The sequence below is a fragment of the Rhyacophila brunnea genome, unplaced genomic scaffold, assembly GCF_057557595.1.
Source record: "Rhyacophila brunnea isolate RB1 unplaced genomic scaffold, BYU_Rbru_1.0 scaffold_10, whole genome shotgun sequence".
Lineage (NCBI taxonomy): Eukaryota > Metazoa > Arthropoda > Insecta > Trichoptera > Rhyacophilidae > Rhyacophila > Rhyacophila brunnea.
Window position 1 is genome coordinate 28,671,361 of NW_028232752.1, and position 288,358 is coordinate 28,959,718.

At 32.8% G+C, this 288,358-nt stretch overlaps 1 protein-coding gene across 1 annotated transcript; it reads left to right on the forward strand.

The window, feature by feature from the left end:
- The first annotated feature begins 27,979 nt into the window (after positions 1-27,979).
- On the forward strand, positions 27,980-193,489 carry hh (hedgehog signaling protein). The gene is made up of 3 exons (XM_085953042.1): positions 27,980-28,402; positions 157,590-157,851; positions 192,584-193,489. The coding sequence occupies exons 1-3, from the start codon at positions 28,079-28,081 to the stop codon at positions 193,195-193,197; spliced, it is 1,200 nt and encodes a 399-aa protein (XP_085809168.1). The 5' UTR covers positions 27,980-28,078; the 3' UTR covers positions 193,198-193,489.
- Positions 193,490-288,358: the final 94,869 nt, after the last annotated feature.

Consider the following 288,358-nt stretch of genomic DNA (forward strand, 5'->3'; position numbering starts at 1 on the left):
GGTTTTGTGATTTTATTCAAAAGTCGAATGAGTTAATGTTTAAGGGGGATGTCATCAAAAGTTTCGTTTTTATAGAGCCATCTATTCCCTGAATTACAAAGCATATAGGTCAAAATTATATCAGAATCTAATTCCAATTACAATCCAATTTGAATGAATCTTCGAGGCATCTTATCTAGATGTCACTGTAATTATATATTAATAAAAAATCTAAAAACAGGTGATATAATTACAGTTATTATTTAAACAATGGTATATATATTTTTTGCATTTTATTTCAATCGGACTTTTTTATATTTTGTCAGATTATTATAAAAATATACGTGGACCATCGACCTGGTAGTACCTTATAATAATTACTTATGTGAGTTTAATTGGAATGGATTGGATTGTATTAGAATTTGGATTTTATAGTAATATTAAAAAAATATATACATATAATAATATTGTGTAATGATATTTATATGTGATAACAATCTGTGAATTATTGACATTCTCATAGTAATGAAGATAATTAATTAGGTATGGAATCATTAGACCATACACACGATCTCCATAAAAATGGCGTCATAGACTATTTTACAACACATTTTTAGAAAATAATGATTAGGTTACCTAAGTAAAAATATAAATATTATCAATACATTATTAGAACAATCCGAAGATGACAGCCGGTTTGGAGATTTGAAAATAATTAGATGGCTCTCGTGGTGCAGTTGGTAAGGCGCTCGCCTTCCACCCGAGAGTTCCTGGGTTCGATTCCCAGTCATGACAAAAACATTTATGTGTTTTTCTCAAAGCCTGGGTGTTTGTGATTGTTCAAAATTACTAACAACCACCTTGTACGAAAAAGCAAGGACATGGTTATTAATAATTCTAAAAAAAAAAAATATACCCAAAACATTGACAATAATAATTTATTCTCATCATAAGAAAATATACCTAACATCTGAATAGAATTTAGACCGGACTCAAAACAGTACGTGTCGAATGTGTTGATAATTTATTTTTTCTGGCATTCACAAAACGTAGGTAATAATAATAAATGTAGGCAGGCACACTGCAGGGTTTATTTGGAAAGCATCTGTCAGTCGTGCAGGTACATACCTAGTAATATATCAATGCTAGCTGCCATCAATGCTGGCTCAGAAATATTTTTTTTTCTTTTCTGTGGTCTCGGACCATCGCAAAAAAGCAACGTTGCGCCAGTTTTGATTTGTGACTAGGTATAAATATGCCAGTCGAGATTATTTTTGGTAGGTAAATACTTCTGATTACTTATACAAATATTGGAAACTGGTTAAGTGAAACCAAATAAGGACTGATCTAATTATTTAAATCTGAATAGGTAGGTATATCCCAAATTAATTTTATAATTAATTTTGACATTATTTAGTTTGCAGATATTTTATAAGTAATGTTTTTTTTTTATGTAGCTACTTACAAACATTGTATCAATTTTATTTTCGATGAATATATATTAAGTAGGTATGTTAATTACTTAACACATTGACTGCTGATTAGATAATTGCTTTTTAATTACCACTTTTAAATAGTATGCTAATTATGTCGATTGGCCACCTAATCGTTACGCACTAGGTACGTCTTTAGTGTCCAAGTCGATATGCCCTGGATCGAGGGGCCCTGGCATCCCCCAAACATGAAAATTATCAGAATGATTTTAAACATTGAAATTGAAAGCCAATAAACTATACCTTTGGGCTTAGACAAATAAAAACACGGCAAAAAAATGATTTGTTATAATTCTCCAGCACCCTTTTTAGAAAAATTTCTTAGATTTTAATTTCTAACACAAAAATTTTGAAAAAAACGAAAAAAACAAACAAAATTTTAGAAACCCAATCCCTAATGAACTGTCAAAAAATTCTCGGTGTCCAACTTAATTCAGGAGTGGTGTTGGTCATGGCTGGGGAGGGCTGACAGGGCTCTAGTCTGGGGGCCCGGGTTGTGGGGGGCCCGGCGTGTCGGGTTGACCAGATACGTGAGATAAACACACATCATAAAGTAGCTTTAATAGTAGAAAAAGTCGCCTGCGGCGCTATTACACTTCATGGCCATGAACATTTTCAATTACTTATATAATTGTGCAATGTATTTTTTGATTATTACGTGTCGATACTCGACAGCTCCATTATTAAAGTAGATGTATTAAAAATCGTCAATAATTCACTGTATAAGTACCCTTAATTTGAACTAAAACACAATTTGAAAAACGTTAATGTAGTGTTTCACACTGCCTTTAATCTTAGCGGTAGGTAGGGGGCCCGCCAAATATCCTAGCCTGAGGGCCCGTTTCAGGATGTGGGGACCATGGTCTAGGTACACCGAGTGCAATAGACAAAAGACCGATAAACGATAAATTAGGCTGTGAAGAAGAAAAAGAGCCTATGGGACTAATTTACATTCTCCTCCTTTGGCCCCCCCCAATATTAAATCCTGGGTGCGCCACTGCTTATTGGGGTAATAATTAGATTCATTTGCGAAAATTCGCGTTCACATTCACTTGAAGTGGTAATAGAATTCAATGCATATAATATATCAAACGCGATAGTTTTTCAGGATATGTATGTCTTTTCATATAAGATGATTCAGGAAAATTAACTTGTACCTAGCTACTACGTAAGCGCGAACATTATTTCGTCTAATTGCTTTTTTATAACTGAGAATGTCTCAGGAGCCTACCTACCTACCTAGGAGTTACCCAAACTGAGGTTGCCATGCACTCAAGTGTGCTTTAACCGAATTTATATGACTAGTCAAGAGTGGCCATGAAAGAAAGGAACACATAAGCAAAATTAAAAATTTTGGTAGGTCATACAAAGCTGATAATTATGAATTATCTAAGGAAGTAAAAACATCTTCACGTTGACAGTATGACGCCGCAAATTTTCTGAATGCAACAAATTGGCTTTTGTGGGACCAGATCGGGCGTTTTACTTTTTTTCTTTATTTCCTATTTTTTTATTTAAGTAGGTACTTCAAAAATTATCGTTGTTAGTGTTATTATTATATAAAATCGCTGAAATTAATAAATAGATACCTACCTTAACAATATAAGTTTTAATGAAAAATTGTATGTGTTTGTTTGTGGGGGGGGGGGGGGGGTGTAAATTTACCACACCGGCTGACGGGTGACACCAACCCTATTTACGCCACTGCTCAAATGCGTGAATTGATGATCCGCACACACACAATAGAAAAATTAGAGGGAACGTTGCTAGCAGTGTATTGAAATTGACTGATGAATGTTTGCTTTGTTTTATCAATATACAAGTAAACAAATGAGAAGACGGCTTAATGTAAATGCTAACATAAATTTCTCAAATTGTTTCAGACCATTCGTAATAAAATATATTACCATGTGCATGCATACTAACCGCACGTATCTACATACGAGGTAGGTACCTATTATTCATGCGAACTAGAATCTAATACAGATGACAGTTATTTCGGTATCGCACGTTGTTGCCGCTAGAGGCAGCACGTCCTTGACGACTGTATTTAATTTGAAATTAGTAAATAACATAATAAATATAAATTAAAATATTACGTTAAATATATCTAAAAAGTAAGAAAAATATATTGAACAGGCCCACGTTTTCGCTTGATGCAATTATTGAAAATTGAACATTTTTATTTTTCGTAAAAATCGATTGATTTTAGATTGAAAAAAAAACATTAAAACTATAATGAATTGACAAAAGAGATTCACTAGTTCCAAGAAAACTTATTAAACAACATTAAATCGATAATTTTGTTTCAAGAAATTACTTGGAACAATAAATATTTATTTTAGTAAAACCCTTATTTTTAGCCATTTTTTCAAATTTGTCGCTTTCTCTTTGAAATAAAAAAATATATTTTATTTTTCCCATTGTATTTAGATAGGTATCGATCGATTAAAATATGTTTAAAGCTTTAATTTGATAATGAATTTCTATGCCTCTCCCCCTTAAGAAAAACAAATTATAAAAAATACTAAATAAGTACGTATCTGCATAGACGTAAAAAACCAATAATTTATCCGATAATTAAATGCACCTATGGCGCCTAGTTGGTAGAGCGCCCGTCGTTGAAGGTGTGGGTCGTGGCCATATAAATGTTGTGGCTTTAGCGTTTAGACTCAAAGGGGAAAAATCTAGTTATGTTATGTAGTCCAGTGCAAGAATAATATAACATTCACCGTGTGGAGGCCATCATGCCCGTGTGATAATAGGTACTACATCTACCATAATTTTATCACTCTTAGTTGATAACCATCGTATAGTATGTAGGTATAGGAGCAACCAATTAATTTTTCTTCAGAATCGAAAACGTAAGCTCTTAGTTTTTTAGCAGCTCATGACGTGTGGTTTCAGTATTTTATACGCAATATTGTTTTTTCCTGGGAATACACAATTAATGAGAACTGGCTTACTCTACTTGTGGTATAACAAGCTAGGAATCCCAAGTGTGGAACAATATGAGATAAATTTAAACATATGTAGAAGTATCGTAATAATAGTTATGCATTAGATATAGTTTGTCAAGCTAATGACGTAACGGCGTTCATTAGGTCAAACGGTCGGCACGATTTTTTTACTTGGATTTTATAGCCTGGCCATCATAAAGTACCTTGCTTCAAAATCATGGTCCATGACGATGGCTTTTACATTTATATATTATTAATCCGTTCTATAGTTTTTTTTTAAATTACCATTCCGATTTACTACGATAATAGAAAACTATAGAATAATAATATTAACATAATAATATTTATTGGGCTGGGAATACTTTTACTAAAAAGTTAAACCGCGTATCGCTTCAAATCTTTTGCATAGCTGTACGTGTACGTGTTCACCAATGGTACCTAATGTCGCCTAGATTAAAAAAAAATAGTTTTATCGGTGACAGTTATAAGTTATAACTTTCCAGTGATATATATGTAAATTATATCTGTTTAGCAATGCTAAAAACGAAACAATGATGCGGTTCATCGATTATATATGTACGTATACGTACGAATACGCGGTCATCGGCTGCCAGGCAATTATCACGGCTCCCCATACTCACGCACACTATCGACCGACCGCATTATTGTTTCGTTTTTACTGTACCTACGTGTTTGAAAAACACTAGTGGCGAATAAGTATAACTATTTCTATTGTGATTTTTCATTACATAATGTCGTGGATATACCTACCCACGAAAATGTGGTATTCATAATTCAGGGATCCGGATCGCTTCCATGATTCGATACAATGTGAACATCTTCTATAGAAATTAAAAACGTTTGTTCTCACCATGGGATGACAAATGAGGCGCACGAATCCACTGTGCCACGGGGCCTGGCTAATGGAACCACCGGCCGACAAGTGCTAACTCAACACCATCTCGCCGGGATAGTGTTTTAAATTGTTTACCTTTCCATAAAGCCCTGAATGAGTTTGCTTCGTCCCACATCTCTCGGCGTCTCTGACCAAATAATACATGGACAAACAAATAAATAATGTGAAATTCCCAAACGTAATATCCACTCCGGGCGTCTAATGCCGGAGGGCCAATAACTGGCAGGTAGGTACTAGGTAGAGGTATCCCTAGTTTATAATCTGCAATCTATCGATATGAATCACTCGATGTTTGCTCACGGTGACTATCGGCATCCAAGAGAAATGACGTACCTTGTTGTAGGCTGAGCAACCAGTGACGTCCCATGGGGGTAGACAATACAAACATAGACTCCTCCAAACCAAGCCACACCGCACCACACTCGGTCTTAATCTAACGTATCACGAAGCCCTACGTTTGGTGTGAATCATCGGCAGTTTTTTAACGCCTGAGAATGACTCAGGAGCAGATATCCAAGTGTGCTTTGACTGAGTTTACAGACACTTTCTAATGAAAAGTTCCCATGAGAGAAAAGAGCATGGTGAGTTAATAAAAATAAAAGATTCTAATTATTAAATATATACTTACGTAGTAGAAAAAATGCTAGGCACTCAGCAAACACGATGAGAGAAGTATGGATATCTTTAAGAGGAGAGTTTTGAGACGAATCTTTGGGGCTGTTCAAGAGGTGGCATTTGGAGGTCAAGATATAATGAGGAGCTATACACGCTTTAAAGGGGCGAAAAGATCACGTGCCATATGAAAATGCAGAGACTGCGCTGGATCGATCACGTGCATAGAATGTCGGAGGATAGGTATACCGTCGAGGCGAGCTATGTACGCAACCCCCAATGGCAAGATAACACCTGGACGGCCGACATTGAAATGGCTGGACTATGCAACGGGAGATTTGAAAATGCTCGGTCAAAGCAATTGGAGAGTGCCGGCGCTTGAAGGAGGCCAAGACCCACCAAGGGTTGTAGTGCCATAAATTATGATGATAATAGAAAAAAAACATAGCAGGTCATGCAGGGGTGGGCAGGTCATGCGTTGATTAAGGACGGCACATTATAAAATGCACATTATAGCGCTTCACACTTCTCTACCGCTGAAACCACCGCTGTTTCAAAGTAGGGTTCGTGAACTATGAACACCCACTACCCACCCGTGTATTTTAGAAATATTTATGGGAAATAATTGTATAAATGCTAAATATGCGTAAGTATTATGTAGAGTCTATGTACCTGCTTAATTAGGTGATGTGGCATGGCATCACCAGTAGGTAAGTACTTAGTATGTATTAATAACCATGTGGATGAAGTGTGTTTATTTTTGTTCACACGAAACTGTTGGAAAATACATAGCTTAGCGGTCCACATGCCCAACGTAGGTCAAAATGGAGCTTTTATGGTATTTTCAAAGCATTAGCCTGAACATTCCTTAAACGTTGTAGATAATCTATTTATATATAATTGAAGCCTTATTATCCTTTATATTTATTTTAAGCATTTGATGACTGCATAAAGTATTTTTATTACATAAAATAGTATTCTTTTAAACCTCTCGATCTAATGTTTTAGAATACATTCATGTGCAGTGGTGTCAAATTTTTTTAGGTTTATTAATTTTTAAACGAATTTAAAAAACCATTAATAAAATTAATGTTAACATTATAAATAACGAAATATTTACGATACAAAATTGTATTTATAATCTCTATGATCCCAAATTTGATATGAATTACACATTTTATTATTCAAAAAATTGGCACACAAAAAATGGGCCATAATTCAAGTTATAAAAATACAAAAAATCGCTATAAAAAGCTCTTTTAATTTTACCTCGAAAAGCACATGGAATACGCAATTCTAGATCGTCACACTGCCTTTAACTTTAGCGATAGGTAGGGGGGCCGCCAAATATCCTAGCCTGGGGGCCTGCTTCAAAATGTGGTGGCCATGATTGCGAGTATTGGGTTGGAAACCAGTGCTCTATAGCAGCGCTGTCCAACTTCTTTTAGGCCGCGGGCCATTTTTTCTTTAGCAAACATTTCGGGGCCAAAGAGGATAGGTAAATTAAAAGTCAGTTAATTTTAATTGAAAAGTTATTTTTCTCTACAAAAAAAAAATCAAAAATAACACAACTAGAAATAATAAAAATTTTAAAGTAATAGTAAAGTAGTAAATAGTAAAATTTTTAAAAGTTATTTAATTTTTTTAAAAAAATTTATTCATCATAAATTAATTACGTTTACAAAACAAAGATTATACTTATACATACTTATAAGTTATTTAATGGGAGCATTGTGGCCTTAGTTGTTCAGCAACAATTTCTTTTATGTTAATATCAACATTTGTTGTGGCAAGTCTAATTATATTTTGAATGATATTGAATGGATCACTGAATAAATTAATACTCAGCTTAAGGTCATCAAATTGAGAAAGTCTTCAATCGGGGTATCTGATTTAGGTAAAATTAAGCAGTAGATATATTTCTTTGTTTTGAAAAAGTATTTTTAATATTTAGTATTATAATGAAATGTTTTCATATTTTAATGTATGATGGGTAGTGAATCCAATCCCGGGATCCCGGGATTGTCAAATTGTAATCACGAAATCCCGGGATCCCGGGACTGGTCCCGGGATTGGCATTTTTTTCCATTGTTAATATAATTTTTTATATTTACACATACATAAATAATAATGTGAATTAATACGAGATTGCTGTTTCTGATAGTAAAGACTTAATGAACGGATTAGCGAGATTTAAAATAGTAAAGCAAATAATCATGGCGTACTTATGGCCTTTCCGCTTCATAAATCTAATTAGTCAGTCAAATATGAAACTGCCGTAAAACGTATGAGATCATGGTGGAATAACTTTGTTACAAGTGCGAAGCATTGTTTTTTTTCAATCTTTCTCATTTTTAATAATTTATGTGAAAAAATAAAATGAATCGGCAACTTACACATGGGTACAAATAAATGAAACTTCATTCAAACTCAGTTTATTTCTAATGTAGTTATTTTTTCTGTTATATTTTCGCTTTTACTTTATGTTCCATAAAAATTGATTAAAAAAATCAATCCTGAAATCCCGGGATTATGTTTATCAATCCCGGGATTCATAGGTATCGAAAATAGCTCGGGATCCCGGGATTGGAATCCCTAATGATGGGTAATTCTGAACACAAATTTATATTTTCTTTAACCGGAAATTTCACGTCAAATATTAATTCTGACAAAGTTTTGCTCCCCAATGTCTGATGAAAAATTTTCTGTACAGCTCGCGGGCCATAAAAAAAATTGGTGGGCCGCCAGTTGGACAGCGCTGCTCTATAGCTATCATTTTAATTGTATTGAAAAATATTGTATACATAGCAGTATTGTATTGGGACCAGTTTGTCCAAAGCATTAAAGTCTATTCCACGAACTTCAGTTTGTCGTGTTTTGGTGCAAGTGTAAGTACCTACACACAAATATCTTATCGAATGTAAACACACACTTGTATGTGGTGTTAAGATATATGTATGTAAGCTCATTCATACGACATCTTATTATTCATTTTATTGTGTTTGTATTGTTATAAGTGAGCGTTTACACAACTATGTCATTTCAATAATATGTCATCTTTGAGATGTTGGAATCTCCGGTGTGACAGAATTGAAATTTTATAGAAGATACAAAAAAGTATTTTGTGACAATTGGCGGTGCGTGTGAGCCAACGTGCTGCTCGGTATGGATCCTTTACTTGCCGCGTTTCAGTCCAGTCATGTTTGTTTGAGCTCAGAGTCGCTCCACTCGCTCCAAGGGTGATTGCCATCTGGGTGCAAACCCAAAGTTGCCGTCCTCTATTATATTTGAAAATTTTGATGGGGATTGATTAAAATATAATTCGATTGACATCCTCACAGAAAAAATATAGTTTTGGTATCAGGCGTTATATAATGTTCTATGTCTTTACAATATAACGTATAGGTAGGTACACGTACAAATCCCTTCCGAATTTATATCAAACAACTAATATCAAAATTCATTGAATCTCAGGTGTTGCGCACCCCTAACACACCCGCTTGGCGCGTTATGTTTAGTGGTTGGAATTTATGGTTTTATTTTATTTTTTATCGTGGGGAAGGGGCTCAAAGTCAATCAGTGTTTCGGGCCTCCAAGTCCCTAAACCCATCACTGCTCCATGTGTATATCTATAACCTCTGACTCCCGTTTTTGTCATTTGCACTCTACACTACTACAGACCTACAAACTTATCTAAAGAATGGGATGGGGGAGCCACTGTCAAAAACTACCCAATCAAGGCTCGTAACTGGACAAAATCTGACATTCGAATGATATTTTCAAAATGACGTCCTATGGTACTTCGTAGTTCCATTTTTGGCCATTCTTTAGATAAGTTTTGTAGGTCTGTACTTTGGTTTTATACCTATAGAATTGTGAAGTTAATATTTGGTTGGTTTTTTTACATTCAAGATTGTGAAAAAATACACATATTGGTACCTACTCTCCGACGAAGTGACCGTCTCTTCTGTTACATGGAATACCATTCATGAAATTATAACGTAGGATACGTCTATTGGCAGGATATACAACGTAAAATTGTGATGCATCCGTGGCACGTTTTTTGTCAACCTATACTTTACAAGCTAAATAAAACGCTTTCTCGGCTGCTGGCGAAGGTCAAGTAGAATGAGAAAACCTTCTACCGCGTGTTTGAACATGTACCGCTTAAAAAAAAATCGGTTAGGTACATGTTCAAACACGCGCGTTATCATGATCTTACTCTCTACTTTAGTTTTAGTTTGTCAATTTATGGCTACGGCCGTATGTTGTAGCTTAACCACTGGGGAATGCCAAAAGAAATGGTGTATTTCAAAAAAACACTACCTTATTTTTCGGTCAATAATTATTATAAAGCAATCATTATTCGTAGGATGTTTATCACATCTGAATGGTCAAACACATAGCTTATAATCAGTATCTTAATAAAATAAAATGCCTAATTCTTGTCAAATTTGGGATCACAGATTATCAATATAATTTTTTATCGTAAATATTTCACGATAATAATGTCAACATAAATTATACTGATGGTTTTATAAGTGCGTTTAAAAATTAATAAATGTAAAAAATCTTAACACCATTGCACAGTTATGTACTGAAATATGACTATATTCTAAAACATTAGAGCGAGATGTTTAAAAGAATACTATTTTATGTAACAACAATACTTTATGCAGTCATCAAATATTTAAAATAAATTTAAAGGATAATAAGGCTTCAAAATTATATAACTAGATTATCTACAACGTTTAAGAAATGTCCAGGATTATGCTTTGAAAATGCAATAAAAGTTCCATTTTGACCTACGCTGAGCATGTTCCCCCTTAATCCAAATAAAACAAATATATTTGAATGAAAAAGTGTGCACAATTCTGTCGAATCGGCCAAAATATACCAACACTATTATGGGTTGGTTGAGGCAGGGTTTATTTGATTTTTAAAAACTGACTAATACCATCTGTAAACTGTAGTATTAGTTCAATGAAAACAAATACGTATGACTAACAAAGTTTAATGTGCACTATTTATGGCGGATCTTAACAGCTTACCTCCACCCTTCGCTAATGCATGTAACCAACAAAAAATATATGTGTAATAATTGTTTAAAACAAAACGTATTCTATGCATAATGTTTTCATGAAAACTACAGGTAAAGTTTAAAAATAAAATATTAAATGTTAAGAAAAGCCGAAATGAATATCAATCGACCATAATACTAACTGTGTACTCTACAGCCTCTATCAACTTAGACTAAAAGCTAACCCAAGAATCATTTGAAGAGCTTATTGGATTTTTGAAGTCTTGTCAACCTGTCCCTTTGATCAGGTAGGAGGTGCGCCACACTACTGAACCACCAGCGTTGTTTGACGGCAGGACCCGGATCGATGAAGCACGTCTGATAAATAATAATATACATCATGATATTATTTTCTCTCTATTGTTTACTAATTCGAGCATATTGCATTGAAATAGCCAGTAAGAATTATTATTAGAAAAAAATATTAATACATCGGTGAAGAAAATTTGGCTTAATTTTATGAACGTTTATGTATGTGAAATAGTTTTTGTTTATAAATCTCACGTTATGAGCGTCGTGGGCCAATACCACAGAACATATTAATAATAAGAAGAGAAATGTGAAAGTTAGTTTCCTGGACCGAACTTTTGAAGCTGGGCATTCGGGTCTAGTAAGACTCTAGATTCATTAAGTCATTGCATTAAATCAAACAGTAAGCTGTGGGATTGCTATCTTAACGATTTTTAACTCGAGATGGCTCCTATAAAGGGTTCAATGGTAGAATATAATGGCATTTTTGAAAATCATTCTTACTCATCGGCGCCCAATCGTAATTCCCAAAAATATTCTTGGATCCATGTTCTAACCAATCTCACCCCATAATTAATTATTTTTTTGACAAAACTTCCCTAACGCCTTTGGCTACGAAAATAATATAATAATATTATGTACCTACCTATTGTCAAAAAAAAATGGTACATAGATACTCCATTGGTCATGGAGGCTTTATGGTTGTAAAAAAACTTAACAGGAAACAAATAAAGGTAAATAAACATAACAGGTATTGTGTTCGCATCCGTCAAAATAATAGTTAATTTATATTGATGCAGTCCATTCAAACATCGTAAAATTATATACTGTACGAAACACCTTCACTGATAACAGATCAATATGTACTACCAACCTGAATAAAGGAGTGTGCATATTGATCTACAATACTAAATATAAATCATACTGAGAATATGTCTACTAACTAGGTATTAATATTGCTATATAGTAAGCATTACTGGTAGATAATAGGTACCTAGATATGTGAAAAATCCATCCAAGACTGTACGAAAAATCGTGTCCGGAAATTTGTACGTATACAGGTCGCCGTATCACACTTCACCGTAAAATGTTGTATCGGAAATATAATAATATGGCCGTATATTAAAGACCGCCCAACCTCTTTGGGTCGTATAGTACTGGCATACTATTCATGTCTAAAGAAAACACGGTTGGTTTAGACTTTACACGAAGCCAGCAGCAAACAAATTTTGAAAATAGCCGATATACTGGATTATTTGTTTGGTTAGGTTTTCATTCTTGAATTCATGAATTTTGTCAAAATCACCTATGAAGATTGAATTAATGTTCACATTGAATCTAATAAAATCGGAGACCGTATAGTATACGGTCATCACTTTCCGATAAGAAAACTCACGGTGAACTGTGCTACGATGAAATGTAATACGTAAAATTTACATGTAGGTAACCACGAAAAATATCTAAATTCTTGTTTATTATTGGGATTATTATTACTCTAATGTAGGAACGTGTCTCATATAAAATAACAGAAAAAGATTGTTAAAAGTACCTAATTCCATTATATTTTTTTTTACATGTCCCAAGGAAAATGCTTCGCATTTTGCGTAAAAATGCAAAAGTAATATTTCCAGTTCTATTAATTATTAATGAAGTCATCCAATTGGCCAGAATGTGTTCTAAAATCTTCCAATAAATCTTTTTTATGCTTAGCAAATTTTCTAAAATTATTTTAAGAAACCACCATAATATATTATATTATTTATGCACATTGGTAACATTTAAATTACACTGTTTTCATTTGTTTTGTTCACCCGACATCGTAATGCTTTTTAAACGAAGTTCGTTTCACGAAAATGTATAATTATAACACAATATATAAGTGCCCGCGATGTATGGATGGTGGAATGTCGGCTTATGAAAACATGTGTCAGGTTCATGGCCCCCACATCCTGAAGCGGGCCCCCAGGGTAGGATGTTTGGCGGGCCCCCCTACCTACCGCTAAGGGTAAAGGCAGTGTGACGCGCTACAATAGCGTTTTCCATGGTGTACGCGGTAAAATTATGGTGTATTTTTAGCGATTTTTTGTATTTTTAATATGTACATCTATTTGAATTATGGAGTTGTCGAATATCGGCACACAGTTAAAAATTGCATCCTACAATCAAATATTTTAATTATTAATGATTATTGAATTTGACTTTTTTTACCATTAGAGCAAATTTGTGGTCTATGTTTATCTCGGTATCTGTCGCTTATCGGTTGACTCGTCACGCCGGGCCCTTCCTGTGCCCGGGCCCCTAGGCTAGAGCCCTTTCAGCCCCCCTTTGTGGGGGCCATGGTCAGGCGAATTCACTACCTATTGTTTGTTCAGTGTTTGTTTAGTTAGGTTAGATCCACAGTATGCCATAATATATTGGGTGAATGTGAATTGATAACAACTTTCTTGTAAAACAATATACCACCATACTTTTTGCGAAACCTTTTCGGGGTGGGGCTAAATCTACATTGGATTATAGAGCCGATGATGGCACCAATATAGACTAAGTTTTTTGGGAGGTGTATTGGAAAATTCGAATAATGCCTAGAAATAAACTAATTAAAATTCTATATTTTTATTTGCGTATAGTTTTTCTCTCTCTTTAGAATTGCTGAAAACAACATCTTTGAAACGGACGTGGTGAGCTAAAATGGTCGGGAAACTAAGGTCTAGAATGACTGTTGGGAAAAATGTAACTACACTGTAAAATATCCTAACTGTGAATGTACAAATCAATGATTTTCCACACATAATAATATATGGCATGTGTAAAGCTTTTTTCTAGATTTAGTCTAGAGACTTGATTGAAAATATAGTTAATATCTTGAGGAATTAGCTCTGGGGCGTCCATAAACATAATATAAAGCTCCCTTTATTCGAACACAAAGGCCTCCTATATTATCCCATAAGTATCCTCCTATATTATCCTATATGTCCCATCTGAAACGGGCCTAAGTTGACAAAAAGATAACTGAATTCACAGATTCACACAAGTCGTTACGTCGTTGGAAAGTAATAAAATTTTCATGTAATCCTTCGAGACAATCAACGGACTTTAAAATTATTAATTTAAATTTAACATACATAATTTTGAAAACTCTTCTGATAAAACATATTAAAACCAACCTTTTTTTTACGTGAGACAGCACTATGCCATAGGCGTCATACTTAATTGCGACAAATTTTGACTAATGGCATCGGCTTTTGTATTTTAAATCAAAGTATGTATTTCTTTAATTTTAATTACTAACCGACACCATGGATCGCTCCAAGATTTTTTGTTGTAACTTACTTGAACTTGCTAATAAAAATGTTACATTATACATCTTATCTTGTACATTGTTACATCTTGTGAATTATCGTTGATTAAAAAAATAGTTACCTAATTAAAAATTTAAATTTAGATACTTCGACTCCGGAATCTACTTGGCTTCAAGGAAAAGTTGGACAGCAACCTTTAAATACCACTAAGTAAGTATTGCAAAACATTATCGATAAACACGAACTGAATTATTGTCATTATCAATCTTATAACAGAGATTCTTTTCAAAAGTGGCGGCAGATGCTAGGAATTCATAGTTTGTTTATATTTCAACAATTTCATCTTGATAGCCTCTTTCACAGATTATTCTAAAAAGCTAAAAATACTTGGCAAATGTACTGAATTATTCGCCAACTAACGTTTCGTTTAACATACACTTAGTTCGTTCACGCATTGTGGCTTTTATCCAGAGAGGAGTCGGAAATAAAACAATTATTAGAACAATATATTCTAATAATTTGCAAGTAGTAATTTAAAAGAATCATAGGCTGCATAATTAACCAGTGACGTCCCTAGGCAAAATGCCACCTTTAAGCAGACTTACAATGCACTCTTCTTTTATTTTTAGTTATGTACCTAATTACATATTTTATTATTATTTTCACCTAGGTATATTAAACAGATAAATTGGCATACACACAATATTCTGAGAATTTCAACGAAACCTATTCTCAAACAATAGTGGTTTTATGTACCTACGTGGAGGTCTGTGGTATCAGACAGGTTTGAATAAAAAAATGCCTGCTATAAACCGTCATAAAAATATCTATTAAATTTAATGCAAGAATAGTCATGTTTTCAGAATTATTAATGCTTCGATGATTTTTTAAACAACCTTTGTGTAACATTTATAATCGTTCCTCCATTCTGCGCCCCTATGCAACGTATGACCTGCCTAAGTTAATTATTTATTAATCATTGTTACTACTTACAAAGGTTTGTTAAGACTTGAGGTTGCCATGAGTGTATCGCCCGAGGTCAGGAACTGAAATCTGGTAGGAATATAGGTATATCAGTCACGTACACACGGGGGGGGGGGGGAGAGGTGGTTTTCGAGTCCAGACTCCCCAGAAACGGAAAAAATAGATAATTGGAATATTACTGTTTCCTGATGACACTGAAATAGGGACTCATAAATTGGTGCAACTCTCTGAGCCATCCAATGTTTACTCTTTAATATTCCGATGCGGCATGGCTACGCGGACAACACAAACATACATTAACAATTCTAATAATTATGAACGTTAAGCAACGCGCTTTTGGTAACCTCGAAAACTCGCAGTAGCTCGTAGAGTGTCTGGATATAGGGAATGTACCTGTAAATTGCTGTTTTCCGCGGTTCAAGCGACTAAAAGAATCTAAGGGTAAACATGGAATTCAGTGGCTTATGGTAGATTTTCTTAGCCCAACCTCTTCCAGGCATTTTAAAAACTAAAAAAAAACAACCAATGAACTCGAACTAATATCATGACTTTACTTTATTTACATTTAATTATCTATGGATTTATATAATATCAAAATAGAACTCCACCCATTATGTTAGTCAGTACTTCTGAAAAATTGCCTATCAATCATTCTGCGAGATGGAAAACTTTACTAAGAAACAAAAAAGAGTGGAAGATACGGAAAACTTTATTTGGGTCATTAATATGGAAATTATCTATAAGTAAAGAATGTATTAATTTTTATAGCTAACGTCAATTGGAATGATTCCAATGCCCTCACTCGGATTGTAATGTCCATATAACCTTTTATATGCGAAGATGAATTTATTTGTTCGTAGGTTACATAATAAAATGTATTTAAGTTATTTAAAAAAAATACAAAAATGAAAAAAATCTACGTCCACCGTGAACAAGTGGTTGAGAGTCCTCTTCTGAAAAATTAAAACACGTGTCAGGATACGTCATACGTCGAATACTGACAATTGCTCTCGGTTTATGCATTGATGCTCATTTAATATTGGTATATTACAGACACTATTGCACGTCCATAATGCGTGGTTTATTTTCGTAGGACACTCACACATTCAAAACCCTGCGTTAAAATTTACTGTATTGGTAATTGGTATATAGCCTATCGGAATTATATTTATTATCTGTTCTGTACGCACAGTGCTGCAAGTTGACGACGTTGGTCTTTGCATATATAGAAAATGCAACGGACTTCTGGTACCTACAACGAAACCGACTTAGTACCCTCGTCAAAGCGGAAATTTGCAGGGCTGTGTGACTTAGCACTAATAGGTTGAGCGAATGGCTAACATCTATTTGTCGTAATCTATTAAAAACTTCTACGGGGAGGCAGCTAATATCCAAATAGGATTGTAGACTCAATGAGAACGAAATACATATAAGTCACTAGGCCGTAAAACAGTTCAGATGTAGGATGGTGTCAGATTCTTGTGGCAGTGCAGGCGATTCATTTAGGTGTTGGTATCATCAGTTTCAATTGACACTAACGCCGTTACAAAGTGATTTCGTCGTGGCCGTAATGCCAGAAGAATTTGCCCTTCTGATACGACTAATACTGACCTACGGGTTGGAGGGTTGCGTGGTGGACTGTCACCAAGGCCGATGAGCGTGTATTCGATTTATTTCGGTATGGAGGAGGTACATAGGATATATGTGCCCATACAAGAAGGAGAAAAATGACGTACTCTGCATAACCTGGAGTTCTACACCCTCTTACAAGAAGAATGTATTTCCGCGTTCGTTAAATGACAGGATCCGGTAGGCGGCCGCCCTCCCCCACATTATCTTGCTAGCAAAATCTCGGTATTCTCACTGGTCACTTCCATCGAGAATCTTCTTTGGAATACGGGATTCGCTCATTCGTTGAAGTAGTCATTATTTTCTCAGTTAATCTGATTATTTTTATATGTATTTATAATCGCGGATCATGTATAAGTTCAAATTCAAATTTATTTATTTTACATAATATAATGAACATAACAAATTATACATGTAAAGCGTTCACGACATGACATAAAATAAGTGTTAACAATTTTTGAAATATAAATATAGAGCAATGTGAGTTAATAATACACTAAGTAATAAAATAAGACATAAAATAAGAAAAGAAATAAAATAACATAAATAAAAGTAGACGGAAGCATCCAGAGTGAACCATTGATAGACCCTATCTTAAAAACTTATAAAACAACGTCCATCTAAATTCACTCTCACGTAAGTGGAATATATCAATCTCCGAAGCGATTTCATTAAACATGGTTATTGCCCTCCCAATTGGCATCACTAATGGCAGGCTAGGTCTGCATCTTGGGAGAACAAACAACGGATGCCCTCGATTCCTAAGATAATTATCAGAGACACACAAGCCAATACCACCAAGAATGGCAGAGTTATAGGTACCTACAGTTCATCATTGCAACTTACAGCATCCCATTAACATTCATGGGCTTTATGAATCGTTGGTAAGTGTTTCATGAATGGAGGTGTAGGTAGGTACTACAGTAAAGTTGTACTATAAAATAATAAAAGTTCTAATATTTGTATTATGCGTACAGACGGCGCCAACTTTTTTTTGGTTATGACAACTAAAAAGATAATAATATTTCCCACCTGATAGAAGAGTAAGAAAATTCCTACCTAAGGTAGATAAGGTAAATACTTATAAAAATAATAATATACCTCTATTTTATTGCTTCGAATATTACACTTTTTCGATGGTATAGTATTGTAATGGAATAAGTCAATGGTTTGTCACTCTGCAGAAATTTAAATTTTATAGCTTACGCTGTGAAACGTTAGCTAATTTCCATAAATAAAATTATTTGTCGTTATAAAATACATATAGTTCATTACTGTATGCACCATTGGCGGCTTAATCCGGAATAAACTAGCAGGTCAATTTTGAATATATTATTTTAATTTACTTTTTCGTTGTATACTGAAAAGACGTATTGCAAATTGACTTTTTATACATTATAGAATAAATGCTAGAAATTGTTATAGGTAGGTACCTACTTACCCTTCAAAAAATGTCCGTTTTTCATAACGCCAACCCATCGTTAACCGAAATTGCACACAACGCGTTATAATTTTTTGTAAATTAGGTCCACTTTTCTTTCTTTGCTTTTTGAAAAATCATCAATCACACGATTATAAAAATTGTCTATTTTTCCCACATATTTTTTTTCAATACTGAGCATTGCAAGAGTGATCAGTCTATCCTGGCCCTATTGCGTAGAAAGGTTTTTATTCTTTTGAGAGTGGAAAAACATCTTTCACTTTCAACTGTTGTCATTGGTATGACGCAAATAAATTGGAGAACTTTGATCGACTCGGAAAATGTTTCGTTGAAATTATCGCTGAGTAAAAAATGTAGAAGAGAAACTGCACTATTAGCACCATGCAAATCATCTCGTTGATAAAACACCAATAATTCATTTTTCAACTTGATTATGTTTATTTCTTCTAACAGTTTTACCAAATTTACTTGACGTGTGGGAAAATTATTTTTAAAATCAGTGTAATTTTCTTTATTGAACAAATCGGATATAATGAGATGATCGTTGGATGCGAATCGTGCTTCCATTTCCATTATAATTGTATCACAGACTTCAATTGCTACTGCGTGCGTACTAACTGCTTCACAAAAATGTTATAAATCACTAAAAACCAAACGTTGTGTGTATATGCAATAATTGCACCAAAAACTCCTTACATATGATTAAAATAACCAAAGGCATTCGTCAAAACCTGTCAACGAATCCGAACCGCATACACAGTTGCGTCTTGAGACCAATTATCTAGTCAGTGTTATCATTCTGTTTCATTTAATTAGGTGAAAAAATCTTTTGTCTCACACTCGGGCATTGCCGATATTACAGTAATTCACGCACCGTTACAAGCTTCGATCTTGTTTTTTGTGTTATATCGATCTCTGTCTTATGTATGAGAAACGAGAGAGAAAATTTTATAAAAATATTCAATTTGGGTCAATTTTCAGACTGCCGGCGAACACAATATTTTTGTTCGGGGAATTATCGCCCAAACAAAAAAAAACCCAATAGACTGGGTCGACACAATATCGCGCGCCCTATAATTTCAAATCCACTGATTATTATTAATATTATTATATATGACATTGCACATATTATTAATATTATTATGTCGAGTGTAAGGTATTTATTTTGGCAGGTCAATGACCGAATGACCTAAGCAAGGAGCCGCCAGTGGTATGCACTATTATTTACTAAACCAGTAGTCGCGATTTTTTTTATGTTTGGTTCCAAATTATGTAAGTTGGTGTATCTACTTATCTCAATGTAAACAACTAAAAAAATACCTACGTGTAATAATGGGATGCGTGTAAGGAGACTTAAAAACATGGGAATATCATTTTTAATTACGACCAAATCCATTTTTTTTTCATCTAAAAAGAATCAAGGTCGAGACTTTTTTAGCTTTTTTCTAATCCCTTTCTCATTCTTTCCATGTAAGAAAATCCATGGAAAATTTAGATTAAGAGCTTATTTTTAGCTTTCCTTGCCAAAAAATATTTTATTGCATGATTGCACTCATTCTTTCTAAAAAAAATCATTTAAGCTCCAGGTGATAGGCTTTTTTTAACTTTCTTTCCGTAAAAATTTTACATCCCGTTTTATTATTAGCTTTTTAGTTGATGTTTTACCATTCATTCGCGTGCTAACAGAATTTCTACGCGTGCCACACGTAGCATGGATGCCGTTAATTTTCCATCATCACACTATAACAAAGCTTTTTTTATTCATATAACAAGCATTATAATATTATGATGTTTGGTTATTTTTTAGAAATATAAATGATATATGCTATTCGTTGATTTACATAGCACTTTCTTTCGTATTCTTCACTTGGACTTACAACATGTACGTATATGAGTGTACGAATTTTTAATTATAAACAATTAAATACCCATATAATGAAAATATATAAAAATATGTACATGATTTATATATGACATCACTAGATAAATACACGTAATTTTGCGCTATTTAAGTATTTCAATAAAACATATTGTACGAATATTTAATTTTAAATTGGTAGGTACCTACAACAAAAATGATACCTTCTTAATTATTATACATGCATCTCCTTAAACTACTTGGCAATCTTAGACTAATACTTTTTTACTCTGTTTTTACAGTCAGTAATAATATGTCAATTTTCAGCGATAATCCAACATAAACAGATAATTGTCGATCCTTGTACAAATTTGTAAAGATAACTACAAGTAGTGGGGCCTTGGTGTGGCAATTGTGATTTAACTACGAACTAATATTAGGTGCGTCTTATGGGTAACAACGTTTCGATGAATATTTAAGTCAATTGATGTTTAACACTCAATCTCCAGTGTTGTGATTAGTTCCATTAAATTTGATCTAAAGGCTTAGTTATTTTAAAAACCTTTTTTGTAATTATTGACATACTTGTGTTATAGCTCGTCTCTAGTGGACGTAACTAGAATTGAAATACCTGTGTGGCTCTGGAAAGATCTTCGAATTATTTTTCACACAAAATCATTTTAGCGCCAGATTTTATTGCTACATCCTGTTTATTTAGTTTTGTTCTTTACACGTTCCTAATCTTCTTCTGATCTTACAATCACTTAGGTACTTATTTAAACAACATTTTCCGACAATAGAAACAAAATGCACTCTTAATGCGTCCACACCTATTATTTGAATGGTAGAGAAACACTCTAAACTATGGAGCAATTTTGCTATTTTATTTTTTTATCAAACATGAAGTGGTTGTATGTTACACTTAATGGTAATGGTAATAATTAGCTATTAGTATATGGCACTACAGTTAAATTTGAGATTTTAACCCGTTCACTGTTTTCATCCAACAAGTTGGGTTTATGCCGCTCCAGTCCTCTACGTCGAGTAGCTACTTCATCTAACTTATTTTGCCCCAAAGCTGAGACCACTTTGAGGCCCAAAATTAAGGAGACAAATAGACTGTCTCTCGCATTAAATAATATTATTAATTAAAACATAGAATTATGTAATTTTGTTACTATGTGGGTAAGATACGCTATTGTGGATAGTGGATACCCACGAAACGTTTGTTAATCGATCGGATAATCGAAATTTATGATAGAGTGTCGTTGAGGCGAGTATCTGAGACACGAACTTCAAATATTGAATACAACCAACGGCTTGGGTAGGTATACTAGATGCCGCAAAGGGTTGTGTGAGGTGTTCGACTTGTAGGGTTGATCACTTCCGTCTGTATTCTAATGTAAAACAAACATTATTCTAAATTATCGTATATTATTTCAAACATTTTAACGAGGAGTTAACCAAATTATTAAGTAACGAAAATTAACGTGACTTTCGGCAACCCACACCGAATCCTGGAAACGAGAACGACTCTGAGTAGTTGTGCATATTCGTTAGGCCACGTGGTGAGTAATTTCAAAAGTATGACAATATGCTGCGTTGTTACGTTTTGTCATTATTCATATAAATTCAAATAAAATTATACCTTCTTATTAAAATTTTTGAAAGGTAATTTGGAATGAACATGCTCGTTAAGTGTATTAGGCTTTTGTTTGTTCACTAAGATTATTATGGTACGATGTGGATTATTATTTTTAATAATAGGTATGGTAGGTAGTGAATCGTCTTATAATATTATGAATAACGAAAAGTAAACATTCATAAACTCAACACCCATATTAAAGAAAGCAGGTAAAATGTTTTGATTGACGTTTTGTTTATTATGTATGAAATTGACATTTGACACTTTCTAGTGTTTACAATCCATCGTAACAATACATACCTGAACCTACTTGGCAATTTTGACAATATTATATTAAATTAATGATAATAATAATAATGTATATTTTTATCTAGTAGTTAATGTACGTAGATACCTACATTAAAAAGTAAATGTCATCTTTTGAATGACAGAATATGAAACATAAATCATAATACATACCTACCTACATTTTTTATTTGGCCAAAATATTGTTGTTCGTCTATATTCAAATTCAAATTATTTGTTGTGTATAATAAATAACATAAATTTTAGTTATGACGTCCACGCACTTGCTAACAACTAGGCATTAAAACTATTAATTATTATTTTTAGTTCAGAGCTTAATCCATTAATTCACAATAATTAAGAATGTTAAATTTTTATCATTGAAAATACATCGCATACTGAGATCTATAGGGTCATAACTGCAAATTACATGATCTTGAGTAATTTGAGTTTGAATATTAAATAAATTAACTACAATTTAATTAATTGCAGTAGACTGCTGAAAAATACGGCGGTCTAGCACAATAAATATTGTACCAAAGATGAAATATTTTTTAGGCAAAAGGACCTCATGTAAGATAATGCCTCTATATAGCTCTAAATTAAAATTTTAAATATAAAATAACCATGGACACAATTGTCAAGGAGGCCACTGCTTCCAAGTAGCAGTTAATGCCATATGGCATTAAAATATAGTTTTTTCTATCGAACTGCATTCATAAGTAATTTTTGGGTTTTTTTGCAGTTATGACCCTATAGATCTCAGTGTGCGATATATATTTTAAACATCCCGGAAACATACCATACTTTGTAATACTAATGTCAATGTGTATAAAAATATATATAAAATGTACCTACAACCATTAATGTCTTATCAGGTGTCCAACTGATAAACTAAATTACCTGAAACTGTACGAAAATTAATCATAATCTTCCATATCAATGACAAACGAGTACCTACATCCTGATGTCTGTGATGAGTGATCGAGTTCGAAGAAAGTTAACACAGTTAAGTAAAAAAAAGATTACTTATTTTCACTTGTGCCCATACCTGGTTAAATTAAGTAGGGATTACCTACTCATATAATGTTGGCGGTTTAAAGGTTTATGAAAAATTCTTTTGGTCATCCATTATTTCCGAAGGATTATCTTCGGTTAAGTAATTGTTTTTAAAATTCTCACCCCTTTGAACCTACTTTCTAGTTAGGTTTCTTAGTACTCGGTGAAACTGTGTGTTTTTCTAGAATATCTAAATAGTACTATCAAAATAATTGTAGGGATTATTATCGACAATAAAATTAAATGGAGATTTAGTAACTAGATGTAGATGTAGATGTAGGTACTGGTAGCTAACACTTTAATAAAGTTTAATTATAGTATTCAGTGGCGGGTTTAAAAGCATAAAGACCCGACGCCCTGACTGATTTTGAGACCCCTACATTAAAATATAAAATAAAAACCACAAATTCCAACGATTTTTAATTTTATATAAAATTTTGTCATATTACATTGTTATTGTAAATAGACTAGGTTATTTTGTTATAAATCAAAAATATTAAAAGACCGACATGAATATTGACATAAGAAAATTTGGTTAACTGGTGGGAAACCAGTGGCAAACAAATTTTGAAAATAGTCAAATAAAAATTGGCTATGAAAATTTGGCGCGATTCCCGCCTGGCTTCCCGTAAACCGACTTGTACCGGAAATTGTTAAGTAAATAACTTTCTTGAATAAACATGAAAAATAAATTTGGAATAAAAACCAAAAGATAGATAATATGGGCATTTTCTTAGGCGTATAAACCAAAACACTTCATTATTTAATTGGAAATACCTACAGCAAGTTTTCGTTAATGAAACTACATAATTATCTATAATATATTATTTTATAAGAAGAAATGATTTTGGTATAATTTAATAATTTTATGACTAGCTTGGACTGTTTCGAGGCTCCGTTTTAAATATTTTGACGAATTCATTGCGTCAAAAAAATTACTGCTGATATTTCATTCCATCATCATCATCGTCAGCCGGGGTCGATCCACTGCTGGATGAAGGCCTCCTCTATTTCCTTTCACTCATTTCGATATCTAGTTCATTGCTGCCACGTACATCCACCAAACTTTATGAGTTCGTCTATCCAGCCGGATTAGGGACTAGGGAGTCCTTATGGTTTTTGATTGGCATTTAATCTGCTTAGCGTCTTCTATCACATCGTGTACTCTTGTCTCCCTCCTTAAACATCGTTTTCTTTTGTAGTTTTTTCGCGTTATGCCCAACATGCGCCTTTCGATGGCATGTTACTTGTGCTACTCCTGTAATTAATTGTATTATTGCTCATAAAAAACGGTCTAATGTAGCTGGACAATTCCGTCTATCTAGTGTTATTTATTACTCTATGATTTTGTCTCATTTTCTTGAACAACTTCGGTTCATGATCGGGAAATCCGGTCTGTTCAACTGCCGGTAAATATGACTCATCGGTTATTTAGTTAGGTATTTTATATCGTCTAATATTCTCAGTAGACTGGCTCACCTTATCTCACATAGATAATTGCGGGTATACCTACGTACTTACATATATATGTACATGACCAGAAAATATGAAGTTTGGAATTTTAATAAGTTAATTACCTAATAGAGTTGATCATGGCCCCCACACCCTCAAGCGGGGTCGCAGGCTAGGATCTTTACAGGCCCCCCCTAGCTATCGCAAAGGATAAAGGCACTGTGATGCTCTACAGTAGCGTTTTTCAAATGGTGTACGCAATGTCATTGGGTGTACGTGGTAAAATTGATGTGTATATTTAGTGTTTTTTTTGTATAATACATCCATTTGAATTATAGAGTTGTCGAGTATCGATACACAATTAAAAATTATATCGTACAAGCATATACTTTTAAATAATAACTTTATTGAAGGAAAATAGCACCACAGGCGACTTTTTTTACTGTTAGAGCAAATTTGTGTTGTGTGTTTATCTCACTTATCTGGTCGACTTGCCACGCCGGGCCCCTCCTGAGTCCGGGCCTCCAGGCTAGAGCCCTGTCAGCCCCCCCTTTGTGGGGGCCATGGAGTTGATAGAGTAGCCGTCTATGAGGCAGTTTGGAATATTCGCTGGATTAAAATATGGGTAGTATTTTTACAATGTACCTACCTACGTTCGATACAGTGCACGTAACTAATGGATTGGGTGAATGAGTAACACTCATTCATTCATTTCAATAGATCATTAGGTAATAATCAATATAAAACTTAGGTACTACATCCAAGGGGTGTAAAATCGACAATACTGGGGAAACAATGGTAACGTTTTGGGTGTTATTGATTTAATGTGATTAACTAATGAGATACATCAATAATATTAGTTTTTATTATTACTATTAAAAATAGTTTGGTTGTAAACGTGTAGAGCCGTGAGTCCAAGACATTCCACATCAAGTCGAATGTTGATCCAGCCATTCTCACCTAAATAGCGAACTCTCTTTGCAAAGTTCGTGATGCGTAGATATAGTGCACACCCCCACCATCTCAAGGAAAATGGAGACCGACTCAATGAATCTGCACATGCGAAAAATAACGCGTGAGTACCTGCTAAAAAAAATTAAACAATAAAACTTTAAATAATTAACTTATCTAAGTAGGTACTTAACTACTTACTACAATAATGAAGTCATACAATATAAATATTACATAATATGTAAGTAGGTATACAATATTACGGGTGTTTAAATACAAACCAATCGGAATTATTAAAACAAAGTTATCTAATAATAAAATTGACCTCTGTTTGACTTTACAATACCTGCGTAAGATATCAAAATCCATATTATGACTAATTTTATTCCTTATCAACAAAAAATGTCATCGATTTCCTTTCCAAATGGATTGATACACCGCCATCATTAGATTAATGAAGCCTGAGCGTAATCTTTTGCACAAGCAACGAGTGGTCCACTGCCATACTATTTATTGATAAAAAAACTTGCAAGCAGAGTTTGGTATTCTATAATGCCTGAAGAGTATAAATAGGTTATTAGTTATTGTTGTTTAGAATCGGCTGTCACATTGACAAACGTCCTAGTGTATTATGATATTATTATACACAGAAGAAGTTTACTTACGTTGATCGTCACTTCCAATTATTAATAACACAGAACCGCTAAATCAGATGAACTCCATGGTCTCCAAGATACGTTAAAATAATCTGAAAGAAATCTGAAACTAAGAATACTCCGACAAGTGAACACGACAGACGCGTCAGTTTGAACACTCTATAGACTATAGACAATGACAGGTCATCCATTGAGAACGGGAGGGCGGAAAGGTAGGACCAGTCGTGAAATGTATCGGCTTTCCTCTTCAGTCGGCAATGAATTATAACAATAACCTTCGTTGTATAAGTAAAAGAAACGTCATTTCCGCTCGAGGATATAATATTCTATATTTCTATAATCTATAGGATGGGGATGTATCTTATTTTTCTTTGTGAATCAGTCTAAAATTCCTATTTAAAAAAATGAAAATATATTAAATAAATTACGTGGAGATGGTGCAGCGCCTTAAGCACTGCACCACGAGAGCCGCCTTGACTAAATAGATCACAAAATGTTGGAATATATTATATGACTATAAAAAATATTGAAAGTATAGGTGGGTACGTATTACTTTTAGTTTATTGAAGTCCGATAAAGCATTTTTTTTTCGAAAGATATCAAAAACCCATTGTTTCAATTATTGATACAATATTAGTTTAGTATATAATACTATTATAGTGGTCGCCAGATTTAATATTTTTGGATAGTCGTCTAGCTTATTAAATTCGAATCTGGCGTATGGCGTTAAATCTAGCGTTTTCTGACACAGCAAACAGCTTGAAACTTATAATAAAGCTAGAATATTTTACCAGTTTTGCTTGAAAATCAACATGCTGATCATTTGTATCCTTATATCTTACAAATAAAATAACTAAATGATCTTACCTGCATTCATATTATCACACATAATAATTATTGTTCGATATTTATTCTTGTGAAAACAATGTTAATAATTATGAGATTTATATAATACTTATAGAATAATTTTGAAATGATAGTTTCTAGACACTTTTTGAATTTTGAGAAAATCTAGAATTTTTTATGCCATCTAACTTATTTTATTACCCTGTCTGGCGTATTCTTGTGATTGTGGCAATACTGGTGGTCACACAAATCGTCAGACATGGTGTCCTAAATCTAATGAGGTTTTTTTAATTATTTAATTTTGAGAAAAAAGTTGGTCTTATATGTTCAGGTAGGTACTACAGTACTTAATATAAATATCACAAGTTATCTACTTTAAACTTCTATAAGAATGTCCCGAATTTTGGTTAGAGTAGTAAGTAGCAAATACGTTTTGAGAAAAATGATCAGATCGTTAAAGGTTATTAAAAGCTCTCGACGTGGTGTTCAGATTTCAGCACGTTTTCCGGGCGGCGTCTAGATGTCAATCTACCCCCACCGCCACTTTTCAGCGCCGCACGACGCGCGGCAGCCTCTGGAAGGGGCAGAGCCGCCAGAGCCTTCACGAGAAGGGGCAGAGTGTCGCAGCGCGCGCGCCGACGTCCGCAATCTCACCAGTAAACAATTGGCTGCCGCGGTGGCCGGATGCAATGCGCCGCGGGTGCGAAATCTCATGACGTCATGAGAGTGGCGGCAGTTGTTTTGGTAACGTCGGTTCTCCTCGCCGCTGTGGAGGCCTGCGGTCCGGGTAGGGGCGCAGGCCGGCGGCGAGGGCCCCGCAAATTGACGCCGCTGGTATTCTCCCAGCATGTGCCTAACGTGTCGGAAAATTCGGCGGCCGCGTCCGGAGCTCCCGAGGGGCGGGTGGCCCGGTCCGATCCGCGATTCAGAGACTTAGTGCCCAATTATAATGCGGACATTGTGTTCAAGGATGACGAGGGAACCGGTGCTGATCGCTTGATGACGCAGGTATGCCACGTCTCGGTCGGGCCCTAACGTCATGGATTACGACTTAAAACCCTTACAAAATTACGTACCTACTCAATGATACCAATGAACTTATGTGTGTAGATTTTGCTTGAATCAACGTGAATCCAACATGTTTCATGACTTGTGACTGAAATATTTCATTCATAGAAGATTAACGCACGTTGGAAAAGCTGTGAAAATTTAAACATGCTTATCTGGTTTCTTCGGATGTGCACTTGATGTTTTACTTATATATTTTTCAATTCAAACTTTTATGAAGTAACAATGATGACTCTAGGGCCCTAGGAGCATATATACACAACAGTGTTATTTATTACCTACTTATTACTTTGTATTTATTACTCTACGCTATCATTATAATTTTAATGTAAGTACAAATAATTATCTATTTTTGCACAACTTAATTGATATAATTAAAACCATGTAGGCACCTGAGTAATTCTTTTACCTGGCAGGCAATTTTATTATTTATTGAATAATGATTATTCGTGACAGTAAAATAATATTCAACGTTATTTCATAATAACATAATGCTACAAACAATACCATGTTATTAAAATACATGCATTGTTCTTTTTTAATGTTGGTATAATACGATGAATCTTTCTTTGTAAGTTGGATTATTTTAATAAACAAAACGAACAATACCTAAGCGTTAAATAGGTATGTAATAAAATAATATAAGCAATCTATTCATTATTAATTATTATGACTGTAATGTTTACAATCGTATAAAATGAAACGCAATGTAAGATGCTTATAATATGTATGTACCTATATATATTTTTTTACATAAAGTAGGTACAATATCCAGTCGAATGTTTGAATACCTGGTAGATAAGAAAGTAATACAATCATAATATACAAGAAAAGATAAAGTTATTCAATATTCTGTATTAATAATAGCATCTTGAATTTATTGTGTTTTCAAATATTGAGAAATTAATAACTGCATATGAATTCACACTCAAATGAAGTGCTATTTATTTATTATTTGAATTACGGGCATAATGAAAGCAGGAAGTGTTTTTGTGTAAATTAAAAACGTTTTAAATCTTTAAATTGTGGCTACAAACTGCGTAAATATTTAAAAACTTAACACGAAACATCTGTAGCCGTTGTGCTATCGGCCATTATCAGTCTACGAAAGTGAAATGAAAACATAAATATTTGCATAACGGTGTGTTGAACGTTTGATATATTGCTCCGAAGGCATATTCCCAATATCGTTTATCCTAAAATGCGGTTTACTGTTTACAGGTAAATTTAAAAATCTGTCAAAATAGAGTATGCAGGTTATGGTACGTTGTAACAATACGCCAGTGTTATAAATAACTTATAACTAACTATAAGTTACTACGGTAGCGTACAGAGTTTGTGATTTACAATGCCCAATCAATACTATTCAAGCGAAGGTACAAATATTGTAAATAATTCTTCAGTTACAAAAATACAACTGTGAAACTAATTGCACGGCATAATGAAGTGCATTGTGTTTTTATTCCTGAGATAACTTTGCATTGACACTATTGATAGAACAAGGGGAAAAAACTATGAAATATGGAGTGGATGAATCTTTTAGTGATGCGTTATAAATTGAGAACAAATATTTTTATTGATTTAAAGCTTAGATTTACAGTTTTATGTTAAGGCAATTAACTTCGTAAAATATTCTATACATTTTTAAAATGTTGACACAAACAATACATTGTTTAGGGTTTTACCTGTAAATTATTTCATTGAATATCATAGTTAAAATATTTATGATTGACTACTTACGATCCATGAGAAATTCGACATCATAGACAATTTTAAACGCTCCAATACGTATGAAGGAATTTATATGAAACACACAATTTATTTAATTTTAATAAAACATGTAACTTATTTATCATTGCAACTTAGTGTTTTTAGTTTCTGTTATATATCTGAGTTTTTAATTATTGCTTATGAAACAACCACGTATTTTATGTAAATGTAAAAGCTCCAAAAAACTTCGTTTGGTAATAATAAACTTTGAGTCCGTCTCCGTGTTCCATGGTGTCCTATTAAAATTAAGCAGATGATTCGGGCATCATCAGAAAATCTTAAAAAGATGTTCATAACTACTTACATATTGCTATTATTAAAATCGATTAGTGGTTTATCGCACAGGCAATTTTTTGCAGTGTGATTTTCAAACCTGTCATAGCCAGCGTACTGGACCAAATATTATAGAAAAAATGTTGGTACCTACCACTTTATATGATATCTCAAAATAAACTTCTCAAAAATAACGCACTTGCAACAATATGAGGGCACGAGTTGCGAATCGTTCTTCTTTGTGTATATCTGTGATATCTGTCTATATAGTTTCTTTCTGTATTTCACACGGACGAATTCGTGGTTAAATCGCTAATCATCAATAATATAATATTGGATTCATTTTTGGTTATCTTATTGTTATCCAGTGACGTTCCTAGACAAAATGTCGCCCCATTTTCATACAGTATTTTGTATCAACATGGACGTCGAAACTGTTTAACCCTTTATGTTAATTGATGATTTGCCGCCCTTCGAGTAACTGCCGCCCCTATGCGACGCTCAATCTGCCTACCCCCACGGGACGTCACTGTTGTTATGGACTATATTTGCCGCCAATTCATCGTTTGCAAAATCTATTATGGGGATGATAAGTTAGCGGATCTTCTGTGCATGGGATAACTTCTCATATGCATATTATATAGAATGTTAATTAATAATAATTTAACCGTTCAAATTTTTTTTAGAAATTATTATGATGAAGAAAAAAGAAGACATTGTTTATCATACAACACTTGTTTTCGATATTAAATAAATAATTAAAACAAATTATCGATACAATAATATTGAATTACTGAGGTTCATTAAAAAGCGTAGGTATAGCTGGGAGTTAACGGTTGAATGTTACAAAATATTTCAAAATAGGTATCTAAACTTTTTTGTGATAATAATTATCTATATCTCTTCCTATGTCTAATTACCTGATATTTTTTTAACAAACATAATTATTATCTCGCTTGTACCTAATTAACGTAATAAAATTAGACAAACAGACTCTCCTATAAAACTCTTATCTTTCTCAGGTGCGAATTATAAGTTAGGTAGGTACAATTCCAGTAGGTACTTCCACTAAAAGGATTATTCTTAATTTAAAATAAATAATATCAAATTTTAATATTTGATTGATTTTGTAATAGTATGTATTTAATGTGGATAATTATTATAAATCCTAAGTGGAAAGCTATTATGCAAAATATATTTAGTACCTATTAATTTAACGGCTAGCATAGATGATACTAGCATAGTAGTAGACTACGTACAACGGCGATTTTCTTTTATGTATATGAAGCAATAGATTCGTCAGACGATTTAAAGGGGTCCTCGAAAGAATTTAATTAAATTAAATTATACCAACATCTTAAATGTTGTTTTAATGTGACCAGTTAGTGCGTCAGGCCTCTACGCCACTAAAAGTGCCAATAAAAACCGGGTTTGGTTGCATAAAAAAAGTTTTCAAGGGGTGGTTTGCATGGTTACAATATTCAACTAGTGAGACAAGCACATACAACTGAGAAACCATCGCTTCCGTCGCGAGATGGTCGTCTTCGTAGTACTTACTTATTAAACTGACAATGCAAAAATTGAAGTTGGCAATTTTGAAAACATTATGACCAATTATTAATAATATGATTTTAGATTCACCCTAAATTAATATACCTACCCAACATCCATTTTGTGTTAAATTAAATTAATATTGTAATTATTAATTAAAGGGTTAGATTTATATTTTTGCAAGCAGAATTTCATTATTGTTCAAATTGAATAGTTAATATCTGAATTCATTGTTAATTCTGTATTTTATTATAGTACTCGTATGTAAATTGTACCTAGGTATCTACTATTTTTAATAGATATTTTGCATACATCATAATTTATAACCGACATCATTTGACATAATTTCCGTTAGATGTAAAATGTTAGTTTTAATGAAAGTTCAGAAACTAAAATATTAAAAGTAGAATTCGGCATTCTGATATTATAGATAATAATTACAAGATAAAAATAACTTTTTATATACAACGTTTTTAAATTTTCTGTTGAATCATATAAACTTGAATTGACTAGCTTAAACGATCAAAAAAATTTGTACTTGATAGAAATAATACTGAAATGACATTTTGACATGTCATATTGATTTCCATAGTAACGCAAGTATATATTAATAATTTAGTTGCTAGAACCCCAGACCTAGTAACCAATAATGGTGTCGAAATAAGTTTTCATACAACACGGAATTAACAGAAAATGAATTCAATTCTACTTAAAAATGGCTAAAAGTATTAAAAAAAATTCTGAAAGTTTCAAATGTCTAGCTCGTCGGGAAGTTAGTTAAAAATCGATTGCAAGATTTGTACTGGACAAAGAACCACCGTACAAATAAGAATACGAGCTAAGAAAAACGTTGTAAATAAAAATTAGATACATCTCATTTATATTTAAAAAATCAGAAATCTAAATAAAAAATATCAAGTAGGTACCTACCAAAAATAAAATATCTATTATTATTAAATTGTGGATTTTTGGTTTGGATCCCGGGTCAGGAAAATTCACGTTGTTCTTCAATGTGTATGTAATAGGTATGTATGTACCTATATAATAGGTTGTGCAAGTGGCTAACATCCCTTTCATTTTCGGCGACGACCTTTCTAGTAGTCTGTTTAGACTTGTCTTATTCTGATATATATTTATACCTAGGTTGGAAATGAGTAGGTAGTTTGGTTTATGTTAGTTATAAATGGCATTTATTATAAAATGTTAATACCTACTTATATATACATAGGTAAGCAAACAGGTGAAAATTTTGATAAGATTTATTGCCGGTTGCATTTTAACATGGAAACATTTTACGAATTTATCGTATCTAAAATAATAATATGTAGGTATATTTTATTTATCATACAAACTGATCAGGCCTTGCAATTCAGGAAAAATAACAATTATTATTTTATGATTTATGAAACGGTCATAAAACTTGCATTTTGAGTTGTTTTTTAAAATATCAAAACAATATAAGTATAATAAATTTACCATAGACATCATTAATAATAATTGCAAACTTTCTAGAATATATAAAAATTACGACATTTTTTACAAAGCGGTAACACTAAAATGAGTTAAATTTTATTTAATTTAATTATTATTGTGATGCCCGAGTGTCACACAATAAACATATTTCCAAATATGTTGATTATATTCATATACAGATAGGTATCTACCAGTGGTGTAGTGGAGACAGTTTTCATCAATATTAATTATGTCACATGCAATAGTTTTGAGTTACGTGTTATTTGAGTTATTTTGAGCTTGAAAAAAATCGAGAACCAGTAAATTTAGTAAAAATATGAAGAAAGTGATTATTGATTAGTCAGTTCGATTCCTAAGTGATTATGGGAAATGTATTGATCTTTTGCAGGGGCGGCTCTACCTTAAGGGTTTATAGGGACCATCCCCACTTCGTTATCATGTCAAAAATACACGTCCGATATTTTGATCATTTTCATAATATAACTACTTAATTACATGATTAAAAGAAGTATTTAATTTATTTTATCATACTAGGGAGCGAATCAAATGACCCCATGGTGAGTAAAAACGCTCGCTGTATGTCGTTGTTCAAAACTGATAATGGTAAGTCTGTAATAATTATTATTGGTTATTAATTAAGTAAATATTTTTAGCACGCATTTTAGACGTGGTTAAGTAACGACTAAGATAATCATATTATTAAAAATTACTCATTTTCTCATTAATAACATCATATTATTATAAGTAGCTTGGTGCATAATGTTCATTAATCATTATGAGAAAGTAGGTAGGTATGTTTATTTAATAATTAACCCAATGCTTACGGGCCGCAACAAAATTGTGTTTTTGCTAATTGCTTTTCAAATGCAAATTAACACGTTAATTAAAAAAATAATTAAAAGGGCCCGTAAGCATTGGGTTAATGGCTAAACCCCACCACCTAGAAAGTCGTCGAGCCGCCACTGATCTTTTGCATCTTGTCGATTTGATATTTTTGTCGAATGAAATTTTTGGTACATACCTAGCCATTGAAATATTAAAACATGTGCTTCAGTAAAAGTAAGGGATGGAAGGGGGATTAGGATATTTAAAAACTATCCGACATTATTTTATTTGGCACTACGCCACTGGTAGCGACTTATATTAAAATTTTAAATATACCGACATAACTAATAAAAGTGCCTAGGTATATAATTTCAATCAGAATACTCATTAGGAATTAGTTTTATTAAAGTACCTAACTAATGGTTAAAGTGCATCCATTTATACATGGCATGCTGTGTATAATGTTAATTAGTCGTAAATTTTTACCTGAAAAATACTGTTCCTGGACAGCATTTTTGTCTTGACACCACTGTGTGAATCCTGTTTTTGTGGAATACATAATCTAAGAACACAAATACAATATTCTACATCGGTGGCGATGGGTGGAGGTAGGCTGTTAAGATCCGACATTAATAGTGCACACTAAACTTTGACAGTCAAACGTGTTTGTTTTTCACTGAACTAAGACTACAGTATGTAAGTAGTGTTTGTTAGTTTATAAAATTCAAATAACCCTTAGTCTTAGTGGATAATAGTAAAAAATATTCGTTATCTATAAACAATCTAAAATTATGTAATTAAGTCATACATAATTTTAGATATTTTATTGATAGAGGATTATTGTAGGTGGGTATTCTTAGTTCAATAAAAATAAATAAGTTTCCACCGTGCACCATTTATATCGAATCTCATCAGCCTACATCCACCCCTCGCCATTATTCTACATAATATTATATTAACAATTTATTGATTTATATTTTAATTATTAATATTATTATAATTGCATTGTAAATCTACACACCCATTATACTTAGTAAAGACAATTTTTTTAGTTGTCAACGAAACAGCTGAATACTGTGTGCTATATATTAGGTATCTAAATTCTAATTATTATAGTATACTATTATGAAGGTTGGTATTTTTTTTAATTCTTTCATTCTAAATCATTGATGATTCGAAAAAACGTCGGTGTGAACGTAAGAAAACACGATATCATTAAAATATTGAATAAATTTAGGTCTTTTCAGATTTTAACGGTAAATCAGATACTAGGGTGAATAATATTCATAACATAACATATTATGTTAGTGAAATGGATTCTTTGTTTTTGAAATATTTTTGAACAATAATGGAGATCGGAGAAACTTAGTAAAAAGAAATTCTTAAAGGCAATTTGGAACTGGAGAAGGTCGTAGGAGCGCTGCGGGTATCTAACACATCCTCGCTCGGGCCCTGTTACCATTTAAATTATTAAATTTATTTGGAAATATATTTATATATTATATTTTACTGTGTTAAAAATCGATTTTTATCACTGTCACTAAACAGTCAACCTACTAAGTAATACCTACCTATAATAAGGTTTTATATTTTATAGTAATAATTAATGACTAAAAAATATTAATTCTCATTTTGCTCAACATTTATTTGGTAGTATCCACTTAGTTTATTAAAAAGGCTATATTTTCTTACATTTTTAAGTAGGTATGGTTAGATACTTGTACCTAAGTCTAAGTACTCTACGTAATACAAGTTTCTGTGCCTAATAACTTTTTAAATTTTGGAAAAACTACTATAGTATATTTATTGGTTATTCTTGAATATGTAGGTACCTACGGTCGGAAGAGCATTTTTGAATAAAACCAAGAACACGTGTGATGCCTTGAAATTCAGGTATTTGAAAAAGTTACATGTGCCTTATTTGGGTTAAGAACAATTTTGGATATACAAAAAAAACTACCTATTTGAAAGGTTTTAAAAATAAATATCTACCTAAGTAATAATTAACGACAATCAATTCGTTTTGGTAAAGTTTGAATTGAATAAAATTATCATATCGTTATAAATTATTATGTTACGTTAACACTGATGAAACATTTAAAGCGTATCTCAATCATTATTCAACATACGTTTTTGATACAATGTGTACTCCTTAGTTCAACGGTTTTATATTTTACGATGTTTTTTGGTCCCTATAAGGTTCTATTTTGGAAGCAAATATTCATTTCTAATTATATATTACATTTATTAATCAATATTAATTAGGGATATATTCAACTAACTTGAACTATTTTATGATTTATTATACCTAAGTTGTTTATCTTCTTTTGAAATTATGTGAGAAACGTTTTTAAACCTTATCAACTTTCTTTTGTGCAAAACTATTTACTACTTAAGTCTGAGTGGAACAATCTATTTAGAAAATGGATAATAGCAATTTTAGTTGAGAATTTAGAATCATCCGTGAAATATAATAACAAAAACACATATTATATATATATATATATATATATATATATATGAAGGATTTATGTGATGATCCGGTATCAAACGCGTTAACCGAACATATAAAAATACGCCGTATGCCTCTCAGCAAAGAATTCGTCCGCCATTACATTCGATACCCCCACTACCCCACCCGGGCGGCCATTTTTATACAGCCTTAAATATATTATTATTATTCACATTATATCCTACATTAGTTTCAATGCATTCTTCTTTCAATTTATTTGATGATTCTGTGGAGAGTAGATCGTTTAGGTACCCAGCACACAACCAACACCAACCTACATAACTAAGAAATATTAGATAATATGCATAATATATAAATTTTAAATGGTCACCAATTATTTATTTATTTGTTAAGATAGCAATAATAATTAATCAACACTCATTTTAAATCCGTTAAATGCCTTAATGCCTATTATTAATTGCCTATATTCAATACACCCACTTGCTTTATTAGCATTTAGTTGTGATTGGGTAGGAGTTTGAGAGTTTCTGTAGAAATATTTGCATTAAAAATAATATTAAAAAGTATGACATTAAGGGGATTGCTCTAGTTTGTTAACTGTCTTGACGAAATTGTGTATTTTCCAAGCATGCTTAAAGCGATCTGATATATATTAGGAAATATGTACTCACTATTTATTCTACGTTTATTTTTTGTACTTATTTCTACCTATGTCATATTTTTTACCAATAGATGGACGTCAGGCATTAAGACTGAACAAAATGCTCTAATGCAAAAAATATTTTAGAGTATTATTATAATTTTAAAACAATATGTGTTTTCAATAGTTTACACATTATTAATATCATTATGATTAAAATTGAAGATCTTGGCATAAAAACAGCAAATGTCACAAAACACTTTTTTTTCAGGAGAGGGTAAAAACATAATATCTTGGTTGTGAAATTTTTTTTTATTAATTTGACAATTAGAAATTATAGAGAAATTGTATATGCACTATATGAATGTAAAAAAAATATTAAATTTATTTTGGTTAAATAGATATTTAAAAAAGAATGAGTGTGACATTTGCTGTTTTTACACAATTTTTGGACATTTGTTGTTTTTATTGCAAAATTGAAAAGATCGAAATGTAAATAGTATGACTAAAACTATAATTTTATTAAATAAAATAAAGAATATATATTTCTGTTATTTTTAAATCATAATACAACTTTTAATAAGGTTTGGACATATTATTTATCTATTAACAAACGACTTCAATGTTTCTAAAAAATCAAGAATTAAATATTTGAAAAATTTTTTTAATCATGTGCGGGTTAATACTGATTAGCTTCATATTATTATTATTGATTTAATTTAATAAAACACATTTTTTAGTACCTACTTATTCCACTTTTAATATATAAATCTGGACCGGTTTCGTCCGCCTCTGTTTTTCTGCCAACTGTTTTCAACAGTTGAAGATGTCTCTCTAAGGTGGGTGAAACGTATCCAGATTTCTTTATTAAAAGTGGAAAAAGTACTAAAAAAATGTGTTTTATTAAATTAAATCATTAAAACAATGGATTTCCACCATGGATTGATAGTGAACATGAAAAATGAAAACCGATTAGCCTCGTCTGACACCTTCACTGCAAATTAAACGATACATTTATTGGGTTTTGTAAATATTTAGCTAATTTTAAAATATTTTTTTATTTAGCTCCTTTCAATGGAACTAATCCACCATTATGTTGTTTTAAATGCAATCGTGACTTGCATTTGATTCTTATTCACTACATTGAATCTATGCCACAGCCTAGAGAGAAACTGAAATGTTCGCAAAGCACTTCTCCCTACTAGCCTGGTCTATTGTGTACATTATAACTAGCCTGAAATGCCAAAGTTTTAACCTATATTTCATATTAAAAAAATCTTTTTCTCCGGTCTCTTTAGATTTTATAATGAAGGGCCCAGAATTTTCCATATTGCATCCAACTGAACAATAATGAAAGTCACCGTTATTTGGTAAAAACGTTGCATGTTTTTGTTCATTTTTCTCTTTCAAGACGTTTCAGATATCTATGCTAGTAATATCCATGATAAAATATAAAAACAATCATAAGAAAACGTTATAAAAAGCAATAATTAAACGAATCAAGGATAATTTGACAGCTCAGACACTAAATTGTATGGAATGTATACTAACATTACTAACGCCGCCTGGTGATAAAAGTGTAGAACTACTGGACCTTTGCTGTTTTCACACAAAAATGCCTGGACTATTGCTGTTTTTAGAAAAGTGGCATATTTTTGAGAGCAGATTTGAGGGTCTTATGATTTTTTTTAAAAATATATCTTTGCACAGTTGTGTGTAATCATACACAGGGAATATAGAAATGCAATAAAACGAAAATGGAAAAAAGTGGACATTTGATGTTTTTATGCCAAGATCTTCAATTATCGTTCCCTTATTGGTAATAATTATTTATGTCATGTTTTATCGTAGAAATATGCAGTGTAAAACTACTTTTTCGGTCTAGATTACGTGAACAATGATTGTTTTAATATTGAAATTAAACATAGGTACTATATTATATTAATATTATATTATTATATGTAGTGATTTATCAAGATCATTGATTTAGTTCATTTACTTAGAGCATAGTTTTCTAAACTTTTTAACTGTCTGCCTGTTTCCCAATATTTCTAAAATAATAAATTAAAATATTGTTTTTCAATTGTACCGAAGTATGTGTGTAGCACTTTTTAACCACAAAAAGATAGTTTAACAATAAATTTTCAATTAAAATTTTATAACCGTTTATTAAAATGAAATCATGTGAGATAATAACTAATGAAAAGAATAATATGTTTGTTTGGTGCTGAGCTACCAATTTGTTTATGGGCTCTATATTTTTCAACAGCAAAATAGCATCCCAAAATCTCTGTTTTTAACTATTTGCAGTCTGGACCGCACAAAATTCACCTTGACGAAAATACAATCAAAATTGTCTTATCAGAGACTTAATCCAAGTTAACCTATCTGCTTTTGTAACCAAACCTGTTCGTAGGTTGTTATCTGTTTTTGAACATAGATAATAAAATCAATTACTTTTTCTTAGAATTATGCAGAAAACAGTCAGTCCACAATCCGGGAAAAATGAGTAATTCTATCTATTATATCCAATGACATTAATATGGACGAAGCATCTGGAAAAAAAATGACTCTCACTTTTTTGTCGGGTCTGCCGAATGGCATAATCTGTTCTAACGCCATTACAATAAAGGTGATATTGCTATAAATTCCCGAAACTTTTTGTCGGGTCTGCCGAATGGTTCGGTTCAAATAGGTTCGCTCAAACGAACATTGATACTAGAAACACTGTTCTAACGCCGTTACAATAAATGTGATATTGCTATAAATTCCCGATGCGTGATATTGCATGATGGATATTGTGTGACGTCTACCTATGCACGTGCGAATGTCACTATGGGCGAATTTACTTGCTAGCTACTGTACTGAGTGCGTCGTCCATTAATAATGTCATTGATTCTATCTAAAATGTTCTACAAGTCCATAAAGAAAATTTCACTCATTACAGAATTTGCCACCTTAGATTTGCAGAGAATAGTCCCACTTTACTTACATAACATAACACACTAAAATAATATGAATATTCCACAATCTTTTGAAAAGTTATTCAAACTCATCGATCATCATTAAAAAAGCTATTTTCATGTAAATAGGGTGCCTCTTTCTTTATTTGTAATCCATGTCGACTGGCTATTTGCTATATAGCTATGCCGAATTATAATTTTGATTATTCACCACTTGGTATTAATGAGTCTAAAACCCAATCGGGAATAGTCATTTGATTGTAAGGATATCTTAATTCTTTTTAGAGTATTCTTATTGTCAACTTGCTTTTCATGGTTTCAACATCACTTAGACTAGGGAACGAAGTTAAAAATTTAGATCGTAGTGCTAGTTGTTGCTTATTCTTCAAATGCAATAATCTGTTTGTAGAAAATGATAATTGTCGTAAAATTGTAATACATTAATTAATTTCAACGAAATATTCAATGGAAAATGTACATTTTCTGTGAACAGGTTACTGGATTGCATTCGAAGATAATTGGTAATTAGCGCTACCACCGTTACTCACTAGTGCTCTGGCCTGGCTATTATAATCAGCCTTGCAAAGTCACCGAGGGCCAGACGTGACGTATACGAAAAGTCTTTCAAGGACACTGTGAAATAATATAAATACTTATACAAATTTCGACTAGAAGATGCGATTAATAAAATCGACGATCTTGCTTTCAATCTAGGCTTTTTAAAATATTTCGAAATGATACCAGTCTTTCCAATAACCATCATCGGAATGTTACAAAATTGTGCAAACAAACCGAAAATCGTCGCGGCTATTAGTTATCGAAAATGAAATGATTTTCTGTTCCCACGTATTGAGTAAATAAAACATAAAAATGATTTTAGTTATTAATGTAGTTGCCCACAGATACATTTGACGTAGCCCCAAGTATGACTTTTATATCATGTTGATTAGCAAATAGTTATTTATTGGAAGTATAAAAATAGATCTGAATTGCCGAACGTTCATTAGTTAATTGATCAGAAAATTACACCCGTAAATTTTTATAACAAACGACTAAGCACCAAATGGTCAGTCATACTCGTACTATATACTGCTTAACGTTAGTCAACTGAGCTAATACTCCCAGTGACGATGCGTGGAGGTAGGCTGTCAAGATCCGACATAAATAGTGCACACTAAACTTTGTCCGTCAAACGTATTTGTTTCCATTGAACTAAGACTACGATGTGTAGGTATATAGTGTTTGTTATTTTTTAAAATTCAATTAAACCCTGCCTAATCCAAACCATAGTCGATGATAATCAAAACTATTCGTTTATCTAAAAAATATCTTAAATTATGTATGGTTTAATTTTAATGTCATAATTTAGATATTTTATAGATAGAAGTATATTTTTTATCGATTATGGTTTGGTTGGGCAGGGATTAATTAATTAAAAATAACTAACCAACGCCATATTATGTAATATTATGTATTCTTAATAATTCAACGTAAAACAAATAAGTATGACTGGAAACTGTATATTATTTTTGTCTGATCGCCCATAGCATACCTTAACTATTATGGTTTGGGTAGGCAGGGTTTAATTAAATTTAAAAACTAACCAGTACTGTCTGCAAATTGTACCTTTTATTACTTCAATGAAAACAAATAAGTAAGACTGATGTTTGGTGTGCACTATTTATGTGGAATCTTAACAGCTTACATATATTATACTACATAGTGGCAGAATCGAGAAACGTAAGTGACAGCTACAGTGATGAATTTCTATAAATCAGATAAGGTGGTTGTTTAGTAGAGATAACTAAAATATCATGATTGTTCGTACATACTGATTAGTGATTACTGATTAGTGATTATATTATAATAATTTAATTGTCTTACAATCTGAGTCATAAACATACTAGATGGCTCTTGTATTTCATGAATCATACCCAAAGCGTCAATTACATTGAGCTTCTTTACGAGCTGTTTGTTGGCGAATTTATAATCTGCATGTAAAGTCGCCCAGTGTGATCATCAAACAAGCTAACAAACAGGTTGTAAACACTCTACGGAGAAAAGTTGAAAGCCGGTCAACTTTACACGCTACACGCCGGCGTGTGGGCCTACTGCGTCTGCGCAGTAGAGCGCAGAAGCAACCTTCCGGTAAAAAAAACAAAATAGTCGCTGGCTTGTGGCTTCTCAGCGAATGGAAAGTTTTGTGTGTAATCATCAAATCGCAGTAGCTGAATCGCCCGCTTTTAAATTCGCCAACAAACAGCTCGTAAAGAAGCTCAATGTAATTGACGCTTAATTAACACATATCCGGATAATAGTTGATAGCGGTGCACACAGACATATTCACAAACTAGCTTACTCTATCACTCGGCAATAACTGTTTTCAATCAAATAGCTTCATATATTGATATTTTCCACTTGTGTGAGTTCGAGTTCTGTGAACGTTGTTTTATAAGCATATTAATTTATTAATAGGATTTACTTAGCTCACTTAATGTACCTACTAATTTTTATCAACGTTTTACTATTCTTATAATGATTATTGTATGTATTTCTTATTTTATGTCAAGTTAACAATGCGTTGAATTTGTAATTTGTCATGTTCACTATATTTATGTAAATTAAATAAATTTGAATTGGTTTCTTATTAATTATTACATACTAGTATTACACATAGGTACATTTTTCATTGCGCGTGGAATTCCTGAAATAGATTATTAATTCAGAGTTATTATAAAATTGAAAATATGAGACATATTTTCGAAAAACCTTAACATTTTCTTGGGAGTATTACGCATTAGATATACAACATTTTTTATGGCTGGGCAATAAAGCCTTCTTATCTTTGTTCAATGTTTATGTTGGAGCAGATAATATGATAACGGAATACAAATATATAAATAGAAATTCTAGAAACAAATTTTAAATGTTTGCGTGTAAACATTATAGTGAATTAATGTTGTGTATGCATAGTTATAGTAACTCGTTCAAGTGCACTTGACTACAGATAGTTATAAAAAAATCATTCATTGGTGGGTATAATTATAATTGAACCCTTCTCTGGAAAAAGAGCGTCATAACGAAAACCCTAGTTTTCAGAAAATAAGTTAAAATAACGCATATTATGTAATAAATTAATCTACATGATAACCAGAAATAATTGTTTAACATTATTCCCAGACATTAGTAAAAGTGCTTCACATTTAAATAGGTACATGGTAATAGCCCGATTGAAACGGAATGTGGTGAGGTGTTGATACTAACTTTTGATGATAAAATGAACTGAGGACAATAAAAATGAATTTACCAATATCATATAGGCTTTATTCATCTCGTGTGGGGGAGGGGGGGTTTAAAATCAGTCAGCGCATGGGAGTACCTTAAACCTGCATAATAATTATCACCACCCACCTGTCGACAATATGTTAAAATAAATAAAATTGAAGTATCTGCACTTTATATCTTTATGCAAAATTATTAAAATATATTAAAACTTGGTGGCTATGAATGCTTTCAATTAGTTCTATCAATTGAATTAGGGGTAGAGTAATAATTATTGTCCACCTGCTGCATACGATATGTGAAAAAAGTGTCTGATGGATCAGGGATTAAAAGTATTTACTTTAATTGTATGACATACCTATAATAATACATAACAGTATGTTTCCAAACTCAATCATTGTTAAGTAATGATGATTCAGTTTATTAAATTGTTGTTACTAATTTATGAAAAACAGTAGGTATATCCTTAACAAGGTGCAGGAACTTGACTGATTTGCGTTATCTCCTATCAAGTGACGATGATACTCATCGCTTATCAAATGCATTTCAAAAAATGATTTATTGTAGGTTGACTGTGTGTATTAGTACCTACCTGGTGCATATGTATACATTGATAAGAGTTAAAATACGTATTAAATTGATTCTTGATAAAAATTACTTAATGCCAACCGGAAGGAGAGGATTATGTATTTGGAATATGAGTTATTCTGACTAATATCTGAATTTAAAGAAAGCCACTTCATAATATAAATATATAATTATTATATTATGTAATAAATACGTGGTTGTACCTACTGTTCATTATAGATACATAGGTATATAATATACCGAGGAAACTAAAGATGTTAATGAAAATCTTCACGTATTATAGATGTAGCCTGAACATCTGAAAGTGAAGTAAAAAAAAACCCTGGTATACTAAGGCATTCATTGTTTGTTGTATAGAAAAATGGCACTTGATACAACTAAACATTGCTTGAGTGAGTAATTTATAATTTTAATTTAGTAAGTATACTTTTCATTTGTAAACTGTTCTGTTCTCGTAAATATACGTAGGTAAATGCACTTTTTTTATAAATATTCATATTATACTGTGGTTTTGTATGTATGTATTATTATTTATTGCCAATACAAAGTTTATAGATTATAAGATGCTGAAAAACCACTGGAAACCATCGTATAGGTACATAACGAGTCTTTTAACCCTTTGGCGACTGAATATTATTTACAAAAGATAGTTTTATTAATACAAAAATGTGAACATAGAAGACGTTTAATAATCTAGATTGTAGATCGTGGTCTATATTATTAATAAATACTTGTATTATGTGGTGTTCGCACCAATTAATGTTGTAGTGTATCGAAAAACCTGCCTATTAATTAAAAATATGACTATTACAATGACTGCTTTTGAAAAATCGTTACTGTTACATGCATAAATTCTCAAAAAGAATAATACCATAGTTAAGTACATCTACATCACAATAATTATGTGATGCCTCATTTTTAAACCGTAAACGAGGTTTAGTAGAACAGTGGATTACATTTATTATTAAATTGATTAAAGGCCCGTTTCAGACGGGACACCGGTGTCGTGCTCGTATATAATAAGGAGGTCTTTGTATTCGAATAAAAGGGCCTTTGTATTGTGTTTATGAACGCCTCGAGATAATGAGTCAAACCGTGTCCGGTACACTTTTCCGTCAGCCGCTACATTCTCAAGCCGCCATACACATATTTTTATGACCGCAGCCAGTTTTATGTTCTAATTTATATCGCGAAATTATGCGTTGACTCATTAGCTCTGGGCGTTCATAAACATAATACAAAGGCCCCTTTATTCGAATACAAAGGCCCCATTATTATATACGAGCGCGACACTGGTGTCCCGTCTGAAACGGGGGTAAGATTTATTTTATTAAAAAAAAACAAAGCGAAAGAACTCCTAGTATAGATCCACGAGTGTAACTTGTCATTTTACATATGGCATAATATGTCAGTTTACATATCATTCAATAATTTGTATACTGTGGTGAGCTTAGTTCTAAATTTTAACACTGGACAATTTATGGTGGTATATTTAATTGCAGAACTTTTATTATGCATAAATAATATTAAATTAGTTATTCGCCATAGGATATTGTTTTTTTTTTTAAATTATGGTAGGTATTCTTGTTTCAGTAAAATCATTTTTGTATACCTAATCAGAATATATTAAGTATTTTAAATATGCAGACTTTATTGACATTGGATAACTACTCTATGACAACATCTTCTTGGCTATGTGTTAAAACTGTGAACTAACATGCTCCTCACATTTTTAACCGCACTTCCATTATAAACTAACAAGCTCCTCACATTTAGTCGACAACAGCGCCTTCCTTCACGTAGCCAAGAAGATGTTGTCGTACAATAGGTATCATAATTGATTTTAATCAATGATGTTGCGTTAATATTTTTTAATTAATAAAAATGTAGAAAAATTACCTGTAGTTACTTACTTAATATAATAGGTGTACCTACTATTTTTGAAATTATTGATAATTTAAAAATAATACTTGATTTAAGGGGGGACATGCTCGTCGAAGGTCAAAATTGAGTTTTTATTGTATTTTCAAACCATGATCCTGGACACTCCTTAAACGTTGTAGATAATCTATTTATATAATTTTGAAGCCTTATTATCCTTTATAGTTATTTTAAACATTTGATGACTGCATAAAGTATTTTTGTTACATAAAATAGTATTCTTTTAAACCTCTCGCTCTAATGTTTTAGAATATAGTCATATTTCGGTACATAACTGTGCAGTGGTGTTAAAATTTTTTACAATTATTAATTTTTAAACGCATTTATAAAACCATTAGTATAATTTATTACGAGATAATTTTTGTAAAATATTCACGATAAAAAATTATATTGATAATCTCTGTGATCCCAAATTTGACAAGAATTAGGCATTTTATTATTCAAAAAATCGGCAAGATTAACACATTTGAAGATGATTCTAAAGATAATTATTATAAACTATGTCTTTGACCATTCAAGTGTGATAAACATCTTATGAATAATGATTGCTTTATAATAATTATTGACCTAAGAATAAGGTAGTGTTTTTTTGAAATACGCCATTTCTTTTGTCATTCCCTAGTAGTTAAGCTACAACATACGGCCGTAGCCATAAATTGACAAACTATAATTAAAGTAGGGAGTAAAATTATGTTAACGCGCGTGTTTGAACATGTACCTAACCGATTTTTTTTATTATTTTTTTTAAACCGTACATGTTCAAACACGCGCGTCAATATCATTTTACTCCCTACTTTAATTATAGTTTGTCAATTTATGGCTACGGCCGTATGTTGTAGCTTAACCACTGGGGAATGACAAAAGAAATGGCGTATTTCAAAAAAACACTACCTTATTATTAGGTCAATAATTATTATAAAGCAATCATTATTCATAAAATATTTATCACACTTGAATGGTCAAAGACATAGTTTATAATAAGTATCTTTAGAATGATCTTCAAATGCGTTAATCTTGCCGATTTTTTGAATAATAAAAAGCCTAATTCTTGTCAAATTTGGGATCACAGAGATTATCAATATATTTTTTTATCGTGAATATTTTACAAAAATTATCTCGTAATAAATTATACTAATGGTTTTATAAATGCGTTTAAAAATTAATAAATGAAAAAAATTTTAACACCACTGCACAGTTATGTACCGAAATATGACTATATTCTAAAACATTAGAGCGAGAGGTTTAAAAGAATACTATTTTATGTAACAAAAATACTTTATGCAGTCATCAAATGTTTAAAATAACTATAAAAGATAATAAGGCTTCAAAATTATATAAATAGATTATCTACAACGTTTAAGAAGTGTCCAGGATCATGGTTTGAAAATACAATAAAAACTCAATTTTGACCTACGACGAGCACGTGGGCCGTTAAGTAATTGAAAGTATGTACCGTTTTACATTCATCGAATTTTTGAACCCCGAAATTCATTGGAGTGGAGATCACTGTTTCCATTCCCTAATTATTAAAAAAAATCGGACGGCATGGCTCATACCAAATTTAGTGCCCTTGGTTATAGCTTCTTTAACCTTACGGAAAATCCAGTCCTGGTGTTTATAACAATAAACCGTACTTTACATCTTATCTGTGTTTCTGTAATTGAGCGTTTACCATCAAATAATGGAAAAAAAATCACAAACTTGACACCGCACCAGCCAAGGGTTAAATCTTTTCAGACGAAGTAGTATTAAATCATTTGCCATAGAGAAAAATATCACGAAGCGCAGTGAACAGAGAGAGGGCCGTTTCGTTTTTTAATCTCTCTCTGCCTCTCTCGAAGTATTTCGTGCGTCTTCTTCTTCCTTTTTTGTTTCCCGTAATAATAATAACATAGTTGTGGTGGTAACACTTGCCGTGGCCCGCCGGGGTCCGCCATTTTGATTTGAATTATGTATAGAACCTCAATGCTGGCCTTTGGGCAGTGCCGGCGATGGTTTTCCCCCTAAACGCGAACACTAGCAATTCATTCATATACGTTTAATTACAATTACTATAGTGTATCTACGTACTACCAAATACGTAGTAGTAACTTTCCATTTTGTAAAAGTACTTCAGAGTTAATTTGACCATTTGGAGAAGCTTCGACACTAATTAGGTCAGTGATTTAAAATCTTTTTTGCTTGACGGAACCTTTGAAACATTTTAATTATTTGTATATCTTGCGGATCTCTTACTTGGCTGACACATATCAAGATCCAGGGTGATGGGTGATACATTACAAAATGGAAGTAGGCAGTGATATACATAATAATATTAAATATATTATTACCTAAGTAGAGAGTCGGCCGGACGCCCACTCAAAATGCCGACTTTTATTATTTAAATCTCAAATGCCATCTTAATTCATCACCTAGGTACTACATTTTCTGTATTTATACTCACTTAACTAACATACTACAGACCCATTTAAAATTTGATAATCTCTACGTAATCTACTATTAAAAGTTATTCATATTCCTTCTTTAATCTGCCTGCCTCTTCGAATGTCGTACCCCAAGCAACGCACAACCTGCCTATTGGTACAACAGTATGTCACTGCCGGTAGAATAAATGTCGCTACATACGTACATATTAAAAATATATATATTATAACAGTTTTGTTCCTTCATAATAATATCTAACTGTTTGAAAAATTCTCTTCCCAAGTAGTATTTGCTCTAGTTCAATAATAACTGTGCTGCGATATCGAAAACTAAATAAGCTAAACTTTTCTGAACTCCATTGCTTAATATTAAACGCAGTTCATGTACATACTTTTAATCTATATGTAAAAAGGTTTTAAGATGTACCTACCTATCGTTTGGGTGAGTTTTTCAGAATTCTCGCCGAGCCCCTGACAGATTTCACAGGAACCCGGTTGAGAATCACTGAATATAAATATAAATATATGTATTATATATATGGCATATAAATTGTTGCACAACCACATTTATTGTGTATTTAATTTTTTTATATTTAGTATATTAAGTTTTAACTTTTTAGCATTATCAGAGACCATAAGGCCAAATGACAGTAGTCCAGTAGTAGTGAAATAATAGTACCTAACAGTAAAATATTCACAGAAACACCCAGCTTTTATTAAAATCACACAAATGTATTGTGACTTCACCGGGAATCAAACATGGAGCCCTCACGAGAGGATGCACTTATAAAATTATATCCCCCCCTCTAAAGCGTAAAGACGCCACTGTCATTTGATGTACATACGTAGAAGTCTTAACGTTGTTGTTGGCCATAAAATATTGCTAAAATCCGCAATGGTATTTTTGATTCATGCAGGTTGAGATACCTTCTCCGTTTTGTTTTGTGTATATTGATAAAAAAGAACTGCGTTTACAAAATACCTATATAATAAATACAAGCTTTAAGCACCCGGCATAGCATACACTGCAACAGTTTGTGAAGACTGCCTGTCGGACGGATGTGAATGATTATAACAAACGACATAAATAACAAATAAATACACATACAAAAATGGTATAATACACCTGCAGTACCTAGGTATATAATTCATTTGCTTTCACGATGGTATCACACGCCCTTCGACGACATCAGAAATCACTCAGACGCTTGTAATTTTTGTGATCACAATCCTCAGTAATGAGGCAAAGGAAATGAAACGGTGTAGTTATGTTCGGAAATTTGTTATATCGCATTTAATTTAACTGTAGAATTATAGAATAAACAGAGGGTTTCAAAATACTTATAATATAATCTTAGTATGTACAGAAATTAATCTTTTTTATTTCTTCAATGTGCGGTGATAATCAAATACGTTCAGGCACGCATACAAAGGGGTTCGGGAGGGGGGTTAATAAAACGAATATATTATTCTTTGAGTTTAAACTGTATATGGATATTTATAGCATGATAATTGATTTAAATCGCATGTGCAAAATAAAGCATGTCCCCAATAACTCAATAAGAAAATGCATGCGTAGTGTTGCCAGTAATATGTTTTCTCTTTATGAATTGGTTACCGGTTGATTTGTGCGTTGGCCGCGGGGTAATCAGTGATCAATGATCAGTGAGCTTTTTGCATTGTGGCAACACTTTAACAAACCGGTTGCGCTTCACTTAACCCTTAAACTACGAACAAAATTAATATATTTTTTAAAAACTGTGTGACCACTCGTTTACTCTTGGTGTCAATTACGATATAAGTTGCTTGAACTTTGAAAAACTTAAATCAAATTTTATACTAAATTTGTGAGAAAAGCTCACCCTATAATTTCATAATGATTTAATAAAATATTTCTTTTATTCAACGAATAAAACACAATATTTGAAAATGTAAAATTTTATATTATATTGAATATACATAATTTGAAAACATCTCATGCATATTCAGTTTCACACTAGAAAAATCCGACGTGCCAGTCTGGTTTTTCAATAACGCAATTCGATAAGCATTTCATGTAATAACTACTAATTAAAATCGTCGCAATTAACTAGGATGACCGTAGCTTAATTTGATCCAGCGGATACAAGTATGTAGCAAGTCCCGTTTTCTACAAAAAGATTTTTTAGTGTGTATATGCATGAAATGTTTTCAAACTATGTATGTTCAATTGTATGACTGGTTTGATCTGTTTCAATGTCCCCTTTTAAATTTTATGAGGATTCGATGTCGTCATCTGCGTCAAAGAAAACGTTACTTTTTCAAAGTTAATGTTTACGTCTAGCAAGATTATTAATTATATAGATATTCGGTATATCTTAAAATATGTGTAGGTATTTTTCACAATATCATTTTACTTAAATTAAAGTTATTAAAATATCAATATAAATATACATAGTGTAAGTGTCAATTAGTGTAAATGCAAAGCGGTAATCTGTTCGCAATGAATCGAGATTTCGGCTGCATATTTCGTTCAAATTATTACCATTTATTTCAATATGCAATAAAACAACACAGACATGGACCTCTCTAAATAGTCTAAACTAAACCAACCCGCCATGCATAAAACTCAGTCTTAAAGGAGCGTATCATGAGCCCCTGCGTTTGGCTGTGAAGCATCAGCAGTTTTTTTTACGCCTGGGAATGTCTCAGGAGCAGATACACAAGACTGAGGTCGCCAAACACTGAGTTTACAGAGTCGTTCTAATGCTAACGTTATAAGTGTCCATGGGAGAGCCAACAAAAATAAAAGATTCCAATTAATAAATATATAGTACGTAAATCAAAGCTAAAACAATACGGACATACAACATTATGTGAAGTGATCTTCACATTAGCAATAAGACGTCGCAACTTTGGCCAAAACAAAATTGGCCTTTGTACCGACTAGGTCAGACTGGCCCCGGTGGGCCCAACAGCTGGTACCTATTAATATTATAGTACCTATTAATATAATATTAACAGTTTACCATGTTGTGATCAATAACTAGCACTACCATCGTAATTTACAGATTCGTGTCACGGTCTGTATATTATAGTGGGCTTTGGGTTAGAAGAATATATTGTATATACTTAATATGTAGGTACATAGGTACATGTGAAAGAGCGAGAGACTTTGTAGATCTGAAAAAGATGTAAGTAGCCGTGATACAAAGTTAAGGTATAGGTAGTTATTATACAGTATCAAGCATTGCTCGAGCTTTCCGAACTTCACGGCCTTTTTCCAAACCGCGTCGCGGTGCCCACGAGGTAGGTGCGCGCAAGGTCCATCCTCGGTCCATGTGGCTGGCGGTAACCGGTTTCAAGTCCCGTCCGGGAACATTCGGAGAGCGAGTCCGACTTTCCCACGCTAGATGGCGGCCGGCGGAGAAATCTCACGACGCACTTCGATGCTTCAATACCATTATCACAATTCATAATCTGTTGCGACGAAGTAAAATGAAAAATGCTAGCGAAGCTTACTTCATGCGTGTAAAAGTAGGTGAGAGGTGAAAATGCCTAACCTATAATTTTAAACAAAATCAATTAGTACCTACCTGTATAAGTAATAGGTATTCATTCAGAGTAATCTAATTTGACAATTTTACGAAGTTTGTAAGTATGGTGGGGGAGGGGTGGTTCTATTTCGAAAATAAATCCATTAGTAATAGTTTATTATCGATTTTTAATGCGGTTTTACCAACATCTAGGAGGTGCCACTGACTTCAACATTTATCCCACCCACTACGTATTGCTTCAGGTCGTTTCATTCGCGGACTTTTCCGGGTACATTCACCATACCCTGACACGTCTCCTTTTGAGTCTAGATATGAACACCTTACCTGCAGTGACCTGTCGCATCCATGCGTGGTCTAACAGTAATAATTATTAGGATAGTTAGTGTCCGTTTGTGTCATCCACGCCGTCTTGTCTTTTATACGTGCCACGACAGAATATTTAAATTAAAAATAGATGCCTCAGATGATTGCATCAATTCACAAGTTCCACTGAAACAGACCTTGCGTGTTGTAAAATACCGAATTGAGAGGGGCCAACCCATTGGGAAAGCTCACAATCCTTATTAATGAAATCCCGAGGAGGAATAGGTAATGATTCATTCAATTAGATAATTTGTATTTGTATTCGTTTAGTTCCCTAGCTAGAGGGAGGGGGTACGGACCCGTTATTATTAGTAGTGTTAATAGCATAAGTAAGACAATTTTGCATACCTGCAATCATTATTAAGAATATTTAGTTTAATTACAACATCACATAAATGATAAATAACGGAGGGTACATACGTCACAGGAATATCAAAACGTCAAAATAGAATTAGATCAACAGCTCATGTATGTACATCATGTATGACAGTGCTCTAGCCTGGGAGCCCTGCGTGGCGAGTCTCGACCAAATACGTGAGATAAACACACATCATAAATTTGCTCTAACAGTAAAAAAGGTCGCTTTTTTCCTTCTATAATATTATTATTTAAAATTATGTAGTTGTACGACACAATTTTTAATTGTGTATCGAGACTCGACATCTCCATAATTCAAATGAATGTATTAAAATATATTATAAAACACTAAATATACCTACACATTAATTTTACCGTGTACAGTGTGTACACCACGTGGAAAACGCTACTGTATAGTGTCACACTGCCCTTGTCCTTAGTGATGGGCAGGGGGGCCCGCCAAAGATCCTAGCCTGGGGGCCCGCTTCATGATGTGGGGGCCATGGTGTAGGTACATACTTAGTACATTTTTTACTTTCGCTAACTAAGTGCTCTCTAGAATTATTGAGTGTTTTTATATAATAATTTATCCAATCTCTTTGAAATCATTGCATCGCCCGAAGGCGGCATAAGATAGGCTATATTCATTTCATATGAGACTTTTAACTTATGTAATTAATTCAGCTACTTACATAAATTATGTAAATGCCGAGTCGTGTATCGGTACAATGCCGTAAACGGGCAAAAAAGCGATGATTCACAAAACGATAATAATAAAATTAATGTGACTGAATTGATCAGGAAAATAATAATGGAAAGACTCCCGCTCGGGAACAAAGGTATCTGGAATGTAGATCCGGTCGAGGGTCGCATATTTTGTACATCTGAAGCTAAAAGCTAATAGTTGCCACTACAATGTATGTATATTTTATAGTGTAGACCTACAACATAGTTGATAATAATATTATGTCTAGATGCATATATTGTTTTTAGCATTGGTGAATGGTGACTTTTGGAAAGAGGTCGGTTAGTGTGTAAAAATAATAATTACAAGGTAAAAAGAACATATACCACGTTTTTAAATTTTCTGTTGAATCATATAAACTTCTATGTATTAATAAATATAGAATACTGAAATGTCATTTTGACATTTCATATTGATTTCCATAGTAACATTCCATCGTGTTCTGATATATTCTAAAAGTTTAAAATCTCTAGCTGGTCGGGAAGTTAGTTAAAAATCGATTGCAAGATTTGTACTAGATAAACAACCACCGGACAAACAAGAATACGAGCTAAGAAAAACGTGATAAAAATTACAAGCCGTTTCAGAATGTTCATGACAGAAACACATACGACTGATCAAAATCAAATAATTAATGTCTGTTTTAGATCATTCATAATTATATCCAATTACAATTTTATGTTTTTTTAGTAAAATATTGACTAAAAATGAGTAAGGGGAAGTTTTTAGAGTGGTCTATTACAAGGAAAATTTAAGGATGTTCGGTCAAAGTAACTAAAAATCGTCGGCACTGGATCATCTAAAACAAGGGGGGCAAACTTTTTAGATGGAGGGCCAAATTCAAGAATTCAAAATGAGCGGCGGGCCGCAAGTAAAATACCATTTTTAGATATACACTATTTATTATCACGAAAAATAAACATTACAAAAAAAATAATGAGAAGAATGAAACTGTTCTACATTTTTTAACATTTTTTTAAATTCAGGTGTTAATTTTGTAGTTGATATTCTCAAAACTACTTGTAAATGGGCATCGGAGATATTTGATCGTAAAGAATTTTTATTGAGGTTCATGATCGAAAATGTTTGTTCACATATATAGGTTGATCCAAAAATAACGAAAATTTTTCTTGCATAATTTTTAAGGGCATTGTAAAATTTGGAGATTTCTTCACGACGATGCAATTCTCTTAAATCAGTGTCACACTGCAGATCAAAAATCTCAAGTTGAAGCTCTGTCGGTACACTATCAATATCTATTGAAAATCAATCGCGTACTATTTCTAAACAAATTTTAATCTATTGTCAATATTTTTTAAAAAATTATAAAAAAGTTATTCGTAATCAGAAGTACAATTAATAATGACGGGCCGCAAAAAAATACCCGGTGGGCCGCAGTTTGCCCCCCTGATCTAGAATGAAATTTGTTTTTATTACAAGTCATAACCCGATAAAGATTATTGACAGAAATGATGATAAGTACATATTTAGAATCATCGCTCATGCTTTGTAAATAATTTACACACCCTATTATGATAGTATTGTAATAAATAAATCTATAAATAATTATTACCTGTACCCTGTACTTAATATAATCGAAACTGTATCAATCAGTTAATAAATAAATATACCGTGACAATTGTTGTCACTCATTGAAATCCGTTTTGGGAGGCATAATTTAAAGAAATATCTAATTTACAATTCAAATTGAAATTTAAAAAAAAACCCTGTCCATTTGATTTTAATTCATTTTTTTCTGTAAGAGTATAATGAGTAATTTATTCATTACATGGCATTATTCGGTCTCAATGATAACGAGGCAGCTTTAAATCAACTGTCACTTTTATGTTCCATATATTGACATATTATAAATGACTAACTAGTTAGCTAAGTGAATAAATAAGTATCTCAAGACATTAAATAATATTATATTTACAATTTACCATTATGCGAAATATAGTTAAACCAAAGCGTTTGGACTATGGTATCTTCTTGTCGTGTCTTCAACCACTAACACAGGGTTACGCTTCAGGGTTAACTGTCAGCCCCCACAAGGGGGGGCTGACAGGGCTCTAGCCTAGGGGCCCGGCTTGACGGGTCGACCATATAAATGAGATAAATACACATCTTAAATTTGCTCTAATAGCAAAAAAAGGCGCTAGTTTACTTCGGAGTTATTTACCATTTTAAAATATATGGTTGTTGTGACGTGGTGAGTGATACTCGACAACTCCATAATTCGATGTGTTAAAAATCGCAAAATTACACTGAATTTTATTCGACCTCGAACACCATTTGAAAAACAATACTGGAGAGCGTCAGACTGCCTTTAACCATAGCGATAGATAAGGGGGCCGCCCAAGATCCTGGCCTGGGGGCCCGCTTCAAGATGTGGGGGCCAAGGCCTAGGCAATATCAGAGAACGCAAAAATAAGGGAAGTGGGTTGCCTTCTGGGTGAGGTTGCAAGACTAAATAATTCTCAAGTATAGAAAAATATGGCATACTGAATATGTTATTTGCAATAGTTACGTTTGTGTTTAATCATAATATGCATTAAATATTGTTAAATTTTGGTAATGTTTGAGGACATTCAGCGAGCTTTCTAGTTCTTGCGATTTATTGACTGATCGTCATTAAGCAATAAACCGAAACTGGCTTCAATGCCTTGGTCCATTACATGATTTTAGTATTTCTTTCTTATTCTTCAAAGGAAAATGAGAGTACTACCACTTTGGATACACAGTCTCCGACCCAAAGTTATGCAAACTTCGGCTTCCATATCACTAGCATTACGCGCAACTACTGCAGTTTGTGCTTGTGTGTGAGGCCGTTTATGGTCAATATGGTGGCATCAACATAGGCACCTACATATTTAATAATATGGAAAAATATATTGCGAAGGGATTCAAAATATTCCTTAATGTGACATTATATCCCGATGATAGCCGATAATTGCCGAGTTAATCCGCGTATCATCGAGATAGCAATCTGACCACGGCTCAACGATCACATTATATTGCATTTTCATCGCCTCAAACCTGTCAATTGACGCCATTTTCGCTATTATTTTGAGGCTTTGACGCTGGTGAGAATGGCCAATCATTTCATATTTATCTTGCTTTTACGACCAGATATTGTGGAACGTTTTACATTAAAGTATGGGTATATTTTCGTTTGATAAATTTACCATATTATTTTAGTAATATTTTATCCACTCGATACGAAATTAATATAACGGTTAAATAAATAATTAAAAATTAAGTAGGCGTTTAATCGATTCTGTAATTATTGGTTTTTGTAACTAATTCAATTAAATATTTGAATGCGAGATCAGGTTAATATACACTGTAGTGTCTTTCTAAGGCAGAAAGTCTACATTTAAGACGGCGAGGTGTTTATGCATCCATTGCTCAACGCATACAAAAAGGTGACGTTCACTTTAGTAGCAAAGTGGTGTACCTAATGTTTGTTTTATTACTATCTCAGAAAGTAGATTGATGGCATATTTTTTAATTTTTTTTTATTTGAAAACCAACCACGAAACATCGATTGAAGAACATTTTAGATTGGCTTGAGTGGCGTTCATACAAGAAAAACTATCTTACTGAGGTCAAATTTTACCTGACTACCAAAATAGATATCGACTAATAAACCAACTTGTATAATTTAAAATTATTTATATTATTATTTTGTAAATACACATAATTGATGTTTCACTCAATATACCTAAAATATGGAATTACCAATATTTGACAAAAACTTGCCCCCAGTGCACAGATATCTTTAATTAAACAACGTGTCCGGAAAAAAAATGTACGTATGCAGTTGGCTGTATCACAGTTCACCATGGGATTTGTATTGGAAACCTATGGTTGTATGTGTAGCATCGAGAGTTGCAAGTTCATGGCTAAATGACATATACTTAAAAATACATGGATTGCAATGGAAAGACATAAAAAATGGGTAGGTAAGTAAATTAGAAATACAATTATATCATACCTACATATTTATATAAAATTCTGAATGATTAAAATGAAAGTTAGCGAGTAGGTGCTCGTAAGTATCAAGTCATACGAATCAAATTTAATATCTAATGACATCGTTATTATCAAATATTTGATGCCAATCAATATCAAAATTAAAATGTTCTTATATTGAAAGTTTGCAATGATCCAGAAACAACGCGTCATTTTTTTATATCTATGCTACGAGTATACATCCATCTCTTTCCGGTACGACAGCTTACTGTTAACTGTGATACGGCGAAATGTGATACGTAAAATTTACAGGTAGCCTGCTGGTAAGACTACCTTATGCGGAGTCTGATTTTATTTGTACTACAAAAAGGAACTATTACATACAGATACTGGATTTAATTGAGCAAAGAAATGCAGGACATTGGCTATGATTTGTGATACGCAGTCAACGGGGTCACAAGAGACAATACATAGGCCACATTCCTCGACATATTAGGACTTTAGCCAGAAATTATAATGAACTTAATATGCATTATTTTCTGGACTATGCATCTGTGGGTAATGCAATTGTCTTCTTTATGAGTTAAGTCAGTCACGATTGAATAGGTAAGTACTTCACAGTAACATAGTCAAAGAAGCTTTTGTTAAATGTAAATTAATTTAAATTTTAAATATGGAATATTTTTTTTCATTTGTCTTACGGTATTATAGTAACTTGTTATTTTTTCCATTAGTTTTAAAATCTCATTTTGATCTTGGCCGTGTCACGAAGAGGTTACAGATTTTTTACGAGAAATTAACGTTAGCCACTTGCTCAATCCATTATATTAGGTATATGCCAGTGGTGAAGAGTGCCTGTTGGGTGAGGTAGGCTGTTGGTAACCGAAAAGAATTTTAGGACAGTCACACTTAAGGGACTTTAATAAATTGAATTTTGATTCATCATCAGTTTATTTCAATTATCTACTGAACATAAAACATTATGTTTATTTAAAAATTGATATTTTACAAAAAAAAGATCAACCGCGAGATCAAATATATGTACCTAATTGTTAAAAACGAATAGCACGTGCCACGAATTTAAAAATAAATCGGCTTATTTTGGCACGCCGATCAAATCGTATTTGCCATCCCTGCTCTAAACCAAACTATCGAATATTGTTTATGAGATCATCAGCACATTTGCTTTGGACACATAATGGTTTTTGTGTTTCCTGCTGAATGGTCGAAAAAGCTGCAATAATCGCTATTTCACTGCATAATTATATGTAAAAGCTCACTTTGAGCGTAGCAACCTCAGTCTTGGGTATTTTCTCCTATTAGGCAAAATTGAAATAGATGCTTACATCGCTACTGTAGGGTCTCGTGATACGCTCGATTAAGACCGAGTGTGGTGCGGGGCGGTTATGGTTTGGAGGGATTAACTTCAATGTATGTTATCAATAAATTCGCTTAGTTAAATGATTTATTTTTAATTCAAGGTAAATATTAAAGTTATAACCGTAAAGCGAAAATTTAGAATTTCACCGTTGTACGTCAAAAAAAGGCAATGGATTTTCTCTTAATCACTTCACAATTGGACTGACTCATCGCTTTTCTCGCATATATACCTTCAGTCTACTAGATATGAATGTACCTACATATTTAAAATTCTTGGCTTTTTCCTTATAAGTTAAAAATAACAACCACATAATTTTCTAAATGAACGTGATTATAAATTAATGTGTAGGTACAATATAATTATGAGAACTGTTTGAACAAGTACCGGAGCGGGTTTCAGTCTAGTAAAAAGAGCCCCATATTCTACCACGCCAGTGATGACACCAATTAATTCCTAGGTATTATTCAAAAACCTGAGTGAAGATGGAAGTATTTGAAGCGAGGATTTTGTGAAGGGTTTTTACGGTATCTTTTAATTAAAAAACACTTTCGTACAGCGAATCATTGAAATATTTATAACAGGTAAAACTTAATTTAGCATCGAAAGTGTGTGTTTTTTTAAATTTCAATTTTATGATTCAACAAAATTCCAACGAATACCGTCAGTTTAACGACACGATTATAATATTATAGTATCCCAGTAACGTACAACGTAGTATTTATTAATTTATTACTGTAGTGTTATAAATTATTAATCCATTAACATGTTTGTTTAATACCTTTTGAATAAATACTTTACGGAATTCACGGAGTATTTAGCGAGACTTGCCATAATATATAGTGGACTAAACTAGGGAGCAGTAAAATAAACTAATTGACCGCTTTTATGGTGATTAAAATGTTTTTATATATTTCTATTTGGTTGCGCGAATGGGTCAGGTTGTAAAATTAGAGTGAATTGTTATAAAAGATGATTGGGTTGTAAAAATTTACAACAAACTGATATCAGAGTTTTATAAACAAGTTATAACTATGAACTACCTATCCCTTTTTGTAAGCATCCTGTCAAATGAAACACCGTCTAACTTCAACACTATCGAATAGGTATATTTTTGTTTAATTATAAAAACACACATTTTGCTTTTATGAATTGTGATTCTGTTTTATTCTTTCTGGTATAATTCAAACTCATTTATTTATTTATTAACAAGAGTGATAATTACAAATTAAAAATGTTATGATGTTCACAAGTAGTCATATAAATACGTGGCTAATTAAACTACATATAAAACATTTATGATAAGAAATAGGTATAACTACAAAATTATTTGTTATTATACAAGAAATGACACCAATTCGATTAAATAGGCGCGATTTTAAGAATTTATAAAACAACGTCTACCTAAGTTCTAAACTCGGTCATAATTCTTATGGTCATTAGTGTCCACATGTGTCATCTGCGCCGTCTTGTTTTTTAGGCATACCGCGTGAAAATATTGAAGCAAACGTTGAATGCAACAATTCATGAGTGTCACGGGTCTTAAAATGCCGAGAGAAGTGAGGTCAACCCGTTGGGACGACTGTCAAATCAGTAGAAAAATAATCCATTCAAAATAATATTTTTATCGGGGGGCGGTGGATTATGACAAAAACCCCTTCCCCTGTGTGCACGTCTGATATTGGGTCTAGGCGATATTAACGCCTACGATGGTCGAGCGGCTTACGCGTCTGCTTAAAATGTCGTGGTTCCTGGGTCTGGCAAATACATACATTGTTTTTCAATTTGTGTCAGAGTATGGACCTAATAAGTTGAGTAAGTGGCTAACATCCTTTTGTAAAAATAAAAATCTGTTAATACAGACCTCTACTCTGTAGAGGCCCATATAATCCTATTAGCATCGGACATGGTGAAAAGAAAAAAGAGAGGTGATATTGAAAAAAAATACAGTGCCTATGTCATTTAACATTAAAAAATGACACGTTTGATTGACATTATTGACTTTAACGTGTCAAACTGAAAAAAAACACGAAACAGTTATTAGTGATAATAGTTACAAAATAATATATATTTATCAAAAGTTAAGCTTTTGTTTATCCTGAATACGTTTAATATGGGTCGGTATTAGAGCCTTAAAGAGATTATTGCTGGCAATATAATCGCGCCGAAGTGGTTTGGAGGCATTGCGGCTAACGCAAACACACGCTTGTGTCCCGGCGGTTTCTTTTACCTAGTCGGTGTTATAAAACTCTTAAATAAATAAACTTATGACAGGGCGGTCGGCTTAAAAGCACCTTGATACAATAATTAGGTTACTGTAAAACAATTAGGCGGCCACGTACGCGGTAAACGGCGACATCGAACAGGTGAGGGCGAAAGAGTTCTCTGATTCTGATTGACGATCCACGTGAAAGAACTGCTAGAATATACTTATTACTCAGGTACTTCACCCTAATAGACACCAGCATCGGATACAGCGAAATGGAATACGTGAAATTTACAAGACTTTTATTGGATTGTAATAAAATGGGTATGATGAATACCCAAAGAACAAGGGAAAATATGTTCTTCCTCCTTCTTCGATATTTCGGGCTTGTTAGAGAAGCCATTCTGAAGAGATAATGTGTTGATAATGTGTACTGTAGAAATGAAAACGCCGCTATACCTATGCATATCAAAAAGGATCCGATTAGCTGAGAGCAAACGTTACTCACAGTAAATGAAGTGCACTGTACTGTAAGTGTATGAATGCGAACGCTGCTCTAATTATGTAATAATCGCATTCAGACATACACAGTACACTTTATCAACACATTATCTCTTGAGAATGGTCTCTGCAACGAGCCCAAAACGCAGATGAAAGAAAGAGGAAGAACACGCGGTGAAAACCCAAAAATGTGTCACTATAACATCATCATCATCATCGGGGGCGCGACAACCCAGTGTGGGTCCTGGCCTCCTCCAACAGCTTCCTCCACCTGTCCCTATCCAGGGTGGCCGCTTTCCAATTTGGTACCTCCAGAATACGGCAGTCACTGGCAGCTCCATCTAACCAGCGAATCTTTGGCCTCCCTCTTTTTCTACGTCCTATTGGATTGCTGGACATCACTCTCTTTGCCGGTTCATTGTCATTCGTACGGTGCAGATGACCTAGCCATCGCAGTCTCCCAATCTTAATTGATTGAACTGCGCTGCAATCTTCGTACAGCCCGTAGAGCTCAGCATTATATCTTCTCCTCTAATTGGTGCCATCCCTGATCGGTCCATATATACGGCGGAGAATTTTTTTTCAAAGATGTTCAGGACTCGTTCATTTCGCAGAGTTAATGTCCAGGTTTTCGATGCGTAGGTGAGCACTGGCTTTACAAGTGTCTTGTAAAGAGTGCTTTTAGTTCGGCGAGATAGTAAGCGGGACTTAAAATGTCTTAACAGACCAAAGTAGCATTTATTCGCAGACATGATTCTCTTGTTGATTTCTTCTGTAATATCATTATGTCGAGTTACAAGAGATCCAAGGTATATGAAACTGTCAACCGTATCAAACTTGTATGCACCAATATCTAACTTTGGTGCGACTTCTCGTAGTGTGACATAGACAGGCATGTATTTAGTTTTTACCTCGTTTATTTGTAAACCCATTCTTTTCGCAGAGGCTTCTAGTGCTGTGAATGCCTTTTTCAGCGCCAATTCTGATATGGCAATGATGTCGATATCATCGGCATACGCCAGCAGCTGCACAGGCTTAATAAATATCGTGCCGCTGCCACGGGCATCAATCTTTGCATCCCGTATCGCCTTTTTTAGTGCAATATTGAAAAGAAGGCATGCCAGAGTGTCACCTTGCCTTAGACCATTCTGTGATACAAATGGCTCGGATATTTCCGCTTGAAGCTTTACCTGGAATTGTACTGGTGTCATTGTCATCTCTACAAGTTTAATTATTTTCGTCGGAATTTCAAATTCTCGCATTGCTTCGTATAACCGGTATCGATTAATGCTATCATAAGCTGCCTTAAAATTGATGAACAGGTGATACGTGTTAATATTGAATTCAGTGGTCTTTTCTAGAATCTGCCTTGGAGTGAATATTTGAGTAACACATGATCTCCCTCGTCGAAAGCCTCCTTGGTAGTGCCCGAGTATTCCTTCTAAAATGGGTTCCAGCCGCTGGAATATCAGAATCGACAACAGTTTATATGCAGAGTTAAGGAGTGTCACCCCTCTGTAGTTACTACATTCTAGTTGGTCTCCTTTCTTGTGCAGGGGACAAATCAGCCTATTCTTCCACTCTTCTGGCATCTTTTCTGAAGTCCATACTTGGTGGATTAGGCTATGTAAATGTTTGAGCAGGCTTTCTCCCCCACATTTTATTAATTCACTCTGTAGGTTATCTATTCCAGGCAATTTGTTTGTTTTTAACCTTGACATGTCACCTTTTACCTCATTTAATGTCGGTGGTTCTTCGTTATCATCCATGCCACTTTGTACTGATTCCTGGTCATAAGTATTAATGTTAGTGTTGCCGGCTGTTGGCGGCGGGATGTTGATCAAAGAAACCCACCCACCGGACAAGAATACTTGTGATACGAGGCTTGAAACCCTTCCTAACATTATTTATCTTCCTATAGAACAGCCGATTTTCTTGGGCTTTATAGTGTTGTTGGAGTAGGATCATTTCCTTTTTTAAATAATCACGTTTATTTTTCTTGTGTAGTTTCTTTTCGTCACGCCGGCGCTTTTTATACTCATCGTCTGATGCCCGTGATTTCTTCTGTAGCATCATTAAGTAAGCCTCATTCTTTCTCGTAGTGATTTCGCGGCAATCTTCGTCAAACCATTCTGATCGTTCACCTGTTTTTCGGCGTCCTAAGGTATCATTAGCTGAGGATACTATGGCAGTCTTACACTCTTCCCAGTGTTGATTCACCTCTTCATGGTCTCCAACCTCAACATTGCCGCTCAGGTGAGTGTTCAAGCTCTCCTGGTACCGAGCTAGTTCTTGCGGAATCTTCAGTTTCTCTGTGTCAAAGGGTTTTGCTCTTGCTCCCATTTCCTTTTTCTTGAGATCTTTGCTCTAACTTTTCCACACACTAGGAAATGGTCTGAGTCTACATTAGCCCCTCTGTATGTATATATGTCACTTTAATAAACAAACGTTAAAGTCTCTTATAAGCGAAACTTTAGTTTACTAAACGCCCACGATAACCGAGTCCAGGTTCAAATCCCGGGTGTGGCAAATACAGATAGGTATTGTTTGGAGTGTGGACTTATTAGGTTGACCAAGTAGCTAACATCCATTTCACGTAAAATAAAACAATCTCCTCTCTATGGAGGGCCATATAATCTTCTTAGGATCGCACATGATTGAGAAAAATCTTAATAATCTAACAATACGTATCTGTCAGACGGCGCAATTTAAAAAAAATATGATTTTCTTGTTCAATCTATGCTTCATTGAGACTGGGATAGAAAGAGAAGACTAACTTTAGAATTTGGAAACGGATTGAATAATTCACTATATATAGACGCAACTAGTGCAATGTGTGTCAATTCGAAGAGTAACAAAGATAAGCATTTAAATATTATGCAACTTCAATAAATATGTTTCATCCTGAAATTTTACTAGTTAGTTTAGTTTAGTCGAATCGCCAAAGTTTCATTGAATAATTGCTAAATTACAGCGCTCACGTATTGACGTCCATATTTTGATATGAAAAGACTCGAAAATAATTAAATAAAGCAAACAAGGTTGATGGAATGTCTGTGAGGTAGATATAAATAAACCCACAGTTTTAAAAACGTTTTCATATCTCTTTGTTTTGTCTTTTGGGGGTTACTTTGTGGTTTCATATTAAAAATACCTAATAATATTTAAGTTTTTTTTTTTAACTAGTTTGTATAATAAATGTATTGTTAATTCAATATACTGAGTAATAAATATGCTTGCTAATTCAACAATTAGTAGGTAATGGTGTAGAAACATTATATTATGTAAAAGGCTGCTTGCTGTTTTATCAACAAGTAAAACCTTTGAAGCATTGACTTAGCAAGGCTCTCGTAAATGACATTTACCATAATATATAATAATATCTACCTCTGGGGCTGTTCGTATATAATTTGTTCTTTCATAGATCTGGTTGAAACACTAATTTTGCCTATTTTTAAATATGTAAGTATCTATTATTTGTGCAAATTTGCATTAATGTCTTCACATAATTGTTATTGTAAAAACGCGCTTACAGCTGTCCGCCAAACGCTATCGCAAAAGTACATAATATTATGGTAAGATGTAGTTAAAAATGTAAATATTGTAAAACATACATAATATTATGTAATTAGTTGAAAAATGAACACTAACTGTATTCCAATAAATGCAGTTTTTCGTTAGATTTTTTAAAAACTATTCTGCAAAAGTATCCATTCTAATATTAAAATTTTGTATTTGATGCACTATTCTAGTAAGTGCCTTCCTATAGCAATGCTTTATTAGCTTATAAATCTATACTTGTAACTTGAAATAGGTACTTACTTATTATTTATATCAATTCGAACTTTGGTGATGTGACCGCTATAAAGCTCATAAATGAAATGGATTTTAAGTTATACCTACAACGTGTTTATTTTCCATAAAAATCGATGTTTTTTTACATAATAAAAACAATAAAATTATAAATTATTATTATTACATCTACCTATAACAGTGCTCGAGAGATTTTATTAAACTACATTTTAATGATAAAATAACGATGAAATAATATGTTATAAATAATAATATAAATTTATTCAACGAATGCACATTTTATAACAGTTTATTTTTTTAATTAAAAAAAACCTTTTATTGTTTTTAATATATTTGATAATTAAATTATCAGTACAATATGTATATATGTATTTAATTGCAGTATTCGCACCATTAAAACGTTCATTTTCAAGTAAAATAGGTATACAGGTTACCTAGGTTCATCAAAACACCACAGAATATTAAAACCATTATCGTTTGTTTTATATTATATTATTGTATACTATTGTATGATTTAATTTACAAAATAAAAATAATTTTTGTTTAAAAATCTCACCTCAAATTTCTTTTGCTCATTATTTGAATTTGAATTATTGAGTAAAATAAACTTCACATTGAAAATTGTAGATAATTAAATAAGGAACAAGATACAGTCATTTTCTATTAAATTTCGCATTGCAAAAGTCCAAGGAAGTCGAACAAAAAAAAAACCTCACATCGCTCCAACAAAGGGGCGGTTTATTGTCAAATAGAATAATATCGTTTTGACTTTTGCGTCTCATAATATTTGTAAACTGATGGTAAATAGTTGAAAGCGGCGCGGCGGTTTGATACGAATAAAGGAAACTAGATTTTTGGGTCTAAAACTCTAAAAGGTGAAAAAGAATAATGAAAAAAAAATAAAACACATCAAAATACACGACAAACGACGAGCTAGGTGCGACGTAAATTTTTTGGGGGCCGCCCGCTGCGGCTGACAAAACATTGCGGCTGTCTCGCGGTGCCGCAGGGGCCCGCCGGCGCACTACGCCACTGGCGCGAACAATACTTTCGACTCTCGTTGAAATTACTATAAAAAAAATGAATTATTGAAATCAATCGCACAAAATCTTGTTACAAGGTATTATTTTGTTACGTTCATATTTTTAGTTTTGCGACCGCGGTGGGCGAGTGTCAGCTTAGTGCTTATAAAGCGTATTTACATGATTGTTTTCATCATCTCAGCCTCCGTTCTTTCAAAGATATCCAGTTGGACTGTGTTTATACTTAATATATGTCCGATGAAGGGTTTGTACAGCTTGAATATCTTTGAATATCATTACTTCACCGTGGGATGTTTTTTGGAAATATATGGCCGTATAGTATTAAGATTAAATTCATGTCTAAATAAAACAATTAAAAATATAGGTAAGTACCTAATACAATTCAAAGGTACGACAGAAGAACATAGAATGGTAAGTAAATGCTGAAAAAATATGGTGGATCATTAGCCGTATTTTTATCATTTTCTAGTAATAATGAATCGAAAACAGATCTATGTGATATTGAACAAGCACGTGTCCTAAAATTTGTACATACCTGTATAGTGATGAAATAAAACACGTAATAAAAAATCACCGGAATACAGGGGAAAGACAGAAAATATTGGTACCTACGTTAGTAAATTAGAAATTCAATCAAATCGTATAATTTATATAAAACTCTGGTAGGCGCTCGTAAGTATCAAGTTATACCTACCTATCAAATATATGTTAATAATGACAGCCTTATTATCAAATATTCTATAGCAATCAATATCAAATTAATGTTCTTATTGAATCAAATAAAATTGAAAATATACCCATTATCTGCAATACTCCATGAATAACGCGTTTTCTTTTTTTAATTTAATGCTATACGGCCATCTCTTACGGTCATCTCTTTTCGGTAAGCCAAGTTGGCGGTGAACTGTGCTACGGCATGATGCTATTTTATAATATATATAGGTAGGTATATGTAAGATAATACATTGTTATAATATCTCTTCTATGACTACATAGTTACTATAAAGTTTAAATACAGTTAGGGTAGGTATAAGACTAAGCTCACTAAGCATCTACTTATTAATATTGTCTTAAGTAGCATTCAATAAAAACAAACTTGTATTCATGTATTTTATTTCCATCTATTGTCAAACTATCATTGATAAAATGAATTTGTTAAAAAAATCGGTTATCAATTGTATAATCTCATTATGGCCCATTTGAAAAGTGATAAACATCGTGCGCCGCACAGAAAAGCTTACAAAAGCTCCGCTGAGCTACACAACAAAAGCTTCGGCTAGCGCGACTACAAAATTACGTGGTCTCGCACACAGAAGCTGCTATAATAGTATCCGTTAAAATAATAATTGATTTACATAACCCTGCAAATCATATTATTTAATATTTTATATTATAAAATACACTCAGCGGTCTTTTATCTCGCCTATTATACTCAGGCCGGGACACTGAATTGCAAGTTACAATAGGTAGTATTGCTGGTTATTGACTATTTTCGAATTAAGGCGGTAACCTGTTGGCAGTAAATGAAGATTTCAGTTGTATTTCACTTAAATTAATTAACGTACGAATATTATCATTTTTTTTTTCAGTTAAGCATATTGCACTCAAAATAAGAGCAATAAGTAGGTAGTACTACGATCGAAATTTATAATTTCGTGTCACGGCTGACTATGTAGACCTAGCTACAGTAGTGGAAGAGGCACCTATTTAAAAAATGGTAAACAGAGCCCTCAGAAGTCTGTAAAAGTTTAGTTTGTATTTCCTTAGTATTATTTATTTAGAATTAACTGTACAGAGCACTACTATTTTTTTATTTTTGATATTTGAATTTAAATCTGTAGATCTGGAATGAAACCGCTGCTCAATATACGTAGAATTATTAATATGATATATTTTTATTTATATTCTGATAAATGTTTAGCCGTGTCATGATATTATTGTTTGTAAGCAATGAAAGCTCTATTAAATTGAATTAATAAAGCAACATCAATGGCATTTAACATTATTATATTTATATAATCTATGTACCTATATACATCTATGTATTAACATTACATTACATTCTACAAATAGCTATCGACTAATTCTATCAAGGAAACGTTAGCACAATTAATAAGTTTTGTAGTGTTTGTTAGTTGTCTTAAATGTCTAATAATTATGTATGTATTTGATATCGAAGGCAAACTTTGTCTGAGAGTTGCCTACATGATAAAAATCCGTCGCTTTATCGTAGTAGCGTAAAAAACGGCGTTCCGTTACACGATTTTGTCACCAAACATCCGATTATTGCCATCGTCAATAATGGTGAGGGCTTAGAGAAATTATTTTGCCATCTTGGCAATGTATTATATTACTCATTTCATGAAGTAAGTATGCAGTCCAAAATATTGCTACATACCTACATGTTTAGTAGAAATGATTTATGTAATAAAGTGATACGAGAAAAATATAGATAGGTACATGATTTCGACTCGAAGGGTTGGAGAGGTAGCTAATTATTGATAATAAGTACTTAATTTACGGACGAATCTGACCAAACGTATTTATTTCAATTTCAATACACATTAAAGGCCCACATGCCCCACGTAGGTCAAAATGGAGCTTTTATGGTATTTTCAGAGCATAAGCTTGGACATTCCTTTAACGCTGTAGATAATCTATTTATATAAAAAAATACATCGATGTTTAACTCTAAATTCTTTATATTTATATCGAATCAACTTGCGGTACTGTGACCGTTTCTAAAATCGATTCCTAACTTTTTAGAGTAGGTTGCCAAAGTATGCCTGCTTTAACGGCTCACATGCTCAACGTAGGTCAAAATGGAGATTTTATGGTATTTTCAAAGCATTTGCGTAAACATTCCTTAAATGCTGTGGATAATCTATTTATATAATTTTGAAGCCTTATTATCCTTTATATTTATTTTAAACATTTGATGACTGCATAAAGTATTTTTATTACATAAAATAGTATTCTTTTAAACCTCTCGATCTAATGTTTTAGAATATAGTCATATTTCAGTACATCCATGTGCAGTGGTGTTAAGATTTATTAGATTTATTAATTTTTAAACGCATTTATAAAATCATTAGTAAAATTAATGTTAACATTGTATAGTGAAATATTTACGATAAAAAAATATATTTATAATCTCTGTGATCCCAAATTTGACAAGAATTATGCATTTTATTAGGTTATTATTGGTATTAACAGATTTTTTGACAAGCTATGATTATAAGCTATTCGCCAACCGTATTTTGTCCTTGCGCTGGATCAAACATACATTAGAGACATAATACGCATTTTTTATTTGTCTGGCCACGGCATCGATCCCATAATCTATGGCTTCATATAAGATCACTCTACCAACTCGGCAACCGTGTGTGCATTATTTTTTCGTGAAAAACACTATTAAGAAACTATTCAGTAATGACTGAAATAATTTTGATTCAACATGTGAAAGTTTTTACACGATAGATAGTTGAGATAATTAAAATACTGCCTATGTGTATAAATACATGCTAAATCAACAATACACCACGTTACTAATCGTTTAACACCGATTCAAACTTTATGGCACATAATATAATATATACCCGTTCAAATTCTTATTATAAATAAAAAATCAATTTCTTAAATATCTTGATATAGGTGGCTGGCTAAATTAGCCATTTAGAAATGTGGCAGTTTACTATTTTGTGAATCATTTACTTCAAAGTTGCCATTCCGAGAAAAGGTTCGCCTTATTATTTTGCGGTGAGATTTTCCATCTCGTGAGTAAAGTTACACCTTTTGAGCGAAGTGTATTATCTTTATATTGTATCATTAGCTATTGTCTTCTTGAGTGTTGTAGACATAATATTACATTCCTGCTTTTTCAAGAGTCTCTATAGAATAATCGAAATTATAAAGGCACGTACCTACTAATACATAGGTACATTAGTAAACTGTAAACCATACGAGTTAAAGCTTTACATACGATACTTTCATTGAATGTAACGCTCCTATTTACGATTACACGTAAATTGCACGTATTACGTTTCGCCGAATCATAGTTCACCGTGAGCTGTCTTACCGGAAATAGATGACCGTATAGCATTGAGATAAAAAATAACGATTTATTCGTGGTGCATTGTAGACAATAATGTTCCAATTTTATTAGATTAAATTATTTAATTTGATATTTATTGGTATAAAATATTTGATAATAACGCTGTCATTATTATCAGACATTTGATATGTACAACTGATTATGTGAACACATACCTACTTGCTAACTTAATTTAGCTAATTTACTCAACTACCTATTTTCTTCTTTTACCCCTTGTATTCCGATGATTTATATTACGTATTTTTTAATTGTTTTATTTAGAAATATATTTGATGTCGATAATATACGGCCATCTATATCCGATAAAACAGCTCGCGGTTAACTGTAATACGACAAACTGCATACATACAGATAGGATCTATTCACATTTTGGTTCGGAAGGGGATATTTGAGAACCCATTGTGTGCGCACCTCGGTACTCATGTTATCAATCTATAAAACTGGTTAAACATGATGCGTCGACTCATATGAATGGCCGAGGACTTTAAGATTTCTCATGTACCTATGTGCGATCACAATTGAGCACAACCTTCTTTCATTGCCTCTAGAGGTGCCAGAATGAGATGTGCTTCATTTCCATATCCCAAGACAGCCAAACGGGATCGATGAATCAATCATACTTAGGTACTTACTTACTACATCCAGTCACGACCCAGTGTTGGTGCATCTTGCACGCACAAGGTCGTTCTAATTCCCTCGGTTCATCACCACGTCTAGCACCTCCTGGCATATAAGACCAGGCAGTGCGCAGAACTCGGCAATGGAACTCTTGAGGTTGTGCCACAATGTTATGGAATATCGCACTCTCTGTCGGCATCCGGAACACATGTCCGAACCACGTAAAGCGTCTCCTCGTGATTACTTCAATCACCGAGAGCTGCCGTGTTTGCTCAAAAACTCGAATATTGATTATAACGTGGTCGTATCAATTCACCATTAAGATTCGGGGGAGGCATCGATTTTTAAAGCTCAAAATTTGAGACCTTTGAAGCTTGGTGAGATGCTGAATCAGTCATGCACTGTCGAAAATGTATATATGAATTCTTATTATTGACGACGTTGTAGGTTGCAGTAAATAATTAGTAAACCTTTTACAAAATTTTACCCATAATCCAAGCTCTTTGATCTATGGGTATTTAGTCAGTTTTATTGGTTGAAATTTATGTGATTCACATTTAAATGAAAATAAAATTTGACCAAAAATAACCGCATCACATTAATTTGACAGTATTTTATTAACCTCAATAATTAATTGCCGCCAATAATTTAAGAGTTGTCATGTTGTGACCCTGGATAATATATTATTTTAGAGGTACAAATACATTTGAAAAAAGTAGACACAGGTAAGAGGGGGCTTCTTTCGGCGGCCCCCTTCAAATTAAAGGTCCATATTTTATCAAAGCCCCCCTGTGACCGCTCGCCGCTGTGGTTAGAGATTCTCAAAAAATTCGACCACAGAGTAGTCTATGATAGACCATTAATTTAATTTTTTCTCTACTGTTTTTCCAGAGATTCGGCGTTTACTTTGTGGTAATCAATTTTAAATATAATCCGTTCCTTTATTTTGCGTTTGGTTTTTTCTATACATAAACACTTAGGTATCACCAGTTAAATTCAAACTAATTGCAATTATTAATAACAATACCTATTGCAAGTAAAAAAATGTGAGTTGTAATCTTTGGTATTATATAATTAATTTTGAAAACCTCAGAAACACACGTTTTAGAATATAAAAGAATCCCAGAAGAAAAAACGGTGGTTTGAACACATCTTTCATTGTTCGAGTGACTGCTCTTTTCCTTTGAGCTATCAGATTTTTTTCTAATAGGGATGTTTCTAATAAAGAATCTAATAATCGATAAAATAAATCAAAAATTATAACACTACAAGAGGCTACGAGGCCTAATTACGTGGTGCTAGTAGTGAAACAGTAGAGTAGACCTGAATCTTGATTAAGGCTATCATACTATGTAAACGATTTATTGGATGAAGATTTCTTTTAATATTTTGTTGGTTTTAAACAAGGTTTTTGTTAATTCTATGATATTTAATAAGATATTGATGTCGACAACACACAAACGGTGTATTTTTGTGAATGTGTGCAGGGTCTCGTTTCGTTTAGTTTGGTCTCAATCCATGTGCGGAAATTTTGCTTAAACACATCCGTTAAGGTTCAGCTAAAAATGAGGCTCATCGCTAAATGCAATTTTGCGGTAAAACTACGTCTATAATTTGCGGGAATCAAAGTAAATTTGTATAACTGTTTATAAATGTCAATAAGTGAGTGCAGTAACACAGCTCGATTTGACAGTTAGTTTGTAAGTTCTATCTAAGCAAAAAAAGACCTTTTATGATTAGTTTTTTATATTATTTAAATTCAAAAACAATGTGGTCGAATTGTCCGTAGATCTTGACCGCACGCCATGTTATTAAGGACGAGTGCCAAACTTCAGAGATATACTGTTGTTGGCCGCTATTAGCGTAGTTTAGTGAGTCCTGGGCAGCGTGTTGGCGAACGCATGGGTGGTCCATTCCCAGCGCTGATTTATCCTCCGGTATCAATCGGTGCGACAGTTTTGCCGCTCTTTCGTTTTTTGCGAATGCGCGCGGACTTTTTCGTTTTGCTCGCGAAAGCTCGCAAGCCGCGCGGCACAGCAAAAGCGCGCCCGTTCGATTTTTTAAATGTTTCCGTTTATTAAATTGGCAAAAAAATGATTTCAGAATGCTAACTTCTTTTATTGGTCGTCTAGTTATGACATTCAGGTGCGGTGAGAAAATCAAATCCAATAATAATTTATTAATGAATGAATTTATTTTTATTAATATGAGTCCACCTGCTTAGATCGCGCGTTCCTATTAATACACTGCAATGTAAGCTTTTCTAAAAGTTGTATATCCGGATGAAACCATTACTATCATTATTATAGGTACCTAATAATGTATATTAAGAAGAAAAGTATTAAACATGCAGCCAATGAGACAGAATGAAGAAGGAGAAAGAAATAGAAGAAGCAATATTTTAGAATATAAGTAGACATGATGCGCCTACTATGGACGAGTGGCAGAATATTCTCTTATGAAAACGAGGGCCGCGAATTCGAATCATGCAAAATTCTCAAGTGATTATTATTTATTGTGTATTTGGATCCATTAGTTTTTTGTACAACTTTAATAATGATGATTTTAATACTTTCTTGACACAGTTAAATCTACTACTGCATAGTACACCCATTGAACAGCAGTTCAATAGATCACTTCACTAGTCTTTAATTTAAATCAAATAAAATCGTTTTTTTAAGCTAAGTGTATTTTTGTTTTAATTTAATTTGATTCTCTACCCGATTTTTTATAGCATTTTTACTCCCATATCAGTAGTATCAATGTTAGACCATCGATGGACCCAGTATATTAAGTAAATGGCTAATAGTTATCCCTGGAAAGACTGTTAATCTCCACACGTTCAAAGCCATTATTATGCTCAGTATTGTAACGGAAATGGTGAGTTACCCTTCTTAAAAATACAAAACATTTTTTCAACTCATTGATTACTGAATCCACGCGGTGTCACTTGCAATCAAATCGCGTCTCCTTTGTAACTATTAAATCCAAAGATGTTTTCAGGCTGGAATGGGTTAAAAGCTAAAGCTACCAGCACAGAACATGCCACGAGCGTGAAAAAAGTTTCTGTAACAAAAAGCTCCTCGTTATCGTGTCGACTTGGAGTTTTTACAGCCATACAAGAGAGGATTAGTCGCATAAGCTTTTGTTTTAGTGATTTATTTGAATAATTGCACTATCCACGAATACATCATCCAAACATTAAAACCATACTAATTCAAGTGTTAGTATAGTAAAGCTCAACACTTACACTGGTAGATTCGCAGATCAAATCAGATTCAACGATACATGTCGATCTTATGTTATATCAGTAAATGTCATTTTGGATCGTTCCCTGGAGATGTGGGCAACATAATAATAACTCCAAATTTTTGTGCAAGACTCAACCGACGATCGGTGATAGTTGGATTGACTTTATCTTTATGGGTGCAATTTTATCTTAACGCCGTCAGTTGACCCATGCCTTCAAAAAGTGATAAATTGGTTTCTATAGTTTGAATATTATCTATATTCTTTTAGATATATATTGTGTTTGCGTAGATAATCGGTTGTATTTAATACAATATTGCTTTGTTGAAAACTAGTAAATGACATTTATTACTCTACTAAGTGATTTCTGTTTTAAATACGTCTTTATCTAACATATTGTGTAATGCGCCCAAAAATTGGCTAAATGGTAAAATGATTAAACATGAAACATAACATTTTTCACAAATGCGAATGCTCCCATATACCTACATATTATATTATATTGTCGCATAACGACTGACAGGTGTCAAATAAATACATATTGTAAATAGAAATCTAGTACCTAAGTGTAGTCGTTTACTCGTTTCCGACAAAATATTATTATGTGAAGCCCTACTGATTGATTATCTACACAAACGCGAAAGACTAACAGTATTAAAAAAGCAACTTATTGTATATTATTCCAACTACTGAAACCAGTTTAAAATTTTTTTGAAGGCATGAATTTTGCAGATAATTTTGTTGTATAATTAAATAATCTGTTTAAGGCACAATCGTAAGAAAACTAGAAAAACAAAGATTACTTTCCTTCGAGTGTATGGTTTCTTCGACCACTGACTTGTTATACACGAGACCCGTTTTGAAGATGGGCTGTAAAGAGCGTGAACTTAAATGGATTTAAAACGAGCCACAAGTCGCGCCTCAATGACTTTTACAAGCTTACAGGTGCAGCCTTAGTGGGTTAAATTTAAATCGATACCTTGTTAAATGCTCACATACACTACCCCTTTTATCTATCTATACATTTACCTACATACATTATTTAAAAATTATTATAATGGTATTGTATCTTGGTGTTATAGTGCGGAAAATGATTTAGGCAAGGATGTCATATTTTAAATTAAAATGCGTTGAACGCAATTTTCATATTAAATACTAGCGATTTGTGAAATACAGCCATATAATACAGCAATCAAATACAGCAATGAAGAAATATATTGGATCAATTTAAATGTAATTTATTCGCCTATATATGCAACGGTTGAATTTTGGTGCGCACCCCTCTACCTACCCACACCTCACAATTCCACCGCTGCTATCTCACAATTTTACCTATTCATGACGATTTGTCGCAACCTCGATATTTTCACGATTTTTATCTCGTATATTTGGACTCATCTTTTATTCAAACATTTGTTTTTTCGGCACAAGTACGTAAGTATCTGTTTTAGTGGTTATGTTATTACCCGTTTGTTTTAATAATAAATTTTTTCACTGATTTGACCTGTTCCGAGACCCCCTTCGCAATCTGATAAATTGATTGCGTTATTTGCGTCAAAGAAAATCATCGTTTGGGGTTGTGATATTTTTTAATGTAGGGATATATATCACAGAACAGGTAATAAATAGAATTCCGATGGGCTATATTCAATACGCTACATTTTGATGCAGGGTTTTGAATGTGTCGAATCGTAAATGAAACACGCATTATGCACGTGCAATAGTGTGTAATGCACCAATATTAAATGAGCGTCAATGCATAAACCTGACAGCAGTTGTCAGTATTCGACGTTTGAGGTATTCTTGACAGGTGTTTAAGTTTATCCCGGATTCTTCCTTACTCGAGATCGGTTACCTGCTACTCCACCCGTTAGATAGGTATTTAAGTTCCCATTTACCGTTCCGAGTTCCCTTGTGTATATTTAATTTTGTAATACTACAATACATAGCTGCAAATGCTTAGTGAAAAATAATATTGCTCGTGCGTCAATTGAGCGACCATTGACATTTTTGATGGTCAAAAACTTAATAAGTGACAGACGCAAACCCCCCGTACTTAGGGCATGGGGTAACGCGTCGTCCACTCGACCAATAGGTGTGAGTCGTCGCGCCCAGTTGCTCCGCGAGCCAGCTTAATGGTTCGCTTACTACAAATTGTTTTCCTTTTTATAATCACAAGGGAAAAAAGTCAACCGAGATGGGTGATGATAAAAAAGGAACGGAATTAATACTTACGCACGTAGTCTTTGCTGAGCAGGGTGGGATTAGGGAGTTATAGTAAAATGATTATATTATCTAAATATTCTACAACTAAACCATTAATATATTTCATCCTAATATCATGTTAATATAATATTTAATTATGATAAAATCTAAATTTTACGGACAAATATTGTCCCTAATCAATCAAGCAACATAAATTCTTTAAAGAAGACTTCACCATTTTAGCTGTTGGAGGATTGTTTGCACTCGGCACTACTTACCACGATTATATGAATGTATGGTGAAGCAGGCAAGTATAGTGAAAAAGTAAGGTGAAGCAGGCTGGTAATCAATTTGCAGCAAAATTTCCACGTTAACATTATATTATATGGGTACGTTATAATGACTAAAGTAAATCCTCCGTGATTCCCTGCATTTTTTTATCGCCTCGCTATTTCGCGTAAGTTGTCGGCTATTGCTGGCCTGCTTCATTCAGTTGTATGAGAAAGCCGATTTCTTGCCCATCTTTTTATTTAATACCTCTATGGTTCACCACTTGTTCCCCTTCCTATTACTTTACCGCACATCATTGCCGTACAGCGGGATTCTTGAATTTTTGCTTGCATTTCTCATGCCCAGACCGTCTACGCAATATTCCACTCTCAACTTCAATATCTTGTGGCCTTTCGCACCTACAAGTGATTAGCGTGTGGGGATAGTCTACGAATCTATATAATCATTTAAATAATGATTGTTTGTTTGAAGGTTGTTTTAAAAAAAAAACTTGCTCATTTTCATTTGTATTTGCTACAAGTCATAAGCCGAATTTAATTCAAGTTATCTACCACAATTTTAGATAAATTATACAATAGGTACAGTAAAAACGAAACAATAATGCGGTCGGTAGATAGTGTGCGTGCATATGGGGAGCCGTGATAAATGCCTGGCAGCCGATGACCGCATATTCGTACGTATACGTACATATACAATCGACGAACCGCATCATTGTTTCGTTTTTACTGTACCTACTTATGATTGTATTTCTAATTTACTAACGTACCTATTTTTTCTGTCTTTCCATTGTATTCCGGTTGTTTTATATAGACGTTAATTTGATTCAAATTTCAAAATTTATCTATTTTTACATAAATACCGTGAACATTACAAATTATAAATTTAATACGTTCACAACATTAGATTTAAAAACAAAGAAACAATGTAAAAAAGAAATAAATATATGCAGTATCACAAAAACAGTATGAAAAGTAAGGTTATAAAAAATTATAAAAAATATAAATTATAAAGCATGAAAGCACACCGAATGATTATTAAGAATTTATAAAACACCGTCCACCTATACTCATCCTTACGTAGATAGAATATATCAACATCCGAAGCGATTTGGTTGAACATAGTTACTGCTCTCCCAATTGCCATCACCAATGGCAGCTTAGTGCTGCTCTTTGGGAGAACAAACAACTAACACCATTATACAGCCATCGGTTTCCGATACAACATCTCACGGCCAACCGCATATTATGTACAAATTTCTGGACTAGCGCTCGTACAATATTACATAAATCTGTTTTCGATTCATTAATAATTAATTACAAATGATAAAAATACTATTAATGATACGGTATAATAAAAAATATTGATGTTAACTTACCTGTCTCTTGATCTTCTTGATTCAGTCCTGGTCCGATTAAAGCTATACCTGCCAGTTGCTTGGGCGCAACGATCACCTGAACCGCCTTTTAATACTTTTATCGCAGACATTCGAGACGATGTATATCTCCGATAGCCGGATCTTCTCCAGCATGACGCCCTATGTGACAGAACTCATTCTAGTCCGTTCTCTCACAAGACGTGAATGGGCGCTCCGTCCCTCTCGTCCGCTCTCCAAACTACAGATATTCGGATGACTTCTCAACCTAATGGATGGAATCTGTTTTCGGCAGAAGTCAAGAAACTTTTCAAATTGTTTTTTAATGTGACGCGGAGGAATTTATCACTGTGTTTTACTAAGTATGTTTATATCCGTCCTCACGGAGTCATATCATCGCAAGCGACAACAATGTGAATAATTTAAAGTATCGTATATTATATACAATTTAAAATACTATACTTGTACTAGATAATATATTAATAATATAAACAAACATTGCAACGAAACTAGGATAGGTTAGCTAATTATTTGTCGACAGTTTTTGATGGAGCCTGAAACAGGGATGTAGTGGTGAATAAAATAGTACCAGGTCACTGTTTGTTGAGCTACCTACTAAAAATATCGAATTTAACGGCTGGCTCTAAATAAAAAAGGCAATATATTTTATTATAATCACTTCGAAATTGGACTGACTAAACGCTTTTCGTATTTTACGGCCCAGTTAAAAATTAAAATGACTAATTTCTAGCATATGGAAATATTTTTAATTAGATAGTCCGTTGAAGCCACCTTTAGTTTACGAATTAATGACGGTCAGGCTAAACAATTCAGGAAATACAAAACCTGCATGGATATTCTCAAATATTACCAATATTGAATGTGCGTTTTGTTTACGTGACAAAATTTAATGTATAATATGATACAAATGTAACTATTGAAATAAAACTTACGTAATTTTTTATTCCATATTTATGCATAGGTACTAGAAAATTATACGTTTTTTGTGTTCCCTTGATGTTACAAATATAATGTAATATGGCTTTGCGACAATCAGGTGCTACCTACAAACTTATTTGTAGAATGGCCAAAATGGAACTACAAACTATCATAGGACGCCATTATGAAAATTTTATTCGAATGTCAGATTTCGTCCAGTTACGAGTCTTGGTTGGGTAGTTTTCGACAGTGGCTCCCCCATCCCATTCTTAAGATAAGTTTGTAGGTCTGTACTTATGTGTCATTCGAATTTTAAAAAGATTTGTTTTTTTAGTAATTTCATATAAATTTGTATTGTCACCTAAATATAAACCTAAAAAAATACATAATATAATGATTTAGATTATTATTATTTACTGGTTACGAATCTCTGTTATTCCGATATCGGATTCGAAGAGAAGTCAAAAATTGTAGAAGGAGCAGCCTCGTCAGGCCCCGCTGAATGGAAACGCGGCTTTTGAGCATCCCAGTCTTGCATTGTTGTATGTTTAAGATTTTCCGTTTTAAATCTCATTAGCCTGACGAACTGTAATCGATATCTTCACACACTGAAAGAGGACACTGCACCGGCCACCAGCTTGAATGAAAACTAGTAAAACATGTAGTCTAATACTTACCGCATTCTATCTCTAGTAGTCTAGTCATACTGATGCAGTCAAGCCAAAGCGTGGTTCAGATCATGCTAGTATTTTGGTCGAGTGATCAGTAATTTAGTAACTTGACGTATAGGTATCAAAAAATAAATTTAGTAAAATCATTTAGTCAAAACAATCCATTTTGTGACTTTTTGTCTACTTCATTGAACGCCACTGCTTTCAAAAGTTGTAATAAATTCATTCCTTCATTCGCTGCCCGTATGCAACGCATTATTTGCCTAGCTCTAAGAAACGTCACTGTTTAAACGACTATTTAGACCAGTGTTTCTCAATAGGTGGTCCGTAGAATTTTTCTGGTAATCCGTAAATTTTTGGCGTCCAAATGCCAATGCTAATAAAAATAAAGGTTGAAGGAGGAAATATCCATCTTTTACTTACGAAACCATAAAAATATTAATATTTTTGCGTTGGCAGTCTGCAAAACGTTTCTCTTATTTTCGGCGGTCCGCAGGTGTAAAAATGTTGAGAAACACCGAGTTAGACTACATATTATTATTATATTTTTAACAACACCATAAACCCGTGCGTATTATTTTTTATTCAGTTGGTACCTATTTAAAATCATAAACAACCTTCAAACAATCAAGGCTATTAATTTTAAAGCGGCATGAGGTGTTATTAGGAATATTGAATAAAAAACTGCGGCTTTTGCTAATTTTCGCGATATACATACATACTCAAATATGGCTTAAGTACAAAAAGCTCATATTGATTCGTAAGAATAGGTAAGTATATCGGAAAAAAACTAAACTATGAATTAGGTACTGTCAGATGTTTCGTGTAAAATTAATAAGGTTAGGTCAACAGATATTCTTTTATAGGAAATGAACCCATATAAAAGTTTGTTGTGGTAGCAATGACAATTGGGTGGTAGTCATTCAAACGATAAATAAATTTGTCAATGAAATCTCCGATCAGCTGTTTCTACGACCCGAATGTCCGCTATTTTTAACGCAAAAATGATTGTTTACCGCATTCTTCGATTATATTTCCTTCGTCGACGGAGAAATACCTCGTAACTGTTGAACGTTGAAAATTTCCATTTATTTTATGGTTATTTTACAATCTGGCACGTAATACGATAACGACAGATTCCATCAGGCGCGCACACAAGGGGGTGAGTGGGTTCGCTTTCGGACGAAAGGTAAAAATATTCTTCGTCAGGACCTCGTGTCTGAGGGCCGTAACCCAGATGATTTGGCTGCCCATGATTGAACGGGTTGGGTCCACTCCTTCAGCATTATACGACACGCAAGACCCGTTTCACTCATAAGTTGGTAAACATTCTGAGGCATTCAATGTTTGATATACAAATTCTGATGTAGCATGTCTACAAGACAAAACAGCGCGGACTCCATAAACTCCTACTAATTATGACCGGTAGGCCACGCACATTCGTTAACTACTAATAATTGTGGATGAAATATGTCTACAGACCAGATATTCATCCCTATACTGAAATTTATGGGTATGGGGAATGTACCCGGAAAAGTAAAGGGGTCCGCGGTTGAAGCGGCGAGGAGGTACTGTGGGGTATTTTGACCGACGTATGTTTTTTTCCATTTTAATACTACAACAGGCCATGAGATTCAATGCCGGTTGTGCAATATCAGTGAACATCTTGGGTTTGAGAAAAATCACATTACAGCATTAGTTGCATATATTGGTCAAACGCTTTGCGCTTAAGACACAATGTGAAGTCAACTTTGAAGATAAACGTCCAAATGCGCTCCATGCCTATTTGGTACTGCGAGGAATCTCGTTATACACACCACCGTCAATAATTACTATCCAGTCTTATTCCCTCTCGCAATCAAGTAGATAGCTATTCGTTTCTCTCATAAAGCTAACTTTACATGCCTAAAATGTCGCCTGCGGCGCAATCTTTTAAACTTAATTAATTACCATAGATAGTAATACATATCTATAGATGTGCACCAGATTTTATATTCACTTAGAATAATATTATGTTAGATTGAACGTAATGGAAAATGGTTCGACACCAGTGCCGTAGAGTGTGGAATGTGTAGATATAGAATATTTTTTTTGGTTGCTTATATTTTCAAATTGAATGACACTCTCTTGAGTCTTGGTCATTTTCTGGATGTTTTGGTGGACACAGATTGCAGCAACTCATAGGTGAGCATCCGTAATTATAGATACAGCCAGTTGTGTGTGCGCCTGGATGTTTGAGATATGTTTGACATAATATTATATTGTTTATGTAATAGATATGATTTTTTTTAACGAGGTAGTTCCTATGTAATGTCCACTTGAATTCTCTGCACAATGTTTAGCTTAGAGTAATCACACACATCCATAGACTATAGATCACACATCACATATGGGGTATTTCATCTTCGTCATCGATGACAACAGCATTATCCGCCGAATACATTGTTTGCTCGCGCTGTTGTGCAAACACGCGTTAAAGTTGTCCAATTTGCACTGCGATTGTGGACGGGACCGTGTTGTGTGTTGTGTTGGCGCTAACAGCTCTTGTCAACAAAATCAGTTTGCCCATTTTAAAGCCTCGCATTCAAACCTTTTAGACTGGCCACACTCGAGTGATTACTCGGTATGTGTGTCACATATTTTTGATTCTTTGGTTTACCCAAGTACTTATGTATTTTTATTTATTAACCTAGCAGAGTATGTAACTATATACCCGGCATTGCCCTTACCAAAAATAACTTTAAATATTTTTTTTTAGGCAGAAATAAACGCTTACTTTTTTAAATACATTATCTATAATGTAAATATTGTAAACAAACAAAAATAATCAATATCTCTACTTTAGATCTCTGTATAAGTAAGTAGATCTAGCAATGTTGCACGTCTTGGTAAAAAAAATTTTGCACATTGCCCTTAATCAAAAATAACTTAAATAACTTAGCACAATTTTTTGCTTCTTAGCAATTTTTTTTACATAGTGAGTCGTCTTACTTCTAGAATTCAGAAATGTGTCAAAGACGTTTCTAGAATAAGAGTATTGATCATTGGCGAAGGGTGACTTTTGGAAAAAGGTAGGCTGTAGAGATCAGAAAAAGAGCACACTTGTCAGGTGTACTTATAGGAAATAAGAAAATAATACGATATTACTAACTGATGAATGGGTACACACTAATGACAACGACACACTAATTCGATGAAATTTCAATAGCTCACTGATGATATAAAATTGAGCGGTGATTTTAAACTATGTATGTATTTTCCTAAATGTTTATATACATCGAAAATAAAAAATCATCTTCACCTTTAGAGCCTGCCGTATTCCATACATTGTGGTAGATGGGCTGAGGTCACGTGAGGTAAAGTCCACAAAAAATCAATATCCTCGCTGAATAATCCTATACAATAGTTAAAGACAGATGCCACTGTTTAACCTAACTTTCTGTATATATTAATAATAGATGTCATTGGAAAATTACATTATTTTTCTTCTAGAATTACATTATTTATATTCTTTAGAAGGTAGGCTTTAGTATGGTATAATTTTTGCCACTAGCATTGATATTTTTCAATAACAAATTTTGCTTGTCTGAAAGAATGTAATTGAGACAATCCGTCAATTTCTTTGCCAATAATTATGTTCGTAATAAGGAATGACACAGTTTTTTACGGGAAATAATGAACTTGTTCAATATATTAGGTCCATACTCTGGCTTCAAATACACGTATAAAAACAACTTGCAAATCTGCTAGATCCGGGATTCAAACCACGAGACCAACGATATTTATAAGTAAACACGTTACTTACTACTAATCTATCGGGGGTTGAATACGATTAGGTACTCAGTATATTAATCAGTCCTGTTTCCTGCTCCATAGTTTCGATCGCAAAGCTTTGAATACTACAGGTGAACCAATTTACCGCTAAGCCACGAGCTGGTCTTTTAAGGTGATGTATGGGCCATAAAAAGAATACAAAACCAATGATAAAACATTAAAAGGTGGAAGGAAAAAAATGTTTTGTTCGACAAAAAAGCGTGGGATACTAATATGCGCTTTGGGATTTATTGTCTTTTAGTCCAGTAGCTCTCAAACTAGACTGATAGCGTTACTGATCATCAGAGGTCTTCAAATATACGGTTTATATACTTAAAAATATACGTTGGTATATATTATATAATAATTTAATATAATCTGAGTAAGAAAACACGTTTTACAACGTCCTTTTTTATATTTTACATAAATGATTGTTATCGTAAATATTGCTTTAATTTGTGAATTTATAACAGATACAAATTATTGTTGTTAGCGGTAAAATATAATCATATTTAAAAGTAAAATACTAGATCCACTTATGCTGTCTTATAATAATATAATATAAGTAGAATTGAACTATCTGAAGGAAAGTTTATTAATAGACATTATGTAATGAATAATGATTTTATATTATTTATATGGTAATGATCGCATTCATATTATCATCTTCATATCGTAAAATAAGTAGGTATAGGTATTTTTAGATAACAAAAACATTTAAATACATTTTAGTTCACCATTTAAAAAATCTTATGCCGAGTCCACACTGGCAACATGTCGCCGGCAACCTCGTTAAATTTAACGATAATTATCCTAATTGCTTAAGAAATTTTACGATAATTATCATACTTATCGTAAAATTTAACGAGGTTGCCGGCAACATGTTGCCAGTGTGGACCCGGCATTATACAATACGTGTATTAGATATATAACAACGTGAGCAAATTTTTATTGCAAGATAATAAATAAATAATTCAAAAGTTTCGCATTGACAATAAAATGTGATTTTTTAAAGTTGAGCAAAATCAGTAAATTTGCTAAATACCTACTAGATATTTAAAAATTTCAGTTTTATATGTTGTCTATATAGGTACATATTATACTTTCATAAAATTTTTTCTCGAGTCACAAGTGCTCATTTTTATTATAATTCGTAATATTATATTATAAATTATAATATATGTAGATGGAATAATATTTTTTTGTTCTGGTAATACTGCCTTCTCAGACTGAGACAGGTCATTGTTTTGTTTTGTCAAGTTGAATGGGAGACATTGTGTTCTTTTTTTTATTTGACCAATAATAATAGCCGCTTGGATTTTTGATAAGCAACGTAGACGCATAACCATTCATCTAACTACGCTTTGTTAAAACTCAAAATCAAAACAATGCGATAATTAATTTATATAATCCACCACAATACATTATTTGATATATTACATTTAATGTCTAATCAAATGAACTTTGAGTACTTGCAATAAAATTTTTCACACTCTGCTTATGTTTTAGTTTGTAGTTTTCCTTTATTCATGTCTAGTTACATACAGTAGGTAATTACATTACATACATACTATTATTCTCCATCAGTAAGTTGTCTACGGTGACATTTATTGCGGACGAAATCTACCAGTTAGTGACTAGCGACGCAACTAAATAGTGGTAAAAAGAAGCGTATGTGGCCACTATCAAACTGACAGCAAATTCAATCAACATATCTGAAACGGTACGGATAGAATAGTTAATATTGTTGGCAAGTTTATGATAATTTAATTAAAACTAAAATAGTGGCCTGGTTCTTATTGAGGATTTTTTTATTACTAATTACTAACCGTTATTTACGATTCCACGTGATTATTAATTAAAAAAAATAGGTTTGTAATAGATGAAGATGCGTAAGCAAGTTATTTTTTATCTCTCAGTTAATGGAGAATTAAAAATTAACTGATACAACTAGTGTGATGTTTGCTATAAATGGATAGCTATTTTAATCAGTTACGTAACAGTAACCTTTTCTTTCAGCTTCAGTTTTATATATTTGGGATCCTTCGACCCTCTTAAAGTGTTGGCTTTTTATCCAGGGGCTCCAGATTTGATTCTCTGTCCCGATGAAGACACACTATATTCATGTGTTCTTTTTTAAAAGCCTGAACGTTTGTGGTTGTTTCACTTATTATATTACAAATTACACTGCTGTCATTTGGTCATCGATTGTAGTGGTAAAAAGAATATATATACCTATATATAATTATTACCTAATTATGATTATAGAAAGAAAAAGTTCTTTAACATCTTTAGAAATATTATTTTAATATTAAAACTTTGGCTCTATCCTGACTATGGATATCGATTACTATTGGCGACATAATAAGCCTGCAAAAATCGTCAATTAAAATATATGACGCGTTATTATGACAAGGCTGTGTGAATAATCCGTACGGATCCATTATCGTCTTCAACTCCTCGTGACCGTCAGATGAGATCAGTGAGCCGCTTATCAGCTCATCTGATCGGATTGAGACAAGAAGCCACTTAGTCGGATTAGCCAAGGAATCTGGTGGCATTTTCATTCAAAGCTGTTCATTCACATGATTCAATATTCACGCGTTACTAAGATAACGAAATTCGACCGTGAAGATTGAAGAATCGTCAAATATTATCTTACCTGTATCAGCAGCAACATTATTTAATAATTATTAATCCGAGTTCAAGCGGAGGTAAACTTAAACATATTTTTAAGATGCTTTGTTGTAAGCCATTCGTTCAGCTAATTGAAACCGCCCTTTCCCCCTGTTAACTTGTACTACAATGGAGTGAAAGATGACAGATGATGACTTTAATTTGTTGTAAGTATGTATTTATTAGGTATTTAATAACAACAAAATCAATTTGTACCAATCCAATCGAGCATATTTATTTATAAATGGATTTAACCATTATAAAATAAAGTTAGTAAGTAGGTACCTAAATTTTTTTATGATATTTTTTTATAAAACCCCTTTCAACGTAGACACGAGGTTAAGAAATTCATTTCGTTGCCCCGGAAATATTATGGTAGAATAAATTTACATATTTATATCGCACTTAACAATTCACGTTGTATGCAGCGGTCAGTGCAGCGATTTGCTCGGATGAAAATAATCGGAGAAGTACCTACCAACCTAGACAAAGCCATTTTTGATATCTCAGCGTTTAGTTGTCTCATAAAAATACTAGATTTCGCACCATAATCATGTCTTAGTTTGCACTCACGCTAGACTTAATGCATGAAAAAAAAATGCAAGCTATTTTTTCAATTTGGATTTGATCAAGTGCAAGGACCAAATAATAATATACATTAATACAACCGCTACTCTGTGGTAGTCCATATGATTCACTTAAGAGCGAAAATGGTAATTTACCCCTTTTCATCCCTTATTGATATATTATTATCTGTGTAACAAAGAATATGAAAAAACAATAAGTAGGTATGTAAATTTAATCCAGTCACCGGATATGAATCTGCAATCAGAATCGGAAACCAACATTCCTCCTTCCCAAAGGCTCTTTTTCTTCTTCAGAGCCTAATTTCTCGTTTATCGATCTTTTGTCTATTGCACTCGGTGTACCTATACCATGGTCCCCACATCCTTAAACGGGCCCTCAGGCTAGGATATTTAGCGGGCCCCCTACCTACCGCTAAGATTAAAGGCAGTGTGAAACACTACATTAACGTTTTTCAAATTGTGTTTTAGTTCAAATTAAAACTTAATTATACAATTAAATTACTTATACAGTGAATTATTGGCGATTTTTAATACATCTACTTTAATAATGGAGCTGTCGAGTATCGACACATAATAATCAAAAAATATATTGCACAATTATATAAGTAATTGAAAGTGTTCGACTTTTTTACTATTAAAGCTAATTTATGATGTGTGTTTATCTCACTTATCTGGTCAACCCGACTAGCCGGGCCCCCCACAGCCCGGGCCCCCAGGCTAGAGCCCTGTCAGCCCTCCCCAGCAATGACCTACACCACTACGGAATTCGGGTGGACACCGAGAATTTTTTGACAGTTCCATTAGGGATTGGGTTTCTAAAAAAACCTGACATTAGTGTATCGAAATTGTTGTGTTAGAAATTAAGATCTAAGAATTTTTTCTAAAAAGGGTGCCGGACAAGGCCTGAACAAAAACGATGCATGAGTGCGAGTGAGAAAGTATTCGGCACCCTTACAATCTCTGCGACACGCGCCAGAGTAAGATAAAAGGTCTACTAGCTACAAGCCAGTTTCCAAAAGTATCGCCATCAAATCGGGGCGAAACGCTTCACATAGCGTCGATAACTTGCGAGCCCATGTTGATAAAATTGATATTTTTTTGTGTTAAACATAAAGTCAGTGGTAAATATTTTTGGTTAAAAAAGTAGAAAAGATGGTTCTGTGTGTTGTCCTAAAATGTGGTAGCCGTACTGATAAGCAAGAAGATGGTATTACGTTTCATAAGTAAGTTGATACATGTTCGTGATACTTTATTTGTATTTTATTATATATTATAATATCAGTGACCTAGTGTTTCTTTAAAATAACTTAAATTATGGATATCTTTATCTAATGGTTGCATTTTGACCGCTTAAAAATACTATATAACGTAAAAAAATAGAACACTACTGAGTGTCCTACGAAAATGAACCAAACATTATAGACGTGCAATAGTGTGTGTTGCAACCTTCAATACACCAATATTGAATGAGAGTCAATGCATACACCGAGAGCAGTTGTCAGTATTTGACATGTGACATTATTGACACGTTGTCTTTAATTTTATCTCATATCCTTCCACACTCGCGATCGGTTGCCTATTACTCCACACCAGCACCGTCTTTAGATTAATAAAACCTTAGTATATCTTTTTGCACAAGCAACGAGCGGTCCACTGTTTAGCTGTCAAAATCAGATCCCAGATTGCTTGACATATTGATTCGCCCTTTCTCGTTTCAAATTGAATTATACAAAAATCTCAAATCAAAATATATTAACTATCAGTGTTATTTATAAATAATATACATTCCTGTTATTCATCACCAGGTCAAAGTCAGACTAGTATTTCATACAAAAACCGTTGGTAATATCGATTTCCAAAAAATATGTAGCATTGATCTATGCATTACATTTGTAGAAGGTGTGTTAATGCTAGTGTATTATTTATCATGTAACTTATCTATTCAAATCAAACCATTCCCTGTGTGAACACGACAGACGCGTCAGTATGAGCACTCTATAGAACAATGACAGGTCATCCATAGACAACAACGAGAGGGGCGGAAAAAGTAGGACCAGTCGTTGTGAATGTATCGGCTTTCTATTTTAGTCGCCAATGTCCACACTCAGAGTTCCCTGATAGAGTATATGCTTCATAACTTTGCACTCCAGCTCTAGGATGAAAATGATTTAAAATATTCCAAAAATATTTTTTTTATATGTATTGTTTGTCTATTTATTTATTAGTAAATAATATATTATATTAATACAAGTAAATATCATTTGATCTAATTTTATGCGAGGTAATTACGCAAAGAGGCTTATCAGTATAGTAAAGAGTGCAAAAAGTGCAAAGTTATAAAACGTTTACTCTGGCAACCCTTCGATATGCAGTATTAACTAAATTAACCGTACAATTTTAGAATATTAATGGAAGGGGTTGCATTATTTTATTCTGCTTTAGGGCGGCACTTTACCTAAAGACGTCACTGTGTCTATGTGCTTGGTCAAACGGAATCTTTGATGGAATCTACTATTGTTATTGAATATAAACAATTATAGTTGATTACAGTGGCGCACCCAGGATTTATTATTGGGGGGGGGGGGCGAAGGAGGAGAATGGAAATTAGTCCCATAGGCTCTTTTTCTTCTTCATATAAATATTTTTACATAATTTCACAATACACGGCGATATATTTGTACAGTTTCTCCTAGTTTTTATTAAATTGTAGTCATAGTGGCGGTAACCGTTGAGCGTGTCATCAGCGACTGGCGGATTGGAAGTGAACAGCGACCATGCTGGACATGTGTACCTAGTATGCTGAAACATTACTTAAATAATATCGGCTGTGCTAACCGCTTGGTCTAGAGCAGTGTTTCCCAAATTGTGGTACGCATACCCCCTGGGGTACGGGAAGAGTTTGGTGGGGGTACGCGCTGCACCGGGTTATGGCTACGCCTGGTGCAACAAGCATTAATACAACATCCATGCTAGAAGGTTTATCGCATGCGGAAGAAGAGCAATTGTTGGAATTATTAGCTTTAGACGGATTCTTGCAAAATAAATATAAGGAGTGTACTTAAACAGCATTTAGGTTGCAAATGCAACATGTGTATCCAGTTTTAACAGAGAAATTCCTGAAATACATTGCCTTTTTCAACTTCATATCTATGTGAAGTTGCTTTTTCAGCATTTGTAGACATTAAGTCAAAAAAGGAACAGCCTTTGGGTGTGGAACCGCATCTCAGATTAAAATTAATAACCAGAGAACCAAATTATGATGATCTGTCGTTTCGACATAAATAATTTCATCCTTCTCATGGTTTATAATGAATGTTATTTTTTATAATATAACTTTTATTTATATTTTATTATGAATGAATTTTATTTTTCATTTATTATTATTTTGTTTATGTACTACAAAAGGAATATATTTTGATTGTTATTAATGTACTTATATGCATTTTTCTTTGACGATGAGTACTCAGTGTTACGAAAATTATAGAAGGGGTACACAGATGTCGAAAGTTTGGGGAACACTGGTCTAGAGAGCTACAATATTTATGCCGAATTCCACCGAAAAAATGTTCTTTTGATTTACACCACCACCGTAGTGGGTGTAGTCGTTCTTTTCGCCGAATGTTTTTCGCAGATTTTTGGTTTGGAAATGGAAATGGACAAAAGGACAAAAAGCGCGGCTCTGCCACAGATGCTCTCTGCCATATTTGATATGGCTACAAAGAAGAAGCAAAGAAAATGGAAGAGGATAACTGTAAATGTAATGTTGAATAGACCGAGACTTCGCGTTTATTCAAAACTTAAATGGCTTACCGACCTTTATTTATGTGTCGGGAAAAATTAGCGCATTCAAATTTAGAGAGATACTACAACTAAAAACTCGTAATTTTGCGCTAAATATTCTGTCGATGATACAAGGAAGAAAGCAGCTGAGGAGAAGAGTCAAGAAAAATAAAGTTCTGTATTTAATTAGGTACTGAATAAAATCTTTCAACAATGTTAATATTGCAAGTTTTGTGATTAGTAAAAAGATTTCCAAGAGAGGAAATCAAGAGTAAATTGAGAAATCGATTTATTGATGAGAACCTGGAATCGTGCTTAAAGTTAAATCAACAACATACGAACCTGACTTACCCAAACTTTACAAGGAGATGCAAGGCCATTATTCACATTAAGTTTGTCAGTCATTGTCATGATTCAATTTTATGGATACCTGACTTACAATTAAATTTTTATTAATAAATAAGATCATTATTACGTATGATATTCAGTTTTATTCAGTGTACCTACCTATAATTTAATTAGGACTTAAAACTTTAACTAAAGTTTATTAAGTAAATTAGCAGTGTACCTACTTACTACCTACGCATATAATTTCAGTTTAAGAAATTTGGCTCTCAAAAGAAATCTCAATCGTTGTACTGTTGATATTTGACTCTATTGACTAATGAGTTTGCCGACCACTGGGCTAGGGTATTTGACGGGCCCCCTATCCACCGCTTAGATTAAAAACAGTGTGAAACACTACATTAACGTTTTTTAAATTGTGTTTTACTTCAAATTGAGGGTATTTATAAAGTGAATTATTGGCGATTTTCAATACATCTACTTTAATAATGGCTCTGTCGAGTATCGACACATAATAATCTGAAAATATATTGGACAATTATATAATTTAAAATGTTCATAGTCATGAAGTGTAATAGCGCCACAGGCGACTTTTTTTTACTATTAAAGATAATTTATGATGTGTGTTTATCTCACTTATCTGGTCAACCCGACACGCCGGCCCCCCACAGCCTGGGCCCCCAGGCTAGAGCCCTGTCAACCCTCCCCAGCCATCACCTATACCACTCCAGAATTCGGGTGGACACCGAGAATTTCATTAGGGAACGGGTTTCTAAAAAAACCTGACATCAGTGTTTGGAAATTTTTGTGTTAGAAATTAAAACTAAAATTGAAATTAAACTAAGAAATTTTACTAAAAAGGGTGCTGGAGAATTACAAATCATTTTTTGCCGTGTTGTTTGTCTAAGCCCAAGGTATAGTTTATTGGCTTTCGATTTCAATGTGTAAAATCATTCTGATGATTTTCATATTTTGGGGGGGGGGGGCAAGGCCCCCTGGCCCCTCCCCTGGGTGCGCCACTGATTTATGTGGTAGAACTTCATTATGTATGAAACAAAATAATATTTTGTTATGTTAGGATTATTGACAGTTGTATCAAATTGTACACAAACCCGTTTATCCAGTCCTAAACGTTCTGATTGTGGGTTCATTCATTGATCCTACATCACATAATTGCTGCCACAACAACTGATAACCTAGCCAAACACGACGTTTTAGAATAATTAATACACTCTTAAGATTTAATAATAATTATTATTAATGTAACCCACGATGCCCAGAATTATCTAATATTAAAATGATTCTTATAATATAAACATACAAAGTTTATTATTTATTGTGTACCTGTCTAACATACCTAACGATTATTATTTTTTATTACAGGTAAGCAACGATGCAAGCTAAAATGAAATCTTCAATTTTACGTGGACGACTGTCCTCACACCTAAAAGACAAAAACATAATTCAAACAACAATACCAGGTCAGATGTTTGTTTAGATTTTTAATAATTATCGGACTTATCAGACGAAGCTGTTTATTTACAGCCAAGCAAAGTTTTGTATTAATAGGTACTGGTACATTATGTACCTACTAGTAGTAGATAGTTCTGCACAAAGCCTACTCCAAACCGACATACATCTTCCAGTAAATAAATAAACATTTAAAATTGCATAAAATATCTTTATGAAAAATATAACATGTTTTTATACAAAATGTTATATAATTTTTTATATTCTGCCGCAGATGGAACCGTGGGTTTGGTGCCCGCATCAGTTGATGTACGACCTTATGGTGGTGCGAGGTCAAAATAAAATTTTGAGACTCTTGAGGCTACCTACTATCCGTGGCTTTATCCAACAGAATTTCACTTAGGTTACTTGGGTATTCTTAAATAATGTAGTCTAAACGCTGGAAGATATCTACATAATATTGGGCTACGTATTGTATCCCATTACATGTAAATTGTACGTATTATATTACACTGTAGCACAGTTCGCCGTGTACTTTCTTATATCGAAAAGAGATGACCGTATACTATACGGTAATCTCTATACTCCTATAGTACCAAGATGTAAAAATTACGCATTGTTCGTGGAGCGTTGCAGACAATAATGTTCCTTCTAGAATGAAATCCTAACCTAACCTAACAAATATTCTAGTATATCGGCTATTTTCAAAATTTGCTGGCCGCTGGCTTCCTGTAAACCGACAAGAGCCGTGTTTTATTTAGACATGAATTTTATCTCAGTACTATACGACCCTAAGGTGTTGTACAGTCTTTAATATACGACCATATATTTCCGATAGAACATTTCACGGTAAAGTGTGATACGGCGAACTGCATACGTACAAATTTCCGGACATGATTCTTTCTGACTTATACGGGTGTACCTAAATGAGAAATCTGCCATGCTTGGTAGTATTGAAAAATGTAATTGACAGTGTTCATTTTAGTGAACGTAACTGGTTCTGATCATTATTAAATTGTGTGGATTAAGTACTATATCTACAATAATTACTTTAAAATATAATATTTAATTGAATTATTAATATAATTTCTTCATACCGATAATAATTGACGGTTAAGACTAATAAAGTAATAAGTATTATCCAATAAATGTCTTTTCATCAGCGGTTACTGATTGTAAAATTTAATTAAAATTCATTCCTACATTATACTAAAATTGATGCACGTACAAACATAATTATTCTGTTCTAATTTAATTATGATGGCATCCATCAATTTAATAATGATAACACTTATCACTTAGTTATTACAACTTACAAGGCATAATAGTTAATCAATTAAACGTTGATTCTTTGTAGTTAATAATATTTATATGATTTAGGTTCCTACTAATAAGTAAGTAATTTATTTAGATTGTATGTTGCATCTTTAAATATTATTTATTGTTAATTATCGTAGTTGAGTATGTAAGATACATCAAAAACAATAATTTTTGCTTCTCAAGAAGCAGTATGAAGCCGTAAAAGTCGTGATTGATTGCTGATTTCATTCTCAGAATTGACATTTAATTGACACCTGGTCAATAACTTGCAGCTACAATCACAGATTTAATTTTCTAGTGAAGAAATAATATCTTACACACTTTATTTGCAAAGCCGACAAGAGAATCAATATCTCGATGCATACAACATTGTACTGAGGTTTCGATTAACGTTTAATTGTGGTTGTGGTTTTGTAATGAGATATGAGTCGTAAACCTTTTCGTATTTAATATTTTACCTATTGCACGATACAGAAACAATGAAGACACACAGAACAATGATTATTGTAACAGACTATAACAGTGGCGAATAATTTGATTTGTAAAGAATTACTTTAGTTAGGTAGGTTTATTAACCTTAACATTTTTATTAACCACAACAATATGCAATTAGTGTTACAACTAATATACATGGATTTATTTTCCTGTCTGTACATATAATTTAAATTAGACACAGAGCGAGAAAACTAGCAGAGTTTATGTGCTTTCGACGGTAGAAGCTGTAATGTAATCCTGGCAATTAAAATTAATGAAAAACTCTAGCGTCGGTACAATAATAGAATAAAACTGAATCTCAGTATATTTCAAACGACGGGAATGGGACGATTACAGGCCGCTGACTAAACACTGGACAACTGGACAGCAAGACATTTCGACGCCGTTATAGATTAATGAAATTCGTAAAAAAAATCACATGCGTTGCGACTTCGTTCGATGCGTATGGTTTTAGATTGGCCTGAACCTCAGCATACCTACATGTATTTTTTCGCGCAATTCATTCATCTGTACGGAGCCCAGTCGGCGGTACCGATTCGTCCTAGATTAGCAAACAGCAAATAGTGTATTACATTATTTCGAAACAAAGACAGTGACCAGCCATCACGCAATGCGCCAGCCTATTTCATTTTTCAAAACTACCGACGTCTTGATTTCGGGTTTATGATACGTATAGATTTATTTTTATCTCGTATAAGAAAAATCAAAGATTGTATACTTGTCATAATGTAGCATAAATATATTTGTCAATAGTAATATCGCAATATTATTTTGAACAGTTAGGTAATTAATTGAATTGAACAAAAAAACTTTTACTTAAGTTTATTAAGTAGAGTTTTACTTATATGTCCAACGTTAATGTGTGTGCAACAGTGACGATTTTCTTTGTCACAAGATTTATAAGAGGCCTCGAAACAGTTCAAAATGGTAATACAATAAATAAATTGTACCATAATCAAATTTTTGTTGGTATTTCTTACAAATTGAGTATAAAATATTATCCTTCGTGTAACGAAATCACTGCAAATACTATCAAAAAGGCCTCTAACATAAACACTCAACAGATACGTAGGTTGATACTTATACACAAATAAATTAATAGTGTGTCATTGTAATTCTCAATAATGATTATTTTTAGTAAAAGAATGTGATTTATAGTTTTTATTATTTCTTCTTTTAGTTCTTTTCGATTACAAACCGTTTATTTCTTGTCAAAAGGCAGTCTTTATCATAAATTATGATGATTATAAAATGAACTAACGAAGAAGTGGAATGAAGTAAGTATTTCAAAATAATGAAACAATCTCTTTTCGACTTTATTAAATGAAACCAAATGTTTCGTACCCAACAGTCTCGCTAAAGCAGATCCTATTAGCTGTCATTTTTATTGTGGTTTAATGAAGTATTGCCTATTTTACGAAGTAAAAGTCAAAGATTTAAGACTTCAATGTCCTTTCTTCTCATAAAATTTAAAGTATTCATCCATTGTTTCCGTGGTTCAATTGTTAGAAGATAATAGGTAGATTCTCTTCTGAGCAAACCTGTGATGGTATTGATACTATAGATAGGTAAAGCCTTGTAGGTAACCTAATAAACGTATATGTTTTTTGTAAGAATTGTTTGTTAGCCATTTATCTTTGCAAGGTACAACATAATTTTGAAACTTACAGACAATTATATAATAGAATTATATATACCTACATAAGAAAAAAAGCTACGTCTATATGACATATTATTATAACGTTGACATAAATTTGCAAGTAAAAAACGGATTAGGAAAAGGGAACACAATAAATAATAAAGAAAATGGGTTACCTTCTGGCCTCTGGGTGTACCTTTAAGAAAGTACAATTCTGGAGTATAGAAAAACATCGTATACGTAAGTACGTCTGTATCATAACATGCATTACAGTTTGTCACGTAAACAAAACGCGCATTCAATATTGTTAATATTTGAAAACTTTGAGCGGCCTTTGTGTTTCTTGCGTTTTATGGCATGTCATTAAATTTTAAACTACACCTGATTTCAAAGCCTCAGTCTATGGCGAATGGGCATAGCATTTCTATCTTATTAAACTGTTTTGTGGTTAGGAACTATACATGTTTATGTGTTTAATTTAATTCAAATATGTAACAGCTTTCTATAAAAAGTAATATGAATTTTATTCCTAATATAGGATTATAATACTCGATGAATACCTGTCCTGTCTATACAATTTTGTTAGTATTTTCATGGTAACACATCTAAATTTGAATGTTTTGGCCTGACTTGTCCACTTTGAAGAAATGTTAACATTTTTTCTTCGAATAGTAGTAATATATTATTTAAAAACAATATTTAAATACTTGCATCATTTATAGAATGTTGTAAATATAATTTACAATCTCATGTTTATATTTAACATTGAAGTCGATTTTCTTCGACTGAAAAGTAAAATCAGTGAATCATTAAAATTTGTCAGAAAGTATGGTATGCATCCAATCCACGGAATATCCATGACGTCGGTAATATTATTGTTAGCGGAAAATATGGAAATGTGGCTTATATCACTTCGATATTACAAACTTAACTTGTGCGAATTTTGATATTCGACGTTTGTTTATAAATTCATGTGATGAGAGACAGATGCCATAATTTATTATTCTATATTTAGGAGAAATAACCCAACGTTTATTCGTAGAAAATATTATCAAAAACTTCGCATTTTATTTCATACACGTCTTAAAATATAGTCTAATTTAGTGCAGCCTTAATTCATGGTACATAGAAATGATCATTGGTAAATTTTGACAGCACCATAGAGAATGAGTATTGATATTGTGTGCCAAATAGAGTAAGTTTTATACCAAATTAACTAAATAGAATAATGAGTAAATAAGACAAAGGACGAGTTGAATCAATGGATATGAATTAGTAATATACTCTTAGAAACATACTATAAGTTCCCACATAAAGTTGTTCAAAACTCAACATTTCTCTTTCCCAAACAGAATTAGTATGATTTTTAAAAACTACCATATATTTTATACAGTATGGACTATGGAATAGTAGGTACCCAGATTTATCGGTTTATCGAAATTGATATTTATATTATCTAAAATCTCTAGAGGATTTGGTGGTTTACTAAGTAATAAATAACTCGGAATCAATTTTGTAATATTTTAAAATCACTGTAACATAGGTTCAAAATTACATAATTTGGTGGAGTTATAAAATTGACAATACTGGCAACCGTCTTTGTAAAATCTTGGATCGAGTGGTGTATTTTACAAACGTCTTCCCACTATACTAATGGTTTAATTTTAAGCAACTGTTGTGAGTGTGTTTTTTTAACATTGTTCATAATATATGACGTATAATCACAATATGGGTTCACAATGGGTTTTGGTTATCTAACTAAATAATATACATTTCATATTATTATATGCTATAAAAATATTATTAAAAGAGGTGATTGATCGTTTATTCCTTGATTTATATTTTTAAAAAGGTATTAAAAAATAATATAGGTACCTACATATTCCCATTTAAAATCATCTTATGTGTCTAATTTTGGCTAAACGAAAAATACCTGGGCGATCATAAATTTTATGACTCCAAAATGATATATTATAATTTATATGACATATTAAACCACTCTCGCTTTCGAAAAATATAATATGTCGCAGCTGATTTACTGTGTCGTGACCCCGCCACTGAATTATTAACACTGTGCGTGACGAGGCGCTACTGTATATCTAATGGTACAATTATTTTTTTCTACATGTAAGCATATATTGTTTTAATCGAAGTCGTTATCAATGGACAGTAGATTTATTTAAAACCAAGTCGTGATTTAATCATCTAGTAATTTATTTGAATCTATTTCATCCGATAAAAATGCATAATATCGGCTTTATTAATCATGACTTAAAAACCGGATTACCGGAAAAAAACATTTTTTTCAAAAGCTTCTAAATAAATATCTGTGACATTTAGTTAGGTACTTATTGCTCAATCAAGTTTAATTTAAATTAAAAGATTGCACATTAGTAGTTAGATAAATTTGGGCAGTTTTCCGATGGTTGAATAAGTAGTTCGATATCAGTAATAAGTTTTAATTTTTTTAAAGGTTTATTGACAGTGTTAAATCCATTTCAACCAATCACGTCATTGCAATGGTAGACACCATCTTGCTGAATGCCATAAATTATAAAGGTGATCAGAGAGACGCTGTGTTTGTTTTGTCACTAATAAACATAAACTTGTTACATTTTATCGCATTGTCAAAAGGAGGATTTGACTAAATTTAAATATTATGACATGTGAACAAATCGAAGAATATATTACCTACCCGTGTGTGTACGTAGGTACTACGTACTTGTATTTTGAGACATAATTGTACTAAAGAAAACGTATGTAAGAAAAATATTTATCTTACATAATATTATATGTCCGTTTATTATGATATGTGAGAATATTCATTATGGGGTTATTATACCTATTAATTAATGTATTTGACCTCAAAGTGTTACCAAAATAAGAAGCTAAGCTTTTAACAATAGACAATTGAAAATGCAAGTAAATTCAAAGATTTAGAAATCAATAAATATCGTAAATAAGTAAATGATTTATTAAGTTAAGAATAAAAGCTTCCGTCTACCAATCCAGAATTATACACTGTATTGTATGTGTTAATAATCCCGCCCTAGTAGCAGTGACGTCCCTAGACAAAATGCCGCCCCTAAGCAGCGCCTAAATGCCGCCCCATTTTTATAATATAGTATTTTTTTATCATCCTTTCATGACAATAATATCTAAGAAATGTATTGTGTGGATACATTACTAACAAAATATATACCACTAAATCTAATTTAAATGCCATTAATTCGCAAATATGCACGTGTCATTGCTGGTCATCGTGTACGTGACGTCCAAGGGCAACGGAAGTAAACTAGACATCGCGAACCCGACAAAAAAATCAGACCTGTTAAACCTTTTATGTTAATTAATACATTTTGTTTCCAACAAGTGAGCTCAATTTTGAATGGAAAGATATTTCCGTTATTACTAAGTTTAGGTAGGTACCTGTTTCTATATATTATAATGAATGATTCTCCTCGATTTGCCGCCCTTCAAGTAACTGCCGCCCCCAAGCGACGCTCAATCTGCCTACCCCCACGGGACGTCACTGCCTAGTAGTATAATACGGAAGGCACTGTCTTCTCATTCGGGGGTTCGGGATCGATCCCGGTGAGGTCACAATACATTTATGTGATATTCTCAAAGACTGGGTACTTTTGAGATTGTCTTACTGCTACTACTACACTACTGTCATAGGGATTCATGACTTGTTGCAGTGTTAAAAAAGGAGAGAACATATATTTTAATATATAATTTCAATGCTGAAAAACAAACTGTTGACAGGTCTTGCATATAAGTATTATAATATAGACATGAGAACTAATTATTATTCCACAGTAGGTAGGTATTTTCACCATAGTAATTATTAATAATATATCAATAACACGTGTACCTATGTCGATGTATTATTATAGACGTGATTAATTGACCAAAGCAGAGCCGATTCGATTTTATTTTTGTTTGAAATTGGCGCCCTTTTAAAGAGAACGTTCTACAGAATTGGCCTTGAGAATTGAAAATATGATTTTTTAACATGTGGTCCATAATATCTGGTCTACTAGTTAATATAAAAAGGTCGTGTCAAAGTTGTTTGTGTTAATAAATTTGCTCTATGACTGATCCGACTCATATTTCACATTTATTTCATCAGGGCTGTCGAAGACATAAATCATATATATTTATAATTTTAAATTTTTATTTATAATATATATTATTTAAGTTTTGTGCATATAATGCCGGGTCCACACTGGCAACAAGTTAATTTGCTGGCAACCTCGTTAGATTTTACGATAATTATGATGATTATCGTAAAATTTCTTAAGCAATTATGGTAAGTATCGTAAAATTTAATGAGGTTGCCAGCAACTTGTTGCCAGTGTGGAAATGGCTTAATATCCACTGTGGTTCACGTAGTGGCATGGACCTGGGGTTAGCTAATTCAGGAAGTCAACACCCATGATAGAATTTTTTCCAGTTTTGGTTGCATTATATTCCAAAACTCTTCTGTAAAAATCGTTTCCGAGTTTATAAATGGAAATTTCTCGGTGTACATAGTAAACAAACCTACGAATAAAAAAAGACAAAAAGGAACATGCTGATTCATCGCAGTAAAATCTGGTAATCAAATTCGCCATTTTGAAAAGCGACGATTTTGCGTAAACAAATATCACGTGGTCTGTACGTGCGCGGCAAACTTCGAATGTGTTTGTAATTTTGTGCAAAGTGCGAATGTAATGTTTTCAAATAATTGATATGGATTAATTATACCATCGTATTATTTTCTCGAAATCATAAACATACTATAATAGTATTTGAGTATCAACCTATGTTCAATTTGAATTGGGTTATAATAATAATATACCCGTATATATATCAATAGTATGTTTGCTACAAAATCCACCCAAGTTATCAGTACGTACTTGCACAGGTTTGATTAAAAACTATGATGAAATTAACATTTTAAAAATATGAATGCTTAATATTATTTTGACAGCCCTGTTTTCTGATCGGCTTTACATCTCGCAGGTGTTCATTAAAAAAATAATAATGCTCCGCGGCAGAAATTATCAGTAATAATAATAATGATTCTTGAAATAAAATCTCCGATGATTAGTGATTTTTGCGAAAAGATCGATTTAAATTAACGTAGTTACGACGCCGAGGTCCTTTTTATACTGAATTATATTTGAACGTCGAGCTCTTCAGCGGCCCCTTAACCCCGCCAGTAATTAAAAAAAACAATTCCATAACCGTAAATAATTACTATATAAAAATGTGCTTTGATGTATATTAGTGTCAAAATAAGTGTGGTTGGTCGGAGCCGGCCGTTAAAAAAGTAACTTTTATCAATTAGGTACCTATCCCTCGAATCGAAATCAGTTTCCTATCATTTCTCGCAAACTAACATCAGCCCCGTTTTACAGTACGTGTGTATTTAATTTAGTAGTTACAGGGCGCTTTAAAACGTTGGATGGTAATATTATAATAACGTGTTTTTCAATACATTTCTGGTTCCTTCAGGGCTCAAACTTGGGGCCATTGCTGTTTACGATTTTTATAAATGACATAGCAATGGTCATTAAAAATGCTATGTTTTTGTTGTTCGCTGATGACTTGAAACTTTTCATGGAAGTTGTCACCTTGGACTATGTCGTCAACAACAACTTGATATAGATAATATATTAGATTGGGGCAGGCGTAACAAACTGGACTTCAATATAGAAAAATGCAATATTTTATCGTTTACCAGAGCCTCGCGAGTATTATTTTTCCAATATTCGATGCATGGCAGAGTTCTTTCGCGAATTCCATCTGTAAGGGATCTTGGCATTACGTTTGACAGTAAGCTGTCATTTAGTGGTCATATTGCTATCATTTGTAAAAAGGCGCTACAAATGTTGGGCTTTGTCTTGCGTACTTCCCGGGTCTTTTCAGATGTTACTGTATTAAAAATTCTTTATAATTTCTGAGTGAGAAGCCGGCTTGAGAGTGGATCGATTGTTTGGGCCCCGCATCAGTTGAAATATGACCTTATGGTGGAGCGAGTTCAAAAGAAATTTTTGAGACTCCTTTATTTGAGGTTATATGGATACTATGTGGCTTTATCCAACTGACTTTCTCTTAGGTATGCTTACATACTGTAGTTTAAGTGCTAGAAGATATCAATATTTGGCCAAGTATTTTTTTCGACTTATACGTGGTGTTAATGAGAACTCTGCCATTCTTGGTAGTATTGACTTGTGTGTCCCTGATAACTATCTTAGAAATCGGGAGCATCAGTTGTTTGTTCTCCCGAGGAGCAGAACTAACCTGCCATTGGCGATGCCAATTGGGAGAGCAATAACTCTGTTCAACCAAATCGCTTCGGATGTTGATATATTCCATCTACGTGAGGATGAGTATAGGTGGACGTTATTTTATAAATTCTTAAAATAGGGTCTGCTTAACTTATCAGGTGTACCTACTTCCTTGTACCTATATAACTTTTTGTATTTACACATTTATACTGTAGAATAACTTAATACTGATCTATCTCTTTTGTTATGTACCTAATATTGATTTAATAATATTTTGTTGTTTCTAAATGACATGTTGTGAACGTCTTAAACTTATAATTTGTAATGTTCACAATATGTAAAATAAATGAATTGAATTGAATTGAAGTATAGTAATTTAATACTGATTACATACTTCTTTTATTGTATTAAATTACTACCTATAAAAACAATAATTCATTATACCTATTCGTTGTCTGTGTATATTTGCCATTAGTAAATGCGCATAGTGCCTGAAGATGCCGAGACCCGAGTTGCAAAAAAATACTCAAATTGAATAGTACAAAACTTAAATCAATTATAATAAAAATTTCATTAAGTACCCTCGGGCAATAGACTAGTGTAATATTAAACTACTAATTAATTGACACATAATTTAGAAGAAAATACTCTTGTCAACGATCGTATGTATTCATAGAATACACATTGAACAGTCAAGTTTAATATTATAATATATATCTATAATTTGTTAGACAATTTAACTCTACACTCCTACTAAGTGCTACAGCTACACAGTTAAATTGCAATAAGGAACCACATTGCAAATTCGTGTTTTATATTATATGAATATAACGTACACTTAAATATAAAGCTTTTGATTCTTGGCTGTGTTCATTGACTAGTCAATTGTTTTACCTTTGAATCGAAGATATTTTCACAAATCCCAGGGGCCGTCCGTTGACATCGAATATTATATCGGAGCAAAAGAAGGAATGTTTGTAATATGATATTTTGACATTCGCGTCGAAGAGCTGGCGATCCGTCGTGGGACCTCTGGTGGATTTGACCTCAAAGCTTCGTTCCCACGGTGGCCCGCTGGCTGCAGTTGACCAATCGCTGACGCGGGCGGTACAGCCTCTTTGTTATTTTGATATTAATTATATAAAAAAAAGATAATGTAAATAAGTATAATATTATTTACAGTATTTATGCATGCAACTCTTTAAATGCATGTTGTAAACATTTTACATTTTTTTTTTGTATGTTGGCTTAATTATTTTAAACACGAATTTAATCAAAATACTTAACCGAAAATACAGATTTAAACTATTTATTACAACAACAAAGAAATCCATATTTCTAAAGACAAATTTCACAGTTTGGTTTGCGTCTTTTCACATGTAATTGTAGGTTTATCATACGTCCCTGGTTAGCCGCGATTGCCTCGGCTTGAGGATTCATCCCAAAGTCCCGACTGGCTCATTAAGTCCTGGCTTAAAATTAAGCTCGCATTTCAATTAATTCTTCAAGAATTTAAAAGATCAAACACTAACGAACCACCCATTTCCAAAAAAGAATGTTTTTACCCTGAGAAAGTTTTTTACTCTTTATTATGAATTTGGACGGTCATACCTTTTAAGGGAAAGCTAGCTGGATGGAAAATATTTTTGTAAAAGGAAAGCTAATAAAAGACCTCATACCTGGGCCTGATGAAAAAAAGCCTAAGTACTTTAACTGGCGTTGTCGTACCTAACTATAAAAATATATCTACGCATATTGGCCCACGGAAAATGATAGCCGCTGATAATAAACTAAGGGCGGATGAAAAACCATTATAAAATCGATATATAGGTAGTTTAATTCCACGATTTTTGAACGATTTCTGTTTTCTTTATATTTGCTGAATTCTTCATGAATCCACAAAAAGAAAAATCCACAGGCATTAATTCGCATTATGTCTCCAATCATTTCATTAATACGAACAAATAATATGTTAACATTTTGTAACGTAAAATAATCAACTGTAATAAAACCAACCATGTGAATTTAAAAAAAAATTGTTTATTTCATTCATAGAGTGTATTGGTTAGATTTAACATTCATTATTTTCGAAAACACTTTAGACACGTTAGATTTCAATTGATCCTCATAGAAGGGCTCAAATCGGTCAGCAATTGATGTATCCTAGTAGGTGCCTAGCATAAACAAGGGTCAATAACTATTAAATCGTCTGAAGAAGAAAATATTTGATTACAGTTAATTCTCAGCTACTATAAATACAGTCAATGTACTCTGGAGTGCGCGGCGACTTCTGTCTTGAGTAACTACTCCTAGGACACCCCAGGCATACACAATACTTGGTGATATGCTTGATTAAGACCTGGTGTGGTGCGAGGCAGATTGATGTGGAGGGTCTATGCTTGTGTAGTGAATTTTTGAATTTTATAGTAGTATATAAAATTTGGAATTAATTAACTTTATTTATGTATTTATTATAGACTATCCATCTATGAAGCCGTGTATCACAGGATCAATCCCATATATTGTGGTGAATCGGTTATTGCATTCATAGAAAAAAAGTCCTGTCGGTTGGGTGAATGGCTAAGTATCTTTCACCGCAAATGATTTTATTTATATAATACCAACTCCATTATTTTATAAATTTATTTATTAATTAGGTAGGTATTTATAAAAAAAATGTGGAAGTACCTATATTGTGTATTATTATTCTTTCATAATAATTTCTCTGATCAGTAGGTTACTATAATTTCTTTTCAGTGCAATTTTACAGTTATCAAGTTAGGTCATTGTTCTCACCCACGTTCGTAATTCGATAAAACAATGTGTTGACTGATGGCTGATAACGTTGTTGTTTATTTCATTTGTTTTATTCAATTTCTTATAGTATTTTTTCGAAGTTGTGGCAATCATATGGGATGCGTGCGATGCGAGAAAGAGCAATTAATCACCTGTAATTAATAACGTTAGGTACCAGGCATCGGTTACTTATGGCACCAATAATTTTATTAATAACGTGAATCTTATTATTTTGCCAAAACCGAAAAAAAATCAGTATTGAACCTATCACTATCGGGTTTAGGTAAGAGGAAGTTTTTCGTCCATATTCGTGACCTTTATTTTAAAATCCAAAAAATCTCAGGGTGAAAGACACATATTCTTGTCCACAGTTACGTCCGTAAGAAAAGTGCCGCCCTTAGGCAGAATGCCGTTCCTCATCATTTTTAGTCTCAAAGTGTATGCACAATTATTAGGTATCTACACAGTACACACCGACCTATTTTTTTTATCTTAAAAAGACAAATGCAACAAAAATCTTGAAAAAAAATACATATTATGTACCTACACCATATTCATCTACTGAGGAATCATTTCCACAGAACCGACCAAACAAAACAGTGGTGGTTTTGGATACGTGAAGGTCTGACGCGATGACAAGTTTGGAGGCCCCCGTGTGATTTTTTGAACAAATATGTCGGTACCGCATCGTCCGTTTCGTGGAAAACCGCCACTGCTTCCAAGGTCTATAATGATCGTATTTGTTCCTTCATTTGACGCCCCCAAGCATCGCGTGACCTGCCTACCTCCACGGGCAGCATTGCTAACTTAACTAAATTTAACGTTTTTCAACACCGGAAACAGCTTAAAACTTCTCATAATAAAGCTAGAATATTACCTACACCGGAATTGCTCGAAAATAAACATGCTGGTCTTACGTGGTTTATATCGTACTAGGTGGCAGCGTCACCTGTCAACATTCTTGTGGATGCGCTCGATGCGATCAGTGTGTTCAATGCGCAGCAGATATAGATGATGTGTGTGCGTCTGTGTGTGTCTTGCGCTGCGTTGCAACAGATAAATCACGACAAATATAATATTACATAGGTATATATGTAATTACATATTATGATAATTAAGAAATCTTACATACAAAATGACGACGAAATTTCTTACCTGCATTAATTTGCATATTTTTGTGAATGATAGTTGGCATCACTGCCAACGGGACGTCATTGCTTATCCACAACAATCGGCAACACTGGATAATAATTATATTTTAAATGAAAAGGTTTTGAGCCAGTCTTTATTGATCTCTGCAAGTGAACCAAACATTCATTCAATTATTATTCTTTATCAATACTAAAATAATCAACAGTGATTCATGAAGTTCACTGACAATACTTAAATAATATAGTCCACCTACAAGTTTTTTAAATCTTATTTATTATTAATATTTATTATTACTGACTGGGTGATTAAATTTATTATTTCTCGCCGCGATAAGAAAAACGTTATTGCGAATCTTTGATTCGATTAGCGACAGATATTGCACACGGCAACGATTTATTGCTTCCCATTTCCTGTCGGTTACAGCTACTGTTTTATTAGATGATTCAGTTTTGCAATAATTATAATTTATAATAATTATTGTATTATAGGTATAGTTTAGAGCAGGGGGGGGGCAAACTTTTTGGATGGAGGGCCAAATTCGAGAATTCAAAATGTGCGGCGGGCCGCAAGTAAAATACCATTTTTAGATATACACTATTTATTATCACGAAAAATAAACATTACAAAAAAATTAATGAGAAGAATGAAACTGTTGTACCTACATTTTTTTAAATTCAGGTGTTAATTTTGTAGTTGATATCCTTAAAACTGCTTGTAAATGGGCATCGAAGATATTTGATCGTAAAGAATTTTTATTGATGTTCATGATCGAAAATGTTTGTTCACATAATATATCGGTTGATCCAAAAATAACGAACATTTTTCTTGCATAATCTTTAAGTTGGTCGAATTTGTCTGAATTAAGGGCATTGTAAAATTTGGAGATTTCTTCACGACGATGCAATTCTCTTAAATCAGTTTCACACTGCAGATCGATAATCTCAAGTTGTAGCTCTGTCGGTACACTATCAATATCTATTGAAAATGGATCGCGTACTATTGCTAAACTTGTCTCAATTTTTCGGAAGTCACTAAATCTTTGTGAAAAATCGTCATTCAGAGCTTTAATAATTTTACCATATTCTTCAAATTTATATTCTGGTATATTCACCAACTTCAAAGTTGGAAAGTGGTCCACGTTGTTATTCGATATTTGTCGAAGGAATAACTTGAGTTTTAATTGAAATCCATTGAAACTTTTTACCATATATGGGCATATATTTATTTTCCTTGCAACGCGGAGTTAAAAGTATTTAAATGTGCCACGATGTTCAACGTAGAAAATAGTGGTTACATAGTGTGAGACGAGACGCAAAGAAGACGTACTGAGATAATACATTTACGAAACAACAAATTCTTCAAATTTTAATCTATTGTCAATATTTTTTAAAAATATATAAAAAAAGTTATTCGTAATCAGAAGTACAATTAATGATGGCGGGCCACAAAAAAATACCCGGCGGGCCACATGCGGCCCGCGGGCCGCAGTTTGCCCACCCCTGGTTTAGAGTTTAGACCGTTGGTGTCCAATTTTGACTTTGTTGGACTGTATTGAGTGAGGTTACATGTAAATTGTACGTAAAATATTTCAACGTGGGACAGTTTGCCATGAGCTTTCTATCGGAAAGAGATGTCCGTATGGCGTATTATACTATACGGTCTCCAATTTTATTAGATTCAATATGAACCTTAATTCAATTTTCATGGCGGATTTTGGCAAAATTCATGAATTCAGGAATGAAAACCTAACCAAATCTAACCTAACGATTAATCCAGTAAATCGGCTATTTTCAAAATGTGTTTGCTGCTGGCTTCCTGTAAAGTGTAAACCGACAAGAACCGTGTTTTATTAAGACATGGATTTTATGTCAGTACTATACGACCCAAAGAGGTTGGAAAATAAAGTCTATGATTATGGTGATTTTTTTTATCTTACGGGTCATGAATATAATTTGTGCCATATAGCAGACTCGATCCAATTCTGGATGAACACTTCTCTTCTATATATAGATATCAATATTATAAAAATCTTTATGTCTTTTACTCATTTGTATTTACTTCCGTGTTATATAATTATTACTGTGTGAATATTTATATTTAACTCTACGACATTCTTTGGTTGCAAACATATTCTTCAGATAGACATTTTACAATAATTCCTCATACCTCAAAGAAAGAGACTGGTATTCAATTATTTGAACTGCGTACTAAAAAGGCGTTCACAATAGGCAATAACTTTGTGTATATAATAAATTTGTAAAGCTCAGACCGCGGGCTCTTTATTCTTTACCACTGCAAGAATGAATAATGAAAGTACCTACCTACCTACGTTCTATAATTCGTACACACGAAATGTATAGATAGATCTCAGATAAAATGATAATTATTAAAAATTATAAATAACGTTTTAATAGGTACCAGATATCTATATTATATTGTTGAATTTATAAAATAAATAATAAGTTACCTACTTAACTATAACAATAGTAATAGCTACTCGATTAATAAGTAAAATACTATTTGCCCGGAACAAAATCCTACGGGAGCCAAATATGGTGTGAGATAATAAAATTGCTCGAAATTTAAAATTTTTGTTTTAATATTACATAAAAGTGGAATACCCTACATCCTGGACCTGAAAATAGCGCGGCAGGCGACTTTTTTTACTATTAGAGGACATATTTGTAATGTATGTTTATCTCACATATCTGGTTAACCTGCCCAGGCATGGATAGGCAGGAATAAATAATTGTCATATAATAATATATAATGTAGGTTGTATGCAAGTGACAGAACAAAATGAGTCGTTATCAAAATAATGCGTTTTGAATTTGGAATGGTTACATAATTGATATTTTATATTTCATACGAATTTAATACTTACATAATATTATAGTTTTATAGGAAAACGAAAAGTTTTGTACTACTTTTAAAAACGTGCTGTCTAAGTGTTTACTATTTTCTTAGGTATTTATTACCTTCGTATACTTCCCTCTAACAATATGTTGGGTTTGCTACTGATAGAGTTAAATAATATAAACAACAAAAATGCCAAGATATCGTATCAAAATTTCCCCTTTACAATGACCCAAGTCAGACGATTGTTGCCGCCTTTTGTATGATGTGTGTTGAAACACCGACACTGTGTCGACATACAGCAAACATTTGCCGTCCAATGCGTACGTCACGTTCTTCACAATGGTGAGCACCACGTGACCATAAACATTTGTTTGACCATGCCATTATGACGAGCCAACACAATATTGATGAGTTAAAACTAATATCAGTCAGATAACGCGGAGCCGGAACATCACAATCCAAAGAATGTCCCCCACGCGATTTATGTAAATAAAATTATTTTGAATTTTATAAAAATTATGTCATAATAACTTATAACATAATATTCAACGTTGTCACTCTGGTTTGATGACGATAAATAATTATGGCCGGTCTCATATTCATAAATCATTTTAAATAAAAATAAATTTACATAATATTTTTATTTTGGTATTGTTATGAAAATGGGTGTTTTTACAATAAATTGATATTTCTCGCCAGTAGATTATGGATACAAATTGATCAAAATTGCTTAGTCAAGTCTTCATCTTACTTTTTGGTGCTATGATTTGGCATACTAAATGCCTACACAAGCACAGAACGGAATAATATAGTCGCCATAGACGAAGCGTTTGAAGCCAGTTTTCGTTTATGACTAAATGACGGCCAGGCCACACAATGCAAGATATATAAAGCCTGCTGTGTTTTTTTTTTTAAAATATTATCAATATTGAATGCTCGCTTCGTTTAGTAATAAAAACTAAATATAAAAACCGAATGGTTGTTACTAGCAGCTCCTCGTCTCTCCAAAACAACACCGAAGCCGCGGCTAAATTTCACACTATTATTAACAATTTATTTACAGATCGGTTTCTTATTAACAATAGAATTTTCTATACCTATTTGATATGTGTATCAATTATAGTGCAAGACTTAAAAACATGTAAATAAAATACTTACTATAGGTATAAATAATAGTTTTAATTTTGCGTTAGCGGTCCACGGAATATATTTTTAAAAAGGTTTGGAAACAAGTAGTTGATATAGAAAATTATCTTACTATAATTTTTAGTTTGGAATAAATCGAAAACAAAAATAATATGTAACATATTCATACCCGGTACATTGGGAGTAAAAGTGCAAAATCAGCGATTAGTCAGTCCAATTCCTAAAAAATATGGGCAATCATATTACCCGTTTTACTTATATTAGTGAAATTTAATCTTTAGTATCCTGTCGCATTGGAAGAGATGCTTAAGTCTGTCCAACCAGCTGTTGGGCCCATCGGGCCGTCCGCCCTGCAATCCTGCAAAGGCCAATTATATTGCATTTAAAAAAATTGCGGCGTCTTATTGCGGACGTGAAAATCTCTTCACATAATTTTGTTTGTCCGTGTTGTTTTAGCTTTATTTTTGTATCTTATATATCATTAAATTCATTTATTTCTGTTTTCTCTCCCATGGCACTTTTTATTGAATAATTACGTCTTTCTGTAAACTCAGTCAAAGCTCACTTGAGAACGTGGCGATCTCAGTCTTGGGCACCTGCTCCTGAGACATTCCCAGGAATAAAAAAATGCTGATGCTTCACACCCAGACGTAGGGTCTCGTGATACGCTCGATTAAAACCGAGTGTGGTGCGGGGCGGATTGATTTGGAGGAGTCTATGTTTGTGCTCTCGCATTGATTTTTTTGTCAATTTATCGAAACAGCTTGAAAGATTTAGGAAGTTTTTGAAAGAGTTATGTCTCATCCAATCATTGTTGTGCACAATGCTGCTTACTCACAACTTACAAATTCATTCAGAAAAGATGTCTGTAAAGCAAATCTTCGGACATAGGTATACATTAAAGCACTATCATTTAGTTTAGGACGATGACGTGTTGTCATGTCGTCATCAAACAAAGGAATCTCACCTGAATGTCATCAAGACATGTGATACCTGTTTCCTCCGCAGAGGCCGTGTTTTTGCACCCAAATTATCCACGCTACGGACAGCTCATAATCCATACAATTCAGATATTAATTATTGTCATATCTGAGATAAATAATATGATTATAGATTTAAACTCCTAGTCTTCGTGGTGATGCATGTAGTAGAAGGTCACAGATATGTTTATAATATATTCTTAGAATCGATTATTACCAAAACAAACAATATTAAATTGAAAGGTTCGCAACAATTACCTATGTTCCAGTGACCGGCTTTGTACGTCAAACGTCAATAATAAGTTCTTTTGTTTGCATTCTGTATCTTATAATATATTTGTTTTATTTATTTATAACATAAAAGAAAACATAATATATTATTTTTATGTAGGTATATTCGCACAATTAAATATACAGTTTTCACAAAAATGCCGACAACATTAATTAAAATATGAAATTGACATCGGAAATGGATGGTTTCACAATTAATGATAGTTTACAACTAGATATACAACTTACTGTCAAATGGTAGATTTTCACTATGGAAAGAAATTGTTCGAGTGTACTTATTCTATTGTACATCTTACATCAATAATATTCAGATATAATAGTATTTATATAAGTCTATTTATAAACTCATTAAAAAAGAAATGATCAAGTTACATAATGAATGGTTATAATTATTATATCGCACACTGAGATCTATAGGGTCATAACTGCAAAAAAAAAACAAAAATGACTTATGAATGCAGTTCGATAGAAAAAAAAACTATTTTAATGGTAAATGGCATTAACTGCTACTTGGAAGTAGTGTCCCCTCCTACACAATTGTGTCCATGGTTATTTTATATTTAAAATTTTAAATTAAAGCTATATAGAAGCATTATCTTACATGAGGCCCTTTTGCATATTTTTTTTTAAATATTTGGTACGATATTTATTGTACTAGACCGTCTTATTTTTCAGTAGTCTACTGCAATTAATTAAATTGTAGTTAATTATTTAACATTCAAACTCAAATTACTCTAGATTATGTTATTTACAGTTATCATTCTATAGATCGCAGTGTGCGATATAGCTGATAAGAGTAGGTAAGTTATCCTCAGGTATTTTGTATGGTTTAAAAAATCTATTTTATTGATATGGGGCTATTAAAACGACAATTTATATAGTAATATCATACTTTATTTGACAGATCTAAAACATGACATCTCGCGCAATGACGTGTCCATAGCCGACCAATGTGATCAATGGCTAAGGATTAGTTTGCTTGGTGAAATATTGTTTCGCTTTGTGAATAATTGTCAAAACTAAGTTAACGTCAATATATTCTAACACTACCTGTGCTTCTGTATGGCTGCGACGTGGTATCTTACCAGGGTCCAAAAGTTTAAACGTTTGAGCTTAGGGAATCGATATCTCCGCCGAATATTAAGGCTATATTGGCACGACCGCAATACACACACTCGAGTTTGTATGTGGACAGCTCTCGGCGATTGAAGTAGTCACGAAGAGATGCTTCACGGACATGTCATCTAAATGCCACCAGAGAGTACTACACTCCGTACTCTTGTTGTAGCACGGCATCAGGGTATCAGGGATACCGTAGCCGTGGCTGATCCTATCTCCCACTGTAGCGGTGCTACAAAAACTATCTATGTACTGCAAGTCTCCTGGTGGCGATGGACAGAGACAAGTGACGCAACTTTGGTCTATACTCCGTTGCTGAAGCGTAACAGATTGAAGTAATTACGCCTTAATATTACTAATTCATTGATATGATCACGATCAACAGGGGTCAATCCACTGCTAGTTGATGGCATCCCCTAGCTCCTTTCACCCTTCTTCACTTCACTTCGTCACTAGTTATTTGCTGCCATGTATTTTTGTTGAATTTTCGGGTTATAGGGTGGCCCGCAAATCGTTAATGCCACTTATTATTTGGCAACCTCTGTCACATAGTGAGCTATTTATATATTGTTTTCGTGTTATGTCAAATATGCACATTTTAATCCCACGTAGCGCAATTTTTAATTTCTCGATAACATACCTGCCAAGTACCAATACGTTCCGTTTTGGGGTTAAACTCCTTCAAATCTAACCTATGATTATATTTAAATAATTACAAGATAAAAAAAACTTTTTATATACAACGTTTTTAAATTTTCTGTTGAATCGTATAAACTTGACTTGACTAGCTTAAACGATCAAAAAAAAATGTACTTGATAGAAATAATACTGAAATGTCATATTGATGTCCATAGTAACGCACGTATATATTAATATTAATAATTTAGTTGCTAGGACCCACTTAGCAACCAATAATAGTTTTAATTTTTACGGATTTCTTCCGAAATAACTTTTCATACAAAACAGAATTAACTGAGAATGAAATCAATTCTACTTAAAGATGGCTAAAAGTATTAAAAAAATGCATTGGCATTGTGTTCTGGTATATTCTAAAAGTTTCAAATGTCTAGCTAGTCGGGATGTTAGTTAAAAATTGATTACAAAATTTGTACCGGACAAATAAGAATACGAGCTAAGAAAAACGTTGTAATAATAAAATACGCATTGATTCAGTAGGTATAGGCTTCATAAACCAAATGATTATATAAATTAAAGATCGTTGTGTACCTATGTTAGTATGTATATGTATATTATGTAGGTATATAGTTACGAACTTCTTTGATTTAAAACACGGATAAGTATAATATAATTTATGCTCCGTAAATCCAGACGTTAATCTGGTGAAATATGATTAATTTATTAAATATATTAAAATACAGTCTGTCTGATTTTGTGATCGCGATTGATAAGTAGGTACCCACTACCAGACCACAACATTTTTCTTTACATGAAGCGGGAAAAATAATACTATAAACCACAAGTCCACAAAACAAATACTTTACATTCCATCAGCTTAGCTTTACGCTATTCGTACCAGCTAATAAATTAACCACAGCGGAGAACGGTACTTATTTAATTAACTAAATATCAGTGGCTAAGAGTGATCTTTGGAAAGAGGTAGGCTATGGAGATCTGAGAAAAATATATAGGACACTAGTCAGGTATACTTATAGGAAATAAAAAGATAATACGATAATATTACTAATGAATAGTTAGTTACAAACTAATAATAACGACATACTAATTCGATTAAATTTCAAAAGCTCACTGGCAACATAAAATTGAGCGATGTGTTAAAAAACATTTATATATATACATAAGTTTTTCCTAAACATTTATACACATCAAAAATCATGAGATAAAATTATTTTTTATTTTTAAAAACAATCCATATTTTTATTAAATGCCATAAAAATTATTTAACTATTTATTACTTTAATAATATATTATACGCAAAGATTTAGGCTTATGCATTAGATTAGAGCCTATCGTTTTGTATGCAATGCGATAGATAGACTGAGGTCATGTGACGTAAAGGGCATACAAAAAAAACATCAGCATTCTTCGACGAATAATCCGATATCTACGTTAAAGTCAGATGGCGCGCTGTGGCATATTTTTTTTAACCCTTTGATAGATTGTTCTGTAATATGTATATATTTATAATTCATTTCTCCATATACGACAGATATCGATGGCAAACTATTTTATTTTTATATAATATAAAATAATCAACTGATAAATACGTTAATAGGCAATTACACATTATTTTTCCCAAGAATGTAGGCTTTAAATAATTGCCGAAATTGGAGTCTTCGCCACTGCTAAATATAATTAATGTCATGTAGTATTTTGTTATTTATTATAATGTGAAAGATATAATACAAAACACTAGTTTTCACATGAAATACTGGAGATCACTGGTTTGTCAGAATGATAATATGAATATGAACAGTGTCAAGTGATATTTCATTTATAAGAAAGAAACATGGCTAATAATCAAATATGTGTATTTTATATAATATTATGGTGGTTTCTTAAAATAATAAAGAACTGTTTGCAAACCATGCTAAAAGGCATTACACAGATTAAAAAGACGTTATGTCCATTTTAGATTACTAAATTAGTTATTAATTGTTTAAATATAGCTCTGAAATAGCTACGCTCTACGCAAGGCAGTTTTCATGATGGGATTCAGTACCGATTTTATAGGGGGGGCTTTGCGCAATCTTTTTATGTTATTCAACAGTAGACATGCTTTAAATTATAAACTTATACTACATTGCCTCATAAATAAAGTTAGTAATATTTAATAACAATTTAGATACTTTTTCGAATGTCCTTCGATGAGATTTCCACATAGTGAGTATATTATAATTTTTCATTACGGCACATATGATATACCGTTGTTAAACAAGTATACACAATATATTGTACGTATAGGTATATACAGGAAATAAAAATATTGCTATTATAAAATAATATCATGGTTTTGAAAGTGTTAAGTTCGTAGCGCCATATTCACCTGACGGCGACTGTGGGAAGCATACTGAATGAAAATATTTTGACAGATGCTCTTTTTGTTCGTGGCCCACCTGAATAAATTATTATTTATTAGGAAAGAAAGATAGTGTGACAGCGAGCGACACTTGTCTCGCGCTACCCAAGAAAGGTGACGTGAGACCATACCTTTATAATAGCTTCCAATTTGTAATTTATTTGTCTTATTGCATATATTTAACACTGGGATTAATGCTATCGATTTATAATATTTATTTCTCTTGCGTTATCTGTATGAAAGAAGATCAATGGTACATCGAATACTTAATATTATTTACCTTCCTTTGTAGATAATATTAATTTATTTGTAGTCTTCTCGCGTTATACCCAATATATGCACATTTTATGCCACGTGCACTACTTATAGTTTTTAGTTTTCTCTTATATTAAGTATTTTTACACATTGGCGTTTTGTAGAAACATCACAAACACCGTCATACGCGTGAGCCCCGGTAACGCCACTTATTCGTAAAGTATTTATGAATCACAAATAATAATGTAGGTAATTGAATCGAAAGCCCGGCGTTTGTAGCGCTTCTAAAAAAACGTCAATGTGTAAATAGCTTAAGATGTCCATATTTCACATGCACACATTAAGCACTGGTTGAGGACTCTGTGGAGGCCCATATGATATTATTAGGAACGGATATGGTCGGAAAAAAGCATACATTGGTTAAACGCCTAGTGCATTAATTAAATAATATTACAAGATGATAAAATGAGGTTGGGCCGTATTATATCCCGTGTCAAGAAACTTGTACGTATGCAGTTATCCTTATCATAATTCACCGTGAAATGTTGTATCGGAAATATATAGCCATATATTAAAGACCGTCCAACCTCTTTGGATCGTATAGTAAGTACTGACATAAAATGCATGTCTAAATAAAACATGGTTTTTGTCGGTTTACAATTTACAGGAAGTCAGCAGCCAACAAAATTTTTGAAAAAAGCCAATATACTGGATTATTTGTTAGATTAGGTTTTCATTCTTGAATTCATAAATTTTGCCAAAATCAACTATGAAAATTGAATTAATGTTCATATTGAGGGAATGGGACGATTTGGCACCGCGAACTGGCCTCCGCCGATTGGCCTCCGGTAATTGGCCGCCGGTACAATCGGACGCCGGCCCAATTGGACGCCGACCCAATTCGACGCCGACCCAACTGGCCTCCGGGAGATTGGACGCCGCACAGTTGAATTAAATGCGCAAAGGAATAGACGTACGTTACGATTTGTTGAAGTAAATAAGCAAGTCAGTTTAATATGCTTCTATCTTCTCAGTAGGTGTACCTTATACATTTCGCGCTTGACACATTTTTAATATAGATTGAGAAAAATTATTATGCCTGATGATGTTTATTAAAAGAAAATAATTCTTCCCTCGCTAAAACTTAAAGATGTGCATAATCAATTAATTTATTGTCTATACATGGGTACTTATTTATATTTACAACAAATATTTAAAATAATGTTAGATGTTAGAATGAAAATTAAATTATATTTCAGCGTTTTATCGACTTAATATTATAATAAAGCTTAAATATGTATATTATTATGCATAAATGCGTATTTTAAGATAGTATGAAATTACAAACAAAATATTAAGTAAGTTATCTGCTAAGTATAAATGTTTCAGTAGTTTGATTGATAAATTACTTAAGTACTGGGTGCCGGACGAAATCCCGAAGGCCGACGGCGAAATGTAACCATTATATCCCATTTATACAAGTACTAAATGAATAAATGATAACATGGCCATCGTAAAATTTGCTAATCCGACGCACTTAAGAGCATACATAAGTGAAACGGCAAATAATTTTCAACAATAGGTGGGACGAAATTTCGCCAATCAGAGGTAGTTGAGGTGTGAGCACGTCAATTTTTTTTGTGATGCGCCGAAGGAATTTATTCTTATATCGTGTAAAAATGACTAAAAAACGTTACGCGTGTACTCGAAAAAGTAAACATGTCATTGAATATATTATTATTATTACTAATATAACAATAAACATAACATTAAATGGACGCATGTTGAATTTTTATGACACATTATGTTTTGTTCGGCACGTGTCATTTTTTGCACAATCCACGTGTCGCATAGTCACGGTCAGCTGAAGTAAAGTTGCAGCAAAGAACTAGGGCATTCGCGTATCATTGGATTGACCCCGGCTGATGGTGATGATGATAAAGCTAATTTTTCTTAGATTTAATTTAATTATTTACTGGTGAGTGTTAGCCGTTGGCATAGGCACCGGGTATTTTAATTCCATCGACGTATGAGACGAGATGAGTATCCTTAATCACGGTCTGAAGACGTAGTGCAGTAGCCTGTTAAAAATGCGATTTGACATGTGGATTACGACATTAAGTCGTTGCTTGAAATCAAACACTAAGTTGTGGGATTGCTATCTTAACGATACTTAACTCGAGATGGCTCCTATGAAGGGTTCATTGGTAGAATATAATAGCATTTTTGAAAATCATCCTTACTCATCAATTATTTATTATTCTCAAGTACCTGGGTAACTTCTATAAAAAAAAAAAATCGTCAAGCGCGCACACAAGGAGAGATCTTCTGGTCCGGACCCCACCAGAAACAATTAATATTACTTCTTCTTATTCTTCGTTAGAAACTGAGGCCTTCTCAACGGGATAACCCCTCTCCTTTCAGAGTTCTACGCATGGCCCCCACATCCTGAATCTGGTTTCCATGCCCGGATGCTTGGCGGACCCACTATCTATTGCTAATCTTATGGGTAGTAAGATGTTCTATACATAGTAGTATTTATTAAATGGTATTAAACGGGGAACCCTGGAGAGCAAGGTAAAATTAAGGACATTCTGTGTAATTTTTTAGTGATTTTTTGTATTTTTAAATAAATCCACTCAAATTATTGTCGTCAGTTATTAGAAGTGCTCATAGCGACCCTTTTTGTGGTAGCGAAGTATCATGCGACCCTTTGCCACATTTGATAGCCATCAGAAAACACACTAAAAATAATTGTAAAGTACAATTCTACATGTGAATTATCATTTAATTTTATTAATCATCATACATATCACATTAAATTACATCACACAGCCAAATAGTTTAAAATGTTTAAATAAAATAGCAGCGCCGTAGGCGACTCTTCTTTACTATTGGAGGAAATCTGTGGTGCCGGTCCTCCAGGCTAGAGCCCTGTCAGCATGTCTGTGGTTCTCATGAATTGGTGCAACCACCTGATGCATCTAATGTGTGTCATAGTGACATAGTACCTACGTCTTAAAGACAAGACAGCGTACCAACAATACTAATAATTACGAACGTTAAGCACATTCGTTAACTACTCATGGATACGACAAGTCATCGCAGATGAGTAGTTGTGAACCAAAAGTATGGAGTGTCTGGGAATAGGAAATATGCCCGGAAAAGTTTGGGGGGGATAAGTTATAAGACATAGGTCGGGTAAATGTGGAAGTCAGTGGCACCTGCTAGATTTTGATTACCCGCCCCCTCAAACTGCATTTAAAAATCACTAATAAGTCATTATGGATACTTTTTTGAAATGGACCCCCATACCATTGTTCTGTGTGCGCGCCTGATTGCCATCTTTATATTTTGAATTTAAATTACTGCATTGTTATAATTAAAGATTCACATATTATTATTTTGTCAATCAATGTTACCTAATTATAAAATTCTACAGGGCCCTTGGATTCAGCTACCTATATTCTATTCTCGGAGTACAAAATAGCATATATATCACTTTTTTATTGATTCTGGATTTATCTCATTTATTAGAATAGCCCTGCAGAATCAACTCTGAGGTGTACGTTATATTAAGCGTGACTATTTTCTATTGAAGTATGGGCCTGATCAGACACGGAGCGATGTGCAGGTTTCGCGTTGCCCATGCGTTGATGTTTTTCGTATAACTCGCTTGATGTGTGTTATCAATGCTCACGTCTGTATGTGAAACATGGGTCCTTAATGTAAGAGAAATCAAAAAATTACGAGTAGTGCAGCATGGAATGGAAAGGTGCATGTTGGGCATAATGCGGAAAGATCATAAAAAAGATACAATATTATAAGTAATAATATTAAACATAATTACCTACATATTTTAAAAAACACAATAACATACATACTAGAAAAAATCTCTTTCATACAAGTAGCCACTGGATTCGCGCCAATGTGCTTATCAACTAAGCTTCGGGCGTCCTATCTAATTACGACGAAATTAACTAGTAGTTTTTACATGAAATGCTTATCGAATTCCGTTAATTTTGGCTATCGGTTTTTGTGTTTTAAATCAAAGAATCAATTAAGTGTACTTAGTACTAAGTACTGACCGAATTTTAGTTATAACGTACTTCCACTCGCTAATAATTTAATATTCAAATATGTATTTCTTTTATTCAAAGAATAATTCACATGATTTGAGAAAATATATAAAGAATTTTTATTCGTTGAAAAGGTAAATAGTTTACATTTACGATTTTTTCAAATTTTTGTTTTATATTCATGATTTAAAAAAGTCTTCGACGCTTATATTCAGATATATGGAAGTTTAATACAAAATGCAGTGTTATATAAATTAAATAACTATGTGGTTTAAAATTTGATTAATATTAACTGCAATAAGTATACTTATACATGGGTACTCATTTTACCTCTCATATGCTGAATCAATCAATGATCGACGCTCGCGCGGGTGACCCACAGGAATGCGAAGTAACGAAAACCACCGTCGGTAATTTGATACTTGATCATTCTCATCAAAAATAATAAAAATAAACATCAGCTACGTCAACACACCATACAGGTAGTGTCAGTCACATATTGACAGAATGTATGTAAAATGTTCCTTATAAGAATGATGTATTAATTGATCAGGCGCTTAGCAAATAATATGTACCTACGTATTTAATCTCTTATGGAAATATTGTAAGTTTCGCCGGCGAAAAAGTTTACAATATTCTGGCGTGTGTTATTAATACAATCGTAATGAATACTATGTATTCTGTTTCTAAGACATGATTTCATGATTAAAGAGTGAGGAGTTAGATCCTCGAGTTAGCGTTGAGATGTAGATTTTCTTTATACAAAATATTGATAACTCTATAAATAGATTATTTAGTTAGTCTATGGTTATATAGATTTTCATATTCAAACTAACTGCTTGCGCCATTAGATATGCCCTTTGTGTTCACTATGCAGAAGGGCGTTTTATGTAAATATAATAGATAACTATATTTCAAGCCTATTTTAATTAAAATAAAGATTAAATTATTATATTATATTAGTGGCAGATTAACAGAGGCAACGACACGTACCTAATACCCATTATAATGTAAGAGTTAACGTAACATATCTACCCAAAGATACGCTGCGTCATATAATCACCATCAATATTCATGCATTCAAAGGCTGTAATAATCCATACGTATTTAAAAATAAAATGGAATTTTGTTTTTTTTAACTAACTATATTCTAACACCATGTATTTTATTAATAATACAATATCACAGTACGTTGGCGTGTACGTGTACCTTGTAGTCTGGTGCGTAAGGCGCTGGGCTTTCATCCGTAGACTCCGGCTTCGATTCCAGTATAGGTTACATTATATGTATTTGATTTTCTCAAAGCCTGGGTATTTGTAATTGTTTCACGTCTATTACTAGGTACTATTATTTTATGGCTTGGTATTACTCATGGTTTATTGTAGCGTTAAAAAAGATTATATATATAGGCATACAGCGGATGGTTATGTGTAAATTGTACGTAAGGCATTTTACCGTAGCACAGGTCGCCATGAGCTTTCTATCTGAAAAAAGATGACCGTATACTAGACGTCTCCAATTTTATTAAATTCAATATGGACATTTATTCAATTATTTTCATAGCCGATTTTGGGAAAATTCAAGAATGAAAACCTAACCTAACCTAACAAATAATCCAGTATTTTGGCTATTTTTTAAATTTGTTTGCCGCTGGCTTCCTGTAAACCGGTGGAGTGTGAAACGGCGAACTGCAATAGTACAAATTTTTGGATATGACAGCGGATAACCTATCTACTTCCAAAAGTCACTTTTCTTTACTGATCAATATTACAAATGCCGTGGTACCTACTTCTTACTACTGTATAATATATTAGTTTCATACATGAACTTAACAGTTTGATACGGTTTTATAACACAAATGCCAAATGAATAAATTACTGTGACAGTTACCATTAATCAAACATGATTCAATATCATCGATATGTAATGATAGATTATTTTTGAAACAGATTCCGACCGTTGTATGCAGCCGATGAATATTAAAAGCCGGCGAACACCGGTCACCTGTCTTTGGGTATTGTTTTATGATCGCAGACCTGTTAACACCTCATGACAGATTAGTTCGGCGCATCGGTTCGGACGAAACCCAAAGTTTTTGTTTTGTTTACTCCCGTGGGTGCGTTTTAGATAAAAATTGTGTTTGACATGGCGCACTGAATCGAGAGGATTCCGGCCGTGGCGCATTTGGCCCCGTATCTAGTCGGAGAAAGGAATTTTATACCATGTATTCAGCAGAAAATAATATTTATTCTTTAAAATGAATGAGTTATCTATTCAAAGAGAACAATTTGCAAATATTCCGCGAAAATGTATGTTTACCCATTTAAACAAACGTAAGTATCACTTAAGCTATATTTTTATTAGAATATGAAACAATGTTTAAGCTTATCTACAATGTACAGACGGTGTTGGTTAGTTTTTAAAATCCAATTAAACCCTGCGAACCAAGCCATAATAAATAATAGAAAAAAATACTCCTATATCTGTAAATATCTTAAATTATGCAATTAAATCATACATAACTTCGGATATTTTATAGATAGGATAATATTTTTTTTATCTATTATAAGTATGTTGGTTTAGGCAGGGCTTAATGAGTTTAAAAAAATGAACCAACAATATGTATAATATGTATTTGTAATCCAACGAAAAGAAATTAAGTATCTATGAATGAAAAAGTGTGCACAATTTTGTCGTATCGCCCAAAGTGTATCTTCCAAAATGATTATGGTTTAGTACGCAGGGTTTTATTGATTTTTAAAAACTAATCAACACCATATTATGTAAATTGTAGTCTTAGTTCAATAAAAATAAATACGTATGACTAACAATAATTGACGTGCACTATTTATGGCGGATCTTAACATCCTACCTCCACCCTTTGCTACTGGACCACAGGAATGTGTCAAATTAATTACATACTATGAAAGTGTTATAAAAGAAATAATATTTATCAAAACCACATTATTTAATATGAAATATCAATCTATATTGACATCTTTAAATCTGTTTTTAGACTGTTTCCAGTGGGTCAAAAACGTCATCAGTATTTTCCCAAAAGCTCGGAGCTTTAAAACACTCGAGCTTCTCGCCTTGATCTTTTGTGACCGGGAGAGCACCCGAGCGGAAGACTTTGCGACGGGGCATTGATCAGTGATCACTATCCCATGGCCCAGGTCCTGCGACCCGGTTTCCATGCAACATGACAGGATTACTGGGCCATTAGCGTTTGTTAGGAATTCGGATCAGGTTTCTGACGATAAGGCCAAGTGTAATCGATTATCACTGCGTCTTATCTTAAATATTTATTAAGTCAACACAATATTTTATTCAAGCATTTAAGACATAGTAATTTATATAGATAACAGCTGTATCCCATGTGATAAAGTGTAGTAGTTATTTACTAATTAAATTATGGATTTATTATTAGATGTGTATTCAATACGCCTCCACGTAACAACATTCCTCTGTGTTATATGCCGCGTTCTCACGTGGTGATTTTTGTCGTTCAATTGTCTGTTGAATGTTGAAAAATAAATTAAAAGGAATACTACACGTATCAATTTACTTTCCACTGAGCGTCGTAATCAAGATGGTGTCGAGTAAAATAAGCAAGTTTGACGTGCCGATGCGAGTTGTTATCACCTCCTTACTCTAGGCAACTTACTAGTAAGCTAAGGAATCAGTTGACTCGAATGATGATTCACTGTTGAACGATTAAACATAGAAAAGGCCCTTACTTCGTTCAATTTAATTTGAAAGTTGATCAACTTCGTTGAAGCATGATTCGCACTTATCAATTGCTCTCAACTGACATTCAACATACAATTGAAAGACAAAAATTGCTACATAATAAAGCTGCAATAGACACAAATGGTAGCCGATTACTAGTTATGCCATAGATACATACCTACACGTTACAGTCTTACACTATATCAAAAACCTTTTCTCTATGGATAGAGCAGTACCTACAACTTTTGAAAAGTGCCAAGGGCACTTGGATAATATATTTTGTTGGTCAATTAAAAGTTAAAAAACTTTTTATAAAATTGCGCCGTATGCAACTTGTACTGTATCTGGAACCCCTGCTTTATATTATGATGTATGACTAATATTTTTATACTATACAACTAATAGGTTTATAGTATTTTTATCAATAGATCTGTTCAATAAAACATGAGATTAAAAAATAAATAACATCAACACACTTTTAACAGAACGATTATATAGCTGTTAAAAATCTGCCTGTAGAGGGAATGGGATAATTGGACGCCACACTGTAAACGAGGAATTTTAATCAGTTTATGTTTACTACTTAGTAGTTTTAATTCATTTTACTCTTAACATAATGTTTTTTATTGTAGATTGAGAATTATCATGCCTAAGGCTTTATATAAAAACAAAAAACTCTTTTTTCTTTGGAACTTAAACATATGCACGATGAAATCATTATTTACGAGTACATATTTAAATTCTCACCAACTATTAAATCATAATATAATAATTTAAATATAAATAATAATATTAAATATTTTTTAAAGTACCTATAAGTACCTAACGTCTATTTATTTTCGAATTGTGTGGCGTAAAGTTGTCCGGGCGCCAAATCGTCCTGGACCCGCCTGTAGATCTGTGTCTCGATTATCCCGAAAATGTGTTAAAGTACAGATTTTGTACCAAAACCATCATATATTTCGAGCTAGCCAATTCACATTTTGAGTATCTATAATATCATAAGAGAAACCTCGAATTCCCAAAACAACAAAAAATAAATTGCGTTGTCCCGAAAATTTACTTTCCAGAAATAAAAGCCGGAAAATAATTGTTAGTAGGTACTCGGATTTTAATTTACATTTAATATAAATAAGTAGGTACGGAGGTAGCTACGTAAATCCTACCATATAGGACATAGGTATTACAAATCCATAATAATGTGAAAGTAATAGTAATTAGATGTAAATCCATCTGTATTGGTGAGGTTAGTCTTAAGTTCCGTTTGGTACCTACGACAAAATTGGACTTATTATTATGGCTTTACTATAAAGTTTAAACTTTAACAAATGGCTCGGCGAACCGGTTGATAGGCATCACTGGGTGTGTTGTGTTGAATTATTATTGTCTTAGTTCAGTAGTCATTTTGAATATTGATTTAAATAAAAAAAAGGTGCCTAAAACTAGCAAGCAATATAATATTCGTGGGAAATATAATGCAAATTGTATATTTGTGTTTGCGAGTGGTATGCCGTCAAATGACTAATGGTTTTTTTACCGCTTCGTGGATGTAAGCTGCCTACAACAGTCGTATAAATACATAGGTATTATTCCTAGACTGCTCCATGAAACATTGCAGAATCGTTTTCAAAAAATATTACTACAGGGCAGGCATGTCCATCGACGATTTTATTTGACGCATAATATGACGTACCTAATAAATTCATCATACAATTTAAAAGAGGGTCTTGAAATTTTTCAAATCAATAACATTATTAAATTATACGAGAAGAGAGTTGCAACATTGCACATTATGTCTGTTTTCTGCAAATTGAAGGTAGGTAGCATATTCTCCAACCAGTGAAATGTTCTTAATGCAAAGTGTAACATATTCTGTGTATGAAAAGAGCTTCTGTGATATACCTAATATGTAGAGTAGTTAAAACATCGTACCTATTTATTATGTTAATTACGAAAATTCATGTTTTGCAATTTGTGGACAATTTTGTTTCCTTTCTGTATATGTAAGTATACTTAATTGCAGTAGCGAAGGTAGGCTAAAGGGGCCCGTAAACGAGCATTAAAAATTGCAGATTGTCAATAAAATGCTGGGCAATATAAATGACCCGTCATCAGTGTCGGGCAAGTGAGCCTGGTGTATTTTGTGCGTACACGCCGGCGATGAACTTTCTGCACAATATAAATAATCACATAAAAAAATTAATCCAAAATGATAAAAGGATTTAGATCGGGTCCTACTTTTAGACAAACGCGAAACAATAAGTAATATAAACCAGGAATTAGTTACTGATAATTATTTATTTAAAAACTTTAAAAGGATGTCAAAATTTGACGTTTAGTGAAATTTTACGTTTGTTTAGCTTTGTAGTTGGACTTTTCATATTAGGATCATTATATAGTTTGGATTCGATGTTCCATAGCTCAGGAGGTAAATAAACCTCATTAATAAGCTCCAATACCCTGTCGTTTGTCCATTTATTCATTGTACGTAGTGTGAATTGACGATTAGTAATAACACCATAATAATATTAATAACGACACGGCGAAAAATTATAGCAATATACCTATTGTCAAATCGGCTGTCACTAAGGTTTTTCTTGTTGCTAGGGGTGAGATCAAAAACAGAGACGCACATATGCAGCAGAGCGAGAATAAAATAGATTTATCTAGCAATTATTGCCGTATTTTCGATTGAGTTCGATATTCGATATATCGACCAACCATGCTGCCAGAAACAAAGGCAATAGATGTAAAGTCTCGGCAACGTAGACTACTATTGTTGTGTTTTGGAGAACTACTAACGGCAACACAATTGCCGTAAAAAGTGGCTCGTTTACGGGCCCCTTTAGATAAGGAACTGAAATTCCTACGACAGTCATATTTATGAAATTTGAATTTTGTAAAATCTCCAGTATTTTACTGATAGGTACAATTTAAAAAAAAAACATTTCAATAAAAAACTGATTTCCAACTTGGTCGAACTTGCTTTAAAAATATAAGTACGAATTTATTATTCGGCCCTCTTATCCAAGGCTCGATAACCTAGAGATCACTGTGCCTAAAATTAACACCTAACAGCTGTTATACAATATACGCAAGTATAGGTAAGCGCTGTCGTTGGAAGCATGGGCTGTTTCATGTAATGAAGCAGACAGTTTTGAGATTTCAAGGACAAATAGCATTAAACTCCATACAAAGAAAACTTTTGATTATCCCTAGCATTTGTTTGCATGTGTTACTAGAAGATTAGAGTGATTTGGATACAGTATTCGTGTGTGTTAATTCTAAATTAAATACTTAGATTGCATTGTTAGTATTTTTTTACCTTTAAAATATCTAGGTTATTTAAATTTATTTGTGTTAAAAAGGTATGCTTTAAAATTTTAGATAGTCGCCTAGTATTGAGTGTTTACCACTGCTCAGTGATAGTAGGCAAATCATGCGTTGCATGGAGGCGGCATATTATAAAAGGCGGCGAATAAAAGAACGGATACAAATATGACAACTTTTGAGAGAAATAACGGTTTTCCATGAATTATAATAGACAATGCCGTCACTTCATTATAAAGTATCGGCATCTTACTTTAAAAAAATAGTTGAAGAATAACCATTATCGTAGTGTAATAGGTATGGTGATTTATCGCACAGATTTTTTTTCAGAAGGGTGCCTCCAAACCTGTCAGTGTCACAGACCTACACGTACTTAAAACTACGACTGTTAAAAGGTAGATGCAGAAGGGAGAACAAACATGTTAGTTTGTGTTGAACACGATAACTTGTTTTTTTTCCAAATAAAATTGTGGACTGTCTGCTTTCTACGTAACTACGCTCGTTTGAGAGTGAGTTTTATCGAAATGCTCTTATAGTGTGCAGGTAACGTCAATTTAATGGTTTTTGAGTAAATGTCTGTTTAAGTAAGTACCTAACGAATTTGCAGACAATTTGAAACTAAAAATGAAAGGGGGTGGAAAAGTCTGTTTAAGGGTGGTACTTTGTCTAGGGACAGTAAATACACATAAAAAAAAACATCACAAGAGACGCATATTTTAATCAAAAATAAATTAATATTTCCTAAATAATAAGAGTTTGTTGTATTCGATAACGCACGTCTAGTAGGTAACTCATCTCACCTGTTAATGTTATAGCAGCACCCAAGTTGGAAATTAATGACTACGCTTCACTACTGCCACCTACGCAAACCTTTCTCAAGCTCACATAGTGTATAAATCTAAACTCATCTGCATATTTAATAATAAAATACAAAAATAATAATACACAATGCTTACGTTTATTCATTCTTTGGATAAAAGTCAAAGTTATTTTACGAGCGTTTTATCTGAGCGAGCAGGTTGACGGACTTTGCGTTGTATCTGCGCAAGCACGCACACAGAAAAATTGTGAGGGTTCATTATGAATAAAATTAATATCTATAATATTTTTTTATTGCTTTTAAGGCGGGGTTAACAAAATTTACCATGTGCCAATGACTTATACTGCACTTTTTCGGATAAATTCCCCATACCCAGACACTCCGCACTTTGAGTCAGCGATAATAACCTAGCTTGTAGGGAAAATTAAGGGTGCTCGCCTACGACTTATTGCAAGCTGACGCATCCACAAGAGAGTATAGAATGCGCTATGAATGAATGAGTTATTCTGTTATTAGGATCGTTAGTGCCCGTTTGTGCCATCCGCGCTGTCTTTTCTTTTAGATATGAGACATCGGAATTCCAATGTTGTACTTACCAATTTATGAGTGCCACGAGATGTCCAGTGGTCACAAGCCTTGCGTATCGTAGAATACCGAGAAGAGTGGGGCCAGAAAATCATTCGCATCATGATCCTCAGTCTTGACGAAAATGTAAAATAAGTAATATTCCATTTGATTAAAAAAAAATTATTTTTTCCGTTTCTGGGGAAGGGGTCTGGACCCGTGTATCTGCGTATTTGATATACCTACATAGAGTTTTCCAAATAGGTTTCGTTAAGCAACAAGTAGTGTTCTGTGTAAATAACTGTGTTTTTTAAGATATTATTTTGATGAAAGGGTTGAAAAAGACTAGTTGATAATATAACATCACACCTAAAACGGTTACTAGAAGCGGTCCAGATTATATTATTTTATTAAAAGTCGAGCATTGCAACCACGGTAATTCAAAGTGATAATATTATGTGAAGATTTATAATAATTTTCCCTTCTTTTGTACCTATATTTAGAAATCCGGTGGTATCGCGGAATTAAGTCATTGTTAGAATGTTTGAACTGTGGCAAGAATAGTAAACTTTTACCTGGGTAGTAGTTTTCGATTAGCAAACATTTCACGTTTATCTAAAAATAGATAATATTATGTTTCAAATTCAAACTCAAACAAGAAAATATACAATAAAACTGTATTACCTACTATAACAGATTTAAAAAAACTAAATAATTTATTGAAGACAAGGATAATGCTCAGTGTGCAAATTGATGTATTTTTGAACAGAGCTTTTACAATTAATTGTATTTATTTATTAAAGACATTTGAAAATTGATTTTTATTACAATGCAGGTAGAGTTATCTGTTAAATCACTTTTATCTTTATTTATCTGTAAACGAAAGAATAAAACTTTTAAATTTGCATGAATTGTCTAGCTAGGATGTTTCTCAACCGGTGGTCAGCGAATTTTTGGCATCCAAATGCCTATGCTAAATATTCCAATAAAATCTTCAAAAGTGTTTTAAATGTTTGTGTTTTTGTTCTTAAACTAGATTAATGGTTTACGTTGTGAAATCAACCGCAATCAGACGTCATTATACGTTACTATCTAAATAATATTATTTTTATTTACGTGTTAGCGGTCCGCAAAACGTTTCTCATATTTTCAGTTGTCCGCAAGTGAAAAAGGTTGAGAAAAACTGCTACAGAAAACTAATGAAATGTTTGGGAAAAACGTTTTTGTAGCGTTTCCTTCCCATTAGCGGGTGAGTATTGAAAATTTGCGTTCATGTCTTTACAGCATTGTTTTTCTATTCCGACATTACGATACGATATAAAAATGAGTATGTCCCTACATATAATATATTTGTGGTTATTTTATTAGTCCCTTTAATAATAGTCGCAGAAATTTTGATATGCTTTGGGAAGTATTTTGTACTCTATTTGTGAGAAATACGCACATTTTATATGTTTTAATAGAATTTATGAATGAATAATCAATTGCGTTATCTGCGTTAGCAAAAATCGCCGCTGTAAGTAGGTTGTACCTACAACATTCATTTGTACTTACAAAGAAAATATTATTCATCTTATTAATATTGAATGAAATTTCTATAAGCATACCCAGATATCTACGAGCAGTTGGTACGAATGCCCTATTTTATTCAGCTGCCTAAGTGATTATTAGTAGGTACATAATAAATGATCTGAAACTTTACTGTGTGAAACTTTATGTGTACATAATATGATCTGAAACACTTTGAAACTTAATAATCTGTGTCGAATCCTAAATTAGGTAGCTACCTAGCTTTAAAAGCATCAACAGTAGGTATATTATGTATCTACCTATTAATTTAGTTTTGTAAATTTTGTAATAAATACATAATAGGTAAGTACGTAGAATAGTGACAGATTCTTGTGGCAGTGCAGGCGGGTCATTTACTCTATTACAATAATTGCTTTCAAATGACACTAGTTCTAAAGTTATTTTATCGTGCCCGCAATGCCAAATGAATCTGTCTTTTTATAGATAAATAAGTATATAGTAGGTAAATATAGAGACAATACTACAGACATATCAGTGTTAATAACACCGCGTCCAGTGGTGCGCTGTCTTCATTGAATGGGTCGTTTCTGCGATACAGTTCTCGCCAGTGTTGCCACCTTTTTCTATGTTGATTATAGTACAAACGTATACAAATTGTTTCTAAAAAAATTATAGTACAGGAACATTTTTCGTCTTTAATCCTTAAAAATTATAGTGCTTTTGCCATATTTTGAGTAAAATTATATTATTTTACATTTATCGATGTATCAAAATTAGAGTATTGTACTACAATTATGGTGTGGTTGGCAACACTGGTTCTCGCCTAAAAAATCCCGTCTGGATATTTGGGCGGCGCCGGCCTCAGCCCGCCCCCGCCTCCGCCCCGCAACCGAGGGCCTCCGAGAAGACACGACGGCACCCGAATGGACCTCGATCGGCCAGAGCCTGCGGGCTTTTTTACCGTCTGATCGAAGCCTCCAAAATCATTATAATGCTGTTTAATAATACAAGACCTATCAGCATAGACGCGCGATGTTGTGACGGCATTAGTGCGCATATAGTCTGATCAGTGATCAACTTGAAGAGTTCAATACACACTATTTAACCTACCTACCTAAGAAGCTGGTGAAAACCATTTTATTTGCAGATACTTAGAGCTTTTATAGGATCTCCTTCTCTGGCATTACAGCCTAGTGTAGACCTTGTTTCAACAATGAAACCTCGTAATGTACCTACCTACTAAACACTAAAGCGATACTTAATTCAGTAAACGTGGATCAACGAACGGGGACGCGCCAAGGGTTGCTGCCGGTCGGGTGCTGTACTAAAATATGACAGAAGTCAAACTAAAGTTGAGACAATTATTTTGTTGTCATTAAAATAATATAGATACTTAACACAATATACTTATTATGTAACTACTTTGCATATGTACTTAAAAATGTTTGCATAAACGATAAACTTTACTGTAACATGCCGAAGATCGCCGTATACTAGTCTGTTTCCGTAAATACCCGAAAGGTACGTTTAAAAAACACATATCTACCTGGTTTAGTGTCTATAATCTATACTATACAATCATATGAAACTATTTCAAAACAATATGTTTAATTGAAATTAAAATTTATATCTTTCGTTTTGGCTGTGATCAGGGAACTCAGAAATAAAGGGGACTGAAATACCTAATGCCGGGTCTACACTGGCAACATGTCGCGCGACAACCTCGTTAAATTTTACGATAATTATCATACTTATCGTAAAATTTAACGAGGTTGTCGCGCGACATGTTGCCAGTGTGGACCCGGCATAACGGGTGTGGAGAAACAGGCAACTGATCTCGAATGTGAAAGAATATGGAATAAACTTAAACACATGTAAAGCATACGTTTGCCTTCGTTCTGGTTACTGCTCTCGTTTTATGCACTGATTTAATATTGGTGTATTTGAAGGTTCCAACACACTGTTGCACGTCTATAATGTGTGGTTCATTTTCGTAGGACACTCACACATTCAAAACCCTGCTTCAAAATGTGTGTATTGGGGAATAGCCTATCGTAGTTTTATTTATTAATCTGTTTTGTGGCCGTGATAAATTCCAACAACCCGTTCGGCATCACGCAAAAAAAAAACATCTAACTGTTCGCACAAAAATAAAATTGAGAACATCACTGACAAGTCGTACATACTATTGTATCTAGGTATAATCGCATAAATACATCATGATCAAGCGCGCCGCTTTTTTGTTTAACTTTTCCCTCGACCGCAAGCAACCTTTCGTTGGATAAATAATTGATTTCGTTTTATACGAAACAAATAACGACTTCCTGAACAGGCTGTCGCCATTTTGTGTGGACGGTCTCGTTTGCTCCGGTTTTTTTTATTCCACCGAGAGTGTAATAATTTGCTCCTTGTTATTCAATAAATCGAGCATCTGAGGTGTGGACGATAATTTTGTGTCATTAAAACTAAGGAGATAACATGTTTAATGGTTTACCCTTTCGATGCGTTGTGCCGGTGCGTTTAATAAATAACAATTTTAATAATAATTAAAAAAAAAAACATTTATTACCTAATAGATTTTTTTAGTAAACACCTATCTACCAGTGGCGAAGAGTGGAGATAGGCTATTCAGATCTGATATAAATAGTGCATATTAATCTTTTTCAGCCAAACGTATTTGTTGTCATTGAACTAATAGGTACCTACTACAATATCATATTATAGATAGTGTTTGTTAGTTTTCAAAATTTATTTAAACCCTGCCTAATCCAAGTCATACTAGATAATGGTCAAAAAGTATTCGTTTATCTATAAAATATCTAAAAGTATGCCATTAAACCATACACCATTTTAGATATTTTTTAGATAAATATCTATAAGAATATGTTTTATCGATTCATGGTTTGGCAAAGACAAGACGTATTGAAATAAAAAAATAAACCAACGCCATCTCTGTAATAGATATCTACTTATTCTTAATTCAACGAAACAAATAAGTAGGTATGAATGAAAAAGTTTATTGTGCACTATTTATGTCGAATCTTAACAGCCTATCTCCACCTTTCGCCACTGCTATCTACATACCTAAGTATAGTGTAAAGTTAACATTCAGCATGGAATATTAGCAAGTACTTTCCTCACAGCAACGATTTTCTTTGCAAATCATGCAATCGATACGTCAGTTAATTTAAAAGGGGGCTTTGAAACTATTAATTATTGATGATACGTATTTATTACAAATCTTACTGAAAGCATATTGAAATTTCTTCAATCAACATCAAAAAGGTATGTTACATAACAATTTAAAACAGCATAGAGAAAAGCAGTGATGTCCCTAGACAAAATGCCGCCTCTAGGCAAGGCCAAAATGCCGCCCCATTTTTTATACAGTATTTTTTATCATCCTTTCATGACTGTAATTTCTAATAAATGTGTTGTTTGGATACATTACTAACAAAATATAATTACAACTAAATCTAATATTATTTAAATGACATATTTGCTTCAATAGAGAATATTGTGAGTCCACGGTTTCAGATACATTTAAAAATATACCTGACAACTTCCAAGACTCGCGAGTGACAGGCAAAAATATTTTTGGATACATTTTAAACTAGGTAAATGTGTAGGTACCTACCTATAATTCAAATATACCTACTTCGCAAATCTGCACATGCCATTGCTGGTCATCAAGGACATAACGTCTAAGGACAACGGAAGTAAACTAGACATCGCGAACCCGACAATATAATTATAGTTCTGTTAAATCTTTTACGTTAATTACATTTTATTTCCAACCAGTGAGGTGAAATTTTTAAAGGAAAGATATTTCCGTTATTACTAAGTTTATGTAGCTATTTATACATATATCTAATGATTCTCCTCGATTTGCCGCCCATCGAATAACTGCCGCCCCCAAGCGACGCTCAATCTGCCTACCCCTATGGGACGTCACTGGAGAAAAGATGTAGGTATTGTTAGTCGTGGATGGCTTCATAATCAGTCAGTACCTAAGTGAGGTCCGAGTCCCTAAATCCGCCACTTTATAAGTGCCTTCATTTTTTCTTATAAAGTTTATTAAAAACCGGGGTCAGGATTCTCATTACAGACGTTTCTCATAGGTATCTATACTACGGCTATTTAGGTACCCTGAAACAGACGAAGCCACCAATTTGTCAAAAAAAATGTCTCTTCGTATTTTATCGATGCTAATATACCTAAGTGTAACAATTTAATAATGAATATAATATATATTATGTCAAATTAATCATACTGAATAATGTATGTATTAGTATGAATCGACTTACCGTCGTAAAATTAACGAATTCGAAGGGGCAATGAAAGAATATAGTAGTAAGTATCTACAGTTTTCATGAAAATATCATACATATATCGTATAATGATATTCCTAAGTATTTATTGCTTTAACAATAAAATGAGAGTGCCGCTTTGACAATGTTACAAGGACGACTGATGGACCTCCACACGGTTGAATGTGAATGGATAAGGGTATACAGGTTCCATCCACATCCTTTCGTCGCCTTGACGTGACATTAACACGTTACGTTTTCTCGAAATAGTTCCTTGCCAATAAACGTATACATTAAAATAAAATAAGACTGATCATTCATTGATGATGAGTGTGTTGCGTTTACGGTCTTGTGGTGTTTCGGCGTCACAAGGCGGCAGATGAAAGGGGGCCGATTGGTTAACTCGTTCGGTGGGCGGCGCGGCTGCTAAGACACAAAAGGTGCCATTTTTCGTGAGTAAACTACAAATCGTGAAATCGAATCAGGTGTAATTAAGGCCCATATGAAGAAACCCGTTAACTACGTCTTATGTTAAACGAATGTTAAGGGAATGTTTAACTGGACAGTGTCGGATTAATTTATGCAGAGGCCCTTAGTCTCAGAGAAAGAATACTCGCCCCAAGCGGTGACTGATTTCGAGGAATTGATATACCTACGGAATCATTCCATACAAAATAATATCAAGCGGCCATTTTGTCAAAATAAGTACTTGATCTCCAAAGGGGCTATGAGCGTAATTCAAAATCAGAACCATATTTTTAGAAGCGTAAGTAGGTATCTACTAAATATAACCAATGTTGCGACATGTAAAAAATTGTCTTGGTCGGGCATTGAAAATGGTCTCGACTGGGATATGGTCATATACTTCAAAATCAAAATAGTGTACAATGTTGCAAGTGTTTTTTGTGCGTACAAGCGAGGACAGGCCGGAACAGTCACGTTACGTGACTAGCCGAAACGAATGTAAAAACAGCTTCTGCACATGTGCCGATGTGACATTTTTGTATTATACCTACTTGCGCCCCAGGTCGAGTGAAATTTATTGCTTGCGACACCAGCCATTTTTTTTTCAAACTAAAATGTTGCATTCGAGCTGTGTGCCTATATTAAATGACTGTGAACTATTTTGTGAATACCAACAAAATCATATCGTCAATCAATCGACATATTCGACCTGTTATAGTCTAGATGAGTTTACATATGCGATCCGGCTTATGGTTCTGCGTCACACTCTAAGATATACAGCGTTGTAATTTTCTGCAACTTGTACCTAGTGTCTTGTGTATTAGCCTTAATATATTTCTTCACCTATTATTAGATCAGATTTCAATTTGGTAGGTACCTATTCCAAGCAGATGGCAGTCATCGGTAGCTCCAAATAGCCAGCAAATTAATGAGCTGTTTTCTATTCTGCACCTTATTCGATTACTTGGTTATCCCTCTACCACCTGTTATGGATCCACTCCCATCATGCAAGCGAATACTGTGGCGTAACGATCATTAAGGACCCTTAGATATTCTGCTGAGGGTGCCCCGGGAGCAACCTTCTAAGACCTCGGTTGGCGTGTACTAGAGTGTGGTTGATTCCTATTATCAATATCAATCCTCGATGAGAAATGATCTTCTCGCTCGAAGTTGCTAAGCTGAGAATTTTTCCGTCGTTAATACCAGATTGCAATGGCCGAGCGGTCAAACGGAGGGTCTGACTGACTTGAGAAGCTCTTCCCTTTCAACCGACATAATATGGGGACATACCCATACTAAACTTATTCGATTACTAGACGTTAATTTCTTTGCCGGTCCATTATCGTCCACATAGAGCACATAATTTTGCCGGCACAGTTTCCGAGTCTTAATTGTTTGAAATACGGTACAATCTTCAAACATAACATACAGTTTACATATATTTATCATACTTTGAATATCACTGTCCTGTATTACCCATATGTATATTACGGAATTTTTTTCTTTAAAAAGTTAATGTCCAGGATTCCGAGGCGTATATAAGCATAAGCTGAATGTCTAGTAAGGCGTGCTTTTAGTTCGACGAGTTAGCTGACTACCATAATATATATTTCAAAATAACTGCCAAAGAACCTGATTGTTCCCAGGAATTTGTGCATAGTGATTAAGTAGGTATATACATAAATTTATCCATTACTCAGTTGCCACAATATTCATCACCCACGAGGTAGTGAGTTATGCGGTATGCGATCTGCTGTAGGCATCTATGTATGCTGATTGCATACTTAAATGCCTCACATATTTGAGATAAAAATACATGCTTTGCAGCACAGTGGATACCTATCTTTATATTCGCATACTAATTTATACATCTTATATTAATTATTTACTTACTTATCTATCTATATATACATATATCTACTAGACGTACCTATATAATACAGTATTATTCTATTTGTCAGCTGCTATGTATAAAATAATAGAATATAAAATTTTGTATAGCTTATCTTATATGCGATCATTTTCCATGAGTCGTTCCTATTACAGATGTTTATACTTTTGTTATAGTCAACACAACACAGATTTTAGGCGGTTTTGATGCTTCAAATCAGTGGTGGTATGTGGCTTTTATTATAATATTTCAATGTAATAAAATATTTTTTTATTCAATAAATAATTTGCAAGATTTAAGAATGTAACATTATTTATTGAACGGACGGAATTATTCGGACACACCTTAGAAACATCCATATTAGAAAAATGGAAATAAGTATCGTGCTAAGTGGGACTTGAATCAGCGCATATCAGATTCCGGAAAATGTGCTCTTCCAATTTAGCACCTGCCATTGGTTCCAATTCCAATTCCAATTCCAATTACAGATTATTTTTTGTATCTAACACTAACTGTGTACGTATTTAAACCAAATCGTCCCATTTTCTTGTTGTCTTTATGTACGAGGGTGGGTCAATAAGTCCTTAGAAAAGCCGACAGGTGGCGCGACTAGTACTGTAAGCGGTTTGTTTTCATGCAGCGGCACTACCGATTCAGTATGCTGCGAAGTTTCAATCAGATTGGTCGGGTTGTTGTGTGTTTCTCGTACATTTAAGCTTGTGGAAAATGGAAAAATGGAAAATGGAGAAAATTGAGTTTAGAGCTGTTTTTAAACATTTTAATATAAAAGGGTTAACAGCAAAGGAAATAAAAAATGAGTTGGATTTAGTTCACGGCATATCTGCTCCTTCACTTGCAACTATTTATAACTGGTTAAATGAATTTAAACGTGGTCGTACATCAACAAAGGATGAACCACGCTCAGGACGTCCTGTAGAGGTGACTACACCAGAAATGATCAATAAAATCCACGATATGGTGTTAAGTGACCGAAGATTAAAGTTGAGTGAGATAATTGAGGTTACAGGGATCTCAAAAAGTAGCGTCATTTCTATTTTACATGACAAATTGTGCATGAAAAATATTTCTGCAAGATGGGTGCCGCGTTTGCTCACAGTCGACAATAAACGCAATAGGTTGGTGGCCTCTAAAGCCCTGTTGTCGCTCATGCAACGCAATCCGGATGAATTTTTTCGTCGCTTTGTGACTGTAGATGAAACATGGATACACCACTATACTCCCGAGACGAAAGAACAGTCAAAGCAGTGGATTGCGAAGGCAAACCATGACCAAAGAAGGCGAAAACCGTAAAATCAGCTGGTAAGGTTATGGCTACTGTATTTTGGGATGCACGTGAAATTATTTTCGTTGACTATTTGGAAAAAGAAAAAACAATAACAGGGGATTATTATGCATCTTTATTGAACCAGCTAAAAAACAAAATTGAAGAAAAACGGCCTCATTTAAACAGGAAAAAAATCCTCTTTCATCAGGACAATGCCCGTGTTCACACATGTTTACGATCAATGGCTAAAATTGAAGAATTGAAGTTCGAATTGGTCGACCACCCACCGTATTCGCCAGATTTAGCCCCCAGTGACTTTTTCCTTTTCCCAAACTTAAAAAAATGGCTAAGTGGACAACGTTTTTTTTCAAATGAAGAAGTCATCGATCGGACAAATGCTTATTTTGAGGACCTTCCGAAAATTTATTTTTCTGACGGTTTAAAAAAAATTGAGAAACGTCTTACGAAGTGTATTGAGCTCCAAGAAGATTATGTTGAGAAATAAAAAAAAAATACAAAAATAAAAACTGTTTTAATGCTTTTTTCTAAGGAATTATTGACCCACCCTCGTACCTATTTAGGAAGTATCCAAATAATAAACTTAATTACATACCTAACTAATAAATATTTTTTTATGATCAAATATTCTGAAGAAATTATTATGCTTGATTGGTTGTATGATTTATTACATAACTAAGAAGGTAGAAAAATATGATAAGCAGTGAAATTATTCCTGAAGTCTAAATTGTTACAGAGCTCAGTGGCAAGTATTGTTACGTCACTCTGCATGAAACCATAAATTATTAGAACCTATATGGTCTGCCAATTATATTTTTTTTTGTTAAAAAGTCTAATGGTAACACACGTCAATTAACATATTATATAATTTAAGGCTTGGTTTCCTTTTCTTTTGCTCTAAAGATGCTACTCACTCTAGCGGTGTGGATGAGTACGCTGCCATTATAACTTTATAACTAGTGATGAACCATGTCCCCGATACCTTTATTCAAAATTGGAAATATAAGTAGAGTAGAACCTAATATCGGTAATGACAATTAAAAGGCCAACAACTATATTATAACTTATATATTTCACTTGCGTGAGAGCGAGTTCAACGGACGTTGTTTTATAAATTCAGAAAATGGGGTAGGTATATGTATTTAGTAAGTACATAACTATCCTCATGTACCTTTTTTATCATTTTGTATATGTATAAGTATATTTTTGTCACCCCACTAAATATTTAGATGAATTATTTCATTATTATTAACTCGACTAATTTGCTGTTTTTCTGCTGTTTAGGGTGAGTATGTATGTTAGACCAATAATTAATATTTATAGTTTTATTTTATATTTAGAGACATGTGATTTTTTGGTTACCTTAATACGACCGCCCCTGTGCTCTAGATACCCCTCACCTGTCCACCTCCCGCCCCGGTAAAACAAGCACCACGACCCAAAGTGCCGCCCAAGAATGGACGTGAAATATTGCGGTGTATTAACATTTATTTGAACATAGACGTTTTTTCTTCTTCTTTCGGTTTACGTAGTCATTGTAGTGTGCGTACGACCGCTGTTTGTTATGTTGAAAAGGTGAAAGAGAACCGAAAAGTCAAATATTCCATTAATAATGCCATTCTATACGTATGTTCTTTATTTATTTTTACTAGAGTGTTTTTTTTTCTTCTGACTAAGGGTACGGCGCACTAAACCTGAAAACGCATCATGTTTTTGGTCCAAAATATATATTAAGGAACAATTAAATTAATTATTTTTAAAGGATCTTTGTAAAATAGAGCATTAAAAAAATTTACCTAGTATTTTTAGCTTTACCTTTGGGTAAAAGCTCGTATATCAATGTGAAATAGATAGATACCTACCTACCTACAGCATAATTAAAATATAATTAATTCTACGTAACGCATAAAGCTATGGATTGAATAAGAATTGTGTTATCGATTCAAAATTAGGTAAGTAATAACCAAATTAATAAAAAAAACATGTGTAAATAACGATGACGGTACATATTAATTAAATTTTATTTAGATATAAAAAATGATTGTTAAACATTTAAATATATGGTAATAATAACGAAATTTGCAATAAAATTTTTTCATTTATTGTAAACAGGTTACTGTATTCAGTATTGCATTTGAAGATAGTCAATAATTAGCACTACCATCGTACCTAAGTCGCAATTCAGTGCCACGGTTTGAATATACTCAGTGATGACCGGCGTCTTACTCAAATATATGTGGGAGTCATGATGTTGTGGAGGAAGAAGTTGAAATTTAATGGTTCCCTCGATAAACTGCCGCCCCTAGGCAGCGCCAAAATGCCGCCCCATTTTTTATACAGTATTTTTATCATCCTTTCATGAGTCCAATATCTAAGAAATGTGTTGTATGGATACATTACTAACTAAGTATCAGACTTTAATTATTTGCAAATCTGCACGCGTCGTTTCTGGTCACCAAGGACGTTGAAGGGCAACGGAAGTAAACTAGACATCGCGAACCCGACAAAACCAGTGAGTTGATTTTTTAAATGGAAAGATAATTTCGTTATTATTGAGTTTACTTAGTTATTTCTATATATTCCAAATGATTCTCCTCGATTTGCCGCCCTTCGAGTAACTGCCGCCCCCAAGCGACGCTTAATCTGCCTACCTCCACGGGACGTCACTGAATATATGCCATTAAATACACGAAATTATGCATTGGTATTTAGTATTTTAAGTATACATACCTTCTTAGGTACTATAATATTTATTTATTGATCCCTATTTAGTTTGTACCCGCCAAAATTATAGCCACAAAACATTATGCAAATAAATAAAACATAAAACAATTTAGTCAAATACCTAAGTGCACAGTAGTCAAGTTGTAGGTATTTATTACAAAGCCACCTGATAATAGTTGATTCACGCCAAGATTTTTGATTCAATAGATACTTTGCGTGTTGTTTTCAATAATATGTTTACTGAAACAATCTAGAAAGTTGACGATCACTGGTTTAAATGAATCGGCGCCTCGAGAAAAAAAAACAGGAATATTTGACTTTGTCTCCTCATTCTTGTTTGACAGAAAATCCAAAAAGTCTCCCTACTTTGTTTTCGATATTCAAAATTTTTTTGCATGTTTAAAACCGATCACGTTCATAACAAATAATGTTTTGATGGTACAAGTCGGTTATCCTGGATACAGCGGCAAACACATTTTGAAAATAGCCGATATACTGGATTATTTATAAGGATAACCTAACCTAATCTAACTTAACCTAACCCAAACTAACAAATAATCCAGTATATCGGCTATTTTCAAAATTTGTTTGTCGCTGTATCCAGGATAAACGTAGGTATAATAACCTTTTTCATTTATACGTGCCGCATACCCACCTACCTACATATGTATAGGTATGCCACCATTATAATTGGTAGTACTGTACTGTACGGTACTGTAGAGTGCGTAGACTATAATACGAAACGATTATTTAATATTTATTTAGACCATGCAGAGTATCCTCAAATACGTATATATTATGATAGTTTGTTGAACATACCTACCAGGGAACTCAGAAATAATGGGAACTGAAATAGATACATAATGGGTGTGGAGTAACAGTCAACCGATCTCGAGTGCGGAAGAATACGAGATAAACTTAACACGTGTCAATAATACGTCGTACGTCGAATACTGACAACTGGTCTCGGTTTATGCAATGACGCTCATTTAATATTAGTGTATTGAACGTTGCAACACACACTATTGCACGTTTATAATGCGTGATTCATTTTCGTAGGACACACACATTCAAAACCCTGCGTCAAAATGTACTGTATTGGGATGTAGCCTATTGGAATTATATTTATTAAACTGTTCTGTGATACTTTTACGTTAGGTATATACTCAATGAAATTACTATTAGTATCGACCTAATTAGTACACGTATAGTGAAAAAAAAATATTCATCGATCCGTAACTACAACGTTATAAGTGACAACGTGAGAAATTGGCTACATTAAAAAATGTTATCAAAATATTGATTTATCACCGGTAATCCAAACTAAAATCTGTATACAAAACGATTTGCGATTGGCCACTGAATTTACTTTACCTACAAACAGAGAGACAAGAGTTTACCAGTAAATTCCTGATATAGGTACTTTAAACATGCCTTGAAAATCATAAACATTCTAGTGTCAGATATATATACCTAATACATACTCACTAGTCATTACCGGATAATATGAAATCAACATAAACGGTAGAAACCGCTAATATGACCAATACCTACGTCCTACGCCACGGGGATTGTTAGGTTCTACGGCGCTGTACGGCGATCGCAAAGGAAATGATTTCGACGCCAACGGTCGGTCAAGCGCGAAACCTGCAATGAGCTTTCATTTTTAATATTGCATATTTATTATTTTATTTGTTGTTGTGACAACATTGATTTATGAGTTTTTAATGCCCTATTACTTATAAATTTTATAGTCTAAATGCCATAAATGCCATGCAAGTTAAATATTTAAAAATGGTAAGGGAGGTAAGTAGGTACCAACCTACGTCTCAAATAGGTAACCCGTTTCGCATTTTTGATGACACAAAAATATATCATGTCATATATCTTCATATTTTTCCTTTTTTTATGAATATTCCTGATATACCTACTAGCTACCTACATACATGCATTCTTGCGTATGCAATAAACCACTTTTAACGATATAGGTATAATAAAAATTATAATTGATTCACGTTCTTTACTTACACTCTTCATCTTTTGGCACTATGCATACTCACTAACAACGGTAAATATTTATCATTGGTGAGTAGATAATATGTACTAAAAATGTTTCAAATTAAAATGTCCAAAACTGGAAATAAATTTCGAATTTATCACACCAAATGGGCTCAGTTGGTGGATATTAATTAGCTATTGATTATTGAAATAACTAACATCTAAGTCATTACGTATATCGCTTTATTTTTTTATCGTGCTTGGGCCCTGCAAAATCATAGTGTCTCTAATCTCCAAATCCCTTAAAGGCACTGTGAATCATTACATAAAATATACCTGCGTATGTAGGTATTTTTATATTATGAAATAGCTATTTGTTACACCGACGAATCTATAAACCTTCATAAAAATATATCCAACATCGTGCTCCAGTGCCTAGGTATGTATATATACCTACATTGCCTTCTGTAAAATCACTATTTATATTGAAACCTATACAAGCTAACCAGTAACCACTAGGTATTCTGTGTAAGTGGCTACTTACACGCTTGGTTTAATACATAAATTAATCTGTTTTCCGTAAAGTCGAAGCTTTCGGCACTAACCAATTCATAAGCCTGTGTTCGCCTCGTTAGCTGTGTAAGGAAAGCAATTTCAGAGTTTAAATCGCCCAATAGAATTTAACGCTCAAGTGGCTGAACTCAGTTATTTTATATGCTATGATTTTGTAACCATGTATAGCAGAAACTCAATTGGTAGATATATATTGATAATAATAATAAAATTTTAACATTTAAGTACATAATATTTTTCTAATCGTTATATACATGGAACTCTAATACTGAAATACTGAAGAACTGAAATACATAACGGGTAAGGCGATAGCAGGTAACCGACTCGAGTAAGGAAGAATCCGAGTTAAACTTACACACGTGTCAAGAATACGTTTTACGTCGAATACTGAAATCACTGCTCTCGGTTTATGCATTTACGCTCATTTAATGTTGGTATATTACACACACTGTAGCACGTGCATAATACGTGCTTCATTTTCGTAGGACACTCACACATTCAAAACCCTGCATCAAGATGTGGCGTATTGAATATAGCCTATCGGTATTCCATTTATTATCTGTTCTGTGGTTATATGCTACCTATCTATAATAAATAACTACTGACATATAAATAGATATATAAATGCCTAAGTACATATGTGTGTATGGAAGGTTTCTTCATATCCTTTCCATCATTTCTGATGATGGTGATCACTAAAATTACATGCGTCGCCAAAATCCTCTTCTATCTGGTACGATAAAATATATTTTTTTCATTTGGAAGGCACACATCCTTGCAATCTTCTCATTTGAATGTTACCTGTAACCACCCTCTTGCTCATGCGAAAAACAGAAGAATGCGCCTTGAAATCATTAATCAAGTTAAAATCACACACATATAGGTTTGCATGGCGTATTAAGATATAGGATCCTAGTCGCATTTAGTCCCAGCCCGGTTTTTTTTTTGCATATTTATGGTAATTTTATTGTTTTACCTAGCTGTGTGAAACAAAATAATGATCATTATAGTTATGCAGGAAATTATATTGATATTATGACTTTCCGTTATTTTCTCCAACCATACAACCCCTTTCACTTCTGTGATCGATTCTTGGTGAGGACACGATATTTATGTGTTTTTATAAAAGCCTGGGTGTTTGTGATTGTACAAAAACCACCATGTACAAAAAAGCAAGGACATGGCTATTAATAATTCTAAAAAAAAACATACGACCCCACCCCATCAATAAATATTTGGGATTGTGTAAAAAAATCCGATATCATTGAAAAAAAAATATAATTTTTTTAGTAAGGCATATGTAAGTAGGTATTATTTTTTTATCATCGAGTTAGATATATACAGGTAGGTACCTACATGTCAACTACAATTTTAATATATAGGTGCCTACCTACATATTATATTTATACAAGAAATATTGAAAATTGCTAAAAGGTTTTTTCAAATATGTTATAATATGCATAATGTGCAATGCCTACACATACCTACTTATATAGGTACGTAGATAAGTAATATGTATATCCAGTACTTTGCTTACTACCGCTATAAAGTACATACACAAATAAGTTCGAAAAAAATTCGTCATGTCTAGTTGAGTGAGCTTTAAAGAGCTTTTTCCTTTTCATAGAACACTGTCATAACAATGGACGACTATAATTGGATGTGCGATTTGCCAATTTGTTTGTCGTAACAAAGAATTTCATTGTTATTATTTTGTGGTAGGTGGTATCTTTGCTTTGAAGTTAATGTTGTTGATACCTACCTACTGCCCATAGCATTTTTTAAAAAAAAATTATTTGTTTCTATACTGGTATGTTCAGTTGCATAATTAAGTTTAATTGAATGCAATAGATATAAATTGGCCATAAAAATTTACCGCAATTTGCTTTTATTAGGTACCTACCAGTGGCGAAGATTGGAAATAGGCTGTTAAGATCCGACATAAATAGAGCACACTAGACTTTGTCAGTCAAACGCATTTCTTTTAATTAGACTAGAAACTACAATGTGTACCTAGATAGTGTTTGTTAATTTTTAAAATTCGATTAAACCTTGTCTAATCTAAGTAGATACCTAATACTAAAAAATATTTTTTTTAAATAAAATTATGCCATTAAATTATACATACTTTTAGGTATTTTATAGAGAATAAGAATATTTTTAATCAATGAATTATGGTTTGGTTTAAGCAGAGCTAAATGAATTAAAAAAAACTAACCAACACCATCTGTAATATGTATTCTTAATTCAATGAAAACAAATACGTAAGTATAACTGAAAAAGTGTACACAAATATTTTTGGATCGCCTATAGCATACCGAAACTATTATGGTTTGGTTGGACAGGGTTTAATAATTTAATTTAAAAATAATTACAAGATAAAAAGAACTTTTTACATACAACGTTTTTAAATTCTGTTGAACCATATAAACTTGACTTGACTGGCTTAAACGATCAAAAAAAAATTTACTTGACATGTCATATTGATTTCCATAGTAACGCACGTATATATTAATAATTTAGTTGCTAGGACCCCAGACCCCTAGCAACCGATAATGGTGTCGAAATAATTTTTCATACAAAATAGAATTAACTGAAAATGAATTCAATTCTACTTAAAGATGGCCAAAAGTATTAAAAAAATGCATTGGCATCGTATTCTGATATATTCTAAAAGTTTCAAATTACTAGATAGTCGGGAAGTTAGTTAAAAATCGATTGTAAGATTTGTACCGGACAAAGAACCACCGGACAAATAAGAATACGAGCTAAGAAAAACGTTGTAAAATAGCCAGCACAATCTGGAAATCGTATTCGTAGTTCAATAAAAACAAATAAGTATGACTAACAAAGTATCGTATGCACTATTTATGTCGAATCTTAACAGCCTACCTCCACCCTTGACAATATTATTTACAATGCAGGTAGTTATTATAACCTTAATCTATTATGATGAAATTTCTAAGAATTTTGGTAGACTATAATTTATGCGGTTTTATACTATTTACTTATTAATAATATATATAAATATATGCACAATGGCAGAACATATCTAATAATGCTCCGAAATTAAGGTCATAAAACTTTGTATCAACAATATGTCTTTTAAATAGAAAAGCAAGACATAAAAGTTTCATTGTCTGACCACCGATTGTTTCTATTTACTCATTTACGTCAGACTCGTAATGCCTAAGAACAATGATAATAATATGACTTCTCCAGGAAAGAGAAATCTGTGCTGTAAACACTAAAAATCCAAGGCGCTTCCATACATGCGACATCCTCGAGAGCGTGAGAATTTTTCCTCTGGTAATATCACACCACCGCCGAGTCGAGTGGTGTCATTGTTTCAAGTCAATACCCAACAAAACAAAAAGGCCAAACAAACCATTCTTTCGGCGGCCATCTTGGATCTTTGCCCTGGTGTTGCCATTTATTTATTCGATGAAACGTTGAAATGGCATAACTTCTCATTCTTTTACAGTCATTCGTCTCCCACGAATAAACAAAAAAAAACGATTGAAACAAGGTTAGCGCTGTCTGGTGTTTTGGCACCTGTGATTTACGGCCCTGCAAACAATTAACGTTTAAAAAATGAATAACCGAACGAATTCCAAAATGGTTTCCGGCGCTCTTTGTGTGATATCTATTTAAAATCAGAATACAATATACGTCATTCTATTAATATACTCCAAATACCTTTACACTAATAAAATTTTGATTCATAAATTTGAAGATGTTACCTACATAAATTATTGCAACTCATATGAATCATTATAATAACAATGTTTGTATTGTTAATGATTGTACCTACCCATGTACCTATCACTTTTTCTTCTCATCTGTCCATATAAATAAATTGATTATTTTAAAATTTTCTAATAAAAAATGTATGATTGTTTACCAATAACAAAATAGTGTTGACAATATTTATTATTATTAGGTACCTACCTAGGTATATTACAGTATTATGAAAATCATTATTATTATAGAAATTAAAATATATCAATGTTGCTATCCTTATGAAACAAACAGTTACATATTGATTACAAAAATTAAAATATAATAATGAAAAGTTATTGCAACCAGCAAAGTTTCCAAGTTTCCAAAGTTTCTTATTGTAGTAACTTTTCTACATTAATTGTAATACCTACACACCGTCAGTTTTATTTCACGATATTATAAATATATCAAACAGGGAACTTAAAAATAATGGGTGTGGAGAAGCAGGCAACCAATCTCGAGTTTGGAAGAATATGGGATAAACTTAAACAAGTGACAAGAATACATAACACGCCAAATACTGAAAATCTTATTTAATATTGGTGTATTGAAGGTTGCAACATATAATATTGAACATCTAGCGTGGTTCACTTTCATAGGGCACTCACACATTCAAAACCCTGCGTCAAAATTTACTGTACCTATGCACCTATTGGTATACTTGTAGCCTATCGGAATTGTATTTATTGTCTGGGGCCTCCAGCGTATCTTAAACCACCACTAATTGTCTATGTTCTTAATTTTAGGTATAGGTATTTATAGTATTTTCTTCTACATTCTGACATCACAATTGAAAAAAAACTTATTAGGTAGGTACTTATATTTAAAAAAAAGTAAGTATTATAAAACAATAAAGCAAAGTTTATATTATACTTAGATATATATGTATTATATTGTTAAATAAAATGTATTGTATTGTGCATAAATAATACATTTAATATAATACGTATCTACATTTAGTTACAGTTCATTTTATTGTTAATTTGCGTATGGCGAAACAAACTGTTATACGTACCTATACCATTTGCATTAAATACATCGTTTAAGAGTGGAATGAGCACCTTATTTCTTATTATTTACATACTTACCGTGTGATTTTATATCATAACGTTACGCGGCAGCAGACCATATCTACATAAATGAATAAAACCACATAGTTACGCAGTGACGTTCCTAGTAAGGAGTATAAGCCTATAAAAACGTAAAAAATGTGCACGTAGTTAGGTACTAAGTATCTAAATTACATATTTACTGACTTAAGTAATGTTCTTTAATCGAATAAAATCAATTATTCTCACAGATGGGATCCTAAATATATGAAAATGAAAAAAGGATGCATAAGCCTAACAATTTAATAAGCCATCTTGCTGCACCAAATTGATTTTTAGTATTGTTTGAACATTACGTTTCTTCACTAATAACATCCATTTTACTGTGATCCGTAAAGTTTTATAGTCAGTAGCGCGTTTATTGAACTTGAGGCCCGACGTACTAACTGATCACAATAAAGTAACATTTAAGGTTTTGGTATCCTTTAATCATTGTATGACTGATTTGAATTGTTTCGAGAGCCCTTTTTAAATCAGCCGACGAATCGATTGCGTCATCTGCGTCTAAGAAAATTACCACTGCGCATAGTCTTTTCGTATCGAGTGCTAACAATAAATAACTTATGTGTGTAAATACATATCTGCATTGAGGTTTGAGCTCATGTTGTTATTCAAAATGCAAACAACTTCGCTTCGGATATATTCCACGTGCGTGTCTGTGAGCTAATTTGTGAAATGATTATTAAAACCGGATGAGCTAAGTAGAATACTTAGCTTATTAGATGTACCTTTGCGTAGGTACTTTTTATGATTTTTATATTTAGTATTCATATTAGACTGTTTTTCTTCGACCTAAGTACATACTTAAATATTGTTAAAACTATTAGCTATTTCTATATTTTTTACCGTATCATGTTGTAAACGTCTTGAATTTATAATGTGTAAAGATCACTATAATTATGTAAAATAAATCAATTCGTAAGTACCACTGTAGAACGAGGCTGAATAAAATTCTTACTTTTGCGTGGGAGAATCGTGATTATACTGATATTGTACCTATATACCTAAATGTAGGTATTAGATATTATGCGTATTATATAACGCCATATGCAAATGAATATTATGGATATATAAATAATGCCACACGGATAAGTATTACAAGATAATAAATACTATGATGTATGTCCTACGCGGGGACGTCACTGTGATTTACATTATCGAATTACCGCAATAATTCGAGCTTAAAGCACTCGTTCCGAAGCTTCGAGAATGCTTTACGATCCAATTTACAGCCTAGTCACATACACAGAGGCGGGTCCGTTTGTAACAAGGTGACTCGATGACCAGTTTGTAGTAATTTCTTGACAACAACTGATTATTACTAAACTGCAGTATTGTAAAGACTCAAACTTCATCTTTACCTGGCTGGCATGCTTGCTGAAAGACGAGGCTGTGCGGACATGATAACTAAAAAGGGGTTATGGAAATCTTCTTATAACTTTATGACGGATATTATCATGTGTCATAATAACATCTTTCGGATGCCTTTGCATTTCCGCTCCTGGTGGTTAAGCCAACGGTTCCGATCCTTTTTAATCCGGCAGCGATACTATAGACTAGACTAGCACTAGAGAGTAGATTTCTAGATAGCTAGAGTGTTGTCATGGCAACAAATGAAGTACGTGCTTAAGGTCTTTTATAGTCGGACTGCGGCGCGAAATTACGAAATCAGATCGTTGTGCTAGTTATAAATATTGATATTTAGAATGCAATAATATTAATTAAACAATGGTAACACATTAATTAATATGAATAAGGGTGCGATAGGGTGAAGGAGGCAGGGCTCGAAATGGACGGGAACGCACCAGAGTGCCGTTCCGGTTCATAAAATTCCCAAAATTATCGCTCCGTCTCGTGTAAATATTATTTTGACCGTCTGAGCGAGATATGTCATATCATAAGAAAATCTGACACGATCGTTTTTTTTTAATACATATATGTATAGAATGAGATACTTACGTAACAGTGTTAATATTTTCTTAAAATTATCAAGCGCTCCGGTTCGTAAAATTTTCCTTTTCTAGCGCTGGAAGGAGGTATTTAAATTTATAAAAACAGCTCTACTGATCATAATAGGTTTTAATTTGGGTTATTTTTATGTAGATTTGGTAATACTTGGGTATGTTTAGTGTTTACCAGAAAACACATTAATTAATTGAAAATACGAAAGCCAATCGCCATAGACCAAAACTTTGAAGGCAGTTTTAATTTATGCCTTAATAACGCCTCGTCTTCAACGCGTTTCGTTTACGTGACAAAACTTTAAAGCATATAGTAAATTCCTTTCTTAATTAAAAAGACATTTACTATTGAAAATAAATTGGACACGTGTTTAAATTTATCCCATATTTTATTCACACTCAAGAATTGTACCTTCGTACAGCCACACCCAGAAGGTAATCTATTTTCTCACTAAGTAGATAACCTATGTTGTATATTTCAAACTATCGTTCGTGTTTATATTTTCATTCAACAATCTCTTTAAATAAATGAAAATATTGAAAAAAAACAGTTGCCAATAAGTCTTTTGGGAATACTTCACTAAGGATCCTTCATCCAAAAATCAAATCCTTGACACAATATCGTGACGTGTCGTACTAGGCATGTCAAATCAATTGGTCACATCACCCCAATGCAGGCGTTGTATGAACAATAACGATTCACTTTGAATGCCTGCATACTATAAAATGAAAATAATGTACATAAAATAATAATAAAAAAAATGTACAGTGATGCCCTTTGCTCATGAACATACTATAGTGTTTTCCACAGGTCAGGACCGTAGTATGATCTACAGTCAAATACAATAAAAATTAGTATGATATGTATATGTATTGTACCTAGATTTTTTTCATACTTTTAGTAACTACTAACATTAAATTAATATTAGGTAGAACAATGAGGCATCTAATTATAAAAATCTATAAGGCGAGAATTAAATATTAGTGGCAAATGACATTTATGTGTTTCAATCGTAACTGATTGGTTGTAACGTGGTTTAATATGTATATTTTCATTACACGACAAACCCTTTTTTTGCAATAGATAAATTATGAAAAATATAATTGGATTTTATATCACTTTAAAATTTAAAAGTAATCAATGAAAATCGCTAACTGTAACGTCCTCCATCCTGGACGATTCATCGTCCTGATACTCTCCAGTTACTTTGACCGAGCATTTTTAAATCTCCTGTGACGCAGTCCAGCCATCTCAATTTCGGCCATCCAGGTCTTCTCTTGCCCTCGGGGGTTGCGTACATAGCCCACCTTGCTGGTAGGTATATCCTCCGTCGCTAGGTTTATAAACAGTAAATTTATTTAGTATGATTTTGGCATGTAGGTACCTATTATAAGAAGTAAAATGTGATTTCATATTATGTAAAATTGCACACAGAATTTTCGCAATACGTGTGACTTTTAATAGATTTTACCACGTTTTTCTTAGCTCGTATTCTTGTTTGTCCGGTGGTTGTTTATCCAGTATAAAACTTGCAATCAATTTCAACCAACTTCCCGAATAGGTAGACATTTGAAACTTTTAGAATATATTACAACACGATGCCAATGCATTCTTTTAATGAAGAATTTTAATGAATTTAGAATTGAATTAATTTTCAGCTAATTGTGTTTTGTATGAAAAGTTATTTCGGGAGAAATCCGTAATCCAATCCACTATTATTGATTGCTAAGGGGGTGGTCCTAGCAACTAAATTATTAATATGTATGTGCGTTACTATGGAAATCAAAATGACATTTCAGTATTCTATATTTGTTTGTTTGTTGCAAAATAGCAAAAAAAATGATTTGTTGACAATTGCCTTATTTGTCCTAAATTATTAATACATAGAATTGTCAAGTTTATATGATTCAACAGAAAATTTAAAACGTGGTAAGTATATAAAAAGTTCTTTTTATCTTGTAATTATTTGTTATTAGACGCATCGCAATAATATGTGGATTGAATAAAAATAGTTTTGAACGCGTCATAATGACATAACTTTATATTACTTACGTCCTACACCAAACTATTTACCGAGTATTTTTCCAACCTTAAATATTTTTTTCTTTTTATTTATGAAGGTTCCACACTTAAAACGTACCTACGTAAAAAAAATTAAACTTGAAGTTGTAGAAAGAAAGTTTGGTGAAAATTTGATTTGAGACTGGTGGCGGCTTATGTACTGTACATATATTATAAAACGGCGGCAGCGAAATACTGCTGAAGGCTAATTTTTTTTGTGTATTAAAAAGAATAACCTTTTTAGTGATGCATATTTTGCTAGGCTTACACTGACATATGCAGTCAAATCGAATCGCATTGTTGAAGATCAGTTCCGTTTTCGGACACGAGAATTTTTCACCGTTTTGTTTTGATGCCGGCGCATCCTTTGCCTACGCGATTTGCTGACAATATCTATTACTTTGCGAAATGTTCACTAAACGATTCCTCGTGACATAGATATACCTAAAAATGACCAGGCAAAACTGAGCAAAAAAGCTTACATATAACGATGATATTTTTATGAGGGGATAATTGTTAGTTTATGTTTTAATTGCATCTTTACATTGATTTAAAATTCTATGAGATGGATTAAATTAAAACATATTTGATCAAGTTAATAGGAATGACGTCACTACTATCAAGAAACTGAATTAATATATCGCGTTATAAATCACTTTACCGGGCCTGTTCTTGTTTTACCTGTAATGCCCACAAATAACAATATAATAATGAATAGGCAGAGAATTGTATTATTGGCATTTTGTAGTGGTAACAATGCATTACGAGGACGGGAATTGCCTTTTCGCCATCGCAAAGGGTCCAAAAACGACAATTGAAAGGCGCATTCACACTTTCTTTTCAATCTGTAAACAAGTAATGCATAATCGCTCTGTTTACACGATTTTGACTTCGACGGCTCATTGCCAATTTGGCACACCATTCGTGCACAACAATTTATTTATTTAATTTATAGCGTTCAAAATAACATTTTTTCTTCACTTTAGACTAGATATTTTTTTGTCGAGACGTATATTATCTAAATAACACAGATTATCAAGTATGTATGTACCAGTGGTATGCGGAGAGGTTTGTTGAGAGCATGTTGTTGGAAATATCCATAGTATTATACCTTTGTGGGTACTATTTTTTTTAATAAAACTATTTTCAGTTATACACAAAATTATACAACATAATACAATCTAAATATACAATAGTTACCTACTTATACATATAACGCCGCTAGAAAAAATGAGGTTAAATAAAATATGCCACCCGATTGCACACTTAGCAAAGTATAACAAGTCAATATTATTGCATATATTATGTTATCGAGTATTTATGGGCATGCTCATCTTCCACAGCATATATGGACCACACACAACTTGTAGGTACATATTTTATTAGACGTTATAAGATATTCTATAATTTCGTTTTGTATACTTATTTTTACTTGATAAAAGATATTTTTAAAACGTTGAATGAATTATTGTTAATTTTAAAATCCACATATTATTTTATATATTGTTAGTTATTGCTTAATTTAAAATAAAAACAGTAGGTAGGTACTTAATTTATTTGCAGTAATTGAAGATTTACGATTGCATGTGGTACGATTGGTGTGTACATGTTACCATTTTACCACATTACCAGTTTCTATAAACAGTGCACAAGATTGCATTTGAAGTATAAGCAATGATTAATACCTATTACGATCGAAATTTACAGTTTCGTGCCATGGCCTGGATATAGTGAATCTAGATTGTTCCTATATATTTTTTTTGTATAAAATCGTGGTGTAACCAAGGGCACCCACGGTGGAGCAGCGAATGGAACTCCTGATTCAATCCGCTCTGATCTGCTTTTTTAATCCCGTTGCTGGATTAAATTAAAATATTTTTTTTCGATGCTAGTTCCGGAGTATGGCGTCAATGAATTTAATGAATGCCATAATATAAGTAATAAACACCATGGTATAGAAATATTCATTAATACATCCAAAGGAGAAAGCTTTATCAAAAATCTGTATAAGAATGTAGTATTTGAATGGAGTTTCATTTTGTAACCACTACTCCCAGACGAATATGATTTGAAAGAAAAAACAATATTGACTTATTTACAAAATATTTACCCGGGCGTTATAGAATGTGCAATTCGTTACGGCTGCATTGTGATAGTTTCCGTTAGACGTTACTTGCACCCTAGTCAATGATAATAGTAAAGTAGAGATGACACTCACCCACTCAGACCTACTAGGTCGCGCGAGTTGGTTGTTAAAAACCTACAAACTGCTTGTTAGCATTGGGACCATATGGAAAATATAAAGTTGTCATCTTCATTGGCACATCAATGAAATATTATTATAACGACAATAAATGTATAATGCCAGGATCTATATCTATGATAAAGGTGGATACGAAAGTGACATAAAAAAGGAAAATCTACAAGTAGATTTGCAAAAAATAAATATTATAATATTAATAATAATAAATATTAAAACGACTGAAAAGTGTCTGACCACGGAGAATATACGCAATAAAGTGGGAAAATCCTACTAAGTAACCCTCTGACCCCCACCACCAATATTTAAGTTCCATTATTTTGAAAAGTATATACATGGCACCCAAGTTTATTATATAGGAATCGTCAATGCGGAATCTATTTGTGAATATTTAAGACCAATGGGATCAAAACAAAGTTTTTCTTACGAAACCCATGTTCGGTATACAAGACTGTCTCCCAATTTTAAGATAATTTATTGTAATCGCATTGGCATTTATTTTATCTAACAAATTTGTCTGTGTATACGGGAAGTAGATAAAAATTGATCATTAATATGTGACATAAAAACCGGAAAAACTTAACTTGCAGATTTTAGCATATATTTTTATGTTATAGAACAGATTGATACTATAGTTATGCGATATAAGATAAACATGCATAAGATATATATTTTATATCTCAGTCACGATAACTCCCTTAATTTTTGACTGAGCTCTGTATCCTGCAGAGGCATGCCAAATTGTATACCTGCAAGGTTGCATCTGAAATTTGTGGGGTGGGAAAAAATTGGCACGCGTAACTTTTTATATCATTAGTGTGTGACAATCAAAGGGGATGTTTTTTTTATTGATTTAATCTAAAGAGGGTAAGTGTCTAATTTTATTCCAAAGAAGGACAGGGTTGAATAAAATATGCCTAAAATATACTGAGTATATTAAATAAATGCAGGCACTTATTGTAAAATAAAGAGATAAATGACTAAACCAAATAGGCGGATAAATATTTTTGTAACCATTAGGTAGATACATCACCAATGGCCTATATGTAGCTTGATATATATTACACACTACCATTTTTGGCTTGCATGAAGATGATATGTGTCAGTGGCAGAGAGATTTTGATCCAAATTGACTTCACTATCTTTAAATGCACACTTTTATGATAATATAATATAAATGTTAAAACCAGTCGCCCAAGGATGAAGGTTTTCAAGTCGGGTTTAATGTATTACCTTATTACGGTTAGACTATAAAACGTAAGATACACAAAGCGCGCTGAGTATCCTCAAGTAGTATCAATGTTGAATGCGCCTTTCGTTTACGTGACAATATATAATGCATATTATGATACAGCCATAACTATTGATAATAATATATTCTTTAACATTTTTCTGCGCCCGAGATTTAAACCTTGTTACAGCCTCACCTAGAATGCAACCCACTACTCATTATTTGTATATTTCCTGGTAATACCTACATAATAGGCAACACCTTTCACCAGTAAATTACAGTTGGACAGAAAACTTAGATGCTGAAATACATAGTCATATTTTCAGTGTTTTTTGTGTAATCAATGAAGTCGACATTTGGGATGAACATAATGCCGGGTCCACATTGGCAACAAGTTGCTGGCAACCTCGTTAGATTGTACGATAATTATGATAATTATCGTAAAATTTCATGAGGTTGCCAGTGTGGACACTGCATGAAGTACCTTTTCCTACGTTACAAAATAAAATAAAAAATGCGATTATCAATTATATATTTTTTCAACATTCAATATTATACATATACGACATAATATTAGGTAATATAGTTATCTTATCATACATTATTGCAGTGCCAACCTGAACAGTATGAGGATTTGCTACAACATAATAACATTTCAAATGCAGTATTTCGTAGAGTGTAATCCAATGTTAATCAAATACCTATAAGCTTTCATTAACAAGGATTTAGTCTTCAATAATTTATTATTTTGTCGAGTAAATTTTAATGATTATATTTACATTATAACCACGTGCAATAACTTGAATATTATTCAAAACATCTTAGAGAATATTTTATAGGCTCCACGACAAATGGTTTCCCACTTGTGTATCTTATATATTGCACCTATGAATGCAACCAATAATCATTGTGACTAAGGTTAATTTTATGTTCGTAAACTCACCAGCAAATGGTTTCCTTATAGCCCGAAATGTCCAGCAGTAAAATCAAACCGTCCTATAAGAAAACGCAGTCAGGAATGCGACCCCTGATTCGTTTTTAGGGAATATTTAATTGATTTTCGGAATCATGTTAGGAATAAAGAATGAAACTGGTAGGGATGAATAATATTTTATTGTGGGTATAATGATTCAAGTTTTTATTGAGACAATCTTTGTGACTCCTTTCGAAACTATTCGAAAGTTTTTAATAATCATGAATCATCATTGTTAGGTAATACCTAATGTAGCCAAGTGCTAAGTATTATATTATCGATATGTTAGTGCAAATTTATTCTACCTAGGTAGGTATATAGCAGTAACTAAGGGTAGAAGTAGGCCGTGGGGGAATCGATATACATAGTTCACACTAAACTTTGTCAGTCACACTTTTTTATTTTTATTGAACTAAGAATATAATTTTTCAGATGGTATTGGTTAGTGTTTAAAATCCCATTAAACCCATCCTAGTCCAAAAGATAACTTAGTAGAGGTGGGTTGTGGAGATACAATACATCTAAAGTTAAAGTGGATATATTACGAGTAGTATCTGTTTTGTTTAAGCAGTGTTAAATAATGTTATATCTTATTATACTTATTCGCAATATACCTAGTACATTAACCTATCTACATATGATTATAATATACATACGTTTTCATTACAATGTTAATGTTTGGTTTCGATACAAATCGACCATGTTTTGCAGGTATTCGAAATTTTAGATCTACTTACCGTCCAATTGATTTTAAAATTAATATGCGTTTTATTTCTATTTTTCCAGCGATGCAAAGAAAAACTAAACACCCTCGCCATATCGGTGATGAACCAGTGGCCGGGGATCCGTCTCCGAGTGACGGAGGGTTGGGAGGAGGAGAATCACCTGGCGCCAGACTCGCTGCACTACGAGGGTCGAGCCGTGGACGTGACCACGAACGACAGGGACCGCTCCAAGTACGGCATGCTGGCCAGGTTGGCCGTGGAAGCCGGTTTCGACTGGGTGTACTATGAGGCGAGAGCGCATATACACTGTAGCGTCAAATCAGGTAAGAAGCTCTTCTTATTATTAGATACCAACTATAATATAATTCATTTACGACAAGAAATCAGTTCAATCAAAACTTTGTGCCAAAATTAAGATATGTATAATTTACATGAATAGTTTCGACTTGCAGACTCATGTATGACCGTCTTTATTTGTTTTTACAAATGATATGTAAATTAATTAGAGTTATGTATTTTTGTTAATTTTTTGTGCTCAGAGAACTCAGAAATTTGTTTGAAAACTGTTCTGTGGTGACCCATGGCGAAACCCATGGCCAATTTATATTAGAAAGTCTCAGTGAATCAGTCAAAGTACAATTGAGTGCCAGGCGTTGACAATTATTGCTAATGCTTCACATCAGAATGTAGGATCTTGTGATACGTTTGATTAAAACCGGGTGTGGCGCATGGCGGATTGGTTTGGAGGGAACTCTTAGGTAGAGTATACGCTTCATAACTTTGCACTCCTGCTCTAGGATGAAAATTATGTAATATACCTATTCTAAAAATACTTTTTGATATATTATTCATCTATTTATTTATTACTATATAATATATTAATACAAGAGTTAATAATATCATTTAATCTAATTTTATGCGAGGTAATCAAGCAAACAGGCGTATCAGTATAGTAAAGAGCGCAACAAGTGCAAAGTTATCGTGAACAGATGATATAATGTTATAGGTGTAATTTTTTTAAGTGATATTACTCAAATATAGATAGGTAACAATTACTTTATCTGTAGGTACTGTGAAGCAGGCAGAATACAAAGTAAAATCATACTGAATCAATAAAATTCACAAAACTTTCTCATACGAGATTTCATTTTTGTAATCTTAAATCTTTAATATGAGTTTTTTTTTCAATCAGGTAACCTTTATTACCTGTGTCAGCGAGTTCAACGAGCGTGACCGGAAGTTCTGTCGAGTATCAGATGACACCGCTTTTGATATTTTAGCTTTTAAGAGGACGGTCGCGTATCTTACATATTTTGACAATCTTCCCATGCCTATAATAAGTATTAAGACATTGATAACAATTTTATTACAAATCTAAGTATTAATGTGAATGCACCTCTTACTAGAGGCACCTAGCAGAAAAATACAATGCTTGCAATTTGAGACAATTTATCTATTTTTTTAATCAATATTATTCAAAGTGCTTAAGTCAAATATAAAATTGTACAATAAACAGTTGTAAAATGTGAATTAGTTAAATCGGATTCCATTTTATTAATATCTGCATATTATTATCTTATAATTAGCTACGTTTATCATTATTATTTCATTTAGGTATTTAGTTTTCTCTAATACAACGACAATGTTTTTAAATAATTCATAGTTTTAATGTAAGGATTATATATTTATTTAAGTAAACAAGTTATTTAAACAAGTTTCAATATTGTGACGTGTATAATACCTACCGAAATTAGATTCAAATATTATATTAGTTATACGTTTAAAATAAAAGATTTCAGGTAGATACCTATATCGACTAAGCCTGCGCGCCCATTATCACAATACGTGGTTGGTTTTTATGTAAGTATGTACCTATGTCTCTTTATATACCCTGTGCAGGCATACCGCGCCGACTGTCTTCTACATTTTGTACGGCGGAAGGGTCGATAAGCGAGCGGGGGGTTAAACGCACCGTTCAGGGGTTTATGATAAGCTAGTTTTTACCACTCCCCTCTCCCCATATCATCCCATGCACCAATTTTAGTTTGCAACTATACTTTACAATATCATAATACAATAAATTAACAATACGATATTTTCGATATTCAAAATCTAATTCTTTTAATATTGAAAGTATCGCGTCTTTTTAATACGTACCTATGCATGTTAAGGGTGAGAGCGGCTTATTAAGTATAGGTATTTGATAATATAGATAGGGGTGGCTGAGTCACTCGGGTGGGCCTAGGCCCTAGGGCCTAGATGACAGAAAATATGATTTGTTAATGATCGTATTCGTCGGGGCTTGAACATATATCCTTCGCATGCAAGGCTGCGCAACAATGCCATTGAGCTCTGGTATCTGTTAATCTACCTGGTGTCCTGATATCTAGAACCTAGTAGGTCACTCAACCTGTTATAGCCGACGAGCTTTTACAAAGGCTACGACCTTACACATGTAAATTAATATTGAACACAAGGAACCGGGAGTGTAAAAAATCGTTTCCGGGATGTGGTTTACCTTTATAAGTTCAAACTTTCGCACGTGAGGAGAAGACGAGTTCGGGGCAGTAACAATCTAACCGCCGCCACTGGCTTCACCTCGGGTAATTAATATCCTCGGGTAGTTTCGTGTTCATCAGGTTGTGTGAGAAAAAGGCAAATGATAGCATTGGCGTTCATTGAATGTAAGATGAAAATATTTACTAAGTAAGGTACATACCTATTAGATATCTACTTAAAATTTTGCTGTAGGTAAATTGAGTTTCGTTATTTTCTACAATCGACGACCAGTGGATTTTTTTTCAAAAAGATTTTTTCTAGTCGGTACCTACTTATAAGTATATTTCTCTGATATGTTTTCAAATTATGTATGTTCAATAAAGAATGTTACATACATTATACGTTATTATTAGCAAGTGCAAAAAGATAAGTAAATTTCTGACACCGGTTATTAATTAAAGCACACATATTATATTATAGATGTTAAATAGTTACAACAGCTGATTTTTGAAGCGCTTTAAAAATGTAAAAACTACCAGTTAATTTCGTCGTAATTAGATAGGTCGCACTTGGCTTGGTAGACCACATTGACGATAAGATTTTTTCTTGTAGGTAGATACTACCTAGTTAGGTATATATTTCTCTAATAATACGTTTTCATTAAGAGCGTACTTCAGTGAAACCGCAGATAATTTTCAACAGTAGGTGTGACGAAATTTCTCACGCATCGCCAATTAAAGACGGATAGTCAAGGTGTGCGCACGTCGATTTGTTTTGTCATGGCGTCGGGTGAAAATATTCTTAAATCGTGTAAAGATGACTAAAAAAACTTTACGTATGTACTTAAAAAAGAAAATATGTCAATGAATATACTAGTATTATTAGTAATAACAATAAACATAACATTAAATGGACGGATGGATTATGTTGGATTTTTATGACAAATTATTATATTTCGTTCTTTTTAGACTATGCCCCTTCTTTAACAAACAATGTTGGTATATTATGACATACGTTATGTACATAAATAATAATATCGTTAATGTGGGGCTATGACTAGGACTTAGGTACCTGGTAAGAAATGTACATATGAAAAAGACAGAGTATGAAAGGGATGCTAGTTCTACAAGCAAAAATACTTCCTGAGTAAATTTGGCAAAATTATATTGTACCTACTAATAAAGTTCACTTATATTATATAATACTATGACTATACGTACATACAATATTTTTATAATTGGTGCAAAAGCAGTCATTAAATTGGATCGTAGTAAGCAGTACATTTTTAGCCCACTTTAAGAAAATATATTTACGATCTCTTCTATTATGATTTGAACTCATCTGGTATATGGATTCATGCGCAGGTAGGTACCTATCTAAATAATATTATTATGTATCAGAGTATCATGAATCTATGTTGCAAATGTTCAATCAAAAAAGTTTTAACATATTAATATTTATTAGCATCTAATGACATATTGTCATCTGACAACTAGTTCTATTGTTTCGTTTTATTTGACTGGCTCACCTGTCAATCAACAATCCACTTAATTCACCTTGCATAAGCAGGTAACCTAGTTGGTAGTAAATATGTAGGTAGGTAGGTACTGGTTGCATTTTTAGATCTGGAAATTAATCTCAGATCGTATTGACAATCGCTTTATGGCGCCATATTATCACCATATATCGACGGTCGGATGTGCCTATTCATTTTTGTATATCATTATTCATTACTCATTAGATATTGTTAGAGGTCGATCAACTGATTAACCAATGCCTCCCCCAGCGCATTGTCTATCCACTCTTGGTGATTTTAATATGTGATATTATGTTACGTCTTTTTGGCACTGAGGTATTATTTATTATATATACGTAGAGCGGAATGCAGAAACATATTTGTCATAACTAAAATTTCCTTAGCAGAAAACACTATGCAGAAACATTGTCCTTAGTTAAGATCATTTCTATTGAAAATAATACCATATTTAAAAATTCTCTTTCCTATAGTTTAGGTAAATTATTTTATAATTGTTAAACGATGACAAAAATATGACAACTGCATTTTATAAATGCAATAACTATAAATACATATTAATATTTAATTATAATACTCTTATGTTTCCGTTATAAGTCATCATACGTGATTCCACAGGCATCTCAAGATATTTTTTTAACATGGTAACACTAGCGTCAAGTGTCATTCTATCACCTGGCATCTTGTATTTCTGCGGGCTGGCGTATACAAGTAAAATAATCTTTTCCAAGTACATTCCAAACGAATTAACACTATCAATATCCATATTGAGATACATTGTCAAATGAATTTGAGTGTATGGACTGTTTTATAGACATGCGAATTTATTTTGACAGCAGCTGTCATTGGTAAATGGTAATACAAAAGTAGTCTATAGTTAAGGACTCTATACTCAGGATTGTCTATAGTTAAGTCATGCTTTTCGGCGACTTATCCTTAGGATCGAAAACTTAGATTGTGCATGCCGCTCGTAGTGTTTAAAAAATATATAGTGATATTAAAATAAATTATAGTCAGAATGTTACGGAAACATGAACTCTATCTGCATTTTTTCAAACCGCGTTAATTTGCATACGCCATTATATTTTTTTAGTCGTTGAGTCTGTATCCTAACGCCAGCTGATGTTAATCTTATAAATACATAATATTATTTTCTCAGAGGTCACATGGATGGGACATTTTGTATAAGTCTTCATAACATTAAAATATTTTATATATAATAATTTAGTAAATTGGAAGAAGTTAAGACTGTTTTACTTAATAATGAGGCTAAGAACAGGACACATAATGGTTAAAAGGTTTGATGTACCCATGGGAAGAAGCGATTCGCAGCTCTGCGATGAATGTGATGTTTTGGAAGACATTGTACAATGGCCTAACTATGGACGACACAGAGTTCAGCTGCGAATTGCGGATGTCGACGAATTGAAAGGTGTCCTGGCGGTGGGTAGGGCGGAAGAGCTTGGCAGAATTGTTCTTTAACAGTTCTTCAACAGACTTGTAGTCAATTGGATCCTCTTCTAGATGAGAAGAGGCGATGTAACAGTGAGTCACAGTCAAAGCCTCGGTAAAATCATAAAAAAATCGTCTTTTAGTAATAAAATGTTCATTAGGTAGGTACTATATCTGAAAATAAATTATGAATAGTAGATACAAGATACGTGTCAAGAATACGTCATTATAAGCTTGTCCTTCGTTCTAACAACTGCTCTCGGTTTATACATTGACGCTCATTCAATATTGGCGTATTTGAAGGTTGAAAACACACAATTGCACGTCTATAATATTTGTTTCATTTTCGTAGGACACTACTAATACTTCAAAACGTAGTGTATTTGGGGTATATCCTATCTGAATTCTATTTATTAATCTGTTCTGTGATGAAAAGGTAGACAATTATTGGAATTTTATTTTATTCTTTTTTTTGTCAAATATTTGTATGAAAAGGTAAGCGTTGTAATCAAAGGAGACATTATATTTAAAACATTATAATATGTAATAAGTGAAATAACAATCGGTTCGAGAATAATCAAAGAGCCCACCATTGATGCGATGTTTCTGTACATCGCACACTGGCCGATACGTGCAACTGGTCGGCCAGGCCGAGTAAAGTTCACCGTCGGTCAAGGCGGTGAACGCTGGCTCTATACACTTGTTCAAACAATATTGCGGCTTTAAAATAATAATCTTAGATCATAAAATTGCGATATGCCATTTTGTCTGCGCAAGTCCAAGGCCATATTGGGAAGAAAGAAGGAAAGGCGCAGCGGTCGGGACGGGTAGCAAAGCGAGGCTTTACAATCGATTCGTGACCGCCCGACTCGGGCGCCGTACCACTGTGCCACGACATCGAATCAAATTTGAAATTGGAATTATTAGAATAAATTAAGTTCACTTATTTTGAATACCATTTTTTTAAAATGAACCTTTGAATCATTTTCATCTCTCCAAACTACGGTGTTAGTTATCTTCATACAAATATTAGTTACAATTACGGACATTATTTTTTTAAATAGGCAGCAGCGTTGCCAACGTTTTTCTCGCAAAATTTATTGTGTACGCGTGGCCTTAATCTGGTACTGGACTTAAGAGTGACGAAGGGTGACTTTTGGAAAGAGGTAAGATATGGAGATAGGAGAAAAAGAGCATACCTGTCAGTATACTTAAGGGAAATAAGAAGATAATAATATGATATTACCTACCTACAACTGATGATTTTTTTTCCAACAATGTTCGTTCCTAATAGGATTATATAGGCCTCCACAGAGTGGAGGTTTGTATTGACAGATTTTGTTTTTACGAAAATCAGCTACTTGCTCGACCTATTAGGTCCATACTCTGACTCATACACAAATTGAAAAACAATATGTGTAGGTACTTCTCAGACCCAGGATTCGAACCTGGGACCCACGATGCAATAGGTAGACACTAATGACAACGACACACTAAATCGATAAAATTTCAATAGCTCACTGACGATATAAAATTGAGCGATGAGTTTAAATAATGTATCTTCCCAAACATTTATTTATGCACATAAAAAATCATTGGATAAAATTACTTTTTATTTTTAAAAGTTATAGTATTATTATTAATTATTTTGGACAAACCTGCAGTCATAGACAATAATATTAAGCGAAAAGTTTTTGAGTCTACGGTATTGCATATATTTCGGTTGAAGGGCCTGATGTCAAGTGACTGACGGTCATACAAAATAAATCGAAATTCCGGCCTGCGAAATTTCAGACGACAGATGGGTCTATTTATTTTTTAACTTTATATAGTCTTTAGTGTACCTATTTTTCTTGTAGGCGTTACATAATCGAAAGTATGGAGCCTTCGCCACTGAGACTTATCTACTTAGGTAAATTATTATTAATTCACGTTTAGGTGGATTTTAATTACATTAATTAATCGCTGACTCCGTATATGAATTATGCATGTGATATATAATAACAATAAAATTACCCACTAATTAAATCTGCGCACTCGGTTTCCTGCGCACCTTTTAAAGAAGCGGTCCATTCTTTCAACACATCTTTTATTACATCGGTTAACACGATTAAATAAACTAATATCTTGTGTAGGTTTCGTCTCATATGAGATGCATATCAATAGATTCGATAAAAAAATGCAGCCGCCTCTTATTCCGTTTAATATGTTGGCACTAGTGGTGTCCTTTAAAGTGCGCGCACCGGTGCTCACGAACCATTTTTGTAAAAACACTGATGAATTCAAGATATAAACAAATTGCCAATGAAGTAGTTTTCAATAACATTACATGATTTATTTAAACACATTATATTATATGAAAAAGTTTTAATAGAGTGCTGGTTTGCCGTTGATTTGAATATTTCGACTGTGTTAAATTTATATTTTTGATTTGACCAATGAAAATTAGTAGGTAAATGAGGCGGAAAATCAATTGGACTGAAATAATAATATTTCAAAAACAAAATAGTAACCTAACTAGGTATCTACAAAAGATATCGATGAAAACATTTTTCTATAGAAATGGTTCCTAAACATAATATGTAATATGAAAGAATGTAATGTGATTTTACTAATTTTGGTGTCATTTTAACTTGCTTCAGTGATTTTGATACAAAATCTATGGTACCTACTTCATAATTATTATTGGAGTAGGTATATATGTTGTTATAGATACTAATTTGTCATTCCATTTTATATTTGGAAGATTAGATTATTTGTCAAAAAATTAGGTACCTACTTATGTCAAAACTAGATAAGCAACTTGCTCATATTTTATATTATAGAAATACATAAGAATATTTTTTTGTAATATCAATACATTTTAGAAATCCCTAAAATCTCTCCAGTTGTAGGTTTGTAGTTTTTACGAGCCGGTTGTTCAATTATTGTCCATTCACGCCATGCACATCCCTGTTCGGCACAATTCAAAAGAAAGAAATGTTTCTGGTTTGATATTTAATATGTAGGTATCTATTATATGCTATGTATCTAGTTAGGTACTTACATATATTATTTGTTATTAATGTTAGCAAGCATTTTAAGAATTAATCAATATACACTTAGGTACATATTATTATAATATGGCATACATATTCAATGCAGCTAGCAGCAGTGTCGAAGACTGCCTGTTGTACGGAGGTAAATGATAGCTTACTTACGAGTATATTATTTCTTATATTAGGTAGGTAGGTATGTTACATAAAATATTATTTCGAATCACTTAGGTAGGTACATTCCCCTAACAAATTATGTCAATGTGTTTAACTTGAAAAAAAAACAAGAACATAAATAGATAGATATTGGTTAAAAGATTCTGGTTGTGAAATGCGTACGATGTAGGTATCTATGTCCTGTTTTATTTAGCGCGATGACTTTAGACTCCCATGACTTCTATTGTTTTTTTGGAACGATCATTGTTACCTCTGCTGTTATAAAATTTTCGGGGGGGAGTTATGATTAAGATTTTTATAAACAGTGATCCGCCACTATTTTATTCAGCACTAACTACATCACTGACAACAATAAGACGATTTTTCACTGTTCTTTAATCATTTACAGGTGAAACGATAAGATATAAAAATAAATGTAGGTAAGTATAGATATAAGTAGATATTATATTGTTTAAAAAATGTTCGTAACTATATATTATTATGTATGTATAAGTAAACTAGTTTAACGAGTAAATAATGAAAACGTGAAATAAATTCGCCAATGCCATTCTACAGTAGATATTATGTGGGTTATAGGCATAATAATGTGTCAATAATCGCAATATTCAATAAGTAGAGTGTAATTTAAAAAAAGAAAAACATTTTACGTGTATGAAATGACAGGAAGTGGGACAGTTTGTGAGTCAATGTGTGGCGTATGGTCAGAACAAGACAGCGTCGCCGGCGTCGCGTCGGCTCAGTGGTTCAAGTCCAGGGCCCGAAGCGCAAGGCACTCCCAACTATCCCGGTGGTCCAGGAAAAGGGGCGGCGCACCGACTCGACACCGACCAATCCGGCTCTTCACTCAGCAAACACCTGATTCGTTTAGTCTTAGATCAGATGATTTTAGTTGGCACTTGTTATCTGCCTACTCAAAGCCGGTTTTTTTCTTTTTGTTCATGTCGCTGTGATAATGAATGAATGAATGAATTTAACTGAATTTGTAGATGAAAACTATGAAAAGTATATTTTTTCGAATTCATAATCGCCACAAATCTTGCAAATAGATAGATACCTAAGTAAGTTTATACCTATGTATGTACAGTGCCGAAATAAGGTTGGGCGAATGGGATAGTCGTCCCGGGTGCAAACCGAGTTGAGGCGTAGAACCGCAGTTTCGTAGAATGTACATAAATAATTAAAAAAAATGCAAGAACCAGAAAACTTAGCGTAGTTTTTTTTTTTACAAAATTTACAAATAAATAAGACAATTCTTTACCTGAAAAATAGTCATAGGTATACCTAGCCTGTCAACACTATCTTTAGTTTTATTGTTTAGTGAAATTAGTATCAAGAGAAGGGGGAGTTTTATCGGCGCTTACTTCATTCTGCCATTCTTATCCAACCCATGCTTATAAAGATCCTAATTATTCTCTCACCGAACATTGGTGCAGTGTCCCAGTTTTTTTTTTTTTTTTTTTAAATATTTTTGTGGGAAATTTTAATAAAAAATGAAAAAGGGCAAGCAAATGAAATCTCATCCTCAAATGACGAAAGTATAGGGAAAACAAACCTTCTTAAGATTGTGGTAAAAAATAATACCTATCTACTTTCATATAGTTTTTTGTTGAAAGTAGATACTTAAAGTAAAAAAAATAAGCGAATTTCTCACGCATCAGAGCGTATGATATGTACCTACTTACCTAGACTAGTGCACTATTTATAATTACCTATACCTAAGTATATTCTTTTTGTTTAATCAACGTTTATCTTCGCCAAACAGGCACTCCACATAACTGGTAGGTATAGCATACTCAAGTGCAGGGCCGGATTTACCATAATGGTTAAAGGGGCTGTCCAGGGCCTTCAAATTGTTAGAAAAAAACCACGATGCAGAGAAAGCAGTTCGTTCGCGCCAAACTTGAAAAAAGTAAGGTTATAATAATAACATATCATATTATTGAAATCTGGAGGAAAAATTTAGGTACAATGCACAAATATGTCATGCAGTGGTTTAGTGCATGACAGTGCCGACCCCACGCGCCCTCGTCCCACTCCACCACTGATATCCTTCCCTGTTAATATAAGGTGTATCACATATACAAATGAAAAAATATAAATAGGTAGTTTGTGGGCAAATCATTTACTTATATTATTATGAATTACTCGTATTGCAAGTATTTCAGTTTTAATTTTTGCAACTTGAACACGCGTAGTAAAAAAAGTGCCTACCATTAAACACAATATTTACACTGATCAATGGAACAATAATTCTGCAATTGGGTAGATTGATGAAAACAATTTTTATTAAACCAGAATTGGTTGGGTATTTTTGAGGCTCCAATACACATTAGCACTGGGCACCGTCAAGTATAAATTCGGTCCTGCCCAAGTCGGTAGGTAGGTATGGGACGTAGTTAGTGCTACAACTTTAAAGCAGGAAAAGTATTTTGTCCACATTTTTTTTGGCAACCAATAACTTGTTTTTGTTTATGCCCAAAAGCAGTGAAAGTAAAACATATTGAATTTTAGTGTGAGCCGCTCTGGTTGTTAAAATTTCGATATATTTTTACGACCACATAACCACGCATCAAATTTATACTCGTAAATGAAAGCATTGACGTTGCTGTTACCGCGGTGAGCTGGTTAATATCTACAGCGAATTATGAATGATCTTTAAGTTAACCCTTTGGTTAGTACGAGAACTTTCGAGCGATAAAAAATGTACGTAGGTACTTATTACATCGCTAGATTAGGTGCCTACCTATCAGTGTGCTTATGTGAAGGAACGTAAGCTGTGATACCTAGGTCATTAAAAATTTATGACATCCATATTTACGGAATTTGAATTTTACTTCGTCTTCAGTATTTTACACATATAATTTGTAAAATAAGTAGGTTTCCTTTATTCACTATAACAGACGGTTACATGTAAATCGTACGTAAAATATTTCACCGTGGTACAGTTCACCATGAGCTGTCTATCGGAAAGAGATGATCAATTTTCATAGCTGAAATGGCAAAATTTATGAATTATTCAAGAATGAAAACCTAACAAATAATCCAGTATATCGACAATTTTCAAAAATTATTTGCTGCTGGCTTCCTGTAAAGTGTAAGCCGACAAGAACAGCGTTTTATTTAGACATGAATTTTATGTCAATAGGTAGGTACTATACGACCCAAAGAGGTTGGACGGTCTTTAATATACGGCCATATATTTCCGATACAACATTCACGTTGAAGTGTGATACGGCGAACTGCATACGTACAAGTTTCCGGACACGAAAACAGACAACACGCACTAAAATATATATTTTACAGTGATAAACCGTAAACCTGAGAAACAACAGTGAAAATGGTTGGTACCTATCTACAAACAAGACCTCTTTAGAATGTAATTACCTACCTAATTTTTTTTTTTTTAAATAAATCATATAGGAAAATAAACAATAAAAAATATTTACCTATCTACCGACCTACAGCACCTACTTATTGGTAATAAAAAATGTTATAAAAGCCATAGCGCTCGCCTGTATGAAATCGTTCCAGACTGGCTCATGCAAACAGTTTCACCTGAGTAGATTTATGATAAACATTTTTATGACATCTTAGCTATCCATTACATAAATTAACATTATATTAGATGAATTATAGCTCTTATCAATCGCTCCTCGTTCATTGATATTAATTTCACAGGTGTTTTATTCAACCGAGTGAATTTCAGTGGCGCACGAGGTAGGCTTCGTCTTCCACAACATGAAAGCGCGTTGTTTATCATGGCAGTAAAATCGAAACCTGAATAACGAAGGAGTTTATTAGCGATAGTTATTGTCAGTTCAAAATGTTCCCGTAATTCTATAAACTATCGGATATCGTTATAACATTGTGTGAATTGATCATATATTTTAGGTTACCTTTTCATATTTATAGTAACCTAATAAATTTTCGTCTTGGGTAACCTATTTATTTAATTATTTAGCAAATTTAGTGGTGCCAAAATACCAATCACATCATCTGAAAATGTACTCACACTCGTATAGGTATCAGTTAAAATTGAAAGGAAAATGCATTGAAACTGTGTTTCTACGAGGGATTAATAATATAATAGAGAGTGGTTATTGTTCGCCAAAATGAAGCCGTGTTTCTTAACCTAACCTAACCTAACTATGAAACGTTATACCTACCATCATGTTGTTTCTCAGTACGGCTACCAAATTTAAACACAACATAGTTAACCAAATTTTCTACTAAATTAACTAAAAACAGTTATCAATAACTTTATATTTAACACAAAAACAATTAAGCGATTAAGTAGCGCGCGGATGAGAGGAATGCAGCATGAGTGATATATTTATGCGATCGCATAACAAAGACGCATACTCATGCAAATGTACATGCGTCAGAGAAAGAGGCAACGTATGCGTTACAGAGTGGCAGACTGATTTTGGCCTCGTATGCTGTGTCCTCACTGGCAACAAGTTGCTGGCAACCTCGTTAGATTTTACGATAATTATGATAATTATCGTAAAATTACGGCACGTTTTTTGACGTTTTCTTTCTTACGTTTTTGACACGGCATTAGAGTGATAACCAAATGGCCAAATCATTAAAAAATAGGTACCTACGTGAATTCATTATGTAAAAAAAGATACAAATTGATTTACGTAATAGGTACGTAATTATATCTACTTTATTACCTACAATATGAAATTTTATCAAAATGTCTTACGATTCGAATCTTTCGACAAAAATGTCCGTGGACTATTTTATAAAACAAGAAAAATAATAAAGAATTAAATTGAATCGGAGAAGCAGCTTCCAAAAGGTGTCCGCCTTGCACCCTTCGCACCCCTGGAGGCTTCGCTACTCCTCCATGCCCCTTGCCATGGTTTGTAGGCATCTTCGACATGCATTCTTTAATATGAAAGAAACCAAAGCATGCGGGTACCTAACTACTTGTTTCGGCAGATCTTTATATCCACGGGATCGCATTGAGAAACAGCTTTTGAAAGATTTGAATGTTTACCTAAGTTTAGTTGATAGAGATAATATTACTATGTTTTATGCCAGCAGCAGAATATTTCACTACCACGCAATTTTATCCGTGGCCGAAAACCCCAACTACTATTGTCGAAAAAGAACTTATTGTCTATGTGTTAAAACTGTGAACTAACAAGCCCCTCCTGTTTTTAAGTGCACTTTGACTACAGCGACTTCCGGTTATCTCCTAGATCTTCTTGTCGGACAGTAGTGTATAAACGAACAAACAAACAAATTATGTATAACTGACAACCTGACAAACGTTTTTATTTTCACAGCAATTTACAATTAAAAAGAAAAACATCAGATAGATACCTACATGAATTAAATTAAATTAAAATACATACATCATAGAGGATTGGGTATGTTTTTCCAGCCCCCTAAAAACAATGGCTAGTTATTTTAAAATCATTATAAGTATAACATACCTCTTCAATATTTAGATATTGTTATTAATAATATTAATACTATCGACCGAAGGTACCTACTTCATGGAATTCGAATTTAATGGATTTATGTTTTGTACTATGTTTTCCATTCGAGTCCACTGACTCCTACAAGTCGATTATGGGGAAGTCAGGCGGAAACCGCGCTGATTGTTATAGCCGATTTTGGCAAAATTCATGAATTCAACAATGAAAACCTAACTTAACTTAACTTAACCTAACCTAAACTAACCCAACCTAACAAAAATAATCCTGTATATCGGCTATTTTCAAAATGTGTTTGCCGCTGGCTTCCCCATAACCGACTTGTACCGAATTTAGATATTGTTGTTTTATCACCGTGAGCCAGGCCATTTTTTGCAACTTTTATTCTACGTAGCTCGTAGAGGCCAACCTAAAATTTATTATAGGTACGTATTACAAATTACAATAATAAATATTTGTTTCTTTTCTGTATCAAATCGCGATCAAATAGAACATTATCTATGTGTATATTATTATATTGGAATAAAAGATATTTTTTCACAAAATTATGTGACATAGTCCGGCGAGTTGTCAAAAATTCGAATTCAGAACGCCTGCAAATAAATGGCCGCCCGGCGACTTTCATCCACTGCCTTTTCGATCACCAGTCGGCTTCCGCGCTCCGGCCTTTTCTCGTTCCCATGATTTCGAGCGCGTCGCTATCTCGAAATAAATATAAATGAGCGACAAATAATATAAAATGTCCCTCACGGAGGAAACGCCATAAATACATTAAGATAAAAGGCCGGTCTTTATTGTACAAGACCTACGGTAGATGACACACCTTCGCATTATTTCTTCCACACTCACGAAACACACAGGAAAATTTTAAACTCTCACAAACGACATCTTTACTCCTCTATAAGTTCGATGGAGGATAATCTAAGTATTTTCTCTAGCACAATAAAGATAACTTTAGCAATTACCAGTTTACGTGCCTGTCTGCTGTCAATTTAATCCAACTAAGATTTGAGATGTGAATCCAAAACCTAAAGAATCCAATAAAATAATTCTCTGTCAATACTCATTACCTCATTTCTTGCTCATGCTGGGTTAGGTTAGGTTAGGATAGGTTTGGTTTGGTTTGGTTAGGTTAACCTAACAAATAATCCAGTTTATCGGCTATTTTCAAAATGTGTTTTCCGCTGTACCGAACCGTACCGTTTAGTCTTGTATGTTATGCAAAGGGTATCTTCTTATTTTTATACCATGCCCTAGCGGAGGTCAGCCACCATCAAGGTAATCTTAGTTTTGTCATCTGCTACCCGGAACAGTTCAGTGGAGCTGCACACGTACCAATCACGGATGTTGTTAAGCTATGGAATGCGGTGCCATCCTCTGCTACGCTTACCATTGTTCTTTCCTTGAATGACAAGCTGGGGAATCCAGTTCAGGAATGGCAAGCTGGGGAATCGGGAACCGAACAGTACCGAAAATACTATTATTACAATAAACGCGTGTTTGACAGTAATAAGTGTGTTATTATATTATTAAGCCGGCAGTAACTAGGTTAACACGCAGAAATTTCTTTTGCTTCGGCTTACATAAAAAAAAAGAATAAACGGAATCTATCTAAACTGAAATTAAGTTAACTCCTGATGCCAGCTATAAATTACAACATTTTTATTTGATTTAAGTTACAAAATTAGTAATCTTTCCCATGTGTAATTTGAAATATCTCAGATTAGTAGTAGTTATTAGCAATAATACACAAGAATTCTAATCAGATTCGTAGCTTATAGTACTCAATAATAAGACTTTTAACTTCTCAAATATTGTGTAGTTAGTAGTACATAGTTAGTTCATCAGTGGCGAAGACTCCATACTAGGAGATTATTTGAAGCCTACCTCATGAAAAATATTTTTTAATTGCATATTGACTTATTTATATAATCTATATTATATTCCATAAAATAATTTATTTTGCCGACGAGAGATACCGTATGTGTAGGAATGTGTTAGACAGATAATAACAAAACAATCTTTTCAAAAGGTTTCGAATGAAGGTCGGATTATGTTTCAAATAATTCTCATTTTTTTCATATGGACTTTACGTCACGTAGCCCCGCCCAGTATATCTAATTGTATGAACTAAGGTAAGCTCCAATCGCAGAGCTTAAAACCGAAAAAAATATATGGTGTTTAATCGAATATTAATAAATATAGACTGTTTTTAAAAATAAAAAGAACTTTTATCTAATGATTTTAGATGTGTATAAATGTTTTGAAAAAATACGTATGTCGTCAGTGAGTTTTCGAAGTTTCATTAAATTAGTGTGTCGTCATTAGTGTGTTCATTCATTCATTAGTAGTAATATCGTATTATCTTCTTATTTCTCGTAAGTACTAAGTACACCTGACAAGTGTGTAATTTTTATCAGATCTCTACAGCATACCTCTTTCCAAAAGTCACCCTTCGCCACTGTAGTTCATAGTACCTACTTACCCACTTAAAGGTGTCATTCATTTCTTAAGTTGTAATTTCTTTACGTACTTATGGAATAATAAATTATTTTGCGTTATTCGTGGTAATTATTGTCTTGCTCATCATTATTAATTTATTTTAGAATCAAAGTATACTTACGTAAATTAATCGGTTAGAATCGAGCCTTCACGACAAATACATAGGTAACTATGTATTTTTTTGTTTGCTCCTATGTTCTGGTAACTATAGTAAAATATTTAACGAGAAAGCGTGACCTGTAGGAAACTCCAATAAGGCATGAGCCATAATCTTTGATATCGGTTATGTGTTGGCGCTGACCTAACCTTTTACATATTATTATGGCAGATATATTTAACCTCGTAGAGGCGGGTGCCGTTAATAATTGCGCGATAAAAATTCAGTGCCCATAATCTAACGATTCTAATTATTTCTGAGTTCCCTGATTCTAATAATACATTTCGCTTCACACTCTCTCTCTCTATCTCTCTCTCAGAGTTGACAGTGTGTAGTATAGCTTGGAGTGATTTCACATTCAATCACTATTTGTTAGCAAATATAAATCTAGTAGAATAGGGTTATCAAATAGAATTTCCATGAAACCGATTCTCAACCACCGAAAGGTGGTTTTAGGTATAGGTGTTTCGTTCTACATCGGCACTGTTGTACGCTAAAAACGATTTGCAGTTGTGTTGGTATTCTTTGGTAGTATTGACACAGGGTGTGTATGAAGAATTACGGTAAATAAGCATATTTGTATGACTTATTGTTTTAATAAAATAGGTATGGAATAAAAATGCGTACATTCGAACATAGGTACCTATATATTATTTACTTATACCGATAGTTACAATTCAATGAAAACATCGTGTATTATTATTTATTTAGTTGGGATTGGGAATACACAATGTTTTGGAATTTATGAATTAGCCTTAACGATCTCATTATCGTTATTGAACAGATTAGTTATAAATTTATAGAGAAATAAACAATTAAAGACAATTATAATACCGGAAATACATAATTTCGTTGGCAATGTCATTTAATTATACATATAATCATTAGGACTTCGGAGGACAATTACAATTGGCATTTTCAACACATAAGTATAATGCTGTTAAAGTAAAATCAATAATAGGAAGAACATAATTTCATACATTTGACACTAAAGACGCGCCCAGCTTTATAGATAACCAGATAACAATCACTATATGAACACACTATAGAAGACTCCAAAGAATAAGTTTATGACTTGTTTATGACCAGTGACTCTCAATAACAATAAAAACTCCGCCTTTTACGCCCCTGCACTGTACGCCTAACCAATTGGTGATACGGTAATAATTGCAGGCGGTTCTAAATAGGGTTTTATTACAGGCCTTAATGCATACACACAAATAATACCAAAACAGATGCAAAGCAATTTTAGCGTGCAACAGTGACTCTGTAAAGTGCGTGGACTATACGCGCAGATTTGTGGCGCTGACAAGTTTGTGGGCACCATTTTGACATTTTTGCCTTTGCAATAAACCGCCATTACAGTATGTATTACAATAACAGATATTTTGTTGTCAGGATTTTATAAACTAAGATGTCGATAGGTACCTACTTTATAATGAAACGTGTAGAGGTTTTACCCAACTCTACAACTGCCACGTCATTGTCTATGCTCATGTTTGGGGCAAAGACAGTGGCGAAGCGGAAATAAAAAAAACTGACAGTTGTCTAGAGACCTCGTTCCTGTGTAGGGGTTATAAGGACGCTCAGTCTTTCGCTGAATTACAAAGTTAAAAAAGGAAGTAACGATTACATCCCTTATAAACGACCGCATCATCTGATTTATGAAAAACTGCTACTATAACACTAAACTGCCACTATCGTTCCTTTATAATATGCCGACTCTAAACAACGCATGGCCTGCCTACCACATGTGACGTCACTGCGTCATTGTCTCCAGATTAGAACATCCACAAAACAGATAATAAATAGAATTCCGATAGGCAATATTCAATACCTATACTACATTGTGAGTGTCCTACGAAAATTAAATAGGTACGCATTACAGACGTGCAATAGTGTGTGTAATACCTACACTAATATTAAATGAGCGTCAATACATAAACCGAGAGCAGTTGTCATTATTCGACGTATGATGTATTCTTGACACGTGGTTAAGTTTATCCCGGATTATTCTTTACTCCAGATCGGTTACCTGCTACTCCTAATCCGTTAGGTATTTCAGTTCTTATTATTTCTGAGTTCCCTGATAAAATTATACTTAATATGTATATAAAAATAAATGGTGGCGTTTTTAGTGACGTAGAAGGGTTAAAACGAGGGAACCTCCGATACCAACTTTCATACAAGTTTCGGAGGTCGCACGGTCAGCCCCTTTGGGGCAACAATGTCCGGCCATTCCTCGAGCTAGCCATTCGATATTTATAATACATACGATGCATCTAAATCTTGATTATACTGCCAGACATCTTGTTACAAAAAATATACTTTATCCATAGTGCAAATATTTTATAGAAGGATTCCCTAGACAGGATCGTAAATAACCACAACCAGGGACTATTTTAGTGTAGGTACATACGCACAATAATATAAGGTATTATGGTAAATTATTAATATTATTATTATTAATAATTTACCATACATATCTACAAGAAGTCGCAGGTTCGGTGTTCTGTAGGTACCATAACATTTTTTAATGATTCAGTTTAGATAATATGACGTTTTACATATTACCTAGCGATATTATTTACTTTTGTGTGTGATTTTTTTCTGTTTACAAATTAGCAAAATGTAGACTACCTATATTATAATGCTTTATAACTTTGCACTTTTCACTACACTGATATGCCTCTTTGTCTGATTATCTCGCATAAAATTAGATCAAAAATGATAATCACTTGTATTAATATATTATGTAGTAATAGGAAAATAAATATATATAATAGGTATATTAGGTAGGTATGTAAAAAAAATATTTTTAGAATATAATATTACATCATTTTCACCCTAGAGCCATAGTGCAAAGTTATGAAGTGGCAACTTTAATACTAGAGGCCTCCTAATAATGCCAAACACCGATGTGCAAACAAAATGACACTTCTAAGGTAATCAAGTTTAAACATTTTTGGGAATTCATTACCCTATACTAGGATTATTATGAGCCTTACAACTTATTATAATGATATTGCTTGTTTGCGGTTTTGTTGTATATTATCTATTGTCTTTGGCAGTTTGGCACTATTTGTCTGTATGTGCCACATTATGCCTATGGCTAATGTGAATTCATTATTTACGCAGTTTCGCGAAAAGTAGAGTAATTATTTCGCCCATTTCTGGTATTCTGGCATAATAAAATTTGGTCGATTTCTAGCATACCTTTGCATACCATGCCTTTGGATCACGGACGTGCCCTTTTTATTACTCACCTTACTAACATCAGGTGCCTATTTGTTATCAACCAAACGAGGCGGTTTGTCGAAGATGTCAACATTGTAAAAATATGCATATTTTTTCACAATATAAGTGTAAAAAATCAGTCATATTATTTAAAAATATATTTTTCGTTTGGGGGGCTCCATATCTGTCAGTGCCTTGAACCTTCACGTAGCTAAAACCTCGAAACCTGATTGAGTACAATCATGGATAAAAATTGAGAAGTAGGTAAACAATATTTTTTAACTTTACTTACAAAACTGGCACATCTCTCTCTTTGACCTCTCGCGGTCTGCTGTTTACCTGGTGGACGTGTACCTACTCCTGCCGGCTATCTACTTATAGGAGGCTCGGTTAGTGTGGTTCATCAGTTACGGAGATAGCTTTTGAAGCCGCGGGCGTCTGGTTCAACACTTTGCACGGGTGATTATTATTACCACAAAATGCAGAGCTGTCCAACAAGGTGATGATATCGACGAAATTAGCAAGTTTCGTGGCAGCGGAGAAATAGAGACTGAGAAAAGTGAAGTGATCTAAGAGAGACCTTCATCCAGCAAGCAGTGGATCGATCACGGCTGATGATTTTGTTGACATACAGTAGTTGCCTATAGTGTTTTTTTTACAATTGAGGGTTTAGGGAAGTGAAGACCTGAGGTCCTGACTGATTTTTAGCTGATTTTGAGGTCCCACGATAAAAAATAAAATAAAAACCATAATAACTCACTACAATAAATATGATGATATTTCTTGCCTCGAATCCCATCCTGAAACTAAAAATAAATAGTATCTACCTATTGAAGATGACAGTAAAGACTTTGTGTACAAGTAGGTACGTATCTGTTTGAATGGTTATGTTATAGGTCCCTTTGATGTTAGTTGTAGGGTGTTTGTCATGCTACGCATACGCATTGTTTTAAAATTATGTTATAATTTAATATTTATTATCTGACTGGTTAACTGTTTCGAGGCTCGCTTTTTAAAATTTTTAAGAATCGATCGTGTCATGTGCGTCAAAGACAATCCCGCTTTTGGTAGGTACATGGTCAAATCGATATGGTCGATGTGTAGGACATGTGCAGATATTTAACTGATATCTGCACACGTCAACACGAAAAGTTTGAAATAAATATGTACGAAAGGCAAAGTGAGATCCTAAAAATAAAGTCCTACAAATTGAAGTGGTTTAAATATTATATCAAATTAACCAGAATGCAGTTGAATTCATGACTTTCACTGTAGTGGAACAACACTTAGGGCTTGCGCAGACAGAGCGCGGTCAGGCGGTCTGCGTTCCGCGTTCGGAGTTCGGCGTTCTTTGTACTGTATGGACTTCATACTGTATGGGTACACAGCCGGCGGTCAGACCGCGCCGGTCAATTGGAACGCTAGAGTTCTGGAGTTCTATGCCCGGAATTACAAAGAACGCCGTACCTCCCGTCCAGTCCCGTCATAGGAATTTGAGCAGTCACACAACATAGAGCGAAACCACACGGGGGAGTGAGTACGCAACAGCGGTGCTTTCTCACTTCCACTCGCAGTCGGAATATAGCGGTCTCGCATTATGCAGCGCTTGTGTCAGTACAACGTTTGTAAACAAATGGAACGCTTATTGTTGACCGCCACCTGTCTGCTGTCCCTGAACGTTAGCGGTCAACGGTCGGTTGAACGCAGAACTCCGACCGCTCTCTGTCTGCGCAAGCCCTTAACCGTGAAATTGCGCAAATTGCAATCTCTTCTACTGCGCACTAATTACATAGGGTAAATTGAATTATTGTTACTTACTAGTCAGCCTATTGCGTCGTTTTTTCTCACTTGGCGTTGCTCTAACTATGTCATTTTTTCTGTTAAAATTATCGAACTTCACGCTGAAGTGGTAAGTATATCTATAGTAAATTTCACTCATTCATAATGTTTTCTTTTGGCTCTCCTGAAAAGTAGTAAAATTAGACATAATCTCCGTTTTCCCATCGCACATAGAAAAATATTTAGCTTCTACAAATTTTTTGACTCGCGGGCCGTGTATTTAAAATACAATCTTATTTATAAATTTTACCGCAGTTCTCTCGTGTTTCGCAATGTAAGACATGGGAATTATTAGGGTGGGTATTTGCCACACCACAGATTTCTAAAAATATACATAAATATCAGTGTATGTAATACGTTCAGTGTAGAAAAAGTTACAACGTGTAAAAAACACACTATGTTTTATATCTTATATTGATGTAATAAAATCTATAGTTATGAATTTAACTAAAATATCTTATATATGTACAAGTACGATATTAAGAAAGTCAGAGAGAAAATGTTTCGGATATCCAGGTCTTCATATCCTTTGCCTCATTACTGAGAATGGTTATAACTGAAATTACCAACGATGGTGTTGTTAATAATCTTCTTTCATCATTCAAGGACTATCCTACGTTGATTTTGTTGCTTCGGTTACCTATTGATTCAGCCGCTTTCTTGAAGGCGTGCGCCCTCGCGACCTTCACCAATCCATCTCTACATGCTGGTCGCATCTTTCCTTACCACGTGATTGAAAAAAATGGTGAACACGGATCTTGCAGTTGGCTGAGAGACATTTTTTTATGCTAATCTCTTTCAGTATAGAGACATTTGTACGCCTGGCCGTCCATGGAATGCAAATCATCATCTTTCCGTCAGAATCACATCTCGAAGGCGTCAATTCTCTTCCTATTATGATACTTTGAAACAGTGATGTCCCGTGGGGGCAGGCAGGCCATCCGTTGCTTAGGGGCGTAAAATTAAGAAATGAATATACACATTTTAAAGCAGCGGCATTTTTTCATAGGTAAATCACAAGGCAGCCTCCAAACTTATCAGTGCCTCAGACCTCCACGTATCTAAAACCGTCGCTGTATGAGAGTAGGCTTCGTAGAAATGCTCCAATACTGACTAGATGGTAGGTACAGTAAAAACGAAACAATAATGCGGTCGGTCGATAGTGTGCGTGCGTATAGGGAGCCGTGATAAATGCCTGGCAGCCGATGACCGCGTATTCGTACGTATACGTACATATACAATCGACAAACCGCACCATTGGTTATTACTATACGTAATTATTTTAAGGGTTTAATTGCATTTGTCAGTTTAAGATGTCACCTAACAATTTTGGTATTGTAACGCCCAACTTTGCCTAGGGACGTCACTGCTCTGAAAGTCCAGGTTTCAACCTTGCCTACGAAACTTGAAAATATTTGCGTTTTAACAAATCGTTTTTAGTGGTTTTTGTGACGGGTGCGATTTTTCATAATATTATCTTGTTGAAGCCATTCATAGCATAGCTGGCATGGCCTATCCTTGGACATCGCAATTCTTTGCCAATCTTCCAAATATGTATTAAGTACCCAAGAATTTAAAAGTAAGAAGGGTTCAAATATTTGATTATTGTATATTAGTTTATTATCATTATTAGCAGTAAGTATCTTATAACAGTAATCTAGTTCTTCCCACGTAAATAATCAATTTAAACTTTACATAGTTCATTCCTTCCATTGTGATAACTTACTGATAACTGATTACTAATTTATCAACAGCGACAAATAAACTTCTAATCTTATATTTCTGAGAATCATATGTAACGTAAAGCATGACTACCTCTATAAATGTCTGGGTAGGTATCTACCTACTTAAGTAGATGCATAATATTGATTTCCAAAACGCGAGCGATGATTTAATATTATTTTTTAGGTACATTATTTAATAGTTACATTATAGACGTGTAATATTGTATATTGCAACCTTCAAATACACGAGTATTGAATGAGCGTCAGTGCATAAAACGAGAGCAGTTGTCAGAAAAAAGGAATGACGTATTCTTGGCACGTGTTTAAGTTTATCCCATATTATTCCATACTCAAGATCGGTTGCCTGTTACTCCACACCCATTAGGTATTTCAGTTCCCATCATTTCTGAGTTCCCTGGATACGTGACGGGGTGACGTAGTTAGATAGTAGTGGTTGAGTTGTGAGATGAGGTACGGGTTCATGTGGACGAAGTCGGTACACAATGTATTTTAAGTGAATTGTATTCCAGCGATATTGTGTGGACGTGACTATTATCAGTATTAGAATACATCATAGATATTAGATAGGTAGGTAAAGCTTTTTATTTAGATTAATAACAAATCTCTATTTGTCGTCGTCACCTTCAAGGAAAATTTAAAAAACTCTTTTTTTAGCAATATGTGTGCAGTTCAAATTCATATAAAATTCTACTTTTGAGTTTTTACATGAATAAAAATTCTGAAAAACAAATATCAAGTTTACTGCTCATGAGGAGTGTGTTTCATAATTAATTAAATATCGACCGTCTGATTCTAATATAATCATAACTCCCCTTTAAAGATTCGGGTTATAATTCATAAGCTACTGCGTCAGTCCATAAATAATCAGGTGGGCCTCAAATCAGTCACTTTTAATTTAAAGAATTCGGTGTTGTAGCTTTTGGAGTTATTTGACTTCACGTTTGATATTCACTGCCAATAAATCATAGCACAAAAAGGTAATAAGGATGATACGATGGAGCCAGTGTTTGTATAGTAATTCAATGTTTCTCAAACGTTTGTATCAGATCTAGAGTACACACTCATTAATAATTAATAATTCATGTTACAAAGTAAGTATTGAAAAAATGATGACGATAATATTGTAGAGCTGTGCTTGCTTTTTGTTATTCATATAAAATAAAGATACTATTAATCCACTCTCCTTATAAATAAAATTATATTGATCAACATTTCCAGGTGATGAGAAAGATTAGTGTTGACATACCTAGGTAGGTACCTACTATTGAATCAGATTTATCTTTTTAATTCTTACTTACATAGTGTGGTCTTAGCTACGTACTAAAAATGTGTTTAGTGTTAACTTTATACATAAATATTTAATTTGCGAACATTTTACGTAATACCGAAAGAACTACGTAAATTAGTGCACATTAAAATAAGTTTAAAATATAATATATTTTTTTTAATCACCGCAATAACAACGACATCTTGTTTATTTATGTAATTATCTAAAGATTTTGTAAGAAAATTGACAATACTATCTACCAGAAAATTTATTAATATGAAATCAGTGTGTCATTGCATTGAAAAAATAAAATACAATTCATGTTGTTTTTCACAGATACAGTTACAAACGTAATTAATGAAAGGTTATTAATTCATTGCAACTATTTTTTAAATTTCCACTTGAAAGTGAAATTAAAAAATCTGCCCCCTGAAAATAGTGCCACATAGTGCCTTTAGTTTGAGAGTCACTAATAAGTACCCACCCGAAGACTTAAGTCTGATGGATTGTTGGTTTTATTGACTGCTAATATACTCCGACGAAGAGTCGAGCCATCAGGCTCGCTCGACTCCAAGTGGGACGTTATAAATGTGTCGGCCGCCACAATAAGCGATATAATAAAAAATAAATATTTACAGCCTGTGAAAATAGACATATAATACGAATCGATTACGAATACAAATTGATATTATAAATGCATGAAAATTATTTTATCGACGTCGATTATGTCAGTCGTTATGGCCATATCTAGTTTTTTTTAATATACTTAAATGTATTTTTTTATTCAGTTTGTATTTTATGAAATATAGTGAAGCATCAAATCATACATAGCCTATTTGGTGACAATTAGGTAGTTATTAATACAACTAATTATTAGGTATTGTTATTTAAGTATTTTGTGACAATGAGTATGCCTATACATCAATTAATTAGTACTTATACATATTACAAAAATTAATAGACTTCCAAATTCAAATTTAAATTAAAATAAAAACGTATTTATTTACATAGAGTGAACGTTACAAATAAAAAATTCAATTGAAATTGAAACATTGTTAAAAAAACAAAGAATATATACAATATTAGTAAAATAATAAATAGGTTCAAAAATATGAAGTACGTCATGGAAGTACTAACGCCGAATGAGCAGTAGACCTTATTTTAAGAATTTATAAAAGAGCGTCCACTTAAAGTCCTAAATTAATCCTCACGTCGTTGGAATATATAAATATCTGTAACGATTTGTTTGAATACAGCCCAATTGGTATGACCAATAATTGCAGGTTAATTCTTCACCTTTGGAAAACAAACAACTGATCTTCAGGAACACACATGTCAATGAATGTCAGAGTTCACATTTTATACCGTGTATACTTTTAAATATTAGGTACCTCGAATGCATAGTAGTTTAGTAATTGCATCGGTAACTTAATCAGTAAAAGTCACCGCCAGAAATGCAATGGGCGTGGGTTCAATTCCCATTTGGTAGGTATATTTTCTGAAGTTGTTCCAAATGATGTATGTTAATAATTATTATATCTGCTTAATTGGTTATCGGAATACGTGACTACCTTTTAAGACTGTCTTTATCATGTCGTAAGTTACTTACAGATATATGTGGTATTATTCTTTTTAATAACATTTCCGGGTAAAATGAAATTACTTAGACGTTATTATTGAGTGCAAAATCAAAGGCCACCGCAATGGTGTTTATAGAAATCACTATCGCAGCTTTTGTTTAGTGTTAAGCTGAAAGCTCCCTCAAAGCCTTTCACCATTGTCTCCTTTATATCTATTCAAAACGACCACCACTCACCTGTATCGATTTTAATCCCATTTGTCATATATCCAGCACGCAATCACCTGTGAAATATCCTGTAATGGAAAATTCTAACTGTAATTGAAATACGATTATGTTAACTGAAGTCAATTGGATAATAGCTGGGTAGAGTGAATTTATTTTCAAAAGAAAATTTCATATGAATAACAAGATTAAAATACGCGTGATTAGATAACTAGAAGTCTATTGGTACGTAGGTAAGTTATATTTACTACCAAGCAGATTTCGTATATAATATAATTTAAATCTACAATATGCTACGAAGTTACAGTACCATAGATAATTACCTAAACAGTAGATTAGTAATAATGACGAAACAATAACAAAAACACTTAGAGAAATTGAGAAACCCCCGGTATGAGAAGCCAGTGTCTTACGCACTGCACTACGAGGGTCATCCCCTTCCATGTTTAGACTCAAATTGTAGGTATTTAAATTCATTTTAATAGGTAGATACTAGATACCTACATACCTACAATATTTCATTATTTTATTCTCGGTTATATCAAACAGAAAAATACGATAAAAATATGCGTAGAATACGCAACATTTCGTCAGCACTGCAGGCGAAAAAAAAACATTTTCACAGTTTATTATGGTTTCTCACAGAACAGATAGGTAATAAATAAAATTCCGATAGGCTATATGCCAATACAGGAAATTTTGACGCAGGGTTTTGAATGTGTGAGTGTTATATTTGTAGGTATGTATATATATGTTACATTACCTACTATTTTTACTAGATACGTAAATTAGTAGGTATGTATTATTCTTATTTATTTTTATCATCGTGGGGTGGTTTCAAAGTCAGTCAGTGCCTCGGGCCTCCAAGTCCCTCCTCCCGCCACTAGGTCATATTATCTCAATCTTCGAACGTTGCATCTTTTGATGGAGCGAAAAATAACGAATCCGTGAATTATTACTCACGCTGCAATAATTAATTTCGACATTCATAAATAAATTATTTATTAATGATTCAAAAAATGGGAAGATTCCGTAACAAGATGGAGGGCGTTTTAGCGAAAACGGCGCGGCGTTGTGGGAGGGGCACACTTGCGGCCGCCAAAAACTCACCTTTTTACAAATTAATAATTAATATTCAGCCTCTTCTCCCTACCTGCACTGTTATCAGATCTATCAAAGCGCCGTATTATTTTTTTTATTATTTTATACAAAATCAATTTATTTGGTGGTCTAGTCCAGTGGTCCCCAGCCTTTTTATCACCGTGGACCGGTCAACGTTTGATAATTTTACCGCGGCCCACTGAGGAGGGGGGGGGGGGGGTCGTTGATTGTTTATATTTTAGATTGTTTTGATTTAATAATTTTAATTTAATTGTATTTAAATATGCCTTCAAAATAAAATACAGTTACATCAAAAAATGAATATAAAGTGATTTAACATGTTATATAACTCACTTGAACGCATCAACGAGAACCCTGAGCTTGTTTCTTTGCAACGAGACGGTTCCATCTGGGGGTAATAGGAAACAATGACACCCGAAGTGTGTTGCTTATGTCCAGTTTATTCCGTTGTTTTGTTTTGGTTGCTGTCATTGTAGAAAACCCGCATCACACAGATAGAATGTCGGAAATGGCAATAGGGATTTGAGTGCTGTGGTGGCAATCTCCTTCCTTGGGTTCCTTGGCGGCCCGGTACCATTTGATCCATGGACCGGGGGTTGGGGACCACTGGTGTAGTCAAAGTATTTTCGAAGACGGTTTATTCAAGAATTTTAATTTTATTTGCCTGCGACTCGCTTCGCTTGCATATCGCCTCTTTTCTTCGAGAAGGGGGGGGGGGGGGGGTTCTGCCGATCAGGTCCTCAATCCAATTTTGTTAATAAAGAACTTTACAATTTTGCCAAGCTCTTCCGTCATACTCACCGCCAGGGTACCTTTCAATTCGTCGACATTCTCAAAGATATCCGCAATTCAATCAATATAACAATATTATATTCGTTTGTTAACACTACAACATGCCATGATGTTCAATTACATCAGTGTAGTGAAGCAGTATAGCAGTATTTATAAGTGAATCAATCACATGAATACCTACCTACGCTTTGAGTAAATCACATAAAAATATTGTGACCTCTCCAGGAATCGAATTCGGAGCCCCCGATGAGAAGCCTGACGTACTGGACTACGAATGTGAAGTGATAAGAATTTCAACTATCCGGCAAGTTAGTAATATAAGTGAAACAATCAAAAACACCCAGGGTATGCGAAAATCACATACTTAAATATAAAATAAATACTCCAATAGGTAGATACGTAATCAATCGACTTTATTAGCGGCTAGTGATTCTTGTTAGGAGTCTATGCACCTATAAGTAACAGAATAATACAGGTATATACATAGGTATTGAACAATTACATTGTTAACTAACTGATAAATGTAATACACGTAAGAAGCTTGGTAACTACAAAAAAAACCTAAAATAAAAAGCGTTTAACTACTTTTCCATTGAGTCCATTGTATTTACATAATGCCCTGTTCATTTACGAAGACACCTAAGTTATTCAAAGCCAAGAATTTTTCGGTTGTTTATCGCAAAATCAATAATATGTAAAGGTAAATTTTCAAACAACTTCAATACACCTAATACGCCGAAGAATGAAGGATCGAATATCTAAAGGGGAATTATCTTCTATTATAGATACATCGGAATTTTACATTTTGTATCCAATAGAATCATAAGAGGATGAGAATTCTCATAGAGGAAGTCTTATCACTATTCAGCCACAGTCACAAATAATAATATTATATAATATATATTTAAGCCTAAGAGTATTATGAGTACATTATATAGGTACCTATTATCTAATTTGGTAGGGGTATTTACTAGCCCCACTTCTTGGTCACAATGGATTAGTGAAGGCCAGATCGTTCATATCTTGTTCCACGGGTTTTATTATTGTTACTGAGTAAAATTCACATATTCTTTTTTACACTTGTAAGATTTAACTTACTTACAAATTATTTTAATACTACTAAATGACCAATCCTCGCAAAAAAACTGTCAAAATGCTTATATATAGCGGAAGTGACAATTTTGCTTCTTCTTAAGTCAGCCACCACCAGGCGATCTTTGCATAATCATCTGCTACCCAAAGTCGTCGTCTTCTGTAACATTTTTATTTGGATTATGATTTGGAGAATGCTGTACCTTTGTCCTGTCATAGTGTTAGCGAGGTACTGTAATTTTCTGGTTTTGATATACAGAACTTAACTATATAGCACTTATGGGTCCTTTCCCATTCATTTGATGACGTCAACTTTTGTCACACTAACAGTTTAACAGGATACGTCATTCATTCACATTTTGGAGGCCTACTTATTATATATTTATTATTTATAATATACTTGTAATACGTCAGCTAGGAACATTTACCGTATCCGTACTTTTAAGGTACCAACAGAGGACTATTGGCTATTATGCTCTCAACTTCTGGTCGCGGAATCTATTCTTACGCAGGTCAAATTCACGTTTTATTTATTTCCAATAACACGTCGTGAAGTGGTCAACCGATGTATTCTACCAGGGCTGTGTATAATGTATGAAACAAAATGCAAAAAATTAAAGGGGCATGGAAAGTCGCATGTTGGGCATAACGCGTAAAGACCATACAACACCAATGTATAATAAGGAGGTGGATGATAATACGCGAAGTGATAGAATCTAATAAGCGTGCACCCACAAGAACGTCAGACTGTTGCATATTATTAAGTATGTATCCCACACAGAAATACCGCGCTCAGTTTCCACATTCTTTACGGTGGAAAGGTTGACAGGTGAGCGGGGGGTCGAACGCTGAGTTCGGTGGTCCATGTATGCGCTCGCGATAAATGATAATGTCAATGCAGTCGTATAGTAACATGCATTCAGCAATGGATAGACCTCAGCTGATGATGATATTGTATATCAATAATTTATGCGATTTTTAATACTTTACATTGTAAGGCATCTCGTGACGCAACCACCTTCCGATTTGTTGGATAATAATTCATTGACTTTAGTATTACAAGTCATAAAGCTAAATTTATCGACGTTTTATGTAAAAACATAAAATGTGCGCCTGGGATTGAATCATAAATTTATTCGGTGTCATAAATACGCCGCGTCTCGGTTATCCGTGTCACATTAAAACAATGCTGTGTAAATAACCGTTTAACGGGACGATTATCGTGTCATTGCAAGAGATGTTTCTTACATATCCTGGAAAATTAACTATAAGGTATTCCTACATTATCTAAGTAGAGTGTGGAAACCAGAGAAAGGATAGACGAAAGGAAAATAATATAAGAATAGGTACATGCCAGCAGTCATGGCTACGAGTGACATTTGGAAATAGGTAAGCTATGGGGGTCAGAGTGCATAATATACTGACGGGACTTAAAAAGATAATAATAAATTAATGATATTGTAGAATAATTAATAGATGGTGTTAGGTTGTTTTTAAATTTAAAAAACAAACTAAACCATAAGAGAAAAAATAATAATGTATTTTTAAAAAAGTTTTTAAAATCAATTTTAGTGATTTCCTTATTTCGCCTACGATGGCCGAGCGGCTTAAGTGTCGGCTTATAGTGTCGTGGGTCCCAGATTAGAATACTGGGTCAGGCAAATACACATGTTGTTTTTCAATTTGGTCTTGTGTCTATTAGGTCTAGCAAGTGGCTACCATCCATTTCTCGTAAAAACAAAATTCTGTTGACACAAATCTCCACTCTGTGGAGGCCCATATGATCTTATTATGATCGGGCATGTTCAATATATATATATAATTTTTAATTGTTTGCTTGAAAGGCTGATTATAAAAAGCCTTCAAACTCTAATAGAATTTGCCGATTTATTGAGATAATTTGCAGGTAGATGTCATGGTATTATATACAAAGCATTATTACAGCCTTTGAACGCCTCTTATTTTAACAGTCTGGCTTTGAACGAACGAAATATATAACGTAGGTAGATATAATATTGCGACAACTATTACATTATATATTACAATAACGCATTTACGCCACTGTTATTCTAGTACCTTCTTATATTATGTGTATTGATTTTATTTAATATTTAAATCCCGGGATTAGAAAAAAACAATTGAAATTATGTTCAAAAGGTTTTATTGTGTCTGATACGAATACCTATCATATAAATGTATGCTTAGAAAAAATATCACATTCAATCACATTTTTTTGGTCTATGATTTAGGTAGTAAAAACTAAGTTTAATGAATTTGCACCTCGTAATAGTTTAATCTAAAACTAATCGCTGTTATTATTCTTCCTTATTTCGAGCGGAATAGCAAACTCTAGTAGGTATTCGGTTTCTTACTAAAATAATATTAAGTTTCTTAAATTAATAAGTCAATATTATTTTTTTGATTCCTTTTAAAATTTAGAGGAAGTGAAAAGCATTTCTATGGATTTGTGAAAGGTATTCCGTCTTAAAACAACAACCTGTCAAGCCTTGGAGACGGGATAACTGCCTACTCTCTTAAATACGATTAGTGAGGATTTACCTGTTGACAATTCTCACCCACGCAGATTAAAAGATTTATAAATCCTAAAGTCTCTGACATTATCTCTTATAATAGTCGACTACCAGTTGCAACTTTGTAAGCGTTTAAAAATAATTACAACGCTACCATGTTTGGATTTTGGACGTTTTAACACTGGCAGTTCCAATCTAGAAATCAATTTAGAAAGATTAGCAAAAATCTTCAACAATTTTTTGTCCTTTTCAAAAAGCCTTTTTGACTACTTTCCGTATACGAGCAAGCAGCTTTAAATTCCATACACAGGTGTTAATGAGGTTACAATATATTCGGTTAAAATTTGGGGGCGGTCCGGTACTCATAACCTTGAGATCCATACAATTCTTCAAAAATACTACCAAACTGTTTTAAATGATGCTGCCCATATTAAATCTTCAATAATAAATTCCTCATACGGTACTTATATTTTACATTACGGTATACTTTTCGAGATAATATAATTTAAATAGTATAGCGGAAGGAGGTTAGGGATACTGGTTGCAGATCGTGAGTGGAATCCCACTAATATTTATATACAAAACTCATAAGACAATAGATATCTAGAAACTTATTAACTTACAGAAGATAAGATAGATGAAGTAGACAACCACATGTATTTTAATTATCATTAATTATCACAAATAATTCTATCAGCTTTATTTTTATTACATCTGAGATTTAATGTTATGGTGTTGTCAACATTTATGTGTATGTATAGCATATTCGATTGATGTTTATTAAATAAAATAATAACAAGATAAAAAGAACTTTTTATATACGTTTTTAAATTTTCTGTTGGATCATAATAACTTGACTTGACTAGCTTAATCGATCAAAAAAAATTGTACTTGATAGAAATAATACTGAAATGTCATTTTGACATGTCATATTGATTTCTATAGCAACGCACGTATATATTAATAATTTAGTTGCTAGGACCCCAGACCCCTAGCTACATCAATAATGGTGTCGAAATAACTTTACATACAACACAGAATTAACTGAAAATGAATTCAATTCTACTTAAAGATGGCTAAAAGTATTAAAAAAATGCATTGGCATCGTGTTCTGATATATTCTAAAAGTTTCAAATGTCTAGCTAGTCGGGAAGTCAGTTAAAAATCGATTGAAGGATTTGTACCGGACAAAAAACCACCGGGCAAATAAGAATACGAGATAAGAAAAACCTTGTAAAAATGGTTGTATCACTACTCTAGAACTTTATTATTATGTTATTAGTTATATTATGATACGGGGCGAATACCAACAACTACCCACTTATCACTAATTATTATTGTACATGGTAAAACAGCGCATATTTTTCATATAATATGAAGGCAACTGTATAAATAAACTGTCCTTTATCAACGGTACCTATTTACTTCATAAGTGTATAAGTAAGATTTATAGAAACTACGTTAGTGATTAAAAAATCAACTTTATATCGAGACATGATTGCAAAAATAGATCGCAAATAAAATTTAAATGCAATAAAATGATAGGTGTGGATTAGAGGTGTTAACAACAGGCGAAAATTTATGACTTCCTTGATGTATGTAAATTTTCAATCTGTTCAAATTGTTATTATTGGCTATTGAACCTATCGATGACAAAACAGGTTACCAATAAAAATATTTCGTTTCATTTTGTATCTTATACATCCTACCATATTAAAGTCAGCCATATTAGGCTAAATAAACGTAATGAAGGCTATAAACAATTTATTAATTTATTAGTTTGCCGGTTACAATTAAAAGTGTGTTCATTGTTATTTCATTAAAATCAACTTGAAGTTAATCCGAGGATTGAGGAATATTTTATTCTATATTGGAATAGGCGGATACATACATAATTAAATTCATAATAATATATGGATGAGAAAATATTTAAAAAGAATGGTTCAACCTCAACCAGTCACGGTTTTATTTGAGGTACATGAAGCGCGCGCTTTGTTAGATCACAAAATTTTAAATACTACTACATAGTTTATTTGTCACAATCACCAAATAGACGTCTGGGGCAGGAACTAGCTTTCCCCTCCACCACCCATCACGTCTCAACATACAGTTTTATTGGACGACCTTTCCAAATTTCATCCGATATATGAGAATATGGGGATACTCCCAGAGCAAGGAAGTCTCATTAGACATCCCCCGTAAATACATCGTAGGTCTAAACGGCATACGCTGCTTATAACTGGCACAAGACGTGTGGATTCCCTCTCTGCTTGCCATCCATCAAGCTGATAAAACGCGCTAGATTTATATTGAGACTATCAGTGCCTCTCTACTCTCTAGTGCTGTTGTGATTTTGTGTTTATGACTGTAACTGTGGCTTTATCGCTTACACGCTACCGCCATACGAGACAACCTTTTTAGGCTTTGAAGAATGTCTCTATTACTGAATTTTTAATATCTAGCTATGGTCACATCACTGGGGCTAGATTTTTAGCTTTGCCTCCACACCTATATATAACTAATAGATTACGAAAAAATATGTAGGTACATGAAACTGATGCGTACGGATGTGGAAATGGTTACGCAAATTATTTAAATGCAATAAAACTAATTTTGTATGTAAAATAAAAAAAATATTTATTGGATTTACCAAACGTTGATTGGTTTAATTTCTATCATAGGGGGCCTTAAAATCATTCAGCGCCTAATATCTCCACATACCCGAATCTGCCACTAGAACGTGGTTATTTTAATTTCTTAAAAATCTTATAGAAGTTATTCTATGGTATTTATTAACCAAATTTTTTTGTGTTTCAGAGTCGTCGCAGGCAGCCCGTTCTGGTGGATGCTTCCCAGCCGCTAGTGTAGTCCGGCTCGAAGGCGGAATCCTGAAGCCAGTGTCCCAGCTCCAGCGCGGAGACAAGATCCTGGCGAGGGACACCAACACCAAGAAGCTCGTCTACAGCGAGGTGATCGCTTTCCTCGACCGAGACGAGACGGCTTCGCGTTGGTTCCTCAAAATCCGCATGGAAAACAACAGGACGGTCACTGCGACAGAGGCTCATCTCCTGATGAAAGAAGACGGAGAGCCGATATTCGCTGCCAGAGTCAAGCCAGGGGATTTCCTGCAAGTGCCAGACGAGCTGCATGGGATTGCTGTAGGGTCTCATGTTTTAAGTGTTGAACGTGTGTTAGAACATGGTGTTTATGCTCCGCTGACAAAAGCTGGAACTGTTGTCGTTGACGGAGCTGTAGCTTCATGTTACGCAGCCATTGATAGTCAGAGGCTAGCGCACTGGGCTTTAGGCCCACTTAGAGCGTGGCTTTGGATACATCCTAATTCAAAGCTAGTGGTTGGTGTTCATCCATATGTTAAATATTTACATACTTTTGCTAGGTATATTCTGCCTCAGAGTATGCTTTATGAGTGACATTGTTTTAGTTGGATTTTATTTTGTGATAGATACATTGTTTTTAATGACAGTGAGAGTTGGTTAGGTGTTGTGATGTTGTGTTGATCTCCTGAATAATAATGGTTTTGTCGCTGGTATCTAAAGCTATGAAGAATTAATATTTATATTATAAATAGGTAATGAATGTTTTTTTAGTAGGTACAAATAAGTACTTGGCACACTTAGATATATTGACCATTAGTGGGGTTTCACACCATACTGTGACATCTATGAAATAAGTATAGAATTATTAAATTAATTTTAATAACCCAAAAAAAAAAATTCTACAGATTATTAAAAAGATTGACTGACATATTGAAGAGATTTGTTATATTATATTTGTTCCGTATAATAAACTATACAAAATCTGTTTCTCTAATAGTTTTTGAACTTTTAACTATCTATTTCATAGATGTCGTCGATATATCCTTCATATCTTATACAGAAAGCTTTTTTAAATCGTCCATAAAATTATAAAAACAAAATGTTGGCTTATCTATCCAATATAATATTTACCCTCTTAAGCCTCTATTTTATGTCTATATTTCCGCCAGAAAGTATTGTATTTAAATCCATTATAAAAAAATACACATTGAAATTGACCAGTTCCTCAAAGTAACATAAATAAATCTTTCAATAATATGTGGATTCGAAGAATTAGTTTGTGATTTTAAAATTAATTTCTTATCTGCCAACGTTTTTTAATAAACAATAATTTTACAATTCTACTGAATCAGTATTATTTAAGATAGCTTCTTAAATATAGTTCATAATTTTAATGTTTTAACATAATAATATTATAGTTATTTCACTATAATATTATTATTACTACATTTGATACAGCGACATCTCCTTATTGGAGCACAAAGTTCAGTCGTAATTTTATTTACATAAAATAATTCGAGTAATTTAAGTAGGATTTTAAAATTGACAATTGACCGCATAAACATGTAAATTTTATTGTAAATGCCGCAGAAATAAATCAGAATGGCCAGTGATTTCAAGCTTATAATACAAATAGTAGATACTTAATAATAATAAAAAAAACAACTTTCATGAAAACCTGTTGAAACAATCAAATTACTTCAGTTGAGTAATAAACCAATGAACACTGTGGCCTTCAACTGTATTATATAATAATTTTAGTCTTCCCCGTTAAGTATTCTTATGCATATTCCTTGTGTTTTAGCAAACGCTTTAATTTTAATTGCTTATGTTATAAAAAAATATGACAAAATTAATATAAAAACATTTAAATTATTGTTATAGTATGTAAGAAAGTCTCTTTTTCATTTCATGTTATCAGCTATTAGACTAAACTTTTGAAATTTCCCGCAGAAGCATATTTCGTTTTCATTGAAATATCTAATTTTAATAAAAATATATTAATTTCTCAAGAAATCAATCAGGTTACCATGATTTCTCAATTTATATTGTGTTCAGTGTTTCATATTTGGAAATTCGAGGATAACCTAACCTAACATTTTATTCTATCCGTAAATAATGCAACTTTTAAAATTTAATTTTGATTCATCTTCTCAATCAATACTTATTTTTAGAACCGCTTTAATTTAATTTGTTTTATGTACACAGATTATCCCTTTTTATAACTGAAAGAAAATTTAAAAGTCAATAAAGAGTGTAATAGTTATCAGATACGTCAAGTAACAGAATTACAATAATTATATGCAAATTACATAAGTATTATAATTTACTGAAATCACTTACCTACCTCTGAAACAATGCAACTATAGAAAAAATTACAATTTGGTTCATAAAACAATATTAATAAAATTATAATCTACTTTTTCTCAATATTTACTTCACACAACTTCAATTGGATTTGATTACATATTATTGTTATAGTTTTCTGAACAAGTTAATTCACCAAGATATAGATAAAAAAGATTTGAAATTACAGTTTATAAAAATTATTCGTAAAAAGAGTAATATTAATTTGACAGTTCAACAAACGAATCATTTATTGTTTTCAGATAGGAACATAATATTTTCAGTAAATTTAATTGCATGTATCATAGATCCATCAATAGATGTCCCTGGTACACTTCCCATTATTTATTTTGCTTTATTGATATTATTATCTGTTTGATATATTATATATCATGGAAACATATTATTGGTCTTCATATTTTTTTTTTAAATCTTTATAATAATTAAACGTCATGGAAAATGCACAACTCAAAGTTACTGCAAACCTTTTCACAAATTAAAATGATTTGTGGATTGAAAATGTATCAAGTATTATTGACATAGTGAGCTTTGTATAAAATCTTATAACAGTTTTAATTTTGTATATTATTAGGTAATAAGTTTAGTTTAGATTACTGAATGCTGGTGATATTTAGGCTTAATTAAATGAAATAGCAAAACTTATTTTTAGAACGACGGGAAACATACAGATCACATTGAAAGATATACTAATTAAATTATGAATACCTAACTTGAAACTCTAACTCAAGAGCAGTGAAATGTTACATATTAAAACTATAATATTCCTACAATCACATAAACGGCACACTTTTTCACATTTCATATTAGGGGTCGTTCATAAATAACATCACACGATTTTCAGTATTGTTTAAAATCATCACACTTCATCACAAAATCTTTTTTCTTTTACGACACATTTTGGAACTCCCTCCGGTATGATCCTGACGGTATGAATGACATGATCAATTTCAGTATGTACTTATAGTGTTCTCACAGAACAGATAGACCTCCTCTCTCCCTTGAAGCGTGACATCATCGTGGACGACCTCTTATGTCACTTAATTAGCCTTACATAGTTACATTTTGTTTAAATTCTCATTTAAAACACAAAAAAATATTTGTATAATAATAATTCATAAATTCTGAACGTTACCATATTATTTTGCTTTGCTAATTCAAAATGTTTATAGAAATGTGTGATTGTTTCGTATGGGAAAATAGAAAATTATAGATTAATATTCGAAAGCTGTTTACGAATAACTTCTAGTTGTAACTGTACATATTAATTTATTTTTCTAATATTATTTACTTTATTGAAAAATATTTCTACAGTAAATTGAAATGTACAATAAAAAAATAATGATAATTTATTTATTTTAATGTTATTGTAATAACATGCTTTTAATAATAAATTTTCCTTGCTTTTTCATAATTATAACACAGTGGCATCTGGAAACTGAATTGGAATACTATTAAAATTCTCTTATGTCATTTTAGTCATCCTAGTAAAACAGTTGAAACATACATAGACCAGTGCCGGGCCCGTGTTGGGCATAACAAAAAAATACAAGTGAATGGTATAAATTTGCATGTTGCAACTTTAACTTAATTATCTATTCCACGAAATCCAAGTGAATGTTAAAATAATTATTAAGAGACATGCTAAACTTCACTTGTGATTATTTTAAAGTGACATTTCCCCAAGACACGTTTCATGGCTGTCATAATAATATCAACCTATAATTCACCACTGTAATGCTTTGTACAAATCTATACGCTGTATTTTAAATATTATTATAATTTAGCTTTGTTGTGAATAGGAACATATTAAATTATGCCATTTTACGTTTTAATTTCTACTTTTAATAAACATTCACAATAATTATCCTAATGTTACGCTTACGAATAATATAAACACAATTGACTGTTATTTTAAAAATTAATATTTAATATAATATTTGCTATTTATTAGAATAACCGCTATCAGTATAAAGCATTTAAAAAATATCATATGATTATGGTGAGAGAAATTATTAGTGCCAAACTGTTCTAACTATTTTACATACAAATAATTATGTGCCATTTTACTATTGTCGTAATAGTTTCATAACTATAAAAACTTTTACGTTTTTTCTATGTTGGTACACAATAACTATAATGACTTCATACCATTGTTTCAATAGTGTGTTTTTAATGCTTCTATATATTATTTATTAATATTTTTACTATTGGTACTGAAAGAATGTGGTGAAAATTTTAATCTCTTTTATATTCCTAGTAACTGTCATTTAAAAACAACTCAATTTTATTTTTAAAATACCAATTTCACTTCTACATATGTATAAGTTGATATACGTAGTTCACAAAAGTAAAACAACTTCTTTTAAATATTATACACATTAAATAGATATCTTCCAAAGATGTTTAACAAAACCTTTTTCGATAGAAATGGAGCCTAATATAATATTACGAAAATGAAGACCTATAATTTTCGCAGTATCACTGTGTTTACAAAAATGCATACAAAAAAACTACAGATGACTCCATTTATTCAACTTCTTTGTTAAATACGGACACATACAATGTGAACTTGATGAACATTTTTTTACTCTTATTAATATTTTAATCAGACATTCTAACGAAAAAACGTTATTTGTTATCAAAAATCATGTTTGAAATAAAATAATGTTTCTTTTTTAGTTTTATATAATTTATTACTAAAAACCTTTACTAAGGCTATCACACAGGTACTTAATGCAATATCAAGTCAAAATTGAACCACAATAGTCCATAGTAAGACACCTGTCATATGTCAATATGTTTTATTGTAAATATCATCCTACGAGAAAGTTTCACTGTCGATATTATGTTCTATCTAATCAGACATTTTAAGACCATCGAATGACCCTAAGTAATGACTGCAATTTTATATAAATCTGACAAATAATATGCAATCAGCTTGGTCAATATTATTGGCAAAAGCCTTCTTTTTAATTTGAGAATGTTAGCCCAGTCGCAGATTGAAAATAGTCTCGACTGCAACACATCAAATTTGTCGATTATCTTTTGTTGTCAGTAACAAAACGCACGTAACTCAATGCACTGTAGATATAAAACATTGGCTTGTTGTGTGTAACACATTTCACTCGATATGTGGCGCAAGTAAAATAACAAAATGCTGCATTGGCGTATTGGCAAAAGGTGTTTTTCATTTGTTTCAGCCCCGTGTGACATCACTGACGATTTTCAATGTGTGATCGGTCTTTATTATCTTTTATTTTAACAAATTACATGGGTAAAATTGTGGATTATGGTTGCATTGAGTGTCTGTGTGTGTAAACATGCTTAAGATTTTTACAATACATTGGTAAAAATGAAATGTTTTTTAAAACCACTTAACTACCAATTTTTTTCGGTAAATAATATTAGTATTATGTTTATACAATTTATATCTTTCCTATTTTAACTAAAACAATGGCATTTATTGTTGCTCTACGTTGGCACCACTGTACTATTTATTGTAATGAAGAATGTATATATTATAATATTGTATAATAAAATTGGTATGACAAATAAAATTATTGAGTTTCATTTTTAACAATATTGCTTTCATATTATACAGTTTCTATCAATAAATTCATCCAGCGCTGGCTAGATGGCAGCGACTTGCTTGGCAAGGTATAGTTTGTGCAAAATACTTTTAAAGCGCTTTTCGGTTTGCGCGAGCTACAGTTTTCCCGTCCATACATACGGGTTTCCTGATACAAACCGGTTTGCGCAGGTAAGCTTGTGGTAAAGCATGAGCTTCTAGCCGCACTTTACATACAATTGAGGGACTTAAAAAGAAAAACTGTAGTTTCCATGTGTGAAAAATGTTGGCAAGTAAGTAAAAATGGCTTTTATCTTTTTTGTAGGTATAATTTCTGAAAAAAAGTATTTTTAAATATTATTTGTATGGGTATCAATATTATATAACATTATATAATATTTTTTTTTATAAATTTATTTTAACTTGCCAATATATTTACAAAATGGAAACTGTCATGTTTTTGTTTATAGAGCCTTCAATTTATAACAGGAAATATTTAAGTGACACTGGAATGAAGTTGAATGATTGGCGGAATATTTAATGGTACCTAGGTAGAAATAGAAAGCTTATTCAAGAATGTACGAAATAAATATTGGAAAGTCTTGTCAGTTATTAGAAACTTTATGCCTATAATTTAGAAACATGCCTCATGTGTAGGTGTTTCGTTCTACAGGGACACTGTTGTACACTAAAAACGATTTGCAATTATGTTGGTGTTCTTTGGTAGTATTGACACAGGGTGTGCATGAAGAATTACGGTAAATAAGCATATTTTTAGGACTTATTGTTTTAATAAAATATGGAATAAAATGCGTACATTAGAACATAGGTACCTATATATTATTTACTTATACTGATAGTTACAATTTAATGAAAACATCGTGTATTATTATTTATTTAGTTGGGATTGGGAATATACAATGTTTTGGAATTTATGAATTAGCCTTAACGATATCATTATCGTTATTTTTAATAGATTACTTATAAATTTATAGAGAACTAAACAATTAAAGTCAATTATAATACCGTAAATACATAATTTCGTTGGCAATGTCATTTAATTATACATATAATCATTAGGACTTCGGATTACAAATGGCATTTTCAACTATAAGTATAATGCTGTTAAAGTAAAATAAATAATAGGAAGAACATAATTTAATTGTGTATTATTATTTATTTAGTTAGGATTGGGAAAATACAATGTTTTGGAATTTATGAATTAGCCTTAACGATATCACTATCGTTATTTTACAGATTAGTTATAAATTTATAGAGAACTACACACTACTCTTAAAACATGCCAAACCGTTCTTAAACCAACTCATGATGCATCCGAAACTTCTGTCACAACACTACTTTCACTACACATTTCGTTTTTATTTTTTACGTATGTATATATATTATATACAACTTCCTTCGTTTGGGCATTAATATTATGACTAATTAAACGGGACATTATAATTCAGTATGCGTATCGTTTCGATAACAATCACTATATGAACACACTGTAGACGATTGCAAAGAATGAGTTTATGGCATGTTTATTACCAGCGACTCTCAATAACAATAGAAACTCCGCCCTTTCCTCTCCTGCACTGCATGCCTAACCAATGGGTTGAGAATGTAATGATTGCAGGCGGTTCTAAATAGAGTTTTATTACATGCCTTAATGCATACACACAAATAATACCAAAACAGATGCGAAGCAATTTTAGCGTACAACTTTTAGTGACTCTGTAAAGTGCGTGGACTATAAAATAAGTGAAAAAGAATGCCTAAAGTCAGTCTCTTTATAAAGTTGGTACGTAATCCCATTATTTGTTTTTTTACAACTATTTTGTGTGAAAATGTCTTGCATATGTAAAAATAATGAATTCATTTAAATAGTCTTTTAAAATTGTCCAATAAATATATCTAATGCTTTGCAAGATGTTCCCCACTATTTGTAGGAAACCACAAAATATAATACGGTAAAAGTTGTAAATTATGGAATAAATTTATAGGTAAAGATCACAATTGGGTTGGTGAATACTTTTCAATTTAGTGTATAAGTAACAAAGCTTTCTTATGAGGTAAATTGAAAAAATGTCGCTGAATTGGTGAAACCGACTGATTTTTTAATTTGATTTAAATTATTAATAATAATTATGGTTTTTGTGGTCAACATGGCGAGCATAGAAATGGCGGGTAACAAGATATAAAAAGTTCTCTAGCGGAAAGTAGTGAAACTATTTTTGAAAGATACCATTTAAATCTATCCCAATGTTAATACATTTGGATATCTATACATAGATGTCTCTGCATTGTAATGTTTAGTCATAATAAGCCGTCGTAAATACATTTATTATTAAATTTATATTCCGACACAATAAGATATGGGTCGATAATTAATTATTCACGTTAAAAACGTATCGGTTCATATTTTTGGTATCATGTTTTTACGTTGCGGTAGGTACATGCCATTTAGCGAAAAGGTTTAGGCTTTTTGAGACTAGCTGTTCACTACATTTGTAATGCAAATGCCGGGGTGTGTATAAATTTTCTAGGAATATAATAGCAGACGCTTGTCGTTTTTACACGCTGATGTGTGAGTCCAGGGCAGGAATGGATAGGAGTGCACCAGAACGCAGCGGATCGTAATATCACTGAGATTATTGCTCTGTCGCTTAGAAAAATATAAATATTGTGCTACAATTCCAAATTATTAAGAATTGATAAAATTCACATATGTAGGTAGGTAGGTACTTTATATATATTATAAGTTTCGTCACAGGGAACGAAACATGGGTTCACCATCTAACTCCAGAGTCAAAAAGGCATTCAACGAATGGCGATATCCTTTTTCACCACGTTCCCGAAAATTTCGCCAGACAATCTCAATCAGGAAATCATGGCAACCATTGAACAGATTATAAATAAAATTCTTATAGGTAGGCAATATTCATTATTATTATTGTGATGCAGGGCTTTGAATGTGTGAGTGTCCTACGAAAATGAAACACGCATTATGCACGTGCAATAGTGTATGTAATACACCAATATTAAATGAGCGTCAATGCACAAACCGAGAGCAGATGTTTGTATTCGACGTACGGCGTATTCTTGAGACGTGCTTATGTTTATCCCGGTTTCTTCCTTACTAGAGATCGGTTACCTGCTTCTCATTACCCGTTAGGTATTTCAGTTCCCATTATTTCTGAGTTCCCTGATGGAAACCGTGTTTTGAGATCGAAAAGGCATTGTTCTTGTCATTTTTTTCGTTAAGAGCATACTTCAGTGAAACGTAAAATAATTTTCAACTATAGGTGCGACGAAATTTCGGATTTGCTGCCAATCGGAGAGCGAAGGTCGAGCTGTGAACACGTCAATTTGTTTTGCGATGGCGTCGGGAGAATTAATTTTTAAATCGTGTAAAGATGACTAAAAAACGTTACCCATTTACTTTGAAAAGAAAACATGTCAATGAATATAATTATTATTATTACTAATAGAACAAAAAACATGACATTAAATGGACGCATGTTGAATTTTATGACAAATTATGTTTTGTTCTGCACGCGTTGTTTGCACAATCTTCACGTTGCGTATTCACGATCGTTTTAGACCGTGTCCCAGCTGAAGTATAGCCTTAAGGGACAACCGTCAACGCCGATCATTTATTGCCAAACGTTAAAAAACCTCCGAAGGGCTATCGAAAACAAGCGACGAGGAAAGCTGACCAAGGACGCGTGTTTGTTGTACGACAACGCTCGGCCCCACACACTCAACGTCACCACCGTGCTTTTGGACTCATTCAAATGGGATGTACTCCGTCATACTTAGAGTTGGGTATTTCCCGAGAAAATCCCAATCTCGAGATTCGGGATTTCCCGAAATGATGACATTTTGAATTCCCGAGATTCGGGATTTCCTGAAAAGAATTCTCGATAATTCTCTAGATATCAGGATATTTAAAAAAACCTGTAAAAATCCTAAAATCAGTGTAAAAACAATCACAAAAATATGATTTTTTTTATTTATGTAAGAAGACAAACGAAATATAAGTAGGAAAACAGAAATACTTAATTAAAAACATTACTTATTAAAATGGAATTTCAAAAAACACAGACTCTCAATCGCTGCGTCTGACAATCGCGTACGCTTTTGAGATACAAAATTCCCCGATGTTGCAAAAATTGCACTCATTTTGAGTCGACGTTGGCTTAATTGTGTCAGTGGATCAGTCTTTGAACGTTTTGTGTTTTCTGTCCACTTTTTTTTATATAGAAAATCGTTTTTTCAATTAATGTTTGATAATAAAGAAATCCCGAATCCCGAGAAAAGATTCTCGAGATCCGGGATTTCCCGAAATATTAAAATTTTTTATTCTCGAGATTCGGGACCGTCGGGAAATTCCCGAAACCCAACTCTAGTCATACTGCCCCGACCCGGGGCCGAGTGATTTCTATTTTATTCTACACCTAACATTTGGCCGGAGAACGCTTCGAAACCGACGAGAACGTAGAGAAAGAGTTGAGAACATTTCTGAGGACGAATCAAAACGCAATTTATATATTTTTTTACGAACAGGATCTGCATTCCAGTCCACTCCGGTCCATTTCGACCCCCTTTTATAACCAAATCCATTGAAATTGAAAGTAATGTCCATTTACAATTAATAGTGAAGCTCTCAATTTTTATGGCCACCATTTGACGAGAGATATTATGATTACAGTACCCAGTAGCGCACCCAGGGGGGGGGGGGGCCAGGGGGCCTTGGCCCCCCCCAAAATATGAAAATCATCAGAATGATTTTACATATTGAAATCGAAAGCCAATAAACTATACCTTGGGCTTAGACAAACAACACGGCAAAAAATGATTTGTAATTCTCCAGCACCCTTTTTAGTAATATTTCTTAGATTTTAATTTCTAATACAAAAATTTCGAAACACTAATGTCAGGTTTTTTTAGAAACCCGTTCCCTAATGAAATTCTCGGTGTCCACCCGAATTCCGGAGTGGTATAGGTCATGGCTGGGGAGGGTTGACAGGTCTAGCCTGGGGGCCCGGGCTGTGGGGGGCCCGGCGTGTTGGGTTGACCAGATAAGTGAGATAAACACATATCATAAATTAGCTTTAATAGTAAAAAAAGTCGCCTGCGGTGCTATCATACTTCATGACTATGAACATTTTAATTTATATAAATGTCCAATATATTTTCTGATTATTATGTGTCGACAACTCCATTATTAAAGTAGATGACGTACTGAAAATCGCCAATAATTCACTGTATAAGTACCCTCAATTTGAACTAAAACACAATATGAAAAACGTTAATGTAGTGTTTCACACTGCCTTTAATCTAAGCGGTGGATAGGGGGCCCGTCAAATACCCTAGCCCAGTGGTCGGCAAACTCATTAGTCAATAGAGCCAAATATCAACAGTACAACGATTGAGATTTCTTTTGAGAGCCAAATTTCTTAAACTTAAATTATATACGTAGGTAGTTTAGTTAAAGTCCTAATTAAATTATAGGTAGGTACACTGAATAAAACTGAATATCATACGTAATAATGATCTTATTTATTAATAAAAATTAAATTGTAAGTAAGGTATCCATACAATTGAATCATGACAATGACTGACAATTTCAATGTGAATAATGGCCTTGCATCTCCTTGTAAAGTTTGGGTAAGTCAGGTTCGTATGTTGTTGATTTAATTTTAAGCACGATTCCAGGTTCTCATCAATAAATCGATTTCTCAATTTACTCTTGATTTCCTCTCTTGGAAATCTTTTTACTAACCACAAAACTTGCAATATTAACATTGTTGAAAGATTTTATTCAGTACCTAATTAAATACAGAACTTTATTTTTCTTGACTCTTCTCCTCAGTTGCTTTCTTCCTTGCATCATCGACAGAATATTTAGCGCAAAATGACTAGTTTTTAGTTGTAGTATCTCTCTAAATTTGAATGCGTCAATTTTTCCCGACACATAAATACAGGTCGGGAAGCCATTTAAGTTTTGAATAAACGCGAAGTCTCGGTCTACTCAACATTACATTTACGGTTATCCTCTTCCATTTTCTTTGCTTCTTCTTTGTAGCCATGTCAAATATGACAGAGAGCATCTGTGGCAGAGCCGCACTCAAAAGGCCAAAGAGCCGCAGTTTGCCGACCACTGCCCTAGCCTGAGGGCCTGTTTCAGGATGTGGGGGCCATGGTGTAGGTACACCGAGTGCAATAGACAAACGACCGATAAACGTGATATAAGGCTGTGTTGTATTGAGTAGGTTGTGTATAATTTAAAGGCAATAATACTTTTTTTGTCCATTTTCAATTAATATGTTGGAACCTAAATATTAAAATACCAAAAATCTGCAACATTCTGCGAAAAGAACGACTACACCCACTACGGTGTTGGTGTAAATCAAAAGAACATTTTTTTCGGTGGAATTCGGAATAAATATTGTATTGTTGTTTTAATTTAATAAAACGTAATTTTTTTTTAGTACTTATTCCACTTTTATTAAATAGATTAGGACCGAACTAGTTGAAAATGTCCCTATGTATATCGCCATGTATTGTGAAAATATGTAAACATATTTATATGAAGAAGAAAAAGAGCCTATGGGACTAATTTACATTCTCCTTCTTGGGCCCCCCCCCAATAATAATTCCTGGGTGCGCCACTGACAGTACCTACATATTTACAGGTCTAAAACAACATATATAAATTATATTTGTGATAGAAAAACTGTCTTTGATACATAAGAAAATAGGCGTGGAAAATAGTGTTATTTTTCACTTAAATATATTATATATCATAAACTAATCTAGTTGTATCTCCAGAATCAGTTTAGTGTAAAATGCACGGAGATGTTGTTTACTATGAACTAGGATGTAAGTGACTGCATTATGGATGAGATGAAACGTCTCTCATGTAAATTTATAAATTTATTCCGGGTAGAAACAAGGATAGCTGATCGATATCAAGATCTTAATAAACATAGGTAGAGTAAACTAGTGGATAACGTATCGGCACAAACTTGTAAGTGAATAAACAAACAACTTAGGTACATGTTATATTTATGCTAATTGTTATAAAAATAATTTTGTAAGAATTTAGTAAAGAAATGACCCGTAAAAACATATTCATAATAAAATGAGTGGATGAGGATTAAAGGGATATACGTGACGTGTTTGACGAGTAAATCTTCTTCTTCTTATTGTGCCATCTCTGCTGCACACCCACCAATCACGGAGGTTATTAACCCGTAAATGCATGATGGCAACCATTTAAGTTTGTAATCAATCACATTAATTAATGTGTAATATTATTATAAATTAACAGTAGCACCTGTGAATACAAACTATAACTATTTTGTCAGTAAATTTTATGAACTGTAGAGAACTGCAAGTTTTAAAGCAATATTTCATTCACCCAAAAAATATAACGAGTAATAAAGTTTGTTGCTGAAAGGTAACACCATGCAATCCAGGATTAAGTCATGAAATGAAAAATAGTTGGGGGATGCTGTACTGTGAGCGAGGTACTGTAGTTTTCTGGTTTTGATACTACGAAAAATTTCACGGTCCTTTGCCATTCGATTGAGAATATCAACATTTATCATCCGGTAAGTCCAAATAATTTTAAGGATGCGTTTATAGAGCCACATCTTGAAAACCAAAACTCTCCGTGACATATTCTAGTTTAGTGTCTATCTCCATACTAATTGAGAGAGAAAATAAAAGATCAATCCAAAACTACGTGACATGAAATGACGCATGTTCGACAGAACGTGGAAAGACACTTAAAATAACCTTATTAGATAAGTGATTAAACAAATATGTAGTATGTATTTACGTAATGTGATAGAGGTCGCCAAGCTGATGAAATGCTAAGGGGCAGGAATGTTGACAACCGCTGAACAAATGCAGTCATACAGTCGTATCTACGAGATACTAAACAACTGCAAGGACCCCTTAAATCCTATTGGACTGAGGAACCCATCAAATTCATGATGCACGTGGTAGCCAAGAACCAAAGATCGAGAAGATCCAACAGTGGATCGAGCCCGGCTGATGATGATGATGATAACATGACATGTAGGTAAATGAAAAATTCGTAGTAGCAGTTTTCTCATCCCCGCATACCTTTTTATGTGTGGGAAAATATTCATCCATGTAACGGTTCTATAAAAAATTGTAAGTTCATATATGTCACACAGCTCTTACGAAATTTCCTGGTTAAATACAGGCGACCCTCGACTTTCGCACGTAATTGGTTCCTGAAAATGTGTTCACAAGTAGAGGGATGTAAAAAAACATTAAAAAGTGTACTTTAAAATATTTATTTATCAATGGCACGTAATTGGCACCTGAAAAAAACATCAAAAAATGTACTTCGGCATGTAAGGCGTATCAGCGATAAAGTGTTTTCTTTATAAACTTGTCAAGCGATAGTTGAATACCACCCTTTTACGTATTTCAGAAGACGATGGGGAGCGGAGGAGTGAGAAGCGACTGCATGGAAGCGCACAGTTTTTGCAAAAATCTTAATTTTAAGAAATATACGAAATAGCGAATTGTGCGAAAGTAGAACGTTCTAAAGTCGAGGGCCGCCTGTTGTACTAATTTTAGAGTCGATGTACTCTTTTTTAGAAAGATCTCTGATGAAAATGACGCAATGGATTCGTCAGAAGATTTAAAAAGGGGCATCGAAAAAGACTGCCAGTTGGATCGGATGGATGGATCATTTAATTAGGTAGGTACATAATTATTTTTTGAGTATACAATATTCCGTGAGAATATTATACTGAAATCTATTATTTTAAATACTTGCGGGGGAGGGGGGGATAATAAGGGGTAAAATATTTTGTTACAAGATGTGACGTTGGGGGAGAGGTAGAATATTCAAAATATTGTAACGTCAATTTATGGAGGACCTTCTATGGATTGAATAATAAATTTAAAATGAAAAAAAAATTAACAACACTATCGTTAGTAAATTAGTAAATAGGTATAAAAATTGTTTTGTCGAAATATGTCAAGGGGGGACATGCTCGTCGAAGGTCAAAATTGAGTTTTTATTGTATTTTCAAACCATGATCCTGGACACTCCTTAAACGTTGTAGATAATCTATTTATATAATTTTGAAGCCTTATTATCCTTTATAGTTATTTTAAACATTTGATGACTGCATAAAGTATTTTTGTTACATAAAATAGTATTCTTTTAAACCTCTCGCTCTAATGTTTTAGAATATAGTCATATTTCGGTACATAACTGTGCAGTGGTGTTAAGATTTTTTACATTTATTAATTTTTAAACGCATTTATAAAACCATTAGTATAATTTATTACGAGATAATTTTTGTAAAATATTCACGATAAAAAATTATATTGATAATCTCTGTGATCCCAAATTTGACAAGAATTAGGCATTTTATTATTCAAAAAATCGGCAAGATTAACACATTTGAAAATGATTCTAAAGATACTTAATATAAGCTATGTCTTTGACCATTCAAGTGTGATATACATCTTATGAATAATGATTGCTTTATAATAATTATTGACCTAAGAATAAGGTAGTGTTTTTTTGAAATACGCCATTTCTTTTGTCATTCCCCAGTGGTTAAGCTATAACATACGGCCGTAGCCATAAATTGACAAACTATAATTGAAGTAGGAAGTAAAATAATATTGACGCGCGTGATTGAACATGTACCGTTTTCATTCAATTATAGTTTGTCAATTTATGGCTACGGCCGTATGTTATAGCTTAACCACTGGGGAATGACAAAAGAAATGGCGTATTTAAAAAAAACACTACCTTATTCTTAGGTCAATAATTATTATAAAGCAATCATTATTCATAAGATGTTTATCACACTTGAATGGTCAAAGACATAGCTTATATTAAGTATCTTTAGAATCATTTTCAAATGTGTTAATCTTGCCGATTTTTTGAATAATAAAATGCCTAATTCTTGTCATATTTGGGATCACAGAGATTATCAATATAATTTTTATCGTGAATATTTTACAAAAATTATCTCGTAATAAATTATACTAATGGTTTTATAAATGCGTTTAAAAATTAATAAATGTAAAAAATCTTAACACCACTGCACAGTTATGTACCGAAATATGACTATATTCTAAAACATTAGAGCGAGAGGTTTAAAAGAATACTATTTTATGTAACAAAAATAGTTTATGCGGTCATCAAATGTTTAAAATAACTATAAAGGATAATAAGGCTTCAAAATTATATAAATAGATTATCTACAACATTTAAGGAGTGTCCAGGATCATGGTTTGAAAATACAATAAAAACTCAATTTTGACCTACGACGAGCACGTGGGCCGTTGTGTCGAGTATACATGATCACGTCTTATTATTTTTTACTGACCATTGCTCTTTTTTATTCGACCCAGATTCAGATTTCAGTAAATGTATCTCAAGGACATGCTTTCTGGTTGGCAGATCCTCTGATAAAGTACTGTAATATGTATGTATAAGCTTTCCCTCATTCTTAAAGTTTATCTCGTAAATCAGACCCTGAAACGTTAACTTGGAAATATGGTCGTAGTTGTGTCACTAAAGAAATAGAATATTTACGCCATTTACTATGATAGTAAACAGAGTTATAAACAGAAGTGACAATTATACCATACTTACAAACTATTTTAATAGGTAAACTTGATTAACAAAACTTGATATTAATTAAAATAATACAAAATGTGTGTACTCAAATTAAAATCTATTTATTTACACACAGTGAACGCAATATGACACGTAAAGATAAAGAAATTGAAACAGTATTATAAGAGTAAAAAGTGTACCTAAATACAATAGTAGTAGTAATATCAGTAGCGAAGGATGGAGGTAAGCTGTTAAGATCCAGCATACATAGTGCACATTAAACTTTGTTAGTCATACGTATATGTCTTTATTGAACTATGACTACAATTTACAGATGGTATTGGTTAGTTTTTAAAAATCAATTAAACCTTGCCTAAACCAAACCATAATAGTTTTGGTACATTTTGGGCATTACAACAAAATTGTGCACACTTTTTCATTCATAATTATTTATTTTCGTTGGATTAAGAATACATATTACATTATCCTGTTGGTTCATTTCATTCAAAAACCAAACTATAATAAATAGTTAAGAAATATTACTCAATCTATAAAATATCCAAAAATTATCTATTATGGCTTGGTCTTCGCAGGGCTTAATTGATTTAACCTGACCTAATTTAATCTAACCTAACCTAACCAACACCATCGGTAAATTATAGTCTTATTTCAATGAAAACAAATACGTATAACAGACAAAGTTTAATGTGCACAATCTATGGAGGATTTTATTAGCCTACCTCCACCCTTTGCCGCTGATATATATAATATATATATATATATATATTCACATATTATGTACACGATCATAAACAGATATTTTATCAAAATATGTTTTTTCTAATTGTAAAAAAGTGCCTAATACGTAATAATTTTGATAAGCAGTATTGCAAAACTAAATAAAAACTAACAATTTCCCAATCATAACAAGACAAAACTCCCTGGAAGGAGATCATTCAACCCCGATTGTAAATAACACCCAAATATTATTAACCCCCCATATCAAAACAAAAACCTTCCTAGACATGTTGTGTCTATGAAAGTATAACTACGGTTAGAACAATTTATTATAATACAAAATAAACATTTTAAAATAAATTTGAAACAATTATTCTCCGTTGATTTTAATGTTTTAATTAATTTATTTTATCTCGTTGTTTATCCTTAAACGTGTATAGTATGCGGTTTCAGTATAATTTGATATACCTAATAATATTGAACTACATTATCTCTGTTAGCGATGTAGGTATTAGTTGAAATTTGTATCCATTAAAAAAATATATATTTTGACAAATATTTTTTAGTGCCTATTAATTTTATGTTGTATTAAGAGAAAGAGTTATTATTTTGTGATCGGGGACGTTTTTTATATGGGTGGTTATTTTTCGATATTTTCTTTTAAATAGGGGGGTTATTATCCAGGTGGTAATTTTATTGTCCCCCAAGCTCCATTCATTTCTATAAAGATGTGAGTTAAAACGATATGAAATGGGGCAGTAGTGTAAGATTATAGAAAAGGGTATTAATTTAATGAGGGCAGTATTATATAATATTTCTGTGAAAAAAATCTATCATTTTCAAATATGGAACACATAATATTTTTTGTAAGTTCTCTCGTCAAATCAATAATCAATAATGAATAATGAAATAAGATACAAATGTCATTCGTTAATATTGATTATTCTCGTATAATATATTTGATAAACTATATATTATATTATTACCCATTTGATTAAAAAAAAGAATACACAATAAATCAAACATTGGCCATATCCAAATATATACAAAAAAAATATTTTATCTGAAATATTAAAAAACTTTTTACTGAAAATGTTTGTATTGGCTCAAAAGAAAATTATTGTATACTTACAGATAAAAAATTGTGCAAATGTACACAATGTTGATTGCAACCCTCAGTTGAGTGGATATTTGGCCTATTTCATAAACTCAATTTTTATTTGCGAAGGGAAGAAGGTCTTTTTCCAAGGTATTTTTGTGGTTGATTTTCATTTACTTGTAGGTTACCTGAAAAATAAGATATCATTTATATTTATTTTGTATATGTAATAATACTTATGTTTTGTTCAATATTGTTTATTTATTATGTTCTATATGTACCTACTGATACGTCTGAGACAATGCCATATCAGTATTGCGTCCCCTATACCCGAACTTACTTCACCACTGGACCACTGCCATCTGACTAGGTTAGATATTAGTAATTGACAATTAAATGTGGTATTTTTGAGATGTTTTATATTGTTACTTCATAATTATATGTTAAGATGTCAAAAAATAAATTTTTTGGTACTAAAAATGCAGTCTATAAACTGGTGAAGTTTCATTAATACTGGTATAATAGTTTTTGAGTTACAAAACATAAGTAACAAAGTAACTAGTTAAAACGCTGATAAAATAATCGCAAATGCGTAGATAGAATAAATAAATTTCAAAAACTTTCTTTTTGGCGAAGGTTAGAATAAATTCACATTTTAACTTTTTAATAGGTATGAAATTAGTTATATTACATTCTATTGCAACAGTAATAATAACAACATAAAGAAAATCTTGAAAAAGTATAATGTATTATATTATTACTCCAGAATAGGGATTGCAATACCGAATGAAAATGTCAATACCGGTTCTTCGTTATTTCTTATAGAATACCGGTATTTTTTAAACATTAAAAAAACAGAAGTAGATGCTAATCAATAAAAATATAGTTATTAAATCTTTTAGAAATATTTTTTATAGCAAAAACTTACATACCTACATTTTTTTATGTTTATGTATTAATTATAATTGTAGAACTAGTGATTTTTTACAAATAATTTGAAGATAATGATAATTTTAACAAAAGTCCTCAAAAGTTCATCAAGTGCAAGTAAGTCCGGCTGCCGGAAAAGCTTCTTAAATTCAACGCTTGTATAGTCATCAATAATTATAGAATAATTGAACATTTTTGTCACGGATGTTTTCTATGTCGAAATAATATGGTGATAATTCATCGCGACAATTACTTATATAAATATGTTTGATGAAATTTGTTTTATTATTTTTTCACCTCTGTTGGATTCACTCAATAAATTTGCATTTTAGCAGCACATAACTTATAATTCATTTTCAAAACAGTAAACGAGTGTGCTTTCTTAATGCCGAAAATTCCGGTATTTTGGATTTTTAAAACCGGTATTTCGGTATTGATAAATACTGGAATACCGGTATTGCAATCCCTACTCCAGAAGGTGGATCCCCAGTTGTAATATAATAATGTTATTTACAAAGCTTTTAACGAATGTTATGCAAAGAGGAAATGTCTTAATTTAACCAACTGAAAACAATGATATCCAATTCACTTAATTTTAATTCATCGTGCTCTCTTTAAATTTTCAAAGCTTTTGTGAAAGCTTTGAAAATTCCCGGGTGAAAAAGGTAATTTTGATTGAAAGCTTAATATAAACAAATAAATACCTTCGTACTCACTAGTTTATCACCCATATTTATTATCCTATACAACTAAAGTTAGTATGTATTACTAGTAGAATTAATTAATTCGGACCTCGAAAAGATAATTAATTCATTATTTTTTAAATTAAACAATATACTTGCAATCAATAAAATATTGAATAATTTATAGTTTTAATATGTTTTAGATTGATTTAAAAAAAAATCATCGATAGATGGAAATGAGTAACCTCACCCTGCACACGACCAATGGATAAGTGGACCACGAGCAATACACACAGTTACAGAGAATAAAAAAATAAGGGAAGTGAGTTACCTTCAGGGTGTGGCTGTGAGAAAGTACAATTATTGAGTGTAGCTAAATTTGAGGTAAAGTTCAACACTTGTTAAAGAATAAACGAAACATGCATTCAATATTGGTAATATTTAAGGACATTCAGCGGATTTTGTATTTTTTGTCTAGACCAATTAAGTTACAAACGAAAACTGGCTTTTAAGTCTTATGGCGACTGTGAAAGAATTGTTTTCGACTTAGAGTAACATGTAAACGAAGAAACAAAAAAACGAAGTTATAATATAATACTATTAATTACGAACGTATAGTTGATAAACTAGTTTTAGCAAAACAATAAAAATTGTTTTGGCGATCAAAATTACTACCATTTTTAGTATTCTGATTTTTTCGTACATTAAAAAAAACTGATAAAGTGATGCATTCACTAATTTATATTTTTTTCACTACTCCATTTTTGAAAGTTTGAACTCCGTTTTGTTTTTTTGGCACGTCATCATAATAAGGTTTGTCATAGTGTATTAGACATTGGTCAATGATACGGATACAACGTCGAATGAAAACGGATATATATACACAATATAGCTTGATGAAAGAACAGTCGATGGAAACATCCAGTTATCCTAAAAGGTAGAAAACGCCTGAAAGATATAATAAGAGCCCACTGTATGGATTAAATAATAATAAATTCAGTGGAAGAAGTAAAGAAGAGCAACGCAAGCACTTAAGCGTTTATTTAACTCGATGAATAATTATTAGTAACCTGTATTGATCACTGCAAAACAATCACATATCGCCATCGGGCCTAATGTTAATATCCCATGTGACGTAAAGTGACTTTTTACAATAATTGGGCAGGAAGCTAAAAAAACTAAATATTTAATATCCCGTATCTGACTGTTAATAGCACACACACGTTGTAACTATTATAGCATGCCAATAACCCGTAACGTAAAAAGTGGTAAAGCAAAGCACATAACGCCTAATATAATGATAATATCCAATAAAATGTGACATATATATAAAGATAAATATCAAATTTTGTGATATTACTCACTGTTTTACCTTTCAAATAATTCGTAAGTGTCATTTGAAGCTGAATTCAATACACGTCATGCAACACGCTTGACAGCTTAGAGGCAAGATACGGGCTATTACAGGTTTAGTTGTGCAATATTCAGATATGGGAAATTAGACCAATCTCCACGTAACCTTGCAATTTGGAATATATTTTTTGAATTATTTAGAATTATTCGATGAAATCAGCCAATCAGGCGCCTGGTATTTATTAATACAATAATACACAGTGCGTATTATATACAAATCTTGTCACTGTGTACAATTATTGCTAAGTTACGTGGAGGAAACTATACTAAAAAGGCTGTATCATTTTTGTTAAAATAACTACAGATATGGGAATGTTGCAGTCGGTGGGCAGTATTTTTGTTGTTTTTAGTACATCAAAAAGTAATTTACGTCATATAGGTCAGATACGGGGTGTTGCCAATAGGCCCCCATAGACGGACAGTTCTCGTAGCAGTTTGAACATGGCACAGACAATAACTGTTCAATAACTGTACGTTAGTGGCCACACCACAGATCAGTTTAACTACCCCATTTAAATCTGTCGAACTGTCAACAGACGTGCCCATATACGTACAGTTATTGTCTGTGGCAGAGCAAGTGTCAAAAACTATGGCGGTTAGGTTCGCGGAGATATTACACAGGGGTATTGTTTCAATTAGTTTTAGGTAGGGTATACTTGAACGATGATACACGAATAATTTTACTTTGAATTTATTATGGTTATAATTGTTTTTATTAGAAACAAATTGACATAAAATACACACCTATGACGTTGGTAAAATAAATCATGATTTCGCTAGTGGATTGTGTATTTTATCGATTCACCGAAACAATATTATACACATTCGTGTAAATATAAAATGTAATCTTTTCTTTTGAATAAATTATTCCCTTTAATGGACAGTATTAATTAAGTAAGAAAATGGTAATATTTATAAAGGTATTGATTTTATATACAATAAATTTAAACATGCCACAAAATTATATTTACATCAATCATCAGTATTATATAATTACTATGATATTATTAAAATATATAGGTACTTAAATTTTATTTAGATTTAGCGACATTGTCATTCACAATTAGGTATATTAATTTATGTTGTGAACGTCTTAAACTAATAATTTTTAATATTCACTACATACAATAAATAAAATTTGAGTACTGAGTTATTAGTCTATATTTTCACAATAACTTAATATTTATAATGCTCTCTAAAATTTTAACATTTATATTATATTGTAATAGAAAACGGTAATATTTATAAAGGTATTGATTTTATATACCTACAATAAATTTAAACATGCCACAAAATTATATTTACATCAATTATCAGTATAATAATTAATTACTATGATATTATTAAAATATATACTTAAATTTTATTTAGATTTACCGAGATTGTCATTCACAATTAGGTATATTAATTTATGTTGTGAACGTCTTAAATTATTAAGTTTTAATATTCACTACATACAATAAACAAAATTTGAGTACTGAGTTATTAGTCTATATTTTCACAATAACTTTCATTTTAACATTTATATTATATTGTATAAAATAATATGTTTACATAAATAACTATTACTTTGTTTTACTCTCGTAAAAATAAATAAAATATAATATTTGCGATCTCCGCGTACATAATATTATTACATTTTTAATGTATTATAAAATATATTATAAAATGCAATAACAAGCAACACCAGCCGAAGTTGTAACGCGCGGTATATTCTACTTTACGTTACCAACATCTAACGTCACTCGAAAACTTTCGGCTAGTTGAAATTCCAACAGTTTTACAAAAAACACGGGAGTAGGGGGTCGCTGGCAGTTTGAACATGGCAAACATCTGAAAGGTCGAAAAGTGTCCGTCTATGGGCGCAGCAGATTATCTACCAAAGATAACTGTATAGTTATTAACTGGCATGTTCAACCTGTTACGAGAACTGTCCGTCTGTGGCCGGCAATTAGAACATCGATATATGTATTTAGTAGGTAAAAATAGAATACAAAATAATACATATAAAAACGTGACATTGCATAGATAAAAATAAATATATTTTGCTAAATTTGAATCACGTTCAATTATTTAGATAAGGCTTGTGAGCCGTAGAAAAAAACTATCTCATATCGAAAACTTGTTTGCCTAATGAAATGTATTAGTCAATCATACGTGATTTTTACCAGTTTACGTTATCAGCATTCGCGCGAATTTTCCGACGGGTTGCGTGCTCGAAGCGGTATTCGGTCGCGCGGCCGTCGGCTGTTTTTGTTTCTACAGCGGATGAGAAATTTTCCTGTACCGTAGACGTTGAGAAAATCAAGAATCCAGTCGTTAGATAAACACTGAGTGAAGCGGACGTGTTTAATGTTTCGTAAAACTGAATATTTACTTTACACACGAAGTGTTCCTGGATGTGTTCAATAAACAACCTCTCGATAAACACCGTCAACAAATATTTGGGTAAAATAACACCGCTTAGTTAGCATGCTATTTTGATACTTTACGAGTGATAAATATTATAACTAACTTAACAATTTTTCTAGAAACAATTTAATAATAAATAAATTATCCCAAATAACACTTACCTCACAAGTTTTAATATAATATCAACAGGTGATTAATACAGCATATTTTTTTTTATTGATAAAGCAATTTCTGTAAACATTAAAATAAAAGACTTGTGTTTGTAACTAAACTAATAGTTTTTGTTTGTGATACAATATTATAGTGTTAATAAGCAGCCAATATGTCTAAGGTAAAAACTGATATTTTTGATTAATTAGTTGTACAAAGAATAATATAATATTATCTATAGTAAATTTTCGTTCATTTAAATTGATTGAGGGTTTAATAATTGAATCATTCACAAGTACCTACGTAATTCACGAGTAGAATCTCCTGTGATATTTTCTCTTAAATTTTCAATAGCGCATTTTAAAATACAACATAGCATCTATACATATACTAGAGAACAATTAGCATTTTTTTTACTGAATTACTTATATTTTATTTATAAATTAATATCATATTATTATTATTATTGATCTATGAGTATATTATTAAATAATGACAAGATAAAATGAACTTTTTATATATAACGTTTTTAAATTCTGTTGAACCATATAAAATTTGTACTTGACATGTCATATTGATTTCCATAGTAACGTACGTATATATTAATACATAATTTAGTTGCTAGGACCCCAGACCCCTAGCAACCGATAATGGTGTCGAAATAACTTTACATACAACACAGAATTAACTGAAAATGAAATCAATTCTACTTAAAGATGGCTAAAAGTATTAAAAAAATGCATTGGCATCGTGTTCTGATATATTCTAAAAGTTTCAAATGTCTAGCTAGTCGGGAAGTTAGTTAAAAATTGAATGCAAGATTTGTACCGGACAAAGAACCACCGGACAAATAAGAATACGAGCTAAGAAGTTGTAAAATGAATTCTTAGACACTGCTCTTTACTGTTCAAAGTATACCTATACGTTACGTGTTTCTTTTGCGGTTTACTGAATCACACGAGGAAGCGCTCGGAGATATTCTATCCTATAAAAGCTTTAATAATACTTACTGCCAATATTTTATATGTAACCATTTATTGGTCTTTTATTTTATGGATGAAATACTATAATATTGTTTTGAAAATCATCTTGTTGTGTAATAGTACCTGTTGTAACCGAGATTTCCCCTTGATTAGCGACGGGAACGACATTGAGGTGTTGACACCTTCGATCTTTGAGAATATAATATGTTTGCGGCTGATAAAAAATGTAAGCTAATATGCATGGCCCTTACAAAGGGGGAGCTGACAGGGCTCTAGCCTGGGGGCCCGGCGTGATGGGTTGACCAGATAAGTGAGATAAACATACATCACAAATTGGCTTTAGTAAAAAAAGGATTTATATTTTTATAAAAGATTATATTGTAATACATATTGTAATGGTAGTTTATCGTATTCGATTTTTTCACAGGGGTGCCTCCAAACCTGTCAGCGCTACAGATTACCACATATATAAAACCATCACTGTTTCAGAGTAGGTGAAAATGCTCTAATTATAAGTACGTGGTGTGTATGTCAATTAAAAAAGTTTTGGTGTATTTATCCGTTTAATATCGCCAAAAATAAATAATAAGATACGTAAGTAGGTACCTAACGAACTGAAAATTTGAATGAAAAGGGACGGCGTTCTAATTCTGCTTAAGGGGGGACATGCTCGTCGAAGGTCAAAATTGAGTTTTTATTGTATTTTCAAACCATGATCCTGGACACTCCTTAAACGTTGTAGATAATCTATTTATATAATTTTGAAGCCTTATTATCTTTTATAGTTATTTTAAACATTTGATGACTGCATAAAGTATTTTTGTTACATAAAATAGTATTCTTTTAAACCTCTCGCTCTAATGTTTTAGAATATAGTCATATTTCGGTACATAACTGTGCAGTGGTGTTAAGATTTTTTACATTTATTAATTTTTAAACGCATTTATGAAACCATTAGTATAATTTATTACGAGATAATTTTTGTAAAAATTCACGATAAAAAATTATATTGATAATCTCTGTGATCCCAAATTTGACAAGAATTAGGCATTTTATTATTCAAAAAATCGGCAAGATTAACACATTTGAAGATGATTTTAAAGATATTTATTATAAGCTATGTCTTTGACCATTCAAGTGTGATAAACATTTTATGAATAATGATTGCTTTATAATAGTTATTGACCTAAGAATAAGGTAGTGTTTTTTTGAAATACGCCATTTCTTTTGTCATTCCCTAGTGGTTAAGCTACAACATACGGCCGTAGCCATAAATTGACAAACTATAATTAAAGTATGGAGTAAAATTATGTTAACTCGCATGTTTGAACATGTACCTAACCAATTTTTTTTATTTTTTTTTTAAACGGTACATGTTCAAACACGCGCGTCAATATCATTTTACTCTTTACTTCAATTATAGTTTGTTAATTTATGGCTACGGCCATATGTTGTAGCTTAACCACTGGGGAATGACAAAAGAAATGGCGTATTTCAAAAAAACACTACCTTATTCTTAGGTCAATAACTATTATAAAGCAATCATTATTCATAAAATGTTTATCACACTTAAATGGTCAAAGACATATCTTATAATAAGTATCTTTAAAATCATCTTCAAATGTGTTAATCTTGCCGATTTTTTGAATAATAAAATGCCTAATTCTTGTCAAATTTGGGATCACAGAGATTATCAATATAATTTTTTATCATGAATATTTTACAAAAATTATCTCGTAATAAATTATACTAATGGTTTCATAAATGCGTTTAAAAATTAATAAATGTAAAAAATCTTAACACCACTGCACAGTTATGTACCGAAATATGACTATATTCTAAAACATTAGAGCGAGAGGTTTAAAAGAATACTATTTTATGTAACAAAAATACTTTATGCAGTCATCAAATGTTTAAAATAACTATAAAGGATAATAAGGCTTCAAAATTATATAAATAGATTATCTACAACGTTTAAGGAGTGTCCAGGATCATGGTTTGAAAATACAATAAAAACTCAATTTTGACCTACGACGAGCACGTGGGCCGTTAAGGGTGACACTTTGCCTAGGGACGTCACTGATAGTATGAAGGTATATAGTTCAGGTAGTTTAGCACAATTTTTCTTCATAGACCCACTGTGGGTCTATTCTATAAACAAGGGTGCTATCGGCGGCTATCGATGGTAGTTTATCACATTTATGTATTGAGGGGGTTAATTGTATAATATGCTTTATAACTTTGCACTCCGGCTCCAGGATGAAAATGATGTAATAAATTATTCTAAAAATGTTTTATTTACAAATATAATATTATCTATTTATTTATTAATACAAGTGAATATCATGTGATCTGATTTGATGCGAGGTAATCAGGTAAAGAGGCGTATCAGTGTAGTAAAAAGAGCAAAGTTATAAAACGTATACTCTACAAAACGTTAACCGTCTAAGCTGTCAAAAATTGCTATGTTTTAACAGCCTCTCTCTAGGCTGTGTTAACTTTTAGAGCAAGATATAAAGTTTTGACAGTTTAGACCAGGGGTTCACAAACTTTTTCGACAATTTTGAAATCAAAAATATTTGGCGAGCCGCCCTTTCTTTTGTACCTATATATTTCCAGTTTTTATAAAACATAAGTAAGGCAAAAAAATATTTCATTGTTTCACCATGTAATTTATGCAATCGTATCGATAGAGGATTCAATAGGGGAACAACTCGAATTAAAGCTTTAGAGTTAAGAATGCCATTCGATGTAGAAAGGTCTTCTCTTTACAATTCAGCAAAAAAAATGTCAAAAATTTCTTCAATGTGTCATAAAATCGAATAACCATTTCTGAGATTACTCAGTAATTCCGTTAAATAATCAAAATTATTGGTTAATTCCTTATTGAACTGTACAATTTCATTGTGCATTGGTGAATTCCACTAAAATAAATATAAAAAACATACACTTTTATCGAAATCAAGGCTTTAAAATTAAAATGAGAATTTCTGCAAAAAATTCAAAGGCCATTATCTTGGAACAAGGTTTTTTGAGTTGTTCCCCTATTGAACTATGGTATCGGTATGTTTGACACTAAATCCTGCAATCTAGGCTCAAATTTTGTGGTATGAATACACAAAACAGATGCGATATGGTTGTCTGTTAATTTTGATCTTAAGTATAATTTATTTTTTTAATTTATTAATGCTGTGTAGGTTAGTTTTTTTAAATTCGTTAAGCCCTGCCAAAACCGAACCATAATCATGCAAATGTACCAACACGCGCGTTAACATGATCTTACTCCCTACTTCAGTTATCGTTTGTCAATTTATGGCTACGGCCGTAAAATGTTGTAGCTTAACCACTAGGAAATGCCAATAGAAATGACGTATTCCAAAAAATTATACCTTATTCTTAAGTCAATAATTATTATAAAAAAATCATTATTCGTAGGATGTTTTATCACATTTGAATGGTCAAAGACATCAGTATCTTTAGAATTATCTTCAAATGTGTTAATCGTGCCCATTTTTAGAATAATAAAATGCCTAATTCTTGTTAAATTTGGGATCACAGAGATTAATGCGTTTTAAAATTAATACATCTAAAAAAATTTAACACCACTGCACATGGATGTACTGAAATATGACTATATTCTAAAACATTAGATCGAGAGGTTTAAAAGAATGCTATTTTATGTAATAAAAATACTTTATGCAGTCATCGAATGTTTAAAATAAATATAAAGGATAATAAGGCTTCAAATTTATATAAATATATTATCTACAACGCTTAAGGAATGTCCAAATTAAAAATTAAATTGTGGAAGATGGTGATGGTTTGGAGAATTAAATAAAAATAGGGAATATTTACAGACAACCATTATGACCTTCTAAATATATATTTATTTTTAATAGGGTTGAATATAAATAGTCTTTAAAGCTAATATAGTTAAAGGATAAAGGTCAACAATCCACACCTATATCATCGATGTTCAACCTATTTTAGACTTGGTAGGAGTCAGTTGCATTATTTTGCCTACAACACAAAATATTCGTTAGGATATAAGGTTATTAAAAATATTAACGGAAGGTATAAAGAAAAATTCCATATAAATTTTAGCACAATTAGTTGATAGAAATATTATATATAATTACATAGAAAATAAAAGGTTTAAAATCGTCTTCAACTGTCTATGTCTATACAGTAAATCCAATGCCGACTATATTCAGGCCGTGGCACTGAAATTCAATGGTAGTGCTAGTTATTGATTATTTTCTAGAATATAATTTTGTTTCTATTACCTAATTGTGTTTTGTTCGTCTTAACTCTTAATAATAATGACAAATAAGTGTCGAGTAACATTTTCACGTTGAAAGTATGTTTTTGTAAAAAAAAAAGCATTATGTTCAATTGAAAAAAATATTGGAGCCCGTCACTTTCTGCCCAATCTCAAATGCGCCCGCGACCACAAATGTTGAGAGTCCCTGCCGTAGACTATTCATAATTTTCATGGTTAATGTACAACAACAGATACAAAAATATAAAGTAACAAAAACACATTATGGTGCATACACGCATTTTAATTGTAAAATCTTTGAAGTTTTATTGAAAGAAATAATATTGATGATCGTTTTAAATACATTTTATGTGAGAAAAACTCTTTGAGATTTAATTTTTTATCGGTTTATTTACAAACAGGCGGCATTTTTTTCTTTCATGTAAGTATGCAACGTGTAGTATAATAATTATATTACTATTTCATGGAATATAAAATACGCTGGAAGATTGAACAATCATAAATACATTACAAACAAGGATGTGCCAAACGGGGGTGCAGCACCCGGGCGGCAGTACTAAAAGGGCGGCAAACTACACAGAAAACAAATTATAATACCTAATATTTATTATTAAAATATAATATTATACAAGCCAAGCCTAAGAAATTAACAGAGCCATTAAGCCATAATATTTGTAGGAGCATTATTATAGTTTGAGAGCTAGTAAAAAATCGCTTGCGCCGCAATTTTCGATGATATTATTAATACATTGCAGTAAAATAATATAATCTTTTGAAAACAATAAAATACTTATTTCAACTATTATTGTATAGGTATTTCCATATTTGGGGGGGGGGGAGGTTGGAATCCGGGTGGCGATTACCTTGTCCATGATTACAAAATGATGTACAAACATCAATTATTTAATAACTTTTGGTAGTTTTGGGAGAACGAAAGAAAGCTAAAAAAATTGTCTCGCATTTGATTGTGGATGGTTATTTTTGTATTGGTACATAACCTAAACGAGGTTGATCTACTGTTGAATGAAAGCCTCCCTTAGTTCCTTTCAGTATTCTTCGTTGCCATGCAGAACCATCGAATTTTATGCGTTCGCCTATCCAGGGAGTTTTAGAGCATCCATATGTTAGTTTAGGATTTAGTGCCAATTGGATACCAGTGTAATGCATGATGGCATTTGCCCACCGGTTATCCACCCTCATATCGCACCATCAAGTACCCAAGAGCCATTAAGAGATTTAAATTGCGACCATAACCCCTCTGAGACAATGAGATAATTAAATTTAGCGAAAGTATGTGGCAATGAAATGCTAATGGCTGAAAAGAGTTTAGACAGCATTGAGATGCATTCTTCCAGCAGTTGATTGAGAGTGGCTGATATTATTTTTATTATAACATGTTTCACTAACAAGAACAAAAATTCAGCGTTCAAATGAATAAATACTCCTATCGTCTATTCTAAGAAAAGAAAAAGAATTTTGTTTCATACGGATAAATTTATACCAACGGAACGATAACGTATTCAACACTGCGAGGCTGTCTGTCATTGGCGTACGTCCGGGAATAAAAAATCGAGGTTAGAATTCCCTCACTAAACTCTGCCGGATGAATATATATTATTTTCTCTAGAAAATACTCGGAAAAGAATTGTGTATAGAGTGAATTGAATCTATATAAAAAAGTAACTTTCCATTTTATATCCTAACTGTGGTTACATGTAAATTGTACGTAAAATATTTCACCGTGGCACAGTTCGCCGTGAGCTTATATAGGAAAGTGATGACCGTATATTATACAGTCTTAAATTTTATTAGTTTCAATGTGATCATTAATTCAATTTTCATGGCTGATTTTGGTAAAATTCATGAATTCAAGAATGAAAACCTAACCTAACCTAAGAAATAATCCAGTGTATTGGCTATTTCCAAATTTGTTTGCTGTTGGCTTCATGTAAAGTGTAAACCGACAAGAACCGTGTTTTATTTAGACATTAATTTTATGTCAGTACTATACGACCCGAATAGGTTGGACGGTCTTTAATATAAGACCATTTATATTTCCGATAAGTACAACATTTCATGGTGTAGTGTGATATGGCGAACTGTATTCGTACAAGTTTCCGGACACGCCTAACTGTAGGATATGGACATACACATATTTAATTACAGGATATATTGAGAGAAATATTGTTAGCGATTTCTCAACCCATCGGGTTCTCACTGAGCCTTGTAAGAATATTTACTGGAGTGCTCCTATTAGACTTAGACATTCAGGTCCGTAGTGTTACTACCATATTGCTCGGTGGTCTCGTCACCTCCGGATCTAACATTCATTGATCGTTACAGTGGAAGCCTTGTATAAGCTCCAGCGTATGATGGTGCATTGGGTCCCCGGCAAGAGCGATAGATATTATTATCTTTCAAGGGTAGACAAACGCATTTTTTTCAATATAAAGACCATTAGACTTCTATCAGCAAAACTCAATAGAATCTCCGACTTAATTACGTGGCGAATAGCAGGATCTGGTTGTGTCCCCATTTTCGGTAGAAATGGAAGAGCTAACCGAGTCGGGTCAATCCTCAGTTGTACCTGTCGACCATTTCTACTTTGTAAAAAAAAATCTTAGCTTTCAATAAAATTGCAGTATTATACGTCGAGCAAGAAGCTTTTATCCATTGAGAATTTACCGCAATATATTATGTCAGACTATTTCAATTTTCAATTTATTTATTTTTACATATTGTGGACATTACAAATTATAAGTTTAAGACGTTCACAACATGACATAAAAAAGAGATAGATAATATGTTATTAAACAGTAGAAATATGTACATACAAAAATATTAATTATATAGGTACATGGAAATACACCGGATGAGTTAAGCAGTAATAATTAAAAATTACCTATATCGGTTGTAGTTTAAAAAACAATACTTTTATGGGACTTACATTATAGGTATTAAGGTATTAAGGCAAAAATGAAACTTCCATGTATCAATCATGTAAAATACCATAGAGATACTTCTTTAAAACCATCGCTTAAAGGGGTGGTTATGACCCTCAAAGCCACCCTCTCGGACCCACCTATGGGTATTGCCAGTCTATTGATGAGTAATCTACAACTGAAATGAAACAAAAAATAAATAACTCAACTCTGCCTATAGTATCCTCCACGTACCTCTGCAATTGTACACAGTGACAAGATTTATGTATAATACGCACTGCGTATTAGTGTATTAGTAAATACCAGGCAACTGATTGGCTGTTTCATCAAATAATTCAAAAAAATATATTCCAAATTGCAAAATTACCTGGAGGGTGGTCGTCCACCTGTCCACTTTTTTTCACGCAAGATCAATGACAAACCCTGGCACTACATTATTTTTTTATAAAGGGAAGGGAATATATTATCAATATGCGTAATTTATTAATTATTGGTCGAATTACACTTTTAAACTATGGTTCGTAATACTATACCTACCACAGAACTAAGGAATCCAATCCCGAGCCAAAATTCTGATCCCGGGATTTCGGGATTACAAATTGACAATCCCGGGATCCCGGGACTGGTCCCGGGATTGGCATTTTTTCCATTGTTAATATAAAATTTTTATATTTACATATAACATTGAGAAAATCGGTCAAAAATAAATCTAGTATACTTTATACCAGTTAAGACATTTATTGTTATAATATTGTATACGTTCAATCTTGGAAATACATAGGTATAATGGAGTAAATAATATTATAATAGAAATAATAATGTGAATTTAATATGAGATTGCTGTTTCTGATAGTAAAGACCTAATGAATGGGTTAGCGAGATTTAAAATAGTAAAGAAATCATGGTGTACTTATGGCCTTTCCGCTTCATAAATTTCATTAGTCAGCAAAATATGAAACTGCCGTAAAACGTATGAGATCATGGTGGAAATACTTTGGTAATAGTGCGAACCATTGTTTTTTTCCCAATCTTTCTCATTTTTATTAATTAATGTGAAAAAATAAAATGAATCGGCAACTTACACATGGGTATAAATCAAACTTCATTCAAACTCAGTTTATTTGTAATGTAGTTATTTGTTATAAAAAGTATTTTTTCTGTTATATTTTCGTTTTTATTTTATTTTCCATAAAAAATGATAAAAAAATCAATCCCGAAAGTTTCGAGATTATGTTTCTCAATCCCGGGATTCATAGGTATCGAAAATAGCTCGGGATCCCGGGATTGGAATCCCTACACAGAACAGATTAATGGGTTTCCTGATACCTACCTTTTCCTTACCCTTGACTTACTAGCTAATGTAGAAACGATGAATAAAATGTACTTGGTAAACAACCCTACTCACTATGTGATATAATATGTACATCTGGTTTGCTTATACATATTTAATTATTTTATAAATAAATGGATATGAGTGATTGTGGTTGAAAAATTATATTGAAGTAAAAACCATTGGAATGACTGATCGTATTGAAAATTCATGATTACATTCTTTACATCTGTCCAGTTTATTATTGAGATTTTGTATGTAAAGCTGAATCCAATTAGTGCTCTTGGGAAAATCATGAAATATTGAGAACGCCATGGTTATTTCGAGAAATGAATCCACGGGGTACTCACGGTAATAATTAATGTTTTTGAATACTTTATTACTCATGTTATTTTGCAAGTAGATCACAATCAACTATAATATTCTTAAAGAGGTATCTACTAAAATATACTATAATATTATGTACGTTGTTTACAGACAGGCGCGCATATAGCAAATTGTATGGGGGATCTATTTAAGAAATGATAATGAATATTTTATTATTATTTTTTAAGGCGGCAGGAGGGGTGGACTAACAGAACCTAAAGGGTGCCACTGATATCTGCATTTACCCTAGGGATTCTCACACTTTCCGGGTACATACCTCATACCCAGACACTCCACACATTGCGTCTAGCGATGAACACCTGGCCTGTATTTATAACTAAGAGTGGTCACCTACGAGTTATTGAGACCTGTCGCATTCACAAGTGGTTATCGAATGCGCGTGTCTTAACTGTTATAATTATAAGAATTGGTGTCCGTTTGTGTCATCCGCGCTGTCTTGTTTTTTAGATATGCCACGTCTGATTATTAAAGCAAAGATTGGATTTCTCTGATGAATGCATCAGCTCATGTGTGCCACAGTCTCCCACTAACACGGGCCTTGCGTTTCGTATAATGCGACTCTTTGAGAAAACTGTTCGACAGCCGAATCATGGGAGTCACGATCCTCAGTTATGATTTTCTGACGAAGAAGAATAAGTATTATTCCATTCACCTAAATAATTTATATTTTGCTTCTTTCTTGGGGGTTGTCCGGGCCCGATAACCCTCTTCCTTGTGTGCACACCTGGTTTCAGGTTTCACATATTAAAAAAATCAGTAAAATAAATAATAATTATACCGAATTGAATAATTGCTTGGCTCTGTGACTTGCGAGGTAATCCATAATCCACCTTGTATGGGAATACTATACTAGCACCACGATCAAAAATTACATTTTCGTGTCTCGGCCTGACTATATAGTGGGCCTTGTTATTACACGTGTAAAGTAGGTGGGTTTATATATGAAATAAATTGTTAATAAACAAGTAAATTCGAATTTAACCCAATGGTGTTATGTTAGTACACGCGTATTGTAAAATGAATGTTTATACGTGATGGGAAAATTTACACAGCATGACTTTGTTTATAATTTGTCTAACTTAATCTAACTCAAAAAGAATAATATTTAAAATGGTATGGGGTCCATAGTTATTTTCTGAATAGGTAACATCTTTTATTCTAATACCTCACATCTTGTATACTCGGTACCTACCAACTGAATACCATTGAAAAATTCAATAATTATACTATCTAGGTATTTACCTTGAACTGAATGATTTTGTTTAATTATCATAAACTTCTTCTAGAATCTGGAATAGTTGCCGGAAACATAATATTACAATCTGCTAAATGTAATGAATTAATGTCACAAGAAATTGTAAGTTAATCAGTCAACGTATGGACATGATATACTTCAGCGCATCTATTCTATACACACGGCTGCTATCGGCCGCCATCAGCGACTATCGAGGGTAGTTTGATACTTAACGAAAAAAATAATTACCTGTTGAAATTGCGCTACCTTTATGAAAAGTGCAACGTGAATGTGAATAAGTAGTCATATGTAAGCAAGTAGGTAGATTATAGGTCAACTTACTTTGATCACATTTATATATTACCTAAGTTATTATATTTTTTACAATAAGCTAGCCATCTAAACTGTCAAAACTGTCTATCACGCTCTAAAAGTTAATACAGCCAAAAGAGGTGCTGTTAAAATATAGCACTTGCTATAACAATAATTGTTAACTAATTTATTGCACCAATTATAATACCTCAATATATACATATGATAAACTACTCTCGATTACTACCGAAAGCGGCCTATAACAGTCTTGTGTATAGAATAGATGTGCTGGGGTGTATAAAAAATAGATCAAATATTATTATGGGGTATTATTATATATATATATACATATAACTATGGGAAGCTGGGTAATAATTATTATTCTCATGGGTAAATAAAATACTATATTGTGTAATTATATTGATGGTGAAGGGAAACAGTCTTACTTGGGTGAAGTAACTTGCATTATGTTCATATTTAGTATAGTAGGTACTGATAAACATAAAAAAGACAAGAAATGAAAATATAATTAATATTAAATTCTACAGGTTTTTTTAAAAAGGTTTGTCGATAGCTATTTCGGTTGTAACACCACTATCAAGACTATTCAGATAGGCCGTTTGCCTTTGCTTAAATACTATACGTGTATAGATAGAGACAGAATACATTTTCTTATTCGTTCGTTAAGGGTTAATAATAAACATAACTTCAAAATATATAGAAAACCCACCTATACTGAAACTACTATACATAAAGGATCGCAACATCCATGGATTCATAAGTTGGCGGCATACCATGCCATAATCCACAGGCTAGTTAGCGTGCCCATGAACAAATTAGATTTTGAGGATGAACTACATACCATTAAACAAATAGCCTTAAGTAATGGATATGAAACATCAATGGTAGATAAAATAGTATATAAAAAAACAACTTAAATTAGCTAGATCAACAATATACCCTAACGTTAAAGATTCAAATCGTTATTACAAGTCCATTGGTTATCACGGCATTATTTCAGACAAAATTTATCAAGGAATTAAACATAGCGTTAACGTAGCATTCAAAGCTAATAATAATCTAGGATTAAACTTAAAAAATAGTAAAGATAAAATCAACAAACTGGAGAAAAGCGGAGTTTATAAAATAACATGTGGCACATGTAGCCTATGCTACATTGGTCAATCTGGCAGGTCAATAAAAACTCGTTTTGAAGAGCACCTCCGGTCTTTTAGGAATGGTAAAACAGATTCTCAGTTTGCTAAACATTTGATATCAAACTCGCATAGCATCAGTAACAATGAAACGCCACAATGTTTGCATATATGTAATAAAGGTCTAAAATTAAATTTACTTGAACAGTTGGAAATTAATCGCGAATTATCCAAAAGTAATCACATAATTAATGAAAATTTGGTAATGTATTCGTCGCCACTATTAAATATAATCTAAACACACGATTAAGACAATTATACTAATAATATGTTAATTGATTAATAATGTCAATAAATAACCATCGAACACTGTAATTTTGATAAATTTTGAAAATTTCGATATCCATTTTAAAAAACCCACTTAGAGTTTTCAAAGTATTAATAATATTACAATTAATAATAATGTAAAAATTCATAATATTGCTGGAACGAATAAGAAAATGTATTCTGTCTCTACACGTATAGTATTTAAGCAAAGGCAAACGGCCTATCTGAATAGTCTTGATAATGGTGTTACAACCGAAATAGCTATCGACAAACCTTTTTAAAAAAACCTGTAGAATTTAATATTAATTATATTTCCATTTCTTGTAAAATGGAATTCTACCAAGTAAATGCTAACTCAATTAATATAAAAAAGACAATATGCACTTTTATTTCATCAGTCGCGGGAAGGATTCTGAGACCCACGGCTTCATAGAAATTTGCTCTACCAATTCGGTCACAGTGAGTGCTGTGGCCAGTTAAGCAAAACAAGGTACTAATAACATAGAAGACAGATCAAACTGCAGAAAGATCGAATTGCCGTCTGTTCTGACATTCTTATAAGTTATAAGCATTCGCAGATGTGTCGATAATTAAATTTGAGTCGGCCCCACTGGAAGAGACATTCACCATATATTTTATTTATATAAATATATCCAATAAAACCTATTTCCGGTTGTGATTGACAGGAACGTTCCTCTACAAATCAATATAAGATAAACCAAAGAAAATAACGTTCCCCAAAAGTTTCGTTCTACGCTCTGGCAGTTCACGTAGAAAATTCTTTGTTTGGAAAGATTTAGGTGGGTCCTCCACTTATAAAAAAATCCGTACGGTTTATTCCACGGATTTGGCATTTTTACGATAAGTATTTCGCTACGTAATAATTTAATTTTTCTTTCAAGCAGGGACAGTTCAAAGGAAGGATTGAAAAAATGTAGATAATAACCACTCGTGTCATCGATTATCGATTTAAAATGTTATCTCTTCTTAAAACGAGAGCAATGGGATGATGTCTATTATTTAACTCAATAGGCTCTATCTACTAAACATGAAAATAAACCTTTTGTGAAAATGTAAAATGTTTTAAATTTTAAATATTTATTTAATATTTGTACCATAGACACTTTTCTTTATAGAAATAGAGTTTGGTACATATACTGAAGAGTGAACTTAAGATTTTTATGACTTACTTATATTTAAATTTTTTTTAACCTTCGTCACCCACCGTCAAATTTTCATATTTACCCTATTTGGGGTGATTTTTCCTAGTTTCCGGTAGGATAATAAATACCTCAAACCAAAAAATATACCTACATTCATTATTATATAATTTCATTTCTAATAATATTACTCCTCTTACTACTTAACTCCAATGCATCAATCATGGTCTCCACAAGGCCTGACAGGTCTGTGGGCCAGGTGTGGCGGGTCAATCAAATACGTGAAATAACACACATAATAAATTTTCTCTAATAGTAAAAAAGTCGCAATTTTAAAATATGTTATTGTGCGATGCAATTTTTGAGTATTATTAATTGTCGAAACTGAAAACTGTATATTTAAAAAGCGTCACACTGCCTTTAACCTTAGCGATAAGTAAGTGGGCCGCTTCAGGATGTGAGGGGCCATGGCATCAATAGTCACCACATACCTACTTAAACAAATTTACTTTAAAAATTTAAATTCGTAAATATTTAAATATTTTTGGAAATTTAGTACATATTCTATTGATAATATTATACCGAAATCCGATAACTGCCCTTATTTCATTTATGATTTTAGATAATGTTTAATTAGTTTCAATTTGTTAAACTTGCGTTCAGCAAAAGCTACTACATTACAAACTAGTAGTTCTGAAAATTGTTTGAAATTATCATATTTTTGACTTTCAAAAAAGGTTCAGTTTTGCAACCCAACCCTAGCTGCCCCTCTCTAACATCCTTTGTTTTACCGCTGTCTATACTATATAGTAACTAGAATTATATATATATTTTTTTGCGTGTAGATATTTTGTTCTATTTGGTGAAAGTTATTTAAGATTCAATTAAATATTATCAGTATTTTTCTTTTCTACTCAGAAATCTTGTTAAGTTTTAAAGTTTCAATGAATTGTTTAGGTGTTTCGATGAGTCATGACATGTACGACATAAAATTAACCTTTTACCAATAGAGTAGAAATAATCTCGATTGTAAAGCTGTCAAACTAAAAGACAGGTAGACAGGTAATTGATAGAAAATTGTTTACTTTATCTCATTAATATTGGATCATCTCAAAAGAACCCCCCCCTAAAGTTTTCGTATTGAACCAATTAAAGTTACGTGTATTTGAGCGCCTTGCGAAGGATCTTTGGCCCCGTTTTCAATTACGAGCTTGTCCTTTGATTATGCTTTCGATTTTGATGACCCAATTACGTGATACGTATGTCAGTCATTAGATGTTTAATCTTGATCGCGAACGAGTCAGTTTAATCCATGACTTTTGAAATCCACGATTCAGATCGAACGTGTAAAACTTGCCTCTAACTGATGATCAAGCACCCTTGAAACGCTTCAACCAGCAGCGGATATACAGTTCGGGAGTATCAGTGTCCATCGGGGTCTAAAAAAATGTAAATTCTAAAGTCACAGTCATAGACATGGCCCCCACAAGGAGGGGGGGGGCTGACAGGACTTTAGTCTGGGGGCCCGGGCTCAGGAGGGGCCTGGCGAGGCGAGTCGACCAGATAAGTGAGATATACACATCACAAATTTGGTTTAATAATAAAAAAATGGGGTTATACGATACAATTTTTAATTGTGTATCAACATTCGATAACCCCATAATTCAAATGGATGTACCTATATATACAAAAAAACACTAACTATACACATTAATTTTACCATGTACAACATTTGGAAAACGCTACTGTAGAGCGTCACACTGCCTTATCCTTAGCGATAGGTAGGGAGGCTCGCCAAAGATCCTAGCCTGGGGGCCCGCTTCAGGCAGGATGTGGGGGCCATGGTCACAGATATTATATTACAGCATGCAAAACAAGACTAAACCATTCTATTATTCGAGGTAATATAGATGTTTGTCATGATAATATTATACATTTCTCGCTTCAAATAAAGTACGTCAGGAGACTTCACGAAAACATGTTCCATATTATGACATATGGCGACCAAAAGAAATTTCGGTGTGTACATAATGATTATTATAATATAATGTCAGCAATGTGGTGTTATCCGATAAACTACATTTTAAACGATAAAAATATTCATATAATATGAAAATCTTACATCTAATAAACACATATTTTATATTGGTTTTTCATTTGTTCATTTTGTTAAGTTCATAAGTTCATTAATGAAAACTAAAAATTTGGAAACATAAAATGTGCAATTGGCCGGAATCTGATGTACCTATATAGGTTTAAGTTTTATCTATTATCATATTTTTTTCAGAGGTGTTTTTAAAAATTATATATGTTAAATAAAAAATGTTACATTCTCAAATATTAAGATAGTTAATTAAATTTTTTAGGTGAGTATTATTTATTCAATATGGAAGTTATAAGAAAAATGGCATCTTTTTTTCTAAAAACGTTACACTCAACCTTAAAAGCACAGAAACATGATTTAAAAGAGAAAATGATCTCCGAGATTCAAAGTAATGTAACTAAATCATATACCCTGAAGAAATTTAGTTGGAAAATAAAATATTCAGCGAATTGTGGAACGGGAAAAATGTGATTGAATTTGAAAATAATAAGTATTAAAAAAGGAAATAAGACGTGGCTGTCTTTAAGTAGTACGATACAAGGAGAGTTGCCTGATCAAGTATTCCTTCAAATTATTTACATTTTATAACAGGAAAAGCATAAATTAAATAAGATATTTGACTTACACAATATAAACAAAATAAAATAAAACACTTTCATATACGATTTAGACTCATTTTGTAGATAATATTTGTTATATTCATACTATCTTTATAATATATTATTATAGTTGTTAAATATTTATTCTTTTTTCAATATTTTTTTAATGTGCGCAAAACTCTATTCAATCATATCGTTTGTATGCGTAATCCCAAGACAGAAAATATGTATTATATTATATTAAAAAAGGCAAGAAATGAGAGCTGTTTCTTTTTGCATCAATGTTAATTTATTTGCTTGAATAGGGGTTGTTTATATGTCTCGAGGAGTTTCACCCCCTCTTCAAATAAAATCAATCATTGAAAAATAATTACCTAATTCCGCTCATGTGCCCGTAAGTCGATTTATTGAAGCAATATCACTCAAAAGCAGTTTATATAAGCTATATTTCTAATTGTTATGACGCGAGTATCACAAACGCCCCATAACTTAAATTAAATACTTTCCAAATAATGTGTATTAGTATTTAAGAGGGAGTGTAATATAAGACGTCAACAACAAAAGAAAAATATTAAATAACTAGCTGACCAGGCAAACGTTGTTCTGCCATATAAATTATTTATAGTGAAAATTTTGGTTGTTAAATAAAAAGTAACGAATGTATCGTAAGTGTGTGGGGATGGGATCTATGACAGAAGGAGGAATAGAGCACTGTAGACGATGACCGCCGATAAAAACAAAAAAACATCAACCATTCATTTTTTCAATTCAAAATGAGTAATGATGTTCATAATGAATGAATTACCTGTGACAGGATCTCGTTGTTTAATGTTTATGCAATATCCGTCTTGTCCCTTCCAGAAAATTAGCGGATATTGGAGAGCGTCGTATGAACGGTGTGTGTCAGCGATGAACTCCAGATTATTGTTTCTTCTTCGAATCACGATTTCTCACGTCGATGTGCGGCCGGTGTCGCCAACCATGATTCCAGCAATGTCGTCAACAACAGTTGCATTGAATCGACGTACGTGCTCTCCAGCTAGTGTTTTATCAGGATTGATGACAATAGCGTGATTATCACTTTGCAATTCGTGCATGTGTGCTTTGAAGAATTTCAATAATTCATTGTGCTCATTCAACAGGGCGCCCAGTTCGCCGACGATGCGCCTGGCATTAGGCGAATTGAGGCTATTGTAGCCGCAACGTGCATCCACATGATTGATGTCCTCACCGCCGCGCCCATGAAGTAGATTTGTAAAAATGTATGTGGTTCGTTTGGCATTAGCAGCAATGAGCCTACTTTGTGGTATACTTGACCTTTGATTTTGAACGTAGAATGGAATTGTTGACCATTTACCGCAGTATTGTGAACTATTTCTGTTGCTCCGGACGAAGTCATTTGGACACATGAATTGAATGTGCGAATGGACTTCAGGAACAGGAACCGTGCCGATGAGCAAGCCGTTCAATGGTTTTGGTGGTATCTCAATTTCTGGTAGTTGCACTTTTCCTGATGCGTAACACATCCCGGCTGACTCATGTTTGAATTTGAGCGCATGACAATGGGGACATTCTTTGTCCATAGCACCAATCAGCACTTTCGGATGAGCGGAATATTCAATATCTGGCTCGTACTCGAATGCGAGACGAAGGAACGAAGCGGATGTAAATGTTCGATGTACTTGTTGGCGTTGTCGGTCATTTGCTCTGCGTGTGTTAACTACGAACCGGCGCGCTTGGCTCCGTTCCAATTGTCGTTGTTGATTTCGTTCAGCTCGTGCCTCTTGTGATTGAGATACACGCAATTGCGACATGCTTACACGCACGTTTTTGTTATCTTGTTGGATTTGTTCGTCTGTTCTTTCTATTCTACTATTTCGCATGTTTGTTGCTTTATTCGTTCGACGGCCCAAATGGCCCCCCTTGCGTCTTGCTGGCATTGTGCACTGTAATACACGCACATAAAAATAGATAAATTAAAATAAATCGTACAAAATTTTGCACGCACTGCGTTGTGATTTGCCGAATGAAATGTCAAAATGACGCGACGCTTCTCTTGAATTCTTCTCGGACGTAGTGCCATCTGTCATTCAACAACATAAATAATTTCGTTTTGTTTGAAATACGAACGACGGTTAAATTTGTTCATACAAAAATAATAAAACCGCGATTAAAAAATGGGAGGATGGGGGTAGGAAAGTTAAAATTTGAGGTTATAGGTATTTTTTAATGCCAAATAATAAAAAAAATACAAAAAAAATTGTCAAAAAAATAAAAGAAAATTTTTCTGGATAGAGATACCCTAATCACCTAGCGGTATGAAATATACTTGTTGACCTATTCTCATACCTAAGAAATATACATAAAAAAATTCATAAAAATCGGTTGAGCCATTTCGGAGGAGTTCGACCACAAACATCGTGACACGAGATTTTTATATATATAGAGATTTCTTAATTCAAAGTTAAACAATTTTAAAAAATACCAAAAATAAGCGTCATATTTTTGATATTATTAATAATTCATAGTTTTAACATTTATTTTTGTAAGATTTGTTTATTCTAAATCCGTGATAAACAGTCTTTTGTTTCACGTATGCCAAATTCATAAAATACTAAAAACTGTTTGAGAGCCGAATTTATACACAAAAAAACGGCCAAGAAATTACGTAGATAACTTTTTCAGCTTTTCTTAGAATTGTTATTCCTTTTCCCACTCGATACTGATTTTTTCAAGAAATAGTAATATCAGGGAACACAGAAAATGTCCATTTATCTGAAAATAAATTATCAATAGTAGATAGGTACTTACTTTATTTTTGTCAATTAAAAAAAAAAGTTGGCTTGCCGTGGATGGGACACGGAAATCTTTGAACGGGATAAATATAAAAAGCAGGAAACACAAAATTAATGGGAACTAAAATACTTAACGGGTGTGGAGTAACAGGCAACCAATCTCGAGTGTGGAAGAATATGGGATACACTTTAACACGTGTCAAAAATACGCTTGTCCTTCGTTCTGACAATTGATCTTGATTTATGCACTGAAGCTCATTCAATATTGGTGTATTTGAAGATTGCAACACACACTATTGTTCGTCTATAATGTGTGTTCCATTTTCGTAGGACAATCGCACATTCAAAACCCTACTTCAAAATGTAGTATATTGAGGTATAGCCTAGCACGTGAAGTATAGCCTGTTAATAGTAAAGCACGTAATGTAGATAGGCTCTTAATATCGGTTAATTATAAATATTAATTTAACACATTAATTTATCAGCGTATGAAATTGTAATGCAGGACAACTTTGTATGACGTAAGTGTACGTGTTGACGGTACCAAGGCCCGCTGTGGACTGATTGAGCCGGTAGCACAAATTTATAATTATTTTTTATTATTGTCTGGAATAATTATTATCAATAACAAAATATAATTATGCTGACACCACTGTTAAAAAATAGATTAAAATCTTAGATTTATTAATGCATCCAGATGTTTTTCTCTTAGTTTGCTATCTTTTGAAACAATGTAATTTTCTCAGTAAATTGTAATTAAGGGCATACCTCGTAATTCCTTTCATTTAATCTCTAATACTTATTACACTTTCCCTTAAGGGTAGAGTGGTGTATGTGTAGTGAGGCAGTGATATTTGATTGGCAATGGATTTTCGGGGTGTGCTTGACCAGTTACTATTAACTCAGCAGTTATTCAATTATAAAACGATATAGCCGATTGCTTTAGTAAACTAGGATTGCAGACTAGAAGATGGACTGATCTAGGGCTTTAATAATTACTAATGTATTAACATATAATCTACCCCCTTGAAATTCTATACATATTTTTTATTCAATGAATAATTATTATACACACAACTATACACTTATTGAATATACTAAAATAATGCGTGTCCGCAAACTTGTACGTATGCAGTTCGTCGTATCACACTTCACCGTGAAATGTTGTATCGGAAATTTATATGGTCGTATATTAAAGACCGTCCAACCTTTTTGAGTCGTAAAGTACTGATATACGGTTTTTTTCAGTTTACACTTTACAGAAACTCAGCAGCAAATAAATTTTGAAACTAGCCAAATATACAGGATTATTTGATAGGTTAGGTTAGGTTACGTTTTCATTTGTGAATTCATGAATTTTGCTAAAATCAGCTATGAAAATTGAATTAAAGTTCGTATTGAATCTAATAAAGTTAGAGACCGTATAGTAATAGGATCATCTTTTTCCGGTAAGAAAGCTCACGGCGAACTGTACCACGGTGAAAAGTTTTACGTACAATTTTCATGTAGCCAAAATAATGATTGATTGGGACTTGAAGCCACGTTCATCGCAGTCCGCGCATTGAGTTTTACCAATATAACCATTTTATGCGTCCACGATGGAAGAGTAGTAACGTGATGTCGTAGGTCTCTGGTTCGAATCCCGGATCTGAAAAATTCACATGTTGTTTTTAAATACATCCAATGTGTTGATCGTATTGATTCGTGAAAATGTAAATAAACGTGTACATTCACTGAGATTTTGAAGGAGAAGCATTAACCATGCCTATTGTTTCCTTAATAAGCTTACGTGAAAATTGTTTTAGGATTAACCACAAGGATGCCTGCATGACTTCGTCGTATCACTTGAATCGTATTACAACACTTAAGGCTTGCCGTAGTAGTGAGGGAAAGGTATTTTGTGAATATCTACACTTTAAACTGAAGCGTTGTTTCCTATTACCGTCACACATTAGGAACTATGTAAAGAAGAAGAATAGTTCCATAATAATACAACGAAAATGTCAATAATTTATCTTGTGGTTCTTCGTATTAGTTTATAAGTTGACGTGTGATTGTTTTTAATATACTGAATTATTTTAGAAGGTCTATAGTGAATTAGTTATAACGGATTATAACTAGGTAGTATCTAGTTATACATAATTATAACAAACTTTGCAGGTTTTGTGAAAAAAAATATTATAACATATTATTATTTTTAACTTAAGCTCAGCCAACGATGATAAATTTGTTTGTTTTGATACTAGATATCAGGTATGCATCAAGCGAGGGAATTAGGGGTGTGAAACACCCGGGCGACATGATTCAGGGGACGGTAAAAATTATTTTCTAATATTACATGAACTAAATTATATGAAGTACCTAGGTATAGGTGTACTATCATACATCGTCAGGTGTTCGAATTTAGAACTAAGGTCATCACAGTATAAAAAGTATTGAATGAATAATTGACAAATATTAGCATGTGGCGCCCTCACTTACGGACAACTTATACTCGTGGATAAGGTACTTACCGTAGGGTGGCAAATCAAAGATTCATATTTTATGATAATTAAGAAAAGCTGAGTTATATATTATGTGCAACATTTTTTGGATGTAAGCGGGTGATGGTGTGATGAGGAGATCAGTGAAGAACTGAAGTATGACTGTTGAGAGCGGTTGCGTGTTCATTTAGCGGATTGACAGGTATAGTTCACATAGATACATGAGCGATACAATACAATAATAATAGCGAGATATTTAACCTGATGCGCGGTAATACAGAGTGACAGTTATACCTACAACAAAAATGAAAAACGGAGTGAGATATTCGGCTTTTGACGCGACGATACGGAGTGACTGTTACACGATTAAGATAAACGCGGAGTGATATTCATTCAATAGTGATAGCCTTTTTAATGAACTCCTCGTGAATGAATAATGCTAACCAGGGAACTCAGAAATAATGGGAACTGAAATACATAACGGGTAAGGCGAAGCAGGTAACCGACGCGAGTAAGTAAAAATCCGGGTTAAACTTACACACGTGTTAAGAATACGTTTTACGTCGAATACTAAAAACTGCTCTCGGTTTATGCATGTACGCTCATTTAATGTTGGTGTATTACACACACTATTGCACGTGCATAATGCGTGCTTCATTTTCGTAGGACACTCACACATTCAAAACCCTGCATCAAGATGCGGCGTATTGAATATAGACTATCGGTATTCTATTTATTATCTGTTCTGTGATGCTATAGTATCCTATACCTTCTTTACTGAGGTAAAAGTTCTTATTTGCAATTGGTAATTAAATTCGTGTGAAATGTATGTGACAAACAGTCTTATTTTTCGCCGTCAGAGTTTTTCGCTGATTAAGCATTAACCGATACGCTGACGGCCTGTGAACAAATGTATATAGAAATAATTAAATACTACATCCGCAATCGATTCGTATGTTACGGATTTCGCTGACATGCTTATTCTCACAGGTCTCGTTGATCGCCACAATTTTAAGAAAAAACAAATTTTCTCATAAGATTGTTTCATGCAATATAAAAAAAGTATTTATAATATTAATTGTATATTATGTTTATTTTGAAATCAAACAAACCGTAAAAGCTTGTCAAAAATTGATCTTGATTGACTTGGCATAACAGGAAACATCCATTTTGTAAAAATCGTTTAGTGTTTAGTTATTAGAAATAATTATAAATGATCTTGATATTTTGGCAGAGCTTTTATATATTTCAAGTTCAAGTTTGTTTATGCAAATGCAGTGCATTAGCCTCCCGGTACGTCACCGATTTTAATTAGTAACTTACGGTGACTGGTTGATTTCATAGTATGGACATGAATATTAGCAAGACAGTTTACTCTGCATACCAGTGATAAACTTGTCACCGCTAAATGAAACTATCAAAAAGTGTCGGTAGGTACTATTACCATTGTGAAATTCTGATGCATTATTACGGTCTAATTAATTTGATTTATACAGCCTAAGCTAATTTTATTTATTTCAAAATTCCCGCGTTTCGATAAAGGCGTTGTTTGTCGGTCGCAATTTTACTACCAGCAAGGAAGATCTTTTAGAAAAAGGAAAAACAATGAAGAAGATACCAGGACTACAATATACCACTTTTATCTAATCTGCCAAGAAATATGTAGGTACCTGATCAATTATTTTTTAATACCGAACGGCAATCGTTCGCTGCCAAACTACGTAACCGCGTTTAAGATTGTAAAGCCAATTTAACTTCCTTGTTTTAAATAATAAATATTAAAAACCACGCAATAAATGCAGTTTTTGAAAACATCAACCCCTTCTTTAAGAAATCTCGCTCCATCGTCTGCTGTGTTTTATTAAGTTGACCTAACGTTATTAGTTTATAGTAGCAATAACTGACAGTATGGTAGAAATTCACAATTTCGTGCAGCGGATGTGTCTATAATTGAATTTGGAATGAATTTTGACATTCGAAATTCGAATAGAGAGTTGGACCAGCTTAAAAATCTCATCTTCGGAGCACATTCTCGGAAATTCCCAGAGGATGTGGTTTGCATCTTGTAGTTCTTCGCCACATAGGCATGTTGGTGGGGTGACAAGTCCAAACCAAAGAGCTTGCCAGCGAATCCACAGTGTCACCTAAGACAACCCATGTTTTAGAGTAGGTTTTGAGGAAATGCTCTAATTCTTCTGTTTTGGTGTATTTATCTAACTAAAATTAATCTAATCTTAACCAAAAATAAATAATAAAACATGTAATTAGATATATAAAGAATTGAAAAAAAATAAGTAAAGAGGGCAGCATTTAAGGGCGGACATGCTCAGCGTTGATCAAAATGGAGCTTTTATTGTATTTCCGAAGCATGATCCTGGACATTTCTTAAATGTTGTAGATAATCTATTTATATAATTTTGAAGCCTTATTATCCTTTATATTTATTTTAAACATTTGATGACTGCATAAAGTATTTTTATTACATAAAATAGTATTCTTTTAAACCTCTCGCTCTAATGTTTTAGAATATAGTCATATTTCAGAACATACATGTGCAGTGGTGTTAAGATTTTTTACATTTATTAATTTTTAAAAGCATTTATAAAACCATTAGTATAATTTATGACGAGATAATTTTAGTAAAATATTTACGATAAAAAATTATATTGATAATCTCTGTGATCCCAAATTTGACAAGAATTAGTCTTAATTTTTTTTAACGGTATATGTTCAAACACGCGCGTTAAAATGATCATACTCCCTAATTCAGTTTTAGTTTGTCAATTTATGGCTACGGCCGTATGTTGTAGCTTAACCACTGGGGAATGCCAACAGAAATGGCGTATTTCAAAAAAACACTACCTTATTCTTAGGTCAATAATTATTATAAAACGATCGTTATTCGTAGGATGTTAATCACACTTGAATGGTCAAAGACATAGCTTATAATTAGTATCTTTAGAATTATCTTAAAATGTGTTAATCTTGCCTATTTTACGAATTTATTAAACCATTAGTATAATTTATGTCGACATTATTATAGTGAAATATTTACGATAAAAAAATATATTGATAATCTCTGTGATCCCAGATTTGACCAGAATTATCCATTTTATTATTCAAAAAATGGGCAAGATTAACACATTTGAAGATAATTCTAAAGATACTAATTATAAGCTATGTCTCTGACCATTCAAGTGTGATCAACATCCTACGAATAATGATTGCTTTATAATAATTATTGACCTAAGAATAAGGTACTGTTTTTTTGAAATACGCCATTTCTTTTGGCATTCCCCAGTGGTTAGGCTACAACATACGGCCGTAGCCATAAATTGACAAACTAAAACTGAAGTAGGGAGTAAGATCATGTTAACGCGCGTGTTTAAACATATACAGTTTAAAAAAAATTAAGACTAATTCTTGTCAAATTTGGGATCACAGAGATTATCAATATATTTTTTTATCGTAAATATTTCACTATAATAATGTCAACATAAATTATACTAATGGTTTTATAAATCCGTTTAAAAATTAATAAATGTAAAAAATCTTAACACCACTGCACATGTATGTGCTGAAATATGACTATATTCTAAAACATTAGAGCGAGAGGTTTAAAAGAATACTATTTTATGTAATAAAAATACTTTATGCAGTCATCAAATGTTTAAAATAAATATAAAAGACAATAAGGCTTCAAAATTATATAAATAGATTATCTACAACGTTTAAGGAATGTCCAGGCTCATGATTTTAAAATGCAATAAAAACTCAATTTTGACCTACGCTGAGTATGTCCCCCCTTAAGTTAACTAACTCTGTTTAAGGGCGGTACTTTATCTAGAGACGTCACTGTTGCCATTTCATTAGCTTGGGAACCTCTATCGCTATCACATCACTTATTGCCTGCCTCTTTATCCATTAGTTTATCGTGTGGTCTTGCCGCATTATGCCCAACGTGTACCTTCATAGTGTTTTTTTTATTCAAGAAAATAATACGGTAGAAAAAATCCTTTGAACCATGAAGCGATATTGTTCGACGACTTTCTATAAAATTTTGGATAGAAACACTTCCATCCTGTGTATCCCGGCCAATTCGGGATGGTTAATAACACTAACTTTGTGACTGTAGTATGTAGGTATACAACGTCAAACTTATATCTAATAATCTACCACAAACTTTATTATTACTGTTCTGTTTTAATGCTCTTCCACGGTTGTAATTTTCTTGTTTTTCTTTCGATTTATAAAGAGATTTTCCTTCAAAGATTTCAATCTAAATGTGACTTAAAGATTCATCAGGTACTTAAACTTCAACAAACGAAAGTTTTCGCCCGTTAAATCCTTATACAAAATATAAAAATCGCAACTTTGTACCTTACAACTTTTTCTGGGAAAACGGTATTAGATAATACTTGATTTTTTCCTCAGAAAGTTATTCACTGTAAAACAGTATCACCATCTGAAATATTAATAAGCCTCATTTGAAACAGTTCAAGTAAGCACACATTACAATTATTGACTTATTGACGAATAATTCGTGGTATTTAGCTGTGTGCCTAAAGAGAAAAATATAGGTAATAGAAAAGTGGTTATACTAGTACATGAGTGTAATATTTTATAATATCAATTTTATTTAGAGAGTTATACAATAGTTTCTCCTTCTTCTTATTAGAAGAAATACTATAAAATGAGAAAATAATTAATTATATACAAATGGAAAGAGAGCAAAAATCCTAAAATGCCAAAAGTATAGGAAATAATTATAAGATAAAAAGAACTTTTTATATACAACGTTTTTAAATTTTCTATTGAATCATATAAACTTGACTTGCTAGCTTAAACGATCATAAAAAATTGTACTTGATAGAAATAATACTGAAATGTCATTTTGATTTCCATAGTAACACACGTAGATATATATTAATAATTTCGTTGCTAAGACCATCCGCTTAGCAACCAATAATGGTGTCGAAATAACGTTTCATACAAAACAGAATTAACGGAAAATGAATTCAATTCCACTTAAAGATGGCTAAAAGTATTAAAAAAATATTGATAAGTATTGATAGTAAATATATCAATATTCTAAAAGTTTCAAATGTCTATCTAAGTCGGGAAGTTAGTTAAAAATCGATTGCAAAATTTGTACCGGACAAAGAACCACCGGACAAATAAGAATACGAGCTAAGAAAAACGTTGTAAAATAGACTTACATAGATGGCAATATTATTCATGATTCTTGAAAATCAGAGTTTAAATGAGTATGTTTCATGAACCTTTTTTATCTAGAGTTGTCCCATCATGCCCACTACAAAAAATATTAATAAATAGCATTCCGATAAGCTATATTCAATACACTTCATTTTGACGCAGGGTTTTGAATGTGTGAGTGTCCTACGACGTGCAATAGTGTGTGTAATACATCAATATTGAATGAGCGTCAATGCATAAACATAAGCAGTTGTCAGTATTCGACGTATGACGTATTATTGACACGTGTTTAAGTTTACCCCGTATTCTACCGCACTCGAGATCGGTTGCTTGCTACTCCTTACCCGTTAGGTATTTCAGTTCCCATTATTTTTGAGTTCTCTGATGCCCACACATGCGTACACTTTATTACCCACCCGTACTAGGGTACCTTATTTTGCTGTAGAGGAATTTTCTCGTCTCATCTCAATGTAAGATATAAGGCGACTCTCGTGGTACAGTGCGCAAGGCGCTAGCTTTCCACCCGGTTCTGGGTTCGATTCCCGGTGGAGACATAATATGTATGTGTTTTTCTCAAAGCCTGGGTGTTTGTGATTGTTCAAAACTACTAACAACCTCTCTGTAGCAAAAAGCATGGACATGGTTATTAATAATTCTATAAAAAATGGAAAATATAATAATATTATCATTTAACCTAAACAACATATCATTATTTTAATTAATCGAAAAATCATTCAAGCCTGACGTGACTGTTATGTGTTTCCACTTGCTTAGTTTGTTTATTAATTATATACCGCATCAATTTTACATATTTTGAGCTGTAAAAATTAAGAGATATATATTTTACAGGATTTTAAGCGAAGTTTATTGAAATAATAGAAACTCACCTAATTGAAGATAAACTCATTAAAAGTTATGCCTCATTTAGATATTTTCTAATCTTGTAACTTTGCAAACCAGTATGAAATCAGAGTAGATATAAACAAACGAAAAGCTTTTTAAAATAACAAACAAGAGAGCATTCCTACAAACTTCGTATATGTAGGTATTGAACAAACAATAATAATTCTGCTTGGCGTTTTATAAACGGATACTGTAGGTATGTATTATTAGGATTAGCCCTGGGCTAATTAAGGCCTGTAGGTACCCATTACGTGTTTATACGCGACCCAAAACTCGTATAACATAAAAGGTAATGATAGATTTAAAAAACAGTGTAAAATAACTGATAGGTACTTATTAGAACTTTTCCTTCTCTCATCTTGTTTTATTTCACTATATAAAGAGCAACGGGTATGATGATTTATATTTCGGAGTATGTAATTAAATATGTATTAAAATAGGTACCAGACGGATTGTGGGTGGTACCTATATTATATTAAATATTTCGTAAACTATCTACATATGTATTCGCCCACAAAACAATGGTTGGGTGGATGTTATTTACATTGTAATACACATTGGTATGATCGAACGTCTTTTTATGGCGAGTAGATCAGAAGGTGTACGTTTACCATTTTCCGGGACAGACATTCAACTATGCGTAGTGACACCGTCAAAAAGTGTCATCCCCTAGGGACCTAATTTCCATATAACAAAAATAAATTCTGAACCTGTATCGAGTTACTTATAGCAACTATAATCAGAGTTACATGAAAAATAATTACAAGATAACAAGAACTTTTTATATACAACGTTTTTAAATTTTCTGTTGAATCATATAAACTTGACTTCCTAGCTTAAACGATCAAAAAAATTGTACTTGATAGAAATAATACTGAAATGTCATTTTGATTTCCATAGTAACGCACGTATATATTAATAATTTAGTTGCTAGGACCCCAGACCCCTAGCAACCAATAGTAGTGGCTTGGATTACGGATTTCTTCCGAAATAACTTTTCATACAAAACAGAATTAACTGAAAATGAAATCAATTCTGCTTAAAGATGACTAAAAGTATTAAAAGAATGCATTGGCATCGTGTTCTGATATATTCTAAAAGTTTCAAATAACTAGCTAGTCGGGAAGTTAGTTAAAAATTGATTACAAGATTTGTACTGGATAAACAACCACCAGACAAATAAGAATACGACCTAATAAAAACGTTGTAATTAATATAAATAGCATACCTACGTTTTATATAATTTTGAATGTTAAATGTGAAATTTACGAACCTTAATTTATTGTATGTTAGAGCAAGATATATATATGTTAAATAATTTGTTAGGATATGTTTTATCAAATTAAATGTAAATACTGTAAAAGCCATCGCTATGCACCAACGTTCTGAAGCAGGGTAGTTTATGGCCTGACCACCAATCAAAAAAACCGGGTCGACTGTTCCCAAAGATTGACAGCACGTTACGTTAACGTGACAAACTAAAATACATATTAACACTATTGAAAATAGCATATTTTTTAACACGTATTTAAGTGTATCCCATATTTTTCCACACTCGAGATATTACCCTGTTATACGTCACGAAGTAGGGTAACACTATTGAAAATAGCATATTCTTTAACACGTGTTTAAGTGTATCCCATATTTTTCAACACTCAAGATATTTATTCTGTTACACCTCACGCAGTAGGGTAAGCCAGCAGAGGGACAGCACGTTACATTAACGTGACAAACTAAAATACATATTAGATATTGACACTATTGAAAATAGCATATTATTTAACACGTGTTTAAGTGTATCCCATATTTTTCCATACTCGAGATATTTATCCTGTTATACCTCATGCAGTAGGGTAACTAGAGGTAGAGGTACTACACTATTTGAATGAATTAAAAATTATATTTTATAATATTTCAAATTTATTCCATACAAACTGTAATACTACATTAGTTTACATCCCTTACTGATGCAATATTATGTTGGTCACAGTATAAAGATTCAATAAGTACTCACGTAAAGGGTTGTGGCTATACATCAGTTTTTAGTAGATTTCATAATAATTACTGAGATGATTAAATCTAATAATATTGATAGTTCCATGCTCCACTATTCAGCACTGCATTTCATGCTTCTAATTTTACAACGTTTTTATATTTATATATGAAATTTAAATCATATCTATTTTTCATTTTAATGTGTCTTACATCCCGTTTAAATCTTATTGAGATACAATACCAACCAACTATACCAACAATTTACATAATATGTAGATATCATTAAATAGCAAAGTTTTCTATAGAAACGTCTGTAGTGTAAGATTTAATATACATTTTTGAGAAGATACAAATGTTATTATTTTTCATAAAAACACGATGAAATTCCAAGAGAAAAGAAAATATTTCACGTACTTACTTAACCGTAAATTCTGAAAATAGCTCTATTTCATATTGAGTTTTTCTTCTTTACTGTTTTTCTGTTATTCGTATATTTTTTATGATACAATAAAACATATACCTTCACAAGATTGACATTCACTATTACAATATTTTTATAATCGACTATTATATGATTGTCATTTAACTGTCAGTTCGATTTTTTAATTAGATTCGATCATTACAGTAACTTTTAATCTTTTTATTCGTAATGCTTTAATTAAAATATATGTTCTGTACAAATTGAATATTTTCCTATCTAGGTTTACTATTTTGTATATCGAGACAAAAAATCATTGGCACTTACATTGTATTGAATCATTTTAACGGTATATTGATTTATTTGTAATACAATAAATAATATTTTATTATATCACAAGGCATATCATGTATAGTTAAACGAAACTGCTGATTTTAATAAGTTAGACAAAATAGTATATTACACGCAATAGTTTCGAGTCACGTGAATAGAGAAAATTATGTCACCATTATTTTTTTTTAACTTGAATACAATTAAGTACCAGTAAATTGGGTGTACACCCACGGTGGCCGCGCGGCTTAAGCGTTGGACTATCACGCCGTGGGTCTCAGGTTCGAATCCTGGGTCTGGCAAGAACACATGTTGTTTTTCAGTTTGTGTGTGAGTCAGGGTATGGACCTAATAGGTTAAGCAAGTGGCTGACATCCATTTCTCGTAAAAAAACAGAACCTGTTAATACAACCCTCTACTCTGTGGAGGCCCATATGATTATATTAGGATCGGACATGGTCGAAAAAAAATTGGGTGTAAATCGATTCCTAAATCATTATGAAAAAATGCATTAATATTTATCATTCCGTTGCTTCAGTTGCGACTTTTTTTGACAAATGACACAATAGATTCGTCATATGATTTAAAACGAAATCTCTGAAACTGATATCAAATGAGACTATACCTATAGCTTACGAGCAGACAAATCCTTGTACCAACACAAAATAATACATCAATAATATTATTATCGACGCCCACGATGGCCGAGCGGCTTAAGCGTCCGCTTATAAAGTCGTGGATTGTGGGTCACAGGTTCGAATCCTGGGTCTGGCAATTACACATATTGTTTTTCAATTTGTATTTGGAGTCTGAGTACGGACCTAATAGATTGAGCAAGTGGCTAACATCCATTTCTCGTGAAAACAAAAATCTGTTAATACAAACCTCCACCCTGTGGAGGCCCATATGATCCTATTAGGATCGAATATGGTCAAAAGAAAAAAGATTGTTATGTGTCATCACTGTAATATTCATTAATAATTCATTTTATTTAACAGCATGTGATTCTAGGAAATAGATAAGTACATTGATAATTTTACTAGGTACGTAAGTGGTTGATTTATTTCTTATCGTGGGGGCCTCAAAATCACTAAACCCGCCACTGCATTGCTTTGATTTTTTTGCCAATCTATAATCGTTGTCATTGCTGTTACCGGCTGAGACCGGGTCTGCTTTGGTGGGGCTATTAACTTTAATGTAAATATCCGTCAACATATTAAAACATGTTCTTTAGAAAATGTGGGAAGGGTCGCGGGGGGGGGGGATAATTACGATGCTTAAAATCTGTGACCTGGCACTAATTTATTTTTCTAGGCCACTTAGAAAATGTCTTTTTAGTAAACAGAAATGTGAGTTGCCTAGAGCAGTGGTTCCCAAAGTTGACAGGGCTCCGACCCATCTAACAAAAATTTCCAATCTTGGGACCCACCTCTTAGCTGTCTTAGAGAAAAGAGGGCATACATATTGGTAATGCTCAGATTCCCTAGTGGCGAGTCGTGGAACTACTTAATGCTGTCTTATTAAATTTGTTCTAATTGAAATTAAAAAAATATTTTTTATAAGTTTTACCAAGATGAATGAAAGACTGTTGAAATAAGAAACACAACTTAAATATAAAAAAATATTACTGAAATACCTACACCTGCAAGGTTTTTTTACAAAGTTATTTCAATGGGAAGGATGTATTTGTTTCTTATTTTTCTTCATTAGAGTTTTAGCATCAACTTCAACTTTAGTTACTTTTAATCGCAGTGAGTTTGATACGAGGGTGGGTCAATAATTCCTTAGAAAAAAGCATTAAAACAGTTTTTATTTTTGTATTTTTTTTTTATTTCTCAACATAATCTCCTTGGAGCTCAATACACTTGGTTAGACGTTTCTCAATTTTTTTTAAACCGTCAGAAAAATAAGTTTTCGGAAGGTCCTCAAAATAAGCATTTGTCCGATCGATGACTTCTTCATTTGAAAAAAAACGTTGTCCACTTAGCCATTTTTTTAAGTTTGGGAAAAGGAAAAAGTCACTGGGGGCTAAATCTGGCGAATACGGTGGGTGGTCGACCAATTCGAACTTCAATTCTTCAATTTTAGCCATTGATCGTAAACATGTGTGAACACGGGCATTGTCCTGATGAAAGAGGATTTTTTTCCTGTTTAAATGAGGCCGTTTTTCTTCAATTTTGTTTTTTAGCTGGCCCAATAAAGATGCATAATAATCCCCTGTTATTGTTTTTCCTTTTTCCAAATAGTCAACGAAAATAATTTCACGTGCATCCCAAAATACAGTAGCCATAACCTTACCAGCTGATTTCACGGTTTTCGCCTTCTTTGGACATGGTTTGCCTTCGCAATCCACTGCTTTGACTGTTCTTTCGTCTCGGGAGTATAGTGGTGTATCCATGTTTCATCTACAGTCACAAAACGACGAAAAAAATCATCCGGATTGCGTTGCATGAGCGACAACAGGGCTTTAGAGGCCACCACCCTATTGCGTTTATTGTCGACTGTGAGCAAACGCGGCACCCATCTTGCAGAAATATTTTTCATGCCCAATTTGTCATGTAAAATAGAAATGACGCTACCTTTTGAGATCCCTGTAACCTCAATTATCTCACTCAACTTTAATCTTCGGTCACTTAACACCATATCGTGGATTTTATTGATCATTTCTGGTGTAGTCACCTCTACAGGACGTCCTGAGCGTGGTTCATCCTTTGTTGATGTACGACCACGTTTAAATTCATTTAACCAGTTATAAATAGTTGCAAGTGAAGGAGCAGATATGCCGTGAACTAAATCCAACTCATTTTTTATTTCCTTTGCTGTTAACCCTTTTATATTAAAATGTTTAATAACAGCTCTAAACTCAATTTTCTCCATTTTCCATTTTTCCATTTTCCACAAGCAAATTTTTTTTTTAAATGTACGAGAAACACACAACAACCCGACCAATCTGATTGAAACTTCGCAGCATACTGAATCGGTAGTGCCGCTGCATGAAAACAAACCGCTTACAGTACTAGTCACGCCACCTGTCGGCTTTTCTAAGGACTTATTGACCCACCCTCGTATATCCAATTTATTTCGGTATTTAGTTTTAAAGTTAACCATAGCCGAAAATCCTAGCTCCAGCGCTAGCTGGCGATATTCCGCGACTTTGCTGCCATCTGTAGTGCATTGGCAATTCAAATTATTATTATTTTATGACAATATTTTCCGTAACTTAAGTTTATTTCAGTTTTAAGGAATTATAAATAGCTGAATGAAATATCAAATTTATCACTTCCTATTTTTTTCATTCATGTTGACAGTGGAGAGGGCCCACTCAATATTCGCTTGCGACCCACTGGTGGGTCGCGACCCATAGTTTGGGAAACCATGGCCTAGAGTCATAACTCACATATACCAAAAATCGAGTTTTGAGATAATCGCAAAAACCACCAGAGCAATGTTTGTTTGTAATTAGAAGAAAAGTATTGAACTCCCTTGAATATTAATAAATGTGTGAGTCGATTTACATTATTTAAAAAAAATATTTAATATACTCCTAAGGCTGCAGACAAACAGCACACTATGAGTAATATAGCTCCCTGATTGGTTAGAAAGGTCTTGATGACATAACTCATTCATTGAAAAATGTGAGTTATGACACCAACAATCAACTTTGTCAACGATTTTCACATGGTTTAAAGTGACGTTTGGTAGCTAACTAATTTATTTATGTAGATTATTTATTGCCTTTAGAATAACTTGGTATATTTAACTCAAAAATGTCAAAATTGCAAATGTGAATGTCTAAGCGACTCGTGTAGCTTTTACAAATTCATCTATTGTTTTGAATGATGCCACTAAATAGTTCAAGTATTCATTTTCTCGCGTTTTACATGTATTATTTAATATAACATTTGCAGGTATACTTAGTAGGTACTTATGGCATATGGTTATAAGTCAACCCTTACCTTATAATATTATCCTAACCACAGACTGAAAACACAACGCGTATTATATTATAATAAATTTAAACACATGTCAAATAAACAGCAGTGGTAAAATACCGTGAACCAAAAGATTTAAAATATAGATAATGAGAATATCTAAGTAAGTACCTACCTCCGCATTTCAAAGAGATAAAATTTCGTAATAATCTTCTAAGTACACATTATAATACTTATTATGTTCCCTACCCACATATTTCTTGTTTTCATTATTTGAGAGGAAATTTTAAGTACGATTTAAACTATTGACAGTATTCATTGCTGGAGCAGAGATTGGATCTAAAGCGTGGAGCAGTAGAGCAATGGGGGTTTTCCCAGAGCATCTCCAGATTTTTTATTATGTGTTTTTTATATATAAGCATATGAATAGATTTTTTTAAATATTTGACACTATTTTCTGCTCTAAAATAAAGAATGCAGATTAAAGTTGATTTACTGTCCACAATTCTATTCTATACTTATAATTAATTATGATAACAAAAATTGGTACTTATTTAAGATTTTAAAATACAACTTATAATTTTTTTTAAACATAGGTATTATGTAGTTTGAATTTTAAGTTTTATTAGGACCACGAATCTGAGCTCCAGTATGATTTAAACTATTGAGAGAACAAAAACATATTGCTTGTATTCAGAGTGTTGGAGCAGAGATTGGCACTGAAGCGTAGAGCATTGGAGCAACTTTCCCGGAGCAGTGGCTTAACGAATTACGGATTTGTTTTTGCTCCACTTCTCCAGATTTTTTATTAATTGTTGTTTTTATTATAAAATTAGATGAATTGAATTTTTTATCATTATTTATTTTATATTTGAGACTATTTTCTGCTCTAAAATTAATTTTAAATCATAAGGGGTGCAGATTGAACATGGTTTACTGTCCGCGATTCTATTCAATCGAATCGATTATAGTAACAAAAAATGTTATTTCAAAGTTTAAAATAAAGCTTATTAAACTGTTATTTTTTTAAATATTGGTAATGCAAAATATTTTTTTTTATTTGGAACACGGATCTGAGCTCCAGTAAATAATTTGATGTCGGAACGGAGCAAATAAAAAAATTGGTATGATCCAATTTTCACTTGTATTGTATCATTTTCCCTTATAAAAATTTTAACTGTATACGAAGTGATACTTAAAAGTATGTGTAGGTCCCGGGCATCGACTAATTTCTAGGCAATCTACGATATGTTATTAAACCAGTTAAAGTTAAATGAACGAACTTTTAGTAGGTAAATTACAAACAATTATTTTGAATAAAATGTAAAGTCACTATTTTATTGCACTTAATCAATTTTCTTAAACATTGTAGTTAATGTCTTCACCCAAACACACCCGGTCGCAACCCGGGACCCTACGAGAGGCATCCGTATTGGCCCCTATTTAGCGGTATTTGTCGGACCTTGTAGTCCAGTGTATAAGGTCTTTTATCCGAGGGTTCCGGAATTGATTCCTGGTGAGGTTACAATATATGCTATATAGTATGTACTATGTGTTTTCAATAAAAATATTGTCTATTACCATTGGCTGCAGGTTAGGTTCTGTACAAAATATTATATATCGATTAAAATTCAAGTTTATTTATTTTGTACATACCGTGAACATTACAAATTATAAATTTAAGACGTTCACAACATAACATTTAACCCAATGCTTACGGGCCGCACAAAATTGTGTTTTTGCTAATTGTTTTTCAAATGCAAATTAACACGTTAATTAAAAAAATAATTAAAAGGGCCCGAAAGCATTGGGTTAAAAACAAAAAACAGTGCAAAGAAGAAATAAATATATGAGTATCACAAAAACAGTAGGTATGAAAAATAAAGTAAAAGGTACAAAAATTATAATAAATATAAATAATAAAGCATGGACGCACACTGAATGAGTTAAGTAGACCCTACTTTAAGAATTTACATAACAACGTCCACATATACCCATCTTCACGTAGGTGGAATATATCAACATCATAATAATCAAGTAATTTTAACGTACGAGGTGGTGATCGTTCAAAATATTCTGCAAAATGACGAAACCATAGACTAAATTTGTCGTCGTGACAGCGTGACAGTGACGTGACATGCATCGCAATTTGATCACAACTATTTTATTTGATGATTGTCAATCCAGCGACTTCATTCTTTTCTATGCGCAGGTAATGAATGACACAGTAACACCTTTGCACGAAGAATGTAGTTAATTATAATAATTGCGGTTGCCTTTTTAACCAATGTCAAAAAAACTTTGTAATTAAAACGATTTATCTAGATAAAACGTTATATAAGAATTTATTTCAGCACATCTATTACTGTTTCAGAGCAATAATAAATACTTTTCATAGTAAAAAAAAAACTTTTGTGAAATGTATAGGAGAGCTTCTGGTCAAAGTTTGCTAAAAGCTTTCCGCGAGACTTTTGAAATAACTCATTACGAAGAGAACGGAAATATTCCAAGCTTTAGAAGAAGGCAACAATAATAACACAAGGTTTTGTGGAAGGAAACTGGCTAGTCCCGTTTTATCTTTTATGTCAAAATCAAATTTAATTTGCCTTTAAATTTATAATTGAAATAATAATGTTAGGGTTTCGGTTTTGTTTTTCGAGTAGAGTTGAAATAAAACGAACAAACACGTATTTATAGATGAGAATATTTTTAGTTTACCAAACTATACCTGCATACCTAATATCTAAAGTAGACTCGACCTTTATAAGTTTATAATATCAACAGTATTGTTGTTTTTATTTAATAAAACGCAATTTTTTTATAGTACTTATTCCACTTTAATTAATATATTAGGACCGGTTTAGTCCGCCTCAGTGGGACATTTTCAACGAAACCGGTCCTAATATATTAATTAAAGTGGAATAAGTACTATAAAAAAATGCATTTTATTAAATAAAAACAACAATACAATGCAGTTCCACCATGAATTGACAGTTAACAAAATAAAAGAAAATATCAACAGTGTTTTAAAACACGTCATGCTTAAACTAGCTACATATACAGTGGCGGTTTTATGGATTTAGAGGCTCAATGATTGCTTTGAGGCCCACCACGATAAAAAATAATATAAAAATACCGCCGAAAAGTTGTACGTATGCAGTTGGCCGTTGGCCGTTGTACCGAAACCAATAGCCTATAGAAAAGATCTAATATATAATAATAGATAAATTCAAACTATGACGACGGCGTTTATCTTATTTTTCATTGCGCCTTTTAACACTCATTGAAAACCGCCATATTTTCTCCCAAGGACACGTAATTTTTTATTCATATTTAGTTTGTCTTTTATTTTCGGTTCATTAGTCAATAAATCATGGTCTGAGTTCGAGTTAGAATCAGCGCATTCGGTCCGTTTAGTAATTCAATATAAACCTATGATTATCTGATCACCCTGATCATTATTCTCATCTGAATTTGATACTACATCGCGTTCGGACAATCCCGAATTTCAGGGTTGAGTATTAATTTCGTGTTGTAGATATCAGTATTCATATACGAAGGTACAACCGGGGATAAATTCTTCACATCTTTCTCCAAAACTCTAAACGTTCGGATCCATATTTTCTATACCATGAAATCTGTAAAATCAGAAATATTTATCCTAAGGAGAATCGGTTTGTTTGTTCGTAAATTTGCTAAAGCACATCAAGTAAGTTGCATTGGGTTATAATAAACAGTTATATTACTTACCGGGATTTTAAAACGAACACTCTTCTTTAAGAAAACGTAAATAATTGCGCACTTTTTTATAGCTAAACTATTATTTTTCTACGAACGTAAATAATCCGCTATGTGCACTAGCGCTGTTAGTAAAAGGGCGCATTCTGAACAAAGAGTCAGCGCAAACTCTGTCTTGTGTCATTGCAATTATAAGTAAGTTTTTTCCTTTAAAATACGATATTTGAACAGAGTTTTCATAGAGTATTTTGCAAGTCATATTTTAAATAAATACATAGCTTCTTTTGCATTTTTCTAAACTAGCTTTGATATTAGAAAACGGGTTTTACATGCCCATCCGTGGCGTCTCGTTCTATCGCACAGCGTAAAATACCGACATTGGCAAAATAATGTTTGTCGGATTTTACAGCAGCGAGTTTATTTGATGTAGATGACGCCATCAACTGATCAGAAGATTTAAAAAGGGGCCTCGAAACAGTTCAAACCGATAAAATGCGTAGGTATTTCTTACACGCTTAGAGTATAACAAAATACCTGCAGCTTACATCAAATTATACCGAACATTACTACCCCTACACATATACATATAAAGATATCTGATTTTTACCCACAAAAAAATTACTACGACTAAAGATTATAAAATATCATTTATACCTACTGAATCCGACGTCCGGATCAGTGTTGCCAACTGGCATTCACAAAATATGCCAGCGAGGCAATTCTAACATATCACTTAGTATCAAATAGAGCTACATGTGATAAATATATCACATTTATCACTTTGTGTGTTCAGGTAGTTAATTACTGCAATAAGTTAAGCGTCTGAACTGTCAAAAAGTGCTATCTTTTAACAGCCTTTCTCTTGGCTGTGTTAACTTTTAGAGCAAGATAATATAGTACGTCAATTTTACATATTGAGAATTGAGATGCAAGATCTGACTGTTTTGAAAAATAATTACGTAACGGCTGCCGCCTTAATTAATAGTTCTCCGCGAACTGTCAAATATCAAGTGGCTAGTAGCAGCTAGTAGTAACATAATATTTGTTTTACTACATACTGAAATCGAAATGACATGACTAATAAAATTCTAGGTTATGTTGACATGTTTAACGTTTTAATATAGATTTTTTGGGTTCAAGCATATCCGCCAGCACTAACATAGGTACTCGAATTTGATCGACATGTCTACCAACCAAAATTTTCGCCGTATTACGAATTTACCAATTGTAGATAATTGCCAATAGCCGTCGATAACCGCCTTGTGTATGGAATGCCTTCCGTGTTCATTTGAAATAATGAAAAAAACAGAAACGTGCTAAAGTGTTAACTGTTAAGAATAGCTGCGCAGACAGAGTAAGAAAATAACCTAGTTGGGAGAAAAAATTGCTAGATATTTTCAAAATTATATTATATATATTATAATAAGTTTGAAGCTCTTTACGGTGTCTTTTGTGAGCTAGATGCCTATTTAAAAAATGCTAGATCTGGCAATAAAAGCACTAAGTTGGCAACGCTGGTCAGAATCTAATTTTCAGTTTATTTTCTTTGTAAAAAATGCGAGACACTGTTGAGTAAATCAGCTTTTTCCTTCTCCTGAAAAGTTGAATTTTTTACATAGCGGACTTTGCAAGTGCGGCGATGATAACTAATATCAAAGTTATTGGATAAAACCTTTTTTGGAAATTGAAGTTGAGAAATGCAAATTAAATTATCTGTAAGTTATTATGCATTGCAGATTTTGTTTGTAGTAAGTTTCAAGCTTAAAATGAAATTAATTTTTCACGACTGTACTGAAACGAGAACGCCTTCTATAATTATTATTAGTGCTTAAATCTTAAAAATAGGCTTTTTCTATTAGACAAACTAGCATTATTGAAATAATGCTGATATAATATTTAAAAACCGGCAGCATTTTTTAAAAACTAGAAACAGTAGTTTTTTACGCAATTTATCCATACCTACTTCTTAATTCTTCATAATTCTTCTGGAATCGCTGCCAAATAATGAAATACAAAAGATTTACATGACTTCCTCGAAGTCCAGTCCAAACTATTTAATATGTAACATCGCTGTTATGGGGAATTCACGTATTATTTTTAAATTTCAGAGAAATGGGCGTTTTCATGTCATAAATTTTAACGCAGTGAGGTGCTAGTGGTTTTAATACATTTTTTAGTAAACAAAAATACTAAAATAATAGTACTTATACACAATTGAATACCACATCTTCGTGAAGTTCGACAGTTTATTTATTTTTTATTTTGACCATATCCGATCCTAATAAGATCATGTGAGGCTCAACAGAGTAAAGGTTTGTATTAATAGATTTTTTTACAAGCCACTTGCTCAACCTATTAGGTCCATACTCTGACTCAAAATTAAAATTAAAATCCAATATGCTTATTTGCCAGACCCAGGATACGAATATGGAGCTCACGAAATTATAAACCTACGCGTAAAACTTAAGCATTTGTATCGTAATAGATTTTTCGGGCTCGTTGGTGAGGCCATTATCAAGAGATGATGAAACGTCGAGGAAAGAAGGAAAAAGTAGGTACACACGGTGGAAACCCAAAAATCTATTACGATAAAAAACAACCATGAAGGCCACAAACATTATACTTAAGCATGTGCTTGATATAAGTAAAATCGAAAATATGAATAATCATACTAGCTCTGCCTAACTCCTGCGCACTAAATAAAATTAAGTATGCGCATTTTTAATGTTAAATTGTTCCACTATATTTACTAAACTTAGTACTGTCATTTCAATACAACTACAACTCAATCACTAGTTATTTCTAAGTTCATTTATTTCATAACTTTATGTTGGTACTTATTTTATGGCATTATGGTTTCTGTATTATTCAGGATTAGATAAATGACAAAATTTAATGATCTATTGTGAACTTGTATTATTCAAAATTCTGAAGAAGAGACCCCAATTCAAACTATTGAACACTATTTGCGGTCAACCAAAGTAGTCAATATACATACCCACAATTCTGTACGCAAAAGGTATACTATGGTAAATCTACCGAACTTTACAAGAGAAAGATATAATTATTATTAAGTAGGTAGTATATTTTTTCGCTTTTAAACATTTAGTTAGTTTCCGTTAGCGGGAAGATTTAAAGTGTAAGTATATCATTTTTTGTGCATTTTTTCTAGATTCAAGTATTCTTTTTAGTTTTGACATAGGTTTGTTTATCTCCAAAGATAGAGTTGTTATTGAGAAAAATATAAGTTACAGCTATTTATCGCAATATATAATACAAACATTTCAAGTATATTTAAAAATATACTAAATAACAGTGGAGGAGGGTGGAGGTAGATAACACTTGATTTTTACCCTATAAAGCTATTCTATGTAAGACAGTATCACTACCTGAAATATTAATATGACTCATCTGTAGGCTGAAATTTTATTATTTTCTACTGAATTTATAAGTAGAATCTTTTCTAGCTATTGAAATTGCTGTATTATTTCGATGATGTCTATACATGATACATTTGTAACACCAAATCTAATTGATCATTCATCATTATAACTCCCGAGTATATTATACCAGTGGCGAAAGGTAAAGGTAGACAGTTGAGATCTGACATAAATAATGCACACTATCCTTTGTCAGCCATTCTTAATTGTTTTCATTGAATAATATAATTTACAGATGGATTGGTTAGTTTTGAAAATTCAATTAAAACTTAATAGATATTAGATAAATGCTTTTCTATCTATAAAATATTTAAGATTACGTCATTAAACCATAGATAAGTTTAGATATTTTATAGATATAAGAATATTTTATACCTAATAATTCAATGAAAACAAATATCCCTGACTGACAAAGTATACACTATTTTTGTTGGATCTCCATAGCTTACCTCCAATGTGATGATTTAGTTAAGGCGGGGTTTAATAGAATTTTAAAAATTAATGAGCACCATCAATGAAATCAAATAAGAATGACTGCCAAAGTCTAACGTGCAGTATTTATGTCGGATCTCCACAGCCTACATCGACCCTTCGCCACTGCTATACTTTTATTACTATAACCAACTGAATTTCACAAAATTTTTACTACCATAATTTACATCTCGCATACAGAATAATTATCGTTTTGTCGTGTCATAGTGATTATAAAATTGTAGTGAATATATAATGGTATTTTGAATAAGTTCGTGAATCTTCCCGTTCCTATGATTGTCGATTTAATGTATGAAGAATAAACAAATTATTGTTGTTATATTTTTCCTATAAATCAAGATTAACCCATTAGCATACGATACGCCTTAATCAGTGGGTCTATTCTATACTTATCGAACACTAAATTGATAAATAGTATCAAACTTAGGGTAGGTTTGTATCAAAATATTAGCACTTATTGCAACAATTACACGGAGCCGGTTTTTATTGTTGCAATAAGTGCGATATTTTAACAGCAGCAAGATAGGTGCTGTTAAAATATAGCACTTATTGCAACAATAAAAACCGTCTTCGTGTAATTGTTACAATAAGTGCTAATATTTTGATACAAACCTACCCTAAGTTTGATAATATTTTTCACTTTATCACTTTAGCGGTCGATAAGCATAGAATAGACCCACAGATAGCTTATTAATTTATTAAATAGGTACCAATATACATCTATTAGTACGGTTCCTTCTCCACTGGATTGTATTATAATAATATTAAAAAAAAAATTCAACACACGTGTCATCTTATCGATTGTGTACCATAAATATCACATTATTATCAAGTTATTGATATTTTGTGAATTGGTTCAAATCTATACATGAAAAGAAAAATTCAAAACGAAAACCTTTCATCCCCTTTACAGTGAACCTTCTTCCTGAACCGTAAAAGATATTCAATTCCAGTTTTCGTATTTTTATATCTTTTCCTTTTTATTTTCTCGGGTAATACAAATGCGTAAATTTCATAACCTAATGATATTCAATTTCATAAAACGTACGCGACATATTTTTATTCGGTTGTTTCGTCAATCTGTCGTTTGTTTGTATTTTCATCCCAAACATTTTGTGGTAATATTTATGTAATAAAATCGTCCATCCTTCATGGTTTTAACTGATAATGTTTTCATATAATATTAGATTTGTTTGGAATCAAAAGTAGAACTATACATAATTCAATATATATTTAAATGATGTAAGGGTTAATTTATGAATTTTAAATAATAAATCTAAATATTGATTACTTATGTGAGATGCCCAGGGTTTTTATTTACATATCTACATATTAAAATATTTCAAATTTATTTATTTACATAATATAGTAAAATTCGGTACAGTTCGGTTGTGAGGAATACAGCGGAAAACACATTTTGAAAATACCTGATATACTGTATTATTTGTTTAAATTCATAAATTACAAATTCAAGACTTCATAACATAACATCGTAAAACGAAGAAATAGTTTTTGAATAAAATTCAAAAAAAAAAACAAAAAAAAATCGGTATGTGTACTTATGTACGCGCGTTACAAGTTAATATACTTCTTTGGCGTAACAAAACAAAATATAACAAAAAAAAAACTCAAAACCTGTGTTTGAAAAATTTAGCAAACCGCTATTTCGACCATCTTTGCTTAAAAAGATGACTGTACAACTATTTTCGTTAACAATAATAATTTATTACAAATCAAAAGTAAAACATAACCTATTTAATGGTTTTTAAATGAAACGTGATATCGGCTTATGTGATGAAACATAATAATTATTATTGTCTTCAATTATTATAAACCGCTAATAAATAAATTGACATGGGATATACGAAAAATATTATCCTAAACTGTAAAAATATGTATTTTTGTGTATGTGTCTAAATATTGTAAATTTACAACATAATATTGTTTGAATTATTTATCAACTCAACATTCACAAAATTTATTTATTTATTGATATATAGTTTTGCTCATATATAATACTTACATAAATATAGCTTCAAATCTGGATACACAACCTTTACAATGAAAAATACAAAAATACAATGAAAAAAAACAGTGTAGAATGTGAGTTTCCATAAATTTGTTTATAAACATATATATTATTTTGATACATTTTGGTTATGTTTACAACACGTGCTGTTTACTTGCTTGTATTGTATTGAACGACTATGCGCATGCGCATGTACGCTTGAGACCGAAATGAAAAATAAATAATCATAATAAAAGTTGCAACATTCAGTCTTTACCCAACCAGCCCAAGCCACAGCCCTCAATATCACAGCTGAAAATTACATACCTCCAGCATTTAGAATACTTGAACGTCGCCGTGCAAAATAAATTATGTTGCATCGGCGGGCAAAACTTCCGTCCCATGCCAAATTAATGCGTTACATTTGCGCGCGCAACTTCGTCACACGCCAAAAATACACTCTGATCTGTTTTCCCAAACGCGCCTAAAGAAGTATAACTTCAAAAATACAAGCAATATTAGAAAAAGAGTATGTGCCTTTTAAAAAATAGTATAAAGAATTATGGATAGTTCCATATTTGATTCTATACAACACAATCCTGTCATGTGGTCCTGATGAAGAACAGGAAGTATCATTTCATTTACCTAAATAATTTGTAGTTTTTCGTTCCTGGGGACCCGAAAACCTCCCCCAACCCCTTCTGTGCGGGCCAGTTTAGTAGCCCATTATGCATAATTGAGCCCAGGTTGTGGTCTTTGTGGTTAGATTTCTGAGACTTGTTGTTTGAATCTTAAACATGTGAATATCCCACTATATTTATGTACATACTATAAAATTACACAGTTGAGTAGATTGTCAAATTAGATTGAAAAATCATTGAATAAATTTTTTTCTACTTTGGCTAAAAAAGACGCAAGTTTAGTCATCGTAATAGTCAAGCAGTTAAAATCGACGTTATGCAAGTTAAATGATAATATTAGTTCAATAGTGTCCCACTGTCTCATAAAATAAATTTTCTACTCGGATTAGCAAGACGTTTAATATAAAAATTATGGTGTTTTATTATCGCGTAAAACGCAAAAACATTTTATCGCTGCCGCTTTTGCGTAATAAAATAACGCATAAATGTGAGATTAATAGACGATAATTTTATAAAATGATAAATAAACAATTTTCTTAGTGTATAAGTACCTTCATAATTATTTTTAACGATCAATTACTCTTTGATAATGCTCCGTTGTTAGGCCGAGTAAAACCGCTATTTTGTGTCATGTATATTTTGAAGTTGAAACTTGAAGGAATTATTTTGGACAAGAAACTTTAGAAGAAATCATTTTGATAATATTGCTTCCGTTTGAATCCGATGAAGCCAACGTGTGTTGTTGCAAACACGACGACCCGATTTTTATATAAAGACGATGGGTATATGTTCCAAAAATCTTTCAAAATATTTCTGACATTAAATCGACAAAAAATCGTTTACGTCAAGATTACTGGCGCCATTTATTCGTAATTCTTTTTTCGAATACCTTCTCTTAGAGGTTGACAATCGTACAACCTTTGTAGAAAATTATAGAGATATTAACGTCATTTTAGATGTGTGGTTGCCGATGTTTTTCACAACGTAATTTTACATCCGTACCGTTATTACAACCCCAGTTGTGAATTATAATTCCAATCAAATCCTTACACCGCCACAAATATTTCACACTTACTATTCTTATTTATTGTCGTCATCCAGGCGCTTAACTATTTAACGAGTCATCAGTCGTCAATGATTGATACAAAGGCATTCGTAGACCACGACCGGGTCAACTTGCTACAGTGTGACCATCATCCAAGCAATAATTTCAATTTGAGTCTCCTTACGAACTCAGTTAATTAGAGCATCTATCAAGCCGTGTTACCGGTACAGGGTGTCTCATACATAATACATCTGTACGACCACGCTAAATCTGATATGGTTTGAGCGAAAGTTGCGTCTTATCATTCATATTTTTAAGTATACCGTGTGAGTGATAAACAGAATCATTTGCATACTAGTGCGTGAGTGCATGACTCGATACTGCCCCAATCAGACAGCCGAACAACATCAAGTTTTGTGCCTGGATCGATTCCTGTTTAAACCGCTCTCCCCTAGCATCCACATCCAAAATCAACTCAAATTACAGTCCACTAAAATGCACCGCCACTTGGTATTAAGCGAACATAGGAATAGGAAACCTGCGACTTAGTAAGCCATTAGGTGTGACCTTTTTGAATGATTTGTTTAAGTCCTCCTGCCGCCTTAAAAATCAATAATAAATTATTATGAATATTTTTTCGAAATGGACCTTCCCCCTAAACCGTTTTTCTGGACGCCTGAGTTGGTACATACGTAGTAGGCAGTACATTTTTTTATAGAACAATGTAATTTTGATTCGCACAAACCCAAATGCTGCACATGGTATCCTTAACCCCATATAGCCAAGTCACACAATAATTAATAAATTAATGGTGATTATATAATTTGAATAATTCGTCGGACGTATGAACACATGAAAGATGACTCAAAACTCATGAGAAAATATAATTTTACCTGTACAGTCAGATAATGTTTATTTTGTATTATATTAGGTATATAATATTTTTTTATAGACGATTCAAATGGCTTTCATCTAATTATCTTTTATGTCTATAATTATCCGTTTTCACACACTCATCCGTGAATTATTTTGATAACTTGACAATCTAAGTTAGACAATAACTAAATTTAAAATAAAAGCTGATACACTTGAAACTTTGGGCCTGCCATAAAGAATGCCGACGTTATGTCGAATTAACTAACTACTATTCCTATAAACGATATAATATATACCATTTTAGTTTACTAACATCACTGTCCACAATAAAAATTGTTGGCATTTTTTTTTTAAATTAAACTATTTTATAATTTATAATATAAAATACTTAATAGTAAAAGTCTGAAAACTACACAATAGTAATTGAATAATTACAAATTAATGTTTAGTACTTATACAGTTTTATTAATTGTATGGTTAATGCACGCACCGCGGATACAATACTCCTAGCATATTTTTTTTTATTTATTAAATATGTATAAAAATAGAAACACGCCTTCCGTGCTCAATAACATTATTCAAAAATTGGTTTGCAGTTCCCGCAAATTTATTCAAATTATTAATTCCTATTTGGTTGGTATTTGCGTAGATCTAAAAATATATTTACTTGATTTATGTTTACAAAACGTACCTACCAAAATATTTAACAGCATCTGCCACGTTTGTTTCAATTTCGCTGTCAGATGCGCCGCCTTACGGTTTGTTATTTATTATTTAACGCATAACCCCACTTAAATGAATAAGTACTACTATGCATCAAGTCCTTGCAAACTCTAGTTATCTTTGATATTAGTGATTCACAACGCGTATACGTCAATGAAGCCCATTACCTGCTCCATCTGTATTGATATGTGATTCAAAACTCGGTTTCTATTATAAACGGTAGGAGGTGGATCTGTATTGGTTTTTTCCTTTCTCCTTATTTTTTCATTTGGTATAATATACCATATAATTTGTACTCTGAGACTGCGTACCAATAGAAGTTGCAGATGATGTTTTGAATATCGACGGCTATCGTCGGCTTATGAAACATAACTAACTCACAAGTACAACTTGTAATTGGATTTTTAATAGATGTACGACACTGGTCTTAAATCATAATTATATTCGTGGATACGATTCCACATAATGAATCCGGTGATGTTTTCAATACCCTATCAAAATTAATTAACTTACAAATATGTACTTTATTATGTGACTAAAAAAATAGAAAATGAAAAATGGAGTTTTAATCCTCTACAGCGTTGCATTTAAATAAATTGGAAAAGTTAAACTAATGGTTGAAGACGATGACAACTTTTCACCATCATATTAAAATTTATTTGGTTCTCTCAGGGCAGAGCGAATGTTTTCCGCAGTAAGTTCCTTAACTTGGGCATTCCAGAACACGTTGATGATTTTCCATGAAACAGAATCTTGTATTTAAAAATACATATTTTTCACAGCCTGAATAAAAAATCAATCAAAACATTAAAAAGATTTGAAAACATAACACTCAATATAGGTTATAGGACAAATCGTCGCAAGGAAGTTTCCTCAACTGTCAGCGCCGCAACCTCCGAATCTTACAGTGTATCCGGCTTCAACATCCTTAAATCTGCCACTACCAATACGACAACGCTCTTCCTCTGCTTCGCTTTACCTGAAAGCTACTCATTATTGATCGATTTGTTCTGAGCGTTTCCGAATTTTAAAAGCACCAATTGCCTTGAGTTATAAAGGTTTTTATTCCTGTTTCTTACCGTATGTACCATAAAAAAACAAGTTTCAAAACACTACCCTTATAAAGTGATTAAGCGCTAGAAAATAGAAAATTGTTGCACTAGACTTACTAGTAACGTACTTTCTAATGTCATCGCATGTGCATGCGCACAGTTGTGAAAATTTCTTCGCACAAAGTTTCCATATTCCGCACACAGACTTTTTTGTTAAAAGTAACATGTGATACCTACCAAATTTTTGGTTTACCTAAACAGACTAAACAATACCCAACATATTTTTATTATACATTTCTCACAGGACGAATGTAGTAACGGTATTATACTATAGTTATAGGACAACAATGTCTTGCTTTCTTAAATAAATAAATAAAAACAATATATTGACACTAAATAATTGTTTGGGTGTGTGAGTAAAATAGTAATGTTTGTTATATTAAGAATCAAACGCGTCAAAAACGTAAACGTACTGCTGAAAATATTAATGATGTGAATCAAAATGCTAATGAAAATCCAGAACAATCAATTACACGTCGTTCTCAAGAAATTTGGCATTCTTATGGCACTACATGGAATATTCTTCAGAAATATTTGCATTTGAAGGCATATAAAATAATAAAAACTATTTGGTGAATCAATTTTTTTCTAATTGGGCTTTAGAGCAACTTAAAACAAGCCGATTATTTCATGAAGAAATCATCTTCAGTGATGAAGAGCTCATTTTTGATAAAATTGCTTCGTAAATAAGCATAATTCTCACATTTGGAGTAATGAAAAGCCACATGCTATTAATTCTTGAAACACCTTTACGTCCACAAAAGTGAACAGTTTGGTGTGGTTTATGGTCTGGAGGTCTAACTGTACTGTTTTTTTTGTATTGAAAATGGCAATGTCGTTTCTGTAAATGTAAATGGAGAACGCTGCAGGAACATGATTGCTGATTTTTCCGGCATAAATTATATGATTTTGATCTGGATGAGATGTGATTGTAACAAGATGGTGCAGCATGATAAAAAAACAACTTATTGAGAGAAAAATTATAAATATATAAATCTCTTATTTGATAACCCTTTATGATATGAAGATGAGCTTGTGAGTGATCAGAATCCTTGGATGAAATGATGTCTATTCTACTTGTAATCAAAGCCCGTGTCCCTTGGGAAAATGCAAAGCGGAGGAACTGGCAAAGATAAATAATTAAATAGCCAATTAAAATAGATACATGAGTACGTAAATATCTACTTATGTCGCGATAATTACACTGGGATTCACAAAGTAGTTGTTTAAGGTTATGGGGACAGGTTAGATAATACATTTCAAGTTACTTAAGAAATGAATTGGCAAGTTATGGGGAAAAATAATTACAAGATAAAAATAACTTTTTATATACAACGTTTTTAATTTTCTGTTGAATCTTATAAACTTGACTTGACTCTAGCTTAAACGATTAAAAAAATTTGTACTTGATAGAAATAATACTGATATGTCATATTGATTTCCATAGTAACGCACGTATATATTAATATTAATAATTTAGTTGCTAGGACCCACTTAGAAACCAATAATAATTTTACTTTTTACGGATTTCTTCCGAAATAACTTTTCATACAAAACAGAATTAACTGAAAATTAAATCAATTCTACTTAAAGATGGCTAAAAGTATTAAAAATGCATTGTCATCGTGTTCTGATATATTCTAAAAGTTTCAAATGTCTAGCTAGTCGGGAAGTTAAAAATCGTTTGCAAGATTTGTACCGGACAAACAACCACTGGACAAATAAGAATACGAGCTAAGAAAAACGTTGTAATATGTAGGGATTAGTAGTTAGTTGTATTTTAGGGATTGCAATACCGAATGAAAATACCAATACCGGTATTTCGGTATTTTCTATTAAATACCAATAATCCATACCAATACCAAAATAGAAGTAGATATCTGCCAATATATATATATATATAAATTTTTAACATATTAATATTTTATATGTGTCATTGCTGGCCACCTTCATCGTCGATGAAGGGCCACGGAGATAAATCAGATAACGCGTAACCCGACAAAAAATAATTCCTGTTAAGCCTTTTACGTTAATTAGGTAATACATTTTGTTTTCGCTTTCAATACCGAATATATCGGAATTGTCTGATTTTTAAAACCGGTATTGCAATCCATAGTTCTCTTGTAAACGTGCGCTCAAAGCAGCCGGACGTGTACATACGCAGAAAAATGTATTCGATCCGTCACGACCACTGATATAATATAATATAGGAGGTAAACAATCATATAATGGATTTACCTTATTTGACCTCTAATCTAATGTGGACTTGGGTACTTTTATCTTTGTTATTAAATATATTTTTACCTATTTATAAATACCATCTTATCCATCACGAAAAATGAATTTTCGACGTAGTAATAATTCAATTTCTCCAATTCTGTACTTATCATAGCTTACCTCTCGCATACAAAAATTGTAATATGTGTCTAGTGTTTACCGTATACAATACACCATTCTGATAATAATGAATACAAATATTGCTTCCCCGATAAATGGTTACCCCGTCGTAGAGGCTTCAGATGTTGATTGATTTCGAAATCCCTTTTGATAGAAATTAAACTAATAAATATAACGATGTTTTAGAGTACCTACACTTAGAGAAGATTAGATTTTTTTCGCCTGCGGTACTGATAGATTATGCCCGTTCTAAGCTTTTGTGAATACGTAAGTCAGAATTTGAAAGCAGAGATAAACAAATACAAAATATAAGTAACTAATGGATTTATATTAAATTTGTGTTAAATTAAATCATCACACACAAGAGAAACACTAAACGAAACCAAGAGTTGGTCGATGCAAGAATCACAAGAAGTAGTCATCTCAGGGACGGTTCGGACATGGAGATATTACAGGGGGAAAGGTTTTGAAGGTCCCACATCACCAGTCACACTCTCTCTTTTAATATAATATCTACATGTATGAACCGTCCCTGAAGCATATACCTAGATAGATTCTTGCATTTTGTGTGTAGTAAAGGACACGGTTTCTTAGGTTTGCTGAAAGGAGGTACTATGCTTAATAACGACAACAGGAGTGTTTTGTTAAATAAAGTACGAGTAGTATCGGTTCAGATTTTTTTTAAATCACCATCTTCCACTTCCTCCCTTCACCTTTTAAAGGCAATTTTTTCAATATTTCGATGGTTAGATACCCATAATTACAAATTTAACAGTCAAGTAAAAAATGGCAATAAATTTTACCACGATGATTTCGGAATTGGACTGACTAATCGCTTCTATTGTATTTTGACCCCCAGTGTGCCTAATTCATATACAATATATTATTTAAGTTGCAATTTTTTCCTCAAGTTAAAAATAAGAACCACATAATATTTTTCTTTTCAAAATTATTGATTATTGTTCCAAGAAGTGCTGAAAAGCATTTTAGTCTCATTACACCACTTGGTAGGTTAGGTTACGTAAAATTTCAAGTAATGAATGATATGCACTTACTTTTAACTCCACCACCCGCCATGTCGCCACACCGGTTATACAGGCGTATACCGTAGTGTCACGAACGTTAGGCACTCTGTTGTGGTGAGAGTGTCCCAGGAGTAACTTCCCAAGACCTTGTTTGGCGAGCACTAGAGTGTGCGTGATTCCTTTTTGTATGTAATACATTACGGTCAATTTTCGCGAGAGAAACTTTCCCTCGTAAATACCAAGTTGTAATGGCCAACCGGTAATAGATTATATGCAGAAAAGCTGTGTTTTGTTATGGATGCTGGATGAAGAAATACCCAGAAGAAGAGCTCTTTGCGATGGTGTTGCCAAATTATAATTTACCACTAAACTCTCGATAAAACACAGTAAAAAAAGAAAATACAAGCCGTACGTAACACTCTCATCCCCAAAATTTGTATTTCTATACGTATTTCAAAAGTTTTGAATTTCAAAGTGTTTTGCCTCTTAGCGATGGTAAAAAGACACGGGGTTTGTATGACAGTATAAGCTGCTCTTTATCATTTCGCGAATTTTAATTTAATTTTTGTTTGCTCTGAAAAAATTCCTTATTGGAAGCATTTTTTTTTAAATTCGTGCTGTTGCTAATGTAAATAAGTACCTTTGAACTACCCACGCGATTATTTATTTCGCTACATAATATGCCACTAGTATGTAGCTTTATTGTTTTTATAGGGACCTAATAAACTCGCGCACCCCCGGAAAACCGTAAGTACTATAGTAGTTTTGTTTTGGGAAGATCGGGTGTAAAAAATGGCAAAATTATGAATGTGTTATTATATATTATGCTCAAGTAAATGCGTCTTTTCACGCTATCGTAATATATATATATATATATATATATTGGCAGCATATTTATTTCGTTGTTAAGTTATATTATTTACCGCACACGAGGTTATGAGCTATCGTAATAAGTGTTTTTTTTTTTTTTTAGAATTATTAATAACCATGTCCTTGCTTTTTCGTACAAGGTGGTTTGTTAGTAATTTTGAACAATCACAAACACCCAGGCTTTGAGACAAACACATGAATATTGTGTGTCCTGATCGGGAATCGAACCCAAGAACTCTCGGGTGGAAGGCAAGCGCCTTACGCACTGCACCACGAGAGCCGCGAGAATAAGTGTTGTGAAAATTTAATACACATATTTTTTTTAATATTCACTGAATCATAATATAACTTAGCATTAACACATAACTATGAGAGTGCTAATTGGAATCACTATTTATTTAATTAATCGGAATTGGTAATATAATTATAGGTAGGTACTGCAAAAATTGGCGAATAACTTTTTATAAACGCTACAACATGCCATAATAAAACAAATTTCACCAAATATATTTATATAAGTAATTGTCGCGATGAATAATTCATATTATCATAATATTCTTTCGAAATATAAAACATCCATGACAAAAATGTTCAATTATTCTATAATTATTGATCACTGTAGAAGCGTTGAATTGGAGAAGCTTTTCCTGCAGCCGAACTTATTTGCACTTGATGAACTTTTGAGGGCTTTAGTTAAAACTATCAATATATTCAAATTATTTGTAAAAAAATCACTAGTTCTACAATAATCATGATCAATACATATTTTTAAATGTCGATATTGTAGATTTTTGCTATAAAATATTATTTTAATAGCCATAATTATTGATAAGCACCTACTTCTGTTTTTTCATGTTTAAGAAATACCGGTCCATAATTAGAAATATCGAAAATCCGGTATTGAAATTTTCATTCGGTATTGCAATCCCTAGCCATGAGATATGAAAATCAATGACATTAGTGTTGTACCTAGTAGCCGTGAAAAAATCATAGAAACATTCAGGGAAGAACGCATGGCATATGAAAATGCAAAGACTGCGCTTGAAGAATTACCAGAAATGTGGACTATGTATACATCTCCCGAAGGTAGGGCCTTGTCAACATGGCGCGTGTCTCGCCGCGATTCGCCGCGAATGAATATGTACACTTCAACGAGGTCACCTGTACCTTGACCACACGCGATTGTGGTCACGGCACGAGTGCTTATGGATGGCTCAATGAGGTCACATGTACCTGAAATTCGTGCGAGTCAAAACGCGCCATGTGGAAAACCTAAGAGAAAACCTGAATGGCCGAAACTGAGATGACTGAACAGCATCACGGAAGATTTAAGAATGAAACAACTGGAAAACGTTGGCGTTGGTCCGTGAATGATGGACAAAGTTTTTGGAGGAGGCTAACACCCGCTAAAGGCTGTAGTGGTATAAATGATGATGATACTACAGGAAGTATTGGATCACTAAAATTCAATTAAAATACAACAATAGGACATGACACCCAATAACTAGTGTAGTAATAACAGTGAAACAATCACAAAACATCCAGCGTATGAGAAAATTATATTTGTGCATTGTGATCTTACTGAGAAATGAACCGAAGCACCTTAATAAAAATCTATTGCCTTGCGCATTGGAAAACAAAGGCCACGGAGGTGAAAAATATATATTATGATATTATATTATTATATTTTGTCGTCCGGCAATAAACAACATAAAATAAAAATAAAACGTAACAAAAAACAATCGTGTCAGTCGGTATTGACCAATGATTTGTTATTACAGCCTATATACATAGATGGCTTGAACATCGGTCTATTTATATCTCTCATTCCGGAGTGTAAATAATAATGTAAGGTGGAACATTTTATGTGAATTCGTTCGGAAGAACCCCATCCCAAGGCACGCTCCCAATCCTTTGACCTATGAAAACGTCATACGCTCTATTGGACAGTTGGGTATCTTACAAAAGGTGTACGGATATCACATGCGGTCGCCTCGTGCAGGACATGCTGTAATTCAATATGTTTTAGTTGTTTTAGGTCTACCCCAAATTGTCAAGGTGACCACACGTCCTGTATTAAGCCTTATTTTCATTGGTAGAGTTAGCGGTAAAAAAACTTTGGCAAGTACTCACTATCCCTCTAACTTTTCCAGTAAATGCATGATTGCTAGAGTATAGTTGGTACTAGTCGGTTATCCTGGATACAACGGCAGACACATTTTGAAAATAACCAATATACTGGATTATTTGTTAGGATAACCTAACCTTTGTTAGTAATTTTAACTTTTCTACGATCTAGTGTAGTCCAGTCAATGAATATATTGTAGAATGCATGGAATATGCGTGATTTTTTTTTAATTCAGGCCTTTGTTAGAAGTAGTTAGTAGGTAAACATACTAAAAGTCCCCGCCCCTGGTAGGTGAGCTAAAGGCGGGAGGGGGGTCGAATGGGCCCGGTTTTGCTTATATCTCGGAAACGGTGCATGTAAAAAAATATATTTTAAATAAAAATGAAAGCTAATTAAATTTACTATAAAATTGTTAATATATATATATTTGTCAAATTCACAACGGTTTCCGAGATATAAGTTATTGAAAATCGATAATAACCAACTGTCTTCCCTTCTGCCTACTGGCCTATTGCTCGTTGGCTGCCAATTATCGTTGAAAATTATCGATATTCAATAACGTATATCTCAGAAACCGCAAGATATAAGTGAAAAACCAAAAATAGGGACTTTTCGACCCCCCTCCCACCTTTAGCTCACTTCCCAGGGGCGGGGACTTTTAGTATGTTTACTTACTAACTACTCCTAACAAAGTCCTGAAATCAAAAATTATCACATATTCCGTGCACTCTACACCCATCTTTTGAGCACTCATTGACTGGAATAGTGGTATTGTTCATGATGATGTGTTTGGTTTTGTCTTTTTGCAAGCGATGGTAATGGTACTTGAGCAAGCGAAAAGGAAAAATTCAACTCTTTGGTGACTTGTTTTTTCTTCTACCATGTCTCCACATCCGTTGTGCAGATATATTCCATGACTTAACACGCCCTTTAGTGTTATGCGAATAGTGTCGTTCCAGGAGCAACTGCTCAAGACCTTAATTGGCGTACACTAAAGTGTACGTGATTCTTATTCTGATATAATCTATTACGGTGAATCGTCGACAAGAAATGATTTTCTGAAAGCTAAGAAACTTTCCCTCGTAGCTACCAAGTCGTGATGGTTTACCGGGCCAACTGAGGATCAGACCGAATTTAGAAACTCTTCCCTTTTATCCGAAATATAAGGGTGATATTCCCAGTGGATGTGATTGGCATCATGCAGTTCGACACATAAGAAGAATCCATTATGTCAAGTTGATGCAACTCTTACGAATATTTTTTAAATTTGCATGTGAATATGTAGAGTGGAGTAGTTTGGACCAGAGCGTTGGAGCGGATCCTTTTTTGAGTTGCTCCGCTCCGGGACCTAATACTTGCTCCGGCTCCGCTCCAGGGCCTGCTCCGCTCCGGGTAATAAGTATTACATGTATACAAATGTTAAAAAAATAAAAAAATAATTAGTTTTAAAATTATAGTCATTTTCATTATTGATCCTATTTAACTCGTTCAGTGCGCTCACTGCGCCTGGCCCAAGGCCATTAGAGGTCATTACCATGTTATCCAAATGTCGTAATTAAGGGGTAATTAGTAGCTCAGTAGTCAATGTATTACAGCAAATCTTCTCTCATTATTTGCCTCTTCTGTCAAAAAAGTAAGGTTATTTATCACTCAGCAGTGTTGCCATTTTTTAAATAATTCCAGTGTTGCAAAGTGTCAAAATATATTTACTATTTTCATTGGATTTTAGGACGAAAATTTAATAATAAAAAAACATTCGGAGCAGGGAGCACTACAAATTTTCGGTGCTCCGGGTAAAATCCCATTATTTCAGTGTTCCGTGCTCCTGATCCGAGCTCTAATGCTCTGGTTTAGACAGGAAGCACTAGTATACTTTACCACTAACTCTATCAATGTAAACAAGGCGCTAACGACATATTTTAGAAATTTTGCCTTTAGATTGTTTTAACATCAAACCCTATTTACATACGATTAGGTGAATGCAGTATATGAACAAAATAATGAACCCTTATAATTAATGATCCAGCATATAAAAATCTGAGTCTGTAAGTTTCCGTCAATTCAAGCATCATTCCTTTGCAAAAAGATGATATGATTGCAAAATAAAAGTATAAAAAATAAGAGTCACCGTTTCAAATCTGCATTCATGCTGGAATGTCTATTACTATTATACTATTATAGTGGAATGCTGACTATAATAGTATGTCTGGAAATCTCACCCCAAGACATACTCTTATAGTCAGGTCGTAGCAAAAAAACTGTGAAACTTCGATCGTAGTGCTAAAACTTTTAATGAAATATGGTAAAATGATCATAGTTGCATATTGCAATAAATGGTAATACCTAGGTTAATTAATTTCAACGTAGTATTCAATTGAAAATCTTTATTTATTGAGAAAAGGTTACCGTTTTGCATTTGCATGTAATGACCAGCACTACCATTGAAACTATAAATTCAGTGCCACGGTCCGACTATAGAGGGCTTTGGTCACACCCAATATTTATTATAAAAATACATATATGCTAGGTACCTAGTTAAAATTTAACTTTACCTTCATTGCTATATGTATGCTGTTACATATTTTTGTCAGATTATATTTGGCCTCTTCCATAACATGTGTCTACTTTAATGTTAACGTTTTATTATGTGAATGTATATTTTGGTAAGCATATCAATGACAAAATTCACCATTTTCCACAAGACATCTGTTAACTCTTTTTTTCAATTGATTTTCACTTTCAGTAATGTTATGTAGCACAACTGTTTTTCAGATTTATCCTTTATTTTACACAATAAAATATGGTTACCAAAATATGGAATAATGATGCGTGAACTGTTGTTGCCATAAAAATCTTCGGAAAATATATAGCTATCATGATTAAAATTCATAAAATTGAATACTGAAAAACACTTTTCGTATAAACAGAAATTAAAAGGTATAATTTGAGACATTTTAAAACTTTTTTATCTTTTAGTATTATGCATTTAGCAAATTGAGTAAAAACCTTAAAAAGTTCTGTTTTTAAATTAAAAAATAATCTTACAATTAAAGAAAAAAACAATGATAACAAACAATGTGTTTATTCCAGATCATTTTGTAGTTACTTTTATCATTAAAATATAGTTAAGTTCTCTCAAAAGTAGTAGAAAGATAAAAATATAAATGTGTATGACATTGAATCCATTTATTTATGTCGTTTCAAGCTTTAATATTGTGACCAGATCAATAATAATACTTATGTACAAATCTATCAAACATAATATAACATTTTTTTCAATGTGTTTTCCTAGGCCCATAATAATTATTATAAAGTCTTACCACGAAATAGATAAATAAGACAGAAATGGAAAACCAGTCACCATATTAGATTCTTTCTTTTCTTTCGACCATGTCCGATCTTAATAGGATCATATGGGCCTTCACAGAGTAGAGGTTTGTATTGACAGATTTTGTTTTTTTACGAGAAATGGATGTCAGCCACTTGCTCAACCTATTAGGTCCATACCCTGACACACACAAATTGAAAAACAGTATGTGTACTTGCCAGACCCAGGATTTGAACCTGGGACCCACGGTTTTGTAGTCCAACGCTTAAGCCGCGCGGCTTTGAAACTGGACTGCAAGAAATGCAGTTTCCAGAATGTCAACAATATTAATTATGCGTGTCATTTTCGTGACAAAATTTAATGCATGCGTAAGTAATTATTGACACAAATATATTCTATAATACGTGTGTAAGTTTATCCAATGTTTCTCCACACTTGTTAATTATACCTTGTTACCAACATGCAGGTATTTCCCATTATTTTTGTGTTCCCTGAGTTTGACTAACGCTCCATTTTGAGAAGGTATACAAAAAACAGTTATTTCAGTATTTAAAATTTAAAAATAAACGTAATTTTATAGCAGCATTCAAAACGGCCTATTGTATTGTTACCTAATGGCCTCCGCTCTAAATGATATCAGTATTATGCTGTCTTATGAAAAGCGTTCAATTAATTACAAGGTGACTTAAAACGATCACTTGTATATAGAAACATGCTGTATTTAAATATATAAGGTATTATGTAATATGAAAATATTATGAATCCTTTCCGTCGACCCAGAAAATTGCCTGTGACATATAATATTATGTATCATAAACGGAATTAGGGGCATGCAATTAAATACAATTACGTTGGCACTGAAAATATGGGGTTGTCCTTAAATGACGTCACACGATTTTCAGTATTTTTAACCCCAACCCTTACGTCACACTTAGTTACAAAATATTTTACCCTCTGTCTAAATTACGTTACGCCTACGAACTACATCCCCATTCGATATAAAACATTCGTTGAAAATTATTTATTTCAGTGAAATGAATTTATATTTTATTGATTTTGCGATGTTACATTTACCCTATTAACCTCATCACTACAAATTATCACAATTATGAACACTCCTTACTGTATGACGTCATATATGGACGACTCTTCTGAGACAATACAACTAAAGAAAATAAGATAAATTCCTTTATCGAATAAATACCATACCCAATCTACCCTTTGGAAAAATAGCTAATATCCATTATTTAATTTGAAAGATGTTAAATTAAAACTAAAATTAATTGTTATTTTTTTTATATGCCGTGCAGAAAATCTATTAAAGAATTATAATTTAAAAAATATAAATTTGAATCCAGTGAACGCGAATTTTGGAGCAGTCTTTTTTAAAATTGTAGATTGAAGTAAGAAAATTACCCATGACTCCGCAGTCTGGTATCTGTAATAATATACTTTTTGCGAAAAATCATAATTAGCCATTTTTGCCCAATTCATTAAATCTCTCTGTTGCACTGGATTAAACACATGCAATTTGTACCAGCTGTGAGATCAAACCCCACGACCCATGGATTCAATGAGGATCACTCTACCAACTAGGCCACCCGGTGAACATCAAATAATTATAAATGTTATGTTTAGCTTTGAATTTAGATAGGTACTTAGTATGAAATTGTATGATTCGAAATTTTCGTAAAAACCATTACATTCTCTTTTATTATACTGTTATCATCGTAATAATAGATCAATGACACTTGCATGTATGAATCTATGTATTGTTTTAACTGTGTTCCATGTTTGATCTTATTTGAAATTGCCGCATTTTTAGTAAGACCCCCTCTGACTTTTCGCGAACACAAATAATATAGTCTTCGATTTCAGATATTGTTTGAGATACCTGAAAAAAAGATCAATTGACTGTCACCCTTGCCAACACGAATATGCATTCTATTTAAGATTTTTTTCGCGGTAAGAAAATGTATTATCTCGAACCCCTTTCAATAAGAATAAAATCAATACCATAACAGCATATATTGTAGATACAATTATCATATGAATGTGCTTTCTTCAATTATTGTATATTTAATTAGTAGGTACCTACTGAAATAAATGTGTTCGTTTAAAAATAACGTGCTGATTGTCAATGGCCTACCGTCGATTCGAGGTTGTGTCTAGTTCCCTGCCATTCCCCGCAAAGAACCTTTAACCATAATATTACAATGCTAATAGTAAAATTTAAATGTCTATCTGTGGTTTTTAAATATTTTCCACTTGATCAGCGTTTTAAATTATTTCCATAATGCCTTATCACGAAATATAGTTTATATTAGGTTATAACTGAAAAAAGGTTTCAAACTTAAGATAAAACTTTTCTAAAATAACACTCTCGCAATAATCGTAGTCAGATAGAGAGGCGTAAGGCTATATCCAACCGTTGTCGATCACGCGAGCAGTCTAGCACTACGTTTAGTATGATACTGAAGTACGTATAGAAATATATTCATATACATATTATAGAATAGTCAAGTAGAGGCTCCCGCCCCTAGATTAAACCGTTTCCCATTTTATTGATTTGATTAATTATAATTGGTGGAAAAATTACTTCACATTAAAATCAAATCAGTTTCTCTTCGTATTTCACGCCAACGAAATTATGAAAATCATACCAAAATTATTGATGAGAGAGTAATTTTATTAGAATATTCTGTTATCGGTTTTACGGAAACAAATAAACAAAAACATCTAGGTATTAATTTCGCAAAACGTTATCAATAATATTATCCAAGTACACTTCGAAGCTTATTAATTTAGTAAATATACGCATTTGATACATTATATACAAACGTTAATGAAATAACAGCTTATTTTGATTAAATAATACAATGGTATTGTTAACATCTGGCTTTCAAATATTAATAATATATTATAGTGAGCTTTGCCATAATATAGAATAGCTTTCGCTATGAATATGGAATTATTGAATGTTCGCAACAAAATAATATTTTTTATCTTCATAATATATCGGAATCGATCATCGGAATATATTTCTATTTTGTATTACTAATTATTTCGCGACCCTTTGATGCAAAGGGTACGGTAAATACGAAATATCTACATTGACTTTTCTTTCATTCATAATGACCTCTGCATCTTTTACGGTACCATCTTTGGAAAGTCGATGTTCTCTATCTAATCAGTATTTTCTTTTCAAAATTATCAATGGCTTTGTTGACTCGCCAAACCTACTCGAAAGCGTGGGTTTCCATTGTCCACCAAGATTTACGATTTACGCGAAACCAAGCTTTGTACCATGTCAGTCGTAGTGATTCTAATTACCCACAAAACTGTTTTATTCGACGCTCTTGTTTAAATTACAATATTTATTTCTCCACCGTTGATCCTTTCAATAAATTCACCTGTTTCGTTTAAACGCCCCTCTCTCCAAATCTCCTAAATTTTGTATAATGGACATTAATCAATTTTTTCCCTTTCTTATTATTATCTTTTTCTGTTCTATCTTAGATCACTCATATTATGTATAAATTTCAATAATTCTCCCATAAATATGCCCGGATGCCGAAAGGTGAAACCCGGGTCGCAAAAAACAACTCAAATGGAATAGGACAAAACTTAAATCCATTACAATTTAAATTCAAATTCCATCAAGTGCCTTCGATCGATAGTATTAATATTAACAATATCTTTATACTAAGGTATGTTCTTCTTACTTTCTTACTATCTATCTTGTTATGCTTAACTATACTATAATTTATATATGGAAACTTTGCTGGTTGCAATAACTTTTCACTATTATATTTTTAAATATATTACAACGTGTTTATTAGCTCGCATTCTTGTTTGTCCGGTGGTTGTTTGTCCAGTACAAATCTTGCAATCGATTTTTAACTAACTTCCAGACTAGCTAGACATTTGAAACTTTTAGAATATATCAGAACACGATGCCAATGCATTCTTTTAATACTTTTAGCCATCTTTAAGTAGAATTGAATTCATTTTCAGTTAATTCTGTTTTGCATGGAAAGTTGTTTCAGAAAAATTATTAATATATACGTGCGTTACTATGGAAATCAAAATAAAATGTCAAAATGACATTTCAGTATTATTTCACGGTGGCCGCGCGGCATAAGCGTTGGACTACAAAGCCGTGGGTCCCAGGTTCGAATCCTGGGTCTGGCAAGTACACATATTGTTTTTCAATTTGTGTGTGTCAGGGTATGGACCTAATAGGTTGAGCAAGTGGCTGACATCCATTTCTCGTAAAAAACAAAATCTGTCAATACAAACCTCCACTCTGTAGAGGCCCATATGATCCTATCAGGATCGGACATGGTCGAAAAAAAAAAAAAAAAAATTCTATATTTATTCAGTATTTCTATCAAGTACAAAAAAAGTATTTATTAATACATAGAATTGTCAAGTTTATATGATTCAACAGAAAATTAAAAAAAAAAGGTTTATGAAAAGTTATTTTTATCCTGTAATTATTTAAACATATTTTTGTAATCAAAATGTAACTGTTTGTTTCCTTAATAAATACAAAAAAAAATATATACATTTACTATAATAATTACACTATTATATGGATTAATCAATAATTTTTATCAACGATACAAACCATTTTATTGGCCTATTGCGCCGTGGGTCTCAGGTTCGAATCCTGGGTCTGACAAGTAATCATGTTGTTTTCGAATTTGTGTATGAGTCAGAGTATGGACCTAATAGATTGAGCAAGTCGCTGACATCCATTTCTCGTAAAAACAAAATCTGTCAATAAAAACCTCCACTCTGTGGAGGCCCATATGATTCTATTAGGATCGGACATAGTCGAAAGAAAAAGTGTTTTAAAAAATAATACGAAATTAAACACGTGTAAGGGCTACTTTGTCCAACCCTTCACTGTATCATGTAAAAATATTTTTTTTATTGAGTTACGCCGCTGGCTACTCTATAAATGGCGGAATAATGCAATGTCATTATTTAATACCATTCTACTTTACATCGGTGGAGGTCAGATTTAATATTATCAGATTAATAATGTAAAATGCTTTCTGGAAAATTCTTCGAATCATGTGAATATAGAGTGCTTTTGTTAAAATCCAGAGTGAAATTCATTGTGATCAGAGGTCGGAAAATAAACACTGAATAAGAAAAGAAAAAAATTCGTCAAGAATTATTATAGATATAGGACATTCGAGTACTTGGGGTGGGGTAGAAGGGACGCATATAAGAGTGATCATTTTTTATCCTCGCTCCTCCCTAGAACGAAATAAAAACACACACTTTTATAATAAATTTTGACAAACCCCAGTAAACAATATTATAAATAATCTTAGATAAGAATGGATCGAATGGGACTCGAACTCATATCTTTCACTTTCGGGTGAGTGCTCTCACTTTTTAGTTAAGTAATATGTATGTTTTTTAAGTTTTTTATCAATCATGTAATTTCTTACTTCTCAAATGAAATTCTCAAAGCCTGGGTATTTCCATGATTTTTTCAATGCTACTACTACTAATATAAATTAATACTACACTACTGTCACTGATCATCATGAGTCATGTCCTATTGTAGTACTAAAAATACTTATTTACTTTACATACTCTACTTATTGATTAACTAATAAATCTCTTATTTCCTTATATATTATTATACATACATACCTACCATCAAAAAACTTCTGAGAAATATAATATAACCACTAAAAAAATGTTATTTTTTGAAAAAAAACACAACACCCAGCAGGTTCGAACCTGAGCTCATCGGGTTTCGCGCCCATATGCTTCGCACACTAAGCTATACGTGTCCTATCTAATTGCGACGAATTTAACTAGTGTTTCTTACAATACTTTCTGTAGGGCATTCCAAAATGCGTTAGGTACTTATAATCGGCTTTTGTATTTTATTGTTCATTGAATAAAAAAAAGTACCTACAAGTATTATATTATTATTATTATTATTTACCATTATTATCTGAATGAAAATGTTAAAATCAAATAATAATTGTAGTAGTAGCAACATGAGGGTATTTTTTAAGTAATAAAACACTAAGTAAAAATATGAATGAGTTGACCTCTATAGTTGACCCCTTTAGCTTTAATGTCGCAAGTGACCTCTACGGTAATACCTTCCCAGTTTCCCTCGCAAAGTTAATGCATCGAAGTGCCACAGTGGTATAGAGTTGAAAGATAAGTACGTGTAGGTAAGTACTTTAACCTTTTTGTTCATGCCATGCATTATACTTTATTGAATCTTTAAAACTCTTATTTAACGGGGAACTCAGAAATAATGGGAACTGAAATACCTAACGGGTGTAGAGAAGCAGGCAACCGATCTCGAGTGCGGAATAATAGGGGATAAACTTTAACACGTCTCAATAATACGTCATACGTCGAATACTGATAACTGCTCTCAGTTTATGCACTGACGCTCATTTAATATTGGTGTATTGAAGGCTGCAACTTACACTATTGCACGTTTATAATGCTTGGTTAATTTTCGTAGGACACTCACACATTCAAAACCCTGCATCAAAATGTACTGTATTGGCATATAGCCTATCGGAATTATATTTATTAATCTGTTCTGTGTTGTTTAACTTTAGATCCATATACCTATCATAAAGCACGTGTCCGCTGAATACTACCTAGGTAAATAATATTCTCATTCGGCTTTCATCAAACCTCAATACATATAACATATTATAATATACTGAAAGGTATACAAATTTTATATTATTGTGCCTGCTACTCTTATACATATAGTCCTGATGAAAATAATGTTGAAAACCTCTGCTATAGTATATTCTGTGGTTGAATATTGTGCTGCCGTCTGGTCATACGTATCATTAGTGGCACCATAATATACTCTACATCGCTTCCATGGCTGCCTGTACTGTCAATGATACGTTCACCAAAGATAAGCCGAAAGAATAGTTTATTCTTATTGTGCCATCCCCTAGCGGAGGTCGGCCACCATCAAGGCGATCTTAGCTTTGACGTCTGCTACCCGGAACAGTTCAGTGGAGCTGCACTCGTACCAATCACGGAGGTTATTAAGCCACGAAATGCGGCGCCGTCCTCTGCTACGCTTACCATTGATCTTTCCTTGAATGACATGTTGGGTAATATACTTTTGTCCTCTCATAATGTGGCCGAGGTACTGTAGTTTCCTGGTTTTGATACTACGTAGAACTTCTCGGTCCTTCCCCATTCGATTGAGAACTTCAACATTTGTCACCCGGTCAGTCCAAGGAACATAAAAAAGTTTGAAACAACATAAAACTCCCACTCTATAGGTACTGACATAACGTCTCCACCAGCCAAGCGTCTTTGCTTGAATAATCCTTTCTGGATTTCAAAAGACGAGCTACTTTAGACCGAGAGCAAGCAAAAGGGTGCCTGGATACGCGGCACTCCCTTCTAGTAATATATCCTCGGCAAGCTTCATGGCTTTAGGCTTCCATGCAAATATGGCGTGTGTCTGCACCGAATCCGATGTAGGCTTTTCATATATTATTGTATGGTGCTGGACTTTGAAATAGTCCCCACTTTGCAATTAGTGTGGTGAGATTCAGATCACGGTTATCATCGTGGAGTCATGCTGCATGTTTCGTTTTCCCGGAGGGGTTTTAGCTATAGACCAGGCCAAACATGGGGATGCTACGTGTATTGATACCTTGTCGGTTATATGTCAAGTTATGTGACTTTGTGGTTTTATTTTGTATGTATTTTTCTTTTTGTACCTACCTAATAAATTTGAGTTCAATATTTATAGAGTATTCAAGTAGTTGCTTCCAAGAAAGTTTTGGGTATGCTTGTGAATTTATCCGTGAATTTTTATTTTACATCTATAAATGATGTCCTTACATACTTTTGTAAAACATGTCAACTATTTCTTTCTATCTGTATTTAAAGATTAAATTATGACTTTCTACCCACGCTACATATAGCATTTAAAGTTTAACTGGTTTTTCGCTATCATGTTCTTATTCTGTCGTCTCCGTACGAGAGATGTGACTAAACTCTTCCCGACCATGCCTTGGCCACTGTGATAGGTTGCGTCATAGGCTTCAAACATATCATCAAAGGTGCGTCTGGTTAGAACGAGTGGACAGACAATCATATTATGTTTCACAGTTTCCTAGACGCCACATTGGCAGTTTGAAGGATCATCGGAGTATACCCACTTCTTAACATTGCCTTTGGTCCTATTGACGTCAAACTGCGAAGTCCTGCGTGCCTCCAGGTAAAAGTTTCTCGTCATTCACCATAATTTCCACTGCTGTGGCTCCGAAATCTCTTTGCATGGCCTAAGAAAGCTTTTTCTAGCTTTTAGGCATAGTTGCGGCAGTGTATGTATTTCATGACACATTTGAGGTGTGTGTTTCAGATAATATTCACTTTTGCCACATGAGTTGGTTTAAAGCACCCCGTTAGTATGGGTTACATGTAAATTGTACGTAAAACATATCACCGTAGCACAGTTTGCCACAATGAGCTTTCTTATCGCAAAGAGATGAATATATACTATATCTACGGTCTCCAATTTTATTAGATTCAATTTGAATATTAATTCAATTTTCATAGCTGATTTTGGCAAAATTCATGAATTTAAGAATGAAAACCTAACCCAACATAACCTAAAATATAATCCAGTATATAAGGCTATTTTCAAAGTGTGTTTCCTGCTGGCTTCCTGTAAAGTGTAAACCGAAAAGAACCGTGTTTTATTTAGACATGAATTTTATGTTAGTACTATACGACCCAAAGAGATTGGACGGTCTTTAATATACGGCCATATATATATATACGATACAACATTTCACGGTAAAGTGTGATACGGAGAACAGCATACGTACAAGTTTTCGGATACGGTTAGTATGCGGAAGGCATCATTCAGACATGTATCTACCTTTCTCACATGGCTTGAACGATTTCATACAGAAAAATCAGGTTATGTTATGCGTAAATCTGCTATTTCAATAGTGATCTCAGGATAGATAGTATAACGTAAATATATCGTTTTATGTTCACAATGTGTCGGTTTAAAGATGTTTTCTTCCGTTCGCCTTTGAGGCGAATACAAAGACATAAACAGTATTAAACGGTAGGATATAAAAAGTCAGGGAAATTAATTAACGTCCACTAAAAAGTTTTATTTATAATTTATGCCATACCCCACTCAACATTTTCTGCAGACATCTTTTTGTAATGTTTCTTCTTCGTAATGGCCTGTGATTAAAGTACGTAAGAGATTTTAATTACACAGAATAATATTATTAGGTATAACTGAATATTTCTTTTTATAATAAAAAAAAATCTTTTCAATATTTAAAATTTTAACGTGATTAAATAAATCATTTTGAAAAAAAAATATTAACAGGAAGTGAAACCATAGTAAAGCTTTGGTAGGCACTTTTAATATTCAAATTTATTCACGTTCACCAATTTTCATGGTAAAAGTTTAGTAATTATTTTACTATGTTAATTAAACCATAAATAATGATCCATGAAATAATTATATAGGTTATCCTTTCAATTTATTTTTTAGATTAAAATAATCGCTAACTGAGATCTTTTCTATTTACTTCCGGTTTCTTTCCAAAACGAAAATTTAATTGGTAAGATCGACCGTCTTGTTTTTATAGCAGTATATCAGAATAGATCTGTTTTTTTTTTCGAAACTACTAAATACGATATTTGCGTACCACCATATATTATGGAGAATGTATAACAATTAACAAAAACACGCGAGATATGAATTTTTAAAAAAGGAAAACTGTTACAATGTCATACAAAATTAATTAGTTAACATCGTTTGCTTATGCATTATGTATTTATTATGTTGGTAATAACAGGTAACTATATATAGTCGAATGCGTTCGTATAGCGGATTTTCGTGATAGTCAAACATAGTATGTAGGAAATAATGAATAAAATATTTAAGTTGCCTAGAGTTATAACTCACTTATTGAGATAATCGCAAAACAACACCAGAGCACGTTTTTTGTAATTAGAAGAAAAGTATTGAACTCCCTTGAATATTAATGGGTAAATGAGTCGATTTACATTTTTTTTTAAATATATAATACTGCCAAGGTTGCAAACACACAGCACAATATGAGAAATAGACTTCCCTGCTTGGTTAAAAAGGCATTGATGACAGAAATCACATTCATTGAAAAATGTGAATTTCACACCAATAGTCAACTTTGTCAACGATTTTCACATAGTTTAAAGTGACCTTTGATAGCAAACTATTTTTTTTATATAGATTAATGCCTTTCGAATTACTTGGTATATTTAACTAAAAAATGACAAGATTGCAAAATGTGAGTTATGACTCTAGGCGACTCATTTATAGATCGACTACCATTCACGCGAAATGTTGCTTAACTTCATTTTTCAAATGGGAACTGGTTTAGGCAACAAGCTATTACTTAAACTAATCATTATTATTATGATATATGTATATAAAACTGATTGTATGGAATGGAAAGTGTATACTTAAAAATATTAAGAAGTAAATATAACTTATCCATAAATTGCTATATAATTTTGTTATTATGAAAGTTTAAAATTAAATCTTGTATCCAATATATTTCTTAGATCGTTTCGATATATTGATTTGTCTAAAATTACATTTAACATCATAGAGTTGGGTTTTACCCCAATGAGTCTTTTGGTGTGATAGACTCACGTTAATCACTGCGTATAAGCTAAGGACTCGCATAGACAATAAAGTCGATCGACATAATAATGATAATCATTGTCGCAGAAGACAATCTCATTTCGACAGAGTTCTTTGGTCCCCCCTTTTAAGGTGTATTAGCGACAGGTCTGTGAAGCTTATTAGAATGTCTGTAAGTCAGGGGTAGACACAGAACACCTCAAAACTTTGAAACTATTTTATTATGTTAGTGTATAACATAGTTTCACAATATTTTATTTTTGTTGTGTTTTGTTTCATCCCGACATGCGTCAAATGGGGGTGTTGAGGCTGCAGACCTCCCGGGCGGCAGGATACAGGAAGCAGTGCAACACCAGTTTTTTTTTTAAATAATATTATTACAAAATATATTAAATCAAGCTACATAAAGTGCATATTATGTTTAAATATGTGAACTACCGACGTTTGTAGCATAACGTTGAAAAAAAAAACTTACCAAAGGGCAGCAAATCGATTAATATTTAACGACTTAAAATATATTAAGAAATATAATTTGATAATATTCATATTCGGCGATTGACCTATGACCTTCAATTTCTAAATAATATATTTAAAAAAATACTGACGAGCATTTCTGTCGTCAATTCTTAAAGAAAAGAATATGTCGATATCCAAACATAATGGATGTAGAACGTTTCTTCAAAAATTAGGCGCCATAAATAGTCGGAAAAATAAAGTTATAAGATTTAGAGAGATTCTTTAAGATGAATTTGGCATGGATAAAAAGTCGCCTGCGGTGCAATGGCATTGCATGTTATTAAAAATTTATCAAAAATTGCATACATATCCATAATTTTAAATTACTTCACGCTGAAATACAGGTACAAGTTTGTAATTACGAATGTTGTATTTTCCAATAGAATTAAAAATAATTGTTTCAATATATTTATTAAGTATTCTTACTGCATTGATATCTACGTATATCAAGTCTCTGTATATAGGCCTATTAAACAAATATTAGGCGTGATAGAAAAAATAGTGAAAAAACTTGGCAGATTTTCATTTATATATGTATAATATTTTAAAATAGATAGCTACTCGTAAATGTATTTGATTTTTAAGATATATTGGATTGGCTAAATATTAGCAATGAATATTTTCTACAATATTTCTCAGTACCACAGTATCTTTTGTGTTTTTAGATGCTTGTATATTATCAATATAATATCATTCTTCTATGTTTGTTTCATATTATGTAGTAATTAATATGCTAAAATATTTTTGTATTTTTATTATTATTTTTGTATTTTGGTTATATTATATTATAATAATTATATCATTGGTACCTGAGGCCTTCAAGTATCTTAAACCGCCACTGTACGCAAGTAAAGATGTTTGCCACCACTGACTTTGCCAATTTACCCCAAAGTGAAAGGGGAGAGTGAGCTAGATCCGCAAACCATGTAGAAACATTTCATTTTGTTCTATTTGAATATACTACACAAATATAGTAGAGGGAAGCGTGTCTCCTTCGATATTGCGTGTGACGTGAAGCGTCCATAAGACCCGATAAATGAGATCAAAACGATCCAGCCTTTTCCCTTTTATTGTGCATTTGGTTGAATTGGTCTGAGTGATTATGAAATATTTGAAAAAAATATTTACACTTTTCAAAATAAGCCAAGTGCCCGAGAGAGTCGGCAACGTTTTAAAAATACTTGACACTGAAACCTGAGTATTTTTTTACATTTGATTTACGTACGCAGTGGAGGTGTCAGATTGAAGGAAAACCTATCAATACTTGATATCGTATCATACAAAAATATCAATACTTGATATCGTATCATACAAAAATATCAATACTTGATATCGTATCATACAAAAATATCAATACTTGATATCGTATCATACAAAAATATCAATACTTGATATCGTATCATACAAAAATATCAATACTTGATATCGTATCATACAAAAATATCGAAACTAGTAGAGTAGCTACATTTTTTAGTCCTGGCATTTATGTGTTTTCAGAAACAATCGAGCGTTCCGCAATCTGTGAAGTTCGGGAGGTGTTCAGGGCGTGAAAAAATGATGTAAACCGGTGTATTGATGTCGAGAATTGTTGAGTGTTTCCGAAAACATTTAAGTATCGATTGGATACGAAAGACTAGCAGTATTTAATAAGTATAATTATATTAGCAATTACGTTGAAATTTACGGGACGACATTACAACACGAATTTCTTGCCATGTCAATAAAAAATATACGAATCCAGTTTATCTAGTGTCATACTGTTTATATTAATGATACAAATAAAGTATTATAGTAGTATACACGTGTAGTATTTAAGCAA

Coding starts and splice junctions, on each gene's coding strand:
- hh (XM_085953042.1), top strand. CDS start 28,079: ATGCAATGCGCCGCGGGTGCGAAATCTCATGACGTCATGAGAGTGGCG. Junction 28,403..157,589: donor CTGATCGCTTGATGACGCAG/GTATGCCACGTC, acceptor CTATTTTTCCAG/CGATGCAAAGAAAAACTAAA. Junction 157,852..192,583: donor ACACTGTAGCGTCAAATCAG/GTAAGAAGCTCT, acceptor TTTGTGTTTCAG/AGTCGTCGCAGGCAGCCCGT.